The sequence below is a fragment of the Rhamphochromis longiceps genome, linkage group LG8 (assembly GCF_057381845.1).
Source record: "Rhamphochromis longiceps isolate RC_006_pf linkage group LG8, R_longiceps_female_GT1.1, whole genome shotgun sequence".
NCBI classification, from domain to species: domain Eukaryota; kingdom Metazoa; phylum Chordata; class Actinopteri; order Cichliformes; family Cichlidae; genus Rhamphochromis; species Rhamphochromis longiceps.
In genome coordinates, this window is record NC_140564.1 from 14575747 (window position 1) to 14843015 (window position 267269).

At 40.8% G+C, this 267269-nt stretch overlaps 13 protein-coding genes and 3 non-coding genes across 29 annotated transcripts; 7 read left to right on the forward strand and 9 right to left on the reverse strand.

Annotated features, from left to right (window-relative positions):
* Positions 1–1623: 1623 nt before the first annotated feature.
* ubald1a (UBA-like domain containing 1a) lies at positions 1624–20393 on the reverse strand. Its single transcript, XM_085415893.1, has 3 exons — positions 19840–20393; positions 19144–19203; positions 1624–2558 (listed from the first exon to the last, which is right to left on the reverse strand). Exons 1-3 carry the CDS (start codon positions 19945–19947, stop codon positions 2235–2237), a joined length of 492 nt encoding a protein of 163 aa, XP_085272019.1. The 5' UTR covers positions 19948–20393; the 3' UTR covers positions 1624–2234.
* A 3987-nt stretch (positions 20394–24380) lies between these two features.
* On the forward strand, positions 24381–28094 carry foxj1b (forkhead box J1b). The gene is made up of 3 exons (XM_085415248.1): positions 24381–24560; positions 24734–25396; positions 26059–28094. Exons 2-3 carry the CDS (start codon positions 24806–24808, stop codon positions 26965–26967), a joined length of 1500 nt encoding a protein of 499 aa, XP_085271374.1. The 5' UTR covers positions 24381–24560; positions 24734–24805; the 3' UTR covers positions 26968–28094.
* Positions 28095–66697: 38603 nt separating this feature from the next.
* On the reverse strand, positions 66698–112369 carry rhbdf1b (rhomboid 5 homolog 1b (Drosophila)). 4 transcript variants are annotated; one of them, XM_085415896.1, is made up of 19 exons: positions 112062–112369; positions 87763–87904; positions 84689–84822; positions 78528–78636; positions 76880–77086; positions 75614–75736; positions 75224–75366; positions 74883–75137; positions 74694–74805; positions 74520–74594; positions 73758–73919; positions 73280–73380; positions 73024–73087; positions 72403–72497; positions 72194–72269; positions 71755–71855; positions 71453–71606; positions 71126–71349; positions 66700–70328 (listed from the first exon to the last, which is right to left on the reverse strand). In XM_085415896.1, exons 2-19 carry the CDS (start codon positions 87874–87876, stop codon positions 70133–70135), a joined length of 2445 nt encoding a protein of 814 aa, XP_085272022.1. In that variant the 5' UTR covers positions 87877–87904; positions 112062–112369; the 3' UTR covers positions 66700–70132. The 4 variants fall into 4 exon arrangements, with proteins under 4 accessions (XP_085272023.1, XP_085272022.1, XP_085272021.1 ...); XM_085415895.1 differs by lacking the exon at positions 112062–112369 and adding an exon at positions 104581–104734 and having other exon boundaries at positions 66701–70328; positions 78408–78636; XM_085415894.1 differs by having other exon boundaries at positions 66727–70328; positions 78408–78636; positions 112062–112368.
* Positions 71995–72088, forward strand: trnai-uau (transfer RNA isoleucine (anticodon UAU)). Its single transcript has 2 exons — positions 71995–72032; positions 72053–72088. It is a non-coding gene; the product is annotated as a tRNA-Ile (tRNA).
* Positions 89428–89521, reverse strand: trnai-uau (transfer RNA isoleucine (anticodon UAU)). Its single transcript has 2 exons — positions 89484–89521; positions 89428–89463 (listed from the first exon to the last, which is right to left on the reverse strand). It is a non-coding gene; the product is annotated as a tRNA-Ile (tRNA).
* A 7858-nt stretch (positions 112370–120227) lies between the features above and the next one.
* Positions 120228–122972, forward strand: hbae4 (hemoglobin alpha embryonic-4). 2 transcript variants are annotated; one of them, XM_085415900.1, is made up of 4 exons: positions 120228–120328; positions 120475–120590; positions 121055–121259; positions 122236–122972. In XM_085415900.1, the coding sequence occupies exons 2-4, from the start codon at positions 120499–120501 to the stop codon at positions 122362–122364; spliced, it is 426 nt and encodes a 141-aa protein (XP_085272026.1). In that variant the 5' UTR covers positions 120228–120328; positions 120475–120498; the 3' UTR covers positions 122365–122972. The 2 variants fall into 2 exon arrangements, with proteins under 2 accessions (XP_085272026.1, XP_085272025.1); XM_085415899.1 differs by having other exon boundaries at positions 120240–120590; positions 122236–122968.
* Positions 122973–128811: 5839 nt separating this feature from the next.
* On the reverse strand, positions 128812–129588 carry hbbe2 (hemoglobin beta embryonic-2). The gene is made up of 3 exons (XM_085415901.1): positions 129431–129588; positions 129128–129350; positions 128812–129042 (listed from the first exon to the last, which is right to left on the reverse strand). The coding sequence occupies exons 1-3, from the start codon at positions 129520–129522 to the stop codon at positions 128914–128916; spliced, it is 444 nt and encodes a 147-aa protein (XP_085272027.1). The 5' UTR covers positions 129523–129588; the 3' UTR covers positions 128812–128913.
* A 2824-nt stretch (positions 129589–132412) lies between these two features.
* hbae5 (hemoglobin, alpha embryonic 5) lies at positions 132413–133492 on the forward strand. Its single transcript, XM_085415902.1, has 3 exons — positions 132413–132571; positions 132837–133044; positions 133283–133492. Exons 1-3 carry the CDS (start codon positions 132477–132479, stop codon positions 133409–133411), a joined length of 432 nt encoding a protein of 143 aa, XP_085272028.1. The 5' UTR covers positions 132413–132476; the 3' UTR covers positions 133412–133492.
* Positions 132709–132802, reverse strand: trnai-uau (transfer RNA isoleucine (anticodon UAU)). The gene is made up of 2 exons: positions 132765–132802; positions 132709–132744 (listed from the first exon to the last, which is right to left on the reverse strand). It is a non-coding gene; the product is annotated as a tRNA-Ile (tRNA).
* Positions 133493–133746: 254 nt separating the features above from the next.
* Positions 133747–136216, reverse strand: aqp8a.2 (aquaporin 8a, tandem duplicate 2). Its single transcript, XM_085415906.1, has 5 exons — positions 135917–136216; positions 135029–135155; positions 134726–134940; positions 133948–134082; positions 133747–133862 (listed from the first exon to the last, which is right to left on the reverse strand). Exons 1-5 carry the CDS (start codon positions 136171–136173, stop codon positions 133820–133822), a joined length of 777 nt encoding a protein of 258 aa, XP_085272032.1. The 5' UTR covers positions 136174–136216; the 3' UTR covers positions 133747–133819.
* A 4149-nt stretch (positions 136217–140365) lies between these two features.
* Positions 140366–144262, reverse strand: LOC146663253 (aquaporin-8-like). Its single transcript, XM_085415905.1, has 5 exons — positions 143635–144262; positions 143090–143216; positions 142051–142259; positions 141204–141338; positions 140366–140612 (listed from the first exon to the last, which is right to left on the reverse strand). The coding sequence occupies exons 1-5, from the start codon at positions 143904–143906 to the stop codon at positions 140570–140572; spliced, it is 786 nt and encodes a 261-aa protein (XP_085272031.1). The 5' UTR covers positions 143907–144262; the 3' UTR covers positions 140366–140569.
* A 211-nt stretch (positions 144263–144473) lies between these two features.
* On the reverse strand, positions 144474–151541 carry lcmt1 (leucine carboxyl methyltransferase 1). The gene is made up of 11 exons (XM_085415904.1): positions 151211–151541; positions 150834–150925; positions 150525–150646; positions 150299–150375; positions 149551–149612; positions 149338–149440; positions 147560–147680; positions 147260–147361; positions 146789–146880; positions 145238–145335; positions 144474–145010 (listed from the first exon to the last, which is right to left on the reverse strand). The coding sequence occupies exons 1-11, from the start codon at positions 151294–151296 to the stop codon at positions 144988–144990; spliced, it is 978 nt and encodes a 325-aa protein (XP_085272030.1). The 5' UTR covers positions 151297–151541; the 3' UTR covers positions 144474–144987.
* A 4171-nt stretch (positions 151542–155712) lies between these two features.
* On the forward strand, positions 155713–189572 carry arhgap17a (Rho GTPase activating protein 17a). Of its 5 annotated transcripts, none has more exons than XM_085415908.1 (21): positions 155714–156261; positions 164636–164675; positions 173487–173591; positions 173798–173830; positions 174259–174335; positions 175062–175173; positions 175740–175816; positions 175988–176105; positions 176780–176848; positions 177023–177104; positions 178677–178804; positions 181131–181242; positions 181527–181608; positions 182017–182097; positions 182190–182303; positions 182515–182606; positions 183893–184040; positions 184244–184522; positions 185342–185490; positions 185964–186503; positions 188162–189572. In XM_085415908.1, the coding sequence occupies exons 1-21, from the start codon at positions 156209–156211 to the stop codon at positions 188317–188319; spliced, it is 2649 nt and encodes an 882-aa protein (XP_085272034.1). In that variant the 5' UTR covers positions 155714–156208; the 3' UTR covers positions 188320–189572. The 5 variants fall into 5 exon arrangements, with proteins under 5 accessions (XP_085272036.1, XP_085272034.1, XP_085272035.1 ...); XM_085415909.1 differs by having other exon boundaries at positions 185345–185490; XM_085415910.1 differs by lacking the exon at positions 173798–173830 and having other exon boundaries at positions 155713–156261.
* Positions 189573–192623: 3051 nt separating this feature from the next.
* On the reverse strand, positions 192624–229132 carry grid2ipb (glutamate receptor, ionotropic, delta 2 (Grid2) interacting protein, b). Its single transcript, XM_085415913.1, has 25 exons — positions 228879–229132; positions 228389–228718; positions 225616–225770; positions 214018–214299; positions 211098–211183; positions 209474–209543; positions 206521–206673; positions 206233–206388; positions 205650–205801; positions 205317–205451; positions 204199–204284; positions 203814–203937; positions 203028–203329; positions 202166–202210; positions 200393–201136; positions 199239–199391; positions 198751–198838; positions 198216–198293; positions 196676–196872; positions 196436–196591; positions 196265–196351; positions 196050–196179; positions 195783–195901; positions 194542–194706; positions 192624–194241 (listed from the first exon to the last, which is right to left on the reverse strand). The coding sequence occupies exons 1-25, from the start codon at positions 229122–229124 to the stop codon at positions 194170–194172; spliced, it is 4311 nt and encodes a 1436-aa protein (XP_085272039.1). The 5' UTR covers positions 229125–229132; the 3' UTR covers positions 192624–194169.
* Positions 229133–233788: 4656 nt separating this feature from the next.
* zdhhc4 (zDHHC palmitoyltransferase 4) lies at positions 233789–235843 on the forward strand. 6 transcript variants are annotated; one of them, XM_085415915.1, is made up of 7 exons: positions 233789–233945; positions 234216–234345; positions 234485–234558; positions 234639–234817; positions 234908–235033; positions 235134–235378; positions 235476–235843. In XM_085415915.1, the coding sequence occupies exons 2-7, from the start codon at positions 234223–234225 to the stop codon at positions 235773–235775; spliced, it is 1047 nt and encodes a 348-aa protein (XP_085272041.1). In that variant the 5' UTR covers positions 233789–233945; positions 234216–234222; the 3' UTR covers positions 235776–235843. The 6 variants fall into 6 exon arrangements, with proteins under 6 accessions (XP_085272041.1, XP_085272040.1, XP_085272044.1 ...); XM_085415914.1 differs by having other exon boundaries at positions 233796–233950; XM_085415918.1 differs by having other exon boundaries at positions 233800–233950; positions 234148–234345.
* Positions 235844–248628: 12785 nt separating this feature from the next.
* Positions 248629–250365, forward strand: LOC146663258 (uncharacterized). The gene is made up of 2 exons (XM_085417363.1): positions 248629–249856; positions 250133–250365. The coding sequence occupies exons 1-2, from the start codon at positions 248629–248631 to the stop codon at positions 250363–250365; spliced, it is 1461 nt and encodes a 486-aa protein (XP_085273489.1).
* Positions 250366–267269: the final 16904 nt, after the last annotated feature.

A 267269-nucleotide genomic window follows, 5' to 3' on the forward strand; every position in this document is an offset into this window, starting at 1 on the left:
CTGGAAACCCTGGGTTAACTTACTGAGTTGACGTCCAGCTTCCTCCGACCGCTTATCCTGATCACTGATGTTAGGCTAAGTAAAGCCAGATATCCTGGTTATGCTGAATACTTAACAGGCCTCAGGTCCATTTCTCTCAGCTTTCATGCACACAAAAGTAAACCATCCCAAATAGGTTGACATACAATATTTATTTAGGTTCACAAAAATGATAAGTTAATTATCAGGTAGTCCACAAATATTGTGGGAATGGTCTCATACAGTCATACAAGGGGCAGGGGGGAACATACATGAGAAACCATTTAGGAACAGGCCCACCCAGAAACGCTCTGATATTACCAAATAAAGTATGAAGCATGGAGAAAGGATGAACTTAAAAATTGGTTTAGTCTACGAAAAAAAAATGGAAGTTGGTTACTTTTTTTCATTATTATAGCCATTATTTTCCAAATGAGTTTTTTTAAGCCTTTAAAAACACAAGTCCCTCAGCTATTCAAAATATTTCTTCTTACTTATCTTTAATGAATGTAAAAAATAATCCGAAAAAAAAAGAAAAAGGGGCAGACCCTGCATTTAAAATATTGCCGTATATCAGGGTCATCCCTGAAGTGTCCCCCTCAGCAGTATCAATGGACCGAAACTGGTCAAAACTAGAAACCTAAATATTGTAAAAACCCCTCCACAGTACAGTATCTGAGGGTATGTATATATATTTATATATACTGTATATCTCAAAGTAGTCTGTAGTGTCCCCATATTGCCCGTGGTGGGCTTCCTGACGCTGTCTCACACCCATTTCGTTTTCCTCCTCGCATCTAAGACCTTTGTCCAATTCTGCCTTTACAGCAAGACATCTATTGCATTTCAGTTACCTTTGGGAATCCCATCGTCACCTTTCCGTCCACCCCTCTCCCCGAAACATGTCTCGACCTCATGTATGTTTGCTACAAAAGATGTTACACATTATGAACACATCATGCAAAGTGGCAATTCGGTTTGCAAAGATGGAGTAGTCATGTGTGTGTGTTTGTTTTAAATCTGTAGCCATTTTAGCTGCATTTGATTCAACCACCCTCCCCCAAAAAAGAAAAATCTACCTGAAATCCCACCCATTTCTGAAGCCACCTCTCCCTTTACCCATTAACAAAACATAACAATCATCATTAGAAACGATATTAAACCATGATTTTTTTTTTCCTTTTGTACTAACCAGAATCTCCAGGAAAAAAAGGGAAAAATCCCAAAACAAAACAAATGTATACAGTGGACAGTTGGGCGTCTGAGTCCAGGTCTTAAATCTGTGTCTGGAAAAGCCATTGTAGCGAGGATCAGTGAGCATAAACCAGAGCGGCTGCTGCCTTTAAGAAGAAAACCTTTTAAAAACATGTCCTGCGGCAGCGGTGGCAACAGTTGGTTTAAGAAGAATCCCTGATTGGCTGAAAGAAGTCAGGTGACCACCAGGTGAGGTAAGAGAAGTCCCACCTTCACGATGGGGATGATAGTATGGAGGTGTTTCCTCTAAAAGCCTAAAGTGTGTGTGTGTGTGTACATTTCTGATTACAAACTGAACATCTGCTCACATGCGTCCACGCTCACACTCAAGTGCGTGATGGTTTCTGAGTCAATCTAAAAAAAACTAAAAAAAACAACTGCATCGCACGTCCCGTCTCCTCATGCAGCAAAGACTGTTGCGGAAACACAAACACCAGTGGCTGAAAAACACCGGCAGAAAAGATAAAAAAAAAGAAGAAGAAACTAAATGAAAAACTGATGTTTGCTGCCTCGAATGTCCTTGAACTGCACATAGATTCCTTGGGCGTGACGATTTTTTTTTTTTCCATTTCTCATTTTTTAGTTCAATAATATTTCTTTTATCTATGCATTTACTTAGGAAAAACTAACAAAGATCTCAGTTGCTCTCTTATTACTATGTGTGCGTATCTTTTTTTTATTCTTTTTTTTCTGTATTGACGTTTGCATTGGTTTTCTCCTCTTCAAATTGTCCACGTTGAGTTTTTCTTGGTTTGCGTAGAATCTGTCTCTTTCAATATCATCAGTTTTTTTTGTTTTGTTTTGTTTTTTGGGAGGTGGGGGGAAATCCCAAACCCACTTCTAGCCATTTACCCCCCTCCCCCCCTTCCCACATTCATTTCCCGTTTCCCTCCCCTCTCCAACATGGGAGTGTGGGGGGGGGGGGGGGGGGGGGGGGCGGGCTCTTCAGTCCCATGCGGCCTTCATCTCTCTGCCTCCATTGCTACACTAGCCTTCTGCTCTGCGCCCGTATGCGGGTTCACTCCCGTCGGCCAGGCTGGGCAGGGCTGTGTGGGGGGCTGCCCCTGAGTCCAGAGTCCCTGTGGAGGCTGCGGCACATTAGGTACATTTGATGAGACCCCCCAGCCGCCAACCTGGTGGGGTGGAGGTGAGGTGGCCATGGCGGCGGCCATGGGGCTTCCGCCACTGCCGCTGTTGAAGCTCTCGGAGGCCTTCAGCCGGGAGAACATAGTCAACGCGTCAGGGAAGTTGGGGGGCGTCGCTGGTGTGTTGGCTGGGGTGCACATCTGAGGATGAAGAGGGAAAAAACACAACAACAATCAATGCAGGAGTCCAAAACAGGAGTACACACATCCTCACAGAGCTGTTGTGGTTTATTAATAAATGACATTTCAGGCAGAAACCAACTGGATGGGGGGTGGGGCAGCAAACGAATTTTATTTATAAGGGGTAACACGTCAGAAAAAAAAATAAAATAACAATCACACTGCACTGCAATACAATAACCTGTGAGACATCATGTTATTTGTGGAACTGACATTATCACTAAAAGGCTAAAGCAGGAATGATATATGTAGTCTCTGCACTGTGGTGTCAGTTTATATGTGAATTTTCACTGTTACTGAACTTTAATATCTCCATTTATTTCTTGTGCAGTCACTTATTTCCCAGCTCTCAGTTCCTCTGTATTTACTGCAAATCAGTAAACGTGGCATTCATTTGATAGGTGTCACACACACAAAAAAACAAAAAACAGAAGTCATCAGTAAAGTCACATTGTGCCTTCAGGTTTTATGATTTTTCAAATTGGGTTCCAGTGCATCAGTAACTGAATTGCAGGAGAATTTCAACATTGCTTTATCACCCTGTCACACTGCAAAACTGTATAATAACTGTATAACGTATAACCAACTGCAAGCAAGGACAAACTGTCCTGGCATTAGTAGCAGACCTCAAAAGTTAATAAATCATTCAGTTAAACAGCAGATAATATATTATTGTAATACTGTTAGTTAACAGTTTTGATTATTTCAAGGCAACAGCCAGAGAAAGCACCACTCCAACATCTCACGTGTAAATCTGTGCTTCTCTTCTTTGAAACACAACATCACTACTTTCTAATGTTCTACACTTAATGACTGAATATAGTAAAGAACAAAAACAACAAACAAACTGCAGTTTAGTCTGCTGAGAGAGTGACACAATTTGAGTTGTGACACTATAACTTGTGCTTTAGTATTAACACTACTTCCAGTGTTTCCACAAGTGTCTAATGATTTCTTCTACAAAACTCTGCCAAAGGAGGACCAGAGAGAGGCTTTCCCTTTCATATTATAACTGAACTCGTGTACCCAGTTCGCTGTACACCAGTGCAGCTGTGGTGCAGAAAAATGTAGCTGCACATGCCAGTTATAGTTTAAAAAAATAATAAAAATAAGCCCTATTCCATAAATGTACATAAGAAGTGGCCTTTAACAGCACTTAAAGGCAGTTATTCCTCCAAGAGAGGCAGACTGTTTTACATAACTGAAAGGGAATTTAGGGGGAATCCCAGCCACTCGCTGCTTCCTGCCGAGGGTCCTAATGATAACATAACGGCCTGCTGTTTAGGTCCACTTCCTGTTTCATCTCTAGAAGGGCCTTCAATTTGATTTAGCAGACCAAATAAACTTGGTTAGGTTGCTGATCTTGCTTTGTGGACGCATACAAAAAAAGCATACAAGTGCACATGATGTTCTCATTTTGAACTCTATGTGTTTATTACTTCATGATTCACAGTTCAAAATTATCGTTATTCATCTTATACCAGGCCCCAGTGCAGGCCTTTCAGTTCTTCCGCTGTCTGAAAAGAACAATCTCCATTTCCCTTTATGGCAACTTGCTTCTGATAGGTTGCCCCTCACAAACTACAGGTTTAAACCAGGGGTCCCCGATCCCAGTCCACGAGGGCCGGTGTCCCTGCAGGTTTTAGATGTGTCCTTGAATGGATAAATTACCTTCTCAACATGTCTTGAAGTTCTCCAGAGGCCTGGTAATGAACTACTCATATGATTCAGGTGTGTTGACCCAGGTGAGATCTAAAACCAGCAGGGACACCGGCCCTCGTGGACTGGGATTGGGGACCCCTGGTTTAAACAGTAGATTAGAGGGGTTACTGTGATCAGACTGTGTGCCTGAGAAGACCATTTTAAGAATATCTTCTCTATCTGATGTCACACAGACTCAACAGGTGGGAAAAAAGTCAGAGCTTAGAGCAGACCTGAGCTTTTGGCTCACAGTAATCAGCATGCATATAACTAGGAGATGGGGTCTTTTTTTAGTTATTGTTAATGTCTTAAAAGCTTTACTTAAATACCCCACTTGAACCTGTAAAAGCATTTACAGGTGCTAATAAAAACTGTTTGCTACAATATACCTTTATATAAAAGACACACACAGTCTACCTGACTTTATTATACTCCTGAGCTCTGACCCTCCTCTGTGTCAGCACTGTTATTGTTTTATTGACACAAGAGCTGTTTCAGTGGCCACCCAGAGTGTGCGCACACTCACACACACTACACCCATGTGCCAACCAGCTTGCAGTTACCAGGCCATGTAAACAACATGTTTGGCAGATCAAAAATAGAAAGCCTTTATCATCCTCGCTAACGCAGCTTCTCGCGTACTGCTTCATGACCTGCTTCCTACTCACTGTCCCAGCCTCAGTTTATGACCGGAAAAACAACAACCTACTGTTCCTCGGGAGAAGCAGAGGTGGAGCCCTGTTTAGGCAGGAGCGTCGCCACCTAAAAATAAGAGCCAGGGCTGGGAGGGCAGGGCGAGCATCTGCTTGACTAAATAACCCTAAATCATCGTGCCTGAACAATGGAAGAAAACAGCTTGGCAACACAGAGGAGCGGCGTTATATAACACCGGATTTATTTAAGTATGACTGAGCTGGGATGGGCATCTCGAGGAAAATTACTGTTTGATATATGCTAGGAACTGACCACTCTTCAAATTAACCAGCTTTATAAAAACATCTTTCGTTCCCTTTTTCATTCTTCATGGTGTTACTGGAACTTTGAATACAAACTTCCAGTTTTCCCATAATCATCCTCCAAGCCTTTTTCCCCCCTTAACACTTACAAACAAAATATCCAACATTTTTGGCTCTTTCATATTTAACTGGAAGTTGTTTTAGAAGTTTCCCAGAATGTAGAGTCACAGGCTCCATGAATCAGCTATGAGGAATAACAGCTGCAGTGACACATGGATATCAGACAAAACAAAAATGCTAACAAGACAAAGGTGGGAAAAAAATGTTTTCCTTGCTGATGACCAGAACTCAGGGCAGCTTGTGGTATCTAATCAGCCCTGAGCTCCACCACCCAGGATGTGCAGACTGTGACACATAGTCTTGGCACACAAACAGCCATCATAGGGAAACGTAAAAGAAAACAGTGACAGGAACACCATTATTCCCCTTGGGACTGTAATCAAACCACCTTGCCCCCTAAAAGTGCTGTAGCTTGCAGGTTAGTCCTGTGAATGTGCAGGTTCCAGGCCGGGACGGGCCAACCTGAGCATGAGGTTCTCTGAGAGGCAAACCGCTATGAAAGGTGAGTGCGTCCACTGTGCCGACAGGAAACGCTGGCTCATGTCTCCGAGGCCGCTTCCTGCAGTAAAAAGACACCCTGGAATGCTGAAGTGACCTCTGTGATCCTTCCTGTGCTACCGGGATTTCTTAAGCCTCACGGTGAGCGTGTGAACTCAGGTAAAAAACAATGCCTCCTTTTCCTTCTTCTCAGGAATGAAAAATGAGGATTAAAATGCTGACACGTGACCTTTGCGCTTGTCTGCTGAGACCATTGCAACTGACTCACTCATCCATAAACACACACATAAGCAGGTACAAATATACACCTGCAGTTAGCAATGCGACAATACATTTCACCAGCTATAAACAGAAAGCCTCAAACATCGCGCGTCGTCCTTGCAGGAGACCTTGGACATAGACGATATCGACCCACAGGCATGGGGATCTGCTTCAAAATCACAGCAGCTGTCTTCTCTGCCAGGATGTCTCAGTTTGGATCTGATGGATTATTAAACACCTTCACACTTACAAAAGCTTCAGCAGCGCCCAGACCTGTCAGTGTCACTACTGCTACAGTGGAACACACAATCACCCATCTATATACACACACAGAAGTCTTCCATACCAAATTTGGGATATACCATATGATATTAGCACAGCTAGGCTTTGTTTTGTCTCCAGACAACAAGTGGTATGCTTTATGTGTAGAGCATTAGAGTGGGGAGAAAAAAGAAAACATCAGACCTGCCACCTGCAGAGGTAAACTCTCACACATCCTACAGAGATTAAAGGCATGGCTCGGGTGAAGCGTACTGAGGCAACAGATCCTACATCGTTCCCTCGCTCACCTGGAGACCGCTGGAAGCACTGTGAGAATCATGTTCTTTGATTTCTCCAGTGCCTTCAACACTATTCTTCCCTCGGTTCTGAAGGACAAGCTGGAGAACTCTGGAGTGGACCATCACCTCACTACCTGGATTTTGGACTACCTCACCGACCGACCACAGTATGTGAGGACTCAGGGCTGTGTGTCGGACAGGGTCGTCTGCAGTACGGGGGCCCCACAGGGAACGGTTCTGGCTCCGTTCCTCTTCACCATCTACACTGCAGACTTCTCCCACAATTCCACCCAGTGCTTCCTGCAGAAGTTCTCTGATGACTCTGCAATAGTCGGCCTCATCACTGATGGGGACGACAAGGAGTACAGAGGACTGACTCAAGACTTTGTGGACTGGTGCCAGCTGAACTACCTCCAGATCAACGCCAGTAAAACCAAGGAGCTGGTGGTAGACTTCCGCAGGCACAAGCATTCTCCACTGCAACCACTGAACATCCAGGGTATGGACATTGAGGCTGTGGACAGCTACAGGTACCTTGGTGTTCATCTGAACAACAGACTGGACTGGACTCATAACTCAGACGCCCTCTACAGGAAAGGGCAGAGCAGGCTGTACCTGCTGCGGAGACTCAGGTCGTTTGGGGTGGAGGGCCCACTCCTGAAGACCTTCTATGACTCTGTGGTGGCTTCTGCTATCTTTTATGGTGTGGTCTGCTGGGGCGGCAGCATCTCTGCTGGGGACAGGAAGAGACTGAACAGGGTGATCCGAAGGGCCAGCTCTGTTCTAGGATGCCCTCTGGACCCAGTGGAGGTGGTGAGTGACAGGAGAACGGCGGCTAAGCTGTCATCCCTGTTGGACAACGTCTCCCACCCCATGCAGCAGACTGTGACAGCACTGAGCAGCTCCTTCAGTGGGAGACTGCGGCACCCACGGTGTGGGACGGAGAGATTTCGCAGGTCTTTCCTCCCCACTGCTGTCAGACTCCACAACAAAGACTTTAACTGAACAAACACACACATCCACACATGTGCAATAACACTAAGTGCAATAATCCTTTCTGGCATCGTTGTATTTTTACTCAGTTGTATATAGCATTCGTATTCTATTTTTATCTTATTGTATATTTTTATTCTATTTTATTCTACTGTATATAGTATATTATTTTATTCTATTCTGTACAGCTGTGTACTGTATTTATTCTTATTGTATTCTAATTTTTGCGTCATAACTTTTGCACTGTCCACTTCCTGCTGTGACAAAACAAATTTCCCACGTGTGGGACTAATAAAGGTTATCTTATCTTATCTTATCTTAGATTAATGTGTGTTTTCTCTTCATGTGTATTAAGTAGCAGATTAACTCAAGGACAGACTAACACTGCAAGACCTGCTGAGACCGGAGTCTTTAGGCCAGGGTTCAAATCCAGCTGGTCCTTGAACAAGCAACGGGCGCACACAGTAAGCATATGCTAAGTTAAAAATGCAACAAAAGGTGAATAAATGTAACTAAAAAAATCCATACACCTCTGATTTCCATGAATATGGTTATAAACTAATCTATACAACCTTTTAGGCCTTTTGACCTGTGGCTCATATGACATACATCTGCAGAGATCCCATTAAATGGAATTTTTTCCTTCTCACTGTTGCCAAATGCAATGGAGTCATCTGATTGTTGGATTTTCTCTGTGTTATTGTAGTGTCTTAACTTACAAACTTAAATACCTTGTGATAGGTGATTGTTGTTGCGGTTTGGCAGTATATAAACAAAACTAAACTGAATCAAATAACTGTTTTTCTCTTGTTAGAGAGACAAAAAAACTAAACTAAAAAACAACCCCTATCTATGGATGAATGAAATCTCTTGGTAAGTTCCACAACAGCAAAGGTGGCAGATAATAAGGTAATGGTAAATAAAATATTATAATTTTATAATTATAATTTTATGCATTTCTTTGCATTTCTTGGTGATTATTAAAATGAAAATTAATTAAGATGAGATGCAAGTATAACTGCACAGGTTAACACAGTCACCTGATATTAAAAAGGAAAAAAAAAATCCCTGGTTTGAAACTGTGACGAAACACGACCCAGCATAATCCCAATGCTGGTTCCAAGCCCGGATAAACAGGAGCGTTCCATCATAAAGGGCATCCAGTGCCAAATCAAATGTGTGGATCATTTCTTGCGCTAACCCCTTGGAAAATAAGGGAGCGGCCGAAAGTGTCTTTTCTTTGTGAAGGAGCTGCTTGCACATGTGCAAACAGCTTGCACAGTTGCTCTTGTGCTTTTCAGGCAACAGTCATTGTACAACAATTTAACATTTAAGTGAGACCGCACAGGGGGTGCGTGTTGTCACACACATGTTGACATAAAATGTGTCTGCATGGGAGGTTTGCAGTTGTGTCATGCGCATTTAAGTAAAGTAGGATGGGAATCATTCGAGTATTCGAATGGCTCAGTTAGGGATAGTAATACTTGTTAGATATCTAAGAATATGAGATACTTAACTTAGTTCTATGAGGTAAACTTGCTAAGATAAGTGAAACTACTTGAATGGGTTAAGAAGCTAGGGGGGAAAAAAAATCAGTAACCCAAAATAAAAAGAGTAAAATACTAGCTTATATTCCTGCAAGTCGAATCTGTTCAGACAGCCAATGTTTCGAAACAGAAGCACATGTTACTGCTGCATTAAAGCGACAACCTTCAAGACAGCAGACTGTGTGTTTAAGTGAAAGTAGCAGCATAAGAAGTGCTACAGCACAGAGGTCTGGCTATTGGTAGCAGATATACAGATGGAGAGACAGGGAGGAATAACAGACAGCGAGAAGCAGTTTGTGTTCAAAACAGAGCCAACAGAAAGAGGTTGCCATGGGGACGGTTGTTATGAGGAAGCAGTACAGATCTCCCGTTGATGGGACGGGACTGAGGCAGACTCTGTGGTCACAGCAGCCTGGCCTCGTCCACTCTCGCTCTCTTCAAGACCGTTTGAGGAGAAACGTATGGCTTACTGGCAGCGACCGCTCGAAAGACGCCTGGGCTGAGCCTGCGCTGGAGCTACGTAAACCTCCTCATTTTGTGCATGTGTGTGTCCACAAACACAGATGAGCTGAAGTTATTTCCAGTCTAACCAAAGACATTCCTCAGAAATATCAAGTGTGTGCGTGTGTCTGAGTGCCATGCAGGCAGGCTGAAAGCTAGGACATGCTTATCCTCTTTCAAAGCTGTGCTCAGGGTCTGGTTACATTTTGCAAGTGGCGACCCTAACCGACCACCTCCATGTAACATTAACCTTTTACACTTACACACATACACACACGCACAGCCCCTTTTCAGCCTCTCTGGATTTTTCCGCCCAGCCGACTGATTTTAAGCCAAATTCTGCAACGGATGAAACGTCATCAGTTTGTTTCCATTAATCTAACCGAGGCAAACAAACACTCCTTTGATGAGACAATGTCTCATATTCATGTACAGCAAATAATACTCGTCTATTTCCTTCAAACATGAACATACACGTACAGAGACATCTAAACATGGAAGAAACCAAATTAACGCCTGCGCAAACACACCGCCCGACAGCAACACATGACATGCAATCCTAGTTTCTTTTTCTCCATGGTTTTCCACTGAAGTGAATATTAGTGCAAGTCTATGACATATCCGTTTTCTCTCACCTCTTTTTCTCTCACTTCCTTCTTCCCGTCTCCCTTCTGTCTACGACCTGTTGGATACACTTCACGCATTCTATGTCAGCCCTCGCAGCAAACTCAGCTGTGAGATCTGAGAGACACACGAATAGTGAGAGCTGACGTGCAAATCCTCTCTGCTCAAATCCTCTTTGCCATATATATGTGAACGCACAGTTCTAACCTAAAAACAAATTACTTCTGAGTGCATCACGTCCAAAAATGAATTTTTAAAATCAGCTTTTTGTTTCAGATAACTTCTTACATTTTTAGATAATTAGGATTTATGAATGTATCTGTTGCACATTAATATTTACAGCAAGTGTTCAGTTTCATAGTCAAAAAATGTTATATCACGTCAAGTCTGAGGGCTATTTTGAAAGCTGACAACAGTATCTTAATGAGGGCAGTGAAGTGGATTGATTCCTATGGCACAGCCTAAACTGTACCCTCTGAAAGGGTGAGAAGCTCAGACAGTTGGAGTTAGCTTGAAGTGGAGTCACTGCTCCTTTGTAGCATGAAAAGAAGTCAAATTAAGTGATTCAGACATCTACTTGTAACGGCTCCTGGGAGTGGGAGGGGGCACTAGGGTAGACTGGAGACTCGATCTCCAGCGAGTCTCTTTTTGCAAGCCACACTGAGCTGAAAGGCGGTGTAGCGCTGGTTCACATGTGGCTGCACCAAGGAAAACCAGCACAAGGACTTCCATCTCCAGCTACAGTCTAAGATGGTGGAGTTCATCTGCATGCTGAGAAACTCAATGGAGAGACAGCTGACTCCACTAAAGTGTAATTTAGCTGTCACCAAGTTTTTTGGCTTAAACTTGCAGAGGAGCACCTTAAACTGTATTGCTTGTCAATTCATTTAATAATGCACACATGCATGTCTGCATACTGTACTGTAATAGCAGCTAATCCTTAGGAAACACCGAGTCAAAATATATCTACAAACATTGAGACAAAGGTACGCTAAATTTAACTTCCTTTACAAATGATCCCAAACACTTGTGTAGGATTCCTTGGATCATTTTGGCATTCCTTTCCTTACGACAGGCTATTCCTGCATGCTCCTATCAGACTCATGTTTAGGAGCATCTTATTCAGGGTCCATGGGTTTGGCTGTTTGTCTTCAAACAATGCCATTATAAAAAAGGTGCTTAGCCTTAATTCAACTGTTTCACAGCTTCCAGTTACAGATCTTAAATGTGCTCTTCTGGATCTGCAGAAAAGAAAACAGCAGGATGTGCATGAGTGCTCTAAGGCGCTGGATGTGTGGGAAGATGTGCGATTCCCAGCAACACCAGGTCAGGACTAGTCTTAGGTTTATTTACATTACACAAGTTTGGAGAAGTGTGTATGCTTTGTGAAACATTCGCTTTAATTGTATTGTGTTTGTTTGGACTTGTAAGGGAAAAAATGCCGCTTTAAACTACACAGATCTGTGTCCGTTCGTGAGGAACACTGCAGCACTGTGAGAGACCGCGCACACTACTGCAAAAGAGGATGGATATTAATCTCTGACATGAAGTATTTATAACTTGAAAGCCAAGAACAACAACATGACATGAAATGCCTCCTTAATTTATTAAACTGCTGGCAGAGTGTGGAGACTGGGAGCTGGAATTAGTGTTGACTATAGCATGCTTTTAAAACACGGGGTAACCTCAACATGACGACAGTTTAACAAAAGTATGCCCAATTTAAAACAAAAAACAACAACAGCAAAAATTAAAAAAATAAAATAAAATCACTGTTTTTAAGTTCATTTAATTACTGATGTTCGACACCAGATTTACTTGTAATTTGACATTGCAAACCATAAACACAAACAGATGGATCAACATAAATCTTGAAGAGAAATTATAGAGAGGAAGAAATGGCTAAAAGGCTAATGGCAGCAGGAGGAGCTCTGGCAAGACAAAGCTGAAACAAAATGGAAAGGAGGGCAGACAGAAAAAAGCAGAAAACGCTGAATAGCCCATTGCTGCATTAAGAGTACATGATTCTGCCTGCCTGCCTTTTAAATGTTTAAATAGGGAGTGTTCTTATGTGTGAGCCATTACTGTTTTTTGTTTTGAAGCTGCAGCTCAGTAGTTAGGTCCCAGTGCCGTTATTATGAAGAAGAAAAATGAATAAACGGGCATTTCATTTTAAAATCAGCTTCTTCTGGTTCTGATGCTAAATCAGTAAATATAAAATAGCTGCTTTGTTCATGTTTGTAGAAATGCTAATGAGGATTTTATGTTAATTGAAAAGCCGTGTGATTAAAACTGCTATTTAACAAACATGCAGGCTGCCTGTTTAAACAGAGGATGTGACCATTTAGACACAATAGTCTTTATGAAACCAAGGATAGCACAAAAACGGTTTGCTTGTCACACCTGACACATTTATAATACTCCTACAAATGCTTCTCAAAGTTCAGGTATCGCTTGCACCTAGTGGAGAAACTCCAAACAACTGGATTTCCATTCATCCATTTGCTAACTCAAAGAAACTGTAGATTCTTTTAGTATTCGAGGTCTGACATCCTATCGACACTATCGCAGTAAACTAAACCAGGCGAGGCAGCTTCTCTCTGTTTTTATCATCCCAGCGCACAGCTTACCAACAATGAGGTGACAGTTGGGGTTTCTGGGAGTGGCTGGACGTCAGATCTGGCCGTTTTTTTTGCTGAACTAAATAAAGGAAGCAAAACAGGTGCCGCTGAACGTTTCAAGTGACCATCGCCTCCCCTCAGTTTCTAGCAGCTGAGTCCCGCTGACTCTTTGAACATATGCATGTGAGCTAATACTGTACACACACACTCGCACAGAGCTCTGTCTGGAATGTGCTCCAGAGAAATTCCGTTGATCATTAGCTCGGATGTTCTGTTTTGGTGTGCATGTGTTATGACGCTGTTAAATAAGGAAGGAGAATGAGAAAGAGAAACAAAGAAGTGAGAAGCAATGAAAGTCAGATAACAGCAACAGAAATACAAATACGGGAGAACTGGGAGTGTGACCAGCTGCACACACTGTGCCCCTTACAACAGGCTAACAATAGGTGTTCAGTGGAACTCATATCTAGAAAAAGGAGTTTGGCAAGGAAACAATTAGGCCAAAGGTCATCGTGACAGAGAACCAATCACAGGTGCACTCGGATTCAGCCTGCCTAAAAGACACCCTTCCTAAAGCTGTGCATACTCAGATACATCACAATTAGCTTTTGTTTTACCTCAAAAACACACGTCAGATCTTTGTTATCAGTATTGATGCAAACCAATAACGCCAACTACAAGTGTAAAAAAGACATTATCAGTATGCTGAAGTTAAAAGCCTTTGTACATATTAAGACACAAAAAAAATGCTCAATGTTCAAATGTTCAAAGTGTTGGCTCCATACAAAACACAAAGTGTATCTTCCATCCAAAATTCCTGTTCACAATACTACCAAAAAAAATAATGCATTAAATTATTGCAAATCAAGTATCATCAAAATTTGTTAACTTTTCAATTAAATCCAAGACTGCTAGCTAGCAAAAGAGATCAGAGACTGGTGATGAGTTCAAGGTCAGGAATGCGAGTCGGGAAAGCAGGAAAGGGATGGATATGGCCCGGAAAGAACCCCGCTGGAATAGCAGGACTAAGTACCAGCGATACATGGCTGAGAATCAGCTGACCGCAACCTGATTGCAGTGCTGCAGCCACCTGAGCAAAACAGGGCAGACACAATGTGGCAACACTGCCTTCATTCAACACACAAGGGTGCTATGTGCTGCTTGTGTTTTCTGAGCCATATGCCTAACTTGTGTGTGTGTGTGTGTGTGTACCCTGTGACTCTTAGAAACAGTGAAACCCAATCTAACTCGACCGCTCATAAACACATCTGGTCCTCACAACCATCCCACATGGATTCCCATTCCCTGAGTCCCTTGAGCCAAAGTTCCTGTGTCTTTGGGTGTGTGTAGCTGCATGCATGTCTTTCTGTGTGTGTTTGTGGGTCTGTGTGTGTGGTAAGGGTTCTGGGAAGTTGTTCTCCTGGAAACATGCAGGGCAACATGCTGGAGCATGCAGAGCACAGGCCAAGCCTCTTCTGATGTGGTTAGGTGCTTGGCATGGCTATGTGAGACACACACACACACACACATACCCACACACACACGTTAACAACATTAGCAGATCTAGACACGATTAACTCTGCAATCTGAGACACTGATGCATGCACACCCATGGGATTACATAGCATGAACACATGACATCACAAAACGCTGTGAGAAAACAAACTGGATTTAAAATTAATGCACTTCTGTAAGTAATGTCTGTAACAGGACAGAGGACACTCTGTTTTGATTGTGACGGAGACACAAAGCAGCTTTGTGTTAACTCTGTTATTGTATCTTCCACCCAAATACCTGGCATTGCCATGCCATTTCCTCATTTCAGCCCAAAGCTAAACACCCAGCGTTGCTCGTTTTCATTCATTCCTCACTGGCATTAAAGAGACAGTCCAAGCATCCTTGATTAACTTTGGTTAGCCTTTCCTGATGAGCGGATACAGGTTGAGATACTGAGAGGGAGAGAAATGGAAGCAGACAGTCGTCCATGTTGTCACACAGTGATTTATGGAGGTAATTATACCTCTGCTCTTCTGCATGAGCACACCGCACACTTCTCAGGAATTAGATCTTACATGGATGAGGAAAAGTTGGGATTTCGAAAAAAATCTTGTTTTTAAAGCCACACCCAGACACCGAAAACCCACTGTTTGTAGTTACAAAAAAAAAAAAAAACCCACCTCAAACACACAATCACACACAGAACCTTCCTCTTTTCTCCTGCTGAGTGTTCATATTGCTGGGAAACAGCCTTTAAACAACCTCACACCTACTTTTATCACTGCCCAGCAGTGCTCTAGACTGTTTTTCTACATCACTGCACGCAGCCAGTCTGCGCTGAACGTTGCCCTTCATAAAATCGGTTCCATCCACCTCACGCGTGATGCTTGCAACAAAAGGCAACAATAAAAATGTGATCATTCAAACTATATAGCACATTGTTTTGGACTGCATCGTGTTGCCAGTATGTAAGCCAGGATGAGTTGGTCTTAGGAGCAGAATTATTCAAAGGCCTTTAAAATCATGTTTTGAAGGTTACTTTGTTTGTATTTAACCATTACACTCAGAAACAATCGGAAAGAGACAAGGCCCGATCCACAGGACATGAACAGGGGACAGTCACAAAGGACGTGACTTTAGATGTGTTCAAAGGGGAAAAGGGAGGGTGAAATATTTCCTGAGGACCTTTTTTTTTTTTTTTTTTAATCCTGACCTACTAAGCCAACATGGTTTTTAACACCACAGCCCTGACTTCATTCAATAGGACCTCAGTAGACTTCCTTTAACAGCAGTGAGTGACAAAAAACATACTCATATAAACCAGGCTCTGTGGCTTAGTTAGTTTGCGCTGGGCTTAGTCACATGATGGGGGTCACATGTGGAAGTCATCCTGTTGGGCTACTTCCTCATCTGTGGTCACATGAGTATTCATTCACTTTATTGTGGCTGTATGTGTGTTTGTGCATGCCCTACATTGAGAAATATTAATCATGGAAAACAGTGATACTAGTGTGAACACACAGCATCAGTGTTTGCCCTACAAAGACACACAAAGAACCACATGGAGACGGGGAGTTACACCGTGTAGACAACATTAATCAGAAAACATGATGACTGAATTGATGATGAGGTTTTCGCAGACTTGCTCGTGTACATTTTTCCCATGAAATCATTTGTTTTGTTTTTTTCAAACAAATGACTAATCATTTTCTGTTAATTACAGTCATGAGACAAGACAATGAAAAGGGTGAGGATTTACTGACCGCTGATGTGGCAGATTTTTAACAGGACAAACGATACAGTAAATGAGAAATAGCTCAAAATTTTAAACCTTCAATTAATTTTTATAAAATCCCTGGAAAAATAAGCTCAGAACGGCTCTTAAATACATATGAAACGGGCAGAGGTGCTACAGAATTTGCATAATATTTGATATGAGGAATTAGCATCAAAACAGCCCGCAGCAACAGACGTACAACCCAGAAAACACACGTTCCAAGTGTGAATGAAACGAAACGATATGTTGTTGTAGGGCTGCTGAAAAGAGGATGGTTATAAAACAGGAAATACAGAATCATTTCTAGAACTGTTGTGTGTTGGATCTGTAAAAAAGCCAACATAGTGAGCCGTGCACACTGAGCACCAGGAGCAGTTGCTACGGTCAATGTGAAAGGGTCCATTTTGGGTTAGTGCAAGCATTGCATCCTGCAGGAATGTAATGTGGTTGCAGTGTTTGTATGTACAGTGTGTGTGCGCTTGGAGGAGAAATCTGGGAGTAGACTGGGAGGAGGTTACACAAAACAGAGCAGATTAGGCTGTGATTAGGCCATGTGAAGTAGGTGCAAGCTTTGATGACTTCATTCAAAAACACAAAAATGAATGGACAATCTGGTGCAGATAGCATCCACATGTGGTTGTGTACTCTGTGAGTCATGCAGCAACGTATGTAGAAACAAACAGGAGGTAAATGCATGTCTGTGCAGAAATTGCAGCTCTTTAACATGATACACCAACACCCAGGCCCTCCTGTGAGTCAGTAAAAGAAAATTATAATGACAAGAGCTTTAGCCAACTCCTCCAGCATTCACAGCATTACATAAGATTGTACTGGTGAGTGGACCCAGTAACCCCACTATTTGATATGGGCTATAACCCTCTGACAGAAGGCACAAATGATTCATTACCAAAGCGCAGATAAACAAAAATCAGGCTCAAGCTAGCTTATAAATCCTTATCGGCCAGCACTTTGTTTAGAGATAATACACATGTTCTTAAACAACAGCACTTTTGAACTTGAGGTGATTTCAATTTCAGGACGCCAAATTTAGATAGGAACATGATTCGCCAAACCTTACTCTGGCTCACACATTGTCTTTGGGACTTTAACCCCCCTCAAAAAACAAACAAACAACCCCCAAACAAAAACCCACAAAGGCACAAATCAGTTCACCGAATGGCATCTGTAAACCAACTGATCTATGTGGCGTCCTAGTGTTGCTCCGCTGCCAACAAACCCATGCCTGTGCGTGGGTTAAAGGCTTCAGTTTGTATTGCGACACAAAAAAAACGACCGTATTTAAAACACAAATCTGGCTGAAGAGAGACAGCATGGCAGAGAGAGTGTGTGCTGGAGTTAGGAGTGAGAGCAAAGTGGATTAGGTGTGTATACCAACGAACGCTGTGGCACGATAAGCTGCAGCAAGGTTGGACACGCTGCCCTGCTGTAGTACTGTTGTGACTCACACAAAAACACCCACACTTGTGCATGCACAAAATACAAATCTGTGTATGAAAAAAGTGTGCGAGCGCAAATAGATATGCAAAAGGAAAAAAAGAGGAACGTGAACCTGTGATTATGCAAGATCACATCCATAACAACAACACAATAGACACACAGGTGAGCCGCATTCTGACTTTCCTCATCCGGTCTCTGCAGCATGCTCAGCTCCCGTTTGGCACACAGCACAGGGCAGCTCTTGGCAAAGTGTTTACTCGCAAATTAAAGTGAGACATTTCATGAGCTAAATGGAAGCCTGAGATGCTCTTATTGAATGATCAGATGATAAAGGAGGCCTGTCGTGCTCTCTTACGAAAATGCTGATTTACTTAAAAACAAAAAGAAGAAAAAAGACTGCGATCAATGTGAACACGTACCACCCAAAAGCACAGAAATGCACACGAGCGCACACTAAAACACAATGCAATAAAAAAAATATCAAATCCTCTTTTTTTCTTTTATCCCTCCTCCATATACTTGAGGCTAAAACGATCAGCAGTTTAATGACTTTGAGAGAATGCGAAAACATAATGGCGGACAATTTTGTCCAAAATAAATAACATAAAAACAATACTCTCACGTTTACGTCAGGCTCTTCCAGCTGCCATGCACTGCAGCTGAAAACAAAGGCATGTGTGCTGCCAAAGTGCACTGCTGCAAAGAGCCCAAATACTGCTCATGTTTCATAATATTCAACCCCTGTGTGTGTGTGTGTGTGTGTGTGTGTGTGTGTGTGTGTGTGTGTGTGTGTGCGCGTCTGTGTATACAGAGTCTCCTACAGCACAAACGCCTTCCTGTTAACTGTGCTCTGATTCGTCTCCCCCGTAACGTGCACTGTGTTGGAGGGGGGAGCAGCTACAACGCAATGAGACAAAAACGGGTGAATTACTGACGGCAAATGCAGCAGCAGCACGAGGGTCTATTTGAGAGAGGCAGCTGTCTTCCTGGAAAGAGGTTTTTTTTTTCCTCTTCTCGCTTACTCAGAAACAGAGGCCCTTCCTTCCGTTATGCAGTCCAGCTAATACAATGAAAAATGAGGTGTTTTTTTTAATCCAACATTCTTCCTCCTTTGTGTACACACACAATCTCTCTTCCTCTCTCTCTTCTGCTTTGTGTGTGTAGCTGCTGCATGCCTGCTAGTGTGTTTATTTCTGGAAGCTCACAACATGGCCGACATGTGCTTTGTTATTGTTAGTACAACATCATATCTCTAGGCCTATAAGGGCTGTTCCCCTGCCCCCATCCCACCCAAAACAAGCAGAGCAGGTAGCCTTAAAGAGACACCAGCCTAAACAACATTCTGTGTCTAAAGAGAAGAAGGAAGGGTATGTATTTAGAAGAACTAGATTGTCATCAACCCCCTCCTCCTCTTCATCCTCCTCACACTCACCATTTGATGATGATGGCCATATGGAATATTTGTTTCTTGAAAAAAGGCACTGAGGGCAGTCTAAAACGAAACACAGAAAACAAATGACATTTTTTAACTGGCAGCCAGAAGCAAGAAACACAGCTACCGGGCAATTTCTGCTGTAATGCGCGTTTTTATGACACAATACAACGAGCGTGTTGTGAAGAGAAAAAAGAAAAGTACAGCTTGATCTATGGCCGACTGAGCGCAGACTATAATGTACCAAAGTAGTCCTTTGTAGGCTAGTCGATACAACACGGCGGTCATCTTTATTGCGTAATAGTACTCTAGCCTCGCCTGTTCACTGCTGTCATGTATCGGATTATAGTATTTAATCTAGAGTGAGGTCTAATTGGATAGCTGTACTGCGTTACTGTGTACTCTCAACGGATTTACTTCAGCTAAAGCACAGATAGCTCTACTTTAAATACAGCCAAAGTTATAGCATGAAAGTAGCCACATTAAAAAAGAGGGAGGGGGTAACACTAGCGCTTTGTTTAGTTTTAAAAAGCTTAAAAGACATAAAAAATTAAAAAATAAATATGGGTAAGGGTATGCAGACACGCTTAAATGAAAGCTAGCAGTGGGTGAGACGTAAACATTAGCCGTGTGGCTGCTAACGTTAAGCCGCTCGAGCTTTATTTTCTTTTCTGGCTCCCCCCCACACTCCTTTACCTCGAACTGCCAATGTGCCGCTTGCAAAAGCTGCTTCGCTTGGTCTGCCGCACAACCCGCCGTCAGGACGAACTGGTTAATCATGACTTGATGTTTGAGTTCATCCATTTTCGACGAAGCCCGTGTCCTACTCGCGGCGGCTGGCTCTGAAGCAGACTTTCGACCGTTTTTTCCTCTTTCTTCACTCGAGTTGTATTCCGTTCCCTCTGCCTCAGTCGTCCACCATTACAGCCGGTTGAGCAAACACAAATATTTACTGTAGGAGCGGTAGTGGAAGGAACCAGACTTGATTGACAAAAGCACGCAGCCAATCACGTGAGAGCACCGCCGGTGGGACTTGTATGCCGCAAGGGAAGGGTCTCGTTTCGGCGTGTGTTTATCCGGCTGCTTCCGGTTAATTTTGACACCTACGCGCACATTAAACGAAAACAGTTCACATTTGTAAAAAGGTTTGAAAACACGGCACACCCACAGTGCGAAATTCGTCGCGAACGGGGGTTAACCTCACACCGCAGGAATCTCAGAAAGGGTTTGTTTTGGACTACAAATCCCGTGAGCACGCGCTTTGTTTGTAAAGTTCCAGAAGGCGAGGCTTTTTGTGAATGACGGCCGCTCTCGTCCAATTCCCAGGCTCGCTGTGTCGCTACCTCGCCAAATATGGTAAACAAATCCACCATCGCCAATTACATCGCTCCGAGTTAAATTCGGGACAGTCGACAGCCGTGGGTGAATAGCGTCGTGTCTGCTCTGGGCAGTTTCTCACAAAACTACCTCTTACTTTTGTGTGTTTGTGTGTGTGTGTCATATCAGTGCCGCAGCGTATCAGTGCGGACTGCGGCGGTACTACAGCCTTTCGCATCCTCATTTCTCCTTTGTTGAAATAACAGTCTCTGTTTACATTGATGGGTTGCAGGGCAAATTCCCCTTTTTTCCCTTTCACTTGCCCAAGGACTTGCCAACAGGTTAGTTAATCGGTAGCATTTCATTATTTTTAGTAAACAGGACACTGTGTTTTGTTTTGTTTTTTTAAATCCACATGTAGTTATTCAGTAGATATCCGTTACCACAATAATGAGGGTATAATTTCAAATCTCTAAACAAATGAAATTAATATGAAATAATGTGAGAACGCAGTCGAGTCCTGGTTTCTGTGACAATGAATAAACAATAGATTATTAGGGTAGTTACACTGGGCCGATTAAATGACTGGAAACACTCCCGTCTGGTTTGCGCTCAGCATTTAAGTCAAAGGCAATAAATGAGCAACTACGTGGGCGGATTAGAGTGTGCAAAGGCAGCATACTTCTAAAACATCAGATTTAGTGCAGACTGTGTGTAAAACAAGCTTTCGGATATCACACACGGCGCTTGGAATTGTGGGTAAGTGTAAACTGTAAGGGCAGCACGGTGCCTCACAGTAAGAAGGTCCTGAGCTCAATTCCACCATCAAGCGGGGTCTTTCTGTGTGGAGTTTGCATGTTCTCTCCCCAGCTTCCTCTCACAGTCCAAAGAATTGGAAACTCTAAATTGCCCAAAGAGAGTGAATGTGAGTACATATGGTTGTCTGTGTATATGTGTTAGCCCTGCTGCGACAGACTGGCGACCTGTCCACGGTGTACCCTGCCTCTCGCACTAAGACAGCTGGCATAGGCTCCAGCGCCCCCCACGGACCTGAAAAACGATAAGCGGAAGCGAATGGATGGATGTAAACTGTAAACATTTGTTTGTAGCAGCTGTGGCTGTTTGATGGAGCAAAGAGTGGAAACAGAGACACCTTCTGGTCAAAGGAAGTTTTAAAAAAAGAAACTGAAGTTAAAGTACAGCTACAGTACTGAGATCCTTTGTTATCATTTCTAAATATTTTTATCCTTAGATTGTTTGTGTGATTCACACATGAAAATGATCCTTATTTATATTATGCTGGGCAGTGCAGTGATGCAGCACTTCTGTCTGTCCACTGTCTGAAACTGGAAGTTTTAGCATGGCATAGATTAAATGGGTAGAAAACTGACTATTACTGACTATTTAAAGCTTAAGCCATGTTTAATATGTGTATATGTAGACTTATGTTCCATACTACTACAGGACATAAGAAGATGGACAACAGGTCCTCTTTAAGGATACAGGAAGACCTGCAGTGTTAAAAACAAAATGTTGGTAATGTTAGGTTGTTGAGTCAAAGTGGGGGACTTCAGTTCAGGGAATTACTGAACTCAGCACACATCTCAGCCCTTGAGATGTGTGCTTTGGTTCTGCTGAGGGACAGTGGGAATCCTGGCAACAATAAGGACAGCTGTACAAACATTTCCCTGTCTCACCAGCAAGCCCTTTGTCAAGATCCTAAATAAACCTGAAACATTATAGAAATCAGGCTTCCTTGAAGAGATGTGACACCTGGCCTACATGCACAGGCTCTACAAGCTTTGTAGAGCCTGAAGGGCTTGCTGGTGCAGTGCGATGAAAAGCTAGCTCTTGTCGGCCTCTGGACTCCAAATGTTCAAGCTTCACGCAGATGTGTTGCTAAAGTAAGTCAGAGGAGGAGGAGGAAGAGATTTAGCTAGCTCTGCATACTGTTGAAAATATTCCCAGGATTTAAGGAAAATCATTAATGCATGCAGGCCACAGCAGTGGTAAAATTGCCTCTGTTGACCATTAATCATGCAATATGCCATTAATGATGTAACATGCAAGGTTTAATTACAGTTTTTTTTCCCTCACATTCCCAGGTACTTGCATCCAATGTTTCAAGAGAAAGATACGTTGCCAACCCTGTCCCAGTCTTTCACACATTTTGCAAAACAGTTTTGCATGATACTCCGTGAGCCTGTGACAATAAAAAAGGGGAAGAAAAGTGTACCCCAACAGAAAGTGATCAGTGCTTGCTTTCTTCCATTCATTCTACCTGTATTTGGTTTGTAGGTGCAATGCAGAATTGGTCCACGGGGAGGCAGTGCTTCCTCATGATTCAAATATGCTCTTCTGCATACAGTTGAAAAACATTGGTCTCTAATGTTTTTTAACCTGCGCAGAATGTGACTACAGCACACACACACACACACACATATTTTAAAATATTCACAGTGTGTGTGAAAGCTCTATGCACCTTACTCTAAACATATGCATGCATAAAATGATACAGTAATCAATGAATATCACTTTAGGCTTTACAGATCTAGGTTTATACTGCCACTTGATTAAAGTATTAAAATATTTTGTGCATATTTTGCAGAACCTTTTAGAAATAATTTTAAACTCCCTGGAGGGCAAAACAAAACCTGCAGAAAAACAACCATCCATTCATTTTTTTCTGTCTGATGAGAGTCCAGTGAATACTCTGAACCTGTGGTGATGCATCACTGAGCAGAACACCAGAAAACAAACAGTGGCAGTTGACAGATACACATATCAATAGTATCGATATTAACACGGTATTGGATCGATACTAGCATGATACCTTGTTTCTATCCACTAAATTCAGTATGCAGCCCACTGAACTGCGTTAAATAAAATATTTTTTTCTTTTTCTTGGGGGAAGGTTTGAAAAAGTATACCTCAAACATGCACTATGAGAAATGTCTGATCCTTTTTATGCTGTAATATCTATTTGATTTATAGTCCACATCACAATTAAACAACAGAAGCTGACCCAAACTGCTTCTATATTTACATTTTAGATATCCAAAAAACCTAGTTTCAAAATACACGAAGAGCTAAAAGGTGTGTTTTGTTGTATTAACAAATTATTGTGGAAAGTAAAACTCACAGTCATTTAATGGTGCTTAAAATGTACTCAGAATTTGAAAAACTGATTATGATTCATCTGGCAAGTCATGCAGCACCGCTCTCCCGTAGGTAAGCTGCCATCGGTTAGAAGTATCGGTATCTGTATTGCAATATTTGCTCTGTATTTACTCGACATGTTGATCGATATCAACATTTCCAGTAATACACATCAGGTTAAAGCCAGATTAAACAGTGTCCTTTTCAAACTTGACAGCACCACAGTATCAGCTGTAATTAAAAAAGCTACGTGAAGCGTGAGCTTATCAGTTAACTGCTGCTTTCTTTGCAGGTGCAAACTGCGCGCGGGACCTGTGGCGCGCCTCTTTCAGCGCCGGCGGGGATGCTGTGTGTGAGGCGCGCGCAGGAGGTGGAGGTGGGGGGTGTCACAGTTTTAGCCTGCTTCCTAGAATAAAGACAAACAGGAAACCACTAAACTGACCTTATTGCACCGCAGCCTGCGTGCACCAACCCCACTCGTGTTCTGACAGTCATTGCTGGGGACGTCTTTAGAGGGAGAGGGAGAGAGAGAGACCTGAAGTAAAGGCGAGAAGCCATGATATACAGCCAACCAATCAGAAATCTCTCCCCGAGACCGCATTTAAAGGGATAGTGAGCAGTCCCTGGAGATTTTACGGAGACTTATTTCACAACCGCTACACCTCCTCACGTCTTTGACCTCCCTCCACACTCCAGTAGTGCCGAGCGGTCGAATCGGTAGCATGGATCTGTCCTAAGTGCCGCCTCTCTTCTGTATGTTTTGTTTTTTTTGCCTCCATGTGAGCTTGCCTCAGCTGCTGGATGCTCTTCGCCCCCACCCTCCCCGCCGCACTTGTTGCGCAGAGAGTGGATGCGCCGCTGAGTCCTTGGAGAGGAGAGGCAGGGACTCACTGCAACAGGTGCACACACGGAGCATCTCCTCCAGCGAGGCTACATCGCAGGTAGGTCAAACGGGCATCTTTAGCACATTTATTGATCGCATTCTGAGTGTTATGCTCGCAAATATCTAATTGCTGATTATCCATTCGACACCTTTACGCGAGGCACGGTTTGATCCGTTCATCTGACCGTGTTTGCGCTCTTTTCCTTTACTTTTCCTCTCGCCTTGAGACAGCGCTGAACTTTAAATGCCAGTTTTAAGGAGCCTCTGACAGTCTTCAGCCTCTGCCGCGTGTACAAAGCCAGGATGCCGGTGTTGACGAGCCCCGACATCGCCAACAAGTTTAAGGAGAGATGGCTGGCGGCTTACCCGGAAGATCACGTCTCTGGGTCTGAGTCTGCCCCCCTTGACGACAGCCTCACCAGCCTCCACTGGCTCCAGAATTTCTCCATCCTCAGCGCAGACCCGGAGCGTCCCAGCGGCGCGGGACTCGAGTGTCCGTCCTCGCAGCAGCACCTCTTCATCAAACGCCTCGCCTTCCCCGGACCGGGCACCGACTCTCCTTCCAGCCCCCCAGCCGGGGACACCGCCGCAACCGGGATGCCTCTGTATCTCGGGAGCCCCGTCACCTCTGGCAGCGACTCCACCGCGGCGGCTCCGCGGTTTCCCTGCGGCGCGCACCCCACGCCCGCCTACCCGCAGATCCCGATTCAGCCGAGCCCGCCGGTGGAGATCGACTACAAAACCAACCCCAAAGTCAAGCCGCCCTATTCCTACGCCTCTCTCATCTGCATGGCCATGCAGGCCAGCAAGCAGCCCAAAGTGACTCTGTCCACCATTTATAACTGGATCACGGAGAATTTCTGCTACTACAGACACGCGGAGCCCAGCTGGCAGGTAACAGAGACCGGATAACTCTTCTTCTATTATTTATGAATCTGCTAAATGGTGGAGTGAGGGAGAGAAGGGCCAGCAATTTGACTTCAGTGTCACCACCATACACGGCATATTCAGGCCACAGGAGATCAGACAAGGCCTTTGTTTTATCAGTGTGTGTGGGGGGAACTTAAATTATAATAATTGAAAACCTCAGACCCCCCTTCTCTGTCTCTTTGCAGGATTAGTGTCTCATTTCTGCCTTTGATGAGTTCCATGACAAGTGTTTTTAATCCATCTGAAATTTCCATCCTCCTAGACAGTGCTCTTCGCAGGGTTTTTGTCTGAAGGGAACGGTGATGGGGTGGAGAAAGCACTCCAATCTGTGTGTGTGTGTGCGTGCGTGTTAATGAGGGCTCCTGAGAGAGATGGCAGCTAAGCACAGCTGATCATGTTTGAAATGCACAGAGCTGCCTGTTACTAGAAAGCCTCATTAGGTACATTTGCTTCCCCATACAAACAACAACAATGCCCACCCCCGCCGCCCCACCTCCCCAACACCCACCTGCCCATCTCCCTCTCAAAGTGGCATGTTCAGTTTTTTTTGCATGACTGACTTAAATTTGCTCAAAGCCGATGGGGTCCACGCTAAATCACGTTGTGTTCCTGTGTGTGTGTTACAGAACTCGATTCGTCACAACCTGTCCCTCAACAAGTGTTTCAAGAAGGTCCCCAGACAGAAGGACGAGCCAGGAAAGGGAGGCTTCTGGCAGATTGATCCTCAGTATGCTGACATGTTTGTCAATGGCATCTTCAAGCGCAGGAGGATGTCTGCCAACCACTACAGCAGCAGCAGTGGAACCAACAGCGGTGCCCACAGGCAGAGCAAACTAGTTCAGAGTTACCACGCCAGCCAAAACGGCTGCCCCTACCAGGGCGCGGGAGGCAAACGGAAGCACCTGCCCTCAAAAAACAGCAACAGTAAGGTTATGAGGGCCACGGAGTCCCCTCTGCTAGCCACAGAGGCCAACAAGGCAGACGTCCTGAGAGGGGACTTTGACCTGTCCTCCGTGTTTGACGACGTCCTCGGCGGTAGCTGCAGCACCTTCGAAGATCTGGACATCAACACGGCGCTGAGCTCCCTGGGCTGCGAGATGGAGCTCGCTGGGCCGGGCAGGCAGGGGAGATGGTGTGGAGGAGTGGACGTTATGGGTCAGAGCCAGCACATGAACCTTCATCACCAATCCTATGGCTACATGGACCTAAGCGCTGCTTCCATGGAGTGTACGGTCAGCATGGGAGAGCTCCACGTGCCTCACGCACATCCGCAGCCACAGCAGCAGCAGCTGGACCCAGATCGCTTGCTCCAGAGCCACCACCAACACCACCACCACCATCAGCTGCAGCTGCAGCATTTCGACGAGCCCTCCATCCTCTTCCCGGAGCAGCCAGAAGAAGCGATGCTGCAAACATGGGAGGAGATAAAAGAGGAGGCACAGGCTATTCCGCTGACTCTGGATCAGGGCTTCAGCCTGTGCGAGGGCTTCTTCACAGAGATGCAGCCATGGGAACGAGTGGAGAGCTACCTGTGACCTTTGACCCTAACCACACTGACTTCTATTTGATATTTTGGTGTTTTTTGTTTTGTTTTTTTACATTCAATGACCTCTCTGATTGCTGGTCCATGTGGTCTGTATTATCTTTAAGGATAAAAGTTAGAGCTACAGCCCCATTTTACAATCATATCCCATCCCTCAGTTCTACTGCAGTGCACTCTGCATTTTTAATTTGTCACTTTTTCTTCCCTTAAAAAGACTTTAAAGCTTGTTGGATGATTATTGATCATTACCTGGCATAGACTTCCATTGTCTTCCCTGTCAGTTTACAGGGAGCAGCATGCAGCATGACGGAGCACTGATACTCAAACAATAAGAGAACTGACAAAAAGAACAGAAAGACTTTTACGTACCAAATTCAATTTTCAGATGTACTCATATCACAGCGTAGAAGGAATAGAAGGAGGAAGGATAATGAAGAAGAGACAAATGCTCACCCTTTAAATTGGATTTGGTGGAGGTTGAATACAAGGATGAGCGTTGAACCCGGCCGGACTGCAGCTTCTCGTCCCTCTGAGCTTATTGAGAAAGCACTGTCACTACAGGACTGACATATTGGATTCTATTGTGCTACATTAGCATTAACTCTTTTTTTAACTAACATGCAGTGAAATCAGCCATTCATCTCAATTGTTCATGTTGTGTGATAATGTAGGATGAAGGAGCAAAAATGGAGACAGAAGGAAAAAAAAAATCGTTGTAAGAGATTAGAACTCATTCATTTAAGATGCTGTTATATAGTCAATTTAATATATATATATCTATATATACATATAGATATATAAGTATATAGCATGAAGCTAGGCAAGATCATTTGCCATTTGTCTACAGTTATGTATTGCAATGCTAAAACCGGAGCAGTTGGTGGGTCATGAAATGGGACATTATGCACTTTGATAGGCAGCAGTTCCTAGGAAAGAAAGACAGCTTATGTTCAAGATGTTTAGTTTAATTTTTTACGGTATTAAAGTCATACTTTCGAACATTTACTGACCACATAATTAAAACAATGCACATGTGTTGCAAATGAACTCGACACTGCAATAAGTCAAACTGGCAAGCGTTTGTTTGTTGTTCTCTTTTCCTTCATATATATATATATATATATATATATATATATATATATATATATATATATATATATATATATATATATAGGGATTTTTTATAAAACAATATTCCGCCAAATTTGTTGATATGCAGCTTATTGGAGTTTCTGTGACGATTAACCCTTCCCACCACTACCGGGCCGTCTCTGTTATTAAAAAGCAGCCAAGCCGCCATTTTTGAAAGGCTGCCAAGCACATACGGCGAAGAGGCCGCCTACCACCAGGATTAAAATGGATGTAGCATTTGTTGTGCTTCAGTTCTGTTGCGCCACATTTGGCAGAGTTGCAGCTGAGATTGTTTTAGGGAGCAGATTTAATAACATCAGTGTCACTGGCATTGTTAGAACGCTGGTGTTTGCTTTCTAATGTACTTTTTTTTTTTTAAAAATCAGGTGGGAACGAGCACATTGTGCTGACGATTTGAAAATCAGTCTTTAGCCTGATGATAGAGGCCTATGGACTCCCTGTACTTCTGAATTTTTCCCAAGTGTCTCGTCTCTGTTGTGCCCTCACAGCACATGGATCTTGTGTGAGAGGATTTGGAGCTAACTTGGAGTTTTCTCAGAGTTCTGTTTTCGATCACAGGGTGATGGATTCTTTTGACCTTATTGATTACATTAGTGTAGGTTTTACTTTTCTTTAATTTGTGAGGTTTGTTTAAAAGAAATCCGATCAGAAATCTTGGAGGAGGGTTTAGGGACAGATGCATAAATTCATCAGTTAATGGCCAGACTTTCTTATTGTATCATTATGGTGGGTGACATGACCTCTTTAATCTTACCATGTTATTTCATTTGTACCTTTTTTAAGCTGTTTGAAAATGCAATCATGCCTTAATGCAATAAATGGTGTCAATTAAAGAAATCATCCTTTACTTGAAATATCTTAAAACACCAACACGTGGCGGTGAGCAACATAGCAGGGTGGTCAGGATTATTGTTTGAGTTAGAGGTGTGTGTGTGTGTGTGTGTGTGTGTGTGTGTGTGTGTGTGTGTGTGTGTGTGTGTGTGTGTGTGTGTGTGTGTGTGTGTGTGTGTGTGTGCGTGTGCAATCAACAGATAAAAGGTCTATCAGGGTTTATCATTAATCAGTCCAGACAGGCCTGCACTTGCCTGGCATTTGAAACATACCCGGGTAGATATAATAGCATGAACACCTGTACAGCAAACATAAGATAATAGCTCATTCTACCTTTAGACTGGCACAACCTTTTTTCACATAATATTCATTTTGCTGAGTAGCTAATGGCACTGCGGTTTTAACTCTAAATGAGGTTGAGGAGGATATAAATTAATCATTATCATAGCAAAACCTTCTGGGAGGAAGCTGCCAGTAACCCATGAAGCTGACCATGTTTTGCATGTAGTTTTGAGTCTTTGCTTGCTTTTTTTCAGTATGCAACAATCAAGCCAAACTCTGCAGTGTGGTCATTGGATGAACAGGGGTCAAGCTCTATCTTACAATCTAGGAACTATTGGTCATGTTATTGAAATGCAAAGAAACCCGAACAGACCAAAAAAATAGCTAATATGTTTGGTCATAAAGTGGGAAATGATCAGTTTTATGAACAAAAACTATGATGACATCCCCATAAATATAAAAAGTATGTTTATATCATTGCACTCACTGCAGAGAAGCACCTCGCTAGTCCCTGTTTGGTCCCCCTTTGCCTTCAGAACTGTTTTAATTGTTCATCGATTGAACAAGGTGCTGGAAACATTTCTCAGAGGTTTTATTCCTCATTGACATAAGTTCCACCACATTCCAAAGGTGCTCTAATGGATTGAGATCTGCTGACTGTGGAGGACATTTGAGTACAGTGAACTCTTTGTCAAGTTCAAAGAACCAGTCTGAGGTCATAAAGCAATGGACATGGTCAACAACAATATTCAGTTAGGTTGCAGCATTTACAAGTTAGTACTAAGAGGCCTAACGTGTGCCAAGAAAATAAGCTCCCACAGCACTGCACTACCGCCACCAGTCTGAACCACTGATACAAGGTAGGAGAGATCCATGCTTTCATGTTGTTTACACCATATTTTCAATCTACCATAATCGACTCATCAGACCAGGTAACATAATTTCCAATCATCTGTTGTCCAATTTTGGTGCGCCAGTTCTAATTGTAGCCCAAGTTTCCTCATCTTAGCTGAGTGTAGCCCATCTGCTTCAAGGTTTGACATGTTTGGAGATGTTCTTCCGTCTACTCTGTTTGTAGCAAGTGGTTATTTGAGTTACTGCTGCCTTACTGTCAGCTTGAAGCAGTCCGGCCATTTCCCTTTGACCTCTGGCATCAATAAAGCATTTTTGCACACAGAACTGCCGCTCACTGGACATTTACACTTTTTTGGACCATCCTGTGTAAATCCTAGAGATGGTTGATCAGCTGACACCAACAACCAAGTCACATTCAAAGTTACTTAAATCACCTTTATTTATCATTCTGATTCTTGACCATGTGTACGTGCCTAAACATATTGAGTTCCTACCATGTGATTGGCCTTTGAGTGCATGAACTTCTGCATATTATCTTCCTGTCTTATTCTATGTTACGCATTCCCCTTAACTGTACAGTAAGGGTCTATGAATAAGGCTCAACAGTGTGTTCTTTGCAGTATAAGCAACATACTGGAACAGCTGTGGTATTAAAAATTTCACCATTAGAATATAATCCAGTGCTGGTGCTGATGAGGTTGGAGGTATTACCATCACCTACAGCCACCCATTCTTCTTAAGTTCCACAGCCACAGCGTGTCCACAGCATATTTCTTGTTGCTGGTCTGTCACTGGTGGAATTTCCATAATCCAGTTGCCCAGGTAACCCTCAAATGTATCTATCACCCTGTCAGATGTCAATCAGCAGTATCCCTCCCTGTCATTGTGGCAGTCACTTCAATTGCTTGCCTCAAAGATGAGAAAACTTTAACACAGGACAAGCGTTCTTCAAATTGCCAGCAGTTAAATGTCATTGACAGTCTGTGGTCTCGAGCTGCCATGTTGCTGTGAATAACTTCCTGTATGGATACCCATTAAAATGTGGTTAACTGGGAAATAAGCCAACCCAGAGCTCTGGAGTCTCTACTGAACAGCTCTGCTCTGTAGAGGATTGCAGAATGCCCACTTTAATAAAGAAACGACTACTTCAGTTCTAAAGGAGACGCTCGTATAGATCCTGCTGCTGTCTGATGGTGCAGATGTTTGATCATCTCAGCGCAAAGAATACCTAGCTCTTATTTAAGTCAAGATACAGGTTAGGTAGATGCTTGTGGATCAGTTTTATTGCTAAAAATAAAGAAACCTCATGCTGCGAACAGATATAATCGATTCATCCTTTATAACCTTTTTGTTTTTATTCCATAAAGTAGAGACTTTAAGGCTTCTTCTGATTTTGCTTAGACTTTGAAGTTAAAACTGGGTGTCTTGTGCTAAAAGCATGCGTTAGCATTTGACCTGGGCTACATGCTAACTTGGGATTGCTAATACAGCCATAATGACTGCTTAACATGATACACTGAGCAAAGCATGCTAAATATAAATCAAGTATCGGGCCAAGTGAAAAAGAAATTAACCTGCTAGTGAAACAAGATGAGAATTTAGCTGATCTGGAGTCAGCATTTAGACGCTTTATAAATGCATTTAAAAAATAGTACTGATGAGGCTAAGTTTTTCAAACCCTGGAGGCCTGAAATTAGGAATGATCTGTAGGTGCTGGACAACTTTGAGGACTCTCAATGCATAAGAGCTCAAAAGGTTTAAAAAACGATAAGTCACTGGCATGCTATGCAAAGTACAGTGATTGCATCTGTGTTTGTGGCAAGTTCACAGTCTTTGCAGCTAATTAAATGTGTTGATTGTGGGTTTCAGGGTCAAATTAGTGTAATGAGAGGACAAACAACAATTCTCTAATCAACACTTTTGTCAACTCCAAATGATTATGGAAATTAAATATATTGTACTGTTACAAAGCATTCTAATGTGCAATTTTGTGCACACACAATTAAGAAAGCCTCATGTTAAAATTCCTAGATATGCATATATATCTTCGAATCAATATGCATCTATTTTATGGGATTTGTATTATATATGATATACATTATTGTATAGTGGCAATAGTGTTGTGAAAATAAGAACTACAGAAGGAGACAGTAGGAGCGTCACATTTATAAAGTCAAGCCTGTTGAAAACTACACGGCCCATTCTCCCCAGAAAGAGATGTGTCTGTAGCAGTTAGAAAAAGCCCTCATAACTTAGCTCCACATCTCATTTCAACTTTTTCCAGGATTTTGTTTGAATGCCCTGTATGAAAATGTGCTTTTCCACCTCAAATCTCTTTTTAATTGAAATTGCTGGAGTAAAAGGCGAAAACGGGCTTATCTCCATCCCTCTGGCTCACGGCTCCCAATAGCGACAGGTCATGTGTGGAGATCTCCAGGAATGGGTGGAATAACTCGGATTCCTTAAAACAGCGGGGACTACGGCCAGATTTAAGGCTGAGGCGTGTGACCGGTGACCACCCCGCATTTGAGAAAATCACCTCAGCTGATCGACATGCAGCTACTATGAGAGTCAAAGGCAAGTTTATACCAATAAAATCTCTGCCTGAAAGCAGGAGGGGAAAGATCAGTGTCACTTTCACAGTGAAGTGGAAAAAGCCATCCATTGTGCTCAATCCTATGTGTGTGTGTGTGTGCAAATGTGTGAATTCACATTTGGCTCTGTTTGTCTGCGACCCTGTGCACATGTCGGTGTGTGTCGTTACATTATACGCCTGCAATGTTTGTGTTGGTCCACGGGCTTCTTTGTCTGTACTCCTGGTGATGTGTGTGCTGCCCGCTGGGAGTGTGTGTACACGGCTGCGATTGGAGCCCCGTGGTGGCCCAGATAACACTATCTCTGTGGAGCCAGAGCCCCGTGGTTCTATTCAGCGTGGAGGATGAGAGGCTGGGACTGCCCAGCATGCGGACCTGCTGAAAGGAGAAGGAACAAGTCGTGCTGTCACTGTAGGCTAACCTGGCTTATAATGCTTTATAACCTCTTCTTTGGTGCCCCTCTGGGAGGCTGTGCATAGGTCTGAGTGTGCCTATGTGTGTGTGTGTGTGTTTGCGCGCTTGTGGGCCCATGGAGAAGGGCAAAGGTAGGGAACAGACACAAGATGAGGGTGTAGTCAGTGTTTTATTGCCTTCATGACACCCTCTGGACAGCTTCTGATTAGAGTCAGGCATAAACGGGGTCAGCCAGCTTTGCTGAAGAGCACTCCTCCTAGCTTGACATAGACAGTGGGTTCAACTCCCCGCTCATTGTGCAAAACCACACGGTTATTCTTTATATGGAAGGGAAAGCAGACAGAAGACACATGATGGGGGTCCCTAATTAGATGCTTCATTGTGCCACAAAGCAAAAACCAACAGTGGGAAAGTCTTACGGCTGCTTTATAGCCCCTGAGGAACCCCTGTGCACGAGTGATTACACGTACGGATAAGAGAAGGAGCTCACTGATAAAATAAATGTCCTCACTGTGCACTGAAGCACATGCATTCATAGAAGATCTTCATTAGGATTCTCCTTCACCTCTCTGACCTGGCGGGAAATTGTAATCCGTCCCTGGTTTCCAAGGCCATCACGTATTGATAAGGGGAAAAAAAGACTTGGGGTGATATTCAGTGGTCTGGCCATCTGTTAATGCCTCTCCAGCCTGGCTTGACACAAGAGGAGGGGCTTAGGGAGGAAATACACCTAAATAATCTTTCCAAAAGGCTGTTGTTTATGCATGAAATGCTAATAAGGGTTCCATTTAGATTGCCTGATCCATTTTGAAAGGAAGTACGGATGGTAAATTAGAATAAAAGGGCTGAGGTGTAACACGGGTAAGTGGAGGGGGGGGGGTTCTTTTATTGAAAAAGATTATCAAGGACTCACCCAAATGCATAATTGAGCAGCGTCCAAATGGTCATGTTTATATACAATAAGATGAGAATCATTACTCCAAGTGCTAGATTTTTTTAAAAACGCATTTTCCCTCAATGAAAGCTTTATTGTTGTAGTTTTTCCAGAGGAGTCTTTAGTCCCTCGAAAATGAAGACTGGATCTCGTATTTCCACACGTCCGTCCAGAACCCCCCCCCCCCCCAGATGTTGTTTAGTTTTGATGTGCTAATTTTTATTCATTCAGGGCATAATGTGAAAAAAAGGCGTGCAAATGAGTGCAATTGCAACAGTAACGCACAGATGGCAATCATGAAAACATATAAAAACATATGTATTCTTGAAGGCCAAAGAGGCTCTTATAATATCAGGGATGCTTGGGGCTTAAGTCACATCAGATGTGTCCCATTCTCTTTTCCACCGCCTTTTTCTCTCCTCTGTTTCTATGATCATCCACTCTCAACTAGTCATTCGCTGCAGGAGCATTTTTTTAACCATTTTCATTACTTCTGTTATGCTTTTCAGCGTTCAGAGTGCCTTAACCTTGGAGGCCTTAGATTTCTCTTTACTCTGTTATCCTTGACTTTCTTTCAGCAACAGTGTTGCTAAGAATGAGTGAGGTCGAACTTGAGCAAAACGCAGACTGTACAGTATGCCCGCCACACCGCATACCGCACATCTTCAGAGGCTCTATCAGCAAATTAGGCCCGATATGGATGCGACTCCAGTGTAGTGCTGCAACTGTATTCCCATTTGGAAGATTATCATTGTTAAGCAGCCCAACATCAATAACAATGTTAACAAAATGCATGTGATGTGCATGCATGGATTCATATTACTCTTTTTTTAATGACAGAGTGACCTCGAAAGAAATGTATTTTAATGAAGGTTTATTAAATGCCTGCACCACTTCTGTTTATGGAGACTCCTTTGAGACGTGTAACTCTTTTGTATAACTAAGAAAATGAAGCTTTGAAGCAGGTGGTGAATGTTGTAGTTCACGTCTAACAATGTTCTTTTTCTAAACCTAATCAGGTAGTTTTGGTGCCTGAAGACGCAAATTAAGTGTAAAAGTAGCAACAAAGAAAAGTGACCTACAGCACCTTCTCCTGTCTCCTAATGCAGACTGTGCTGCCATGCTTTCGGTAGAAGGATCAGGTAGAGGGCCATCTCTCTGGTACCCTTCATTTATTCTCCACTTGTCCAGCTACTTCAAATTTGGTAAAAATGGAACAATATTCACCTGCTCCAAGTTTTCTTGTCTTTATGCTTGGCTAACAAGCAACCAGCAATAGCCTTGCACACAATGAACTGATATAAAAATAGTATAGATCCTCAGCTGTCACCCTTTGCTTTAAAAAATGAAGGCATAATATTAAGTTTATTTTACAAAATTCTTTTTTCTTTATAAGGACTTTTTTTGTGCAAATTCATTCCAGGCCCTGTAGTGATTTAACCAACGATATATGACTTTTTTTTAGCAGTGTTTGTGGGTAATGTACTAAAAAGTAACACATTTACTACTTGAGTAACATCCTGCACTAGATATAAAATTTATATAATCTGTTGTTATCATTTTCTTTCCCTTCCTGACACACAGCTATGTTTTAGCGTCAGCACGCGGGAACCTCAGCTAGCAAGATGGTAGAAAGAGCAAAACTGTGCTGTGAAAGTATTCACTTTATATTGAATGCACTTCATATTGAAAAAAAAAAATCCCAAACGTGCTCCAGACATGATCAAGGACACCTGGTATTTAACAGAGCAGCTTCAAAACACAAAGCGCTATCATTTCTCTAGCCCAAAAACAGCTAGCTGTTAGCGTTGCTATAGCTGTGCTACGAGGCTGGAGTGGATGCTACCAATATCAAGCTGTAGAGTAAACCTGCCCTCTGAAAACTATACCCAACATGCACAGGGAACTGCAAGTAGATAATGAGGTAATGCAAGAGCAGAAACAGTGTTTGTTAATAAAAAATTAATGGTGATAGTCATCAAGTATTTTTTTCTTTGAGCAGAGCCTTGCTGGACTCGGTGTCCAACTCCAGGCCTCAAGGGCCAGTGTCCTGCAGGTTTTAGATATTACCCTGGGTCAGCACACCTGAATCAAATGGTTACTTCATTTAGCCATTCAGCTAATTTAGCAAATTAAATAAGCTGTGTTGGATCAAGGACACATCTAAAACCTGCAGGACACCAGCCTTTGAGGCCTGGAGGTGGACACCCCTGATCTAGTATCCTGACACTTACTGCATATTAAAAGTATTATCATAAAAGTTCTTATTTTTAATCTTTTCATCAAACAATCTGCAAGAATGTCAGTGAGTGCGTTTCCAAAGATCTTGTATTATTCCTTTGTTACATACAGCTGCTTTAAAAGAAAAAAAAGGGAGAACAGAGCCAAGTTATTAAGGCAGCAATAAAAGTGCCAAGTAACATTTTTCTGGAGTTCCTTAAAGAACAAATGCACTCACATTTATGTTTACAATATATTCACAATGGAATAATAAAGAAATCTGTGGTTCAGCATATATGTCTGTTGCTTTATGTGTGTGCATCTTGGCATCCAGCACATGGTCAGAGAAAGACATTCTTGTCCCGTGCCTTCGGTCTCTGTGGTCGCAGGGAGCAGCCGTTTGTCCCACAGGCAGACAGGAGGAGGGCGCACAACTGCCCCCCACAAACACAATTATACACCCAGACTTAGGCCAGTCACACAGATACAACTGCATGAACCCTCACAAGGTCCAACAATCGTGCCCACACACAGAGGGCTAGCCAGAGGGCAGCGTGTCAGGAGGCTGAGCGTGGATGAGAGCGTAGAAAACGAGCCAGGACGGTCCTGGAGCTGTGCCACTCACACAGCATCAGTATCGGTGCCAAGAAGCAGAGCAGAAAACAAGTCTGGACCAATCTCCTCAATGTGGCCTGCTGCTCTGCCAGGTTCTCAGCCAGAAAAACTGCTGGTTAGATCGTTGTGGAGCTCACAAAAAGTTTTTGGAGGTACTGTTCTGACCAGAAAGTTCTTCCTCCAGAAACTGTTTCTGACAGTGGCCCTGAGAGGTCAAATTTACTGCACCTTAAAAAAAACAGCAGGCAAAAGAAAAATGCTGAAAAAGTCGAATATTTGCTGCATTTGAAAAGAAATGCAGCAGAAAGCTCACTCTTTTTTTCTAGTTCCTTTGTGTTGGTGTTTTCTCAAGTTACAGTGCATTTGATCTCTCAGGACCACCGTAGTATCTCAATTCCATATATTTTAAAGGTAAAAAAAAAAAAGGGAAGTCAAATTATTTATGCTGTGAGCCATCCATTAAGCCTTGGACGTGGTGAAAAGTGTTACTCATTCATCATCATTTTTTAAAATATTTTTTTAAAACCTTCTCCCACAACTTTCTCCCGCTTACATGGAAACGATGGAACTGAAGGTTATGAAGACATTCTAAGAAGCTAAGACATAAAGATAAGACAGACAAAAGGCACTGGATATGTGTTTGCACTTACCTGTGTGTAAATGAGAAAAACCACACTTGCATGCAGGTGTACGTGTGAGCGTGGGTGTGTGTGGGCGGGCACACGTGTGTGTGTGTGTGTGTGTGTGTGTGTGTGTGTGTGTGTGTGTGTGTGTGTGTGTGTGTGTGTGTGTGTGTGTGTATCCATCCACCCCCTCCTACTATCCAGGATATCTCAAAGCCACTAGACAGCCTCCACCACCTTCTCCTCCAGTCACACAGTTTTTCCATTCTTCACCCTTCGTCCCTGTGCTGCTGTTGAGGGCTCTTATTTGATTAGCTGCGATTTGCTTTGTGAAGCAGTGAAGCATTTGGCTCAGCCAGGGGAGCCGCACACACACACTCTGACAGACACATGCGTGGGTTCTCAGACAAAACACAAAGACACACACAGGGCACACAAGTGTATTTCGCATCTAGATTACCCCAACCATGTCTCCATCCTTGAATCGCATATCAGAGGATTTAAAAGCTAACTTACATCACAAGTAGTTATATCACATAGCACAGCTCTTTGTCTCAGGATATGAATGACAAAAAAAAAAGAAACAGGCATCTCCAAACCTGTGAGGAGATGCGAGGGTCATAGCCATGACTAAACGGTTTCTTTAATGCTGACTCACCAGCATCTGTTTACATGACTTCATGCCGCGAGCTCAAGAAATTACCTCTGATTGTATAGGAATGACAGTAGAGTGACACTCTATCTACCAGGCCTTAGTTGCACTAACAGTAAACCCGTCAATAATGAATGTGAGGTCACTGTGTTAGCGAGGGTGTGTTAGTTTGAGAAGTGTGTGAAAAAGATGCACGCAAATACAGGTTGTCATTGTCTCAATATCAGGCTCCCTGTGCCAGCAGAACATGTCAGATGTTGGGTCACCATACGCAGCAAGAACAGTTCTAATGATGGGTAGCGCTTGAGTCTGCTGCAGGCAGGTATTTTGTTTGGTTTTCCAATTGTGCACGTTGTGGAAGCATTTGGTGTCTTTCTCTGCACATTATAGACTGTATATAAAAGACAAATCTATGATTAATGAAATCTAGGTGTAGGGCCAGGAGCTGAACATTTTTGCCTTCATCATCTTGTTGTTTTTTAAGCTGAATGTGATGAGGAAGGGGTGGATCTGGGAAAAACAAAACAACAACAACAGCAAAAAACTGAGGGATACTTTTATCTTGACAGCAGTTTATAAATCACTACGCAAAACCCTGCTTTATGGCCTCTGTTGTCATGGTTCTGGGTCTGTGGCCCAGAGTTTTGGGAATATTTAGTAGTTTTCTCATTTGTTATCCTTATATTATGGTTCTGTGTATTGTTGTCATTCAGGCTTTTGTTATAATGTGGTTAAGTTTGTGTTCCAGGTTTTGGGTCTTATAGTTGTCATTCTGCTGTGCTCTGTATTTGTATTTCCTGATCTTAGTTTTGTTAATTAGGCTTTAGATCACTGGTATCATCCTACTTTTGTTCCTGTCCCTCTGTCAAGCCCATGTGTCTGAGGCTCGGTGTGTGTTACTTCCTGTTTTGCTTTGATAGTCTCCTGCCTCATGTGTATCGTGTTCAGTTTTGCTTCCCTTGTCTTGTTAACCTCGATTTATGTCATCTGTGTTTCCACCTGTGACCTGCTCCCTCTTTATCCCGTGTGTGAGTATATTATCTGAGTTTCCCTTTGTTCTTTGTTGTGTCATCCATCTATTTGTGTGCTCAGGGTATCTGTGTTTCCTGAACTGAGTAGTTCTTTGTTTCAATAGAATTTGAGGGTTTTTTTGTATCTTGTGTTTTTGGTAGTGCATAGCAATAAAGCTGTTTTTGGACTTACCTTTGTGCTTCTTGAGTCCTGCGTTTGGGTCCTAACCTGCCTGCACGCAGCAGATTATGGCATCTTTTGACAAACAGGAACCATAATTTCAGAAGTGAACATCCTTTTGTAATTAGAAAGATGTGAAACCACTAACAAAGACAATAAACTCACTAGGAATGTGTTTACTGAGGTCACAGTACTGGGAGCTGAAGAGTCTTAGCAAAGAACAAATTTCATAATAGCTTAAATCTTTAACGATTTATTCCCATTTTATAACAGAATCTATGAAAAAATGCCAGCAATAACACAATTTGACAGACATAAAATAGTAATTTTGAACCAACAATCAAAGAGCTGTTAGCTGATATGGGGTGTCCTCAAAAAATCTGAGGAAACTGAACAAGTGAAAGACAAAAGAAGAAGTGGCAGTCCTAAAAAACAAATTCTCCAGCAGATCAAGAAGGATGGAATTATCAATACAGAAAACTACCATCAGATTTTGAGCTTCGTTTATCAGCATGTCAGTGATCTCAAACACACTGCCAAACACACAATTGATCACTACCAGTCATGGATTGGCCTCCCCAAAGCCTGGAGCTCAACATCATTGACGTGGTGTGGGATCATCTTAACTGACAATTGAACAAAAGGCAGACAACGTCCAAAGAAGTGCTTTGAATGTCCTTCAAGAAGCCAGGAGAACTCCTACTGAAGACTACTTAAAGACATGACAAGGAAGCTGCCTGAGAGAGTTCAGACTGTGTTCAAGAATAAAGGTGATCATACTGAATATTGACTTTCAAGCTCATTAGAATTGTGTGATCTCCATTTTGGCCGTATATACTGCATTTCCAGTGTTGGGGAATAATGGAATACATGTACCGCCGTTACGTATTTAAAATACAAAATATGAGTAACTGTATTCCGTTACAGTTACCGTTTAAAAAGGTGGTATTTAGAATACAGTTACTTTGTTGAAATAAAGGGATTACACGGCGGTCTTTTCCTGTTTCATATGTTCGGCTGTCCCCTCTCTATTTTTGGTAATTCCACGCCGGTGGAAACCCAAACAAAACACGCATTAAGAGGCTCTAATGTCTGTGTCTCAATCTCGCGGCCCATGTCACCCCTACTTGCAGCCCACATAATGACGTGAAGAAAGAGTTTTTAAAAAAATTAGTGTTCAAAAATTATTTAATATGAAGGCAATAGGCAGATTGTTACAGGCATAGCCCTAAAGAATGTAGCCTCATGGGCAGTGTAGCCCAACTGTAAGTAAGCTATTAAGACTCGACTGTACACTGTGTTCGTGTTTTCCTCCGAAACAATAAATGGTAAATGGCCTGTATTTGTATAGCGCTTTACTAGTCCCTGAGGACCCCAAAGTGCTTTACACATCCAGTCAGCCACACACTGCTGATGGTAAGCTACATTGTAGCCACAGCCACCCTGGGGCGCACTGACAGAGGCGAGGCTGCCGAACACTGGCACCACCGGGCCCTCTGACCACCACCAGTAGGCAACGGGTGAAGTGTCTTACCCAAGGACACAACGACCGAGACTGTCCAAGCCGGGGCTTGAACCGGCAACCTTCCGATTACAAGGTAAACTCCCAACTCTTGAGCCATGATCGCCTGTTCCTTTCCGTTGGAGCAGCCTTTCAACGCCTCTCTCTGTCTCTCGCTAGCAAAGTTGACCCAGACAACAAAGTAAAGCTAGTTTTCGACTATGAGCCGACAGGGAACCCGACGTATTAGCCAGAGTTCCCTTTACTAATAGTTTTCTATACGAGATCGCTGCAAAAAGTGCAGCCTTACCTAATGTCCACCCTACTGTTACTCATTTTATATTAACATTTAAAAATCCAGTTGGTATTGGTATGGCGGCTAACCTTCAGTAATAGTAATAAGTCACACAGCAATAGTACATTCATGTAGTTGTAAAAAGCTTGATAATATATTAAGTAATCCAAAGTATTCCGAATACGTTACTCTCATTGAGTAACGTAACAGAATACGTTACAAAATACATTTTGGGGCATGTATTCTGTAATCTGTAGTGGAATACATTTTAGAAGCAACCTTCCCAACACCGTGCATTTCCATGTATGTTTTTATATATATATATAAATAAATTACTGACTCAATGATTTTGCACAATATTATATTTGTACAAAGACAGAAACATGATCAGATATATTCATAACCATCATTGAACCCAAGACTCGTATTACAAAAATCACTTTCAGGCAAAACTAGACCTGCGACTTACAAGACAGCCCATTATCCAAACATCCTACATCAGCAAATATGATTTTCCAGGAGAGGTGGATTGTTTTTCCTGTTTTTCTCTGTTAATTCCCATCTGTCATCCGTGTCTCCTGCAATGACAAGCACAAATTTCTCCTCACTTGGTTGTCTCTCACTCCACCCTTGCTGTTCTATCTCTCCCCATCTCCCACACCCCACACCCACCCGCCCTAAACCACGAGGGGTTAATTAAAACTGATTGGGTCCTTGGAGACCACACCTGCCTCTGACAGTAAGGCATCAGGCTCATATGATCCATGTGTGTTTGTGCGTGTGCATGACTCTGTGCGGATATGTGCTTAGCACATCATGTGCTCTGATACCTATCCCGCTAGAACACCAGGACAGCTTTCAGTGTGTGCGCAGGTTTATGTCATTAGATCTGTGTGTGGCCTTTAGTATTTCACTCTATATTTGCATTCTCTGTGGATAGATACATATACATTTTAATAGTGTGTCTCCCATCTTTTCAGAGACACTTAAGGATCTCATGCTTGATGGCTGATTAGACTCCGCTCAGTGGAACCAATGGCTGCTTTGCTTTAACTTCACACCTGTCTGTCACATAGAGAGACCCTGAAGAAGGGACATATATATGATTTAAACCTCCTATCATCATCTTTACCACTGCTGAGATTAGACACACAATATAAAGTATAATCAGCTCAAGAATCATTCTAGTTCATGTGGAAGCTGATAGGGCCAAAGCTTGCACATATGCATGTTAACAATGAAATGCATGAATGACAGAGTGATAAAGGCTGTCGTTTTGTAGGTGTGTGTATGTGTGTATATGTTCTGGCAAGGGATGTGTTTGTGTGTAGAGACAAGAACTAGTGTTGTATAACAGCACCTGGCAAGGGAGAATTGCAACAGGCACACACATACACATACACAGAGCTCCTGCTGCTAAGTTGGCAGGTAGAACAGTCAAATTAGCCACTGGAGAACAAAGCACAAGCCCACCGCTGGGAAAAGGTAAAGGGAAAAAAAGTGGTAGAAGCCAGAGGAAGAAATAGAGAGGCTGAGATGGAGATGGAGCGAGAGGTGAAGAAAGAAGATGACAGAGAGGGGGAAGATGAGAAGCACAACTGGGAGTTGTATGTGAGTTGTAGAAAATAAAAGTAGGGAGCATGAGAAAGGAAGAGGAGGTAACTGAGAGACTTTATGTGCAAGGAGCTCGGGGGGTAGGAAAGGTTGTGTGGATGAACAGATGAATACAGCAATGTAATTGTATCTTAAGACAAGATGTAAAGTTCTATTAACTGAAGTAAGCCAAGGTTAGAACACGAAAGTGAATTAACTACAGTGACAGTGAAAAGGAAGAAATTCTTCATCTCAGTATACTAAAGTTTCAAACTGGGATTATATATTAGCATGTATCTATGGGAGTGATAAGGGTCATCTAACGGCTGGTAACATTTGAAGCAGGTTTGATGACTTGGTTCCAAATTTCCCCCATTGCTAACAACCCTAAACATGTGGCTGTGTATCAACAGATGAGAATTTAGAAGTCAGGTTTAGGTGGAATCTACCTCATAAATGGCCTGGATAAAACTTGGCCCACTTGGATTTTGCAGATCTTTATCTACTAAAGAAATTCAAATATGTTTAAGTTCCATTTATGCAAGCCAATCAGCTTTTGTCAAAATAGGTTTATTAGGGTTAATAGTTCATAGCTTAGAGTTTGGGGGTTTTCATTGAGTTTAGGTCCTTGTCACACAAGGGCTAGAGACTGGTTGGCAACCACCAGGCAACCACTGGTCACTTTGGAAAAATGAGTATTCCCAACCAGTTTCAAGTTATTGCTGGAGATCAGTGACAGTTGCTGTGAAATCAATTCCCAAAGCTCCAGCCATGCAAGCCTAGAGCCCGGACAATGACCTCCACCCCAGCCCTAGTTAACTACTGTTCACTAGACCGAAATGTTTATTTCCAGAAGGGAGGCTGCTCCTGACTCTAGGTGAAATTGGTTGCAAAAAGGTATACACCAAAAACCTCCTTGCAATTTTTTAGGTAATAATGCTGTAGCTTTCTGCAGTAATTTGCTACTATGAAGTGGAACATGCTCGATTTGGTTTGCTTCACACTAAAGTTCCGCCACAGCTAAGTGATTACTTAGTGTTCCCATGCATACTACAGATGACTGTGTCTATCTGCAAGTGACCAAAGCAATCGCCCACTGACCAACTTTACCTAGCAACAGCCAAGAACCTTTAGTTACCACTCACCACCAGTTAGGTCAATCTACATTTTACCTTACCAACTGAGGGGGGGCGCTCATTGTGTTGACCTAGACCTTACATAAAAAAAAGGTTCAGCTGACCTTCAGATAGACTCACATAACACTTTCTATGTCTTGTTTAAGGGCGTGGTGCTTAACCTCTAGAGGGCACAACACATGCGAGCAGGTCTATCTCATAACTTGGTGTATAGATTTGGAGAAAAAATACAAAATAAATTCCACAACTTAATCTTACTAAATTATCCAATCAGTGTAAACATTAAGAATAAGTGAGCCCAAAAAATATTGTTAACGCCTAAAATATTCACATGGATTTTATGCATATGATGTGGAAAGTTGCCCACTCAGTTAATGGGCATCCTCTGCACACGGCCATAAACAATCAGAAGAGTCTGTTCAGTGACAGGTTGCTTCTCCCCAAGACAAGAACTAACAGACTGAAAAACTCCTTTGTCCCACACGCCATCAGACTGTTTAACTCCTCTCTGGAGCGGAGAGGGAGGGGAAACAGGAGGACAAAGGAGGGAACAACTAAGCTGTAGTGCCTCTTCACCTCACTGTACAATACCTTGTGCAATACTTTTTGTAGATAGTCAACAGTGCAATAGACTCAATACTTGAAATGTGCAATTCACTTGTATTTTTATTTTTTTATTCCTATTTATTCTATTTATCCCCTTTGTATATTTTATTTATATTTGTCTCTGTATTTATATATGTGTGTGTGTGTGTGTGTGTGTATATATATATATAACAATTCTGTAACTGTAACTTCGGTCGTTGCTGTGCTTTTTTTGGAAGTCGAATTTCCCAGAGGAACCCACCCGAGGGATTAATAAAGTTCTATTTTATCTTATCTTATCTTAAAGGTTTAATAAAGAGTAGTTAAAGTAGGTTTAACCTATTGCAGATATTTTACATTTCAAACTGTCCCAATATGTGACTAGAGTTTGCCTAACTATGATAGTCACATAAGAATTGTTATCTAGACATCATTTGTCAAAATATTCTGTTTCATTAGGTTCGGTTATGGTAAACAATGAATCCATTGCAACATTCAGTGTTTCACTGCAAAATCACTATTTTCTGTTTTGGCAAATGCTGAATTGAATGTCACCAAAATATACACCAGTACACTTTTATCGTCTTGAAAGATGTCGGTTTTCTACATTTAAAAAAAGGACAAACAAAAAGTAGTTTTGATTACGTGATATCAAAACTAGTATCTTATTCAGGGTCACAAGTCCTCTTTGTCAACGATAGCAAGTTTTCAAGTTGTTATTGAAAATAATGGTGTAAGTATAATATCTAATCTATGCTTGGATTTCACTTATTGCCCCCAGCAGCTGTATTTTTGGTTAACCCTGTACCGAACACGTGTCAGTGTCAATTTCATTCCCAGTGCATCTAATACACTTCAAAAGTATAGCTGAAAACATCTGAGCAAGTAGATGTTGTGCCAAATATGTTGTTACATTTTAAAAGGTTTTCGACATGAGGCGGTCTAAGCTGCCTAATAGTGGCGTAATGATTGAAAACCTCCCAGTGGAACAGCTTTTAACTTTTGTTTTAATCTGACAAGTTTTCTTGCTTCGGATGTAGAAAACCTTTCATTTTTGGCATATGCTGCATATTGTTGACTATTTACCTTTTTAAAAAATGTCACTTAGAGAGCAACGTGTGCACAAACAAACTTAGTTTGCAAGATAAATTAATTTAATAATGTGGATAAAATGTCACGCCATAAAAAAAGGTTCAGCTGACCTTCAGATAGACTCACATAACACTTTCTGTGTCTGAAGAGATCTTGTTATGCTTCAAGGGTAGACAGTTCTCCCTCTGATGTCAAATAATAAACAACACAGCAGTCGTTGTAGTTAGGGACTGCACTGTGAAAAAGGGATTTGGTTTTACACTTTACACTTTGATTTATTTGAAAGGTAATGTCAGAAAATGCATGTTTCTGAAGGCTGAGCTGTTGTCTCACAAGTAAGCTGCATTTGAAAGCAACATGCCGACAGTCAGGGGTCACCAGATGTGAATGTAGAGGACAAAAGTTCTACTTGTGCCTCTTTAACACAACATAGAAGTCATACAAAGCCCAATGTGGTTCCATGAAAAGGACAAGGCCTCTGTTTTTCAGTTAGTATCAAAGCCTTTCATGCATGGTTACATTCTTTATATCAGTCCAATACACAAACACATAAATTCCATTTTCTATTTTTCCTCCGCATTATAATCGCAGTCCTTCACATTCATCGCTGAACCCTTGCTTGGTTGTGAGCCTCTACAAAAGTGTTTGGAACGAGGGCATCATGGCACTTGTGAACAGGCATCACAAAATTGGAAGTTCTTGCTTGCTGTGGGTAACTTTACATTAATGATAAATATAAATATTGAGTCTGAGGTATTTGTAGATTAGATTATACTCACGTTCACTGTTGTGCTGAGTTGCTGAGACTGACACAGATAAGTTAAAGTTACACTTAAGGACCAACTTAACATAACATAACCTGTAAACCCCTGCTAAGTAATTATTTACATTCTGTGTAATAGCATTCATAGCTAAGATATGCACAAACAGCTATGGGCAGTATAGCGAGTTTGTGGGGCTCCAGGAACCTGTCTCTTTTTCTGTACGTGCTAGCTTAGTAGCAGCAATTATAGCAACAGTTTGCTATTGTACTGCTTAGCTAAATTTAATTAGTTTTACTTCCCATTCTATTTTCTGTGTTGTTGTTTGCTCTATGTCATGATACTTGATGTTACCATGCAAGATCTGCGGATGGTTTTATAGCCATGACAACCTAAAAACACAAGGGTGCTAGCACAATAGGATTATCATGCTAAGGTTAGCTTATTGAAGTTTTGCAAACACATGATCGCTAACAACATGATGTGAACTTGCCCACTATTTTGGACGTGTGACAAGTAATTAAAGTCTCAATCACTCAATCTCAATCTCTGACCATTCGCAAACCATCTGGTGATAGGGAAAAGCATATTCCCTAATCAGTTGGTAAAAACCAGCTAGTTATTCCCTCGGTAGCTAGCATATTGCTATGGTCATAGTTTGAATGGAAGTGATGGACTTGCATACAAACACTTTCCAGCTACTCTCTGAGCTGTAGTGAAACTAAAAAGTGTGACACAACCTTGAAATGGGGACCGTTTGGTTGCCTTCAAATTAAATGTTGCACCTTTTGAAACATGCATTTACTACTGCTCGGGTTGTATTTATAAGAAAAACTACAGGCAACCATGGTAATCTGCAGCCAGCGGAATTGCCAAGAGGTTTTTGGTCCAGCACCTTCTTTACATCAGATTTCACTGAGCAAGAGCCAGCAACCCCCATGAACAACTGCAACCTAATCAATGAACGCACATTTTTCCATAGCAACCAGAGGCTGAATCACGTCAGATATAGTGGACAACCTCTCGTGCAAAGTGTGCTTGATATCACGTGACAAACATAAATACACGAACTTACATTCTTTTATTTGTTCACTGTGGTACATAATTCTTGTTAGTTTTTACTCTCTTTTCTGTGCTTCAAATGTTTTCCATTTGAAGTGCCTTGAGGCGACCGATGTGATTATTATATGAATAAAACTGAGTTAAAGAGTATTTCATGTCATACTTTGACATTAGAATTTTCACAGAACATTCACTTTCTCTGCCTGTCAACTATGGCATTGCTGGGTTTGCATTGACAATGCACACCCATGAATTTGGAGGCTGCAGCTTCTAAAGGAGGACTTTTTTATTTTATTTTTTTGGCTTTACCAACCTTTAAAACAACCAAATACAACACGTGTTGCTTGGCTTTAGTGACCAGAATTTGAGTTTTGATTTTTAGAAGCAGTTAGTTAGACGTAGGGCTGGGTATCGTCACTGATTTCTAGAATCGATTCAATTCCGATTCACAAGGTCCCGAATCGATTCGATCCACGATTCGATTTAATATATAATTTGTATGTGCATACAAATTGTATATCATCCATGTTACAGAACACTTGTTACAACAATAATGAGAAAAACCTCTAAAGGACACTTAACTACCCAGTTCTGATATTTAACCTTAAGGTTCTTATACCACCCGTGGGTGATCTCTTTCAATCACAAGGCTGACTGGAATCACTCTCAGACAGATTTGAGAAGATTTGCAAATATTGCTGCCTAATTTAGAAATACAGACAGACTGTTAGCACATACTGAGTGAGTCTGCGCTGATGATCACAGCTCATGTCATGTTCCAACAGAGGACTCAGCTGTCTGACATCTGACTGTATTCTGGTAATGTTTATATATAAAAAACGAGGTTGGACACAACTGCAGTTTTGATGACTCATCACAGTTATTTACAATGTTGATGTAATTGCCAATTAGAACCCATTCAGTTGCAAAAACCGATAAACCAAACTGATTCTGCCAAAGTTGCTTTAAAGACAGCAACTGTCTGCAAGGGGCTGGTCCGTCTTCAAAGCAGCTAATTCAAAGGCAACAAGATCAGATTCATTGCGCCTAATCACGCCATGATCTCCAACCACTGTTTCCCCCTAGTGTGATGGTTTATTAAAGAGACTCGGTTCTGTCTTTTTACTATTTCGATACATGAACGCGCCCCCATATAATCTCTTGGACTAAAGCAGAAAAGGAGGATCAGGTAGGAGAGACAGGCATATTCTCTGTAATGAGTCGGGCTGAGCCTGAGCCAGATTTGGACCAGACCCACGGCAGCTTGGTCCAGCTAATTATGCAAGACTGCAGGCAGCTCTGGCAGACAGAGCGGGACGGCAAAAGAAGAGAAGCGATGAGGAAAATGAAAGAGAACGAAGGGAAACGAATGAAGAGAAGATAGAGACTAAGTAAGTGACATGTCTAGAGAAAGCAGATGAAAGACAGGGGGTACAGGCAGGACAAAGAAGGAAGGAGTGAAGGGGGTGACCGGCACAAAGAGAGGATGAGAGGGAGCGGGGGGAGGGATGCAGCAGAAAGGGGTGAGGTTTGTCCTTTGGTCGATGGTCAATTAGTGGTGGGGAGAGTAAAAGGCCACGGTGATCTGTGTGAGCGGCTGCAGAAAGCTCTCAGCTTGTTTACTCTTCTCCTGAGGGAGACAGCTGAAGAGACAACACCGAGGCCAGCGAACGTCATCAAGGGAAATATTAATGGGGAGAGAGATGAAAAGTTTCATGTATTTAAGCAGAAGAGAGAAACAAATCCATCCACTTTATATTTAGTGCAGATTCAGCTTTGTAAATATTGCAGTAAAAAAACCCCGAAATTACTACATTTGAATTCTGGAAGAAAAAAAGCTAGGAATGATCTTTTGGGAAGCATTTTAGGATGAACTGGGAATCACAGATTTTATGTAAGCAAATGTAAAACTTCTGGGAAGGTGTAGGACACTTGTTCCAGTTCCAGCATTTTCCCTTTCAGACTTTAGAGTCACACAGTAAAAAGAGAAAAGGGAGAAAAAAACAAAAGAGAAACCCCACTTTACTATTTTACTCTTACTGGGCCAGTTTACGCGTTCCTGGCCAATCTCTATTGAGTGCTGGCTGATGTGGGCAGACGTACCGTTTGCACCATCCTCTCTCCAAGCATTCCTCTGTTTGTCTGCACCTCCATTAAGGGCATGCAGTCTGGCCTTTCTGTGTTTGTGTGACTGGCCGGGCTTGGCTAGATGGCTGGCACAGGCCTGGGCGAAAGAGGTGCGTATGTGTGGGCGGAATGCTAACTCGGTTTTAATTGTTCAGTAGTATCAAAGCATGTAAAAGTGTGTGGGTGTGTAGGACTGTAGTCATGTTTGAGTCATGTTTGAGGACACCAAGGTAATTTTTCTTGAAAATCCCACCCTCCCTTCTCTTACTGGGTTGATTTTGGAAGCCCCTAGTCTACATTTAATGGATGAAGAAAGCTGATACAAATGAGGTAATGACAAGTAAACCCTCTGAAGCTTTTCGGGAAGAGATGAAAGCATGATGTCAGTAGGCTATAAAGAGGAAAAAAACAAAGAAAAAGATGTGATTGAGGATGATGGACTCAAAGAGAGGCTGTCACAAGGGGAGTCTTTGCTCTGGGTTTACACAAGAAGGAATTCATGTCATTCATATCTACCCCATAACTGTAAATATAATTAAATAAAACAAACAAGGGCGTCTTTTACTTTAAACACCCTAGATGAATACAAATGATGTGCAAATGCTGGAAATGTCCTAACCAGTAACAGAACGGCTGCAGGAGACTCGAGAAAATGTAGCACTTTTCATTTTCTTGATATCCTGCCTGAAAACAAAGGGAAGAGTGGGGAACATATTTTGTGAAAGCTCCAGTTTCTCTGCGACACCCCTTCTGTGCTTCCCTGTGATTAGGTTCAGAGCACATCACACGGGGGGGTGAGGGGCGTGAAATCATTTGTGGTTGTAATTATGGCCTCCCCTCTCCAGAGTAATCACGAGCTATTAAAAACCACCCAGAGCTCAGCCCCGCCACCCCAACAATACCAGTTAACGTCTAGGTTTCCTCTGGGAAGCTGGAAGAAGGAAGAGGAAACCTACCTTTAAAATGACGACAAATGTTAAGCGGTAGTAAAATTGCATTAAGATAGGAAAAAGATGCAGAATATATGACACATAAATGCATTGTTTTCCCTGCTATGGTGCGAGTTCCCAATTTAGACTCAGGTGGTGAAAAGTTTTTGCACAACAGGTTCCTGGGCCCAAAGTTGGAACCTTTTAAATCATTGGTTACATAAAAGAATAATGCATGAAATTCAATCACAGCATTTCTGTCCATCGTGAACTTCCAATACCTAAAGCTACAAAACATTTTAATAGGTTCTCAGGCCTGAAATGTACTCTGGCTTTCAAAATGATGGGTTTGTTATTGCAGTGGTAATGACACTAGAACAGTGGAAAATAGCAATCAAAGAAAAACAAAAATGTCAAAATGTGTGCTGCTCTAATGCAATGAAATGTCTGGTGAATTTAATACACTCCTTTAAGAAATCTTCATATAAAAAATATAAGTGAAGGTGTCATTATATAAATGTATAAGAGTGCGGTGCTAAGAACAATGCTACTTTATATACTTCTGTATATAAAGTAGCATTGTTCCAAGGTTATTAAAGGGCAACATACATACAGAAATATATGAAAACAGTGTCATAAATTTGTGTATTTTTCGGTCTAACCTTGTATTGTTCAGCCAGGTTTAAAAAAACAAAAGTGAAACCTCACAACTTATATTATTTTTGTAAGTAATTCAATTCAATTCAATTCAGTTCAATTCAATTTTATTTATATAGTGCCAAATCACAACAAAAGTCGCCTCAAGGACTTCTAGACTCTAAATATGAGAATATATAAACAGAATACACACACATTTGTTTCATGTACGTTTACATTGACCCTGCTGGATCAGCTGGTGCTGTTTGTTTCTGCATGTTGCAAACAGGGAAATAGCAGAGTGCCCTCTGGTGGCTAAACTATGCAACGTCAATGCCTGTAACACAGTTGAAGGGTGTTTCTCCGGTCTCTCGTTTACACTATTCGTTTTAATTTATCCGCAGCTATAAATGCCAAAACCCATTAGCAAGTAACTAATATAAATAAAGTGGCTGACAGACAATGAATGATGCCCTCATTCACACCTACATCTGATTTAGAATCAGTAGTTAACCTAACAAGTACGCCTTCTTAGGTCTCGTATAGAGAGAACCCATGCAGATACTGGGAGAACAGCGTGGATTCAATCCTAGGATGTTCTTGCTGTGAAGTCAGAGTGCCAAACTCTGTATCATACTAATTATTAAAATATCAAAAATCTAAATGTTATGACTGACTAAAAACTATAAAGTATGTTAGCATGGGAATCCTCACTTTAACGACTTTTGAAAAAACAAAACAAAAACAAAAAACTAAAAAGCTAGAAAATAAATTCAAAATTTAGTCTATTTATTGAAAATTATGGGATGAAAATGCAAATAAGAAATCTGGACGTTATTAGGAAAGAGGATCATGTTTTCTCTCCCGCCTCTCTGACAGGTTCATGGGCTGTGTGCTGCCCTTCATAGCACCCTAGTTCAATAAACCTAATACCATTATCAGTGACAGTCAATTAAACATCTAAATGCCAATTTCTGAATGCTTTATGCTACGGCACAGAGGGCAATTGAAGATCGTTGGCCATTGACTGATTGGTCTGAATATGCTTTGGGGGAAATATTGAACTAGAGACACACTGAAAACATGCTTCATTTCTCTAGAAGTAACCTTTGTAATATCGCCTTCTTCTTCTTGTCCGTACATACGTTGCTTTTTTTCAATACAGCTGTCATTACGGGCTCATTTTGTGGATGAAAAAAAGGTCGTTTTTCTGGTCTCGCCGCAGCGTGGTATACAGAAAGTTTTGTCTCGCGAGGCGGCCCCACTGCCCGCAAAGACAGCACAAGTAAGAAAGGGCAGAACAAGACGAAGACGGATGAAAAGGTTGTATCATGTGTTTGCTTTATTGAGAGGGAACACTGGTGAAAATTTCTGTCACATTGTATTGACACAGCAGGGAGTGGGAGAAAGGAGAAGCAGAAGAGGGGCTGAGCGATACAGAGAGAAGAAACAGTGAGAAGGAGGAGTGTTTGTTCTCTTTTTCTTCCCTCCTCAGCCTCAGACTTTTCCCTCCCTTTTTGTCCATTTGATGGTGTATGTGCTTCTGTGTGTGTGTGTGTGTGTGTGTGTGTGTGTGTGTGTGTGTGTGTGTGTGTGTGTGTGTACACAGTCTCTGGCACACTTGAATCTTTTACTGATTACTTCGCACACGTCACGTCTTTCTGAAGGGCTTTTAACGCTGGAGGATTATCAGGCAGTTGGGCGCTTTTTAACCCTTTTTCTGCCCTCCCTGCTGCAAGCAGGCAGTTGATGAATGCTTCAATGACGTCCCCATTCCAAAAACTTTGACATGCACTATTTTCTAATCTTAACGACAAATTAATACACAGTTATTAAGCAGCAGGGCGTCCTCATGTTACTCGACGCGGCTGTTATACACCCTGTTATTGTCCTCTCCTGTTCACAGTTCAAATAGGAATTGAAAATGTTGCATGAACAGAGAACTATCGAGCATCATTGGCACCAGCAGTCGTGCTTAATATATTGTTTTCAGTTGTTTTGATAAGATTTTTTGTGTCTATATACTGATTACACATTAGCAGCTCCTTTTTGCAATGCAGTGCAAAATCAAAGGCAAAAAGCCTGAAAACCCCCCAATAGATACATATTTAACGTTCAATCAAATGAAGATCATTTCATGTGTCTGAGATGAGACCTAACGCACAAATTTGTAAATTTGCACCTAATCGACAGCCTTGCAATTACTGGCACTGCAGATGTCATTCGTTGACTTCAGCTCGAGGACATTTTCGAGATCCTTCCTCCTAGAAATAATAGCGAAATCTTGAAGCCTGGATTTTTAAAGCTTTTGATTAAAGACAGAAGATTTGTCAAGTTTAGTGTGGGCGTAGGGGAGTAACCAAATTAAATACGGGAAACGAGACCTTTCTGCTTGCTCACATGTGTCATCTCTAAGGTGGTCGTGTGTTTTGTCTCCGCTCCCTCCTTCTCCTCCTCATGTTTTCCTCTGTTTTATGTGTGTGTCCTGCTCATCCTTTTCCATTCAAACCCCCGTTTACCATGACAATAGTTGCCTGCAGAGACCCTCTCCCATGTATAGCCCGACCACCGCTACTGGCAGGAGCCCATTCAATCCCATAACTCGACTCAGGCTATAAAGACCCTGGCAAGACCAACCAGGCCCCCCTGTAAATGGTCGAAACCACACTTGTTCTGTCTGTCGGCTATACTATCAGGGAAGGGAGGCAGGGTGGTAGAGCAATTGGGTTTAAATACTTGGCTTTGTCAGGGGTAAAAAGGAGGCGTTCAGCTTTATGTGCCCAACAGTATAGAGCTGCAGACTGAATGGACAGGAAAACTGTTAAGGACAAACTGTCAAGTGTTTACTTTGAAAAGGAGGAACAAAGGAAATAGTGTATGACCAGATTGTTTCAAGATGAGACGTGCTCATGTGAGCTTATGTGCTAATTTACTCTGAGAAACCTTAATTATGCTGTATAACAAGTACTGGGGTTACCTTTTTAACTATGTGACCTTTCACATCTAACTTGAAATGTCAGAGAAAGTCCAAAAATATTAGCTAATCTTGTTTTAAAGGATAAGCTAAGATTAGCTAAGATTAGCTAACTAGCTAAATGATGTCTACTTTTCATGTACACATTAATTTATCTTCTGACTTTCAGGGAAATTTGAACTCATTACCAACTTTTAAAGACAGTAAAGCGACAGATGGAGTTGCCATTTATAATAGTATATAACCATTTATTTGTTTTTGCTGAGTAAGGAAAATATGGACAAAAACTTGGTCCCTCAAGTCAGGTAAAAAGAGGCCTCAAAGCCCCCTCTTAATGAAGTTAAACAGCTACAATGCACACTAAAACATAATTTCTTTGTACCCTTTCATCAATTTAGACTCATTACAAACTTGCATATGACTACTGTATCCTTACGTTCTTTTGCTTACCATGTATACGTTTTTAAAAAAATATATACTATTATATTAGCATTGCCTAAAGTTTTACTTGCTTACTTACTATTCAAGATTTGTTGAAAACTATAATTTACTTACTGTTGCTTGGTGACTGCACCAAATTATTTGGTAGCTGCGGTGAGCAACTCCTTCAATCGCAGTTTGATTACATGAGTCACCTGTTGGAAGGCAACCTGGCTCTAAATGATCATGGCCAGAATGACTGCAGTCTCTCAGATTTACAAGGTTTGCAAATAATCACAGTCTAGTCTTTAAACACAAACTTGACTGCAACTTTTTTGCAACAATTTTTTTGCAGCAGGGAACTCTACTCAGCTGGTTGCTAACTGCTTGAATTCCTGTTGTATTCCTACATAAAAGCAATGAATCTCTGTGCATGTTTGCTGATTTTTCACATTTTGTGATCTTGTTGCCATTGTATTGCCATCTTGACCAGTATTACCACGTATAGACGCATTACATAGTAATGTGTTGATGTAACATTTCAGTAAAACTTACCTTTTTGTTCCTGCACACCTGTAGCACAGTCGTGTGATTTCAGTTCCTGCACTGGGAAGAGGAAAATTGTGGGTTTTTGAAAAAAAATTTAAAACTCAAATAAATATTTTCCTGTCATGTTATCTTTTTAATTACACATTTGTCACTGTCTCACACTCACATCTATGCATTAGAGTCTAATGCATAGAATAATTACATTTGTCTAATGATTAGACAAATGTAAGTCTATTATTCTTATTTTTTTAGGGGCTTGTATTACTGGGCACCATGGGTGAACGGCTAGTGTCAATGCTTTAGGTCATTTTTACAAATCTTTCCTAAAATGCTCTGAGCAAAATGAGTTACAGCTGCAGAAAAGAAGTCAATTCAAAATCCAGCTTGCCTTAAAAATGCAGCCTGACAGTCTAATATGAGGACGTTTGAAACTGTAATGTACCCACTGATTCTGGAGGTCATTCTGTTTTGTGCAGATGATTGCCAAATTATAAAAAACACAGTCATAAAATGTTGCCCGCTCTCCTTGGTGATACTTGGAGGTCATATGGGTTAGCAGGCAACTGTAGCCTCTTTAGCAGAAGCCATGTATGATTGCTCCCCATCTGAAGAGCTGCATTTGCTCCAAAATCAGTAATTTACTTGTGGGGCTTTTGCAAGGTCTCCATTTGATTGGGCAAGCTGTGTTTTGTGTGTGTGTGTGTGTGTGTGTGTGTGTGTGTGTGTGTGTGTGTGTGTGTGTGTGTGTGTGTGTGCATATATGATTATGTGTGTGCATGCCTTAGACCTTGGGAGGGCTGGCTGTGCAAGTCCCAGCTTGCCCCAGCGATGCCACACAGCCTGTCAGAAATGAAAGATAATGGCAGCCTACAGCCGGGAAATGTACGATATACACCAGTAATTCTTATGAGAACAAATACACAGCCAGCTGTAACACAAAAGCTGTGATATATGAGCCAGCCACACTTACTGGCATTTTTTTTCCTGTTACAAATCTGGGATTATCTCTCTAGAGAGAGAAAGAGCTGAGAAAAGAAAGAACAAGGCACTTATCTGGAGGAAGAGTTGCATCCAACCGTTATTGACGCAGGTGACCCACAGTCAACAGATTGCAGTGTTTAAGATAAAACAGCTGACAAGTACTGCTTGTGTATCAGTGTGTGTGTGTTTGACTGTGTGTGTTCACTGACCTCACACAGCCAAACACCTATAAAGAAACAGAGCACAAATGCCTACAAATAAGCAATGAGAGGAAAGAGATTGTCATTGATTTTACTTTAATCCTTTTTAGAGGGACGACAGAAGTTGTCGCAGAAGTTGTGATCAATTGGAGGCACCAGGTCGGATGTGGAATTTTCCACCAATTTGACCCAGGAAGTGTCACTTTTGTCTCTAGACTGAATCCTCTGAGCTGTCAGAGGCCAGTTAGCCGATTACAAGATCCTGGTATACAGTAACAAAGTAACGAAGAATAAAACCAATCAATACTATAGCTCATCAATGTTAGAATTTTCAAGCAAGTGTCAGAAATACAAAGCAAGGGAGTTTTAAAGCTTAAAGCAGCATGGCTGGTGATAGTGTTTGGTCTGAACTCATCTTATGGATGAGTTCATGAAGCTGTGCCAAAAATATTCATGAGATGCTGAATTGCCTGTCAAATTGTATCTCCGAAAGGAGAGGCTCTGATTTGTTGCTCTGTGGAGAGATAATGGGAGTAGATGAGGAATAAGAGCGATGGGATGTTAAGACATTTCAAGAACTAAAATTGGGATTGAGGTTGATTTGGATTGTGATCATCGGAAGCTGAATGCATTTTCTTTGCATAAATTTGTAACGGAGATAAACATACAGTATCTGATCCAGTTTTGTGGTCGTCCTGCTATAAAAAAAACAAAACAAAAACAAAAACCCAAAAACTGAAGTGAAGTTTTACATTAAAAAAAACAAATAATCTGCTGCTTAAAAGAAACTAAAATGGGTGAATACAACCAGAGGTGAAAAACGACATGATATTACATTGTGTCTTTATTAATGGAATAGAAACTGAGCCAAAAAGCATTTTATGTGATGTTATTAATCTGTCATGTGGCAAACGTTAAATCCTGCTACAGCATTTCAGTCAGGTTGAGGTCTGGACTTTGACTGGGTCATTTCAGCACCTTTATTCTTTTCTTTTTCCGCCACTCTGTAGTAGATTTACTGCTGAGCTTGGGACCATTGATCTGTTGTATGATCTAATTTCAACCAAGTTTTAGCTGTTGCACACATCGTCTCACATCAGACTGTAGAATATTTTCAGCATACAGAGTTCACGGTTGACTCAGTGACTCTAGGTGCTGTGGCTACAAATCATCGCTCCTTCACAGCTGATGTGACGTTTTTGTGCTGATGTGCTGTGGCTGTTCTTCACTGTGCATTATAATCGGAAATCTCCGCTTTGGTATTCTTAGTCCATTGTTCCAGAAGCCTTGTATTTCATTCGGGTGCAACTTTGCAAGCTTAAACCATGCTGCCATGTTCTCTTTTAAGAGGAGAAGCTTTCTCCTGGCAACCCTTCCAAACAAGTCCTACTTGTTTGGTCTTTTTCTAATTGTGCTGTTATCTTTAACATTTAACATACTAACTGAGGCCTGCAGAGCCTGAGATGTAGAGATGTAGCTCTTGGGTTTGTTGCAGTTTGACCATGGAGTGAAATTGCTTGGATGTCCATTTCTGGGAAGAATAGCATCAGTAGTTCAATAAGGATGTAATTTCTGTCAAATTTCATAAATGTAAGCTATACACTGCTAAAATTAGCCCTGTCTTATCCCCCCTGTGAAAACTTTATTTGTTGACAGGTACAGGTGTAGTAAATGACTTAATAAAAAAAAAATCATCATTCAAAAACTGCATTTTGTATTTACTCTGGTTATGTTTGATTAATATTAAAACTCGCTTGATGATCTGAAACATGTAAGTGTGACAAATATGCCAAAAATTAAGAAATCGGGAAGGGCATAGGATGTGAACAAGTGGCCTCAAGCCCAAGTGATGGACTGTGATGTGCTCAGTTCCTTCAAGTACCACAATCAAAAGAAGAACTGAGGACATGTCAGATGGTACAGATGGTTTTTTGCGCAGGTATGATGATGGCGTGCTTTGTGTGCAAAATGTTTGCAAAGCAGTCACTTAGAGAACGAAACAATTAAAATGCTCAAGTTTTGTTTGGATCAAGAATACCAGCGGCACTGGTTTTACTTTCACCACGTGTCCATATCCTTCACATATACTGAGTCGTAATGGCCCCATAACACCATCGTGACTGACTGGTAACAGCCAGCAGCTGCTCCTCAGTCCGGGCAGGTCCAGGCTTGCCTTGTTCAATGATTATTCCTGCTTGTCTTACACTGGACACAATGGCCCCTTCCTCTTAGCCTTGCACAGCTATTGACCCAGTGCTAACCAATTGGAACAGAACGAAACGAGCGGGGTAACCAAACCGTTTCATTAAGAACAATAAGAGAAGTGCGATGTGGGAGAGCCACATTCCTGATGTCTGTAATGACTGCGTATATTAGTGGAAATGTGACAGGCTGTTGCCATTCTTATTCACCTCACAGAACTACGCAGTGCTTTAGTGGCTACTTGGCACTGCCACATCATTCAAGCCTGCGACATACTAGATAGTAATGATATAGTAATGATATCTCTGCAATAACTTTAAGGTACTGTGTTAAAGTCCGGGGCACTATTTAGAAATAGATTTACTTTTTATATCCAAGACAGGGATCTAGTAGCTCCCCTATTCATTCATTTATTCAAATTTTCCAGAAATTGAGCATTTGGTTAGTTTAGGTAAACCATAGTGTGAAGCTAAGCAGCAATCCTACCATGTCAGCTGATCTCAGTTCCTGCCCACATCAGCTGAAGGCTCAGCTGATACCCTTCTGTACATATGTCTGGCAAATCTCATAGCAGTTACAGCACCTGTGCAGGCCGCTTTGCAACCCACTTCCAATTCAGCTTTTAATCCTCTACCATTATCATATCTGTTGCCATGGATGCCTCCTCTTTTCTTAGTGGAGGTTATGTTTCCTAAAATAAACTTAAAACCAGTGGTGGACCATTATGTCTTTGTTCTGGATACTGCAGGTCTTCTTCCTCAATTTCACCTTATCCCTAGCATCCTCATCTATCACGCCAACCGTCCACATGTCTTCCTCCACTACATCCCTCAACTTCCTCTGAGGTCTTCCCATTTTCTCTATATTGACTATCCTTTGTCCAGTATATCCACTATCCCTCCTCTGCACATGTCCAAACCATCTCAGCTTTGCCCCTCTACACCATAAAAAAATACACCCTAAAAACAGTAATATTCCGGCAGCTGGGGCACCGAAATAACACCAGAAAATAACAGAAAATAACTTTCCCATGAAAATATGGTTATTTTCAGTAATGACAATACAGTTTGTTGCCCTAATTTTCCATTGGATTTTGCCTTTTTCAAGTGCTTTTAAACATTAAATTAGGAACAATTTAATGTGATTAAACAATGAAATTACCTATAAACAAGGTCAATGAATGCGGCAATATGAATAATAATATGGTACTTAAATGTACAGAAATATACAGTTAACAGTTTAAATAATAACGGATTGCATTCATATAGCGCTTTATGAGACCCTAAAGGCACTTTACAATTCCCCTCTGGCCATCACCAGTAGGTGGTAGGTGAAGTGTCTTGCCCAAGGACACAACGACCGAGAGTGTCCAAGCCAGGGCTCGAACCAGCAACCTTCTGATTATAAGGCAAACTGCCAACTCTAGCATTACATTTGAATTTAGCAGTTCAATCTTTCAAATAACTGACACATATTTGTGAAATTATGATGCATTTGTGAATGTATTTTAACAATCTACATATGCATATGTACAGACAAATACATTTAAAAAACAAGATAATTATGTTTTATTACATTTACAGTGATTTTACGTTAATTTACATTTGAAATGTAAGATCACAGTCTATTTATGTGAATTTAATGTTATTCTAAAAGAACAGTACAAAACTGTAAAATACACAGTAAACTACTTTTATATTACAATTTTTCTTTACAGTGTAATTTAGTCTCCAAACCACTCAACCCGAGTTGTCCCTCTAATATACCATCTTATAAACCTTCTCTTTCACTCTTGCTGCTATGCTTCTGTCACAAATCACCCCTGATGCTTTACTCCACCCACGCCACCCTGACCACCCTTCACCTCCTTTGTACACAGTCTATTGTTGGCGTAATACTACAAATTTCAGTTTACAATTGCTGGGCAGATCAAATTTAACGGCACAATGACAGAACAGCACTTTACATGTATACACACTTCAGCATTGTTTTTGTTTTTGTTTTGTTTGGCAAACACAAGCACAAATCTTTGCATAAAAAGCAAAATCAGGAAAAAGAAGAGGACGTGGTTAAACAGCTGAGTCACAGATTGGCTGGTTTTCTTTCTTGCAGCTCTGGTGTTCCGCGTTGATTCCAAACTGCAGTTTAATGAAAAGTTTGTATGAACTATTAGAGGGATTTTTTAGTAAGAAGAACAAATATATTAAATAGGTGAATTGAATATGATGATATAGATCCATCCTTTTATTTATAGCTTTTAAGATTAGTTTGAAAAGGGACTGATGGTATAATTATTGCTTCCATAGCATCCATCCTATATGTAATACACTGATGTTAGTACTGAATTTCTCTAAATTTTATTTTACAAATGTACTATTTTATTTACTGATGAAAAATCAGTGTTAATGGGCTGCACATTGGCTTTGAGGAAAATCATTCCTATTGTCTTGTTAATATTTAAACCAGGACAGAACAGGTCAAGCTGCTATGTTAACCTTTCCATAGCCATTCTCACTGTTGCTTCACAGCTGTTAACTCAACTGTGTAAACCATGTCTGTCTAAGTAGTTTTTGCACTTATGGACAGATGCAGTGAAATAGTTGCTGCACATTTAAAATTTGCGTCAGAGTCTGCAGAAGACAACTGGGTTGGATGTTGGGTGTTCACAGAGACCAGCTCAGAGACCTGGCTTTGCATTCTGGTTTTGGGCAATGATCCCATGGTGGATTTGTGTTTCCAAGAAGCTACCAACAGTGTTTCTGCCTCTTGGCAGAAATCTTAGTCCTTGTCCTCTTCTTCCCTTTCTGCCTCTAAAGTGACCGCCTATAGGATTCTCACTTGACATCATGTCCACATTGAGATCTGAAACGACCACCGGTTGTTGGAGAAAAATATGGATTTCCTAACTGAGTGACAGTGGTTCCTGGAGGTTGCTGGTGTCATTACTCTAAAAAAAATAGACGTATTACACACATTACACAGAACACTTTTCTTAAACGTAATTCAGTACGTTACTTAATTATTCCCAGGTCTGTTTGCTGGACATTCACTCAGCTGTAACATCATTCTGGGTTTTTGCCTAGCTTAGTGTCTGCATGCTTTCTGTGCAGATGCTTGCAAAGAGCCAAAGTTGTGTTAGCAGCATAATGCAGTTGTTTCTGTCCTGGATGCAGTTTGCACTTTAGCATTGCGCTCTCATCCTTTTGTGCAATAAAAATAAAAGTCATGCCCCTATCCACACCGTAGACTGCAGCACTGCTTTCCTCCTCTGGCACAAGAACTCAAATCAGCTGATTGTAGTGCAAGTGCAAGAACCAATAAGCGGAATCAGTCGGTAAGCAGACTAACAATTCCAAGCAATTGTTTGTTGCTTTAGAACGACAATGCACCACTTACCTATCTAAAGCATCAAAACCAATGTTGGCACATGAAGTCTGGACTCCATTTACAGCTGCTCAGCACTATAGGGGTGTGCTGCAACAAACTAGAGATGCATCCCTAAATCACTTTCTTTAAATTTGCAAGAGTGTGCACTTGCAGATGACCACGCTCTCTTAACACGCTTTGAGCTTTGCTTTCATTTTGGGGAAGGGACTTGCTGTTCAGAGGCATTTGGTATATGCTACTAGTATATCAGTTACTCTATAAACATGAGTGGAAAAGAAAAGTTTAATAATGCTGCAGCCTACTACAAGGGGATATTGTTACTAGAAATTTGTTATAACTTTCTTCACAGTGTGGATAGAAAGCATCATCGGGTTACAAATGATGTTTGGTTCAGAATGTAGCTGTGTATATGTAATGTAATTCCTCTGATGCAATGTGTGTTACAGTGTCGGTGTTATTGTTATTTTTTTGTCACAGTTCAGTTGTGGAATATTACAACATATAACCTAAATAATAGGGGTCCTAATACAGTTCCTTGAGGAGCACCCACTGATGACTTCATGTCAGCCCACTTAGTGCACGGTTAATTTTAGCACGCTTTTCTATTTTGCTTTTGAACGTTCTCTTCTCTTTCCCCTCCTCCCGTGTGTACTGTGTGAACATCTCATAACAATTCCATGAAAATGAATCCAGTGAGACGTAACCTACACACAGGGGGGAGCACAGGAAGGAGGGGGTGGGTGGTCACATAAACATGGACACGCAGAGCGAGGGGAAGAAAGAGAATTACTAACCATTGGAGAGAGTCTGAGAGGGCATTCAGGGAGAGAGCATTGTCAGAGTGATCGCTAATGAGGTACGTGCATGTCGGTGCACCTATGTGTGAGTGTTTGTTTGTTTGTGTGTGTATGTGAGTGTGTGTGTAATTAGTGACTGTGAGCCCATGAGTGCAGGATAAGAGCAAGTCTTCAGGGCGGCTGGAGGACACATGGCATAGAAGGGGAGGATTGTCCTCTGGAGACGACAGAGACGTGTGTGTGTGTGTGTGTGTGTGTGTGTGTGTGTGTGTGTGTGTGTGTGTGTGTGTGTGTGTGTGTGTGTGTGTGTGTGGACGGTGTTGCACCACTTTGATATTATTTGGCACAAGTATCAACAAGATAATGTTGCATATAACAAAGTCCATTAAGAAACTAATGTCAAACCCAGCCCACAATTTCATGGAAAACATGAAACAAGACACACACACAGACACACGCACGCACATATATGTGCATGACTTGTTGTTTGGAAAACATGAACCAGGTCTGTGACCACTCGCAGTCAGTTGCCACCCTCATCTTGAGTGTATCAAGATGGCAATAAAACAATAATTTGCTATCAGCCTGCTATGAGTTTGCAACTGAATGGGGTCAAGTCGGCAATTATATGCAGTCTGTGATGATACGGCAATTAAATGTGATAAATTGGCAAAGAGCAGGCACAGAAATTTGTATGAACTAACTCATATTCAGAGTCCATTCAGAACCTCATTGATTTGAAGCAGAAATTCAAATATTCACAAGATTAGTGACATCACATAGGTGCTCTGCAACCTAGCTTTTATGTAGAAATGTAACCAAAATGCAACCAGATGGCAACCTATTGCAAAGAGACACGCTGCATATGAGTTGCACTTAGCAGTGTAGGCTGACAGACCGCAGCGTGTTGCCAATCATCAAGCAATCATCAGTTTTTTTCTAGTTGCAAGGAGGTTGCTATCTTATTTTTGCTCTGGTGTGACTGAGCCATAATGGATCCAAGCTTTAAAGAAATGCAAATGAGCTACAGCTATAGTTGCAAATACAGGGAGTGCAGAATTATTAGGCAAGTTGTATTATTGAGGAATAATTTTATTATTGAGCAACAACCATGTTCTCAATGAACCCAAAAAACTCATTAATATCAAAGCTGAATGTTTTTGGAAGTAGTTTGTAGTTTGTTTTTAGTTTTAGCTATTTTAGGGGGATATCTGTGTGTGCAGGTGACTATTACTGTGCATAATTATTTGGCAACTCAACAAAAAACAAATATATACCCATTTCAATTATTTATTTTTACCAGTGACACCAATATAACATCTCCACATTCACAAATATACATTTCTGACATTCAAAAACAAAACAAAAACAAATCAGCGACCAATATAGCCACCTTTCTTTGCAAGGACACTCAAAAGCCTGCCATCCATGGATTCTGTCAGTGTTTTGATCTGTTCACCATCAACATTGCGTGCAGCAACAACCACAGCCTCCCAGACACTGTTCAGAGAGGTGTACTGTTTTCCCTCCTTGTAAATCTCACATTTGATGATGGACCACAGGTTCTCAATGGGGTTCAGATCAGGTGAACAAGGAGGCCATGTCATTAGTTTTTCTTCTTTTATACCCTTTCTTGCCAGCCACGCTGTGGAGTACTTGGACGCGTGTGATGGAGCACTGTCCTGCATGAAAATCATGTTTTTCTTGAAGGATGTAGACTTCTTCCTGTACCACTGCTTGAAGAAGGTGTCTTCCAGAAACTGGCAGTAGGACTGGGAGTTGAGCTTGACTCCATCCTCAACCCGAAAAGGCCCCACAAGCTCATCTTTGATGATACCAGCCCAAACCAGTACTCCACCTCCATCTTGCTGGCGTCTGAGTCGGACTGGAGCTCTCTGCCCTTTACCAATCCAGCCACGGGCCCATCCATCTGGCCCATCAAGACTCACTCTCATTTCATCAGTCCATAAAACCTTAGAAAAACCAGTCTTGAGATATTTCTTGGCCCAGTCTTGACGTTTCAGCTTGTGTGTCTTGTTCAGTGGTGGTCGTCTTTCAGCCTTTCTTACCTTGGCCATGTCTCTGAGTATTGCACACCTTGTGCTTTTGGGCACTCCAGTGATGTTGCAGCTCTGAAATATGGCCAAACTGGTGGCAAGTGGCATCTTGGCAGCTGCACGCTTGACTTTTCTCAGTTCATGGGCAGTTATTTTGCGCCTTGGTTTTTCCACACGCTTCTTGCGACCCTGTTGACTATTTTGAATGAAACGCTTGATTGTTCGATGATCACGCTTCAGAAGCTTTGCAATTTTGAGACTGCTGCATCCCTCTGCAAGATATCTCACTATTTTTGACTTTTCTGAGCCTGTCAAGTCCTTCTTTTGACCCATTTTGCCAAAGGAAAGGAAGTTGCCTAATAATTATGCACACCTGATATAGGGTGTTGATGTCATTAGACCACACCCCTTCTCATTACAGAGATGCACATCACCTAATATGCTTAATTGGTAGTAGGCTTTCAAGCCTATACATCTTGGAGTAAGACAACATGCATGAAGAGGATGATGTGGACAAAATACTCATTTGCCTAATAATTCTGCACTCCCTGTAGACAAGCTGGAACATTAGTACAAAAATGTCACTGTGGATACACATCTTACAGTTTCAGAGAGCAGAGATTGTCTTATAACCTGCACATGCTTGATGTTTGTGAAGCTCGCAGATTAAGCAGCTACTAGATAAAGATTTATAGTGAATACACACACACTAGAGGGAGAAGGTTTTTCAGCATTAGTCCAGGTGGTGTATGGGACCATGTTGGGGGAGGGTGCTATAACATTACTCTCCATCAGCTCTGACATAGGTGGGATCATCAGCCAGGTGTGTGCAAGCCCTGCGGTACAGGTACACCTCCCCCTTCTCTCTCTCTCTCTCTCTCTCTCTCTCTCTCTCACTCACACACACACACACACACACACATATAAATACAGCCACCCCTCCCTTGCCCACTTAGTAGCCTCCTTCACCTGATGGCCAGGGTGCTGAGTCGGAGGAGTCTGTGTGTATTATTATGTGTTCCAGGCACAATGAAGAGAGAGGGTCTGTCAGTTGCCACCTGTTGGCCAGCTGTCAGGGTCCCATTTCAGGGTCACCTTTCCATCTTTCCACGCAATAGTTACATCTATCTATCTATCTATCTATCTATCTATCTATCTATCTATCTATCTATCTATCTATCTATCTATCTATCTATCTATCTATCTATCAATCAATCATACCTGCAAGTGACATAAGTTTAATTTACTCCTATCAGGCCCGAAAAACCAACCAACCATTACAACACTACACAAGGAGGTGGGGGGAGGTTCAGGGAGCACCGAAGGGGTATCTAAATGTGTCTCGTTTGATGCTGATCAATGGGTCGCAGATACCACCCTCTTCATGTTACATTACCATCTCTATGGGAGCCTTGATGGAGAGTTTCAGGGGTGGGGGTGTGCAAAATGGATGGATGGACTAGAAAAACCAAATGATGAATGAGTGATGGAAAAAGGGAGGCATGAAATGAGCATGAGGAGGAGGTGGACGTGACAGGGGTTGGATTGGAGAAGGGATCAGTGCAGAAGTGTGTGTGCGTGTTTTGGGGGGGGTTGTGAGAAGGGAGAGATAATTTCCTCTGAGGAGTCTGAGTGGTGAGGTTGGGATGGGGAGGTGGGCAGGGTGGTGGTTGTTGTTGGGCGGGGGGGGGTGTAATGGCTTTGGGTGCTGCCTTAATTACACCAAGCAGCCAGTAGATGACAGAATGAGATTATTTTTCAGGAATTGAACGCAGAGTCATTAACTTGTCACTGTTAGTTGCTCAGCCATACAGCATATACACAACACAGAAAAAGGAGATCATAGGAGACTTCTTATAGTATAAAATCACAAATCACCACAAAGTTTTAGTTTATGAAATTTAAATAAGCCCACAGAGAAAAAGGAGGTTGAACTCGGCGCCTTCTTCGTGTGAGGGAACAGTGTTACCCATTTATCCATCCACTGTGCCACCATGCTGTCCAAAGAGTCCAGACAGTTCCAACTGTAGAAATTGTGCAAACAAAGCAGTGCAGTGATTTTTTTATAGTGCTCAAGTTTTATTTCACTTAAATGCTACGTATAAAAATCTCAACTCGGTTACTGGCAGTCTCAACTTGATCAACGTATAATCAAATTCATTTAAAAAAAACAAAACACAATCTGCTGGTGATTACAAAACAACAAACAAAAAAACAGCCTTTGGAACAAAAGGTTTGGGGTTTGAATCCTGACCATGGCAAACGTCCAGTAAGTGTCCCCTGGCTAGGTCCTTCATGCTACTCAAGCTTACTTTGGGGTATGATTGAGAGACACATAACTGAAGCCATACCGGCTCAGTTGTTGAGGAACCAGGACACCACAGCAGGCAGGTCCCCAGGTACAGGGTGTGCAAAGATACCCCTGAGACAATCCAGCACATAACAGCAGGGAGCAAGAGGCTAGCAGGCAGGGCATACATGGAACACCAGAACCAAGTGGCTGGCATAGTATAGGGGAAAATGGGAGTGGTGGTTGACCATAACCAAGCAAAGATCCTGTGGAACTTCTAGATACAGACGGACAAACCAAGTGATAGTGATAGAAAGTGACAGCAATATCAGGAAGAAGGAACAGGAGAAGCTGGGGAAATAGGGTGGAGGGTGAAGGCAACAGTGGTCCCAGTGGTAATCGCAGCAGTCGGGGCAGAAACCCCAAACTGGGCCAGTGTCTCCAGATCCCAGGAACATCCAAGATCTCGGTCCAGAAGAGCGCAGTCATAGGAACAGTAAAGATACTGCTCAGGGCCCTCAAGCTGTAAGGAGTGGGGAACTTTTCTTTTTTAAATTTATCTGTCTTTCTTTCTTTTTATGCATTCATATATAATTATTATTTGTTTGTTTCTTATAATTACAATTCAATTTAAAGTCCATTTAATTACTGGGGAATTACACCCTTGCACAGGCTGTATTATGAAGCGTTACTGTTTTTTCTTTCATGCTTGCAGAACTGTCTTAAAGCATCTAATCAAGCCGGATTTTGATCAAATATGAGATTTTTAGATTAATTAATTAATTGTCAATTAATTGTTAATCCTGCATTCCTGGCCCAGTTGCATATTAATAATAAAAGAGAGTAGGACAACAATTATCACAACACCAAAGTCAACTCCAGCTAGTCGTACAAAGACAACTTCTGCTCCATTGTGTATGCAGATCAGTGTTGTCCTCTTAGCTCCTCTCTAGCATAAGTGCGCACTTATTTAGAGTCAATTACAGACAAGACTTAATGAATGCCAGAGCAATCACACGTGTGTATGTGCATGCAAACGCCAGCGTGTGCGTGTGTCCGTGCACGCTCAAAGAGAGGAGGAAGAAAGCGCCGGCGTCAACAAACCCATCGGTGCAACACGCGGTGAGCATCAGGGGCCGCAATAAGCGCTCTGCACGCTAATAAACCTTCTGCTTGAATTAATGACATTCAAATCCCCGAAAACACCACAACAGCATTGCTGTAATTTGAGCTTCGCACCCTCAGCGGCGGTCATGTTTCACCCAACCTGTAAGTTATTGGTCTCGGGTTGCCATCTATTGGCCGTTCCCCAAACGCAGCAAGACTTGTATTTGTCCGGCTCTGGGCTCTGACCAGTGTTAAGAAATTAGCCATCAGTATTTAATGGTGTTTATAGTTTCAGTGTAAAAGGGCACTATCATCATTGTCGGCTTACGTTATTGCACTCACGAGGCGTCACATCTGATTTGATTCTTTCTGCGTGCCCAAGAGAGGGTTACTGATTATCTGACAAACCGAAAAGGTCAGTTTATATGCCAATTTCATTATGATATACCATAAAAAAAGAATCACTTCTGTTAGCAGTAACGTAAAGTAAAATATCTATATTCACTGAAACAAAAAGTGTACGTGTTTTTGAATTCTGTGTATTATAATGGATTCTCCATTTCAAGGAGTGATTAATGATGTTAATGTATTAAAAACACAACTTCAAAGTTAAGAAATAAATGTGTAAAATGACAGAAAATGATCTGGTAGCTCACTGGCCAGACTGTCCTGTAATTATAAAACAAAGTTTCTGTGTTAACTCACAGAAAATGTCCTTTTTTGTGGATTTGTTGTAAATAAATATACATTTATATAGTCAGTAGTGAAAAAACAGGAACGTTTTTGTTATGTTATTGTTTATCTATTACTTGATTACTGTGGTGCAATATGAGCAGCTGTGGTGGTGGGGATGGGGTGTTGTTATCAGAAAAAGTTGTAAAATGTTTTCAAATAATTTAAAAGTCCAAAAAATGCAGCTTTTCCAAGTCCATTCAGCGGACCAGATTGGAGTCTTTCCCAGGCCAGTTCTGCCCCTGGTTGTCGACCATGGTCTAAAATAGGGGCGGGGAACTCCAGGCTTCAACGGCTGGAGTCCTGCAGGTTTTAGATCGCACCCTGGGTCAACACACCTGAATCAAATGATTAGTTCATAACAGGCCTCTGGAGAACTTCAAGACATGTTGAGGAGGTCATTTAGCCATTTAAATCAGCTGTGTTGGATCAAGGACACATCTAAAAAAAAAGATCTGTGCGAGTCACAGTCATTCATGACAATTCACAAACTCAAAAACCACAGACACAGTGGGCTCCAGTGGTGCAGTCTGGTAGAGAGTACTAACTTATGAAGCAATGCTGAGGTTGTGAGTTTAAGCATCAATCTCTGGCTATCTGAGAACAGACAACACACAGTCACGGATTTGTCCTCTTGTGTTCATTGCCAGGTAGCTAAAACGCCACCACTTTTAATAAAACACACACACATACACAAATTCACCTTTTAACAGCTTTCTACGATTGAGCGCATGAACCCACCTGTTTTTGTTTTTGTTGTTGTTTTTTGTAAACATATATATATATAAAAAAAAGAGGTGAATATTAAAAAAACAGAACATCCATTTGTGACTGGAGTGCTTTAAAGGCTGTGGTTTCCAGAGTGGTAAACAAATAAACAAAATGGCATTCCAGCCTCCAAATACTGAAGTAAAAAACATATTTGACATGATTTGTGTCTGAAAGCAGTTTCCACAGACATTAAAGTCAGAGGCTGTGCTGTATCAGTAAGGCACGCTGATGAATTTAGAGCCTTGTGTCCTTAGAGTTCACGGCAGAGCGTCCAGGAAGCTGTGACTGCTGGGTAAAAAGTACCAAATAAAACTTCCATGTGGCCACTAAGGTGTACTGTTACTGGCCAGTGCAAGTGGACATTGAATAGCCCAGGACAAGATCAGTCACACACAGATCAGTTATTAGTCCATTGTTCTCCTTGTTTTCATGCATATTGAAGGCTTTCATGCATGTTGTTTTGTATATTGAAAAAATACATCTGGAATTCACCAGTCCGTACAAAATCTAGAAATACTGATGGTTTTATCAGTCGTAAGTGCTGCCAAGCACCATTTCACACATCCTAATCTTATCAGTGGACATCAGCTTGGACTCCAAGGACTAACAGTCAGAGGAGATGTGCGTTTAGGTCGTACTTCTCGCAGAACTTGTCTGTGATGGGGATGCAGGTGAGGTACTCGCACCAGTCGCACTTCACGGGGTAGATGTAGAAGAGAACGGCCAGAGCGGAGAACAGACCCAGGAAGATCAGCAGGAAGACGCAGATTTGGACTCGCTTTCGGTACATATCGGAACGGCCGAAGCTGGTGGGTGAAAAAACAACAACAACAAAACAACAGTGACATCATTACTTCCCTCAGAGAACGGTCATTGTTTTGCATCAAACCTCTTAAATCATGAAAGTGATGAAGGGAATGAAAACACTGCATATAGACTGAGGAAACGTTCAGTCAAAGGAAAGAATAAAGAATCTAGAGGTAAGTCAAGTGAATGCTAAGCTAAGCTAACTAGCGCCAGCTTAATTTAGCTTTAAATATAAAGTAGTGGCAACAGTTTTCAGTCTCTTCAATTTCCACAACATGTGAACTGTTCCTTTCATTTCTTTATACTTTGCTTCCAAGGAGTCAGACCTTCCTTCAGCAGTAGTCCTCCAGGCTTTCTGAAGGTCTTTCACAGCTTTTCTTTGGACACTTACTGCTTTTTCACTCGTATTCAGAATCTGTTTTAAACTGTATCTTTAGGCACTTTGTTACTAGCAGCCTGTCTTAAAAAACATAGAAAAGATAAAAGAAAAGAGGAAAGGAGAAGTAGTAGAAGCAGATAAACAGTAGATGAAAGTGTTTAAGAGATGCATCTGGCCCTTCAGTTAATCCCTCTACTCCATCAGACAACACTGAGGTATGCTAGATTACACAAGAGCTACACAAGAGCTGGACTGAACACACATAAAAGTGCGGTCACATTTTGACCTACCATGTAATACCATCTAGAAAGCATCTGATTAGCAGCTGCTTCATTTCTTAGCATTAAAATGGCCTCGAATGTACTGCCAATGCAGTAAAGCCTGGATAGAAAAGCACACAGAGCAATAGTCACTTACCTGATGTATGGGAGGAAGGCGAAGGACAGGAAGAATCCGGAAACGAAACCACAGATGTGGGCAAAGTTGTCGATCCAGGGAAGCAAACCGAAAGAGAAGAAGAACACAGAGATGGCCAACAGCTTAGCAAACGCTCGCCACGGTCGCTCGAGGATCTGCCAGCTCTGAAACAGCTCCACAAAAAGACAAGCCAGGATGCCGAACTGGCTGCCAGCAGGACCCACCTGGGAAGAAAAAGACAGGCACCTATAGATCGCACACAGATCGACTAAATGAAAACAATGTATAACTATGATATTTTTTGGCAACATCAACATCAGCTTGTACCTCTGCTCTATAGGGCAGGAAGATGGCAGAGGCCAGGTTGCCAGTGATGCCACTGAGCATGTAGATAATAGAGATTCTGAGCCAGCCAGCCAACTTCTCTATATCCCTCAGCACCGTCATCTGGAACAACACCGAAACCAAGCAGTGCAGAATTCTGCAGGGACAAGCAACCAGTTATCCTTAACATTCCACAAATGCATGCACATTTTCACTGAAGTATTCAGGCAACTAAGTTTTTCCCATAATTTAACATCTTCATGGCTGCTTTAAATACTGAAGGGAGAAAGGAAGAGTGCAGTCACCCAGCATGAAGAAACAGGGACAACCAGAGCCGAGAGAACTGATCAGGGACCTCTGGGTTGAGGAAAGGCAGCAAACCGCAGACATCGTCCATGCAGGCCACCTGACACAAATGAAAACAACAATACAATCAGTCAGGGTTACGGCTACAACAGTCAGTGATGCTCTGCTGCCACCTTGTGGTGGAACGTGCCAGAGGTGAATGCAGTCCACAGTCCATTCTGTTGCACTGTGTGCTGCAGGCTCCAGTGGCGCAATCGGTCAGCGCGCGGTACTTATACGACAGTAACCTGCAGAGCAATGCCGAGGTTGTGAGTTCGAGCCTCACCTGGAGCAACAATGTTTTAAATCACCAGGCTCTCACTTAAAGGAGCAAATTTACACAGGCCACTGTTTTTAAACATGCAGTTAAAAAAGGTGTGTGTGTGCTGTTTGTCCTACCTGTGAGCAGAGCGTAGCCTCCTCATGGAAGTAGCCATGCATAAAATCACAGTACTCTCTAGAAGTTATTTCACACCTGCAACACGAATTCAGGTTTTTAAGTAGAGATCAGTGTACTAATCTTTTATTCAAACACATTTATAAAGATACTGTTAATGTTTGACGCTGTTACTGAGCACGTGTTGTAAATAAGTGATCCCGATCCTCACCGTCCTTTGGTTCCGATGCAGCAGGGCCGGCCTGTGATGGTGCAATCAATGTGGGGGAGGTTAGTGTGATTCCCCGAGTTGAACCTTGTGCAAACCTACAAATCAAAACCACAGTGAAAGTTTCTCATCGGATTACAGTTACAACAGTTTAGAAAAAAAAAACCACACACACACACACAAGGAGAACAAGGAGACAACTGTTTGCCTCACATTGACTTGAACCAAACCACTTAAATGCAATATTACATTAGTCTTTAGAGACTCTCTTGCAGTACAGTTGTACTGAGCTACAGTTGTATAATCAGACATCTTAGCCTTTTGGTATATGACTGGCTTAGAAACAGAATCATTGCTATCTGATACTACCTGATCCATGTATCTACTCGTTGATAAATAATAGTATCAGATGAACACTTGGCCCATCTGGAGTTAGGGGTAGGGTTTGGCTTTGGTTACGAATTTTAGCTGTAACACTGAAAAATGCTTAAAGACTTCAGTGGAAATGTATCTCCTAGTTTCCGAACAGTGGCCTGTTTAGCATTTGTTTTAAATAAAACCAAACCCTTAATCTAACCCTGTGGATGTTGTGAGGTTAGACTGATAACATGTTACTGCGCTTACAGGCCAAGAAGTGATGTCATCCGGCCACTCATGCGGTGAAACAGAGGCTGGCTCCAGACAGATTCTGCAAAATCAAAAGTACAAGAAATAAGAGTGAACACTGACGTCTTCCAGCAGGGTAAGTCGGCTCCAACAGCTCAGCCCACACATGGATAAAAACAAAGTCTGTCCGGCAGACTGTTGCTCTTGTCTTAAGTTATGAGTCCTTCATCCAAAATTGTTTTCTATTAAAGCTGAAGAATGATAATCATGTTACCTGGGGTCCTGATGGCAAACGGCACCATGTTGCCGGAGCTCACTGTTCAAAGAAGGAGCACTGGGGTGCTGAGGCCACTTCACCCACACTGCCAGTGTGCTCTGCAGAGCAAAGACATGCCATGTATATTCAGAATGCACTGACACTATACGTCAATGGACTGGTTCTTGTATAGCACTATCTGAGTACTGAAAGTGCTTTACACAACATGCTTCATTCACTGTTTTCTACCTAACATGCATACACACTCCAACAGCATCAGAGAGCAACTTGGGGTTAATATCTTGCCCAAAGATATTTGGCATGCAGACTGGAGCAGACAGGGATCAAACCATCAACCTTCCAATTGGTAGGTGACCTGCCCATCAGTAAGGTATCATTTTCTGAGCACAAGTTTCAATAAAATCATAGTGTGCCTGAAATAAACAGGTCATGGTTGGTGCTGAGACTCTTTCAAATCTAAGCTGGTGTGACTGACCGAACACTCCTCCTGTAGAGTCTGCAGGCAGCCGGAGCGATCATTCCTCACACAGCAGCCCGATTCTCTCTCTAGTGCTCGCTTCTCCTGGATCAGCTTGTGGATCTCTTCATCCTGACGCATGCACGGGGAAAACTTGGCTCCCAGGTGAATCAGCGCTTCCTGTGGCGAAGAAGAGATGACGTGACAATTTGAAAAGAAAAATGTCCATGTAGATCCTAACACCTCTGTCAAATAAGTCTTTCAAGACACCAGCCACAGGAAACAAACAAATACATTTGCGCATTCATTTCAACTGAAGATTGTGTGATTAATTTAAATATGGAACCTGGTGTGTTTAAATACTACTACAACAGAAAATGTATATTTTAACCATTTATTCCTTTATTTAGTCAAAAATCATACATGCATTTAATTTCGACATGCGTTTGAATCATTTAACTTTAAACTAACACTTAACCATTTTTCCATTGCTTTATTGTACTATTTATACATTATATTTATATGATATTTGTGTGTATTAGTAGCTAATACAACAAGTGTTCATGAATACATGAGCAGATTATACACACTTATGGTTAAAGAGGGCGTACAGCCTCTTTCAATTCTACATCACTTTGTTCTTTAATTATCGCATTCACAAGATTTTTAGAAAACTCGACTTCTGACCTCTGACCTTGAGGCAGAGGTCACTGAGATTCAAACTCGCCTGCAATTTTTAGTAGTGTGAAAGGCGGTGGATAAAAGACTGGAAGTACTTACAGAGCTTGGACCCACCCAGAAGTTTTGCTGTTGCACAAACTTCACGTTTTCATAAACCCCCTTGTTCCTCAGCACCTCAAAAATAAAAAAATAATAAAAAATAAAAATCTCAATATTCAAAAATTTGTAACAAAGCAGCATTAAACCCTTATAAAAGTCGAACACTTTACTTACCGAGTCGACAGTTTCGTGTTGCGAGAAGCCGATGGGGGCAATACCGTAAATGGTGACAGCCAGAATGGTAATGAGCAGGTGGACGCAGGTGATCCAGTAGGTAAAAAAAGGCCTGGAGAGGGAAGCATTTTTAATGCATTGTTTACTTTTTGCATTTAAACATTTCTAAACAGCCACATCCCATCTCACCTGTGATCATCCATGTCTTCAATCTGCCGCTTGACGTAGCTGTCTATGCGTTTGCGATACGACCGGTTAGTGAGACGTCCGACTATGCCCAGCCCGTACGGCCTCTTCTCTCTGGCAAAAAGCTTCTTAACCGGAACCACGATTCTTTGCCCTCGCTGCTGATGGCTGTTGACGCTCACCACCTCCTGTTTCAGGCGGACTTTGGGTTGGACCGCAGAGCCGGATTTTGCCTTCCGCCACCCTCGCTCTAAAGGCCTGAATCGGGGAGGAGGAAGCATTCTAAGGGATTGCAGCTCCTTTCATTTTTTTGTGTGCATGTGAAGGATACAGTGGAGACCTACATCATGAGATGACTCCTCTCTAGTTCGTTCCTATCCAGAGCGCTTCCCGTGAGCTCGCTCTCATCTAGCTGTTTGAGGGCAGCCTCCGACGGAGTCTCAAAAACCTCGTCAGCATAGCTGGACAACTCATCCTGCAGGCCTTCCTGCAAAGACTCATCTCATAAATACATCGTAGACAGTATTTTTAATTTATTTCACAGAAATAAGCACACATGTTTTTGCTACATGAAGCCTCTGCGGGCTATCGCATTCAGAAGATTGCAGAACTGAAAATTATGCTGCAGGAAGTTCTTATCCTGAACGAAAAAATGCAAGCTTTATCAATCTGTGAATTCAAATGAATGTCACAGTGACTAAAAGTCGCTTTGAGAGAGTGTGTCCACTGCTCACTCTGGTGAAGAAAGAAGTATCTAGGTCATCGGGGAAATCCGCAGTGTCATCTTCGAAGAAACTAGGAGGCATGAAACTCCGTCTGCGCCGCCGCCCAGCGGTGCTCTCGCCTAACGTCCGGCCCTGAGAAACGATCATAAACAGGACATTTCAAACAAAGATGGAGGAAATTTTCTAAATCACATCGACAAAAGCACCTTAATAATAAAGGTATTACTTTATCATTGCGAAATGAGAGCCACAAGGTGGCTCACTGGGTTCATGGTAATAGTGAAAAAGCTCTAACCTGCTCACCTATGAACCCCTCGGCGTCACACTTAAATGAAATATCTAAGTATCATGTTTTTTGGCCTGTCTGTCACCGTTGCAACCAGAAAAATGCCCAAAAGATTTACTTTCCCAAGTGGATCATTATGCCGTTTCCCATACTGGTCTACTTGATTGTCATTGCTTGTTCGATCTGCATTATTTATTTATTTTACTTTTAAGAAAAGAGAAGTTGGGAAGAAGCTCAACAGAAGGAGAGGGAAAGAAAAACAGAGGAGAAGAGAGACAGAGAGAGAAGATACAAAGGATCAGTTTGATCACCTGCTGGAAAAAAAACACAAGCAAAAAGAGAACAACACAGTAGTGAAACTTTTCCTAAATCTTCCCCAAGTAGTTTTTGGTAACTAAACCTAAGCACTGATGCAAAAGAGTGAGACCGCGTATCTTAATGATGCGATGTGGCCTCTGCGGGTTTGCACCTATATGAGCTCAGCTCTTCCAGAGTGCTCTGAAAACAAAGCAGCAGATAACTGAGCATTCACTGGTGTTGTCACGGAACATCTGCTGGTAAAACCCCCAGTAATCCCCCCCCACCACACACACGCACACTCTGAACAGCAGCATAATTGCTTTACATATGTGTTCTGTAGCTCGTGGTTCACACAAGGACAGTCACGTGCACACTGCTGTAAAGTATAGCGCCTGACTTTAATCCCCAACAGGACACGCAAATCTCCTGTTTTACACAACATGCTTGTGTACAGAAAAAAAACCTGCCAAATCATTATGGTAAGTGTATTTTTTCTGGGACAAATAAGAAATAACTTAATGTAAATCAAAGTCCTTTTATGGGCTATCTTACTAGAATCTGTTGCATGAGCTTTTAATACCAGGAAGGAGGAACATGCATGACTATCTTGACAGGCAGCAGTGTAGAAGAATTCAAAGACAGCAAGACCGTCTTAGGTAGGAATTCTGGAATAAACAACAAATATACACCTTCATTAGCGCCGCCGCCGCCTTGAGACTCATGACGGCGACAGATTCTCGCTTGCGTCGTCGTGGGAGACGATTGAGGGCAGAGCGTGAGCTGGAAAATGAGCAGAGGGAAGCTGTGCCGGGCGTCATGGGAGTTTGCAGGGCGCTCAAGCCATCTACTTCTTCCACATTGCGGAAGGCACGACCCCGAGCCAGGGGGTCTACGATCTGCACACAAACACAACGCATCGCACAAGTGTGTCGGTTCACCACAACCTTTTTCTTTTAAGCTCGATTGACACGACAGAACAGAAGAGGCAACAGGGATGCACATACACATCGATATTAGGGTTAAATTGATGTAAAAGGGGGTAAGTAGATTTTACTTCACATGTGCTTTATGTTTTACGTCTGATATGATCTTTTATACTAAAATTAAGGGCAAAGTTTCAGATAAATTTGCTAAACCAAGGGCTTTTTAGGCTACTAGCACTTAGCGGGCTACGCTGACATGCTATTAGCTACACAGAATTCACAATGAAAGGAGTACAGAATTATTAGCCCCTCCCCTCCCCCGCCATGAAAATTTAATTTTTAAGCATTTAACAGAGCAAGGAATTTCAACACAGCTTTTCCAGCATCCTAGATTTATTTTGAATGCTTACATTAGTATTACTGTGTACTGTGTGACTCAATTCATTCAATTCAATTCAATTTTCTTTATATAGCCAAATCACAACAACAGTCGCCTCAATGTGCTTTATATTGTACAGTAGATCGTACAATAATAGATACAGAGAAAAACCCAACAATCATATGACTCCTTATGAGCAAGCACTTTGGCGACAGTGGGAAGGAAAAACTCCCTTTTAACAGGAAGAAACCTCAGACAGAACCAGGCTCAGGGAGGGGCGGGGCCATCTGCCGGGACCAGTTGGGGTGAGAGAAGGAAGACATTTCTTGATGATTTTTCAGTTCTTATAACTTTGAAATGCTGTGATAACTTTCTATATCCACCTCATTCTCTCAATAATTCTTTTTCTCAGCTCTAAAATGACTTCTTTGACTTTTGGGCTGATGCTTTCTAAAGTGACGGCTCAAAGTTTTGCAGTTTTAACTTGGGACTGATGATATTAACCCTGGTAATTTTTATTTTTTTCTGAAATAATTATATTTTTGTGTAACAACAGAAATAATTGATGCTTTCTAAAGACGTCTAATGTGTTTAAAAATGCTACTTGGAAAAACCGTCATCTGTAACTGTATAATTAATATCAGTGCTGCACTCATTATTGTGACTTTCAGTGGCTTGTTGTTTTTGCGGTTAGTCAAACAAATCGTCAATAAAAAGTTCTTTCTCTGTTAAGACCCCATCAATTGAACCCTACGAAAGCGAACAAAGCAAGGCGCTAAAGCGACCCCGATTTTCAAGATGTGACATGAAGAACAGGAGGAGAGAGGTGGGGGAGAAATGTGACGAAAGAAAAGGTGCCCATCTACGTCTCCATCCCTCTAACATGCGCCCCCCCCCACATTGGCGCAGGCCTACCCTCTGCATGCCATAGTGGTGATGACTGGGGTGGAGGGGTGGGAGGTAGAGGGGAGGAGGGGTCTCAGTGCTGGCAAGGGAGAGATTGTCTTGGCTGTGAAGCTCCATCTCCCTCATCACCTGCGTCTTCAGACCCCCGTACAGATGACTGCAGTGCTGCAGGCTCTTCCTCCTCCATCGCTGGGTGCTGTCGCTGTCTTTACTCACCCCAAACCAGTCAGCCGTACCCCTGGGGGAGAGGACACACTCTGCTTAGTGAAAGCATATACTTTTTTTGATGTAGTGGTAGTGTGTCAGAAATGAATCAGGTTCATCTTAGCACAAGAACTTAATAATGAATCAGGATGAAATACGGGCCATGATTTTAAAAAGTCAAGAAAACAACACTTTTATATTATAACATCTAAGATGCTCTTGTTGTACTTTTATCTCTGTCTAATGTGTGCAAGTTTGAACCCAGCTTTGAGAGCCTGGATGAAATACACTGTCTTGTTTCCTTATATAATTTACAGCCCTCTGCTGGCAGAAAAGAAGCAGATGTTGCCTCATATTCCCAGAGTAGATGACACAATATGGGTCTTTGTTTATTACATTTCAGTTCGATAAATGTGCATTCAGGTCCCCCTTTTTCCAAGAACTGTGTCCGCACATCAGGCTGCGTGTTAACCGATCAGTGGGAGGAGGGGGAGGCTGTTTAGAGAGCAGAACGTTTAGTAATAAACACTCAGCCCTCATCATCAAGAAAAACGCCAGCTGAGGAAGCCTTTTAAGGCTGCACAAGGACAGGGTGGGGGTGGCGCAGCCCTGATTACTGTCCCTCCAGAGAGGGATCTCTTAAAAAGAGGAAACAGGTTTGGAACAAAAACAAAACAACGGTAGGATTTAGACTGGATGCCTTGAGCAAGAACGGAGACGTAAACAGCGGGATTAGAGAGAGAGAAATAAGGAGGACAGGAGATCCAGACTTCTCAAAAACTTTTGCACAGTTACAAAATGTTTGTTTCCTTAAATGCAGCTAGCAATCACACAAACCTCATAAACAATATTAAATCCTGGTGGAACAACAAGGCCAAATTTCAGAAATGGGCTCATTTCAGGCTCGGTGACAGTTGTTTGTTTAGAAAAGCAGTTCTTTTTCTTTTTGGGCACACGCACGAGCAAGCGAGCACGTCTTTTTCTTTCTTTTCTTTTTCTTAGTCACCCACACAAAACGCGAACAAAACATTCAGACTGCTTGACGACAGCACGAAACAACCACACATCGCAGAAGATTAAAGCAATTTTAACACGCGTGCATTAGTCTCCACATCCTCCAGGTAAGGCTGGTACACATGAAACAACAGTCGACGTAATTATGGGCTCACACGGCATTTTGGGCATCAGGGAGAAGAAAAGGCAGAAGGGTAAAGCTTTGCACAATCCAAACAAACACTACACAAAAAATCCAGGTAGCTATAAAACAATTAGACTACTGCTGGTTCAGTTTGCACATGCCCAGTCTCATTCATTCATAGCCACATGTGGAGGCAGCAAGTGTGACCACTGATAAAATTACTATTAAAGTCAAAATAGACATTATTTTAAGAACGCATTGTAATTCACGGCAAACTCATTCAAGTTGTTTTCCTATGTACGACTTTATGTTGGTTTACATTTTTCCTATAATTTAATATTTACTTTTCAACTTTTATGTTTTCTAGAAACAATATGAATGAGTTTTTTAATACATAACTACAAAGTACAACATTGTGCTGTGAGGTAGGTAAATGGTTCATCTGCCCTAGTCTGAGAAGTCCAGAGTCTCTCTCATGAGTTACATTTTCTAAAGCCTGAAAAACGTGTGCAGCACTCTAGTTCCCTCTAATACTTGTGAACCACAATATGCTGAAAGGTCATCAGGGATTTATTTGTCCATCCATTGAAAGCTGGTTGTCAACACCATTTTTTAAAAGGCCAGCATGTCAATGACGTAGTGTCTCATTTGGCCATTAAAGAGACAAAAATATAGAAAATTACTCATAAAACTCATAAAAGTATGAACTTAACATTGACCTTGGTTCATAATTTGGATTAGTTGATCATTCTGTGCAAAAATCCTGTAGAGATTCTTGTGAACTGTGGATGGACGGACATAGAGACGGATCCGTGTCTCGCAGTTGTATAAACTTGTTGGTCCTTCAACTCAATGAGCCTAATAATGGCACCTTTAAATGTCACAAGTTAACAAGTTTAATCGTTTTTGTTTAACTTCCATAGACAGCTAAATAACAAAAATGATATGCTACCACTGAACAGAGCTGTTTCAGTGGCAGTGGGTTACGCTAGTAACCAATTATTATACACTTTGATTAGATCACAGTTAATCATCTCCTGGCTACAGTTTAATTTATATTTATCCCACATATATGACAGCTTTTATCAGTCTTCTTACTGAACTTCCTAAAGCAAAGCAAATAAGCCACTTTTTCAGAACTATTCTCTTCAAAGCTTCAAAACTTCCTATGTTTAAAGAGATGGCATAAAACAGATGAGATGTACATGCTGGCAATCACAAACCCTTCCGTAAAACTCAACATATAAGACTGAAAGCAATTTAAAATGTGAGCTGCTAGTGACTCTAAATCCTGTAGTTAATTTTGAGAAAATCTTAATCCCCCTCAAAGACAGAACAAGTGCTTTGTTGAGAATTTTCACTGACTTTCCAAAGCATCTCATGCTGAGCCAGATGTTTTGCTCTGCTCCAGTTTGCCTCAGCGCACTCACCTGACCTGAGATCTCCAAGAGGGCTTTAGGGTATGGCTCATTCCTGATTGGGCTGGGGACTCTGGAGCTGAGAGATCTCCATCGCCAGTACTGTCCCCGCTTAGCCCCTGACTCCTAATAAACCTCAATCTGCCAAATACAAACTGATCCTTCACAAATCCCACATACAATGTTCCATAAGGGGATTTCCTGATATCCAGGCCAGCTCTACGTCACCGCTAAGCAAAGAGCGGAGGATCAGCACATGTCTGGAGTCTGCTGAACATCCCTTTCTTCTACTGTGCTCTCCTGGTTAATCAAAGTTTGAGAGAATCCAGTGCTAAACTCCTCAGTCAGACGGGAGGCTGATGTCCACATCATGACGTGAAAAGAAATCCACAGAGAGCTTCCAATTTCATCCAGCTGGACTATATAACACACAATGAGTGGGTGGATCTTTGTTTTCTGAACTTGTGTCACCAGCACACACAGCCTAAATTTCCATACCCAACAAAGAGCGTTAATTTGTCTGGAGACGTCCCTCCTTAAGAGCTCACATGAAAGGATGTGACCTACTGGGCAAAAAAGACAGCGATGCTGGTCCTCGTCAAACTGAACATTTTCCCCACATCAACAGCCCCCAACGATCTCTATCAGTGAGTCCCCTCTCCCTCTGCCGGCCTGTGTCTCTGCCTTGTTTTGCAGGAGTGAATGTAAACACCAGTTCTCCCTCTAACATACCACAGGAAATGGAACGTTAGAAGGAGGGAGAGAAGAAAGATCATCATGGGCATTAGGAGGGAGAAACGATGAAGGGAGTGCACCTTGGACATGCCTGGACATGACACATACACACATACTGTATATACACACACTACCGGAGAGGTTTATTTTCTCATCGCTCCAAGCTAAAACCCCAACGTGCTCTGCAGTTCGGAAACTCGCGTGAGCTTCTTTAAGAAGTCAAACTGAGCGTGTGAACTTGCGGTGAATGGCAAAGTTATCTACCGTTTAATTTTGTGGCCTCCTTAACATGAATAATGACCCATAAAGAGCGCTCCGCTTGTCCTCCAGATAAACAAACATCAGGGTGTCCTCCAAGATACCCCGCGTGCACACAACAAATCACACTCAGAGACGTGCTTTGTTTGAATAGTAAAGATTTAGCATGGATTCGTGAACTCTTGCGGAGGAGGGACCTCAGCTAACCTCCACGAGTCACATACAATCGCATTAATTCTCTCACGAACATCAAACGCGTCCTGTGCTTCTTCCACAAATGCAAATAAAAAGCTAATACATTTCTGCAAGATGAAATTAGAACATTAGGACACTCTTTTGAAGAGTATCTGTAGGTTTGAGTTGCGGCTCCGTCTTCAAACGTTTACATTAATTTAATTCTGTTTAAGCAGCCGCTTTGAAGTGGTATGACGCACATAAGATAGCCAGAATGAGCGTTTGTGTTATGTTGTCTCCTACAAACCATGTGGTCCTGTGTATGACCTGGACTGACACCAACAAACCCTCGCAGCTGTGGCATGAAGAAAATGTGACCAATGAGTTTGAAAATCTTTTAAACCACCATGTCAACTGAAAACATAACAAAGACAACACATTAAATGCTGAAACTTGTACATCTTAATGTTTTTTGGAAAAGACGTTGGGACAGTAATGTGTTTTTCTTTGTGTTGCATCAAGTGTGAACCAAAGTTAGTTTTGAAAAACACGTTTGCACAGTTATTGCTTGACACGCAGTTTCAGCCGCTCAACGCTGTCATATTTAATAATGTATCAGTTACTGCAGGCAGGCCAGTTTAGTACTGTCATACAGTACTGAGCAAAACTCATGAGTCACCCCTCATTTCTTTATGTTTTGCTTCCAAGGAGACTGACTTTTCCTATCACTTTTTAAAGTGTTCTTCTCTGGGCTTTCTCAGGCTCTTTCATTGGCTTCTTTCAGTCCCATCCTTGTATCTGACCATTTTCAGATGAATAATATTTTTGTTTGTAAAGCCACTTAACACTGACCTATGAATCATTCAAGCATAAAACAGGCACGTACCTCAAAGGATGGACCAGTGTTGTTTCTACATGTAACAGACAACTTAGCAGTAACCCATTGTAAACTGTATCTTTGGACACTTACTAACAGCCTTCTAAGTCAGGAACACATAATTTGTTCCAATTTCTTTGGCTGAATCAAAGAAAAATGCCAAAAGTAAAACAGTTTTGACAGACATAAAATAGCATTTTTGCATTCATAAATGATGACTGCCATAATATAATGTAAATATAAATATGACATGAAGCGTTCTGGGTGATAAACATGTCATCATCATAAAATGTATCAAAAGAAAATCATTTTTTAATTTATTTCTATTATTTTCAATATAGCGTGTAAATGCTTCACAAATCAGCTCCATTTTTACTGAGAATTTCAACATGTTTTAAAGATAAAGCACAAACACAACACAGATATGTCACCTTTGGAGTTAAAGGTGTGATCTTACAAGCAAATAGCATCTGTTTTGAAGACTCAGTAGTTATTTGATGTCTGTATGTTAGTCCACCAGCTTTCAGTCTCAGTTTAGCTGTTTTACTCAATGTTAAGGCTGGATTAGACATTAAGCAACAAACATGTTTTTAGCATCACTGGACAAAAAAAATAAACCCATATTAACCTTTCAGCATACTGCAAATCAAGTGGAGTGACAGAGAACTGGAGTCCTTTACTTCCTTTTGGGCTTTGTCTTTGGGATTTAGGAAATCGAACCTGTGCTGAAAGCCCATTTTCAGGTCCTGTTTTAGATCAGGTGAGTAGTTTAAAGGATAGAATTTGTGTTGCAACGGGTTAAGCAGTAGCTTTTCACCTGAAAGTCTGAGTCAAGACTCACATGACAAGATGTTTCAACTAACTAAGTCCATGCTGGCATCCCTGGAGCTTGCTGAAACCCAATAATCTACCACTAGTCAAAAAAAATCAACTAACAGCTTCTACTCGCTGTTATCCTGGCCCCCTACTTCACCTCTCATGTACCTGATGATTTGTTTTGGTATAGATGAACGCCGCCGGGTCAGTATCTTGGGGATACAGGACCGCCTTCGGATGGTTGACACCCTCCTGGGGCTCCTCTGGCCCTTTGGGGGAACGGTGTTGATGCGTTCAAAGTGCACCCTTTTCTCACTACGTTCACATCGGAGTAAGAGGTTTGAAGGGAGACAAAGAGGGAAAGAAAAAAGAAAAAAGCAAGGCCAAAGTAAAAGGGGGGGAAAGAGAAAAAAGAGAGCAGGATTAATTGAAAGGAAGCAAAAGCATCTAATAGTTTAGTTGAGGAATTATTAGAATTATGGATTTTGCTTGCAGAAGCAGAAAGAGGAAATTAGCAGCTGGAGAAAATAGGAAGAGAGGACAGAGGAGTTCTCTTTATATACCCCTGTGTGTGTGTGTGTGTGTGTGTGTGTGTGTGTGTGTGTGTGTGTGTGTGTGTGTGTGTGTGTGTGTGTGTGTGTGTGTGTGTGTGTGTGTGTGTGTGTCTAACCTTTTAATGGACTGAGTGATGGAGGGCAATCTCTCCGCAGGAGGTCTGAGGTAGTTGTTGGAGGTTTCCAAGGCAGCAATGCAGGTCTGAGGGTTTTCCCCTGGCATGCTGACGCTGCGCAGGCGCCTCACTGGCTGTAACGTAAACACACATAAACACACACACAAATGATACAATCATGCTCTGTACCACTGGGAATGAGTGACTGCATGTCAAGGAACAAGCTAATTCCACACAGAAGAAGCAATCCGCTAGGGTTAGAGTTTTCAGTGCTACGGTCTTCTTCATTTGATGGAATTTACTGAGTTGCCACCAGAGATGGGCAGTAACGTGTTACAAGTAACGCGTTACTGTAATCTGATTACTTTTTTCAAGTAACAAGTAAAGTAAGGGATTACTATTGCAAAAAAACGGTAATTAGATTGCTGTTACTTCCCGTAGGCACGCTGCGTTACTGTGTTACTAAAACCGTGACTTTTTTGCTAGAGTGTCTCATGACAGTGACGTAAGCAAGTGCGACGTTTGTGACAACAGCTGTGTGCAGATCAACAATGGATCATATATCGAGTGCGGAGAGAGTATGAGCGTGCAGCGTTTAAAGCGTGGAAGTACTGACCTTACTTTGAGTTTGATTCCATAAAAAGTGACAAAAACATTAGCGTCCGCTGTGCGTGGGAAGAAAACTTCTTTTTACAGCGAAAAAAAACCCCTAAAAGCAAGCACCGAGTGCTCAACGACGTAATGGGAAATTCACAGAGAAACTCGCGGATTCTTCAACTGACCGCGGCACACCTGCACCAGGGTAAACCTCCACCTACCCCACTCCTGGTTTACAGGTGAAAATAGAGCAACAGGACCGCTAGTCTTTGACTTTATTTATTTTCTGCTGTGTTTTACTTTCATCTACAGTGGGGCAAAAAAGTATTTAGTCAGCCACCGATTGTGCAAGTTCCCCCACCTAAAATGATGACAGAGGTCAGTAATTTGCACCAGAGGTACACTTCAACTGTGAGAGACAGAATGTGAAAAAAAAATCCATGAATCCACATGGTAGGATTTGTAAAGAATTTATTCGTAAATTAGGGTGGAAAATAAGTATTTGGTCAATAACAAAAATACAACTCAATACTTTGTAACATAACCTTTGTTGGCAATAACAGAGGTCAAACGTTTACTATAGGTCTTTACCAGGTTTGCACACACAGTAGCTGGTATTTTGGCCCATTCCTCCATGCAGATCTTCTCGAGAGCAGTGATGTTTTGGGGCTGTCGCTGAGCAACACGGACTTTCAACTCCCGCCACAGATTTTCTATGGGGTTGAGGTCTGGAGACTGGCTAGGCCACTCCAGGACTTTCAAATGCTTCTTACGGAGCCACTCCTTTGTTGCCCGGGCGGTGTGTTTTGGATCATTGTCATGTTGGAAGACCCAGCCTCGTTTCATCTTCAAAGTTCTCACTGATGGAAGGAGGTTTTGGCTCAAATCTCACGATACATGGCCCCATTCATTCTGTCCTTAACACGGATCAGTCGTCCTGTCCCCTTGGCAGAAAAACAGCCCCATAGCATGATGTTTCCACCCCCATGCTTCACAGTAGGTATGGTGTTCTTGGGATGCAACTCAGTATTCTTCTTCCTCCAAACACGACGAGTTGAGTTTATACCAAAAAGTTCTACTTTGGTTTCATCTGACCACATGACATTCTCCCAATCCTCTGCTGTATCATCCATGTGCTCTCTGGCAAACTTCAGACGGGCCTGGACATGCACTGGCTTCAGCAGCGGAACACGTCTGGCACTGCGGGATTTGATTCCCTGCCGTTGTAGTGTGTTACTGATGGTGACCTTTGTTACTTTGGTCCCAGCTCTCTGCAGGTCATTCACCAGGTCCCCCCGTGTGGTTCTGGGATCTTTGCTCACCGTTCTCATGATCATTTTGACCCCACGGGATGAGATCTTGCGTGGAGCCCCAGATCGAGGGAGATTATCAGTGGTCTTGTATGTCTTCCATTTTCTGATGATTGCTCCCACAGTTGATTTTTTCACACCAAGCTGCTTGCCTATTGTAGATTCACTCTTCCCAGTCTGGTGCAGGTCTACAATACTTTTCCTGGTGTCCTTCAAAAGCTCTTTGGTCTTGGCCATGGCGGAGTTTGGAGTCTGACTGTTTGAGGCTGTGGACAGGTGTCTTTTATACAGAGTTCAAACAGGTGCCATTCATACAGGTAACAAGTGGGGGACAGAAAAGCTTCTTACAGAAGATGTTACAGGTCTGTGAGAGCCAGAGATTTTCCTTGTTTGAGATGACCAAATACTTATTTTCCACCCTAATTTACGAATAAATTCTTTACAAATCCTACCATGTGGATTCATGGATTTTTTTTTCACATTCTGTCTCTCACATTTGAAGTGTACCTCTGGTGCAAATTACTGACCTCTGTCATCATTTTAAGTGGGGGAACTTGCACAATCGGTGGCTGACTAAATACTTTTTTGCCCCACTGTATTTGAAAGACTGAGTGTAAACACACAAAATATTTTATTTTATGTGCTGGAATGTGCAGAAAATAGTTTTAAATGTTAAACAAATTTCTTCCAGTCAGAGAATGTTGCATATAATTTAATTTTTGCTTGATGCATAAAGTTAAAAGATTAAAACTAATAAAACAAGTTTTAAAAAAAGAGACTTTTCCATTTGATTACATTTTGTATGATGGATTATGTAGAAAAAGTAGAATTGGGCTGAAAGATCTATCGCTTTATCACCTCTTCAGGTTGTAAATCGTGTTTTTAAAAAGTAACTAAGTAACTAAGTAATTAATTACTTATGAAAATAAGTAATCAGTAAAGTAACGGGATTACTTTTGGGGGGAAGTAATCAGTAATTAGTCACTGATTACTTTTTTCAAGTAACTTGACCAACACTGGTTGCCACCAGGTGAAAGACCGCCAGATGTTGTTGAAAGCGCTCAAAAACATTGATTTTTTTCCAGTATAACATGTGCTTGTAGTCAGAATTTTACACCTCTTATCTTGCTTTTACTCCAGACATGCTTTTGAGTCCTGTGCCTTCACCTGGTTGGGCGCTGGCGTGTCATCCGGTGTCAGCTGGATGGTTGGGATGTCCAGTTTCAGCCATGGTGGCTTCTTCCTCTGCAGGCTGCTGTTCCTGCTGCTCGGCTCATCCATGCTCGCTGCCTCTCCTGACACCTGCCAGCTGGGCAACACAAACAGAGAAGGAAATGGGTTTTTGGAAAAAGTGCTCAGACAAATTACCAAACTGTCACAAGCCAAAAAATCCAAAGTGACCAGCTTGGTCGATTAATCGCAGACAGTAGACAGAGCGTGCTAACAATAAACAGCTGTAATCCACGTGATGTGACCTCGCACAGACACAGTACTGAGGCAAATTCCTGAATAATCCAAATTATGAGCCACTAGTCTGCCAACAACTTGAAGTCTTTTCCTAACAAACTGAATCACAGTGTGGAGTGACACTGAACCACAGTTGAGCAGATCTACTATATGATCTTCTTTCAGATGATTGTGTCAACTGAATTACTGACTGAAATAAACATGCTGATATTATTAGGAGCAGCGGCCCACTATTTTCTTATTCTGGCCACAAGCAAGCTGCACCGTTCCGCCTCCGGTGTCCTGAAGTTTAACTCCTCAACACTGATAGCTTCAGTTTGCTCCTTTGCTCCAGGTAAGGCTCAAACTCACAAACTTAGCATTACTCTGCTGTTTGCCGTCTTACAAGCAGCACTGCAGCACATTTAGATAACTTAATGCAAACACATGACACATTATTTCAGCTGAGCTTAAACTTTTCCCAAACACCAGTTAATATTTTCTCCATTCCCACAGGATACTCAGCATTTATCTGCAAACTAAGATCTACCAGTACTTACTCCTCCCCTGGAGTTTTGGAGGCACGTTGGTGCAGCTATGTTTCACAACCACAAGGTGGCACTAAGCTGCTCACATGGAAGGCTTGTGCTCAGATAAAACACAAGCACGCCACTTGTGTGGAGAGAAATGGATGCTGTTGCACTGCAGGCCGCCCGTTAACAGACAGCATCAGACAGAAAATTTGACCCAAGCTGAGCCACACCAGCAGACGGAAAGATAAAAAAAAGAAAATAAAAGGCCGAAGCTTCCACTGATCTCAGTTGCTCACTGGTTTATGACTTTGAAGGCATTCAGAGAGTGAAAAGGGGTTTTCCTGTTTATCTGTTTCCACAGCAGCTGTATGGGAATTCATGAGACATTTCCTCAGTTTGTGAATGTTTGCTCTGGAACTTTTTAATAATGTGCAGAACCAAAACTGTCATTTGTTTCTCAAAGCTGCTGCTGCTTGATGATGTGTGCACATTTTGTCTGTTTACTGTCTCACTGTTTATTTAGTTACTCTACTCTAAAAACGATCCTGACCTACTGGCATATGTGAATTATCTGATTAATTATCTGTGTTGGTGTAATTGATGTTCTATATGTGATATATTGTGAAAAGTTCTTGCTGTGCTGAAGAGTCAAGCACCGTCTTTAGAGTAATTTTTAAACTACTTTGTGCTCATTGCTTAAAGAATATCAGACAAAGTATTGTGTAGCTATCAAAAGCCAGCAGTGTGTTTGTGGGGTTAAAGTTGTCATCAACTTAGCACTACTCTACCCTCCCACGCACGCACACACACGGTCTGGCTTAAATCTCATAAACCGAAGAGCCTAAAACTTCACTGCTCCAGGTGAGGCTCGAACTCACAACCTCGGCATCGCTCTGCAGGTTACTGTCTTATAAGTACCGCGCGCTGACCGATTGCGCCACTGGAGCCCCTGCAGGACGTCTGCATTTCAGCTCATTTTGAGAAGTCTTTCTCAGATCACAGTTACAGCCTGTGCCAAGTGGAAGTCCTTATGCATGAGTGAAGGGGACTATTACTGCATAATAGGACATCTGCATGGGGCTCTAGTGAGAAGTAATGAGCGACCACCGCCGAGGTTTCTGCTGCGAATTGTTCTGTGATTCGTGGCAGTGAGTGAAATTACAGGCTCTCCTCTTTTGCCATAAAGTCAACAATAATCTCTTCCATCATAGGTGATCCCGGAGCTGATATTCAGACTTCTGGCCAGAAAATCAAAGGCGGCAGCAGGAGTACTTCTTGATGCAAACGAATCCAGACAGGACGGCATGTACTTCCAAAGCCCAAGAACTCCTGCACACAAACCTATAGAGTTGCAGCAAAAACGCGAAGGAATCTCTTTTTTGGATAACTTGGCTTGTCATTTCGAGAGTGTATTTTTCAGTAAAATCCGATTTTCTTGTGTATCTGCTCTCAGGCGAAAAGGCCATGTCTATTTTGATAGTGATCTTTACATGGCAGTGCCTACAGAGCAGGTGTGAACTCGATGTTGTCAGTATAGGGTGGGCGTTTGCACAAATAAAGCGTGATTACTCAGCTGCAGATGGTAGTAGGAGTAGTGACACAACAAGGAGCGTGAGTTGTGCATGTTCTTTGTTGTAGACAGTATGTTTAGCTGTATTATATGCTGGAGCTATTCAGGTTGGTGGAGTCTGGGAGGTTTGGTTTGGCTAAAACAAACTCATTTCTGCTAAGCACAGTTTATTTTGGAGGGGTTGTGACAGATTTAAGTGAAAAGTGGAAGGGTTCACCACAATCATTTGTCTAGGTGGTAAAAACGTCAGTCCTGACAGAATAATCGTACCTTCTGTTAGATTGCTTCAACCTTAACTGTATTGTTCTCTAATACTCAGCCTACACTATAAATATTCATGTTAAATATCAACACAAACCGTTAGTGACAGCAGAACATAAGACTGAAGGAGCGGCAGCGTCATCCCTTATCAAATAATGTATCTCAATATTGCATTAGACTGCCAAATATTTTGTGCAGACATTCATGGTTCCCAGGGGATAAGTCTACTGACTTTGACGATCCCCCCGATTGCTCAGCCGCCACCATGAGGTTTATATTTGTGGTTTTGCATGAGCTGTCTAGACTGCCATGAAATTTTGCACAGATGTTTCTCTCTCGAGGTAAATCGTTAGGCTTAATTTTCACCTTATCCAATACTTTGTTTTGCATTTAAAGTCTGCAAAACTAATCACACCCTCATCAGCTTGCTCTTTGCGCTTTGTCTTTAGTCCAGCAAGATTTCTTAATGACCTGTTTAAGATGATTATAAATGCTTTTTAAGACTTATTTCACATCCATATTGGCAGAAGAAAAGGATGAGGGATATGAATGAGAATCACAGAGCCAGAATTAGTCCAGAGCACCACCACTTTAATGTCAGCGTAGCTCCAAGCACTGTCTGGAGTTACAGGAGTGATGCTGCTAATGCAGAGTGGGTTTCACTGGAGTGGGATTTTCGGTACTGCTGTTGGTGTGTTATGGCAACCGATGTTTTTCTGACTTCCTGCGCAACTGTACAGCTTTAACACCTAACATGTTCACTTATGAGTGGGTATGTCGCATTAGCAGACACCTCACACTGCAAAACAAAACACAAGCTGGGTGTTTTATACACGCTGTAGTTTCCATTAGTGGCTACTGGCAACATGTTGGTTTTAATTTATAGTTTTGTTACTGCATGGTCAATAATACCCCGCCCCTTCCAAAAAAAGATAATTAACAAATGTATAAAAAAAAACTTCAGAATGTGGAGGTTTTCAGACACTTTAAGGCCCAAAATTAATGTGACTGGAATTTACACTTTAAAGACCCTGTTATAAATACCTACTAACATGCTAAAACACTAACAAAAATCCATTGTGTGGTTTTCTATCCAGAAATGGAAATTTTTACTGTATTGGCAGCGTGTTTGGGATCATTGTCATACTGGCTAAACATACAACAATACTTCAATCTTTCTGGATCAGTAATTCCATCTATTTTGAGAAGATCTTCAACACTGCTGTCTGAAATGCAGCCTCAACCCATGAAAGAGCCTCCACTGTGTTTTACAGATGGCTGTTATTTGACCTCTTTCCTGACCTAGATGAGAATCCGAAGCAAAAAATTTAGACCTAAAAAAGACCTAAGGCATAGGTGTCAAACTCTGGCCTGCGGGCCAAATTTGGCCCGTAGCCTAATTACATCTGGCCCGCGAAGCCATACAAAATTACTATTAGAGCTGGCCTGCTGGTATTATACCGTTCATGTACTGCTAATACTACAATTCCCAGAATGCTCTGTTGGTGTTTTGGCTGCAAATACAATTTTTATTTAAGAAATGAATTCCACTGATGTGTTATTTAATTGGAATTTCGATTTTGCATGTGTGCAATATTAAGTTATATATATACGTTTATATAAGTTATATATATTGCTTAGTATTAAGCTTTGCTTGTTCCATACTCAGTTTTTCAGCAAAACTTGTTTGAGTCCATAAGAAAAGATTCATTCTTATATTTGGAGGAAGATTTTTTTCAATGAATATTAATGTTAGCCCGCGACTTTGATCCAGTTTTGAATTTTGGCCCACTGTGTATTTCAGTTTGACACCCCTGACCTAAGGCAACTGATTTTAAATCCAGTTCTTGTGTAATTTGGCACATCTCTGTCTTTTCTCCCTGTTTCCTTTCCTTAAGAATAATGGCTTCTTGACAGCCACTCTTCACTGAGACAGACTGATGAACCAAAAGGCCAGATGCATCTCTAAGGTCCTGTGTCAGGTCTTTGTTGGATTATTTCCTATTTCTGTAAGTCATGACTTTCATGTACTGTTCATCTGCTGTAAATAGCATTTAGGCCTGCCACTTCTTCTTTTCAAACTTTTCAAGGAAACACTGAACAGCATGCTCAGATTAGACCAAGTTTTAGGCTTTTTGTAAAAATGTACGGTTTATTGGTGCAAAAATACTGTTTTACGTCTGTCAAACATTTTTTATAGATTCAACGAAAGAAAACGTGTGTTTTTTCAACTGGCTGCTAGCAAAGTGATTCAGTTTAAAATGGGTTCTTTGCTATGTTGTCTGTTATGTGTAGACACAACACTCTCTCCTCCTTTGAGTTGGGTTCTTTTTCATGATTGAATGATTCGTAGGTCAGTGTTAAGTGGTTTTACAAACAAAACATTCCTCTGAAAAGGTCCGGTACAAGGACTGGACTGAAAATAAGTGCTGATGAAAGACTGAAAGGCCTTTAGAAAGCCTGCAGAACAGTTGCTCAGGACCACTTTTTAAAAATTACAAGAAACTCTGGGACAGTACAGTATACAGTAAACACTAGCGTGCTACTGCCAATTTTCAAGGTGATCAAACAGATGTAATTACAATGTGGCTTTGAACTCAGATTATCTAATAAAGTATTTTAGAATTCTTCTTTGTAAGTTGAGAATGCACATGTAGATGTAGAGTGCATTCATGCACTGGGCCAACGCAATTTTTGGTCACAAAGTAAAATATCAAACAAAAGTTGGATTCCGTTCTTTTCGCCTCTCAGCTGCCTGTGTCAGTGTTTTGGTGCCTCTGCGGTCACATGAAGGAGTCTGCGCGTTCTTTTATAAACACACCCCTGCAAATAGAAGGCTTCACTAAAATCCTTTGCTTCACCACATCCTTTGCTTATTTTGTAGTGGTGATATTGTGTGTGCACGGCAACATGAACTCAGGCACTCTGATATGCACTTTTCAAGTAAGGTCAAAATTCACTCACATGCATGTACTACACAGCGCTCGCCTCAGCCCCCCCGCATCAGGTCTTTGTAGGTCTCTGCTAGAAGGTGCAAAGCAGTCCAAAATCAATATCCCCATTTTTTATCTGGTTTTGTAACATTCGCCATTTGTTATTCCATAATCTTGATCTCTCTCCTCTTTTTTTCCTCTAGTTGGATTTTTCATGACAGGCAGATTAGGGTATGTAATCCCCGTGCTGTATGCCACATGACATCGCCCTGCTGTTCAGCCACAGAAGCTTGTACTGCCCACGATTCGATGGAGGTGATGCTGTGATAGTGTCGTGAGCAGGATGTGGTGTCACTGATATCAGTGAGTCAAATTGAGCAAAAAAGCAAAAGATAGTGTCATCACATAATCCAACTTGCCAGTAAAGAGCCTTCATATTTCAGTTCTGAAAATTATCCTCTCCTTTTGAAAGCATTAAGACTGACTACTTGCTCTGGATGAAGTAGCATACTTTTTATGATAGCAAAAAAGAACGTTTAAAGGCTTTTAAGTTCTTATTTTGGCTTCAATTTGCCATCAAAACTCCAATGTTGTCATGTCAAAGTGTTACCTCAAAGGAAATATGAACTTCTGTGCACAGCCTGCTGTGCTTTCAGGGGACTGCAGCAGAATGGTAGCGTAATTGGATCTGCTTTACATGGAGTGACATTTGCTGACGTGTCGAGACAGAATAAAACAAAGGCATCTCTTTGGCACCGAAGCAGGACTTGTCCTGACACTGCTCCCTGATCCTTTGCCTTTGGGGTGGCTGTAGCTCAGGCGGCAGAGCAGGTCATCTACTGATCGGAAGGTTGGTGGTTCAACTCCTGGCTTCCCCTAGTCTGCATGCCAAATATCATTGGGTGAGATACTAACCCCAGATTAGTCTCTAATGCATCAATCGGAGTGTGAATGTGTGTTATTTCGCTAGAAAGCATCGGGTGAATGCACAAGTTGTGTAAAGTGCTTTGAGTGCTCAGAAGAGTAGAAAAGCACTATATAAGAACCAGTTCATTTACCATTCTGGTCTTTGAGGCTGCAACCAGTAACTGTACCATGTAAAGCTACCGTGACTGCATGTCAGTAAGCTTTGATATTCAGTGGCTCATCATGTTAAGCAGGCCACAATCTGCTCTCTGCACTGTCTCCCTTTTATTCTCTAAATCTCTTGCCTTCTTTGTTCTTTTTCTTTCTTTTTGGCTCCTCTTTGAGGGTGCAAGACTTTCATTTACTCTGCTTTTTAATATTCAGTGTACTGCCCAAAAATTGTTTGGGTGCTTTGGTAGGATGGCTAAAAAAAATTCTGTATATTGAATATTTAAATCAGAGTGCTGTATTACATCAACTTCTTTCATGCAAAGACCGAGTAACACAGTTAACTTAATCCATGCATCTTTAGAATATTTAGCTTTAAAAACTCTGTGACAATGTGACACTTGGTAAACTAGCGTACCTGCCAGCCCAGCTGCTGCTGCTCCTGCCAGCCAGGCAAAAAACAGTCAATTAAAACACCCAGGCATCAACTGTTTCCTGCTGTCCAGTATAATCTCTGGGCACTGGGTTGGTTTTAGTGTTACTTTTCATTGTTTCCATTGGCAGGATCCATATGAGCTTCTTTTCTATTTTCTCTCCGGTAGCACATTTAGCACCCCTGGCATTTTATCTGTGATTGTACAGAATTTCATTCAGCAAGAAGTCAGAGAAGAGCAAAAAAGGCTTCTAGAGTTCTGGGAAGTAAGCAGGCTTAGCTTAGCTAGAGTCCCACGACACAAGACGTCAATGCGTCTCTGTATCAGTGACTCCAGGCACTGTCTTCTACTTTTTGTAACAATTCATGTTCTCAGAGAGAAATGTTTTCTTCATTTTAAAACCCTTGGCTCGCTTTCCCTCAAAGATCAATGATGTCTGGCTAAATTTCTGTGCTTTGGTTTCATTGCTGGAAGCAAATCCACAAATCCCAATGATTCCACTTGATTTAAATACACTTGCATGGTGTGGCCATGCCTTAATACCAGCATAATTTTATTTTTACATATTTTGAATTGTGGAAAACCAATAAAAGTTTTTCAGCTGGCTGAAGCCAGTTTCATTGCAACCTTAATATACTGACTTTTGACAGATTGCCCAGACTAATCTTTTGCATTACTGTTGCCTTTGATAGCAAAGCAATAGCAACTCAAATAACAGTTCGTTACAAACCAAGATGTGCAGAAGAGCATCTTTGAATGCACAGTATACTGAACTTGAAGCAAATGGGCTACAGCAGCAGAAGACCACACTGCGTACCTGTCAGCTAAGGACAGGAAACTGAGGCTACAGTTTGTACCAGCTCACCAACTGCTACCAGTTGGACAAGATTGTAAAAGCATTGCCTGGTTTGATGTGTCTTGATTCCTGCTGCAATATTCTGATGGTGGGTCAAGGATTTGGCGTGAACAACATGAGGACATGGATCCATCCTGCCTTCTAGCTTGCTTCAGGGTGGTGATGTAATGGTGTAAGAGATATGTTTTTGGCAAATGCTGGGCCCCTTAGTACCAACTGAGCACCATTTAAACATCACAGCCTACCAGAGTATTGTTGCTGACCATGCTCATCCCTTTATGACCACATGGTATCCATCAAGATCACATAGTATGTCACATTCCTCAAATCAACTCAAACTGGTTTCTTGAACATAACGATGAGTTCACCGTACCTAAACAGCCTCCACAGTCACCAGCTCTAAATCCAACAGAGCACTTCTGGTATGTGGTGTAATGGGAGATTCATAACCTGAGTGTGCAGCCAGCAAATCTGCAGCAACCGTGTGATGTTATCATGTCAATATGGACCAAAATCACTGATGGATGCCACGAAGGATTAAGGCAGATCTGAGGGCAAAAGCAAGCTGTACCTACTACTGTATCCACTGAGTGTTAGTGAAGTTGTTACTTGGATTTTATTTGTGCAGTTCTTTCTAATAATAATGCCAGACAACTGTTAAATTTCAGGTCATATGTTTATTTTCATTTGAAGGATATATGGTATATTTAGTAAAGAGCCCTGGTGTTTCCTTTGCTCTCCAGCAAGAATGTGTTATAAAACTGACAATTATCAGTGCAGTTCCAAGTTGACTGGCTTGGACTCAGCATAAGATTAAAACTCAGACAGCCCAGGAGGGTTTGAACTTTATTACATTGGCACTGCTCTGTTCTAATAGGCACTACAACCTGCCAAACAGCACCACTGGGCCCATTTCAACTTCAGTGTTAAAGTAGTTTTTCTTCGCAGGGCAGCGCTTTTCTGATTTACTGCCATTTCATTGCATTCATCTGTTCCTACAGATCCTTTTGCACACAAAAACCCTTCTCCCAGAGACTTCCCACAACTGTGCATCTCAGTTCTTTTAATTATTTGTTATGGTTATGTAACAATGCATGAAAATTGAATTGCATTGAATTATCTTGTGTGCTTCTATCATCCTACCCTCAATCCCAACCCCCTACAAAGGGACTACATTTGCTCTGGGCTCTCATCTGTGCCAGATGTTAGTCATAACACAGTAGGTCATTTCCTTTCTGTTTGCAGAGTTTGGATGATGAGTGCATGCGTGTGTTTCTCTAATCTGCTACTACCTCTAAACAAACACTAATAAATGATTAAACATCTGCCGCTACAGAAACAGAATTTCGGTCATGTCAGTAAGTAAAAACAAGAAATGATGAATGACAAATAAAAGAGAAGAGCAGTCACGTCTTTCCTTGCCAAAAACATTAATTAAAATTGTATGTTGACTTTTGGACTTCCTGACTTTCTAAATTTGGCAGCATTAAATGCTTCTTTTAGAGGGTTTCTTACTGTAAAAACATAAAAGTACTGTGCTGAATAAAAGATTTACAATAACATGTATAAAATTAATTTAGATCTTTAGACATTATTAAGAGGAGACTTTAACTTTTGTGTCTATACCCCAACTCCTGGTTATAAGACGCAGCCTTATTTAACATTTTGGCAGCCACTCTGAGGCCGAACGCTGGCCAGAAAAGATTATTCACCACAGAAGTCTAAGTTGGACTCATTGCTAAATCGTGTTCTCAGCTGCATATCCGAAACATGCAATATGTTTGAAAAAGAACAAATAAACGAATAATATGAACATAACAGTTTATATTACCATCAGTCTTTGTGCCATAATCCAAGCAGCCACCTCCTCTCGTTGATACTATTTTTGCTTTTTCTTTCTGCAGCCTGCTTATTAAATGCGCTGGATGACAAAATGATTTTGCCCAGGTTAGTTATAATTAGGCTCAACCCAAATAAATGAGACTCAAATTTGACAAAATAAAAACATTGTAAAACAGAACAAGACTGTAAAGCAGCTCCTCAGAGACATCAGTGTTCAGAGTATTCAGCTGCACTGAACTGAATTATCTGGACTCACGATCAGATGAATTCAGCTATTTATCAATTATAAAATTCTATGTCCCAGACACAGGAAGGAAAGTGAGGATGTCGACTGATATTCATACCATTATTTGGTGATTTAAAAAAAAAGATTCCCGATATATCGGCCAACATATCTTTTTTCTTTCAGATACATGAAACATAAACAGATTTCCTAACATTTGTCATATGTAGTTATTTGTTTACTTATTTACAGTATCCCTCCGATGTCTATCTTTTAAATGTTCATTCATTGGCCAATATAAATTCCAATACTAATAGATTGGTAAAAAGCTAACAGACTGGTAAATCGGTAAGTTTCTATGCATTCTTACAAGAAAGCCCACCACTGATTGCCTGTTTAACATCAATCTGTAGATTGTTCACTTACAAGTTTGATTGTGCTGCAAAACGCACTGACAGACTCACAGTGGGGGGTCTTAATGAGTTCAAACCATCTGTCTAAACACTGCTTTGATTGTCCTGCGGCGTCTGTCTTTTATCTTCTTACCGAAGATTACACGACAGTGAGCAATTCATTAGTTAATCAGCCGCTGTGCAGATCAGCGCACAGGGGTGCGGGAACATATCCCACCCACTTAGACACACACACACAAAACCACCAAAAAGAAACCCACACACAAGTGACGCTGCTACTTAAGGCTACTGTATGTGTGTACATAAACACATCCCACTGTCAAACACAACACACTGGAATAATTTATAAAAGAGACAGGCTGATTAAGACCACACTGTAGTCTAAACCTGTCACAAAGACGTCTTTGACACCTTGCATCCCATTCCTTAGTGATGCTTGGTTTTCTCATTCACAGAAGATGAACGTTTTTCAAGCAATTTTTCCATCTGCTTTTGAATCTTTGCACCATCTGCCATGACAAAAACTCTCAAGAGCTCCTCATCTATTTTAGAAGAAAACCACAGCCCTCACCTTCCTCTATAAGCAACCTCCCTCTGTGCCATAAAACTGCTTTAGTCAAACGTGATCTGGTTGCACACTTTGTAAAACAATTTTGAATTATTAAATGAAGCTGCAAGGCTTCTTATTGACAGAATCGCTTGTTTACAGCAGTTTGATGTTTCAAATGTCACAAAAAAGAATAAAATGTCAATTGATTTTATAAACTTTTGAAACTTTGCCTTGAGGACACTGGTACAATCAGAAGCAGAATTAAAATAAACAGAAATGTGCCGTGTTCATCCTGTCTGCCTTTCACAGCTACACTGTAGGCTAGGAAATGCCTCACATTCCTGGAAAGTACCTTGCAGCCTACTTCTACTCTAATTTGTCAGCTGCAGTATGATAAGTGTGAGAACCGTGACCGATCAACATCAGACTAGATATACGATGATCAACTTTTCCAAGGAATGTGTTACTAAAAAGCAGATTTTTATTCTTGTGAAACTGAAAAGCTGACAGGGAATAATATTGACTACAAGAGATGCGAAATCTTTAAAAAATTCAATTTGATATTGTGGTTTGACACATATTAATAAATGTAATAGGGGCAAGTTTTATTATCTCTAGTAAAGCTTTATTGCTCTCCCTTAACAATGGGTTAGAGGTACTATCACCCAGTAAAGGCTAAAAAAAAAAGACACTTTTTATTCAGTTTTATTTACAGACCACCAGTTTGCAACAAAAGCCTTTTATGCTGTAAGGAAAAAAACTTACATATATGGAGAGTAACCCATGAGTCTCCTGTAGGCAAGCAGAGAAATGTTCCCTTTTACTCCAAGAACCAGATTTTATCATTACTTTCTAATAATTTATACACTCTAAAATCTAAATGCAAAGTTTATCTGCTTACAAATATGCTTGGCAGAATTGCTAGAATGTCCTTTTGCCTTAATGCAGAGGGCAACGGCATAAAAAAGCTGCTTAGCTATACAAAGATAAACAGAAGCCCAAACAATGAGAGCAGGTCAGAGGTCAAATCTGCCTCTTAGTACAATCATGTCTCTCAACTAGTGAGCTATCGAAGCAGGATGGATTTAATTGGGGCAGAAGCGGGAAGTAAAAAATCGACACCTACACTTCCTGCACTCTTAGTTTTGCATAATCCAAAAGTCTCAGATGTGTTTCACAAAGGAAAAAAAATGTCTCCTATGAATGTCATTAAGAGATTAAAGGATTGGCACAGACTAACGGCATCAAGTGTTTCCACACTGTAGATTGACACGTGGCCCGTGGGGAAGCAGTTTCAGACTGACAAGCAGGAAAGGCACGCAGACGTGCGTGCATTCAAAATCCGACCCGCTGCACTTTAATTCACACCCACACAATTCTGATGAAGCAGTCTGCATAGGAAGACAAGCCTTTTTATCTGTGCAGAGCTAGCGATCGCGTCGAACCTCAAGGTAACCATTGCTGGGAAGCAAACAGTTCATAACACATCAAACTGTGACAGTGATGCCAGTAAAAAAAAGTGGCAAAAGTTGCATGGATGCATTCATTAAGGCTGGGAAAAGTTCTCCAAGGACGTTATAACGTGATAATGGGACGCGACCTCACGCTGCCTCTTGACTTGAGATGACCTGGAATGCATCAAGGCAGAGAGGAGAGGAAAAACAGAAAAACAGATGGAGAGAAAATGGTTTTTATGTCATGTTGGGAGAAGATGAAAGATGGGTAAGAAAAAAAAAAAAAGACATGCTGCACCAAGTCAAAGAGCATAAAAAACCCAAAGGAAATCCAGTGCAAAGCAGAGAACAAACAGTGTGATACTGTGTGGAGAGGAGATGGACACAGAACACACAAAATATCCCTCTGAAACGAAAACAGTCATCTGCATGTCCAAACAACATAAACAAGCTGTTTGTTGTGTATGTGTATGCATCCATGTACACGTCTGTCTGTCTGCTATGCCAAACATCTGCATCCGTTTACCTGTTTCTGCCTTTTAGTTACAGAGTTTCGTTTCGGTGCATGAAATCCTTCACATGTTCATCTTGTCAGAGCATTGAGAAGCCTGTAACTGAATTTCCTGAGCAATGCAGATACGATCAAGCTTTGAATTACACTGCACTATTAGGACGTTATTTACACATTAAGCAAATGAAGCATTCGTGTGGCAATCGCCATCTTTGTGTACTGAAACTGGATGTGACAAGCGGATATGGATCACACTGTCAGACAACACATCAGTCGGCATTTGACTCGTCAGTCTCAAGTCCGAGGCCCACTTGTCCTGTAAACTTTCCACAGACTTGTAACCACAGCTATCGTCCCCCTGGTGGCTATCAAAAACATTGCAAGCTTAAAGGCTAAAAGCACTTCTCTTCATTTCGCTCAAAGCACTGAATCCATCTTTTATAGTTTTACGTATAATCTTTTCGGATTAATTGATGGTATCATTATTAGTTTAAACAGTAGGTAATTATTGGCAACTGCAGATAATTCAACACAAAAGACTCGATGGAAAACCTCTCTGTAAGAATTAGCCTGCAGCATTGCCATTCATCACTTTAAATGTTCCAGCACCTCATAGCTTCATAGCATATATCGCTGCCAAAAATGCAGCTGGAGAGAGCGCAGCAGTTTACAGCCCCTGTGCCTGGTATGGGACTTGAGATGATGGTGCAGAGTTTTGCCAGCAAGAACGGAAGACTGGTTCCCCCGCCTACCATCCTGGTCTGTTATAAGGTGGCAACACCAGACTGAACAATAACGTGAGGGAAGAAGAGACAAAAAGAAAGGAAGAAAATACTGAACAAAAAGTCAGTGACAGAGGGTAAGAGAGACAGAAGCCAAAACAGAGTGAAAGAGACTACACAGTAACAGCCCCGGGAGAGCAGACTGAGACTGACGATGGGTTTTATGTTTCATGGCATCTTAGAATCAGTGATCATTAGATCCTCAATAATAAATAAAAGGAGCACTTTATAAGGTTGATTCTGGGCGCTTTTAGGACTTCCCTTTCAGCTAAAAACAGGACTAGCCGACCAATCACCATGCCCTCTTCTGGGGCGGGCAAGGGGAATTCATGTAAAACCAAAGACTGACTTACGCCAAATAACTCTGAGTCTGATGGTTAACCTGGGTTAGAGCACTGTGTTCTAGCTGAAATAGCCAGAAAACACAAGATTTAACCCTCATTTAATGTCAAAGGCAAAGATAAGAGTTATACATAACCAGAGATGGGAAGTAACGCATTACAAGTAACGCGTTACTGTAATCCGTTTACTTTTTCAAGTAATGAGTAAAGTAAGGGATTACTATTGCAAAAAAAGTAATTAGATTACTGTTACTTTCCCGTAAGCACACTGCGTTACTGCTTTACTAAACTGTGATTTTGTGAGAGTGTCTCATGACACATGCGACGTCTGTGGCGTGTGATCAACAATAGATAATATGGAGTGCGGGAGAGAGTACGACCGTGCAGCGTTTAAAGCTTGGAGGTACTGACATTACTTTGAGTTTGATTGGTTAAAAAGTGATAAAAACATTAGCATCTGCTGTACAATCTGCGTGGGAGGAAAACTTCTTCCTAAAGCGAAAAATTAAACTTCAAATCTGAACAAGCACCTAGCACGCTGCCACGGGAATGTGAGATTCATAGAGAAACCCCCGGCACCGGGCAAACCTCCACTGGCTCCACTCCAGCTCAACAGCTGAAAATAGACTTAAGGGCAACAGGACTTAGTGCTGCTGAATCTTTGATTTTATTTGTTTTTTGCTGTGTTTTACTTTCATCTATTTGAAAGACACAAAACATTTTATTTCATATGCTGGAATATGTAGACAATAGGTTTAAATGTTAAACAAATTTCTTCCAGGTCAAGCCAGTCGCATATAATATAATCTTTGCTTGATGCAATGTGCATGAAGTTAAAAGATTAAAACAAATAAAACAAGTTTTAAAAAGAGATTTTTTTTTCATTTCATTCAATTTTACATGATGGATTATGCAGAAAAAATAGAATTGGGCTGAAAGGTTTGGTGCTTTATTCAGGTTGTGTTTTAAGTTTTTAAAAAGTAACTAAGTAACCTGCCGCTAACCAGTGAAGTAACAAGATTTTTTTCTTGGAGAAGTAATTAGTAATTAGTAACTAATCACTATTTTCATGTAACAAACTAAACAAAGCATTAAAAAATGACTGCTCAGGGAAGAAAAAACGAATTTCCACAATAAATTTTTACCACCATTGATTGCAAACACTCACATCAAGATAACAATTTAAATGTTTCTTTAAATGTGGTGTTGATGGCCAGTCTGAGCCTTGCACAGGTGCAGACTAATCGAACAGCAAAATCTGTCTAAAACAAATGAACCCTTGAACTCAAGCCAAAAGGACTTTAGAAGAACACTCATATACTGTAAGTCAGTGACCTTAACTGGCTAATACTGTCACACTTGCGATAAATAAGTTACTAATTAATTAAATAATAATATAATACAATAACTGTTAAAAGGGGCTTTAAACCAGCCAAACACTGGGGCATTGAGAGAATGTAATAACTAGGAAAAGAAATATTAATAACGACTAAAAACGAGACCAAGGGAAGGGTTGACTCGCAGGGAAGGGGACAAACAGCACATGCGCCTCATATGAAGCTGTTTTGTGTTAGCTGCATGGTGACAGGAAGGTCACCACTACAATAAGTGTCTAGTCAAGTGTGGGCTCGCCTGGAGACATGAATAGGCCTCCTCAGCAGCCGTCTAACCCTCCTACTATTCCTCCTTCCTGCCGTCTCTCTACGTTGCCAGCAAATCCATGCTGTGAGCGCCAATACAACAGCTTCCTCTGTTGGCTGGCCTTGTATGAAAAGTTAATGGTAATTGCCCACAGATGCCACATTAGAGTAAGATACCGAGGGGGATAGAGAATTGGCTCTGAAAAGAATATGAAGGAAAAATGGTGGTCATAATTGTGGTTTCAAAGAAACACAGAGGAGTTATTCAGGATTTTCATAAAGCAGTCTGGCCGGGGGAAAGCATTGTCATCAAACAGACACTGAAGAAGTGTTTGGAGGCCACATAATGGCCAGATTAAAATTCTTTTTTGACAGGCAGCTTTCTATTCATCCGGACTTTTATTTTTTAAATTTCGAGATAAAGATGATCTTTTCTCACTGATTTTCTTTTCATGCTGAGTGAAAGTATTCTCGCCAAAGTCACAAAGAGGCCGGAGTGATTTGATGTTCCAGCAATCCTCTACGCTTTATGATATTACCACCTGCAACAAGTCATTTAGCAAGTATGTCTCCAGTTAGAGTGCAGTAGCTGTGGAGCAATAATTAGCCAACAATGATGGATAAACAGATAAAATATTTGTCTCAAAGTTAGGATTAAATAGTAAAATACACTGGATACACAGCTGAAACATGCTAGGAATACTAATACTGCCTAAGAATTCTGGATAACTAGGTAAGATTAATATTGTAATACTATATTTTCCCAGCTGGCCATTACAAAGAACACAGGTTTAATTTTGGTACCAACTGAAAGACCTCCATAGTGGGTACACTGCTAGCTGTTCATTTTAATCCATGTAGAAGCAAGTCTCACCATTAGGCAACCATTCTGGTAGCACCTCTGAGTAATTATTATCTAAATGAATGGAGAGAAAGTCTTAACTTTTCCAATAAAACTGCTTGAGTAGAATTACAAAGGATTATTACTGGGAAAAAAACAAAGCTTGTTCCATAGTGTTGACATGAACAACACCCCTGGTGCATTCCAGAGCTCTTGAGCAAATGCCGTGGTAATTCAGATTTTAGATTTAGTAAGCCAAGAAAAACAATAAGTAGACTTACCTGCATTTATGCTAACAAGCACATGTGCCTCACGTCCTTCCCTGTTTGTCTGTTTATTGCTTCTTTGGAGGCAGAGGCGAGGCAACCGCAGCCTTTGTCATTCCAGAACTCTCCTAAAAATTTGATTCAGGATACTTGGAGCGCCATCTCTTTCACTTTTAATATTGAAGTAAGGTATTGTCCCTCCAGTATCACTGCACACCCACTGCAAGTCTACTCTTCAAAGACTCAACATACACTCGGGAAATCTGTTCATGCAGCTCCTACCCAACTCATCCTGAAACAAATGTTTCACAGTAACTGCAAGACTGCACATCTGCCCATCGGTCATCACCCCATCACACACTTATCACACTGATCCACTCATGACTGTTCCGTGACCTGCATGTCCGCACTTACACTGTATAAATAAGTGAACCCACAACAATCTGTTGCACGGTACTTCATCGAATTTATGGAGTCTGATTTTTATTTTTACGCGAGACTTGAACGATCGAGGAAACTTTAGAGAATATTAAAATCAAACTAAAAATGCATACTTATGTCAGAGTGCAGAGGTTTCTCTCTATTTATTGCTTACAGTAAATAAAAATAACACACATATGAATGTGAACACCTTTTTTTTTTATTATCTGTCACTACTTGCATGGTGCACTGAAAGCACCTGTCTGATCTTATCTGAGGAAAAAAAATGAAAGCGCAAGCACCATGTAGTGACAGGAAAAAAAGAAAAAAGAGGAAGAGACACAATAATGGAGAGAGAGGATTAGAGAAATCCCCGTCCAGATCTGTGCAGATCAGCTCAAATCTTGATCATTTGTTTCTTGGGGGGTGGGGGGTGGATGCAGGGTAAAACAAGCTGCACATACTCAACTATTTAACCATTACCTGTTAGTGCACATTTAGGAAAGTCATGTCATCGTACTGTTAATCATTCATGCTGCAGCTGAAGGTCTGAATTTGTTGCCAGCCATGAAAGGCAGCCGCGGTCTGCTGCCCCTCTGCACACTCTGACTGTAAAAACAAACTTTTTTATGCAGCCAGCACCAGACAGTTACCAAACAATCAGACAACTCCTCTGTGTACACTATCTACCCAAAAGTATGGGTTAACTCATGTTGGACTTGTTAAAGATGGCTAGAGGATTCACACCTTTTACCTGGCTTCACTACAGAATTTGAGCTAATCTGCTGATGCCTCAGACTTTCCTCTTCCAGAAAAACACATAGGTAATTTGTGTGGTACACGTGCATGTAAATCATGTGCTGTGCTGTTGTCATTTTTAGATGTAACAGCATCCTGGAAGGGCAGGAAAGGCAATGGAGGCAAGTGTTAGTGCCAGTATGCAATTGCATGTGCACGTGCAGGCACACAAACGGAAGTGCACAAGAATAACAGAGATCGTCAGCTGCCCCGGCACAGAGAGAGGAGACTTTAAGTCTACCTTTTTAAAGTAAACCTTGTTCTGCTCTGCAGCTAACATGAGCCTGACGTAGCAGCACACACTCAAGGTTCTCCCTAAAAGGGCCTTCCATCTGTTAGCTGATCTCCATGACAGTGGAGTAAAGATACTGCATCAACACAAAAGAGCTTCTGGAGAAGCAGCTGAACAATATGAAGAACTACCACAACAGCAGCCAAGTCAAAAATGACAGAAAAGGCACGGAGAAGCTGGTTAGCAGCAACTCAACTTTCAAAATAAGAGTCAGGGGATGACACAATATTCAATATTAGTACAACAATTGTGATTGGATAAAGAATATCTAAAAAGCACTGCAGAGTGCACTTGTGATTCTATGTGCAAAGCTGAGAAAGCTTAACTATTTAAAAAATCTAAATATTGTGACAGTACGATTCAAAAGCTTTTTGAGTTTTCTCAACTCGTGATAGTTTTTGTTGATTTTACAAATATACACACATTTAGACAAGAGTTCTGACAACTTGAACTTTCTTGTTCACATAATTGCACTATACTGATGGGCTTAACAATAAAATTTAATGTTAAAAAGCTAGTATTAGAAACATAAAATTTGCAACAGCCGGCCAGCTGGTTGTATTCTGGTTATATTCCTGTAGAACGGGAAGTTTGCTGTGTGAAAATGTGAATGTCTGTCTACGTAAACAGCAACAGATGTGCGATTTTTGACAGTTTATCCCAGTTAATTACTGTATTATCAGAAACAGACTGCATGTAACTACCAAACTTGACCTTATTCAATTGCAGATATCTGATAACACACTGACTCCAGCATGTGGCAACATTTACGTCAGGTTTTAGTGACAGTGTTGGAATACTTAATCACCTCATTTTGGAGAAAAAAAATAACAGATGTGACATAACTTTATCTCATTGGATAAAACAGACAGCTGGGATAGGCTCCAGCCCTACGATACTCTGAATTGGAGAGTAGAAGAAAATGGATGAATCACTAGATGGAACAGATATTCCAAAACTCAGCATATTGCAAAATGTTAAAAATCTCAATAATATTGTATCGTGAGTGAGGCATTGTGACAATACTGCATCATATATTGTCAGCAACTAGGAGCAAACACAAACCCAAAGGTCAAAGCCTAGTGCACTCCCACTGCCAATCATAAGTCTGGAAAAACAAGAATGGATTAACCTCACGGGAATATTTTAAGTAGATGAACAAGAAAATTCAAGCTGCCAAAACTCAAAAACGTATTGATTCAATTTTTGTTGATATTTTGCTTTTTCTCAGCTTTTTCTTTTTTATGTTGTGTGGAAAAAACTGCATGTAGTTAACCCAAACTGGGGGTTTTCCTGAACTATAACCAAATAGGTTTTGTGCCAAACCCTAACCAAACCACAAGTGAAAGCAAAACATAAAAGCAGCCAAGACAAAGCTTGAACTCCACTGTCAAAGGAGCTTGCAAAGAAAAGCGTCTGGACTTCTTTAAGTTGCTTGAAGACGTTTCACCTCTCATCCGAGAAGCTTCTTCAGTTCTAAGGTCAAATGGTGGAGAGTCCCAGATATAAACCTAGTGGGAGTAACCCCCCACAGAGGGACAAAAGGACCCCCTGATGATCCTCTAATCGCCTGAGCCAAGGTGTGAAACTGGGTGTGGGTCCCCATCAGCCAGAACTCCACTGTTGATCAGAAGTCAAGAGTTTGTGTGTGTCTGCCACTTAGACTGCAGACTGGCCAGGGATGCCTGCAGCAGCCAGCTGAAATGACAGGCACAAATCGCCAACACAACCATTTAGTTGGAGGGTTTCTTGAGATGTTTAGGAGTCATCAAAGATTACACTTTCACTGAGTTAGTTTAGCATCAGTATACCATTGTTTAAATACTTCTAAACTGAAATTGCCACTAAGGCTGGGGAGAATGTTGCTTCTTTTGCAGTTATTTGATCAATTTGACCTCCTTTTGTAAAAACACGCCTTTAGAAAAAATGCCTTTTAAAAAACGGACGACCAAAGGAACCACGACACCTCCCATTCAAATTTGCGCAAACCTATTTACCGACATATCCTACATGAATGAACTAGTTGCCCGATAACAAGTAGTTGCATAAATCACATGAAAAATGTAGAGTATGGCTTGTAGGCACTAGAGATGATCCACTCCTGGGCAAGCTGCCATGAAAAATGAGTTGTAGAAAATGCTTGAGGGCTCCTGTAAAACCAACGCAGTTTTCCACCCTGGTGCACCCAGCGGAGAGGGCTCAGTATAAACATGAAGGTGCATTTCACTTGTGAGAGCAGCGGCCCAGAAATAAACCTGCTATTGTCACCGTCGCTTTTATGTCTAACTTGTTCAAACAAGCTCGATGCGGCAACCTCAGTGCGCCCAGGCAAGAGACAAAGACACACCTGCGAAAGGTCTTCATGCTTTACAGATGCCTACCGTTTTACATCTAGGTTATGCTGTTGGCTTCCTGTTTAGTAGGGCTGAACGATTATGGAAAATAATCTAATTGCGATTTTTTGCCCCAATATTGCGATTGCGATGCGATATGCGATTATTTTTTAAGGTATTTGTCTTCTGTATTATTAAACAAAGACAAGCAATACATCATATAGTATGGCCAATACTATATTACATTAATTTTAAACTGTTCTTTCCTGGAAGACAGACCTCTGTTATGATGACATGAGGTGATGCATGAATTGATGACTGACATTTTTATTTAACTTCTTCAATCACAACAGTATATTTGAACATACACAATAGTTTATTTTTAGCTTACAAAGATCTGAGCATAAAGTGCTGACAAGGAACCCTGGTGTAAACATTAAAATGAAAGTCAGTACAATGTGCAGATTGCAGAAATATACATAAAAAAAATCAGTGGCTTTACCACACTCAGTTTTTCGACATCTGTGAACTACTAGACAGTCATTCAATTAAAAAATAATATTAAATAAATAAAACTAATAAATAAAAAATACACACATCTTACTGATCTCTGCAGTCAGTAACATTACACATAAAGTGCAAACATAATAGCAATTGTATAAACACACACACACAAACACGCCTTTAAAATTTAAAGGCGTGAAATTGGACGGTCTAGTTCTGATTAGCGTCACCGCTGTCTCGGTGGAGTTTAATAAACTCGGCCGTCTGCTTCTTGCTATCTAAAATATAACCAGACACTGGTGTAAATTCTCGACTGTCTCATACTTCTGTTTAATAAGTTTTCTGTTTGACGTTTAGTCAGCTGTGTGAAAACCAAGGAGGAACCCACCCGGGGGATTAATAAAGTTTTATTTTATCTAATCTAATAACTTTAATCTCAGCCAAACCGATTTACTCACGAACAAACAAAACACTGAAAAAAGCCCAACAATAACATTTTTAGGTTGTCTAAGTGACTTATATATTACGTTTAACCCGAGCAGCGAAACTCCACGGTGATCTGAAAATGATGTGCCGGGAGTTGTGCCGTTCTCGGCCGCATCAGTAACCCTCGAGCTCCCGGCTAGCTGTCGAGCTGGTGGGTAGCAGACGCCTCTGAAAACGTCGAAGCACTTTTGCAAATATGGGATATCTTGATAAACCGAGCAGATATTTGATGTTTACACAACTACTTTCTCGCCTGAAAATATGTTAAAAGTTTATTTTGTGACCCAGAAAGATTAGTATGAGTAATTTTAAAACTTAGTAGCGGCCGCCATTGCTGGAAACTGGAGTTTGGCTGGGCCGCGCTATGAATTCTGGGATATGGTAGTAATTTGGACAGCCTTCGGCACGTCGCTGTGACGTAATCGGTCTACAAATGCGGCCTCAGGAGGATGCAGCCCATGAATTTGGACATGTCCAGAGTATAATCGCAGCCTTTGCGGTTAGAAAATTGCACTTGATCATGTCGCGATATTATCGCAAATGCGATATATCGTTCAGCCCTACTGTTTAGCGCTGTGGGTGCATGTGTGCTGTCGTACTTTTGTCATCAGGTTATATTAGGCGCTTTCAGTTCTAATTTAGGGCCACCATCATAATCAGGACTTCACAGCAGAGGTGATTTATGACACCATGAGCTGCTTTTCCACGTGTATTTATAACAGAGTTGTAGAGTGATGAAAGGATCTGTAATAACAGCAATTTAAAGCAAAGTTTAAAATCACCCACATATATTTCCTTTAACGTGAGAAATTGAATGTTTTTCGCTTTAGAAATGTTAGTTTGTTTTGATTATTATATTTTAAAGATCAAATGATATGTACAATCTCCAACCACTCTCTTTGGTATGCCTGTTCAACTCAAACATCCAAGCAGCCAATCACACGCCACCATCTCAGTGCATTAAGGCGTACTTGGTCAAGACGACCAGCTGAAGTTCAAACTGAACATAAGAATTGAGAAGGAAGGGTAGTTAGTTGGCTTTAGTGCCAGACGGTCTGAGTATTTCAGAAACTGCTGATCTTTCGGGGGTTTTCCTGCACAACCATCGAACCAATGATGGCCTGAAAAAGTGAAAATATCCAGTGAGCAGCCTTGTTGATGTCAGAGGTCAGAGCTCACAGGAAGACAGCAGGAAGTCAGATAACCACTCTTTTAACCTGAGGCATGCAGAAGAGCATCTCTGAACACGCAAAATGCTGAACCTTAAAGTAGATGGGCTACAGCAGCGGAAGACCACACCAGATGTCACTCCTGTCAGCTAAGAATGGAAAACTGAGGATAAGATTCACAATAATTGGGCAAGTTATGCCTGAAAAAACGTTGGTTGGTCTGATAAGTCACGATTTCTGCTGCAGCACTTGGATGGTAGTGTCAGAGTTTGGTGTAAACAACACAGCAGCATCGATCCAGCCTGCCTTGTATCAACAGTTCAGAAAATCATAGAAAACAGCAGGTTTACTTGTTTAGAAGTGGTATAAATCTAGACATTTTTCATAAAATACTTCATTGTATGTCCAAATTCACTGCCAGATCCATTTCCCTCCAAAATAAAGAGCATCCTGCATCCTGTCTTATTAGTAACATCAGGTACTACTAACATACAACACAACACAGTTACAGCTGAAAGAACAGAATCTTAACGAAACATGTGTTTGTGACAGCTGAGCAATGAATTTGTTTTTGCCACACTCCATTAAGTCATCACTGAGATCGCAGGTTTTAACCCTGACCAAAACTGCTGTGTCCCTCAGTAGGGAGTTTTTTACAGCTGCGCCAGGTGATGTGTGTGTGTGTGTGTGTGTGTGTGTGTGTGTGTGTGTGTGTGTGTGTGTGTGTGTGTGTGTGTGTGTGCGCGCGCGCTTTACAAGTGTGTGTGCAAGTGTATGCTCCTGCCATCTGGCCCAAAAATTCAGCTCCCTACCACGTTTCCGAACAGGAAGGCAAAACAAATCCTTGATGACACGGGTCAGTGGTTTAATTGTCTCTGTGGGATTCCTGCGCAGCCAGCAACTCTAGCAGTCCCCTTCATCTCAGCAACAGACGAGCCTGCAGCACTCTGAAATCAATTCATCACTCTTAAAAACCTGCAAGTGCCCTAGCGTGTGTGTCTGTTTGTGTGTGTGAATCATCCAACCCTGCCTTGACTTACTATATCATTTAAGAGTAGACAACATACAGAGATATTTTGCCAGTGGGTAACAAGGTCTGCCTTATTCTGACTTTCCCTTCCTCTCTTTCATACCTCATTAGACCCGCTAATGGTCCTTATGTCTTGGACTTCCACCCATTTGACAGACCAAGGTATGTGTCACACACATTTGCTACACAACAGCGTGGCGTTTTAATTCACAAGGCTTAAACTCCCTTAGTACACACACACACACAACAAGCATGAACGCACAGTGCCACCAATGGGTGTTTGGTGTGAGCCTCGGGAGACCCCACCCAGAGAGCCCGTGTGCTGCAAAGCAGTTAAAACACAGCGTACCTGCACCACGAGTGAGATGCTGACAGCTCAGCTCCCGCCTTATAAATACTACACGGTGTGTATTCATTGAGCAGCGACGATGTCCGCTATGACAGGCGACGTTATTCCCACCTACCTTCAAGATGAGGCCGGTTCCTTCTGCCGAGTACAGCACAGAGGGGTCCCCGCCAGTGAAACGCTCACTGCCCTACATAAGTTCTACCTGCCTCATCACGCGGCCAAAAGGAAGAGTGGTCTCCCTGTTAAGCGCGAGCTCCAGATGTTAGTGAGGGCGGTACCGTGTTCACGTGCCATAAAAATGTGAAACAGCTGCCAGCTGAAGCCTCCGTACTATAGCGCGTACACCGGATTCTCCGTCAGCCACTGAGCTGCTCATGTGTAGTCTCTCACCCGGTCCGCCTACTTTGCCGCTGCTGCCGCCACCGCTGGATGGACGCCGACCGACAGACCGACCTAAGGGCGACTGGAGGGCGCCGTCTATCGGCGATAACGAGCAACTACAGGCTAGGCGATAAAACGGGCTAAGAGTAATCTACATAGTTGTTTTTTTAGTCATATGCAGTATTTTAACCTAGTTGCCATAGGGCAAGAGGCAGGGTTCTGGGACAGGTTACCAGGCTAACACATGGAGACAGATAACTATTTACACTTATGGGCAGTTTAGAATCACCAGTTAACCTAACCCCACTAACTGCATGTTTTTGGACTGTAGGAGGAAGCCGGAGAACCCATGCAGACACAGGAGAGAAGAGCCAAACTCCACACAGAAAGGCAGGATAATGGATTTGACCCCAGGACCTTCTTGCTGTAGGGTAGCAGTGCTAACCAACATGCCACTGTCCTACCCCTCATTCCATCAGTTACAGCATGAGCAAGGTCGATATAGCAGAAATCCAAATTTCTGCTAATTTGGATCTGGAAGCAAAGTGATGTATGAAAAAGTACTTTCCTCAACATTCCTTTATAAAGCACCTTGAACACTAATTGAGAAGGATATATAAAACTCCTACAATTTCTTAAAGCCTATAAAAATGTCACAGCAGTAAAAGTATGTGTATGATCAGGAAATGCCCTTAAAGCATTACAAGGAATAATAATTCAATTCAATTCAATTTTATTTATATAGCGCCAAATCACAACATAAGTCGCCTCAAGGCGCTTCATAGATACAGAGAAAAACCCAACAATCATATGACCCCCTATGAGCAAGCACTTTGGCAACAGTGGGAAGGAAAAACTCCCTTTTAACAGGAAGAAACCTCCGGCAGAACCAGGCTCAGGGAGGGGCGGCCATCTGCTGCGACCGGTTGGGGTGAGAGAAGGAAGATAAGAAAAAAGACATGCTGTGGAAGAGAAACAGAGGTTAATAACAGATATGATTCAATGCAGAGAGGTCTGTTAATACATAGTGAGTGAGAAAGGTGACTGGAAAGGAAAAACTCAATGCATCATGGGAATCCCCTGCAGCCTATGTCTATTGCAGCATAACTAAGGGAGGATTCAGGGTCACCTGGTCCAGCCCTAACTATATGCTTTAGCAAAAAGGAAAGTTTTAAGCCTAATCTTAAAAGTAGAGATAGTGTCTGTCTCCCGAATCCAAACTGGAAGCTGGTTCCACAGAAGAGGGGCCTGAAAACTGAAGGCTCTGCCTCCCATTCTACTTTTAAATACTCTAGGAACAACAAGTAGGCCTGCAGAGCGAGAGCGAAGCGCTCTAATAGGGTGATATGGTACTACAAGGTCATTAAGATAAGATGGGGCCTGATTATTTAAGACCTTGTATGTGAGGAGCAGGGTTTTGAATTCAATTCTGGATTTAACAGGAAGCCAATGAAGGGAAGCCAAAACAGGAGAAATATGCTCTCTCTTTCTAGTCCCTGTCAGGACTCTTGCTGCAGCATTTTGGATTAGCTGAAGGCTTTTCAGCGAGTTTTTTGGACATCCTGATAATAATGAATTACAGTAGTCCAGCCTGGAAGTAATAAATGCATGAACTAGTTTTTCAGCGTCACTCTGAGACAGGATATTTCTAATTTTAGAGATGTTGCGCAAATGGAAGAACGCAGTCTTACATATTTGTTTAATATGTGCATTGAAGGACATGTCCTGGTCAAAAATGACTCCAAGGTTCCTCACAGTGTTACTGGAGGCCAAGGTAATGCCATCCAGAGTAAGAATCTGGTTAGATACCATATTTCTAAGCGTTTCAGGGCCGAGTACAATAACCTCAGTTTTATCTGAATTAAGAAGCAGAAAGTTAGCGGCCATCCAGGTCTTTATGTCTTTAAGACATTCCTGCAGTTTAACTAATTGGTGTGTGTTATCTGGCTTCATGGACAGATAGAGCTGGGTGTCATCTGCATAGCAGTGAAAATGTATGCTATGTCTTCTAATGATGCTGCCTAAGGGAAGCATGTATAATGTAAACAGAATTGGTCCTAGCACTGAACCCTGTGGAACTCCATAATTAACCTCAGTGTGTGAAGAGGACTCTCCATTTACATGCACAAACTGGAGTCTATTAGATAGATATGATACAAACCACTGCAGTGCAGTACCTGTAATACCTACAGCATGTTCTAATCGCTCTAATAGGATATTATGGTCGACAGTATCGAATGAGTCCACTGTCAGAGGCCATAAGAAGATCATTTGTAACCTTCACTAAAGCTGTTTCTGTGCTGTGATGAGCTCTGAAACCTGACTGAAACTCTTCAAATAAACCATTCCTCTGCAGATGATCAGTTAGCTGTTTGACAACTACTCTTTCAAGGATTTTTGATATGAAAGGAAGGTTCGAGATTGGCCTATAATTAGCTAAGACTGCTGGGTCTAGAGATGGCTTTTTGAGTAAAGGTTTAACTACAGCTAGCTTGAAGGCCTGTGGTACATAGCCGATCATTAGAGATAGGTTGATCATATTTAAGATCGAAGAATTAATTAATGGCAGGACTTCTTTGAGCAGTTTTGTAGGAATGGGGTCTAAAAGACACGTTGATGGCTTGGAGGAAGTAATTATTGAAGTTAACTCAGAAAGATCAATTAGAGAAAAAGAGTCTAACTTAACATCAATGGTACTAAGAGTAGCTGTAGAAAAATAAGAAAAATGCTCACAATTACAAATGCCGCCAGTGTCCCAGTAATTCAAATCATTCCAAGAGCAAATTGTACTCATATTGTAGGATTTAGAAGTGTTAAAAGAGACAAAACATTGTTAACTAAGAAAGCATATTTAACAACTGGACATATCCCTCATTATTAGGGTCTAAGTGAAGAAATAAAGTTTATTATGTTCCAGAAGCACTAAACATGCATGAAATCTATATTTAAGATCCCGCTAGACCCCAGGAATATTTGTGTACTGTTAAGCTAGTGAAACCTAATGTAATGACTGAAGAGCAGAATTGTCACGATCAGAAATACATAACCGATATGTTATTGCATTAGTTCAACAAGGTTTTGGAGAGATGAAGATAATGGCTTTGGCTTTTTTGTTTGCCACCAGGTAAAGAAGTGAAAATACCTTAAATCTATTTTGCATATATTTTGGCTCAATGATTCAGTCAACATATATGCAAAGACTTGAAACCGACAACAACAACACAATTAAATGCAAAAATAAAATACAATAATTTGGGTAACTTCAAGGTTAAATATTACAAAAACATATGCATAAAAAATAAAAAACAAATCAAAGCATGAAAAAACAGGTCAAATTAAAAAGAGGGAATCAATACAGACTAACCAAATGCAAAAAAACGAAATAAAATTATAAGTTTATCACATTTCATAAATGAAATAATGTCTGCATGAATTTTATTACTATTGCTGATGCATTAAATGGCATTTTCTTTATTTATCTTAGATATTGGCGTTTTAAACATCCATATTTCTCTGTATGTCAAGGATAAATCTATCCAAGGGTCCTACATATATGCTGGAACAAACATGTCATATATATATATAGTAAAGTAATTTTATCTTCTTGGTCAGAGATCTCTTCCAGCACAGGTACTGCAGTAGTGATTTATTCGCCCTAAAACAGACTCCCCTTCAGGGTCAGTGTCTTGGTCTCCTGGATCTTCTTACCATCCTCTTCTATACAAAGCCATCTAAAGTCTTTAATAGGTTCATCTGACCACTGTCTCTCATCATAACCCCCACAACATTTAGTTCACACGGCGATGTGATTGTTGTAAGCGAAACAATATTGCCCACAGGTCATAGCCTAGAAAACGGATCATATTTGCGGTCACAGGTTGTGCAAGCCTGGCCAGGTGTTCCTGGGTGTGTTAGGGATAAATTTTCACTTCAGTAGAAATGGAGGTTACATGAAAAAATAAAGAATGCAAGGCAGTTATTTAAACCTGCAGAAATGGTATAATGACTAGAAATATGCATACACAAAAAATCAAAGCAAGAAGCCATTGAACCTTTGGAAATTTGAGGGATTACAATGTCCAAAAGTAACTTAAAGAACTATTCAAGGATGGATGGAAAGGAAAGAAGCTAATGTAGAATATATTGTATTTTCAAGTTGCTTTTAAAATTAGGTTACATCTAGTTATACACAAGAAAATGTAAGATGTTAAAATGAATTGGGAACCAGTTGCTAAATAAAGTGTTTTAATTATGCTTAAATAAACATGCTTACAAATTTGCACACTAAACACCGGTCTCCTTGAAAAAAAGAACCATTGCCAAAACTGTTTAGCTTTGCTGAGGTTTGAAAAGGGATGTTGTGTGGTAAACAGCTGTGTGCAGTTTGTCTTTTCTGAGTATTGGAGAGCAGGTTTCCTCCTGCTGCCTGTTTAGTTGTGAGTTGCTTGGCTGCATGCAGCACTTCAAAGGCCACTTCCTTCTACTGCTGGAGGCCAGAACAGGAAACATCATTTGCCAAGTTCTTTTTTCTCAGCACTATACTGAGAGGGACAGAACCTCCGCGATCGTAAATGCTGTATCGACCATCCAAATCCTGGTTTAAGCTCATTTACAGACACTCAGGTAACAGCACAAATACAAGAAGCCATAAACATGTGCACACATGTCACTTAAAGCTATTTCCAGTTTGTTGTGTGGCACATCACGTGGGAGTACAAAGAACCGCTTCTGTCTGTAAAAACTGCTTGTGTTGAGGAGCTGCACCAAACTAGCTTTGAGGATAATTACCTTGGGTAATCAGAACAGACTCGTGCTGTGCTTTTAGGAGACTTTTATCAGTGTTAGAGGGAAATATGTAAACTTTTTTGAGTATTATTTTAAAGGTTGAGATTTAAAAAAAACATTAGAGTACAATTTAACACAGGATGAGTGAAAGATAAGTAGCTAATGTAAAACAATCATAACTGTATGGTTGTATTTATTTTACTGCTGACATGCAGTTTATAAACATTCAAATCACACAGTCTGGAAACATGTTGGAATGATTGTGCTTCTTGTTGCTGGATTGAAAACTGCTGTGTTGCCAAGACCTGATTATTCATAAATGCAGATGTTGTACAACCTGGAATTGTACAATCACACCAGTGAGTTAGTGGTTACTAATTTATATAAGGCAAACAAATGTAAATCAACAAATAAAGTCAACAGCATACAGGTTTGTTTGGGGTTTTTTTGCCTCATATTGTTGGACTTCATTGAACTGTCATTAGATGGATCCCACAGCTTATTCGGTTTATTTGGTTTTGAAGGCAGCAAACTTATTTATTATTAATATTATTTCTCTAACAAATAAAGGGCTCTCTGTGTGTTGTACTGCTCACTGAAACATGTACTCCTGCTGATGCTGGCTTTTTTTGTTACAGCAGGTAGAGAAATCATTTTATTCGTAAATAAAGGAATCTCTGTATGTGTGTTCATCTTTCTTTCATCCTAGTCTAAGTGAGTGAGTTTGAAGTCATTTAGGTAAGCGGTGGTCTTTTGGGGCGGTCTTTTATTGTTTTGTGAAATAAACAAATAATTTATTACACATAAACCTCCAGCAGAACTAGGCTCAGGAAACGGCAGCCATGTGCCATTAAAAGCCAGCAAAACTATTTGGTTGGTTTAATCAACAGTTATCAAAAATTAATAATTGATTTAATCTTTATATTGCAACTCAGCTCCAGTGGTGCAGCTAGTCAGCGTGCAGTGTTTCTAAGGCAGTAATGTATGAAGAAATACTAAGGTTGAGGGTTCAAGCCTCACCTGGACTCTTCAGTGTGGAAATTATGTTACATGACCATAAATAGCAATTTAATCTGTGTTAGTCTCACTACTTGATTTAAGTAAACGTTCATAAAAATCATTCAAAATCTTCCGTTTTCATTTAAAAGAGCTTAACAGAATTTCAACACCATTAAGGAAATCTTCAGTCACAGTCTGGTGCTCCAGTGGGGCAATCAGTTAGTGCACAGTACCAATGACTTAATATACTGGAAAGCAGTTCTGAGTTCAAGCCTCATCTGGAGCAGGCAGCTTTAATCAATAGCAAATATGGTGAACAACAAAGAGCACATTCTAGAAAACCTAACAGTCCACCTATGGACATAATGGTACCATTCATTTCTTAAGCACTACAGGACACATACTCTACATTAAAAGGCTTTTTAAATCCTCATGGCCAGTCAGTTTGAAGCAATAACTGGAATATGTCTCTAACAAAAAAACTGCATACTTGTTTTAAGAATACAAGCTTGGTCTTTGTAGGTGTGGACAGATTCACACTTGGCACCTGAAGACTCAGAAGACTGTTGGTGCTTGTTTGAAATCATATATCTTGCTCTATGGTGGTGTCATTTTAATGTATTTACTTTTATTTTAATTATCTGTGCATGTTCTCATTTTTGTGAATTTGTGATATTATTTATAGTGTGGCTACAAACAGTGGTAGGGCTTACCTACTGACAGGAGACCATTATCAAAACTATGTTCCTATAGATGTTCAGTGTATGTAGGCGAGTAATTGTTTGGAGTTGTTTCTTTCAAACTGAACGATTCTGGCTTTTTTAATCTCATCTCTTTGTTTTTCTATTCAGCTCAATTCGTGCGTTAACTTACTTTGGCACAGTATATGTGTAACACTAAATTCAAGTCGACAATCATAATAAAAAGGTTATTTCTAATTTACCATGTTAAGCTTTGGTAATAATTTTGAGCCACATAAGAGGTTTTATGTGACTTTTGACATGAGAAGGGTTTTTTTTTTTATAGCTTATTATTCTTCCAATTATTATTGATGTAATGTTATTTAATCACTATAAATATTAAAGGGCCACTTGAGTAACTGTGACTCTTCAGCATTAAACATCACTTTTAATGTATATTTACCCAAACAAAAAGACACTCTTGCTGAGTTTTTTTGGTTCACCATATAAAACTGCTATGGACAGCTAGAGTCAATCAGGAGAATTAGGAGTGGCTTAAAAGGAGAGGAGCTAAAAATAAAAAATAGCTTGTTTCAGTGGATGATCTGACGAGCTGTTAAAAAAAAAAAAAACGTGGATCTGGAAATGAGCAAAACAGCTCCCCAGTAAGTTTACCATTGCTAGAAATCCAAAGTTTACAACTCTGAATTTTGGTATCCAGAAGAAACGTTTAGTTTCTTTATTTGTTGTTTATTTATTTGTTTAAACTTCACTCAAGCTTCAAATTGGAAACAGAAACAAGTCCAATAAACAATATTAACTTACATACAAGGCTCACTGAGTCCAGTGAGGTAGTTTTACACTGGCTCATTTTCACGTCTTGTGTTAAGATCAGCAGAGGCATTAAAACTTGGCTTATATGTATGTGATCTCTATGTGCACTGCAGTGTGGTTCATAACGTTATGGGCTGGGCTCACACCCACTGTTCTGTAACCGGCAACTTGTGGACCTGCAGATAAGAGCAGCTGAGACAAAAAAGATTATCATCCAAATTACACTAGTATTGACTCATTTTCTTTATTTTAATGTTGCTAACAGAAGCACTAAATTCTGTTTTAATAGTTGCTAAGGTTTAGAGAACATATTCATTAAAATAAACTTATGATTCAGTCTTAGATTTTTAAAATGTTACTTTTTAGTGTGCGTGTGTGTCTTTGTTCATTACATGGGAGCAAAAAGCCCTGAAGCAGATACAGCAACTAATCTGCTGAAATGCCTATAAATTAAAAACTATTAACAATAGGCTGAAGAAAAAGAATTCTACCATCAATGAAGGGGGGGCTCAACTACAGCTGCACCTTGAGCTCTACCCCACCAATGATATGGTAAATATGCAGTGTGACGCACATACGGTAGCAGATAGTGTGGTGGTGTGTCGCCCGCACCCTGCCCTGGCTGCGGTCTGATAACACAGAGGCAGAGAGAGACAACACATCTGCTGAGAGGTCAACCAGTACAAGCTGTTTTCTTCAGACAGTAGGAACTATTACTTTTGCTCTTTCACTCATCCTTCTTTTTTAGCATTTAGGTTAACAGGTTAATGCAGCGCAAAAAATGGTTGATTAGTTTCTTGTTTGTTTTTTTGGCTGTAAAGACCTAACACTTTGCATATTTGGCTACAGTGGTTCTGTGTATGATAGGCCACAATGTTGTCCAAGAAGGAAAAAGACTTAATTAAGGAAATATGGGAAAGACTGACTCCTGTGGCAGCAGAGATTGGAGCAGATGCACTCCTTAGGTAGGTTGAGACTTACCTGTGTAACCTTCATACTTTACTGCATTGTCTTTAAATGGTTTTGCATGAAGATTTAGGCTCCTACACACAAAGTAACATCTCCAGTAAGAGTGTGTGTTGTGATAAATAGATTCCTCTACCAATAAGCTTTCATTTCAGTTTGCAGATGTTAATATTAGATTTTAGTATTGTTACAGGATTTCCTAGCCATTACTAAAGTAAGTAGTTACTGCAAACAAATCCCGCAAGAGAATGTAACGCTTATCTAGTGCTCACTGCTGGGTAATTCCTGAAATCTCTAATAGGGATTTCAAGGTGTTGGCAATGATCCGAGATCATTTTAGAAACTTGTGGGCCTCGAGTTCACACAAATGATAGTTGGTGACCAAAGACAGTCAACATGTAGCACTTACTCTGTTGCTCCTATCATATCAGCATGGAAATAATTTCACTTTTCCCTTCTTAAGGATGTTTGCCTCTTATCCGGGCACCAAGACATATTTTTCCCATCTAGACATCAGTCCTAACTCCTCCCACCTGCTTTCTCACGGGAAGAAGATAGTCCTGGCTATAGCTGAGGGGGCCCAAGACATCAGTCAGCTAACTGTCACCCTGGCTCCCCTGCAGACTCTGCACGCCTACCAGCTTCGGGTAGACCCCGGAAACTTTAAGGTGCCTAAACACCTCAGACCTATTTACAGCCCTTCCATCCCCTTCTTGCATTGGATTTTTTTTTAATTTACTTTTAATCTTTTAATCAGAGATAATCAGTTTTTTGTTATTCAGATTTTCCTATTAAGTATATCTACTAATCCAGTAAAGCCTGAACCACAAAATAATTGCCAGAAACTCATGTATCAAATATGATGCACTTGCTACAGGGTTAATATATATACTTGTGCAATTTCTTTGTTGTATGCTATAAGGCGTACAGGTGACTGCAATGTATGAAATTGTATTTATTTGTGCATTTTAATTCTGCATGCAAAAGATAATCCTATTAGTATGTAGGGATTTTTTCAGTAATTCTATAATAGAGTTTAACTGAACTAAAAAGAAAACAACAGATTTACTAACCGTAAGTCTGCTGCTGTTTTGTTTTTCCAGCCTGTTCAGATGACAAATCAACTAGTTTGTTTTATGGAGGAGGAAAAAAAATGGAAAAAAATTTTTTTTAATCTTTTGACAGCACTAATTAAAATAAATAATACATTTGATTAAATGGGTTCCTCCAGGAATATTGAAATGGGGTGCAAAAAGGCAGTATGTGAACCAGTCGGGAAATCTGAAAAATGGTTAAAAAAATTATAAGTGAACAAAATGACAATGTGTGTAAGTATACGGTATTGTATTATACATATATGACAATTGTGGATGTTTGGGGAATTACAAGCTGTGAAACTAGCCGTTGTGAGGCGAGAGGGTGAGGAGGAGACGATATTTTTAATGCATTGTTTGGCACTTAAAATTATCAGACATGCTTTCTGTGCAAATTACACAATACTACATCACTATATTAACAATAACACACTGAGGACGACAAATGGCAGTGTGTGCACGGTTCATGATTTTCAGAAAACTGACACATACTATAAATTATGTAAGTATGTTGTTCACTTTTTACCAATCTTTTGTGTTTCTCCTGCAGCTGCTGTCGCACAGTATGCTCGTCAGCCTTGCCTGTTACTTGGGGGATGAATTCACACCGGTGGCTCACGCCGCCATGGACAAGTACCTGTCAGCGTTTGCTGCTGTTCTTGCTGAGAAATACAGATGAGACTCAAGCACTGGGTTTCCAGAAAGCATACGAGGCATTTATGATGCTATGTAAAATCTTTTTGTTTTTCTCTGTATGTGTCTCTGTCATTACTTTGTTACATTTTTAATGGTAAAAAATGTGCAATTCGTGTGTTAGTTTTTGTACTGTTATATTATCAAATAAAAACAAATCGAATCTGTGGTGTTTCACGCATTATCATATCACGTTCAAAATGCATTGTGTTGATCATTTTCAAGGAATTCATCATTTGACTGAGTTAAGTTTTTTTAGTTGCTCACCGTCATGTCAGCTGATAATTTACATTATTTTACTTAAGCAAGCTTTCCTACTGTAAAATATTTTCATAATAAATAATACATTTACAACTACAAAGGCACATTTAATATTAAATCTAATCTGTTTTTTGTTTTATTGTTTTATTTTTCTAGTATTACAGAAACAAAGGATTCAGGTTTTAACACCAGTGAATTGGGAGGACTCTCCAGGTTTATCTATGGACCTCAAATAAAGTATTTACGGTACACAGAGCAACAGTGCCCCCATTTGGTAAACTGGTGGTAATACAGACGCATGCTGATGCAATATTCAAAGCAGCTCATAGACAAGATGTTAAATGTCAGTTTTTTAGATATTTAAGTGAAATAACTTCTGTAATTTACAGACATCTTTGTTGTGAGGTTGATTACACAAAAATTAACTTTTTTTAGGATTGCCAAAACGTGCTAATACTCTTTTTTACTTAATGGAAGTGTAAATGTTTTTAATATCATGACAGCAGAATGAACTGCATTCATTTCTTCATCCTTGCTTTTACCTTTGCTGGGTTTTTGTTGTTGTTGTTGTTGTTGTTGTTGTTGTTGTTGTTGTTGTTGTTGTTGTTGTTGTTGTTTTTAACATTTTGAGTTGATTGTAGCAGTCATCTCATGTGAAGAGCATGAGAGATAATTTATGCCTTCTGTTTGTATCTGCGCACAGTTACGCACGGTTGTAATTTTACAATCTACATTTTACAGGCTACATAGTCCAAATAATGCCAAATTACTCATAATTTAGGAGCTGTACTACGCTTAAGTTAAAATCCTCAGACTTCTTTCCCAGTAAAGTAAAAATGCACAGGCTTGATAGTTCCTGTGAACCCTAAACTTGCAGAGACTGGTGTTCTCACCTTTGGTTCTTATCTGTAGCTTCGCATACGTGAAAATCCATGAGTCAGACAAGGTTGAAATATTTTTAATGAGAGGGAAAAAAGACAAAACATCAGAGACACAGATGAAATTTTTATACACCTGACATCTGTGAGGACCGTGCCCTGTTGGCCTGAAGTAAGAGTCTGCTTGAAGCAATCTTAGCATTAAAATAACTGGGAGACTGTGCAATATGTAAGGAAGCAGTTACAGTTGGAGCACATGCTGAAGAGTAGGTGGGGTGTGGGTGTAGATGAGATTGGTAGAGGAAGGGCAGGTGATTGGGGGGATTTGAGAAGATGAGAGTTGGAGATAGGGAGGGTGAAGGGAGCTACTGTTGTTCAAACGTTGAGCAATCAGCAGTCTTCTCCACCTTTCGGCTGCTGTATTGAAATGTAGTACTGTGGGACACCCTAAAACGTACATTTTTCTTCATAACTCACTAATAAATAATACATTTTCTATCATTTTAATAATAATAATATTACAGTAATATTACATTTAATGTAAGATGTCAGAATATCTAATTATGTGAGGGTTTTTAAAAAATTTTTAATTTTTATATAGTTAAAAACCAGGTGTAGATGTCAGGTACGCAGTGGGGGGAATAATTATTTGATCCTGGGGTAAATTTGTACGTTTGTAATTTGCAGGTTTACTGTACAGTGACTGTACAGAATATCAAACAAAAATCTAGAAAAACACATGAGACAAACATTATAAATTCATTTTCAGGTCACTGAGGAAATGATTATTTGATCCCTACAGTCCAGCCAGAATTCTGTTTGTGCTCATTTCTTTGGAAGTGAGAAAAATACAAATTCACCAGAGAATAAAACAATTATTTCCTCATCTGTACCATCAGACTTCTGTTCTAACGTCATGAAATGTGACGTCCTTGCAAGTAAAAGTGACCCTAGGTAATTTTGAAGAGTCTAATTCAATCGTTAGTATCATAGACATGTTCACAATTTCTCTTAAGAATATTGTTTGAATACATGAATTAGATACTTTTTTAAAAACCCAAATAGCCTGTGTTTAATAAGGAGCTGTGATTTAGCTCTTCAATACACCATTTTTCAATGTCATTTGGTGAAAAATATTTTTTTATTGACAGAAAAGTTTATTCTCATGGAAAGATAAGGTCCTTTTGTTGGGCCTGATTTTACAGCCATGACTCCAGATGTACATTTACAAAAGTTACTAAAGTGGAAGAAAATAAAAACTGTAACTGGTGATCTCTCTCTGGGCATTTGTTCTCGGTAGGTTATGAAGATATTCTTCGATCGTTATGTGTTTGTAGTTTTACTTTTTCAGGGTTGAGTTAGCACGTTTATTGTGTAATGTATTTTCTGAAATTATACGTTTTTGTTTTCCATTATTTCATTAAATGTGAAAAGCATAAATATCTACTTCTATCTTGTTGATAATGTTTAAAAACACAGAAGGAGCCCGTTTAATCTTTCGTATTAAAAATGAAGCTGCTGTGAGGACGTTGAACACGGCGCTGTCTCTGGTGCTGAAATCAGTTTGATTCCACTGCACTTAGCTATAATTTTGTATTTTCTAATTAGTTGTTTTTGTATTCAATGTCCTTTTTTCATTCATTTTTTTAAGTGTAGTGTAGGTTTTTTTCTGTTAATTCAGATTTTTTTTCCACACCTCATTTTAGTTTGTAGCTTAGCTTCGGTTAACTACATTAACTCTTCTATAAATAAACACAAATATCTTTATGCCCAGTTTGTGGTGTATAAATAGCTCTATTGTAAAGATGTGTAGAGGTGAAGGGCTAATTGATCAAGTAGTGGGGCGGTCACGTGCCCGCCCAAGTCCATGGGTTCACTGTTGAGTTCTCATTAATTTCTGGGGCTATTCCGCCACATTTGATAGTTTGCGTTATTCAGCTATAACTAAATAAACTAATCAAATGACCGAGTGACGTAAAGTCATCCGCATGACCATTTTTATCACTGCCAATTCTATCACAGCACCCTGCTGCTTTTCTGTTTCTTTCCCCGTAGGATTGTCTCCCACTTCTTTAATGTCATTTCTCTCCCTTACCTATCCTCTTGTGAATTATGAATTCCGCCGCTTTTCACAGGCTTAATGTCAGAGTTACAGATATATGGGACAGCTCAGGAACTGCACTGTATCACAAAGTCTTCCACCGTGTAAACCTGAAATCAGTGTTGCAGCTGACCTGTTCCGCTGTGGAGAAGAACAGCTATTGAACGGCTTAGATTTAAGACATTAATCTTAGACACTTCCACCCTTTGAGTCCCGTCAAAACTTTCAGTTTTGTTTGTTACAGATTAGAGGGAAGAAGGAAACAATAGTCTAACGCGAAACTTACCGCTGTGGGGAAAGGGGGGGAGACGCGTCATTTCGGTTGTAAGATATGCGATAGTTGATGTGTGTTCATTTATTGGAAGCGAGTGCGTAATTGTGACTGGTGGGTGGCCCAAAGCTGTGAGCGGAATGCTAAATCTTTGGCTCTGTCCTCTAACTTGGTCCTTCCTGCTGCAGTGGGCAGACAGAGATTTTAATGTTGCATTAATGTATTTTCTATCATTAAAAAGGGGTAGGTGTCAATGTGACTGTGTTAGTGCGCAATCTGCAGAAAAAATAAAAAAACATGGGCAGTGTGAGCATTTACGCATGAGACACATTAGCTATGTCTTCATTGCTAAATAGAGGGGTCGGGATCTGACGGTAAATGATGTTTGGTGTTCTTCTCGGTATAGCACAGGTCAGCTATACACACGGATGTCAGGTTTATGATGGAATAGTTTATAACAGTGTAGCTCTCCTCTGGATAAATCTTGCGCTCCACCTCAGTCTTGTTCCCCTGGAACACACTCATTCGCGGTGCTTTCTAACAAAATACTTCAACCTTACAGAAAACCATGCTGGTTCTTCTTCCGCCTCCTCTCATTTATCTTAACAGCAGAGACAAACACCTGCAAATCTCTCATTTGCACTCCCTGGTATGGTGTGTACACTTTTGAGCAACTAATCTGCGCTGGACATTGGCAGGCAATTATGGATTACTGATTCCATCTTTGCAATTAAATTAGCCCAATATTATATAACCCAAAGAGCGTTCCACTCATCATTCTGACAGCTCTGATAGCTATAGTTCAATTAAACTATTGACCTAACTAACTGCAGTTATTTAGTGTCACTCCGATGCCCTCAAGTAGCACCACACCTTTACCTATATAGCTTCATAGATTATGAATTAATAATTGTGGGAAAAGGTACAGTTGATACAGATTTCAGTGCTTTCATTTTTTTCTCTCTTTTCTAAACATAATACAGCGTTCCTGCGGGAAAGTAACAGTAATCTAATTTTTCTGCTCTTGCTCTTGATGAAGGCGGTCGCACTTTTCTCCTCTCCTCCTCTCCCTTAGCTTCCCTGCTTAGCCTCTTATGTCCTTGTCTAGTGTCATGTTTTTTGTATTACTTTTCCCTGGAACACTCTCTCACAGTCTGTTCTCTAAAACCTAAAAGAGGAATTATGGATTGGATCAACTGGTCCCTAGATGCAATTGACACCCCTTTCTCAACGAGAAGTTTGGGCTTGGGTGGGCCTGAGTGCTGAAGATATCTACCTATTCGGAATCATGGTAACAGGGTTCTGGCTAATCGGAGCTGGCTTGGCCCTGACTTATCGAAGAATTAAGAAAGCAGAACCGGCTGTTCAAACCCCCACAAGGCTGCCCGCTGGGATTGGAACGATGGGAGAGGCGTGAGTTTCTCAAAATGGGCTCATTGAGTGCAGCACGGATAAGATCTTGGAGATGCTACGGCTGCTAGCTCGGAATAACATCTCTGGGCGCAAATTGGATAACATCTCGGGGAGGCACGCTGCCGTGAGTTCTCAGAAATCGGCTCCTTGAGCACAAGAAATGACAACATCACAGAACCCAAGTATGGCGAAGCTCGCGGCTCTCCAACGGGAGATTGAGAGACCAGTGTTGGACTGTAGAACTGCTTTGAAATTCATATGAGCTGTTCGCACTAAAGTAAAAACACCATCACTTATGCGGATACCCGTTTGGCGCCAGCTGCAAGGCTGGGGCTGAACAACAAGGACACCTGGGTTGGCTGGAAGACTGTTTACTTAGCCTAGCAGGGCGAAGGACACTGTCTCAGCTGAACTCACACATACATATACACTGATATGCACACACTCATCCCCCCTCCCTTTCCAAACGCCTTCGACGCTTATTCCCTTCCGATGCTGACGGTGGATCAAGGAGACCAGCGCACGCAGGCCCGGATGCACTGTCTAAATCGGCTGTCTCTCACCCTTTACCCACCCCTGTTGCTTGTCATGTGTTTCTTTGGTGTATTTAGAGTTTTTTCATGTGCAGAGGTGTTTTTTTCTGTTCTCAAACTGATCTCCCTGTTGGAGCTCAGTCTGGGAGGAGTTATTTTTTTCTCCTTATCTTTCCTCATGTGGTGCATTTTCCATTGTTATACCTCTCTGACCTGTCTTCCCCATGTGATGTTTGTGTAATGTATGTGTGGTCAGAGGGTAAGATGGCACCGCCATTGCGTGCAATAGGTCGGCAGCCTTAGGAAATTTCCCCTTGTGGGACCAATAAACGTTTATCAAATCAAATCAAATTACCATTTTTGCAATAGTAATCCCTTACTTTACTCGCTACCTAAAAAAAGTAATCGGATTACAGTAACGCGTTACAAGTAACTGCCCATCTCTGATTGAGAGTGAGGAGAGCGGCATAAACAGTGAAATAGAAAGTGCAAGCAAGATAAATAAAGTACATTTAAAAAATATAATCTTAAAATTAAATGCATGTATGTTTGTTTGTTCCAGTTGTAATTTACAACAAATCCCCAGCTGTGCACGCAATTCATCGCCCAACAGAAAATGAAATAAACAAAGTAGTATCTAGTATAGTGAAAAACAATAGGGTACTCTCGTTAGAATGAAGAACAGCCTGTTACTGGTCATTTTGCGGTTATGGTTGTTTTTACTTACAAATCCTATAAAATATATGGTTTCTATTTTGAAGTTGTTATTATTTATTAGTTTAGTTTTTATTATAACCTTTGCAAGAGTGAAATCCGCTCTCATATTTCGCCATGTTACAGTCTAAAAACCTAAAAGTACAAACGAGATCCTTTATTTGCCCTCTACTCGGCATCCAGCCCCCCAGTGTGATATAAGATATAACTTATAAGCATGTGTAAAATTTTAAAAAAAAAAATACAAAGGGAAAACGTAAACTTTGCTTCAGTGGGCCTTTATTTCTCTTTTGAGGTGATCCATAACATATTGAAACGGGCGTTAGATCTCCTTCTGGCTTCCAGATGCAGACGGATCTACATTTTAGTGGTACTGCTTTCCGAGAGCGGACACCACCACGGCCAAGAACTTCTGGAAGGTAGCCTGAATCTCTGGGGTGAAAGCGGAACCCAGTTTTCCAGCAACAACAATGGTCAGGCAGTCAGAAAGCAGCTGCATGGAGAAAGAAAAAAAGGTATAAGAAAATGTCGTGTTTGCATTAAAAAGAAGAAGAAGAAAGGCGGGTTCTGAGGTTTACCTTGAAGTTGTCGGGGTCGACATGCAGCTTCTCTGAGTGCAGGACGCTCAGCTCGGCGTAGGTGGCTTTAATGTTGTCCATGTTCTTCAGAGCGCGGTCCAGACCGTGGAGCACTTTGATTCCGTGGGCAGCGACTTTCGGGTTGGTGCTGATGGCTTCGGCGTTGTAGAGGTTACCGAAGGAGGTGAAATACCTCTGAGTCCAGGGGTAAACGATCAGACACCTGCAAGGGAGAAACACACGTGAGTTTGGCCACAGGGCACGTCATAGGAAGGATTGTCCTCTTGCAGAGGTGTTCCTTACCTGACCAGAGCCTTGGGCCCAATGTCGTTATAGTCCAGGTTGGAAAAGATGTTGGAGATGATGCTGCGTTCGTTTTCGCTCCACTCAACCATGGTGGCGTTTGATTATGATTTTTTTCTTCAGGCTTGAAGGAAAAGGCTGAATAGTGCTTCACTAGACCCCCTGCATCTATTTAAATGCGTCGAAGCTCCCCCACCCCAAATGAGAAGTCTGCTGTGATAGGCTGGAGATGGTGCGCGTGAGATAAACTGCAGACTTCACCAGAAGTTTCTGGATTTGTTGATACGGTTTTGTTATTCGTGTCCTGCGCAATTTAAGCAAAGCCAAAAACAAAATTTCAATTAGCGCAGTTATTGTGCGGCCAAAGATTCCAAAGCCCAATATTTTATGCGCAAAATATTCCCAACATATTCTATTACAGTTATTTCAAATGCAGTCCTCAAGTCTCTGATAATTCTTATTATTATTTTTATTTTATTTATTTTTATTTATTTTATTTATTCAGCTGTTATTAGCTGAATCCTGAGTTGCTGTTGAGTTTTTTATTTTATTTTATTTATTTATTTATTTATTTATTTATTTATTTATTTATTTATTTATTTATTTATTTATTTATTTTACTTTTAAACAAATCACACAGAGGATAAAATTCATAAAATGCGAAAAAGGCCTTTTGAAAATTATCTGTCAACATTGATTAAAGTGCGTCCCCCACTTTTTAAAATCTAAATAAAGTGTGTATATATTTTAAATGTGAATTCAGATTTTTTTTTTAAAATATGGAAATGCATAATTCGTCTGTATCTGCCTGATATTATACAAATAAAGGTTCAACAACTTCACATCTTCACAAAAATATCAACATTATATAGAAATATAAGTAAAAAGGCTAAACATTTATGCGGAGAAAAATGAAAGAATTTATTTATTTATTTAGTCTTTATTTGTCTTTATTTTAAATGTGAGGAATGGTTGCCAAGCAGCTCGAGAGTGTTTGACGCTCTTTAAGTTATATCTCGTAAACCACACCGGTGTTATCTGCAGCAGCGAACCCCCCTCCACCCAAACCTCCCTGCGTCCACAGATGCATGTGTTTTGATTAAGAACACTTGAGCTGGCTGATAAAGGCCGTCTGCTCTATTTTCTACCACTGATAGGAACTTATTTTATGAACCGAGCCAAAAAAGAAAAAAATTCTGAATTAAAAAATTAAATCTGATAAATCTGAGAAAGCTTTAAACAGCTTCAATTTGATAAGAAGAGCTGTTTTTTAATCTTGTATTTTTAGTATATCCTAGATCCACCGAGTGTACTTGCATATATTATAGAATTTTGCGCTCTTTTCTGTAAGTGCGTAATGTGCATGCACGCATTTTTGTAACTCCCACCTGCATCCATAAATGACCCACATTCTTTGCGATCACGAAATCTGTTTTTTTAATAGATCATTTTCTTATACTTATATTGTACTTCATTGGTAAAATTGTTTAAATGATGATCACATCACGAAAATATACTTAATTTTTTTATTGATTGATTTAAGTAGTACGAATCGAATCGAATTGTTTTGTAAATATTCAAAATTATCATTGATTGATTGATTGATTGATTGGTAATTTATTTCAACATGTGAACAATATACAAGTACATTTAGAAAAGAAATGAGAGAAAAAAAAAATATACTATACAAATTACATACAAAAAAACATTCTGATTAATTTACATGTTGAAAGGGAGTGGGAAGAAGTATACACTTATTTAATCCCACCCCTGTCCCATAAATTATCAGTGAATATTTAGTCAGCTTCCTTACTGATATAATTTGTAATAAAAATAGTGAACAGATTTCTGATATACTATATACTATAATATCACATCATGAATTTTTTGTTTGTTTGTTTTTAAATAGAGACATTCACTTAATTTAAATATTTTCCTTTTCTTTATAGATCGAGAAGATCATATTTTTATAACTCTTTTTGAACAGTTTTATGTTTGGACATTGCTTTAATTCCATATTCAGTTTGTTCCATAGTTTCACTCCTTGAACAGAAACACAAAAGCCTTTTCTTGTAGTACGTACCTTCATTGTTTTGAAGTTACAAAAACCCCTTAAATTATAACTTCCTTCTTTCAAAAAAAACATACTCTGAATATTACCTGGCAGTTCTTTATTTTTTGCTTTGAATAGAATTTGTGCTGTTTGGAATTTCACTATATCGTCAATTTTCAATATTTCAGACTGCAAAAATAGTGAGTTTGTATGTTCCCTATAACCTGCATTGTGGATGATTCGAATTGCTTTCTTTTGAAGAGTAAAAAGTGAATGTAATGTGGTTTTATAGTTATTGCCCCAGACCTCTGCACAATAGCTTAAGTATGGTGAAACCAGTGAACAGTAGAGAATATGAAGTGATGTTCTGTCGAATACCTGTTTTGCCTTGTTTAGTACTGCAATGCTTCGTGATACTTTGGAATGAATATATCTTACGTGAGCTCTCCAGTTATTATTATTACTACTACTATTACTATAATTTACTTGGTTCAGGCCTCAGTAAAGCTGGAAGTAATAGAAAAATGTGTTCAGTTTTATGAATCAATCAGTTTTATTGGCATTAATTTCACAGCAACTCCTTAGACACGAGTTCACTCATTGTTCTTAGAACTGTAGACTTTCTGCACATGATATCACTCCGCCTGAGATGTTCTCCACTCATCAGTCATCAGGGGACCATGTGCTTCACCTCTAACTTCTCACAAACTTGCAAAGCAGAAAATGTGGTTACGTTGCACTTTTGGTATCCTACACGAAAAAATGCAGAGTGTTTTTGCAAATTCACACCCAAGATGTCACCAGCAGATATCACCCTCTGCGTTGGCCTAAAGCCAAACAAGTTTCTATCAGGTCCGGTGAATGAGTCCTATCTGCGTCACAGCTTGTGGCTTGGTATCAGATGCCCTGGGTGTGACCCAGGGGGGCAACTGAATTTAAGCACAGCTCCTCGCCGGGTAGCATCATCAGAGAGAGAGAGACAACCGATCCAACATGAGTCTGACTGAGAAAGACAAGGCTGCCGTCAAGGCACTCTGGGCCAAGGTCTCCAAGGTTGTGGATACTGTTGGAGGCGAAGCTTTGGGCAGGTAAGGCTGTATTGGCACTTCTTTATTGAATTCAGTACAATTGAATTTTATTTATACAGCGCCAAATTACAGCAACAGTCGCCTCAAATATTTAAACACACTTCAGATGTGTGTTTCCACTACTTAAAATAAGCTCGTGCTCCAGGTGAGGCTCGAACTCACAACCTCGGCATAACTCTGCAGGCTACTGTCTTATAAGTACCGCGCGCTGACCGATTGCGCCACTGGAGCTTGTGACCCACCATGTTCATCTCTGCTTCCACAGGATGCTCCTCGTGTATCCGCAAACCAAGACTTACTTCTCCCACTGGCCGAACCTGACTCCCGGTTCTGAGCCCGTGATGGTTCACGGAAAGCTGATCTTGGGTGGAGTCACTGAGGCCGTGTCCAAGATTGACAACCTGAGAGGCGGCCTGCTGGAACTGAGCGAGCTGCACGCCTTCAAGCTGAGGGTGGATCCATCTAACTTCAAGGTAAGACGCGGATCATGTGCATTTGCGATTTCAGTTATAAACAGAGGTTATTGTCTGTTCCTATTTCACGCACGGTTAATTTATGTAACAAAGTAATCCAACGTATTGAAAAGATTGTTCTTAAGAAGATCGAGTTTATTGACTATGCATTTGTACTAACAAACAGTCTGTTTATTAAAAGCGATTTCTACCGAGCAAACTTCATATATTTGGTGTAAACTGTTTCCTCTCTCTGCAGATGCTGGCTCAGTCCCTTATGGTGGTGATCGCCACTATGTTCCCTAAAGATTTCACCCCGGAAACTCATGTCGCCTTCGACAAATTCTTGGCCGCCGTGGCCCTGGGTCTCTCTGAGAAATACCGTTGAGATGTCGGCAGCGAAAAGCGCAGTTTGTGACCATTAAAATCATGGTTGGAAAACGAAAATAAAGCATGTCGCCAAAAATAATCCTGCTCTGTGTGTGTGTGTTTTTCTTTTTTTAAATATCTCACTGTGTCGTTTCACACCTGCACACGTGACACTGCAGAAAAAAGTCCCAATAAAGAGTTTAGTTTAAATGGCAGTGTTCTTTTTTATGGGGAAGAACTGAGAAAAAATGATTTTATGTATTTTTCTTGATTTATTTTATACTAAACAACAATCCATAGATTACAAACTGCCATGGAATAACAGTATCAAAAAGAAATATCCAAAAGTATGCCCTTTTTTAAATATATGGAATGAAAGACAGAGCTTATGGATATATTGAATCCTGCACCACAGCTGTAAATGGAGTCATTTCATTATGATTCGGAGTTTATCATCACCCAGAATGATCCTGCAAAAACAGGAAGAGACAGTGACACTGGTGTATCATTCCTGTGGTTTAATTTAGTAATCCAGTTATGTGTAACTTCTCTTACCTGACCAAAGCAGCGGCCACAAGACCTCCCCCAATGGGACCGACCCAGTACACCCAGTGGTAAGTCCAGTAACCGGTCACCACAGCTGGACCGAAAGCTCTGGCAGGATTTAGACATGTTCCTGATATATCACCCCTGCACATAAGTGATAAAGTTAAACAAGAGGAAAAACAAGTTTTTAAATCATTTACTTAAGCACAATATAAAATCCTGCTTAAGTAGGCCAATAATGCAAAACACTTTAGAATATGCCTAAAGCACCAAAAGCAATCAGACCAGGATATCATATATTTTTACAATATTATTAATGGGTCAGGTGAACAACACTAGAGGGCAATTTTAAGCCAATAGCACAAGTCATCTTCAAGTGCAGGATCTACCATGGATCGCACTACCAGAAGGAAACATTGCAGAAGTTGAGGACAGCTACACGTATCTGGGAATCCCACAGGCAAATAGCAAGAACAAGATCCAGGCTATCAAATTAATATCACCGCCCTGCCTGTGATCAGGTAAAATGGTAAATGGCCTGTATTTGTATAGCGCTTTACTAGTCCCTAAGGACCCCAAAGCACTTTACACATTCAGTCATCCACCCACTGGTGATGGCAAGCTACATTGTAGCCATAGCTGCCCTGGGGCGCACTGACAGAGGTAAGGGTGAAGTGTCTTGCCCAAGGACATAACAACCGAGACTCGAACCGGCAATCTTCCGATTACAAGGCGAACTCCCAACTCTTGAGCCAAGATCGCTGCTGGACAGGGCCCTGTGTCTCACCCTGCCAAGACATTGATTATGACCGTACAGCCCACCAGGAAAGGAGCCAGTGGGGTTTTCGTCCTGGTATTGACAGCCACCAGCAGCACCACCAAAGTTATCAGGCAGGTCATGGCCACCTCTCCGAATATGGCTCGTGACAGCTGGCTGTCTGACTTGAGGATAGTAAACGCTGCTCCCGTGGCATTGATGAAGCGTTCTGGAGGGGTCATCAGCTATGAAACAGTAGAGTTGTGGTGAAAATTTCACAGGATACTCAAACATGCATTTAGAAGATGTGAAGGTGCTGAACCTTCAACTGACCTTGGCCATTCCAGCTCCCACCACTCCTCCAATCAGCTGGCAGACAATATAGAGCCCCGCCATCATCAGGTCCATCCCTCCACACAGGTAGATGGCAACAGTGAAGGGAGGGTTAAAGTGAGAGCCACTGGGAGGAGGCAAAGGAGCAACAAAGACAAAGTTGAGAACAAACTGAGCTAACTCCACTCAAATCTGGTAAATGTCTACACCGTAAACCTTTAACCCAGAGTTATCAAACATAAGGCCCAGGGGCCAGAATGGGCCAGCAAAGACTCCTGATAAACACCTCCCCATGAACACTCATGCTACTTCAAAGTAAAACAAGGTGATAGATTAACAATGAAATGACAGAAAAGTTATTTTTGTCACTTACTGTAAAAATTTATTTTTGTTACAATGAAGCCACAGTCAAATAAATAAATCTGTGCATTAACAAAAATGGTCTGTTTTATAATTACAGGATAGTTTGGGCGATGACCTATAAGAAATTGTTATTTGTTATGTGATTTTACACATTTAATTCAAACAATTTAACCCCAAAGAGTTATGCCGACAGATTTCTTGCATTTTCTGCAGTGACGCACTGTCGAAACTGACCTTCCTTTTCTTATATAAAGACATCACAAGGATTAAATGTGTCATGTGGCACGCTACGTCAAATCCCTGCTTTACCCTCTAGATTTTTTAAATTGATTTATTTGCATCAATCATACATACACTGCCTCGTTTATCTACAAAAGATATCCTGAAAAGATTTAAGGTAGGTAAATGAACTTTATCTTTAACCTTCAAGTAACCAAGGTTAAAGTTTGACATAAATGATATTCAAACAAACAATCCAACAACTAAAACATAAATGCCAACGTTTGACTTAATAAATAACTTTACCTGATTTTATCCATGACAGCCACCAGCACGGCTACAGCCAGACCGTGCACCAGGGCTGGCTGTAGCCGTCCAGCTTCTGGTACGTTCTCGATCACAGACACACAGCCGATGAAAACAAAGAACAAGGTCCCCACAATTTCAGCCAAGCAGGGCTGGTACAATCTCTCGTATTTGTTAGGTTGAGGTTTCAACACGGGTTTAGTCTTCATAGGCTCCATTAGAGCAGAATCTCCCATTTCAATTTGCTCCTCGCCCATTGTCGCTCCTTATTTGCCTGCACCTGCAGCTGGCTTCTCTGTACTCGGACCAGTGTGCCGAAGTGCCGAAGGTGCTGCAAGGTGTTGGGGTTTATTAATAATCATCCCCCATAACCTGCACACTGCAAACATATTGCATCACTGGTCATAAAAGCATAAAGAATGAATTATTGAGCCATATAAATGTTCTTCACACCTGTTCAGCCATGCTTGGCAGTGTTTGAAGGAGTGCACTTAAGTGACATCTTTAAAAAAAATAAAACATAAAACGCATAAAACATAATGATGCATGAGGGAGGGGTGGAGGTCACAAGTTCCAGAGTTAAAGTATTCTTCTGTCATAACAATCATTGTCTTTGCTTTATTTGCATCCCCTGCCAAACCTAAAGCAATCGCCAAGCGTCTATATAGATAAGCTAGATTAGAGACTTTGCAGAAAGTTATGGTCCAGCGTAGGTGGATTTTACACTCTTGGATAACAACACTGAACTTTAGATTATGTCAGACTAATTACATCCTAAACTAAGATAAACATGTATGTACCGAAACATATTTATATTATTTAATAGACAAATGGCATCAAAGAGGCCAAACGTCACAAAGAACAAAGAGAAAAGAGCGGTCAGAATCGTGCATCTGACCGTGAATCAAAATCTTGTTTCTCAAATTTATAACACAAGCAGCTCAGCCAGTGCAAATACAGCAGAAAATAATCAAACAGTGTCATATGACAATATATCAACCATTGGGACGTTTTCTTTTTCGGCAAATCCTCTTTTTTTAATATGTGTGACATTTTTTTAGCGTTTATGCACTGCTGCAAGTACTTTGATACTTTCCCTCTATTGACCCTGAGACGCGACGGATTCAATAAAAAGAACTGAGAAAGTAAGTAAGTAAAAATATTATTTATATAGCACCTTTCAGGACAAAGATCACAAAGTGCTTCACAAGAAAAAAACATAATGTTGGTCTGTGCTGTTTTGACTTTGTTTTGTATTTTTGTTTCCTTATATTGTTGGAAATATGTTAAGTTCTTGTGTTGCCGCTAGTAGTTAGGATTTAGTCGAGTGTCATTCTCGTTTTACTACTTTTATAACATTTATAAGTCTTCTCTTGTCTTCAGTGTCAATATGTCGTATTTCTTGTCTGCGTGTTACATGTCATCAAGCTTGTGTGTCACGTCTTCATTTCTCTGTTTCCTGTTTTATTTTGAAAGTCTCTTGTTTCTCTGTTCAATGTGTTTACTTTTCCCCTGTGAGGTAGTTATGTTCATTTGTGTCAGCTGTTTCTACTTCCCCTGATCACCTCCTGTGTGTATTTAATCTGTTTGTTTTCATCCATTCCTTGTCAGGTCATCTGTTGTTTCTTGCCATGTTTCCAAGTTTCTTGTCCAGTTTCATGTCAGGGTTCTTCATGTTGTTTTTTTAGTTCTCCCAGTTTAGGTTAATGTTTAGTTTTGTATCAGTGTGCCTTACCTTATGTTCTGCTTCTGAATACTGTGACAAATACCAGGGCATTTAAAACAAAGACAAAAAATTAACCAAATGCAATTCCAAAAAGATGAGTTTTTAAGTTGTTGGGGTTTTTTTTTTAAAGAGACTACTGAATCCACAGATCTCAAGCTCACAGGAAGAGAGTTCCTTAATGTGGGGGCCACAGTGTCAAAAGCTCTGTCTCCCTGATTTCACAGCCTTGTTTGCTGTATAACAGGGGTGGGCAACTCCAGGCCTCAAGTGCCGGTGTCCTGCAGATTTTAGATGTGTCCAATTAAAAAAATTTAAACGACCTCCTCAACATGTCTTGAAGTTCTCCAGATGCCTGGTAATGAACTAATCATTTGATTCAGGTGTGTTGACCCGGGGTGATATCTAAAACCTGCAGGACACCGGCCCTCGAGGCCTGGAGTTGCCTAACCCTGCTGTATAACAAATAGGCCCTGATCACATGACCTCACGGACCTGCTAGGGACACAGGGCTGTAGAAGTTCAATAATCTAAGCTGGTGCTTGTCCATGAAGAGCTCTAAAAGTCAGAACCAGAATCTTAAAATGGAGCCAATGGAGCTGTATTAGCAATGGCGTCACATGCGAGTACTTTGGTCAGAAGCCTTGCTGCAGCGTTTTGAACAACCTGCAGATGTTCCAGGGAGTTTTTGCTTAGACTTATAAATGATCAATTACAGTAGTCCAAATGTGATTAAATAAATACATGTATAGCAGCCTCCAGTTCAGTACGTGACACAATAGGACTTAGTAAATAAGTAAGTTAGATTTCTTGATTGTTTCATTGATTGATTGATTGACTAAAGCTTACTTACAAAACACTAGAAGGTGTTGCGACCCAACTTGTTTTCCTTGAAGTTTACTATTTCTGTTTTTAATTCGTACAACCTGTTTCTTCAATCTTATCACATCTCACAGTGAGGTTAGATAAGATTATGAGATGGAGATCAAAAGATTATAGTGATAAGATTGTACTATAATGTTATGTGTATTATACAACACATCTATTGACAGCATTCTTCAATGGAGTAATTGTACATCCACCTTTTTTCCTATCTTAAATCCAGTACTGTGCAAATGTCTCATTTCTTTTTATCTTTTTTTATATCTTTCTCCCAAGGACAGACTTTATTGTTTTTTGGTCTGGAAGTTCTCCGGGCTTCCTAAAGGTCTTTCAAAGTTTTTCTTGGACATTGACTGCTTTTTCACTCACTTTTAGTCAACTGCTTGTACCTGAGCATTTTCAGAGAAAACCAGAGCCACTTAACACTGACTCGTGAGTCGTGATTTATCTAACCACTTAAAAAAGCACATAACTCAAGGGATGAACCAGTGTTGGGTTTTCACATAAAACACGAGTTAACAAATAACCTATTTTAAATCTTTAGGCACTTTGCTAATAGCAACCTGTTGAAAAACACATCATTTATTCCTTCCAAAAGGTTGATTCTGTTCATCTGGACGTAGCATTTTCAGCATAGCGTAGCGCAACATAGCATTTTCAGCGTAGCGCAATGCTATGTCCAGATGAACAGAATCAAACCTTTTGGGATTTACTTACCTGAATGATTGAGCATGCATCAAGACATTATTTATTTCTATTTGTACAGTTAAATGATGCTGACATGGTTTGACGGGCATAAAATTATAGTTTTGCTCCACGAAGCTGATTACCAAAGAGCTATTAGCTAAAAGCCTGACATATCTCAGCATTCTGTGGAGGACAAAAACAAGAAGTGGCAGGCTAAAACCTAAAAAACAATCAACAGTAGGGGAACAGTATCTGAAAGTCATGTCCTTAAGACTTGACAAAGGCCTGTTCACTGAAGCCTCATCAGAAATGGTCTCTGTGGAAGACTGGCTGGAAACTGGAGACTGGAAAGGAGGGAGAAAAGGCTAAGGCATGCTAGCTTACACGAGAACTGGACTGAAAAACGGCGGGAACGGGTTTTATGGTGTGTTGAATTGAGAATTGAAGCAGGTCAGGAGAGAGGTCCAACAGCGAGTGCTTACAGCCATCTGTAAAACAGGTGGAGGCTCTGTCATGGTTTGGAGAGCCAGTGGTGTTGAGGATCTTGTCAACATTGATGGAATTATGAAGACAGACAAGAACAGTCAGATTTTGATCTGCCACGCAGTAACATGTTTAAGGCATCTGATTGGCAAAGGCTTCATTTATTAACCTCACACCACCACTGCAGTAAAAGCATACGTGTATAGAAACACACACAGTGGACACTATCAGTCATGGGCTGGTCTACCTAGGCAGAGTATAAAAGCACTACATAAGAAGCAGTCCTTTTACTTTCAAACTCAACAGAATTGTACAAGCTAGGTTTTTTCGTTATATGCTGTCTTTCATCAACATGTATTAGCACGTTTCAATAATTCCCCAACGAGATTTACAATGAGTGACTCAAGACTTTTGTTCATTTTGATTATGAAATTTTCACTTGCAACGGAGTATTTTGTCTTAAAAAAAAAGAAAAAAAAGAATCTACGTTTCAAGTATCATTGGATCGAAGTACACCAGTTTATGATTCTAATCTGCCTTTATATTTTAAGCCACTGGCCTGTCCTTGTACCGTCATTTAAGTAATAAAACTATTAAAATACTCCTTGCCATGTGGGACTTTGATTCAAACAAATACAAAAGACTCAACTAAGTAGTGCAGAGAGCAGACAGTGTGAGCGTTTGAAAGAAACTTTTATTGTTAAATATGCCTGGACTTTTTCCAGCCAAACAATAGAAGCCAACAGTTATGGTGGATATCTGTAGGCACAGATTCTTCCCATGTTGCTGAGAAATGTATGACCATCCGAATGGAAAAGATGCCAAGATACCCATCAACTGGTTGTGGTCTCTGCAGTCCTCTTTAATGAATTAGGCCTTCACTTTAGCACAACTCGAGTTTTATGGTCACCGATCAACAACCTGCGAAAAAAGATAATCTTTACTGGTTGTTTCCATCACATTTATTATCCATTTATTGTCATGACCTTTCATTCATCTAAGAAAGATTTGCTAAAATGCACATGATGTGGTACAAAGCCACTGTGTGCTTTTTACACATATTCCATCTTTTGTAGGATGTGTGTATTCTGAATACACAGATTCTTCAAAGAGGCATAATCTAAATAGAAACAACATTAGAGAGACTTAATGTAACTGCAAAGTGTTTCTCATAAGACCCCAGGAGTTCCAGTGTAGTAGGTGTGTTGGGTCTATAAATGGTTAAGAAGGATTTAATACTTAAGCATTATGATTGGCCTTGCAGAAGTAACTAATAATAAATAAATAAGACCTACCGAAATACTAAGAGTATTTAAAAAGGTGAACGTAATATTGTGGCTGACTATCGTACTTGAACTGACTTGCCACCCACTTTCATCCCAACAGTAGTACTGCAATGCTACATGAATATGGCCTTTTTTACGAGGAACTACAAATCTATACTAGACATATGTGAAATGTGCACGTTTGACTTTTGGACGCAAAAGCAAATAACATGTCCTGAATCTTTACCTGATGATGCTGACAGTTAGCAGTGCACCAGCAACGGGTCCAACCCAGAAGACCCAGTGATTGTCCCAGTGGTTGGCAGCCATGGCAGGACCAAAGGCACGGGCAGGGTTCATGCAAGCTCCAGACAAAGTCCCTCTGAAATAACAGTCATGACAAACCAACACGTTAATACAGCTGGAGATCAGTGATGCAGATCAGCAGCACACTTCTCATGCAAGAAAAACAGGATATACAAGCAATGGGATAATGGTCCACATGCTTGTGCATGACATAAAGACTCATTTAAAAGGGAAACTTGACGAAGTTAATAAACTCATGAGGATACATTAGAGGAAACAGAGATTAACCTGTTCCAGTGGTTCTCAGACCTTTGCTGCCATGTCTTGCTTTATGAGCTGAAAGAAGTTCACACCCTACATCTTTTAATTTGTATCAGTGATTTAAGTTAAAAAAAAAAAAAGTTTAATTTTAGTAAAGTAAAAAGATGATGTAGTAGCAGTAGAACGCTCTTGTTTATTTTCCCTAAAAAAAAAAAATCATATTATCATATCATACTAGTTTCATTTTCATTCCCCCCCATTAGCAACACCCCCCAAGGTGGCACTGCCCCACAGTCTGAGACCCCCTGGGCTATAATAAGAACCAGTATCTTTAGGTTCTGCCATTTTGAATTTTACTTTTTCTCCTTTTCAGTACTTATTACAAAAGTCAACCAAAAGCAGGACAAAATAAACAAGTAGACCTTTTTTTATTATTATTATTATTTTAAATCTGAAACCACGGCTCCTATCAATGCCCTAATAGTGATCAGAGTCTAGCTCCCAGTGATTCCTCCTGAGATTCTTACCCAGCAAGTATGTTGGCAGCCACAGTGAGGCCAATGCAAAAAGGAACCCCGTCTGTTTGGGTTCTCCTGTTGACGGCCCCCAGGCACACCACCATGGTGAGGATCAGGGTCAACAACATTTCTACCAGGGTGGATCTACCAGCGTCAGCAGAGACCACTTTAAAGGCTCCTCCGAGGGAAGCGGTATAGTTATTAGAGGGATACACTGCCTAAAAGCACAACAAGTAGAACACATAGGATATAACATGACTGGAACCTTAACTCTTTTTTCAGTAAATCAAAATATCATTTAATGATCTTAAATTACAATCTTGTATGGTAAATGTTTTTGGCTCAGTCTTGATAAGGTCAAGTCAATGATGTTATCAATCTTGAAGTCAAAGTGCTGCTTGGTAAGTAATCAGAAATCACAATTCTGAACTGTCATAGTGTGTCATCCATATTTATACACAGCAAGTCGAAAATATTGGGTTCAATGATGTAAAAATGATGACATAACCTTGTAAATTCACATTTTACATGACAAAACATTAGAGTCATGCCAGAATAAACAAACGCTGACTTACTCAAAACTAAGATCAAAGTAAAAATGATGAAAAAATGAAAATTCAAGTCTTGAGAGCCCATTTTGACTGATTTTTACAGATTTTAAAACATATCACTCCATCAGTTAATTAGTTAATTCATTTATTAATTATTATTATTTCTGCATTGCAAGTTTTTTTTTAACTTTTACATTGAAATATAGAAATAACATAATTAAATGAAATATATAGTGATTTGCACAACTTACAGAAAACTATTTGTAACAAAATAAAACCCTAAACATATTGTTGACATCTTCTTACCACTATCTAAAGGCCAATGATTACAAAGAAAAACAAATTTTCCACACTGGCAGTGCATGAAATAACATTTTTTGCATTTTAGCATTTAGTTAAAAAAAATCAACAATTAGACTGACGACAAAATTTAACATCTTGACTTATAATGAATTTGCGTCTTTAGTATTTCATCTTTTATTTAGACTATATCTTACCTTTGACAAAAAAGCACCAACCACTCCTCCGGCCATCTGAGCTACGATGTAAGGTACGAGCAAAATCAGCTTCATCCCCCCGCACAGGTAGACGCTCAGCGACACTGCAGGATTAAAGTGTCCCCCACTGCAAGAATTGGAATTAATTTTAGTCTATAAAGTGATCAAGCAGTCACAACTGTCCGTCAAAAATGGATGAATAGATGAAAAAGGATCAAAGAATAGAGTGGGATGAAAAGAGCATTTGAATAATGTGTTTATGTGTGTGCTACCTTTGTTGTATCAAACTGAGGCAATACAAAGTGTGACAAAAAAATGCATCAGAATATTTTTAAAAGGGTTTTTTTGCTGTGGTTTCCAACACCTAGATGCTCTTTAAATTAAAGCAACTTCTACAAGTTAGGGCTTTTTACTCTAAGCACTAAATCCTAAAAATATCCATAAATTTCTTTTTTCTTTGCTTTTACACTAACCAAAATCCCCCCAAAATTCTATTTTAATACTGTAAGAACAAGAAGAAAAAACAGTATATAATAAATCTGTACCTGATTTGTCCAAACACTGTGATCAGCACTCCCAGGGCCAGTCCATGTGCCACGGCAGGCTGGATGACACCCCCCGTTTCCACGTTCCCGATAACAGAGGCACACCCCACAAATACGAACAAGCAGGTTCCCAACAGCTCAGCCAGACAGGGCTGCACGTACAGCTCATATTTGCATCGTATCTTACTTCTGTTGCCAATGTCTTTCTCCACCTTCGGCTCCCCCATTTCGGTTACTGTGAAGACCTCTGTCTTACTTTCTAGCCCTGACATGCTGTATTTGAAACCTTCTGCCCTGTGCTTGACTCCCTCCACTTCCACTGGTGGACTACAGTACGATCAGCATATAGTTCTGTATATAAGCCACACATATGATGATGCAAAAGGGAAATGCGTCCATGCGTTTTCGCTGTGATGCCCCTCCTGCCTGCAATTTTTTATACTGCCAAAATATTTAAGATGAGCTTGTTAAATGATTAGTCTTGTCATGGAACATCAAAGTAGTCAGGGTGAAGGTCCTGTTACACAATCACAATGTTTAGTTGTGTTTTTTTTTTTTTTATTGCTGAACCTAAGCTCATCAATAAGCCTACAGATACCAATACAAATAAATAAGTAACTTTTATGATCTATAAGGTCCCCTAAATAAAGTCATCAGTCAATGATACAACCCAACACAAAGTCTACCTGCGCAATTAATGCAATCAAGAATTCTCAGAACTTATCGTGGTGTTCACTCCCAAGAATATCGCACGCACTCTGGATAAGCCAAGGCTTTAAACATAATCGTTCAGATATGACGTCCATAACAAAGTAGATAACTGACAGTTCAACGACATCTTACACAAAAGATTTTCTTTAATTATCTGCACTTGATTGATCATCAAATATAATCAATAACAAACTAATCTGTCACTTTCTCTCAGCTAGGGTCAACATTTTGCAGGTAAATGTGAAATTAACGAGCATTTGTATGTATTTCACTATTTATGGCATGCAAGTAATAATCTGATCAATAAATTAAATTAAAATGGCACATGAAAATCAGGAAAGCACAAATAAGTAACATCTGTGATTCTTAATACATTCTTTCATCTCCATCACACAAGAGCAGATTTGTTGATGTTTTGGACATGTTCACAATTCTCATCATGTCTTCGACACATACAGGGATATCAAGGATGCTTGTGAAACTGCATTTTGCTGAGGCCGGGACTTTTCACACCGGAACGAATCCCAGATGCGGGGCTCGGCAGAGAATTAATGACTTCCTCTTTCCTTAAGCCTCCTTTAACACGTCTTCTCCCGCTGTTGGTTTTGGCGGACACACACAAAAAGTGGCGCAATTTAATGCTCAAAACGCCAACTGAGAGAGACCTGTGGAAAGAGAACATGACCTGTTCTTGTTAATGGCCACAGCAGACATTCAAACTGATGAGCGGGGGATCTGAAAAACACGCACGAGTACGACAAAGTAAATACGCTGACAGTCACTTTGTCACCATTGTAGTCAGAGAACATCCTGAAACATAGCGTCTGTCACTTTGATGTCCTCTCACAGCTTACGTGTCCATTCATAAGGCTAACATTAAAGTGTGCATTACCCAGATTAAGCTTATCCTTGGTGGCCCAGCAGATATTGTAGTGCTGAAGAAGTTGTTGCAACAGTTCCTTCTCATCCAAGAACTCCAGACGCTCAATTCTGAAAGAAATGAAAATCTACTCAAGACTTTGTCTTAAAATGTGACTTTTCATTTCAGGAAGCTACAGTCATGTAGACTGTGGCGGGACCTTAAAAAAGCTAAACTGAAGCAACACTGAATGATTTCAAACTAGGTTTCAATAGATTGCTGCACTCAAAAAACAATATAAATAAATCGGGGGGGCTTGATTCACAGTACTGGATAATGCAACAATCCTATAAATACCTTTCACCGAGGCTTTTTCCAGATGAATTCCTCATAGTAAAACTCCACAACATTCCATATACAATATTCAATATTCTCGTTATCTCCAGTCAGAGAATCCATAAAAATGGACATCAATTATAATGTCAGGACTTCAAACTTTACTGGCCTTCACTGGCAGCTTTACTAGCGCATAAAATGGTAACAGTCGCAATTTAACTGGATTAAGATGAAGAAGCAAGACAAGAACCCGAGCAAGTGCACTCTACGCTCGGCGAGTATCAAACGTAACCACCAAAGCCGGACCTATCGACAATAAGAAAACTGGAGATATAGATTAAGCTTAAAAATTCTTTAATGAGCTAAAAATCACATAAAACTCAACTAATGTATATAAAGACATAAGACATAATTAAGTGAAACAATTTTAAAAACATTTCCATATTTTAAAAAAAACAGATAAAGATGAATTCATAGCTGAAAATGAGGAAAAAATGTGGAACATTTGATTTGCTAAATATATATTTGCTTACTTAATCCAGTGTAAATGTATAATGGTAAAATAAGGAAGTGAAAGCACTGTGGGAAAAGAGTAGAGAGGTGGAGAAAGGGGAAGGATTTGAAATAAAAGAGTGTTTTAATGAGTCAGCAAGGTCACGAGTTCATGGACGACAAGAAGCGAATTTCGGGTAAATGGCCCTGGAAATTTACCAAAATGTGTAAATCATGACTCTGCCACGGCATTCACAGCACTTCCATTTACCAACTGCAAATGAGCTAACTTGTAATATCCGTATCGGAAAAGTGAAAAGGGTTATAAACATTTAAAGCATTCAAATAAGTTCAGAATCGTCTGCTTCAGCACAGCTGAGCTGCTTTATTTAACCAAGATAAATAAAGCAGCTATATGTTGATATGTTAGAGGACCTGAATACTAGAAATCCCTCCACCATCCACACACAGGTGGAGATGGGGAAAAAAAGACAGTAAAATAAACTCTTTTCCACCAACCTAGAGCCATTGCTGGTGCAGAGCCAGCACTCTGACAGTACTTTAGTGCATCATGACATAACGTAACCAAACATTACATAGAGTTATATAATAAGTGTTTGGGTAATTTCTACAGAAGCACAGACCAGATAGCAGATATCAGATAAGCAGATATCCATCCTTCCATAGAGAAAGCATTTATATAGCCCCAAATAGCAACAACAGTTGCCTCAAGATTCTTGATACTGCCTGCATTACCTTGCCACATCATCCTGAGGGAGCATAGTGTAGACCGTCATCATATCTAGAGCGTCAACGTGTTCCCAGCCAGTTTTCAGAAACCGATCCTTCTGCAAACGAAGACAAATTAATGTCCTCCCAAAACAAAATAAATAATACAACCAGCAACGCAGTGTCATTTGTTAGTGTACACAGCATCTCTTGGATGTTCAATTCAATTTTATATAAGGAGCTTTATTATTGTAAGGTAAAGACCTCACAATAATAAAGAGAAAACCTCCAAAATCAGCCGACCCCATGTGAGCAAGTACTTGGCAACAGTGGGAAGGAAAAACTCATTTTTAACAAGAGAAAAAAACCTTCTCCAGGCTGAGTGAGGGGACTCAACTTGTTGGGGGTCTGTCTAAAACTTGACAGCTAGTTAACCTGCTCATAATCCCTCATGATGTGTATTGATGCTAACAAAGTCACTGATGAGATGGAGGTTACCTGAGAGTCCAGAGTCTGGCAGGCCTCCACTCCCGCCAGGGTGCACTGGCGACGCTGCAGGTTCTCGATCATCACTTGACCAAATCGATCGCTCATGTTGACCTGGACACAAAGACAGCGCATAAATCACATTTTGCTCCCTGTTACTCAGCTCCAATCTACATGAAGCATTTCAAATACTCAGTGTGTCGTACTTAGGTTGCAAACAGTTGATGACTAGAAAGGTACAAAAGAATTTGCAACTAATGCTTGGGAAAAAAAAAACAAGTACTTAATTATGAAGTTGTTAAATTTGTTTACCTGTTCATAGTTGATGAACATGGCAGTGTGAAAGGTTTCTGCTGCCCAGTGAACAAGGTTGGAGGAGTGAGATGGTGTCATGTAGACCAGCACACACTCTGACAGAAGCAATGTCGGTAACCTGGAGACGAGACCAGCACGTAAAAGAACAACATATCAAGAATGCACTTAGTGAGATCTCGGCAAAGACAAAACATTTATCCACATGCAGAAGAATATAATGTGCAGAAATGTCTTCATTTAATCCAGTGTAGTGGAAAAAAGTGAAGGTGCTCATATTCCTGTAATGCTGGTAGATGGGGAAAAAACAGCTTCCTGTTCTTATGCAAGCTTTCAATAGTAAATTAGGCCAAAAAAAAAAAGTTCCCAGCTATCTCGAAAAGGTCCACTGGCCCTGCTGCAAAAATGTCCTTGTCTTATCTCTCTATGCCCTATTTTCATTCAACACAACTGGTAAAGTGATGCTACAGCTGAAATCTAAATATCAAACAGCTGAAGGATAGAAGGTGGCTGTAAAGATTCCTCATAAAAAAAAATGTATTAAAGTGGTGTCTAAGGTTGTAAAGGCAACCACAATAACACAATAACTTAAAAATGAATAATCTATTATGAGGTACACATTCATATAATAGACAGAACAGGAAACCATAAAAGCACACCACTGTTAAGGTTCTTTGTGTTTCATTTATAAAGCCAATTACTGTGTAAAATGTAAATGAAAAATTAAAAAGCAAATGATTTCCAAATCTCACAAACCCATATTTTATTCACAATAGAACACAGAAATGTCACAGTAAGAAAATGTAGCATTGTAAGAAAAACGTTTTTTGATGGCAGTAACATCAAAAAGTTCAGAAAATCTGTAGGAATCTCTGTGCGCAAGAGATAAGAACGTACATTTTGCACATCGTTTACAGGCTCCCCAATTGCTCAGTGACCTCATGGTTCTACTAAGAGTTTTGGGCTCCTAACGCACAGGAAGTGCAAGACACAATATTCTAAACTCTTATTTCAAACATTTTTTTCTACAGATCTTAAACAGAATCCTGCATAATTTTAAACTTAAAAAAGCTCATTTGTAATAAGTCATAAATAATCTACAGTGCTGTGTAAAATATTTCTTTTAAAATGTATTTATTTGAGACATGTGTCACACTTGCATGTTTCACAAATGCAATTTTTAAATGATCATTTCTAAAGGGACAAAACTTTTGCTTGTGTTTCTCGCTGGCTCTTTTTGTGTGTTGCAGAGTTGTATGTGTCATGTACCTGTAAATGCAGTGGTGTGTGGCATACAAAGAAACACAATAATATAAATAAACTACAACTATGGCGGTTAAAATGAATCTTCCATGTCGCGTTTCGCAATAGAACAAATTAGCGCTCAGATCTGCTGTTCATGAGTCATGCTAGCTCCCCGAGTTAGCATGTTTAGCAGAATGTAAGCAAAACCATGACTAAGCATACAGACGCATTTTAAGTCTGACTGAGTTTTAGTGTTTCATACTCAAGCGTGCCTTATGGGCGTGGCATGCAAGCTGCAGAAGGTTGACATTCCATCTGCTTTGCAGCCACACACATCAGTAGGGTGCCTCTTGTTATCTTCAGCTACTTACACACAACAAAGAGATAAGCTGCAATTCTTGAGGCCCTGAGCGAAAACAAATTACAACTGATAGAGAGCTGTAAAAGGTACTAATAAAGTGGAATGATAGGGAGCTTTTTTAAAATAGATTTTTCCATTTAAGAGATAAAATACAAAAATGTATAACACATACTCTGGGTTAAGTTGAAACTTTTTCAGTTTTTCATCCAAACTGGAGATGTCTCTGAGGTCCGCCCCAATGATACAGTAACGATCTGATTCGAGGCTGTGGGCATCTGGAGAAAGACAGAACCACAGTTAGAAAGAGTTGGAGTCATATAATTGGTATTTAAAGCCACTGAAGCATCATCTGGATACCAAAATAACTGCACCAGTTACTGCGTACCTAGCAGTAAGGAGTCTGTTGAGTGGGTTTCGATGATGGGTTTGGACAGAGGAGGTTTTGTCCTAATCAAAGAAAGCAAAGTCATAATTAAAACAGAATATCAGCAGTAAATAAGTATCCAGGTGTTCATACAAACTAGCAGAGATTTTCAGTTCCAAAGTGTTAAAAATGTATTTATACATTATAAATATACAAATCAGAACTATATAATTATTAGTTCATTAAGTGCATGTAGCTTTTAGTGTATTTTTCAACTCAAATTCCCTGTTAGTAAATTAATTAATGTGGCGTTTAAATTTTTCTTACAGGCTGATTTGTTTTGCAAATACAGTTACGATGTTACTCCAGCCCTTTTGTGGCCCAGCTGTAAATGATCTTTTTTATGAAACAAGAGGCTCTAGCTCCCTCTATGGATCGCTCCTCTACATTACAGTCACCAAAGAAACCAATATAAACATGACATTCCCTTTCCTTTCATTTAGTCATAATTAAATCCGCAGAGGAGGTTATAAGAACCATTCTGTATGCAAATATCATTGAATGAGGCTCGCTTCATTCCCCTAGAAAAATCCCAGATCCAGGCATTTGATTCTTGCATGCATGCACAAAAGGTTCAGCCTTGTGTGATCTTGTTATATATTTAATGGATATAAATTAAGATAATTAAACCTAAAACGATGACTAATATGCAAGTTCAAACTTAGAATTTTAAAGACTGGAATACAGCAGAAAAATCACGTTGTCTTACTTTATATTGTGTATTTTCCTTGCCACAACAGTTGGAAAGTCAACTTCAAAGAACTTCCGTGGCATGAGGTTTTCATCCTATAACACATATAAACACTCAAGATTAGCAGTAAGTTTTTTGAGGGCAAATAGAAGGTATTTGGATGCAGTCACGTCACAACATGAGACATGATTAAAGTCACAGATTAATGAAAATCAGATTTAGAGCAAGCTGATTGCTTGCAAACCTTTAGCCTCCAAAATGTGGTATCCAGTCCAGCACCCAGGTTGATGACTTGACAGTCACACTGTGTTTTCCTTAGAAACGCATCGAGGAGGTGGTTCACTCCCTGCACACGGGCGTAGTAACCTGTCAAATCACATGAGACACGCAAAAACTAACTAAACTGTACAACAAGTGTTATGAGCTGGTTATATTTCACCAGCTTATATGTTAAATGACAAATTATGAAATTATATTACAAATACTAGACAGAGATTGTCCAACAAGCTATAAAAGGCCACGTGGTTTTAAGGAAAGCTGCTTCATTACTTGCCTCTGTTGATTTCAGGGGCCTTTCGGTCTCCTACAGATCTTACAAAGTATTGGATATAAGGGTCCTTCCAGTAGCCTTTACTGGTAGCAAACCTATAACATAGATTTTATATACTACATGAAGCTGTGTCATACATTCAAAGCCAGATTACTCATTGAAATATTAAATTGATGCTTATGATAGAAACCCACAAACAATACTACTAAACAGCCTAGTTGTGTCAACAACAACCAGAGAGGAGTTTCTGTATTTCAATGGTGTTGCTGTAAATAACGATAGCATTGAAATATCAGGGTAACTGACTCATGCAGAATGAGCTTTAGCCTTTGACTTCTTCGCCTTACGTTACCTTTACTGACTCCAAATGATGTTGTTACCTTTTGCATGTGGTTGCATCGTCACACGTCGCCCTCACTGCTTCATCAGCAGTGTCCGTGTCTGTGAAGGGTTGCCGAGCTGCCATTGGTGATTCCCGTCCTGCTGCTCGTCCACCTGCTGGGCTCTGGTTACCTGCTACAAGCTAACTAGTAAAACTGCAGAGAAAACACCGCGAGCGTAGTCGGGAGGCGGAAGTCCTGGTGAAAAGCCTGCAAGTTACGAGATGGCAGAAATAATAACCGGTACGTAACGAGGTTATAAATATCGCTGCCTATTTACAAACTACTTGGAGCTGAAAATGTATGAATAAACAACTGCCCGGAAGCAAAATATAATCACCTCCGGCTTGGGTTTGCTTTTCAGATTAAGAGTACTACAGGTGCTCTTATTTTGAAAAAGGAGGAAATAAACCTCGAGAGGTTTTTTTTTTTTTTTTTTTTTTTTTTCTTTTATTAGTAATATAAACATACAAACAAAATGCACCATATATTACAGATTCAGAGAATAAACATTTCTTACATATTAGCAACTTTCATATATAGTGAAAATAAAATATAAAGATGGGGTCACATAAATTAACAGATTATTAACTCACTAAATCAAAATCTTCTACAAAGGAAACAAAAAAAGCAGCCTTTTTCTTTTTAACTAAAGTCAAAGATTTAACCAACAGGTTTAGGTCGTTTTTCCAGTGAGCCAGTGTTGGTTTAATCTTAAAAAAGCGACATTTATGTATAAAATACTTACACAAGATTAATAACACATTAACACCATAATTAGCTTTCTTTTCTTTCAAAAACACTCCAAACATTATCATATTTAAGGTAAATGGGGTAATTTGAATCCCACTGGAATAAAGCCAGGTATAAACCTCGAGAGGTTAAAGGGGGGAAAAAGCAACGCAGAGTGCTGCAGTACTTTTGTGCAGTACTGCAAATGTTAGTATTGATCATATTGTGGTGGACCACTAGAGGGCTCCACTCACACCCAGTGTAGAGGAAGTGTGTTCCTGTGTTTTGTGGCGCGATATGCGCAGTTGATGTTGGAGACGAATAAAGAAGGAGTGAGAACTGAGAGCTGTGTCGTTGATGCTTACCTCCACAATATACCAAATAAATAGAGGGTCAGTACAGACAATACCAATACCAACATTAATACCTTTAACGTATAAAGACCACTTATGCAGGGGAGAACGGTGTGTCGTGATTTATGAGATGAATCATGACCAATTAGCACATTTTTGACACATTTTAATGGGCCACTGAATCACTGTGATTGTTAGTTTCTATAATAATTAGTTAATACATGGGGGGAAACACCTTGAAATATTTTGAAACTGGATTATTTATTTATTTATTATTTATTTTGAGACCTGGGATCCAAATGCACCTGTCTTTGAAGCACTTTGGGTCAGCTTCTGTTGTTTCAGTGTGGTATAGGCTATAAATAAATTAGACATGACAGTCGACACAAAAATGTTCAGACATTTTTTATTACGTATGTTTGAGATATCTTCTTCATCGGATGATACCCTAGACAAAATATGTTAAATTTGGAGCTGCCAGAGAGGACGTTCATGCAGAGGGCTGGTGTGACAGAAAGCTCTGGATCGGTTCAGATGGGAGGCAGATGATCCGCAGTAGCGACCCCTACAGGGGACAGCTGGAAGAAAAAAAAGGTGTGTGAGGTAAACCAGCTCTTACAGGATAACACTAACAAAACCACAACGATCAAAAGAGTTAAATAAGCACGTAGGCGTGCATATGCAGAACAATAACATATGAAATTGGACCTCTGACACAGGTGTGGGCAAACTGAAAGGGAAATCCCACCACGTTAAAGTCAGTCTCACTGAGGACACCGAATGTCACTCAGATGATCAGACAATTAATCCTTTTGAATTCTGCACAGGAAGTGTACAGCTGCTGAGATCATGAGACAAAGACTGTAATAAGCAGCTGTGAGGTTTGCATTAAACAGTCTGATACTGTCAGAGTGATTTCCGAACAATCCACATGACTGCATTAATGAACAGCTCAGTGGCAAATCTTTAAAATCCACAGTTTCGATCTTACAGAAGCGTAATGCATTTGGCTCTTGGCATAAGTCTTTTGGAGCCATTTCACTGGTGTCGGTTACTTGAGTTGAATGGCATTAAGGGTGAATATATAGCCTTTTTTATTGCTGCATAGCAAAAAGGATGTGGGCTCCATTCCCAGACTTGGTGATGCCAATGCTTCCTGTAAAATCCATCTCTTTCTGTGTATTGTCATTGCTTTCGTTTTATTTATTTATTTATTAGAAAGAACATCTTTTGTGTTCATTCTTGGTGGGTTTGACATAAATTTGAGATCATTAAACCCTGGAAGCCACGTTAAAAGAGTAGATCTTTATCAGTTGAATGAAATTCCTAATTATTATTAACATAAAGCCACATAAAAAGTCTGTAATATCAACAGCTTTGAAAGTGTCTTTTGCAGCAGCTGCATACCCTGCTCCCATTTTTTTCACTTCCAAGCTGTTTAGTCACTGGTCTTTGTGGAAAGTCCCATCTTTACTTGCATTTTTTCCTTATCTTTTTGTTTTATAATGTGCCTAATTTCTTTTGTTTCAGGTCAGTGAAACTTTTTTATTGTATTTTTGACTGGCTTAGGTCAGAATATATTCAAATGGTAATATGTTTTTTTCTTTAGATTTTAGTGACTTGTCGTTTAGGAAAGCAGCAAACCAAAGGCTCTTATCTGTCCTGCCAGTTTAAATTAAGTCTTTTTTTCCTTTGCTTAAATACAATGAGTCTGGAGACTTTTATTAGATTTTGCATAGTGAATTTTTGGTGGTGTGACTGTAGTTAATGATGTGGTCCATCTTCATGTTAAAGAAAAGGAACATTACTGGAGTCAAAGTTCATTACTGGAACTTAAAACAAATTCCTATAGTTTTAAGTTTTACAGTAGAACAAATTATCGGCCAAAAAAATACACTGCGTGAATGAGCATATAGAGGGCTTTCAAGCCTGCAGGAAACATAAAGCAGGAAATATTTACAAATTCACAAACAAGCTAACAAAGTTAAATCTACAGTTGTGTGAAACAAAGAAGGTTTTTAAGCACACCCTCAACTACTTCTGTTGGAATTAAGAGGGTCAGAAGGAGCCAGCTGCTAATGCACTTGATTCATTGGCCATTAGCAAGTGTGAGCACCTCTGTTTTGGCAGTTTGTAGGTCTGGAGCATTCAGGTGCATTAACATAATACCACAAGAGAGCACATTTACTCCGAGGTCAAACCGTGCAATGCTCAGAGAAACTGAAAAACAAAAACCCTTGAGCTACATCTTAGACTCTGCAGGCTTCAGTAACTCATTAAATATTAAAGTTCATGACAGTACAATTAGAAAAAAACAAGTATGACTTGTTTGGAAAGGTTGCCATGAGCCCTTTCTACCCCCCCCCCCCCCCCAAGAAAACAAACAAACAAACAAACATGGAAGCATGGTTTAGGTTTCCAAAGTTGCATCTGAACAAACCACAAGACTTTTGGAACAAGGCAAGAACAAAGTGGAGATGTCTGGCAATAATGCACAGTGCCGTGTTTGGCAAAACCCGAACAAGCACAAAAACACCTCAGACCAGCTTTCAAGCACGGTGGTGGAGGGGCGATTTGGGCTTGTTTTATAGACACAGGATCTGGGAGCCTTGCAGTCATTTAGTCGGCCGTGAACTCCTCTGTACATGCAAATATCTGGAGTCAAATATGAGCTCCAACAGAAAGACTGAAACAGGAAGGAAAGGTGCTGCAATCACTCAGCCTGACTGAAGTGCTGTGGCGGGATCTCAAGAGAGCTGAGCATAAGAAACAGCCTGCAAACCTCAATAAACTGAAACAACACTGTAAAGAGGTTTGGGCCAAACCTCCCCAACAAATATGCAAGAGACTGATAAACTCACACAGAAAGCAAACACCTGAAATTACTGCTCCTAAAGGTAGCTCTACAAGCGGCTCAATCACTTGCACTTAGTTTTTCACAGAACTGACTGAAGAAAGAAAGCTTCCTTTTTCACACCATTGTAGATACTATTTTTTAAACCATTTTAAGCTGCTGGGAAGAGGAAAGAAGGTTGAACAAAATGAATGTGGTTCTATGTGGAAACCCTGTGAGCAAACTCCTAGATGCTTTATATTAACTAGATCCACAAGGTTTAAGTGCATTCAACCCATTTGAGCTAAAACCAAAAATGTGTCTGTTTTTTTTAATTTTCACTATATTAGTGATATTATATGATAGTGATAAATATATTGCTAGAAGCCCTTTGTACCCCCCCTTCCCCCATTTTCCACTATACTAATGTTAGTGATAGAAATGAAAAACAAAAACAAACAAACATCCTGGTGTTTTAGTTTAGGAGGGCATTGTTTTGAGTAGGTTTCTCCTGGCAGTGTCCAGGTGGAGGTGGTGCTGCCTGGCAGATGCTGGCCGTGCACTTACGTTACTTCCTGCCGCTGTGTGTGTGTGTGTTGGCAGTGGCAGAGGTGAGGTGCTGCTGCTGCGCATTCAGCTCTCAGTCATCTGCTGTGCTCTGGTGGAAAAAAGCGGCCGACGGATTATCCAGCTCCCCTAACAGTGTTAGCTATTCGGCTAACAGACAAGCCAGCAACCGAGAGGAGCCATGAAAAGCCGCCGGAGCCGGTGAAAGTTAGCCACGGGTTACTTTGGGACTTTAATGCACGCAAGGATACTAAAAAGGAGGTTCGCGGGTCATGCCGTCGCCCCCAGCGGGAACTTTTGCCTAGAATTTCCACTTGGGAAGGGCTAGCTCGGGGGGCTAGCTCGGCTACGAACTATTTTTAATTGGCTTTGGGCTCAATGGCTCTCGCTTGTTTTTCCCTGTCATAGCGACAGCTTGGAAAATTGGGAGAGGCCCCCTTGTGAAGTTCATGACAAACCAAAGGCCGGTTTTGAAGCTTAACTTCGGACGACTAAACTGGCAAGGGAGCGAAAATGAAGAAGCAGTTCAATCGGATGAAACAGCTCGCCAATCAAACAGTCGGCAGGCAAGTATTGTGTTCAGCTCCGAAGCTTTACAGGCGAACTAGCAGACACACTTTTCTTCTAGCTGTTCTGAGCAGCTTTCTAAAGCTTGTTGGACCGGAATTTAACTCTTAACCTTATTGTAAATTAACACCAACTTGTTTGGTAGCAGTTCTGACTGTGAAATTCAAAGAAAGAGAGTCACATGAACTGATATTCATTTAAAAAAACCTAATAAAAGGAAAGGCTACACTGGCAAGTAGAGCAGGTTTCATGAATGAATCGTTTGACAACCAGACTGAAGGATGAAAAACTCTTAAGGCTGAACTGATTTAGCAGCTTTTCAAATGGTTTTTTTGGTAAGTGCTTATGTAGAAGAGGGTGAAGATTTCAAACCTGGCCATTTATTATTAGAGCATTAAAAAACAGTTATAAAAGATACTGGGTTTCCTACCATATCAGCTGTTAGTCATATAAAATGATAAGAGTCTGTGTCTGATATCTCATGAACACTATACTGATTATGTCTGTGACAAAGGGGTTAAACCTTTGCTGTCTAGTCCATGTCTTTTCCTGCTTGCCCCCGTGCAGCTGAGTGTAGGCATCAAATTCAAGCGCTGTGCTGACTCTAAAGCCTATGAGACCGTGGCAGTGGCTTTATGTGCCGCCTCCACTTTTATTTTTGGGTTGTTTTACAGTTAAAAATAGCCCTCTTTTATTCTTGACGGAGCCCTTCACTCAATAATGGGTCTGAAAATCAGTGTTTTAGCTCATCTCTCTTTAACACAACGCTCTTCTGGTTGATTGGCTGACCCTTGCAAACAGAAAGTTTGAGCAGCTGCTTCAGCGCTGGCATCCAGAGCTGTGTGGCTGAGATCACTCCAGAAGTGATATCCTCAATTATTAAAACCGTCTGAAATGGAGCTTTAAAGCAGTCCAAAGCCTGAGATATGGTTTAATATTCACATCCGTCATTGTAATCATATATAAAGGAAAGAAAACAGAGAAGAGCATAGCAAATCTCCTTTCGTCATTCCTTTGAATTTGAGGCGTGCGGCAGTGTTGAGGCTAGATCCGTTCTTAGAAAAAATAAGTAAGGGTTTATTTTGTCGTGTGTGGACCTGTCGGCAAGTGCTTTTATGTTTCTGTGTGATGACACATGCTGTCCCTGTGTAACTGGATATCTAAAGCTGGCGATAAGCTCAGCCTTGTGAAAACATGAGGGTGAGACATGTCAAAGGATCTTTTCACCCTCAGAGGTTTTTCTCATGATGTCAGGTGTTATGGGTATGCACCTTAGGCAGATATTGGGCACAGCCAACAGTGGATGGTACCAGATAAAAGACCCTAACAGGTGGGTTCAAGGATTTTTTATTTTATTTTTTTACAATGGTTAACAGTGGTTTAAAAAATAGAATATATAAGTTGCAAAATCCAAACTCAAAGCGATTTAATTTCAGTTTTATTTCTATTGTACTGTTTTATATGATTTATATATCAGTCAGGCAGTGCAGATATAGGATGACAGATGTGTGTTATACACTTTGCCTAATTTAGAAATAATTTGTGTAGTTTGGACTTGTAACATTTATAAGTAATAAATCGACCAACTAATCAGCAGTAAATGAAAATGCACATGAGCAGACAGGGCTGGCAGAAAATAAGTTGTTGGCAGCTTTGTTAAGTTGCGGTTATTAGTGTGTTGATGCGCATTCTGTGTTTACTTTAGCAACAGCAGCACTGACATGGAGGTCTATGGAGATATTCTGCTCCTAAAGCCAAAAACTCAGGACCAGGAGAAGCAGGACAGCTGGAATACTCATAATTCCCTGTCTGCACTCAGCAGCAGTAAATTAGAAGTGGAGAGAGTGTAATGCAGAAAACAGACACGTGTGTGCATGCAGTAGTTACTTGCTCTTATGTATGCACAAGTAGGGTTAATCCCTCATACACTCATATGCACGGCCTTCTGAGTGAGTGGTCTGTCAGCGGTTGGATTTGGAGCAAAGCGAGCATGCTCTGTTTCGTCCATTATGTTTGTGGCTGCTTGAGTCTGCAAAAAGCCTGGGAGTGCAAAAGGCCGTCTCGGCCGGCCCCCCTGGGTTCCTGTGATTGTGCGAAGGCAGAACACTGTGTCCAGCGAGCAGCCGCTCTGAGGAAATCTCTCCTTCTACAAACAGGAAGCTGCGTCCCAGAGCCACGCTTTCTAAAGAAGAAGGAGAGAGAGTTTCGGGAGAACTGATGTTGAATCAAGACAGTGAAACAGAAAGATAGCGGCATGTGATTCATGTTGGGGATTTTATTTTCTCCTCTCCTTTTAGATTACTGTGGCTTGCTGTCAATGAACTTTCTGACCCTTTGTCTATCTTTGTTTGCGGCAGGTAATGTGCTCAGATAGTGACACCTTTGGAGGAGATAACTTGGCAATAGGAAGTTATAGACTATGACTGCTGTCTGCATTAAAATGAACGCTCACAGACCTTGAATGAAGTGAGAATTTTACTCCATATAACTTTCAGTTAATGGGGACTTCATATGCTTTTCCTATTTTTTTTTTGCCATACAGTTGATGATCTGCATATTAAACATGAACAAAGCCTCCGGTGAGTTAAAAGTTACAGCTTCAGGCTGCTCTAAACACTTTGTTTCAGATAGTTTTTCTGCTTGTGAGAGAGCGTATATCCTTAATATCTTAGGCACGCATCAAACCCACAAACCTGCCATTCAAAGTTGATGAAAGCATAGCTTAAGATAAGAATTATTTTGAATCGGAGATCTACTCTTGTTAGAGAATAAAGCATAAGGAGCTGGAAATGCACGTCACATGTCTTATCTGTGTTTCATGTCAGTAACTAGAGTGACAGTAACACTTTGGCAATAATGGGTGGTGCTGAAGTGTGAGACAAGCACATGTATGTGTGGGAACTCGGACATAGATGAACCAGAAAAACATCTCAAATGTTTAGAGTTTTTCAAGTTAAGCATGTTGGCACACCCCACTGCCTACCACCTCAACTAAATTTAGATGTGTGTGACATAATCTGGGTTGCAGAGGTAGATTGCCACAGTCACTTGCATCTCTTTTAATTATAGCTGCTTTGTTGTGTGCCTCTATTCTCCCAGGCGTGCGGTCAGCACATTGACAAATACTTTTAAATATCATCCTCTCAGCTTGCACTGTTTTCATCAACGCTTTTATCCTTCTCCCCCATTGTTAATAATTGACTGGCTTTATAAACAACAATATTATATAATCCTCTTTTGATGGTATATCTAACAACATAGCTGAGTGTTATGCAATTTAATCATGCATTGTATTTGAAAGTCCTTGATCGACTTGAAGAGAGGCTCAAGTTGAAAAGAAACTCTCCCTACAGGAATCAACAAAATGTCACCGTAGAGCTAACAAAGATAGGTGACTCTGGGCGTTCCCCCTCCACATTAACAATGGCATGTATCAGCTGGGATGCCTCTGTGGCACTGGTAAGCTATACGTGCAAGGTTAGGCTGCTGTTTCCAAGTGTTGCTTAAAACCAAGCGCTACATCTCAAAGACTGAAAATGACAGTGTACTAACAAGATCACTACCATGTGTCTCAATAATGGTTCCATCATAAAAAAAGTTCAAATAACTTAGAAAACTGCCTGTCACCAGGGGAAAAAACTGGTGGTTGTCAAGTGACTGCACTGAATATTTTTTGCATTTGGTGATTGACTAAAAGTATAGTTGCTTGCTTGGTTGAGTGTGGAGTCAATTCAATTCATATGTTGCCAAATCACAACAGCACTCACATCAAGGCACTTTATATTGAAAAATACAGACCATACAACTTTACAGTGAAAATCCCAACAATCAGACGTCCCTCTTTCAGCAAGCACTTGGCGACAGTGGTAAGGAAAACTCCCTGTTAACAGGATGAAACCTTTAGCAGAACCAGGCTTAGGGAGGATGCAGCCATGTGCCGTGACCAGTTGGGGGTGAGGGGAGGAAGAGATGACGAAATAAAAAGCACACTTTAGAGAGAGCCAGAGCCTAGTAATAACTAATGATTGAATGCAGAGTGGTGTATAAACGCATAATGAGTAAACAACCCAGCGTCCAATTTATCACAAGGTTGTCTGGTCGGAGGTCACCTGTCTCCACCCAGCTACAGTCTGACTCACACTGATTGCTAATTTGCCGACGCGTTGCAGTCAATCTGAGCCAGTCTGCGCTGAAGAGCACATCTCGTGTGCACACGTGGCTTTGTAGCAGGTGACTCCATCTTATAGCAGTTTAATCGCCGCCTTGATGCACCACAGTCACTTTGAAGATGGCAGCTAATTATGAGTGGTTGCTGCAATTTCAAAGCAACCATTTCAAAGCCAATGAGATGGCACTTCATTGCACACAGCCACAGTAATTACTCTAATAGTAAACATGGAGCTTATTTAAGTTTCAGTTTGACAAAATAATTTTTAAAACTCATTTTCTGCAACTTTCTGTCATATTTGAGACTTTTGAATCAAGAAAATAATTGTTGTTTGCATCCCTTTTACGGTTTTGCACACTGGACTGTAGTTTAATTACCTAGTTATTATTAGAACATTTGGATATGAATATTGGTGGTTAGCTTTATCTTGATCTGTCTCTATACATCTTTGCTGTTCATCCCCATCTTATGCTTCAGGTTAATTTATCGGCTTACGTAATCAGCCACATTAGATGCGCCGTATGAGCTGAGTCACTCCATTATACCTCCAGCTCCTTTCATCTAGGCCCAGTATCCATTACCGTATGCCTTAAGCTGCCAACTGTTGCTGCTGTAAGTGCAGACCCTTTTTGGCTCCTGAGTTTAGTGACTGTGTTGAGTGGCCGGTAACAGCCGCTGTATTGTGTTCACGGCTTTACTTAATCGCTTTCTGCGTTCATAGTAGATCACCATGGTTACCATTCTGAACAAGCAGCATCCACGGCCGTGCAGCGAGGCGCTCTTGTTGTTAAGAAGTCACATGCAGCGCACAGTTGACACACTTTTCTCCAGAGGCTGCTGCTTCAGTGAGGCACGTCGGGGTCAGCTCTATTCACTGTCAGTCAGCTGATGCTGGCAAAACAATTATTGTTTTGTTTGTTGTTTGTCCTCTGATCTGGCTGCACACAGCCTATTTTTGACTCTGTGACACTGCATTTAAAGGTTTAAAGTGTTGCTTTCAGGTGAAATACCAGCGTCTCCACGATTGGGCACGTCATAAACACACCTCACCAGGTTCCTTTGTTCACATCAGCATCAGGAAGCTTAGCTCAGGGATACCAGTCAACTTCTTGTGTTTCTCTTGGCTTGTAAATGGTTTAGTCTGGTTTCGATTCAGCTCATAAATCACACATGTCATTAATTGGGCCAGTTGCAAAATGGATTTAAATGGCATGAATATGGCAGTGAGTTTTTTAAGTGCCTTTCCCGCAGTTTTTGTTGAGGTACCCTAGAAGTGTGGCTGCTTCTTATTTTTTATTATTAATATGATCCTTTCTGTTAGCAATCAGAAATATGATGCATATTCTTTCAACCAGCTACATTTAGGCCAGCAACTGGAAATTGCTGATGCAATCGCAGGGCTGTGAGTGCAACACCTCAACCTTTGCATTCATTCAGGTTTTGCAACAGAAAAACAATAAAATGATATATTTAGGGGTTTTTTGTTTCAAAACAGGCAAGGGACCTAAACCAAGGGTGTCTTGCAGCATCTACATGAACAATTGAACAAACTGGTTGGATAGTATGCCCTGTTTAATGATCTGTGAAACGGTAGCGCCACTTGGCCAGCTTAGGCCTCAATCACACAGGCCTGTATTTTCCAACTGGTTGGCAAGTGTTTTCTGGAGGTTGCTGTCAGTCACTGGTTGGAATCAGACACAAAGAGGGTACTGCTCTCAAAACCTCCTTATGATTTCTTTGGTTGCTAACATATTTAATCTAAAATTAAATTAATTAAAATGATTCTCGACATAACCAAGTGGCACAAGGGTGTGATCTGTAGTGTTGCAATGAAGGGAAAAGTACTTGATTTTTAAGATCAGGACCACACCAAGAGCACTCCAGCATGTACACTAGACCAAAACATGGATTGCATATTGTGGTTTTGTAATCACTTTTTGCATGTGTGCACATTACTGTGTGTGTGTGTGTGGGGGGGCGTTTGCATTTTTCCACATCTATGTTGAAGTCTTGTCTGTAGGTTTCTGTGGGTTATTAGATGTTTTACTGTGGCTTTCTTCTGGAGAGCATCTTTCCATTCATCTCAGATTCCAGATTATTCTGGTTTGGAGTCTTTAACTCCCCCCTAATCGCCTCTGAAAAACATAAATAAAGAAATGGATTACCCTATTTGTGCGTCTTTCCTTCGGACCCCAAACCTATGGTCCCTTCTCCTTCTCCTTTCTCCTTGCTCCCTGCCTCTGTGTGGTAATTGAAAGCAGCTGTGTGGAGGTTACCATAGTTCATAGAGAGCAGTTTTTGGAGGAGGGCCCAGGATTTGTTTAGAGCTCAAATCTCCCAAAATTCAGGCAAATGACCGTCTTCAGGTTCTCTCAGTTGGAGGACTGAACCTGCACTTGGAAAAGTTTGTACAATAATTGGGCACAACTGCATCAGTGTAGACTACTTAAATGTCATGCCTCCCTTGCTTGACTCACAACTAGGGATGGGTATCGTTTAGATTTTATCCGATACCAGTACCAAACCGGTACTTTTGAAATGGTGCCGGTGCTTAAACGGTGCTCGAACCTGTGCTTAAAGAATGGAGAACACACACTTTGTCCAAAAACCTCTCATGTTCAGCTGGTTTTTTTTGTAAAAAAAAACAAACAAAAAACAATGTTAGCCTTTTCTGCAGCTATAGGGGATTTATGGCATCACTCTTGGCTGGAAGCAGTGCTTAAACAATGGAAACAACACAAACTTTGTCCAAAAACCTCTCATGTTTAGCTGTTTTCCACTTTTTCTTTGGTCATTTTAGCCTTTTTGGCCAGGGTGAAGGGAGTATCTGCCATCAAACAAGAAGACAGCCGCATGTAACTACGACGGTGTTTGCTAGTTCACCTTACGTGCATTAATGTAATAACGTGGTTAGCCTACTCAACGTAAATTACACACGAACAACATTAAGCTACTCACGCAGAGAAGAACGGCTGCTGCGGCCATCATCATCCGTCATCATTTCTGCTACACTGGCAGGGCTAGGGGCCAGGACTCTCCTCTTCGGGTTTTGGGGGGATGTTGCTAACTCCGGGTCTGATAACAGACACCACACTCGCAGTAGATGTGCACGGTGTGAGGTCTCGCAGCAATCTATCAAATACAGTGCATTTCTTGGCTTTTAAAAAAAACGCTATGCATCGCCAGGTGTTTCATTGGATTTGAGGTGTTACCTCCTTTGCACAATATCACCTTAAAGCACTTGTTGCAGGCTGCTGAGTTTGCATCTTTTGCTGTGAAGTACAGCCAGACTTTTGGGCATTTTTAATCTGTAGCTCTGCTCTAAAAGAACGTATGTACCTGGGTCCGCCTACTATCCTCGGAAACACAAAATGATTGGCTAGAAGTGTATCACAGCTCAGGAAAAAAAAGCACCGAAATAAAGCACCGAAATGTGCGCTGCTTTTTGGTCTGGTTACTACCGTTTATGTCAGAACCATACTGGTACCCATCCCTACTCACAACCATTTATTAGTTCATCCCTAGAAATTCAGATGTTGGCTAAAATACAGCACTTATTCATTGGAAGTATTGCTTGTATGAGCTTAATATAACTATGGCACACAAGGAAAAAAAATAACAATACAGCAGGCAGTAAACTGTCCCTTCTCTCTAACAAGAAGCCACCACCCCGTGTGAAGGCATTAACAAGCAGTCTGAGGTGTGCCTGTGTTTTCCCAGCCTTCTCTCTTTAAGTGAATCTAATCTGTCTGACCTCTTCAAGTCCAACTATTAGTTTGCTATTAATAGTTCAGGCAGAGCAGGGCTGCATGCTGTGCGCATGAAGACATGAGTCTGAGCTCTTGCAGCTTAAGGAAATCAAGGCTTGTTGAGCAAACAAGAAAGAAACTGAAAGAGTAAACAGAAACACACCTTCTGTATTGTTGCTCGTTTTATTCACTTTAAGGACACACTGAAGTTTGAAGAGAAACATGACTTGCTTGACTGCTTGAGCCATGGAAACAAACTAAAAAGATCAACACACACTTTCAACATTCCCACAGATTCCAAGGGCACAGCTTTGATTTTAATTTAACTGTGGAAGCCAGCGTTTCAGGGTTAACGTCATTTCCCTCAGATATTTTTCAAAGTGTATTGAACCACTTGTCTGCCGTCATCTGTCAGTGCTAATTTGTGCTCTCTTGTTTATTTTTTCTCACCCACAGAGCAGAGAAAACAGAAGTTCTCAGTGATGACCTCCTGCAGGTAAATCATTAACCGGACACTGTAGAGCTCTGACCAGCTCTCAATGTGGGCGTATGTGTCAAGCAGGGGTTGTAGCTGGTTGTGCCATTGTGTCTGTGTTTTGTATGAAATCAGTTTTTATTTACATCTCTACAATTAAAATATTTGGAACAGGTTAATTGATGACATGTTCCTCAATAAGGAACCAGGAGTGCTCTCAAATGCACTGAGTATTGAATCCAGCACTCCACTGTGGTGCTGACACTGAGCTTGAGCTTATCGTCTACTGAAATTTCTAAAGTATTGTGTAGTAGTGTATAACTGATTGTCATTAGTATTAGATGTACAATGCTGTGGAAAAGTCTTGAGTCACTCCTCATTTCTTTATGTTTGACTATAAAAATAAACAATACATGCAGTGCTTTGTTGAAATATCTGATGTATAAGGCTGCTGCCGATTGGGAACCAAAAATTTCCCTTTTGAGTTCATCACCTCTTGCTACCGACTTTAAGTCCTTGAGCCTTTTCTCCCTGTTTCCCTTCCCCACAAATGGCTTCTTGACAGCCAAACTAAAATTGATACCATTTCAGATTCTGCTTTAGCAAACAGTAACTGGATCAACTGAAGGTCCAGATGCCTTTCAGGTCCTCTGTCATTTCTTTGCTGGATTTTGTTCTGTCTCTCAAGGACATGAATTTGCTCTAGATGGTTTTTTACACCTGCCAACTTGTGCAACAAGTTGAAAAAAAATATGTATCTGAAAATGGGCATCTACAAGGACTGGATAGAAAATGACTGAAACCAAACCAGAAACACTGCAAAACTTTCAGAGGGGCTGGAGAACAGTTGCTTAAGACTTTCTCAGCTTCAGCAGATTAATACTATAAATTTGCCATTCTGTTGCTGCTTCATGCGACAGTTACAGCCACAGTGTAGGACGGATCGCTGTCGTAGGAACTCGATCTCAACAGCAGTCAGACTGTACAATATCCACACAAGATAAATGCTGTATAAAAGCATATGTATATTTTATCATTCCCACTGCACTTTATGTACATTATAAAAAAAATATTGGTGTATTCTGGCTTTTCTTTTTTTCTATTTAAATTTTTCTAATATAGCTCTAATTCGCCCTTTCTTCCTGTCGCTTGTGCAGCTGTAACAAGTGAATTTCCTCAGTGTGGGATTAAATAAAGTCTATGTTTATGCCAGTTACTTGTCTTGTCTTCTAGGGTAGTCACTGGGAGCACTTTGCTGTTGACTTCTCGGTACTATGAAGTGACGAGCCAGGACATGAATTTCAACCACGGAAGCGTTAATTTTTAACTTAAAGAGTGACTTCACTGAGTACTGTAAAATTTAGCAAAGAGTTGTCATGACAAGTGCTGGGTGAATAACGGTATATCAGTGCATTCATTTGAGTAGTACTTGTGTAACTCATGTGGCTGTTGCTGGTACAGGTGAGAGTCACCAGGCACTCTGAGACACAATATTGTGATTTTTAACATTTTGAGATATGCCGAGTATTGAATAACATATATTATAACATCTGTAGTACTGAATATTGTAATAATGTATATTGCAAGTTATCACCTTTTTAAAAACTGCTTTGTCTATATCTGTTTTAAACGATAAGATACAATCATCTCACTTTGGCTAATTTTTGCTGCAAGATAAGATTGTCAAGCACGCCATCACTGTCCATAAATGTCAGTCAGTCTGCAATTGAATGTTGCAGTCGAGTTGGCAATTACATGCAGTCTATTTCTGATAATATAGCAATTAACTGTGATAAGTCTTGAAAATCACGTATCTGTTGCTGCCTACAGAGACAGAAGTTCACAACACCCTCACATTCCAGACACAAGCTGCAGTCGGTCACAGAATATGTAAAAATTCTGTGCAGCCACTGATTTTTGTAGATGCAAGGAGGTTGCTGTCTTGTTTTTACTCATGTGACTGAACAGGTAGGAGACAGCTTTGTTAGGCTAAGTTTTTCCAGTGTTGAATGGTGTTACGATTAAGCTGATTTAATGTTTACTTGGGTAACGTTAATGTGAACGTGCTTGAGATGAGCTCTCTTGTTTGTAATATTTAATTTATTTCATAAAAAAAATTCAAATACTACATTGATACAATATCACCATGCTAAACATTGCGATACTATGATCTATCAATTTCTTTCCACCACCTCATTGCTAGAAAAGTGCTGTGAAGCACATGCAAAGTACTTCTGAACTCTGCGTGCAGAGCAGCAGATATATCTGTCTGCTGCCTCTGAGCTGATCTGAGGCAGACAGCAGGTGGGGCTGGGGCAGAATACTGGCTGCTCAGCAAAGACATTCCAGCAGTGAACATGGTCTCTGTTTTAATGGGAGATGAATATAAACTGTCAAGGAAGCTCGGCTGCCTTTGCGCTACTTCCTGCAAAGAGATGCAATGTCCATCACCCTCCATTATTTTCATTGGTCTCTGCACTGTCACCTTATATTGCTGATTATCTAAACCAACAGTAAATGAGAGATGATGGACGTGAAAATGAAGTGAGCCTCATATGGACAAAATGCACATTTGAGTGACAGCTAGAACATCAGATTCAGAGCCAGCTGGACTTACTATAATTCAAGTGGACAACAGTGGTGACTTTAACCGCTTGGGGTGCTTTTTCACTGAAGAAAGGAAGTTATATTTTTCTGACAATTGACTTTGACCGCTCCTGAAAGACACTGTTGTTCTACGTCTGTCTGGAAATCAGCTGTTGTTTTCCTGGAATCAGTCTCTAGGATCTTTCTGATAAAGAAAAATGGAGTGAGTCACTCAGAGATGGCGACTCAATCACCTTTAATTTCTCCGAAGGCTGCTTTCACTTCTTGTCTTGAAATAGGAATTCTCTGTTTGTTTCTTAGTAAACTTTTGTGTTGTCCTAATGTTTTTGCAGAAGACAGTTTAATTTGTTGTGGTACATCTTCTGTTAATACCCAGTGATAATGTATAATTTCCAAAAATGCTTTTAATCCCACCTACTGTATAGCCACTACAGCAACAAATACTCTGCTTTGGCAGTAGATGTGTTGAGTATTGTTAATTTCTCATTTCTCTCAAGGGCCTTCTGAGCATGACTTAAAACGCTAGTAAGATACATTAGCTAACATAATGATTGTCTATACACTTAATTAATATCCACTGAGGTTCTAATACATACCCTCATAAAAAAACAACAACTTTGTTTGGATGTACTGTATAGAGGTAAGTGTGGCCACATCAAAGCAGTAAGAAAATCCTCATTGCATCTTTGTATCCAAGCAGTGAGTCGAAAGAATTCTCATTCATGTTTTTGTTTTTTTATACTGTCATGTTGCACACCTTGGTGCCCATTTGCAACCACTGTAACTCACTCAAAATGCCACTGGTAGAATATGGATGAACAACAAGTAAAGATAAACCAGTGCTCCAGTTTTTTTAGATCCTTAAATAGCTTCCAGTTAAATATCGAGTTTAAGTCTCATTATAGATAGATGTCATAGATGTGTTTGCTTAGTACATCCCCAATAGGAACAAGGACCAGTGATAACAATAATGACCACTGTAAGTCCAGGCAAGTATTCTTAGTAGTTTATTTTGCTCCTGTCCACTCATAAAATCCAGTTAAAGCCTGCATGTTGGCATGGTAACCCACTAGTGTTGACTCAAACCTACATTAGACGAAGGTGGACAGTTTGTTCCTGAGTGTCTGGCTAGAGATAATCGAATTCCCTACGTAATCACTGCTTACTATTAATCTGCTATTGTGCCTATGTTCATGTTTTACTTATTTGTGTCTTTATTAAGTTTGTCTGTAATATATTTGGTTTTAATTAATGGCACTTTGATTAATCTCTTTATGTAATAAGGGATGATGGAAGTACTGTCTGAGAAGCAGCTTAGATTAGAACAAAATAGAATAGAAAAGAATAGCTCTTTATTCGTTATACATGTAGAACAAAATTGTGGTTGCTCAATGCCAACTATGCAGGAATAAAATATAAATGATAAGACAGCAGGCAAAAATAACAAACAGGGGAAATGTACAGAATGAAGAAGAACATATGCAAAGCAAGAGAAAGGCGCAGAATGCAGAACAAAGTGCAGTCAGGTTCAAAAAGTATTTGAGCAAAGACACAATCTTTTTTTTGCCTCTGTACACCACCACAGTGAGTTTGAAATGAAACATGGTGCGATTGAATTGCAGACTTTCAGAACCATTTTTATATGTAGACCCACATTTCAAAGGCTTCGGATGGATAAAATTCCTTTGGAGTCTGTGACTGTCTGAAGTCAAGAGCCCATGGACGTCACTAAATGCTGTATTTCCTCTCTTGGGATGCTCTGCCAGGTCCTCAGCTGCTGCTTATTTGTGGGCCTTTGTCCATTCTGTTTTGTATTTAATAACTGGAAAGCATGCGCTGTTGGACTGAGATCACATGACTCAGTTGGCTATTGAAAAGAACCCACTTCTTTTCCTTGAGAAACTCTTGCTTTTGCTGTAAGCTTTGGGTCATTACCCATTTGCACTCTGAAGTGTTGTCCAAGCAGTTTTCAGGATTTGAAAGCTGAGCAGAGAGTACAACCCTGTGCACTTCACAATACATCCTGCTACTTCTATCAGCAGTCACATTATCAGTATATCTTAGTGACGTAGTTCCAGTGGCAGCCTTACATGCCTCCACTATGTTTGACAGGTGTTGTGCTATGCTTCAGATCATGAGCTGTTTCTCTCCTTTTCCATCTTTTCAGTTGTCAGTCCAGTACTTGTGGAAACTAACCAACTCTTTACAGTCAGCTTCTTTCTTAGCTCGATTGCCTCAAAGCGGTCCTCTGCTTGATCCTCCGAGGTGGGAAAGAGTCAGCCAGCATTCCTGTGCCAGCTGCCTGCCCATTTCTTCTTCTCTGTATATAGCATCAGTCCACATGGGTACTGCAGAAGTACTTCAGAAATATCGTGTTGCCAGTGTAATAAGTTCGGAGCCACCTGTTTGAACACTTCTGTCATTGATCCCTCCTGCAAACAAAGAATATTTTGTTTCCCATCCAAGGCTTACAGAATAATTCCACCCTTAATGCGTCATCTCAAGCTATTTTTTGCTCTTTCAGGACATGTTCAGACATGTTAACATCATTTCTCTTAGGAACCAATAAATAAACACATCCACTGTCTGTCTTTTTCCTCCCTGTCTGTCCTACATATTATTGGGATTCCCTTTCCTATGACGCATCATGGGATTGACCAAGTATTGACCTCATCACACGGCAGGAGGGGAAAAAAACACGCCCCGCTGCTTTTCAGCTTCTTTTCGGATCTGCCGAGACTCCTCAGGATAATTTATTCTTTCTCTGGCCCCACTTTCTAACAATGTAAGGAAGAAAGTTCCTGCCATGTAATCCAAACATTTCCCATACACCCACACAGGAATTTAGGCCCTTCTAGAGCATAGGGAGGGGAATCCCCTGAATGTTTTTGTACCAGGCACTAAATGAACTGGGTCTAATCACTGTTCCCAAGCCTATAACGCGTGTATCCTTGTGTTCATGTGTGTGTTTTGGTTAGATTGTATTTAAGCCAGCTGTTTTAGGAATGCCGGGGGCCACCATGGGTCGGTACTGACGTAAGAGCACAAGGAGAGGGGAGGGAAGGGGCGGCACACGGAGGCGGATATCTGCTGTGCAGTTCCTGCGTTCCGACTCCGTTCTGTTTTTGGAACACAATTGTGCGGTATTTGGTTTATCCTCCTCCTGAAGTCGCCTCCCTCCATTTCTGCTCGTGTTACCGTCTAGATCTCACTGTTCCCCTTTATCATTTGAACATCTCGTAAGTGCATGTTTAGCGCTTTGAGACATTTATAGAGTTCTGATTTCTCACTTCAGTAGAAACCTGTTCTGTGAAGTTGCTTTCCCATTTTTCACAAGTAAGGCCAACTTTAACCAATCCCTTGCGTTGTCACGCTGTGTTCACCAGGCTTCTAAGTACATGTGAACAGTAACTCGCCATCAGCCCTTCCATTCCATAGCGACAGTCGGCCTAATGTTGACGCTGACCATCGCAGTCAGACACCTGGCACGACAAGCACAGTGAATAGTGACCCTGGGGCGTTTCAGTTAGCCTCTGTCCTTCAGCCTGAATAGCTGTAACTTCAATCAATGACAGTATTATATCTGGTGTCAGGCTAAAGGCACAGAGTGGATCTGTGGAGTCAACTGAGTAAACAGGAGAAAGTCTGTGTAATCAAAAAAGCCTTTTCAAAGCCAAAGAGCTGCTCGCCATGGGTCACATCTCGGTGGGCGCTGCTGGGAAGACATTTCCGATGAGTCACGTGTTTCGAAGATAACATTCCAGCGTTGCTCCGCAGGAGCAGGCCTTATCAGTCACGCTTGAACTTTGACCCCTGACCCTGACAAGGCCATCACAAATCATATTTCTGCATGGAGCTGGAGCTCATTAGCCCTCAGCTGGGCGCTCTGCCATGTTGGGTTGTGATGACAAGTTAGTGGGGTTGATGAGATTAATCTAAAGTTCTTTAAAGAGGCTGGTTACACTTTTCCTTTTACAGTGGTTGACACTAGCGTAGTTGATACTACGTTTAGTTTTTGCATAGGCCAGTACAGACAATAACATCAGTGACAGCACTATTAAATTGTCTAACACAGTGGTGGACGTACAGTAACATAAGTGTAATGTATTTGTGACACAGTTCAATGTTCTCTTAGGTAGTGCAGAGACGAGGAAAATAGTTTTGTTGTCTGAGGTCGTGCTGTGCTTCTGGTTACTTGGCATCATATTTCCACGCTATCAGAGGTTGGCTCCGACTGCTTGTCTAACCGCTGATAGACTTCCTCAGCTTCAGTCTGGGATTTTAACAGAAAACGACACAAATAACTGCTAATCGGTTGAGTTGACAGGTTATGGGCAGGATTCATCACTTTTGCTGCCTAACTGCTGCATAATTATTCTGTTATTAGCCACAGCGGCTATCGGGTATAGTGAATGTTTAGCATTTAACATGTGCACTTTCCAAGTTACCTTAAAGTGTTGCTCAGTGTTGTAAACATACGCTACTTCAGCTGCTAGTGGGGGGCAGAGCTGTGTCAAGTTGTGTATCAACTGCATTTTCTCTCTGTAATCTTCATTGCTGCGTTCCAGTTACCTTGGAAGTTGGGTGTCGGTCACTTCTGAGTTATTTAGCTTGTGGCTCTATATAATGTTAGTGACAGCTAATATCCCTCTCATTGGTTCTGACTGTGATCACTGCAGACCCACCCAGCTGCTGTTTAAACCTTCTGTTTGGGATGGGCAGCCAATCAGAAGATAAATGAAATGTAGGCAGGTAGAGGATGACGTGGTGGCTATGAGTCATGTGAAGTACTCTAAAGGAGTGCCTGAGCCTGGTTCTGCTGGATGTTTCTCCTTCCCACTGTCACCAAACTGCTTGCTCATTGTGTTTTTCTCTGTTGCGTTATTGTACGGTCTACCTTACAATACAAAGCGCCTTGACACGACTGTTGTGGTGATTTGGCGCTTTATAAATAAAAATATGGTTGTCTCCTTTTCTAATTGTGATAAAGTACAACATTTCTTGTAGGGCTGCTCGATTATGGCAAAAATGATAATCACGATTATTTTCACTGAAATTGAGATCACGATTATTTGACGATATTTATTTAACCCTTTAAGACCTACTATAGAACCAAGTCCACCAGAGCTTATATTATTTTTTTTTACATGCTGTAGTGCCATTTGTGGGAGCATTTCAAGTTGCTATACATCAATACAACTGTTATAGCCCATATTTTAATAATATGTATGCATTAAGTCCATAGTAATTACATAAATTGCAAAAAAGTGCAATAAACTACAAAAAAAATTGAAAATCGCTTTTGTTTTGTTTACATATATTTCTACTTGGAGAAATTTAAGAGGCTTATCCCTCAAAACTTTAAATACAAAAAAAGTTGCAAAAAATAGTTTACAACAACAGGAAATTTATTTTGAGTGTCTTCATAGTTTTATTTTGGAGATACAGTTTTTATATACTGCAGGAAAAACAAAAAACAATCCTATGATGCAAATTTGCAAAGAAAACAGCATGTGCATCATTTCACTGTGGGAAGTGTTACGAACAGCTGATCGAATCGGCAAAGCGTGTTTCTGGAATATTATGTTTTTGTTCCTGCAAGCGCTTTTTATGCAATTTTTGCAAAGCTATATGTGGAACGAAACCGTGACCGAGGACAAGCTGATGGCATCAGATGTAAGTACAACTCCTCCGGTTTCATATGCAAAACAAATTATTGCGCTAGCTTACGCGGTTCAGGTTCTACAGGGATTTAAAAATAGTTACACAACACGGAGCGTGCTGCTCTGACCGGCTTTAAAGGGTTAACAATGACTTTAAAAAATAATATAAAATAGTGTGCAACACCACTGAAGTTTTTTTTTTTTAAACTCTCTTTTCAACCAACAGCAGTCACTCTCCAAATAACTTCTGCTTAGCTTTCCGAGCTTCCCTCGGGTCCTCTTAATCAGCGGTCTCCAACCTTTTTTGCGCCACGGACGGTTTATGCCTGACAATATTTTTACGGACCGGCCTTTAAGGTGTCGCGGATAAATGAGGGAGGGGCTAATAATCGGCTCAGTCATTTTTAATGATCGTTGAAATTCCAGATCGTAATCGTGATTAAAATTCGATTAATTGAGCAGCCCTAATTTCTTGGGTGTTTGTGTTCTCAGTGTGCTCTTTCTACCTCAGCAAAAAGCTCTTTATTTGCCTAAAATCTCTTCTTGTATGTCTTGTGCACAGATTGAACGGCGCATGGAGCTGGTACGCGTGGTGTCCCACAACACACACAAAAAGATGGTGTCGTGTCTACAGGGACACATCGGTGCAGAGGCAGAGAAGAGACATGTAAGCCATCAAGCTTGTGGCTATAAAACCTGTTAAAGCAAATCAAGCAGCTGTTGCAGGATTTAGCTGTTCCTCCCACACACGTCGGGTTCTTTTTTTATTTATATATATTTTTTCCTTGAATGTGTCCACAGTAGGAAGCACAATCTATAATTTCTCTTTTGTTTTGTTTTTCTACCCTACACCACCCAAAATATCCACCTCAGTCTGTACCACGCCTCTATACAGGAAATGGTCAGGTAAAAGCACTTATTCCACTTCTCCAATCCTCAGCACCACTTGCTCCATTTCCCATTTCCAGCATCTGTCATCTTCATTCACTATGCATGACACACTCGGCTTTGGGGATTCTCTCGATTAAAAACAGGATGCTGCACACACATCAGTGTTTATTCGCTGATGTAAATCATATAACTGTAAAAATAAGCTGTCATTTAGCAGAAGTGTCACTTCCTTAGTTTTCGTCTTAAATTGTATTCATGGTCTATTTTTTTCCCTCTTCTGCTCAAAAAGCTCGCTTCCTCTTTCTGAATTTACGCTTGATATGTTCAATGGAAAGTCCTAAACCAGTTTTCCATTGGCTTGACCTTGTATGCATAAGTTCATGTGTTTGTGCACCCGCATCTAATCACTGTTTGCATTTTTTCCTCCACTAAACACACAACAGAAAAAGCTTCCCCTTACGGCACTGTCCCAGGCAATGACTGAAGGTGGAAGCCAGTTGGGAGAAGACTCCTTAATAGGGTGAGTGTGTGATTGATTGACACACCAGAAATCTAATTGCCTTGTCTGGGCAACGGTTGCCGATATAGAGCAGAAGCACCCCAGAGAGTGTGAAATGCAAGGTCTCACATTCAGGGTAAGCGGCCTTCCCGGTTCTGTTTGTCTGTCAGGGGCTTTCAGCAGTTCCCTTACAGAAGAATCAGATCAGCTATTCTGGCGCTCATACGCAGAGTAGTTGAGGATCTAGAAAGTAGATGTCTACAAATCTACACTGCAGCTATGAGTCTGTCTGGAAAGAATAAGGAAGGGGAAGTATGAGAGTCTGCTTGCACATGTGATTCAATCATGCCAACAGTTTTATTGATATCTGGAACTCGCTGTTTCTCGTGTCAAGGCTTATAGGTTTCATATCTGGGAAAACTGCAGCTCAAAACTGATTCACTCGTAGATAAAGTGTCACTAGGTCACTTTGTGCTCCTGGCTTTGAGCGGCTACAAATGATGACATCAGTGACCTGGTTTTGTTCTCAGCTGTTGGCTGTGGACAGATGAAGGCCTGGTTACGCAGACTGTGGTCCTTCTGTGTTGTTATGTAAATTCCATTTTGCAAAGAACACGTGTGATTACACTGGTTACAGAAGACCTAACATCCACATCTGTTAGTGCGGATATGTTAATGAGGCATATGTGTGACTTTGCTTGATTTTAACAGGCCTGTCTCTCTCTCTCTTCATGTGCTTGTCAATAGGAAAATGATGGAGGTGTGCGGAGATGCAGAGAATCGTCTGGCATCAGAGCTGATGCAACATGAGCTGCAGATAGAGAAGGACGTTCTGGATCCACTTAGCCAGTTAGCCGAGGTCAGAAACCCTACGCATTAATATTAACTTAATATAAAGGAACTGCTTTTTGAATGGCTAAAATATCAGCTGCACCCATTTCTCCACTTTAACTGGTGTCATTTATACTTTATATGATTAATTTTCTCTTGCTTTGTGCTGCCCAACTCCAAATGCCCAACTCTTTTTAGTAAAAAGCAGCTAGTTGCTAGAGCAGTGACCCATTATGGTGATTGTCCTGTGTTTTTCGAAACATCCCAGCCCTCATAACACTAGCCAAAGTATCCTTGTCCTAGATACTGAACCCCGAGTTGCTCCTGATCAATTCACAAGAGTGTGAATGTTGGATAGTAAGCACTTAGGCATAGAAAAAGTGCTTGTGTGGATGAGTGAATGAGACGTTTTTTAAAGCTGTTCTGAGTTAGTAACTAGAGTACAATAGTGCTATATAAGAACCAGTCCATTTAACAATTACCATATTTTATTAAACCTCCAATAGTCATGCAGGAAAATCAGTGGCAGTGCCTTGCAGGTCTTCTTCAGAGGTATATTTTCTTAAGCTTGGTGTGTTTTAACCATTCATTTAGGTGGAAATCCCTAACATCCTGAAGCAGAGGAAACAGCTGGCCAAACTGGTGTTGGACTATGATTCTGCCAGAGCAAGGTGTGTCTGAATGTCTTTCTGCTTGTTAGGCGATGCATTCTAAAATACCTGGAACTGCTAACACAGTAGCATAAATCACATTTATTCACAGGCATTAACTTTTTTACAGTGCCCACATTTCAGATTGCCGTCTGCATTTCCTGCTTTTTCCTCTTTTCTTTCCGTATTCAGATGGTTGCAGGCAACCAAGTCAATAATCTCAGGAACAAACACTCAAGCACTGACGGCCAAGGCTGACTTACTCAAGGAAGAGGTGGATGAGGCCATGAACAAAGTGGAGCTTTGCAAGGTAATCTTTATGTGCAAACATACTGATTCATTTCTGCAAGTCTATATCAAGGCAAACTACCAGTCATGTCAAATCATCAAATCAGGACCGTATCGAAGAAATGCCACTTGCAAGGTCATGACCTGATTGATAATGTAACTCAACTGATGCCATTAAATGTAGACTACTTTATTCATGGCTACTTGTTGTGTTTAAGACTACTTGGGCTTAAAAGCAATCACATAGCAGAGTTAAAGTGATCTGAGTAAAAGAAACTGGAAATAGGCCTGGGAGTAAACTCATTAGAGCAACAACTGGACATTCCAAGACCCTTGGAATGGCCGGTTTGCTGACGCATGCAAACTGACTCTGTCCTGTCAGCTCTCTGTGTGTTTGTGTGAATCTACTGAACTGAGTCACTGGTGACTTTAGTGTCATGACTCCATGATGTGTGTTTCTGTCCAGGAAGTACAGAACTTTCTGTAAAACTTAGGATTTATGAGTCGTGCGAAGCTTAACCGGCCACTGACACCTGAACTTGTGCCACCTGAAGCACTTTTCCATTCGAGGGATGACATTAGTAGATATGATCCTCTTTAATAGCCTCACTAATTCCCCTGTTTTCCCTTATAAATGATAACTTAACATCATCTTTATATATCTAACATCATGCCTTTTTGTTTCTTCTACAACAGGATCAGCTTGCTGCCGACATGTACAGTTTTTTCTCAAAAGAAGGCGACTATGCCCACTATTTCGTAACGGTGAGTTCACTGTGTCAACAAGCCAGCGCTGTTGTTGCATGACTTTCCGTGGGAACATTCACAGCTGCAGAGTAGCTGTGGGGCGGATGCTTGGCAAGCTGTTTGTATTTACTTTGCTGTCATGTACTTTACTGCTCTTATTATTCTGCTGTGTGTGTCTCTCTGTTTCTGTAGCTCTTAGAAGCTCAGGCAGATTACCACAGAAAGTCTCTCACTGTTCTGGAGACTGTCTTGCCAACCATCCAGGCTCAGCAAGGTATAAGATATGCAAACATGCTTTAAGCACACACACCTGTTTAGCACAAAATAGTGCAACGTTGTTATGGGGAAAATAAAAGTCACTTTCCCATGCATAACATGTGACGTGACCCTTTTGCTTATTTCTTGGAGGAACCTCCTGTACCTCCTTCCCAGCAGCAACCTCTGTTTTACCCGTTTTTTTGGCTCCCCCTTTTAAATATCTACTTTACATGGAAATTCACTCATATGTGTCCTGACTTGCAATGAGGAGAATCAAGTTTTCATTCTCAGCTGACTCTAGAAATCCAAAACCGCTGCTTTCAGTTACATCCCGCCAATCTCTTTTTCTTCCCCACGTTTTGACATTGTTAAAGGTACAGCGTGTAAAATATCACCACTAGATGGTCAATAGATTACAGATTGCAGTCAACTGAATTCTGTCTTCTTACCTTGTCAGATTCGAGTGCATAATCTTAACGACGCTGGCTGCTCTAGGACAATCACTTGGCCCTGTTTCTATTACTATTTATTATAACATAGTTGAATATTATCAACACTTAGCAATAGATCAGGAATAAAATGAAAATGGATATGTGTTAATTAAATATTTTGGAGTATTTTGCATATTAACTCCATGCCTCTAGCTACGGTGGCCGTTTTAGGACAAACAACTCTGGCTGCCGTTCATCCGTAGTGTGTAGGCGGTCAGTGCGCTGTTTACCTCAGCTGCTCATCCTCGTCTATTCACGGGGAGAGGAGGAGACTGCAAAACTTTGAAAAAGGTATCCAATGCAGTGTGATGAGTCAGGAAAGCTCACTTAGCTGTTGTTGTTGAAGATGGCGGGGCTTCCACCAGTCTGTGCCCGCTCCTTTGTATATTTAATGGGTTAATTCTAAGTTCAGTTTTTTGGAAAATGTAATAAATAATCATATTTATGAGTACGGTATTTTTCTTTTCTATTAAATAAACTCTAAAAATGACTGACTATACCTTTAAAGGGGTCCTGACATTAAACAACAGTCCTCGACTCTGAGAATTTTAGGATTGTGATGTCTCCTCTCAGTTTGTTTTCATCTTACGTGCACTCTTTAGCTGTGTCTTGTTCAAGGAGTTTGTTTTTTCTGCATTAAACACATGTGGTCTTACACAGACTAGCCTGGTCTCCCAGCATGTGGCAATGACTCATGAGCTCCACACACACCCACCTGGTTTTGGAGCGCCCCACACCACCCCAAAATTCTTTCCCCGGCCCTCCCTCCTTACTTGCCTTTAAGCTCACGTGCTCACACTCGCTCATAAACACATAAAGATTACAGAACAGTCACTTCTGTTGGCTGAGAGCCTGTGGTTATTATTTGGCGACACCTTGTAGGGGGAGGTTTTTTTTGTTTTGTTTTGTTTTTTTTAACAAAATGGCCCAAAGGGAAGTTTTTGACCCAGATATCTACCATCCAAACCAGTAACAGGCCTTACTCACACTTATATGTATTTTACAATTATAATAATCTGGTCTTTCATGTGTTTCTAATTCCACTCTTTGCTCCTTTCTTCTCCTCTCTATTTATTATTAACTCTCTTTACATTCAGATTCATGGACGGAAAAGCCGGCGTTTGGCACTGGTTTGGATGAACACCTGAAAAGGAGTGGGAGGGAGATCGCCCTGCCAATAGAGGCTTGTGTCATGATGCTTCTAGAGACGGGCATGAAGGAAGAGGTATGGAAGTTATAGATTGTGGCAGGGAGTGAAGACGAGATACTGATTGAAATTTAAGTGCTTTGGATCATCGAAGTAAGATATACGGTCACCAGATCCTTTCAGTTAAACCTTATTAGTAAGTGGTTGCTTTATGGCCGAGATTCAGTAAGGTGCTCGCAACCTTCCTCAAAGATTTTGGTTCATATTGACATGATAGCATCACATAGTTGCTGCAGATTTCTTGGCTGTGCATCCATGATATGAATCTCCCATTAAACAACATCCCAAACGTGCTCCATTAGATTGCGATCTGGTGACTGTGGGGGTTATTTGAGTACAGTGAAGTCATTGTCACGTTCAAGAAACCAGTTTGACATGATTTGAACTTTGTGGCGTGGAGCATTATCCTGCTGGAAGCAGCTAACAGAAAATGGGTACACCGTGTTCATAAAGGAAGGTCAGCAACAATACTCAAGCTGTGGCATTTAAACAATGTTCAGCTGTACTAAGTGGCCCAAAAATATCCCTCAAACATTACACCACCATCCTGAAACAATGTTTTTTACATCCGATTCACCATCCAAATGTTGCAATAGAAAACAAGACTCATTGGACCAGGCCATGTTTTTCTCTTATGAAATGTAGCCTCTGTGTCCTGTTCTTAGCTGACAGGGGTGGTGCCGAGTGTGGCTTTCTGCAGCTGTAGCTCATCGGGTTCAAGGTTCAGAGATGCTCTTCTGCATGGAGTGGTTGTAATGAGTGGTTATTTGAGTTACTGTTGCTTCTCTGTTAGCATGGTTGTGTCATTCGACTTGTGGCACTGTGGTGGAAAATGCCAGCAGATCAGCAGTTTGTGAAATACTCAGACCAGCCCATCTGCCACTTAAACTGCCTTGATGCTTCATTTGACCTTCAGCGGGTCATCTTAATCATGTCTATGCACATAAATTAATTCATTTGCTGACTTATGATTAGATATTTGCCTTAAGGGGCAGTTGAACAGTGTATAAGGGAGCAGCCCAAAGCAGCTTTAGAAGAATTTCCATTTTTGTCTTGTTGCTGTTTTGCTTGTTTAAAATGTGCTCGTCCGTTTGTTAATATCAGTTGGAAATAGTGCAATAAGGGAGTTGTCATCTAGCATGTAGCATGTATCAGCTGCATAACTACGGTGATTAGTGCTTTGCTGTCTCATAGGGTTGCCAAGTGGCAGCATGCATAATGAGAACAGTAACTGATCGAGACAACTGCCCGTGCAGAACCACAGGAAGTGTTACGACTGTTTGACAGCTGATCTCCAAAGGTGCTGATATGTGATCTAAACCACTCAAGAACGTTATTGGAAAAACGTAGACGCACTGCTCCAGAGAGTGAGCGAGGATTTTGGGATCGGTCTTGTCAACAGCTGCACTTAAGCCAAATAAATAAGAACAGCAATCTTATTAGCATCATACCGCAGTGAACACTTACTATGGTGAGGGCAGTTTCTGTGCTCTTTATCAGACTGGAACCTATCAGGGATGACATATCGCTTTAAGAAAGCACAGACTTCCATGTTGTTCTGCATTTACTCAGTGTGCTCCCGCCAAAGTTTGATTTCTATAAGAGGTTTTAGTACAGCCTCTTTTTAATGCTTTTGATAGGTTGTCGATGCTCGTTTTAGAAATCAATTCTTATCTAGTTTGATGAGCTTATTGGCTTTTACTTTATTACTCGTTTTAACCAGTGAACTAAAAGTAATGCTGGCATTTTAATTAGAAGTGGCATAAACGGCTCGACTGGTCATTGAGAAAATTGAATCTAAGCTTTTAATTGTTTGTTTACACGAACATCTAAGGAGATGGGCAAATTGCAAATGATTTTCCGTAACGCTGTTCCAGAGAAATGGTCGCCATGTTATGATGAACGCGAATAGACATGAAATGTTTACGTCTCTCCACCCTGATACAAATTTAGAATACAATGTGCTGGGACGTGGTCGTCTCCTGTCCATAAATCAGAAGGTTTTGTTTCCCCTGTGATTGTGTAAAAAGGGAGGGAGGAAAGAGGGCAAGTGTTAACTCCAAAGCACATTATTTGTTTCCTGATTCATTCCTCTGTGAGCCCAGTCTGTGTCATTATGGTGTGAAGACAGCCTTTGTTTATGTGTAAAGTAAATAGCTCGCTATGCTGTGACTGGTGGGTGTGTTTGTTTGCCTGCTTTAAGGTTTCATTGTGTGCAGCTGGCAGAGGGAGTATACGTAGTGGATACAGAGTCCGTCTGTAACTGTGTGTGTGTGTGTGTGTGTGTGTGTGTGTGTGTGTGTGTGTGTGTGTGTGTGTGTGTGTGTGTGTGTGTGTGTGTCAGGGTCTATTCAGAATTGCAGCAGGGGCATCCAAGTTAAAGAAGCTAAAGGCGGCGCTCGACTGTTCCACTTCACAGCTGGAGGAGTTCTACTCTGACCCCCACGCTGTCGCTGGTACGTTCCAAACCGGCACCGTTCTTCAGCTGTTGTATCTCTTAGTGTAAAATTTGGACCAAAATCTAAAAAGCAAGCAAATATTTCCTGTTTATTATAATTAATGTTTCTTTCAAACTTTGTCTTTTCTTCTTCATATTTCAGTGACAAACTCAGGGATAGCTCAATTTCACTCTTCACGATTCTAACTGATAAATGGCGTAGCGGCTCGATTTTATTTCATCTACATTTTTGCCTGTAATAGTGTTTTTAAATAAAACTATTGTGCACATGTGTGGTTACAGGAGCACTAAAGTCCTACCTGAGGGAACTCCCTGAACCTCTAATGACCTTCCAGCTTTATGATGAATGGATCCAGGCATCCAGGCAAGGCTCTAAATAGTCCTGCTCAATCTATCTTTGCACAGCACATGACAGATTCAAGTTTTACTTGCCATCTGGAGATTACACCAGCAATTATAAAGGACGGAAACTTCAAAAGTTGATAAATAAACATGTAATCAAAGGTTTTTAATATGCTTCTTTAAGTTTCCTGTATAATGTGAGAAGTGAGAATGATGACAAAAACTCTCAAATGAATTTGATTAAAATAAAAGCAGGGTAGTTTATATAAACAATTTTAAATTTGCCATGTGAAACCTATAAATAATTAAATTTTAATGCTTTATTTTGGTGGATTTGAAAAACATATTTTTATGTATATTTTTGGCTTCTTATGTCTTCCATAAATAATGAGCTGTGCTGTTATTTATCTACTTTCTTCTATCATTCTAGTGTGTCAGACCCAGACAAACGGCTCCAGGCGCTCTGGGTTGTATGTGATAAACTACCAAAGAACAACAAAAACAACCTGAGGTCAGTCGCTGAAACCTACATAGGGACTGATTTTGCTTTTGTCTGTCACGCAAGACTATTCTCAGCTCTCTGCCCTCCGTGTTTTCTTTTAGGTATCTGGTGAAGTTTTTAGCCAAACTGGCTCAGGAGAGCGAGCAGAACAAAATGACCCCTAGCAACATTTCCATTGTCCTGGGACCCAATTTGCTCTGGGCCAAGACTGAAGGGTGAGCGGGCAAGACAGAATAATCTGTTGCAGCTTACTTGTCAGTCATGTTTAAAACAAGGGAGATGTAACAGTGTCTGGGAGGTCAGAGCCTAGTCTAGGGTGGTGAAGAAAACGTAGAAACGATAGTCTGTTATTTAAGCTTATTTCAGTTCATCCCTCATTATGTCAGAAAGCATCTAATTTTTGCACATCTATGTATGCACACCCAGGAGTCTGGCTGAGATGGCTGCAGCTACCTCTGTGCACGTGGTGGCCATTGTTGAGCCCATTATCCAACATGCTGACTGGTTCTTTCCTGAGGGTAGGTCTTGGGTTTCCTCTATAGCTGCTTATTTTCAGTCTGACCTTATTTACCTTCTTTGAAGCCATTAGTCCTATCAGTATATACGGCAGTCATGGGGAAGGCAGCTGATATTGATTGCCTTGCAAGGCCGATAATCAGGAGTGAAAGGGGACTGAGATAAGATGACCAAGGTCAAACAGTTTTCGTACTTTAGAGGCTGGCTGGAAGATGTCTTATACATACAAGTTGCTTTAAACACTCACCAAATCCAGTGAACTGAAGAACTAAATGAAAGTAAAACTCCCTCTTACTGTTAATATGTAACAGAGTCAGTAGTTTACATGCTGGGTTAAATAAACACACACGCCCCCACTAATATCTTAGAGAGTCACACCTCGACCAGGTGCTTTTGGTGGATTCCAGAAAATCCCAAAGACTTGTTCATCCAATTCTTGTTTTTTAAAGTCATTAAGGATGGATGGTGTGCATTCATTGCATCCTGGAAAAAAACTGTTTAACAAAATCATGAAAAGCCAGAAATACCATGACATCCATACTGATGTTGGATGTATGTAAAGTTCTGAGGCAGCTGCATATTTGTCTGGGTTGCACAGGCAGGTTAGTTAAAGCCTCTCTTATAGTCTCTGTTGAGGGCCTGTATCTTAGGCAGAGATGATATATTACTAGTGTTGCCATAATTGAGCATCTCTGGTGCACATACAGAGAGGGATGATGAGACAGTGGGAGCTATCACCTCACAATAATAAGGACTTTGGTAAATTGCTGACTCTGTTTGTGGAAACTCCTTTCACAGTCTGTAGACAAACACTTTCAGGCAAATCTTTGATTCTTAATTTCGTTCAGTTAAATTTGAATTGTCTTTTTGAGCAGCTTATGAGAGGTTTTTGGAGCATTCCAGCCTAATGTAAACTGAATAATAGGCTAATGTTTGTGTCAGAATAAACAAAGTAAACATCTGTCATCTGGCAACATCTGCTTCTTCTTACACATAAAAATGAGTGTTTTCTGTGTTTCAGTCTAACAAGCTTGGATAACGACCCGAGACCTCCATGGTCTTGTTCAGTTAGGTTCTCCCTCTATCACAGGTCACAAGCTAGCGTAAAGTAAAGAATGCAAACATGGATTGATTGAACATTCTGTGCATTACAGTGAATAACGTTAAATTTACGTTAAATTGTTCGTTTGCTGTTTTTTTTTTTTTAACCAAAAGAGGGCGCTATAACACCCACCTGCACTCTTTCTTTATACAGTTTAACCTGTTTTTCTTAACTGTGTTTTTATAGACGTGGAGTTCAATGTTTCTGGCATGTTTGTGATGCCCACGCCTGCATCCAACCACAACAATCACTTAGATTATGACTCCGGCACCATTGAAAGGAAGAGACCTGGCAGCATGGTGGGACCAGAGAACGACACAGGACGCAAAGACAAGTAATCCTCCAGAAGTTGCTCGCTGATCACTCTGATTCATTTGTGCCTTTTAATCCAGCTGCTTTCTTATGCTTCTAGATAATGTTGGTGTAAATAATCCGGTCACTTTTCTCGTTATGCTGTGGTGATTCTGCCCTAATCATGAATCTCTTTTGGTGGTTTTTGTTTCTCTCCTTCACCGTCTCCCTGCTATCCCTGTGTAGTACCACTAACAAGCACTCGGACCACACCCTTCGTAGAGGCAGTAACACTTTAGGTAGAAAGCAGCACACTTCACCTGCTTTCCAGCCTCCTTTACCCCCCGTGGAGGCTCAGGGACAGGGACACGGGGCTGGGCAGGTTCCCCAGGCCTCGGCTGAGCCCCAGTCACAAGCTTCACCTGGGGGTTCAGGGTCTGATCCTTTCCAGCAAAGTTTGGCACAGGGTCTTGCTGCTCTTGCAGCTGCTCAGCAGCTTCTAGCCCAGCACACAGAGGAGCTCAGGTAAGAGGTGTTTCCCTGCATCTCTGCTGCTGGTGGCAAAAACGTAGCATGCCTTACAAGCACACATGCATGCTTTTATGTTTTCAGGGTTCGAACTGCAGGAAGACATTAGTGAATTGTCGGTAAACGCACAACGTCAATCTGATTAGTTGCATAAAGTGGAGAGGTTTATTAATGCATGGCTCACTGGCACCTCATAGACATCAGCTCTTCTCTTGGTCACCTTAGTTCAGCTGGTGGTTTCTCTAACAAAACCACAAGTTTTCTTACGCCACCACCAGTTGCAGCTATGCAGACGACTCTAAAATCAGCCCACTGAAATGGCACAACAATGGCCTCTGTCATTCCACTAACAGTCGCTCTCAGGGCCTCTTGACTTCCCATCCCTCTGCTTTCCTCCCCAAATCACTAGAATCAGCAGGAAACTCACACTAACTGGCTCAAACTGCTTTGAAAAGCCTGGACATTGGCGCCTGTTATGCAAAGACTGAACGAGTGTCTTTGATTTAGTTGCTGAAAAGACAACATTCATTTTCAGACAGATGACACTATTCAGCTCAGCTTTTTTGGCTCTACAGACTCCACTGAGAAAGCAAATTTAGATGAGCCTCCCAGATTATATTTGTGGCACATACTATGCAGCACATGAGAGGGGTTTGCTACTACTAAAATAAATCTGATTCTACTTTAATAGCTCTTAAAAACATTCAAGGCTGGATGCTGTTGCATATGTGCTACTCAGTTTCGGCCAACTTGAAGGTTTAAAGCTTCTTCTTTTTTTTCTTTTTTTTTTGGTGTGTGTGTGTTCTTTCTCTTAAGCAGCCCAAAGCTACGTGACTCTACATCCACCCCAACCCCTGCGCTCCAGAGGAATGGCTCTGGAGGAGGCAGCCAGGCTGCTGGCCAGCTGGGCACTGGAACCCCTGCGGCTGGATCCATGGGGCCCAGTCCACATATGATGCGCAGAGGTAAGAATCTACACCCTAAAGTGGTGCAATAAGTCAGTCATTCATTGCTTAGAAATACTAATTAAATAAAGATCTAAATATGTTTAGGACATCAGTACAGCTTCTGCATGGGTTGAATTCCCATAATTCCTCCCTCTGAATAGCCAGACCCATGCAAACAGACTTTAGGGTGGGACCATCACTGTTTGCATGGCTCTTGGAGATGGTATGAGATTGATGGCTAGTGAAAAATTAAGCCAGTACCCAAGTCCCAAAAAAATACAGTTCCTCTAATGGTCACTTCAGGTTCCAGCAGCTACTCACAATTGATCAGGGAATGCACGTCTTTCCCTCGTGACCTGTGGTTGGCAGAAGGTGCCTAGGCCTGTGGGACTGGGGCCTAGATTTTCTTATACAGATGGATATCGTATGTATACTTTTGGACTTTTATTTATGTTTCCCACCAATAATGGCAGTTTACCTTTTGCTTCCAGGTACCAAGAAGCAGGCTCCTGCTCCTCCCAAACCCACAAACCCTCCACCCAGTCAGCCCTGTAATTCTGTAAACCACTCCTCATCCTCTGTCTCCTCCCAGACTTTCAGTTCCACCCCCAGACCCCTGTCTAGCCACTCGTCCACCTCTGTAACCTCCCCCACCTCACATCCAAGTGCCACACATCGGCGCCATTCGAGTAACCAGCCCCCGATCCAGGCGCCGAGCCATCCACCCCCAGAACCTCCGACGCAGGCCAATCCCTCTGTGCAGCCCACATCCCTCGGCCAGCCCAGCGGAGACCAGCACAGCGCCGACCCCTCACCCCCGGGAACCCCAACCCCTCCAGACACCCCTCCACCCTGCACTAACAGCCAGGATGCAGTTACCCCTCCATCCCCATCTCCATCTCCCTACCAGTCGGGCTCGCTTCCCCGGCCGCGGCCTGTCCCCAAACCACGGAACAGACCCAACATCCCCCCGCCGCCCCAACCCACCACAGTGACCAATGAGACCAACGGGATCTGCACCAAGATGATGGGTGGGTACCGTTTCTTATGTGAAGTGTGTAACAGTGTCATTACTAACCTAATACTAATGTACTGTAATTCTAACACTCTTCACTGTAATACCTCTGCAGGTTAAAGACACACTTGTGAGGTTTGTTGATAATTGACACTTGCAGTAGCACTTTTTTTTTTCCTTTTAAATACATATCATCATCACAGCCTGCCGGCTCTTTCACATCCTTTTTTTTTTTTTTTTTAAACTTTGATGCACGACTGTCCCATGATGTGTGATGGATTTTAGTGAGAAACCCACTTCTGATGTGAAAAGCAGATATTTGATACGGTTGCACTTGCTGCTTCCAGTCGAATGATGAGGAAGAAATCTGCAGATAATATTTGTTCCTCTTGAGATCTTTAAAAAAAGAAAAGAAGAAAATGTTGTGTTTTTAAACACTCAAACTTCAATTCATCAGTTGAGTTGCAAAGTATAGAGGGAATATAGCCTCACTGATCTTTACCCACTTATAGTGGGCCATTCATTCGAGTCATTGAGACACATTTCACCCCATGTTTTCTAAGCACCTCCCACAGGTTGGATTGGATTAATGTCCTCTTCTTCTGTACCATACAGACTTTGCTAGCTACTCCATTATATAAAGAAATACCTGAAGGTGAAACACGAATCATTAAAATCTTTCCACCGAATTTTTTGGCTTATGTTTGTTCACTAACTTTAAAAATGTTGTGTTTTTTCCATTAACACGGAAAGACACCTGAGAGCTTCACACTGATGGACTCGATTAAACTGTTCACTTTATCTTCCACTGCTTCTCAAAAACATGTTTCTAGAAGTGAATGTCTCACTACAGGTAATACGGCAGTCTGGCATCAGAGCTGTCATTGCTCACGAGTCATTTTCATCGGCTGTCACTGTGTAATCACAAACAAAGGGGTTTGAAACTCTGATCAGCTCTTAGCGAGGCTTTCAAACCCTTCACTGTCCGGGAAACTCCGTTCAGATTTTCAGAAATATGAAGTGATCCGTGTTGTGGAGTTTTTAAGCTTTTGTATTTTTTTAACTCATGTGCACCTCTAACATGCATGTTTGTGTTTCCAGTATTCAGAATCATGTCCACCCCTCCACCCACCCCCAAAACAGTGTAATGCCCTAGTTTTAATAATTGCATTCAAATGCAAATGAGTTTTCCAGCTAAAATTAAACAGAAACATCTTTCCGGACTTTACATTTTCTCTCTGCTTTCACTGGTTTGTTGCACTGCTGCTTGTCAGTCTCTGTTGCACAGCGCCACCTGCTGGCTGGAGAACTCCTCACTTGCCAAACCTCTGCTCCAGTTTAGTTTTAATCTGCGGAAAATGTGACACAGTTTGACTGCTCTGCAGCAGCTTTAAGTGTTTTCATACGTCGGGCACGTGTTTGCCATTATGGCTGCTGTTTGTCATGTGGGCATTTATCTTTTTGGGATGTTTATGTAGCGTTTTATATGAATTCCTACATGCATGGGAAACCCATTTGCAGTCCCTTGCTAACATAAACAGTAAGTGGAATTATCTGCTTCAGCTGTTACCACACACATCTCCTTTTATCTAAAGATTATTTGCTATTGTGACTAAGCTTACGTGTTTCCTCACCGCAACTAATCTGTCTTCCATGATGTGTCCCGCTTTGTAGATCCGGTGATTCCTTTCAAAGGTTTGAGTCGAGCTTTGGTCCCTGACCTCACGGCAGTAGACCAGCAGCTGCCGACTGCCACCGCCTTCTCCTCCTCCTCCTCCTCGCCGCCTCTTCCTAAAGACTGTGACCTGGAGAGCGAGAGCACTGTCCTATAAGAAGGCGCCTGCCCATATCTGCAGCCCTCGTATAAAAGATGAACCTCTCCAACTGTGCCTGGTCATGAAGGACAACAAACTAATGGTGGCCATCATGGAGGTCAAACAGCTTCCTGTCAGCAAAATACATAAAACATTTCTCCAGTCACATGATTAATCTTTGACATGCTAGTTTATTATATGCGAGCTCTATTAGTATTTTTACCCACTACTACACACACATTTTAACATCACATTATTATAGGGGGTAAGCTAGATGAGTGGCAGTGTGTCTTAGAGCGTTACTACTGGTTGTCTTCACTTTTATAAATGCCATAAGTACAGCTTACAGTCAGTATAGTTATTGATTATATAACACATCTTTAAGCTAAAAGGGGTAAAACATCACTATAAATTAACAGAACTGAGCTGATCCCAGCTCACATCAGCTAAAGGATCTCACACGCAAGCCGCTTTGCAACCCCCAGCTCCTTCGCTTCATTCTGTTTTTAATTTAATTCATACGTGTGAAACAGTGTACTAGGAAATCTAGGAGTGATAGTCATGTAAATGCCAAATTTTTGGTTTATAGTCCACATGCAATTGGTGTTTTCCACTGTTTCTACTGTTGTTTAGTGCAGTTCGTGTGTCTCAGCTGTCATCGGCACTCGCTTCCCGACAGTCTTTTCGACCTCCATGATGTTGCCAGATGTGATTTTTGCAGGGAGACTCGTGATACAAAGCCTTCACCCTGCGACATGTACCGGCCCCTCTGTCTTTACACCGCACTCCCTGCAGATCAAGCTCCAGACAATCGTCAAAGAAGAGCGTAGCAGAAACGAAGGGCAGATGTTGGATCAGCACTGCTGTTAGAGACGGTGTTACGGCAATATAAAAGAACACGGTGGGGTAATGTGGGGCAGCTGCCAAACTACGGACTGATAGGACTCAGTTGTATTTGGTGTGAGGTGGGGGTTTTCTGTGTGTGAGTATTTTTCAGTGTTGAACATGGCCTTAGATCAAGAAATAAATAAGTTGTATTTTTAAAAGGTGGATGGAATAGAAACCAAAACAGTTGAAGTGTAGCTGTGACTGCAGGTTTCCAGTCGTCTCAAACACTTAACTTTCCCTTTTCTCCCCCTTTATACTTTTATTTCTTTTTCCTCCTGCCTGTATTTATTTACCAATTTAAAACAAAAATACATTCCCTAGTGGCTTGACATCTTTAATGCAGTCTTTAAATATGCACCATGCCTTATTGGTTCCTCCCAGAACTATGAAATACGCATTTACTGTATGGAGGGGGGGGTATTCCCTTCTAGTACCACAGTATTTCTAAGAAGCTGTGTCGGTAGCGGGTATATTTCAGGCCGTGTCCGATAAGAAACTGTGCGCGTCTGCATTGTTCTGCAGAAGTTGTGTATTTAAATATATTTTGGGTTTTCTAAGCAGACGTAGCAGGGGTCGACCTGACCCTCCCAGCCTGAATGCAGTCAGTATTTTTTGCCTTTCTGTTTCTCCAGTCTATCTTAGTGTGCTCTCCGGCGTTCGCCAGGGCATTACACACAGCGGGGCTGAGCGTGAGCGAATGTAGTGAAACATCACCCTGAGCAGAAAGATGCATAAAGAGCTGATTTTGCACTTGAGCGCAGGCCAGACTCATTGAGTGGTTTTCTAGTGAACTCTGTTATAGAGGGCTTGGGTTTTTTCCCCTCTCTCTCTGTCTTTCCCACTGAGCTGAGTGAACACGGTGCTGTGATATCTCAGTAGTGATGTGGTGTTAGATTTTTGCCCGGTCTGTTGTTTTTGGATTTTTTTATTTTATTTTAAATGGCTTTGTTGTATTTTCTGTGTAAACTTTGCTTTATTGTTATTATTATTTTTTTGGCCTCTGATAAATGCAGATTTTGGTTCTTAGAGAGCTGACCCAACATGGTACCAGGTGAGAAGGTCTTGGATGCTGGAGTTGCCCTGAAAAGAAGTTGAGTTGTGTTTTTCAGAGACAATCAAAGCATTATGATCCCCTCCTTTCTCTCTCTGTGCACTCTTGTACCTTGCTGCCTTATCCTTGTGCGTTGAGAGAACAAACAAATGCCATTAAACTAGAAATGATGATAATGATGCTGCATTTTTAAGTTCCATAGTTTTATATGTATGCTGTCTGGTGAGCTTAAATATGGGGGGAAAAAACATGTAATATGAATGCTTTCCTTTCCAAAGAAAATAAAGTATATGAAGAAACTATTTAAATCTGTTCCAGGTTGATTGTCCTGTAACAGCCTTAAAGAATGAGGGTTAAAATATTCCTGTAATATGATTTTAAAAAGGGTGACAAATTGCTAATGTCACTGATTAAAAAGCTTTTTTTTTTTTTTTGAAATTGCATTAACAAAATGTTACCTATAAACATTTGTTCCTGTTGCCACTGAAGGGCTATATGCAATTATGCTAAAACAATCAGGTTAAACTGAAATAAGATTATTTGGGTCATTAAAATATTTCAGTTGACTGTAGACTGAGCTGTTCACATGACGACCATCCACGCTTTCCACGAGGAGGGTAAGCCACAGAAGCCTGGCCCTTCAGAGTGCTGCCACAGAGGATATTAATGGAAAGATGACTGGAAGGGGAAAGGGTGCACAAGCAACAGGGATGACTGCAGCCCTGAGAGGATTGTTGGAAAAAGTCGATTCAAGAACTTGGGAGACCTTCACGAGGAGTGGATTAGAGCTGGTGTAAGTGCACCAAGAGCCTCCGTCACGCTGCTGTCACGTCCCTAATCTCAAGCCACCAAAGACCAAAGTGTTTTACGTGGGCTAACAAAACCAAACTGTCGCTAAGTTGTTCCCTTTTCAGATGAAAGTACATTTTAAATTGACTAAAGTCTGGAGTAAGAGTGGAGAGGGTACTGTTTCCAGTCACGTCAGGTTCTGCTGCTGGTGGCGCGCTGTGTTTTATCACGTCCAGAGTAACAGCTGTATATCAGCAGGTCGATTTATGATACTTGATATGCTTTCTTCCTTTTACTGCAGATTAGAATTCAGCAGAGATTTGCACATGGACTGATTCATGTTGATACTTATATATCTGCTACCAGCTGATAATAATGGGCGTTCAACACGTGGGTCACTCTAAACCTATCACCTGAAAGCACAGATAAATCAAACGGCGTTACTTTCAGGCATTTGTTTTTATTTAAAACATTTTAAACATATCCTCCATCTGAAAGCAAACAGAAAGGTAAAATGATCACAAAACATTAGCAACTTTTCATGAAAACATATAAAACAGTTATAAAAGAGAACCAATAAGTTAACCTAGCTAGACTAACAGAAGTGTATTTAAACCTAAATATCCAGGGAGGGTAAATGCTACCAGCTGCACAGCTTTTATACATTAACTGCACCGACATGCAAATGACGGGGACGAGAAACACCGTTACTAGACCTGTAGCAGCTAGGAGTGTATTTTTTATTTGTTTATTTTTACAAGGTCACAGTCACCTCGTGAGCCTGACTAAAGCTATGCATTAAGAATAAATAAAACGGTAATTTCCTGGTGACACACTTGGATAAGAAAGTGAACTGGGACTTGGAGGACAGGGGAATACAATTTAAAAAAAAGAAAAAAAGAAAGAAATGAGCAGTGCATAGCAAAAAACAATGAATTTACAATTTCAATAGTTCATAAACAGAAATACAACACAGCTACAGGTACACTGTACTGTAGAGGAGTCATGACATCACCATGACAACCAGAAATGCAGGAAATGTCCATTTACAGTGTGTTTTTCCTCCCCGCACCCCCTGTTGACGCGCATTCATCCAGAGGCCGCCCACTTGTTGGAGCAGAGATGCATTCAGAACACTAGAAAGACTCGACAAAGTGCACAACCATTAGCCGTTTGCCAGAAGCAAACAGCTCACGCTTCACAACGAAGCTGGCTTTCACCTTTGAGTACAGCCAACAACAAAAAAGGACACTAATCACCCACATGCTCTGAAACTACAGAATTTGACGATGTGCCGATGGCGGGCCGTAAAAGGTGCAGCATTGTTTGCAAAACGTCACTCAGAACCCTCAAAACAAATGTGCAAATGAATGTGGATTTCACCGAGTCCTCACAGGGAGAACAGCAGTGATGCTGGATGAATACGAGCGGACGTTCACAGGCTTTAGTTCGGGTGCAAATGGGCTGCATTTACTCAGTTGGTCAATGCGCATGTTGCAATGGATTGTAAGTTGCAGTGACCAGCTGCTGAGGAGTCACAAGGAGACTGCAATTGTTTGGAGACCGGTTGCCTGGTGGGAGGCAACATGTCTCCAAACAATTGCAGTCTGCATCTAATTTATAAACGCAGACAGATTGCATGTTACACTGACTCTGAGTCAGTCTACGCCAGTGTGCGCAACTCATCTGTGTGGTTTCTCTTTGCAGTAGGGAATTCAACTCAACAGTTTGCCAATTGGTTGTATTCTGTTTATCTTCCTGTAAGGTTGCCTAGCACCTATTTGATTTGCAGTTAAATCGCCAACCTGCAGCAACTACGTCAATAGTGGTGGAGGAATTTATGGGCTTCTGGCTGGACTGGGAATACAAGTGGTTAATTTTTGTTTTATGTGAATTTTGACATCAACAGATTTCATGCGATTGCCGGCTTGACCCCCTTCAATCGCAAACTGATAGCAGTCAGACTCCATCTTATTGCCGTTTTATTTCCATCCGAGTCTTCAACGCAACAATTCAAAGGCAAAAAATTGATTGCGAGCTGTCATGGTAGAGTGTTTACACTTGACTGACATAACAATGTAACCTTAAAGGATGCAGGCCAAAGAATCCTCTTCAGATCTGTTTGTTTGTTCAAATGACAAATTTGATTTTATCACTGCAAGATGAGTTTTGACATTTTGAGTTATTTTAACACATTTTATAATAATAATAATAATAACAAGAAGAAGAAAAATTAAAATATTAATAAAACTTAAATTTGTAAATTTCTACAATCTTTACGGCCTTGCTTTGCTTCCATAGACATCAGATCCTCAACACTTTAGGACCAGAGCTGGGTGTGTGTGACGTTAACTCGCCTCTATCAGAAGAGAAAAGAAAAAGGATTTTCATCATAGATGTCACAGTAAAGGAAATAAATATGACTACAAGTCATACAATTCATGTTCTAGATTCACAATTTGGACATAAATTGTTTAAAAACTCCTACCGTCTACTATTTCTGAATGTTTAAAATATATCCTGCAGTATGGGAGGCAGTGAGCGCACCATCAAACACTAACACTGAACTACACCTGTCAGTCATCTTGAGTCCAGATAACTGTCATCAGCCTACATTTATGCTTCGTCTTTACAATTTTCAAATATGATCTGATAGAAAATATAAACTTTATATAGTCGTATAATAAACATGTAAATAGTCATACCAGTTGTTGTCGTTGCTTAAACCTCACTTTAATGCAGCATCACAATCAACGGCCTTGAAAGGCTTCCTTCTAACAATCTTTACAAATTTACCAATTAATGCGCATTAAAAAGAGATGTAAATAACGTTGATAAGTGGCGGGAGTATTGCATGTGTGCTGTGGAGTTCCTATTGATCTGTGGACACCTGAATAGTCCTGCTCTACCAGCACCTGAAGTAATAGCACTGCTGCACACGGGGCACTCGTTAACTTGTGGTTTATCTACATACAGATACAGCGCATTTCCATTGTGTTTGCTATAGATGACGTGGTCTCTGTTCCCGTTGGTTTGAGTGTCTGTGTGTGATCTTGGCACTTTGGTTATGGAGAGCAGAGTGAAAACTGAGCCAGCCGGCCTTTTCGGTTTGGCCCGACATCTGCCCGCATTTCTTGCTTCTACCAGGCCAAAGGGGAAGACAGTCTGGGGCTTCTGGGGTTTTCCGGAGTCTGGATCTCACTGAGAGCTCTCTGCAAAAGAAAAACCATAATCTCCTCTTATTTATACTCATTTTACCCCATTATTTTCAGATTTAGAGCACATTCATTTATTCCATAGACAGGGCCGCTTTGCAGCCTAATCAGTTTATAGCTGCAGGCAGCCGGTCTGTGTGAGAGCACTGTTTGAATGCCTCATTGTTTAGTAGGTTTGAGTCTGTCACACGCCTGCTGAATATATCCAAAATATGACTGTCACCTTCTGGAACAAGTCAAATTTAGCCTTGCTCATCTATCAACACCTTGACAGAGAACAGTGGAGTAATAGCTCACCTCAAACTTGGATACGAACTCTGAAAAAATGCCAAAGAAGGTCTCTGTGCTGGAGGACTTGCTGTCCTCTCCAAAGTAGGAGGCCACCTTGGAGAACTCCTCCATGGCTCTGGTCTGCAAAGATTCAAGAGACTGGATCGCAGGGTGGCTGTTCTCCAGGAAAGTCTGTGGGCACAAACAATACAAATATACAGGGGCTCTTAATGAATGGTGCAACTGGGTGAAGATTTAGAAAACAATTAGTTATGCTGCCATGATGCCCTGATTTCTCTTGTCTCTATATTTACACTCCTCCATGATAATGGATGGGTGCTACAAAATTGTTTGAGGCAAAGCAAGGTGCCACCACCTGTACACTAACAACTCTTTTACTGAAGTAGTCCTGGTTTGGAAATGTTATTGATATCTATTGAGAGTCCATACAAATATGTCTGGACTTTCCTCTTATACTCCTGGTTACTGACACCTAATAACACGAGCACAGGGAATGTATCGTATTGTTTCTTTGTTGTTTTTCTCCAAATACCCTGCTTTCCTCCCACAGACCGAGGAGCTTGCTTGTTAAATTCGGATTAAATGATGAACTAACCATAGCTGTAGATGTCAGACAGATACAGTGCACAAATAAATGTTTGAATGAGTAGCTTTGTGGTCAATTAGACTGTTGAAGTGCAACATTATCATATTATTTGTGTTTGTGTTACTATCCTAAACAACCAGGAAACGGTTAGCTTAGCAGTGCGAAACGGGCAAGTCATTATGTCGCTTGTTTCAACAATATGGAACCCAGACAACAAAACCAGCTGATTTTGTCAAGTTTTTCCTGAGCTTTTATAATATTTTTTACACTTATATTATAACCTGTATGGTAGTAAACATCAGAGTGCTTGTATTCGATAAGAACTGGACAGGGCCAGCCAAGTGATTCCTTTGCTAAGCTGAAACTGCAAAGACACAAGAGTGTCTCTTTAACTCTTAACCGTTGATAAACATCATTCATTTATTTACAGATTTTACTGTAGGGGTGCATGGTGGAACAGCGGTTAACACTGTCACCTCTCAGTATAAGGGTTCAAACCCTGCTGCCCACCTGGGCCTTTGTGTGCATGTTCTCCCTATGACATTAATCTGAGTGTCGTTCCTACTGTTTCAGCTTTGTGATAACATGCAAACTACCCATTGTACACCCTGCGTGTGCTGGAATAGGCTCCAGCCTTGAAAATGGATGGGTTTTATCGTACACTCATGACTGAAGTGAAGTGATCGTCAGGGGTAGACTGGATCTTCTGACAGGCCGCCCTGATGTCCTGCACGGTGGAGTGAAGGTCACTCAGCTCTGTTGTAATGGCCCTCTGGTTCACTGTCACAGGAAAATATTGGAGATGAGGTAACAAACCCATTGAAACTCAAAGGAAATATGCAAATCAAACTGTAACAACAGCATAAAATATGCAAAAGAAGCACACCTGATTCTACTGTATATTAACTATTAACTAAGAGCATTGTACCTTTAGCTGCCAGAGGCACTGTTGTGAGGTCTCTGGGAAAGCTGAGCAGCTCTGGGAAGTGTTGGCACAAAGACTTGGCCAAAATGTGGAGAAAGGTGGATTTCCCGTCGACTGTTTTGGTTGTGCTTAGCTAAGAGACAGAAGGAGAAGCGCATGAGCGACTAAACACTGAACTCGAGCTTACCGTGTTGAAGGCACAGACATCCGTGCTGTACCTCAGTTAGGAAGTTGATCTTAAAACTGGTCGTCCTGTTGCTCTTCGGCTGCCCGTTGTTCAGGTAATTTCCCATTGCAAGAACAAACTGTTGGTAAAGTAAAGCCGTAAGTATTCACTGCTAACACAGATATTCACAGATTTATTTTCATTTCGACTGCTCATTTCATACCTCCAGGATCTTGGCTAATTTCTTGCTGCTCCTGAGCTCCACTGAAGCCTTGTAGATGTAATCGTACGCGATCTTCATCTCCTCCGTCCTCTCCTGTAGGGTCGTTTTAAAGTAGAGGCTCCGCAGGCGAGTCTTATAATCAGGCACCATTAGCATCTGAAACACAGACAATGTTAAATCATTTAGTTTTACTCTTTAAAACATGTCTGATCATCTCTGACATTTTTCCCTCACAGTCACCTGGAAAATGAACTGGTCCGGCTCGCTCAGCTTGCCCGGGTCCTGATCAAACTGTTCGTACTGTTTCACCTCTTCTTCGTCTGGGGCATACAGCAGCAGCTGCTTGATGTGGGCCGGCTCCAGCCTGTCGGTGGTCATGTTCATCAACACCTGACGCAGCTCTTCGGGGGAGATTTTCAGATGGGCGATGAGGATGGCTGCAGGGAGGAGGAGGAGGGTGAGTAGGCGGGGGAAAATGTGGAGAATTTATGTACCAAAGAGGATCACTGTGTTCCCGCTCTGCTGACAAACCCTTCATCTGCGTGTCTTTCACTCACATTTATTACCATGTGTCTGTAACATGTAGCTCTGAAACCCAGAGTCACATCATAAACCCGCTAATTAACAGTGAATTAGCAGTGCCGTGACAGAAGACAGAAGTTGCTGTGCCAAAGAGTCCAATCTGGATAACTGCAGAGAAGCAAGGCATCATTTTTAGACTTTTCATTGTCTTGCTATATTGCTACACTGGCCTCTATTGTTACACTGACGTAAGATGACTCTTTGTAATTCTTTGATCAAATTTGGCCAAATCTGATCCACGATCTAAGAAGAACATAAATATACATGTCTTTTTCTTCTTGTAGAGACTCACTCTTTTTCCTTGTGAATGAAACATGAACGACCTGTTGGTACTGTTAGGTTTGCCTACTTCGTGACTTGCTTGCTGTGTAATTATATTGTCCTCAACGTTCCAGCGAATAGGTTCAAGCTACAAACCTATCAGGTACCAGTTAGCACAAAGCAAATCTAGAGAAAAATCAGTCAGAAGGTATAAGGAGAGAGCAATGATCTGTGGCCAAATCCATTTTCTTTAAGGGAGTTATCTCGCTGTTACTTCTGCAGTGCACTTGTTTTCACCTTCATTCCAACCAAGGGAGGTGAAATGGACTCATGATGGTTTATAACTGATATTCCTGAACTTTAACTCACTTGGATCATCCAGTGTTCCTTTAATTTACTTGAACAGTGTAACTGTATCCATTACGGTGGCCCTGAGAGGTCAAATGCAACTTAAAATGCAAGCAGGTAAAAAAAAATGCTGCAAAAGCACAGAGCACACATGGGAAGCTGAATAAGTAGTAGCAGAAGTTTAACAGCTGCAGAGTCAGTGGTAATTTTCAACTCTTGATTCTGTTCCATTATCCTTGTTATGCTAATATATATGTCTGAGTGCGCTCTCACCTGAACCCTGCCCTTTGATGCAGCGTTACTACTTCAGGCTAACATGTTTTTATCAGGTTAATCACTTTATCAGTTAATTTTCATCAAGTTTATCAGCTATATATTATCTTGTGGGCACAATGTGGATTTGATACCTTGTCTAAATAGTGTCTATAATTCCTCTTCCACATCAGTTACGCAGAAAATGTTTGGCCTTCGTTAAGTGATGTTCTTTGTCTTCTACTTGTGCAACGTTTTTGTAACTATAAAAGGTATTTTTGCTGCAGTCTCACATCCTTGATCCTCGACCCTTGTGTCGTGTTTGTGTGGCACTCACAGGCATTGTAGGCTTTCTTATGAGACAGAATCTCCACCACGTCTTTCTTTTTTAAGTTCTCTGGCTGGAAGGCTGGCTCTGGAGGAGAGACTGATAATTTTAACAAACAGTGTAAGGATGCGTTCTCCTGGCACCAGGGGTCAATACGCAAACTAAGTCTAAGAGGCTGAACGTGGCGGGTTGGTGGGTTAATAACACACTCTGCCATTAGAGGCCAATAAAATGATTTTTAATCGGTAACAGCAAGTTGTGTGGTTTGTTTTTTACATAGGCAGATCTGTGTTATTACTGATAATCATGACAGAAAACAAGAGGGGGATATGGTGCCGTATGGAGAATGGATTTGAGGTGCAGGTGAATGAAGCAGCTCCAATGGAGAACATAACTGTGAAGGTACAAACACAACAGGCGACGTCAATAAAGACACACATATATTCAGATGCAATGCAAATGTATCGTTTTAGACACAAAGAGGTTAAGATGACTTGATGTGTATGAATTGATGAAGACGTGACAAAGTTACAAAATCACTCACTGGATCTGCGTTGAGTCCCAAAGTGCAGGTCCAGGTCTAAGTGCTTCACCATGTCGGTGAGCTTGTCATACTCTGAATCCTCCCCGAGCTAAACACAGACAAGGACACACTGTACTCTCCGAAGGCACAGTCAAACTCAGCTTTTTTAACTTATTTCTTTTATGTTTGGTGTTCAGATTTTATTCATGTCTGATAGGAATATATGCTGGGATCAAAAAGGCTCAACGTTTTAACATCTAAAAGCAGATCAAGTCTGGCACAGCCTCTGTTTACAAAAACAACATTGTTGCCTTGATGACTCATCGGAGACACATAAGGAGGTTTTTCCAAATATGGATGGAGATATGTAGGAGTAGTGAGAAAACTCACAGTCCGAGTGGGTAGATTCACATGTTGTTTTCTTTTTTTACCGACAGAGCCATACATATACGTATCCGTACAGCCTCTAACCACAGGGTAATGCAAGATAACTGGAGATCACCACTCACCTGACCCCATATTGTTCCCTCAGAGTTCTCCACCTGCTCCCAGCGGAGCCTCTTTACACTCATGTGGTTAACGTCTGAGGCTTGCTGGCCCGGCTTGGGCAGCGGAGGTGGGTCACAAGGAGGAGGTAATGGTGGAGGAGGTGGTGGTGGAGCCTTGAAGATGGAAAAACAGTTACTTAACACTTAAGCCATAGTGTTCTAGTTCAGCACAAAGACAGCAGTTCTCACTACTGAATCATATTCCCACTGTGCGCATGGACCTCACAAGTTTCTTGTATACTCTTTAGCAGTTGTAGACAAAGAAATTATTACTGCTATTATTAGTTATTTAGGGTATGGGTCTGTCGTGGAAAGCAACAGCAAAACCGGGGACAGAGCACGAGGTTAAGCTAGAAAGAGCATGGCAGGAAGTACTGGGGTTGAGATGGGTTGCAAAGTGGCTTACAGCACACTGTGGACAGGATAAAGAAGATTAAAACAAAATAAATAGATTTCCCACTCAGGTCTATAGGAGAATATCAGCTGAACTGTGTTGCAATGAGATCATGTGACCTATCGGGATGAAGTTGATGGTCTGCCTGAATGCTGTTCTCGAGTAATGAAGTCCAATTAAAATCTGGAATCATGTTAAATTCACGAACAGTGTTGGGGGAATTTGGGGTTTTGGTGGAAGAATACAGTCTCAGACTGGTCATGTAGTCCTTTTATTTCTCCTTATCCTCTGACGTCCCACAGGTCAAACCACACAGAGTCAAGGTTGGGCTACACTTAACATACTGAAGGCGTTAACTTTCAAATCAAGCCTCTTAAGTGGTTTTTGGCCTAATAGATCTTCTGTCATAAAAGGCACATTTGGGGATGAAATAGATTTTAAAAAGTTGATTATAGATCAGACGGTACATCAAATCCGAAACTGGCTGCTGGCAAACATGAGCGATGTTAAAAGGTTAAAATGGGGCAAATGATGCAGAATCTTGATTAGCACCAGAGTGTTTAAGTGCTAGTTTGCACCTCTGTTGCTAAGCGCTCTTGGTTGCAGCACTGATGGAGTGAACCTCTTTGTGTTTTCATTTTCTATTTCTGTGTGCTGATGTCTTATTTGTACTTCAAGTAACAAGACAAAAAACAAACAAACCACAAAGTGCAGATGTTACCTGTTTGGAGGTGTGGTGTTCCTGCCTTGTGGTTTCCAAGGTCTTCATGTGACTGGGGAGGGTGGAGTGAGAGGTTGGAGGCTGCGAGAGCAGCGAGGAGCCCGCGTGGCCCTGGCTTTGACATTGGGATGGGCTGTGCTCCTGGAGGGACGGCGGCAGTGGGCCCTGGTAGCTGTGTTGGTGGTGGAGCTGGTGGTGCCTCTGCAGGACGAGCTGGCTCGGCCTCAGCAGCTGCGGGGAGGGCTGCGGGGAGGGCTGGCGGATAGGCTGAGGCTGGCTGAACTGTCGTGGGAGGTAGGTGGGGCGGGAGCGCAAGGTTTTGGTGGAGGTCAGGGTTGTGTGGCCGAGGCGGGTGGTGGGTTGGAAGCGCTGGAGAGTCTTCTCATTTTCGTCTCTGCTCGGGTGCTTTTTGTGTAGGGGAGAGCGGCTGGACAGGATGGTCCTCGGAGGGGGTGGAGGAGGAGGGATGATGGGGTGGTGCGGTTGGAAGGGCATCCGGCTGCGGGGCACGTGCTCGGGTGAGAAGCGCACTGGTGGGAGAGGGTCGGTAAACGGAATGGGAGGGGGTATGAGAGCCTGCAAGGGCGGAGGAGGCGGGGGGCTTTGGGTGGGAGGTGGTGGGATCGGTTCGGATCCAGAGGAGTAGCAGGGAGAGGAGGCCTCGTCGCTGCTGCTGTGATCCTCACTGCCGCTGCTGAGCTGCCGGGGCATGAAGCCGATTTCCTGGTCCTCCTGGAAGCTCATCTGGAGGGAGGAGGAGTGCACCATCAGCCCCGAGAACCACCTTCACCTCCACATAGTCTAGTAAACGGCTAATAAACAGCTTCTACGTTTTAAAATCCAGTCTATTCAAGCTGATTAGGTTATTATTAGGTTCATTACGGCTTTGACGTTTGCTTGAAATGTTGTACTGAAACTTACTCCACTGCCTGTTTATATTTGAACAGAAAAAGCGACACGGGGTGCGATCAGAATGTTTTGGAACTCTGACAATTTATTTTAAAGAAAGGTTTTGTCTTTGTGCACCTCTGGACTACTTCTAATAGTGCTGCTTTTTACGTCCCATTCATCTGTGATTTCTATCTAGACCACAAACGTTGGCTAAAAGCCGACATCTGTGTCAGACTGACCCAGCTTTAATGTCCTGAACCATCTGTGCTGGTGAGAGGTGGGTGTCCGGCTACCACCAGCGAACCAAAAAGCAGTTTTCAGTACATAAAGTCCAAGCTTGCTCAGGAAGGTCAGACTGTTCACACAAACTTCTACTTCAGCTCCATGCAGATCTGGCTCCCTACAACTCTATCTTTTCCCCAGAAATAAAGTTAAAGTTAACTAGTTCACTAAAATCAATGGAGAGGTGCACGAAGATGCAATCTTGAAGGGGTGACTAGCCAAATTCAAGTTTGCTTGTTTAAAAAGGAGATTTTAATTTACAGGTGTAATCCCAAAATATATTTATCACACTTCATAGCAAGTTCAGAAATTCTGCTTTTTTTTTTCTCTCTTTTTGACTTTTAGAATAGAAAATATCTACAAAATAACATCAAATCAAAGTGCTGATCTACAGAATTTAAAACCCATGCACTTAAATATCTCCAAACCTCTATATAAAAACTATGAAAATAACAATACAATATATTATAATATAACATAATGTGAATGGAAAAGAACCGTGACAATGCTATAAAAAGCCCAGTACTTATTCTAAATACAGATTACTAAACAGAAACATGTAGATAAAACTATGATATAACTGAGTATCGTTTTACTTACAGGCACAACTCTTCTTCTGAAACCATGACAACCACCTTGATATATCTGTTCGTGTGACACAAGTGTTCATTGTAGCGTACATTAGAGGTGCTCTAATGTAAACATGCAACACTACAACGTTAATACTTCTCTAAATGTTCAACTTGCTTACTGTTTATTAAGGAGCAAATGCACAAACAACAGATTTTCTCCTTATCATGCTAAATATATAAATCGAGATCACGGTGGTCTAACAGCGTCCACGCCGCAGCGGCGCACATTCTGTGCAACTGAGTCAGACAGGATGACATTTTCCCGTCTGGCCCAATCAATATTGTGGCAGTGAAAGTGAAAGTATGACCAGCATTAGCTTTTATTACAGCATTACTCGCACTCTGCATTGAAATTTAAACTCACTTGTAATTTAAAAGTAATGAATGTAGCAGCTTTAAATGTGAAATATAGACAATAATAATAATCCTGTGATGCATGACGCACGTTAATTGCAGGCACGGCTTCCAGTTATTCCTCTCACTGAACCAGCACCTACAAGAGTCTGAAGGTTTAATCAATGGAGATTTTATACTTGTAGAATGTAAACATTACAGAAGCTAGCTCCTTCTGCATAGGCTGCTGTAGGCTGAATAGTAAGTCACTCACTCTTAAGGTTAGGTCCATAAAGTGTTAGACAAGTCTGGTTTAAAATCCACTGTGGGCTAGGGGTCAGGGCTCAACAATGAGAGCGTTCCACTTTTTCTGCTCCTGCTCCAAATAAAGGTAAAACACTTGTAGCATAGTTCTGCCTCTCACAGCTGGCAGCTCAGCGGTGGAATAACTGAAAATCACGTCTTAAGAAACAATAACGCCTGTTTTTCTTCCTCACCTCCTCGTAGTCGTTCTCCCCGGGCACGAAGTCATCCACCAGAGTGACCCGGTGGCCCAGCTGCTCGCTCAGGGAGTCCAGGAACTTGTCTGTGTCTCGGCTGCGTGGCGGCCGGGAGAAGGTGAACAGTTTTTTGCGGTGGGTCAGCACGTTGTGGCCGCTGTCTGAGTGATGAGGGGAGGCCGGGGGGCTCTCCAGACTGACATAAGGGTTGGAGTCTATGCTGCTTTGATGGTGGATTTCATACACGGGAGTGGGAAGAGGCTCCTTCCAAGACAGGGACAGGCCAGATTTACGATTACCTGTAGAGACGCACATTAAAAACGATGGCCTCGATTTATATTTAGGCCACCTTGACGTGAGGATCTTTCCTCTTAGTAAATATCTGACATTCTAGACCATGTAGTCACCAGGAGGATTATTTCTTCTGAGAGGTAACCATTGCAAAATAAATAAAAAAATAAACTGAAAGCTTGTGTGTTTGAGTGGTTGCCATGCCATGTTCACATCAGACTGGCAAAAAAATAGCATCACTTAGCAGCAATTCTGCTTGTTTGCCACCTATAAGGACACATCGTCCACCACAACCCCCCAAATCTCATCATGATGTAAACATGGCATCAGTCACGTGCCACCAAGGCCCAAAACTGATCGGCTTCTATCACTTTGCATGTCATTTTATCTGTTCATTATGCAAATATGGGACCCTGGTGGCTTAAAACAGCAAGATGAAAGCATGTATCTGAAAGCGTGTGGATGCGGTGAGTTTTTAGGAACCCAGAATACCTGTGAGGGTGGGGAGTGTGAGGGGAGAGAGAGGGCTCTCGGGCTCTGGTGAGGAGCCGCACTGCAGTGGAGGCACACTCTTTCCTGCGTACACGTTCTCCAGCTCCGTATACACACCTGTCATCTACAGATGAAGGCATGATCATCTCATTAGCACATTATTGCTGGGCACATTTTCTTTGAAGGTCTGCTGCTTATTAGTGTTTTAATTTTTTTTTTTTTTCGGTTAAGCTGCAGACTCACATCTGACCAATTATCAAAGTAATAGTAATGATCAGCAAACCTTCAAATCAAGTGAGACCAGAGAGCACAGAGATCATAGCTAGCGTTCCGTAAATGCCAGTCGCTGAGGAGCTAGGCGCGGGAAAGCTGCGGGTATACCTACATGATTGAGGTCAGGGGACTCGGGGAAGGAGGTTCCATCTCCTGACTGCCTCTCCTCCGGGCTCCCGGATTCATCGATATGAATTCCTAAAGCACAATAAAGCATGAACAGTGACACGTGTTCATCCACCATCCACCTCCAGCCTGGGAGGAGAGCGGATGAAGCAGAGCAGAACAGCGCAGAAGGAGCAAAAAAAGCTCAGGTCCCGCAACGGGGGTTAGCAATGGTAATGGAAAACTGGGGAAAAGTAAAGTACCTGAAGCCTGAAACAGCCAGGAAATAAACACTGTTTCAAACTGAGAGGTTGGGGAAGTTTTTAAAAGCAAACGGATGCTGAGAAATGGATGTAATGTATGACCTGGTGATGACTTTTGTTAGTAGCAGTCCTATGTGAGCTCAAACACTTACACACATTCCCACCTGGGACTTGGCCACTGCAAATAAAGCCTCATTACTTATCTCTGATAAGACCTGGATCAATGGGAATTTAGGTAGTGGCGGGTGAATAGTACAGTAACTTCATCAGGAATCCCCATTTACTGTCTCATCGTCGATTTCTCTTGTATGAGTTGTGTTATAACGATGGGAACACAGATTTAAATAAGCACACAGCTTATTAGCAATAACAACCCCATTTAAATCCCTCTTGCTTTACAGATTTCATTAAAGCGGCATTAACATTCTGTGTTGGTCACCTGGGGCAAACAACCTTGTTACGACACCATTTCAGTTCATCCAGCAGTGACGAAGCAACGTTCCCACTCAAGTCTCTCTTTTTTTGCCTCCCGAGGGAAAAAAATCTTCATCTTCATCAGCTAAATGTTCACCGGCTCTACCTTTAATTGCTAACTTTGTCTTCCAGCTGTCTTTGCGCTGTAGCCTACAGTGGCTTATTAAAGCTTTTACATCAAAGAAAGGTTGCCCGACGACAAGATAAATTGCTTAAAGTGGTTATATTGTAGCAGATGTGTTGCAGGAAGGAGCTCGAAGGCTTTTTAAAACCTTTGTATCAAACCCAGCTGAACAATTTCTGGAATTATAATGATTTTGTGCTAAAGGACAACAGGCTCTCATTGAACATGTTTATCCCGCTGGGACGTTGCCGTGCATAAGCGTACCCATTCCTAGGTGAGTCCCGATGATGCAGTCATCGGAGCTCCTCTCTCGGGCGTTGTTGCGGTACGACGACCCCGTCACCCGCATGGAGCTGCTGCGCCGGTGGTGCTCTGGACCGTTGTCAGGCTCTAATAATGCTGCAAAACACACACACACACACACACACACACACACACACACACACACACACACACACACACACACACACACACACACACACACACACACAGGGTCAGATTGGCTCTACTTTGCTATTTATATAAAAAGCACGATAAACATCGATAGTGCATCATGATAAAAATCCAATTCAACTTCTCATTCGTTTCATGCCTCACCGTTGCTCTTGTAGCCAAGGAAACGAGACAGCTTGCCCTGGCAGCGCTCCTGTTCATCGTAGGTCAGCAGCTGGTAGATGAACTTCCAGATCAGCTGCTTGGCTGGAGTGTCCAACACTGGAAACACGTCCACGATCAGGGTGTCCACGTTCCTGCAAACACACGTGCTCCATATCCACTCACTGTCTTCTTTATATAATTCCTGCTCATGGCTGACTATCATTCAGTGCAAGGGTTTATTTTATATTCTTTGTACCATGTAAAGCTGAAAAAGAGACGCTGGGAGAGAGCAATGAAAAGGGTGGGAGGATAACAAAGATGTCACTTATGGTATGATTTATGTTGTTGGGTGTACGCTGTATGCATATAGAGTTGAATAACAGTGGTATTTTAATCCTGCTGCCTCACATGTTTGCATCATGTGCTGAGCTAATTCATCATCCCGTATCAGAACCTAACTTAAGCTGTAACTTCCTGCTTCCGCTGCTAACCCTTCATTTGCTCAATAATCCATGTCTTCTTTTGCTAACAGATTCCTCTGTAACCCTGTAACCCTCTGCTCCCTGTCCCTTCGCTCACTGACCTGTGCTGGAAGAATGTCTCTAAAGCTTTGCAGACACTGTATCTCTCCTGGATGGTCAGCAGGTGCTCCAGCTGCTGGCTGAAAGTCCGCCCGTGGACTTTGATGCTCGGTGGAAGAATCTCTGCAACCCACTGCAGAGAACTGAGACCAGGAGACCTGGACAGCATGTATGGAGGAAACCAAACATTAATTTTTCCATTCCTACTTACTGAACTAATCCTTCTCCTTCATTCAAAACTAATACACTGCTACAGGCTAGGTCTAGTGTCAGATTTTTGGTGTGCTAACCTAGAGCGTGGCAATGTGGTGGGGGCCAGACTAGAGGATTCATCTGCATCTGTTTGGTCTGAAGAAAAGTCAGATGGACCCTCCTCCACCACGAGAGTGGGCACTGCCCCGCTGCCCTGCAGCATAGACACCACCTTCTCATGGGAGCAGTTCCTAAAGCAAGGGGAACAAAAAGGAGAGACGATGGCTGTTAGCTGTATAATAGAAGGACTGAAGCAATGTGCACAAACCAGCAGAATCACTGTGTTATTATGTAATACTAAGATAAGTATTGAAATTGAAAAATTATGTAAGCAGACATACATAAAAACTACATTTAACAGGATTATATAATAAAAAATATTTTGTTTCAGTCTGCCCAGAAACACTGCTGCTGCTCTAAGACACCTTGCAAGCCACGAGAAGCTTCCCACACTTACTTCTATATTTTGGTACAATATGTGAGAGCATCTTGTTCTTTATGTGATGTACACAGACACTATGAATCCAAATATAAGCCCTGGTAATCACGTACTGCAAAGTTTTAACAAATACACGTTGTTGTTTTTTTACCTTAAAGGTATGAGGACTGCAAAAATAATTGTTTCCATCATTATAACAAATATATCATTTTCCACATTGTTGCAGACGCTTTGTAAACACTAGACTGTAACGTCCAAATCTCTTGTACTTTCTTTTCCTCCTTCTTGCTGGCGAGCACCTCCCACTGTTTTCCTGATCACCTCCTACGGCTGCAGCAGCATGTTATCAGGGAGAGCAGCGAAATTATACATTGCCAATCAAATGAGTACATCAAGCAGCCTGGGAGATGCGCTGTGACTCTTCTTTCACATGGTTATCAGGGTGACAGGATAAGTAGTGCTGTTTCCTCACATGGAAATACTGTCTGATGTATTGCTTGGTATAGTGTATTTGCTGAGCTCGCACATGTACAGTTCAAATTCAGATTTCTTATGTGCACTCCCACACTCACTCACGAGAAGGAGAAGGTCAAGAAGTTGTCAAGTCTACAGAAGAACTACAGTGACTCCCACGAGGAAAGTTCAGTTTACATAAAGGCTGTGATCACGTTCATCAGCCCATGCGCGCATAGGGCACCTGCACACGTGTCAAGGTATGTGAAGGAGCGCTTCATTCACATACCCCTCAGGATGGGCTGTAAGAACCCATTTTTCCTGGAGATGTAATTACTTGAAAATGTGGAGATCTGATTGTCAAATATCCAATAAAAAAGAGCTGAGTACTGTGCAAAAGTCTTGAACCACCAGTCATATTATCATATTTTGCTTAGAAAATGCGAATAGGTACATCATTTTGTTTGCACAGTTTTAATTAGCTTTAAAGTCAATATTTGGTATAACCACGTTTTTAATAAAATCCGACTTTACTTTTCGGTGCTCATTATTAGATCCCCTACTGCAGCTGTAAACATGACAGTCTCCACTGTGTTTTACAGATGGCTACAGACATTCACTCCAGCATCTTGCTTCTGACGTTCTCTACATACTGGCCAAAATCTGATCCAGACCTGTCAAATTTCATCACTCAGACCTGTTACCACTGCTTTTCAGACCAGTTCTTGTCTAATTTGGTATACTTCTGCATTTTCTCCCTGTTTCCCTTCCTTGAGAATGGCTTCTTGACAGCCACCTTTCTTATTATCTTATCTTATCTTATCTTTCCACTGAGAACCCTTCTGATTGGACATTATGTGTTTTTGTAACAGGCTGCTAGTAACAAAATATCTAAAGATACAATTTAAAATGGATTCTTTGCTTAGTGTAGACACAACACTGATTCATCCCTTCAGTTAGATGTTTTTTTTTAATGCTTGAATGACTCATAGGTCCGTGTTAAGTGGTTCAACATGAAAAAAGTCCCCAAGACCACAAAGAAAGTCTGGCTCATTGGCAGCAAAATATAAAGAATGAGGACTGACTCAAGGCTTTTGCTGAGGGCTGATAAAACGTGCTGGTGTAAAAAAAATGCTATCTTTGTGGGTTTTTCAAAACACTAAAAATTCTGCTCATATATAAAGATAACAGGCGATAGATAGTAACAGATATAGTTATGGTACACATCCCTGAACTAAATAATGACTCTAACGAAAACACTGCTGTACGTCCTGACATTGAACTTAATGCCAGAATTTAGCCTGAAAACGGTCACTGTGTAACAAATTTAACAGTAACACCATCATTCGTGCTGTGAGTTGTAGAAATGAAAGATTTCCTGTAAGGTCTTGACTCGTCTTATCTTGTGTTGACTGATCAATAAAGTTAGTGCTGCTGTGCAATATGTAAAAATGCAGGCAACTCCCTCAGAGTGGGGATACTCATATGGATCCTGCTGCTTTAGATCGTTTTATGAAACTCCAGGTAAATCAGAGGAAGAAATCCTGTAAACAGCTGAAAGCAATAAACACTGTTCTCTTACAGACAGCACTCAAGCATGTCTAGGGCTTTCTGTGTTTTCTTTGATATACATATGTTGATTTGCATCAAAGTAAAGAGTCTGATAACTAGACTTTAAATTGTGTGCCAAAAAAACTGTCTATTTAATGTGAGATTTGTTTGGGTAGTGATGAACAGTTACTAAAACCTATGGTCTTGCAGTGCACAGCTGAAGACACAGTCCACAAACTGTTTCTATGATGAAAATCTCATAAAATTCAGCACAGAAACTATGAGCGTCATGTGCTTGTGAAAATATCGAGGAGAATCTACGTCAGAAAAAAATCAGAAGGGTTATGTGTTTGTGATGGATTATCTGGCTCAGTGAGAGCTGTTTTTCAAACTGAGGCAGAATAAATGGCAGCAGATGGCTTCTGCTGGAGAAAGACAAGTGCTGATGTCTAAATATACTGTGTAAGGTCAAGAACTCGGGCAGCAGGGAAAGGCAAAATACTACAAACTACTACTGCTGCTAACAATAATTTCCATTAAAGACAAACCTCATGTCCAGTCCGTTGAGAAAGAGGATACGGTCGCCTGTTTTCAGTCCACATTCCTCGGCAGGACTATCTGAGAGGTCGACAAAGATGGCAGAAAATCAAACATCAATCAGAGACTGAAAAAACCCCCTGAAACCAATCCTTCCAGCTAACGAGGTGCACAGAACAGACGGGCACAACGGGGGGAGAGATGGTGACTAATGTGATGCTGTCAATCTGTGTATGAGAGCCAACAAAGCCCATCAACAAACAAGATGAGCTCCATGCTAAATCTTATTACGTAAGGAAACAGTGCTGTCAAAACAATCCCTGGCAGAATAAGTTCTGACTGCACTGTACCCATCGCCTCCTCATCTGTCAGCACACTGTGGATGAGGAGCTGTCATGTCATTTGTTTTTTTTTCTTGTTCTTTTGGATGCAGTAAAGTCTTAATGGGGAAACGGGGTTGTGGCTTCCAGGCTATCGGCAAAGAATCTGTGGTCAGATCACGATGAGAACTATGCCACCCACCTCCACAAGGGCCCACTGAGTCAGTCCGCTCTGGCTGTTTCAGCACATGTTGGTGGGGGATGATGGTGGGCGGGAGCAGTGCCGTCATCGTCAAACACACACACAACGCACACGCACACCGCCTTCCTCACCAAGGAACCTGGCAAATTCCCTCAGCAGTAGCTTCACAGCCTCCTTGTCTGCTAGTTTTGCTTCAAAAAGCAATAACTGTGAATTAAATAACCTTTTACTGCGGGAAACTTAAGAAAGTAATTATGAATATTTCACATAAGCTCTAAGTGGAAATTAGATTTAAAAGCTAGCTTTAATAAAACAAGCAAAAACCACCTGTGAGAGTCGTTCAGCCTTATAGTCACCCTATATGTTGATGCAAGTCTATAAAGGAAAAACATATTAAACCACGGCTGCTTGTAGAAATAGTCGACAATAAGAAAAAGAACAAATGGGAAATCAGCCTAATTGCATGTTTGGCCAGAGTTAGACAAGGAGATCAACAGCTAGGCTGGCTAGATTGCTATCAGGCATTTAACTGCCCACAAAACCCCAAGCTGACAGCTCTAAGATGACGTTTTCTGCATGGCTTAAATATTAACGATGAAACCTGTTGGTAAGTAAGCTCTAGAAGAGATGATTACCACAGCAAGCTGTTTTGTCTTGTCCTCAGTCCCAGAAGCATTTGAGTGCCCTTCATTGTAAGTATATGACACTAATATATTTGCAGTATGACTTGATGTACAAAGGATTTACTCCTCCACCCTATGACCAGTTAAACTGCACAGGAAGAGCAATAAACAGAATATAAAGTACATCTGTGCGGCACTGACTGACCACAGGTGTACCTGCTGCCGCACAGCACAGCCTGTTAGCATTTCACTAGTGAGTCAGATAAGTCCACTTCCGACAACACTCACAGTCTCTCACACACACACAAACGCCTCCTGATCACCTTCGGCCCCGAGCGGCTGGCACCACAACAGCCTCACCCGCGTAAAATACATCTGCCCCCCTCACCGCCCACAACGCAGAACGGCGCACGAGTGAAAAGCCGCCACACAAAGAGAGGAGGCGTCAGTCAGGACTGCACTGTACTTGGTTTCATTATAGAAGCAGTACCTGGGATGACGGAGTCGATGCAGACGGGAGCGTGACCCCGCAGCGTGAAGCCAAAGTTCTTCTTCCCCCTGTAGACACGGACGATCCTGAGGAAGGGATGCAGGCAGGAAGTGAGATGAGCAGTTCATTCATTCGGATTTAGAGCTCTCTGAAAAACCTTCGTGACTAAATGTTTCTAACAACGAAAAGCTTTGTGCCTGTCTACTGGCCTTCAACTTTCAAAGAGGGTGACACAAACTCTACATGAAGCAGAGCGCATTCATGGCATTTATGTCCAAAGCATTTTTCCTTTGTTCTGAACACTTTCAGCCGACGCTCTCTGCTGAATCACATTTTCGAATTTCTTGTGTTTGCGTGAATCCATCCTCCAAAAGCAGCACCTTTAACCGACTTAAAAACTTTCAATTTGAGCAGTAACCAAAACCTGTAATTTATTTTTTGGGCTTTTTTGATTCCCTCATCACCCATTTAGCCAAAATCTGAACAGTCTAAAACGCAAACAAAGGAAGAAAAAGCTGGAAGTGGAAAATGTGTGGAATTTGTAAAAGTGATCAGTCAAACAAAATCGGACGAGCGAGTTCTCAGTGTTGCTCGTGACGTCATTTAACAGCATTGATGGCTGTGAATGAATGAATGGGAAGCCCAGCTGTCCCTGGAGTGAGCACTCACTCGCTGTTGTTTACAATCCTGCCTGCGCTTCGTTTTTGCTTTTGTCACTTCCTGTAAGTGGGAGTCTGAACAAGCACAGACGTGACCCTCTGTTTGCCTCGATCCAAGCTGACATTTTTCTAACGTAACCCAAATCAGTCCTGCTTGAATGCCAGACATTGTTTTTTGTTTCCGGCTTTAATAAAAAAAATTTGGGACATGTTCAGAATAGCTTTGACATTTTGCTGAATGCGGGGCTCCTCTCTCTCATTCACCCCAGTCGGAAGAATATGCGTCGGAAAACCTCCCGGTGTATCAAAGATGAGGCTCGTTCAGTCTATCCGTGGAGCGTTGCCATGGAGATAACTAAAGGCAACGCTGCTTTGGTATATAAACAGGAGGAAGGCAAAAAAGACAACAAGAGAAAAGAGACAAACCTATTCTTTGATAGCCGTGGTTATACGCTCTTATGTAAGCCAAGCTAAATGCAGAAAGGCACACTGGGTGCTGAATGTGGATTTGTGTGTGTGTTTGAGGGCTGAATAGAAAAAAAGAAGCATCAGCTCTGAGCACACTTGACAAACTAAGTGTCTGTGACTATCAGGCTGCTTGAGGCCTCTCCTCATTCCCTCCGGGCTACACCAGCAGAGCTTCATACACTTATGTATAATTTCACATGACCTCAGCTGAATGCACTCTGAAAAGGTATCAGTCAGTCTGCTGGTACATCAACAACCGTCACATTGTACACACACTATGCAGACAGCTACCACACTATAGTGCTTGATTTTGTGTATCAATAGTCAGTAGAACATTTTGTACAACAATACATCTGGGGGTGGATTTACCCGAAATGTTATGTCGACATCTCTCTCCACCTGTATCCCACTGGTCTATCGATCCCTTTCTCCATCTCCCTACCGAAATGTCACCATGTTTCTCGGTCTATTTCTATCTCCCTGCCTTCAGCCATCTGTCTGTCACTGTTTCTTCACCTCTGCCAATCAGCTTTTGTGGTCGGTTTGTTTGTCTGGCAGGATTACTAATGAAGTTATGGACAGTTTGGCGCAACTTAGAAGCAACTAACTTTCACAGTCTATCTAGATCCACATCCAAAATCTAGTGTTTTTGAAGGGGTTTTTTTGACAACTCCTTAGTATTGCCAGATAACTGGAAATGGGGAAAACTGGGGGACATTGTCCTGATGATGTCAGGAAACCTAAATAATCTCTTGGATTCAGAGGCTCACTTTAATTTATGCAGATTTTCAGTTTTCAGTTATGCAGTCTCTTGAATTCTCTCGTTCCTATATGTTTTATCTATATTTATTTCCTTCTGTCTATATTATTTCGTCTAGATATAGATATATAGACTGCATCTATATCATCACCTCATATCACTCTTTATCACTCCGTTTACCTGTATTCCCCATCTCTCTATTCTCATTGCCATCGATCTCCATCTCTACATCTGTTTACTCCTTACTTCTGTTCGTCTCTTTTTCTGTTGATATCTATATCTATCTCTCTGTTCCCACCTCTAGCTCTGTCTCTCGCTCTCTCTCACTGCTCTATGCATATTTCCAGTTACTGTGGAGACACAACAGTGTTACACAACAGTCTTTTGGGTTTATTCAGTGCATGGAAGGCACCAGCAATGCAGCGCGACTTCTTACTGACACATGATGCCCCTTTAACACAATCAGCTCACTTCCTGCTGCATTGTGCCCGGCCTGTATGATCACATTTGTCATAAAGGGCCACATGTTTTTTAAGACCTCCTGTTGCTGAATACTCAAAGACCCCAGGATTTTATTAGTTAGCTCGCTACAGAGATTTACTGCCACAGTCCTGTGCTGCACCATGTCCACTGTGGTGTTATTAACTGGACAGTCGTGTAATCAAGTGTGTTAGTGGGTGGAGGAAAAGTGTCAAATGGTTAGGGGGGGGGTCTACCCCATGTAGGATGGTTGCCAAGAAACAACCAAGAAGATGGTAGAAGATGGTTACAATGTGATGTTTTGTTAAATGAAACAAATACGCAGCTGTGTGTGAACATCTTCGTGCATGCACAGACTTGCTCTAAGTGCAGCTTTATAAAACTCTGAGGAAGAGGAGTTTTAGCACACGTTAACAGATAAAGCAGTCCCTGGATTCTGCTATAATTTTTAAAAGGGACTTCTCGGCTCTTGAATTATGAATTAACAGTTAACAACACTTAAAACAGAGCGAAAGGACTCGTGAAACCTGCTGTGTTTGATATGTGTGCTTACCTCTGATTGGGTCCAATGGGGGGATGCACGGGTATCCCTGAGACGGACTTCCTTAAGCCCCTGTCTCTCTCTGCTTCTCCCCTCCCTCCGGGTTCTCCTCCATCCCTTGGCACTGAGCTGGCCCGTTTGGACCCGCGGTGGCGGTCGGAGTGATCCTCGCTCCGACTGCGACGGATTCTGCCATGCGGCTCGCTGATGCTCTTGCTGCGGCAGAGTCGGTTGATCACGTTCTGGGAGACGGTGTCGTCGAAGCGCTGCCGGTGCTTCTTGGGAATGAAGATTCTGGCCAACATGGCAGCATATGAGGAAAACAAATTGGTTGGTGTTAACTGTTTTTCCATAAGAGTTCCTCTACGAAAAGCAAAGAGATGGGTAGAGGATGGATCTACATCACAGATCCACCTCGATCCATTTTAAAGACACAAATTCCACAATCACAACTCTGAGAGCGATGACAGCCAGTGTTGGAAGAGATTAAAAGTTATGATATACTTCAAACTCTACTGAGAAAATGTTCACAGTCCTAGTCGGCACAGATTCGGCTCAACAGGCTTCCATCTTCATGTCTCAGATCTGAAGAAAAGATGAAAAGGTTTTGACTGAATGGAGAGTCTTTCCCCTGACTGAAAAAGAAAAGAAGTTGAATTTGATGCAATCTTTCTCTGAGGAAATAGACGGTGAAGAAATCGTGGCGTCACTCACTGCTTGCTGGAGTCTTACTGCTGCAGCAGGGGTACCAGAGCCAGAATACAGCATGAGAAAAAGGTGTGGGAGTGAGTGAGCAAGGGATTTCTCCTCTCTCTCTCTCTCTCTCCATACAGCAACTGATTCTCGGTCTTTCCTACACTTCCGTCTACACATCACCTACAACTGAGGCAGGAAGCTGTCATTTCATCCACCTAGGCCCTGACAAGGAAACGCAAAGTGTAACGCACTGGGATAAAATAGGAGCAGGGGCATCAATTACAGTGAAATACTGAGTTAAACTGTATGAAATCACAATGTTTTTTTATTTTGTAATCCAATGTGATTTCCTACTAAACACCTACTGTTTTCATTTAAATATCAATATACAGCTATGACATCGATAAAAGTTATTTTCCTGAAGTCTTACTTTGAGAAAAGTCAAACACTTGAAATGTTATGCTTGTAATATAACATTTTAAACATAAGCAGTCACAGTGACTGATATGTTATAGCAGCTGAACATTGGTAGGGTTAGTCGTCATCACTCATGAGTGATGAGTAACTATCCCCTGTGGAGCCTACAGTTGGTTGCTGGGGTGCTGAAGGGTTTCAAACAGTAGCCGTGCTGGCTTGTCAGATGGAGGGGTGGGACATGCAGCTGGCATCGAGAGTGGGAGCATTTATCTGGTTTATGCTGTAAAAACAATAAGACACATTGCAACAATCCAGAGGGGATGAATTCATTATTTTAACCGCTTACAAACGATGTATCTAACAATGGAATGTTTTTTACATAACCCTAGCCCTAATCCTAGCCAATCAGAATTGAGATTTAATGGTATTATTCTCCCAGAACAAAGAAAATAATCTAATAATCTAAAACTATACATCTGTTTTTCTCCCCCCAAAGAGTTAGGTTTTGCCTTTCTCTAGGGTTATGATCTATGACGACCGATATCGAAAGCTACGTTATCCACACACAATAATAGAAATAAACATTGTGTAACACTTATGAATTAATGTGCATTTAATGAGGTATAAGTATTTGATCACATTTGTTACTTGGTGGAGTAACCATCCTTAGCAAGCACAGCTTTTAGATATTTCTTATAGCTATTGCTAGGTTTGAGCTAAGTTTTCAGATCTCCTCTTTCCTGATCTTCTCCAAATTCTTAATGCTACTTCACCTCGAGACTATGATGTGCTTCTTCTTCTCGAGGGACTCCTTTGTTGTCTTGGCATATGCTTTGGATCAGTGTCCTACTGGACCTGCCCATGATGCGTTTGTCGGGCCCCGGCTGAGTGAAGGAGATTCTTGTCCAAGATTTGTCCATCTTTCCAATTGAGCGATACAGTCATCGTGTAGCTTTGGCAGAAAAACATCCTCAGAGCACAAAGCTTCCACCACCATGACAGTAGGGATGCTGTTCTTTGGGTCACATTCACCCTTCTCTTCACTCCAAACACAATGAGTGGATTGATACAAACCAAGTCAATTTTGTTCTCATGTAACCACATCACATTCTCAGAAGTCTCACCTGAATCATTCAGGTGTTTCTTTGGGGGTTTGTGTTCTTTTTTTTCTTTTTTCTTTTTACAAGTTTGTAAGAATTTGACAATTTTTGCTACGTAGCGTTACAGATACTTTTCGCTGGTACCGAAAACATGTAGAGGTTCTCTTGCTCGTCTTTCTGAGCAGACTGGGAACAAACTAAATATCAAAGAGGGGGATAAGAGTGAACTGTACATGCTGTTTCTTATGGAGTGCTGCAAACAATAGCAGTGACTAAGAGACAAAACAAAACAAGTCCCCACTCACCAGCAAACACACACACACACACACACACACACACACACACACACACACACACACACACACACACACACACACACACACACACACCAGAAAACAACTATTCATTCAAAAGATTAGAACTGCTGCCAGGAGACAAGACAGCCACACACACACACATACATGCACACACACTTTCTGGAACTATATTTCTTAAATGTAGATGATCTAACATTAAATGACTGATCATCAGGTTTTATGATATGCATAGCTCCAAAATAAAAAACAGTTGGAAAAGTCAATTATCCTAATATTAGGTATACAAAGTAAACAAAGTATCCAAGAAAACTGGAGTAACAGGAACCCCCCTCCCATGTTTATGTGGTTATTCCGATCATTTCTACCTTATAATAGCAGTTGAGCTTAGATTACATACTGAACACAGTGGGAGAAACAGCTCGCATAGCACCGTCCACTCGTTTAAAGTGGATTTTCTATTCATTTCCTTATTTTTTTTTTCATTAATAGATAATTACATGCTCATACATTTAGGGCGAGAGGTGGGGTACACCCTGGGCAGATCGCCAGTCTGTCACAGGGCTAACGCAGAGACACACAATCATTCACACCTATGTCAGTTAGATTGGATATTCTTAATATGGTGGTCATCACAGATACATACGTTTGTAGCTGTGAGCACAAAAGTTCCTTCAGCTTTTTCTTTACGAGGGGCAGAAAACTGAAATGTAGGGAGTGGGGTAGCTTTTTTTAGTAGATGAATTTAGGGATCCCTCAAAGTCCTTGTATAGAGTCTGACTGTTTGTCTATATAGATAGTTATTTATCCCCACATGAATTCGAGGAGATCTAATTCTATAAGTATGCTAAGGCTACTTTCAGGTTGTCACAGCAGATAGGCTCTGCCTTTTTGATTTGGCAGATTGTTTTAAGCTGATGCCCTTCCTTATGCAACTCCCAGGGGACTTTTGTCTCCCACCACTGGCAGGAATCTATCATTTGTTAGGTGAGTGTGTAAACCACTACACTGTGGAGCTACTCCTTTCAGTACACCAAACCAGCTCATGAGCGGTGAGAACTGGAAAAAACCCCAAAAGAAATCACGCCACCTCTGAGAATTTATTAGCACAAGCACATACTGCCACAAGAAGGCAGCAGCCTACACATCCTGAAAACAATGCATGCTGTATAAAGTCTATTAACACTACGCTTTTTCTTTACTTCTCAAGGACAACATGTGAAGGACATGTAGAAAATTCAAAGAGCACCAAAAACATTTGAAGTTAACATTTGATGATTGTTGGATCAGTGAGCTGAGGCCGGACACATATTTGCACAAACAACCATTTTGATTCCCACCTACACCAGCCTGTTGTGCTCTGACTGTCTGCTGCCGCTTATCTGCTGATCAGATGAATCAGTCATTAGCAGACAGGGCGCAGGGTCGGTGAAAAACAGCACCAGTCAAGCAATTAACCACGAACGCGCAAACAGAAAGGAGGGAGGAACAACAGCTACCACTGTTCATGTCCACGCGGAGCTAATTAAGCTGCAGCAACAATTCTGACAGCTAAATAAAGCAATTAGGACACTCGTTGGACAGAGAGAGAAGCAACTTCACAGCAGATGTGACTTTTCGCCAGCGTGCATTTAATTATCCATGGCTGCTGAAGTGCTTTATTAGGAGGTATTCAGGAAAATATGCAGCACCTTCAGCCCTGTTCTGTACTTGTAAGTGAGGCAAATAATGAAGACTCACTCACATCCAGAACCTACCGGTCACAGCTGCTGTTAACAACTTGTCAACTAATGAAGAGCTTGTTTTTGAAAAACCTGCCCAAAACATTTTCACTCTTTATAAGCTGTAGAAACAGGCCTGTAGAGATAACAATGATGTCATTAGAGCCTGAACCATTGTCCTTCTGGCCAGTGGTGGTATTTGACACTGTAATAACTACAAAACAGCAGCTGATGTTGACAACCAGTATAAACCCATCAGGCACATTTCAGCGGCAGTCTTTAATGACAGCAGCCGCCTCCAGCAGGAGACGCCACAATCTTCCAAGGTCACAAATAACAACACCAAAAGCATCTACTACCAACGTCCCACTGCAGCTATAGGTGTGGTGTTTGTGCCCCAACCTGCCACAGCTGTTTTGCCAGCATGCACAGGGAGTACACAATCTTATACTAAAGGTAAAATAACTATTTAAGTAGTCTTCAGGAGTAATTTTCCAGGCCTCTTGAAGGACTTTTTGGATGTTTGCTGCTTTCTGATCTCTTCTCTATGTCAAGATGATCCCACACTGCTTCATTAATGCTCAGGTACAGGCTCTGAGGAGGTCAATCCATGACTGATACTCTTCCGCTGCGTGTTTTTCTATCCAGGTACGGTTTTACTGCATTGGTAGTGTTTTCTGGGAGCACTGTCATTGTCAAAGATGGTGCTGGGAAGGGCACGCTCTACTCCATCCGCCAACCAACATCTCTAGGCAGGCTCTCAGGTGGAACCCTCAAGGCGAAAGAGAGGCTGCCCAAGAAACACCTGGAGATGAGACCTCGAGGCAGAAGTAAAAAAGATGGAGCCAACTAGAAAGAATGGCTCAGGACAGAAATCTCTGGAGATCTATCTTTGGCTGCCCTTACCCTGGCAGGGGTGATAGACAGTAGTCGTAGTAGTCATGCTGAAAAATGAAGCTGTTTCCAGACACCTTTCAGATTGCATTGCATGATCTGAAGGCATTTTTTTGCATTCATAATTCCATCAATTTTAACATGAGCTCCAACAATACTGGCTGAAATGCAGCCCCAAACCATGACACAGCCTCCACCATGTTTTACAGATGGGTGTACCCAGGGGTAGGCAACTCCAGGCCTCAAATGCCGGTGTCCTGCAGGTTTTAGGTGTGTGCTTGAACCAACACAGCAGGTTCAAATTGTTAAATTACCTCCTCAACATCTCTTGAAGTTCCCCAGAGGCCTGATAATGAACTAATCATTTGATTCAGGTGTGTTGACCCAGAGTGAGATCTAAAACCTGCAGGACACTGGCACTCGAGGCCTGGAGTTGCCTACCCTTGGTATAGACATTCAGCGTTCCTCTCTCCGTACATCCAGTATTAATGATCTGAAGGAATTTGTCAAGATTTTTGCACAAAAATACACACCAAGATACAACTGTTTTAAACTAAGTGGGCAGGCCATGTGGGGCCTTGGTAATTCAAACAATTAGCATCTTTTTTCTAGACGCTTCTGTACAAATGCATAAAGAATTCAGACATTTCCAACTTGGTCCAGTGGTTACCTTGCAAAATTTCCCGGGAAAATCGAACCACAACTCCCATTTAAACTGGAGGTTTCTTCCTGTAAGAAGGGACTTTTTACTTCCCACTGTCACCAAGTGCTTGCTCACAGTCTGACTGTTGGAGTTTTTGTGCAGTCTTTACCTCACAATATTAAGCACCTTGAAGCGACTGTTGTTGTCATTTAGCACCACATAAAAAAAACTGAATTGAATTGGAAAAAATTATTTTTTTTCCCGATTTCAAGGGTGTCACAGAACACATAAGAATAGAGTGATCAGATGAAATCAGCAAAACAAATATTGTACTTCTGACAGCGACATATGTGAAATTTTAAGTGTCAGCTCCTTCCTATAAGCTCTTTGGTCTTTGGTCAGCTGATAGCTGATGCTGTGGAGAAAATGACACTGACTGTGTCATGGCGATGATATCATGTTGTCACTGTGCCTGTGTGGATGCATGTTAACAAGCTAACTGGGAGTTTTAAATTGACTATAGGTGTGACTGCGAGTGTGAATGACTGATTCGTCTCTTTGTTACCCCTCTTTGTAACGGACTGCCCTGAATCTCGCCCAATGACAGCTGACACAAGCTCCAGTCTAGGTTAAAAAAAGTGGATGGATGGATACTAATTCGCTAAATCGTTAAAACGCTAACAAGCTGCATTATGGGAAATGTGAAATACAAGGTTTAGAGTATGTGAACCATAAAATTCAGGATTACCTAAGCTCTACTGTATAAGCTTTGAGGTTTTTCCAACATTGCTAAACAACATAGTTTACAGGTGTAATTTTGCACCCATCTGAAACCACACCCAAAAGTGATGTCAAAGTCCACAGGCATGCCTGAGAGTACACTCCCCCATCATCACAGCAAAGTGGGAAATTAAACAGCTGCAGATGCGCAAGATTAATGTTTTCTGGGTGTTTTGAGGTACAGGGCAAAATATTCACAGAAATAGTCTCACCAAAGAAGTTTAAATAAATATGACTTTTCAGAAATATTACTTTTCCCCCTCTAATATAACCTGCCATTTGCAGAAAACTGCACAATCGTGCTTCCAAAAATGTCTTAATCATCAGCCAGGCTCCAGGTTTAGCAACATTATTTTTAAAGGCTTAAAAATCCACATGCTGCAACTTTAAGCGACCTGCCATCCTACACCATTTGTTAAATCTTCTTTGAGGTTTTTTCCTATCTCTTGTTTTAGAGAAGCTTTTAAGCGCTGGTGTGTACCGTCTCTTTGAAACAAATCTGCTCAGTTAAAGATATAGGACACATATTCTTAGCCCGCTGTCACTGTCTCTGCAGACTTTGATCAGGCTGAGGTGTGGATGTATCTGCAGCCTGAGACAGTGTTGCCTGAGCACAGACTACTGGCTACAATAAGCAGACTCCCTAGATATAAATAAATGTTCTCTTAGTGCCGTAGGTGTTGCAGCCCACACAGCCCTTCTCTGCTCTCTGTGCCCGCCTGCTATTTGCCATTTATTCACATCACAGCACTATTATGCCCTCCCATCTCTCACACAGAGATGTGGTACCTGTCTACGCAAGGCTAATCTCTGTTGGTGTGTAGCTGTGGCTATTAGCATCTTTTTATATATATGCAGCTGTTTACCCACCATATAAACACAGCTATCTGTTGCAAACAACAACAACATAATCAAAAGAAGTTTTCCGCGTCAACTCTTGGAAACTAAATGAGCGCTCTGATTTGACCTCATTTATAAAGAACGGAGATCTATAATTATCTGAAGGAGGGTTGTGGAGGAGGAAGCAAGCTGGGAGGAAGGGACAGATTTCTCAGAAGGGAGGAATGACAAGCAGAAAACTACAAAGACCTCATTTCATTTTGAGTGTCCAGATGTGACTCTGATGCAGAGAAGGAAGTTTGGTGCAAAGCCTAAATACATATAGGTTGGATAAGTAAGATGGGCAGATGATGTGATCTGTTAAAGTTAGCAGAGCATCTGCCCTTCTGACCTTTTGAGGGCAGATCATTAAAAACACTGCAGTTTAAAATTAAAGTGTTGCAATCAAACTATGACCACAGTGATGAAAGAAATAGCAATTCCAGATAATTAATATAACATAAATTATTTACAAGGGATATACACTCACCAGCCACTTTATTAGGTATGCCTGTTTAGCTGCTTATAAATAAATACCCAATCAGCCAATCACATGGTAGGAACTCATTACATTTAGGAATGTAGAAATATATTGAATAAGGAACAAATTAGGACATTAGGAAGTAAACTTAGTCTTTGTCATCTTATAAAAGCAAAGAGTCTATCTTGGACAATCACTCTAGCACCTCTGCGAGGCTGTTCCTGAGCAGAAATCACGCTTTAATATCCTCTCACGCTCGAGGTGACGGCGCTAACGCACTAATTCAGCAGGTTCGTGGTAGCATATGTCCGCTATCCAGATAGTGTGTTTGCCATCAAACTGACTGGATAGTCTGAACATAAAAAAGTGAGTGATGATTCAGAGCACAGAAAATAAATGTTGTAAAAGGATCAGAAACTTAATTTAACTTATAATTTCCACGAGGCAAAAAAAAAAACACACAAAAAGGCTGCTAGAAAAAAGGCCATATTTAAAAATACTGCAGAATCCCCCAGAGCCTGCAAGCTGTGCATAAAGGACAAGGCTCAGAAATGCATGAAGACTAATACTCACTGTTCTAGTCGCACAGAAATGCTATCGTGATACACAACGTGGTTCAGAAAAATGCGTGACACTTGTTCATTGATGATCTGGGTTTGCCGTGATTAACAAGGCTGGCCCTGTCAGGGGCCTCGGGGGTCTTATAAAGGCCATCTGCAATGTATGCAGTTCTTAACTGATTATTTCTTTCATGCAAAGAAAACTCTTTCTTTGGTGCCTTTCAGAGGACTTCCTGCATGATACTGAACCATCGCCCTGCTACAGAAGACCACAGAGACACCAAAGACTCGGGTACTATGTTAAAGAGACTTGAAAGACCACCATCATTCCTTTTTAACCTGTGGAGAATCTGTGAAGCAATCACACTCGGAAAATCTAAAGGTCAGACAGTATACCCTGAGGCAGCTGCTTGCTTGGAAGGCAACTGTCATCCTCAGCTGGATGGTGGTTGAAGTGATATCAAAGAAGTTCATTTAGCGAGAAAAGCTTTCTCTAAACTGAAGAACATTCTGTCATAAAAAAATATAACAGACATCTGTTCATTACGATCACCTGGATCTCTCCAAATAATCAAATGCCATCTGCATTTTGTTTTGTCCCGCAGCTATTTTCATACTATAACATATTTATTGAGTATCGATCTTCTCCGGCAGACTGTTCTGGAGGAACAAACACATTCTGCAAGTGCTTAATCATTTGGAACAAGGTTTACACTAATAGAAGGAGGCAACTTGTTCCACTCTTGACTGTACCCACTTTGTACTTTGTGTTCACTTCATTGAAGACGCTGTACAAGGCTCCTGTGAGGAGCTTTTTTTTTTTTTTTTTCATGTACAGAGTACAGTGCAGCAGTAGCTCGGGAATCGTTAGAAACAAGCTCCAGCCTCTGATTCCTGCAGTCAGAACTAAACACCATCATTATCAGCACCACTAACAAAGCAAGATTTGTGCTCAGTGTGCAGCATGATGAGGCAGACTACTGCCTGCGACCACATCTGGATAATTGTTTTTAATGTCTGAATGGCAACAAATGAGAGATTTTTTGACTGATTTATACATTTAGCCGTTAAAAAAATAATAAACAACATAATAAATATTTTCAACTGATTATTTACATAATCTCAGAGTCAAAACGATGGTCCAATTCTAGCACACAGACATTAACTGAACCACACCCTCTGCTCATACATGTGAAAAGAGAGTACACCTTAAAAGCAGAGACTTAGTGATCCTAAGAACACCCAGTCACTTCATACACAGACACGAAAGCGTTGCATTGTTAACTGTGTTGTTAACAACAAACAGTTTTTATCAACCCAAGTGAGACTGCATTACATCAAACTATATGAATAAACTGCCAATGGTCCAAATGAGCTTTGTTATCCCCGAAATCAGGGGGATAATGAATTTAAAATCTATCAAACATCAGCAGCAGCTGCAGCAGCAGCCTGTCCTATACTTTAAGGACTGCATTAAACATCCACTCAAGCTCTCACATTATTACACCTGCACAGCCACCAGCAGATGGGAGGTGATAAAAATTCACAACGTCTGCAAAAACACACAAAGAAGCCACATTTCACACAACACTGGAGAATATCAGCAATGAGAGGAGGATATACTCACCCCAGGCAGTTCATTGCTTTAGCTGTCAGCCATAGCTCAATAATCAGCTAAACGTCTGCACAAGTCTAAAAGCAGCAGTGAGCAGAATACTGGGCTCGTGCACTGCTCCTGAGCTGCTCCTCTGTGGGGGATAAAAGGTCTTCTGGGACCTCGGTGCGGCCAGGAGGCCGTCTTCACCAAGTGTCAAGAAAAAAATGGTCACCGCACAGAGAAAGCAGGGAAACAGTCTGAGCGGTATAATGAGAGGACAATCTATCAGTGCTAAACACAAACACCCCTTAAGAGAGAGGGAGAGTGAGGTAAGAGAGCTGGGAGACGGGCAAGGATGGAAGTCCACAGAGAGATGCTATTAATGCTGGTATCGGTCCTTGTAGCAGATAGGAGTGTCCCTCATTGCACAAATACCAACTCTCAGCTTTGGATTATTCATGCCTAATTGAAGGCACTAAAAATCTTGTTGCCTATCTCAGCAGTGACCTCATACAAATGGAAACCCTTCTTACGGTATATTAATATCACGAAAGAGAGTTGAAAGTGGTGTAGTAGTACTGGAGGAAGGAAGCCAGCGTAGTAACAGAATAAAAGCTTCAATTGGCTGGACTTGTGGATGGAGAGGAATCTGTGGACACACTGTCTGGGGATTTATTTTGGCACACAGACAGCCCATAACTAAAGAGTTGTTCACATTTGGTTACCTGGCACAATTCTGTCTGGTAGAAAGCCACCTCCACGCATCTTCAAAAAAGAAAAAAAAACCTGCTGGATGTAGCTCCAGATTTTATTTTAATTTTTTTTTTATTTGAAAGGGCTGCAGAGACAGAGAGAGCAGCATGGCTACCAGTAGTTCCACGAAGCGAGTACTCTACTAAATCTGTGAGTGGCTCATCATCACAGGCACCTCCATGCAGTGAATGCAGAACACTTTGCCAATCCTCATTTCCCCCCCTAAAACTCTAAGCTCCCAGTTATAGACCCGTCCTTGTCAGTTTAGTCTCTCAGTTTCTCTTTAAATGAAAGTTTAAGAAACTCGGGTGGGTCACTGTGGATTTAGGCAAGGCAAGGCAAGGCAAGTTTATTTGTATAGCACAATTCAACAACAAGGTGATTCAAAGTGCTTTACAGAGACATTAGAAACAAGAACAAATAAAAAGCATGATTTAAAATTAAATCCACTCAGATTTAGAGATTTACCATGTGTTGCAGATGGAACCCACACATTTCTCTAATCTGCAACCAAATGTGCAGGAAAATCCAGTTTACAGTCATCATGAATTCAATCCATGCAGATTATTTCAGTCTCACTAGGACCGAACACGTGCAAATCTCTGTGATGCAACACAAAGAGATGGCCTAGTATGGTAGCATACTTTAGAGAGCATTTGACGTTTACAGCTCGCTCACAAATTGCTTGCATTGTTTGCATCTTTTTGCATCTTCTCCAATGAAGACTAATCTACTTCCTACCTGTGCAATGTGAGCTCAAACCTCTGTCCCCTACCTGATGCTGGAGATGAGCTGTCGATGTTCGTCAGTGGTGAGTATGTCCGGCAGGACAGAAGCTAACCACTCAACTTTCTTCTCTGCGGCGTACTGCTTCAGCACAGCAAAGAGTCTCTCTTTCACTTCGGGATCGTCACCTAAAATCTGGTCGACCTGTTGGAGATTCAAAAGAGGGTAGCTTCTGGTAGAGAGGAGGGTAGTCAGTAAAAGAGGAAAAGCTATGACCTCACTGTTTTTAGCATAGTACCAAACAGAAGTATTTATTTTTGTGTATATTTTATGCTGTAATTTTCATTTCTCTTGTCATTATTTAACCAAAAAGCAGCGTATGAAAAACTAGTACACCCCATGATTCAGTAGCTTGTAGAACCACCTTTAGTAGCAATAAGTTGAAGTAATCATTTACTGTATGATTATCGTTGTGGCATTCATTCATGCATAGCTCTGTTAACTACAGCACTTTTCAGCCAAGATTTTGTAGAGTAAGGGAGATCATTGTTTTTTTGCATGACCCAGTTTGAGACAAGTTTTAGGTGCTGGACAGATGGCCTCACCTTTGACTCTAGAACACTTGTGCTATACAAAGTTCATGGTTGACTCAGTGATTGCAAAGTACGTAGGTCCTGTAGCTGCAAAATAGGCCCAAACCATCACCTGTCCATCACCGTGTTTTGCAGTTGGTATGTGGTGTTTGTACCAATATGTTGTGTTTGTGACGCTATACATTATAGCCAAACATCTCCACTTTGGTCTCTTCTGTCCAAAGCACATTTTTCCAGAAGTCTTATGGTTTGTTGCAGGAGTACTGACAGGGACAAGAAAGCAAGCCTTCAGCTTTCAGGCCAGTCTTCTGTGGAACCAGCTGCAAGTTTGGATTCAGGAGACAGACACAGTCTCTGCTTTTAAGATTAGGTTTGAAACATAGTTAGACTTTGATCATAAACCCTCCCTTAGTTATACTGCAGTAAGCCTAGGCTACTGCAGGCTTCACTGGGTGTTTCTTCTTCACTCACCTTTTTCACTCACTCTGTGTTTATACACTTCTTTGCATTTAATTACTAGTTACTATGAAGTTCTGGCTCTTTTCCACAATGTGTCTTTTGTCCTGACTCCCTCCACTGAACCCCAACTGGTGCTGGGAGATTTTCCTGTTAAATGGAAGTTTTTCCTTCCCACTGTTGCCAAGTGCTTGCTTATAGGGGAATCAGATTGTTGGAGTTTTCTCTGTATTATTGTGGGGTCTTTACCTTACAATGTAAAGCTTCTTGAGGCAACTGTTGTTGAGATTTGGCGCTAAAGTGAAATTGAATTCAAATGCAACTTTGCAAACTTAAACCATGCTGCCATGTTCTTTTTAGAGACAAGAGGTTTACTCCTCGCAACCCTTCCAAACAAGTCACATTTGTTCAGTCTTAAGTTTAAGATTTAACATGATAAGTGAACCCAGAAGAGTCTGAGATTCCTCTGACCTTGGGGTAAATTTACTGGGATGTCCAATCCTGGGAACTGGCAACTGTCCTGAATGTTCTGTACTTTTGAACAATCTTTCTCGCTGTAGAATTATGTACTTCAAATGCAATGGCCTTATAACCCCTCACAGACTAATGGGTAGCAGCAATTTCTTCTGTTGAGCACCACATTTCACACAACTAGAGCATTCAGGTGTGTTATAACAGACAAGCTACCAAATCTTTTGCTTTTATAGAGGTGTTCATTCTTGCTGATGACTATTTACATCTTTATACTTAGTGAAGCAGTAGAGTACTTAGTTTTTCACACACTGATTCTGGATTTGTTTTTCTTAAACTAATAACAGCATGGTGTAATATTTTATGTGCTGCTTTTTTATTTTAAGTTATGTTTAAATAATTTGATAACCTGGTACAAACCAGAATAATATTTTCATAGTGACCTGACACATAAAGCCTTCAAATTGAAAGAGGGTGTGTTTTCTTTTCCACATGACTGTAAACAGAACGTTGTTGAATTTTGAGTGATTTTATAGAGTTACTATCTGGCCTGTCATAAGAAGGTGGATAACTATAGACTTTCATTCATTCTGGTCTCAAAAACATGTCGACATTCTACATTCGATTACATTAAATATTCATGAAATAGGCACTAAAAACACATACAACTTAAAATTTAAAAAACAAACATTGTTACATGACATCCCCGACCTCATCTGAAGTGTGTACAATTGATTAGTATATATATAAAATGTTGGCAAGTATATAAAAGTAATCCCTTTTAACCCAAAGCTCATATTCTGTTGAGCACCAGGCTTCTCTGATCTTTGACTGTCTAAAGCACTCTGATGATACAAATTTCTTTATATGGTTATCTGCAGTAAGCACACAATATACAGACAGTACAGCTCAGAAGCACTGGGTGCTGCCCTTCATGTGGCTTCTGGAGGTTGGCCAATCATAAGAAAGACAGGTTTTAGTAAGGGAAACCTTGAAAATAAAGGCGCTTGTTTCAGACACGGGACAAATTGAGGGACTTAAGGATAAATAAGGATTTTATTTTAACCATGAATCATGCAAAATTATTCCAGTAGAGGCACAGAAGAAATAAACAGCAACCATAATAGGTCCTTAAATTCATATAAGGTTTTGCAAAACTCTGCTTGGTGCACAGAAATACTTGTTTATTTTTTTGTCAAATAAGCCCTGCCCTCTCCAAAACAGTTGCATGGGAACAAAAAAAACAGCTTAGGCAGAGAATGTTGTCTTTAATTAGAAAATACCTTTTAATGCGAAACCTACCTTCCTGTTGAACTCCAGAGCCTTGTGTTTGCGGTCCAGTCTCGCCCCCTCTCCACCCATCTGACTGTCCTCTATGCTGATGCTCCATTTGTGCCTTGGCCCAAGGCACAGCACTCCCAGGCGGAGTGTCCTCCCCTGGGATGCCTTGATTAGTGCTGCAGCCATCTCGTGCTGCCTGACTGGGATACCGTTCACTTCCATGACATAATCCCCAGCCCTCAGGCCTGCACGGCCAGCTGGAGAACAAGGAGAGCAGTCCTCCACCAGTAGGGGGCAGTCTCCCACAATGGTAAACCCAAAACGACCATCTGGACCTGGCGTGATGTCCATCTGTACGAGACATTTGCCTCAGTGTTTGACCACAGAACATATCCCCCAACAGGTATCCACAATAGTGCAGATCTACTGCTTACTATATTATGACATGCATTTCCACACCCATTAACCTACGCATGCAGTATAGATCTGAAGGATTTGAGAGCTGCATGACCTGCTGTATGCGGGACACCACTCCAATGCTGGGAGGGATGTTCTTCTGAGTCTGGGCGATGGCGATGACAGCTTGAGGACCTAGCGTCGACACATTGTGGCCTTCGATCTCCAGGACCTGGTCCCCTGCCTGCAACCCTGCCAGGTGGGCACTGCTGCCTTCCTCCACTGACAAGATGTAGCTAGGTCCAGCCCCACCAAGGTGGAAGCCAAAATCCTCAGGCCAGCCCTGGTTGGATGTCGGCATGCTGAGGACTTTTAGAAACAGGGAGAAAAGGACAGTGAGGTTTGCTTCAATATGGAGTCTCGTGGTACTTAAAAATACTTACCCACTGTAGCCAGTGGATTCAAGTTCAGCGACATCGCAAGAAAACTCTATGATACAGTCTTTTGTTTTAAAGATATTCAGTTTGTTCTCTGTCTCCTTCCCTGTCTTAGCTGTACATCAAGTGTGGCTCTGTAACCCTCTATGCTGAACCATGACACACTCAGCAGTCCCTGACCTGGTTCATAAACTCTTTCACAGCCAATCAAATTAAAGCATTGAAAGATTGTGACCTTAATTAGCTCAGGAGACAGAAGTTCCTCTTGCTATTTTTTGCACTCAGAGCACATGCATGTCTCTCCTGTCGAACGGTAATTGAATGGAAAAGCAATAACGCGACAGAGCACACCACTGGCTGCATGGATGAACAGGTAAGAGGTTGAATTCCAGGTTAAATAACAGGATTATTTCCAACCAAATGGGAAAATAGCAGGAAATATAAGGCTTTCAGAACCACCTCTAATGGAACAAGTACAAATTTCACAGCAATGAATTGCTATAAACCCTGTAGCTCAGCTGTAGGCTAATGATGTGCTGCACAGCTTTCCAAAAGCCACAGCGCAGCAGAATTCACAGAGCTGACGAAGACGAAGGTTATAAAGACTTACAGAAATCTTTGGCTGGATACCGAGAGCCCCGTTTGCTCTGGCGGAAAGAGTATCTGCCCTTTTTGTTTTGCAAAAATTTCTTCATCTTGAATGTCAGATACCCGGTGGCCTGCTAGGAGGCTGTTATCCAGTCTTCTCAAGTATAGTGTTTTTAAAAAAATAATATCCCCACCACCCACGACCCAAAGTCAAAGAGAAAAGGTGACAAACTCAAAATACTGCCCCATTCCTCCTCCCTGAAACCACAGCAGTCTCCTCATGAGCAAAGGGTGAGTGTGCATGAAAAGCAAGTGCAGTCTCTTCCTGTGAGTATGTCAAGGAGTTGGTCCTGCATCTCATCCCTGATTCATCCTAGGGCCAGCCTGCTTGCACAGTGTTAATCAGAAAACTGGGACGCGTGCACCCGCGCACCTCGGTTCCTTAATAATTCTCTCTCCAAAAAGGGTATTGTAAGGCCTCATTTTTCTATAAATACACCCATGTGTCTTTTCTTCCTCCCCCTCCTCTCTTGGCAAGGTGGCTCTCCGTGGGACCGCTCCTGGCCCAGAATCACTCTGCGTCGATGCGAGAAAGCCCGAGGAGCTCTAATTGGAGCGTCTGCATGCCTGTGATTCTCTGCGTACTCTGAAATGGTCGGTCCATTGATAAGGAGCGGGGGCAATTTAAGACTTTAGCCTGTGGGATTAGTAGGATTATCAGCTGAATCTGCTCTCCTCCACCCCCCCTTGTTATTAATACTGTAGGAACACATGCTCCCCTCCCGTATTAGATATTTAGAGTGCCTCTATTGAAGTTTATTTTAGCACTGTGCACACTTTTAGACGTGTATTTATGATGAAATAGGCTAAATGCTGCTCTAGTTCAATTCAATTCAATTGTATTTATATAGAACTTAAAACTGAAAATTTATGGCGTCAGTGTGCTGATTAAAAATCAGCCCGGTGGATTTATCAGCAGATATCAGCTATTTGCCAACATATCAATATCAACATCAAGAAGGAAAAACCCTTCAACCATGCTATGGGTGCTGATGTTGTGCTCTGCAACTTCCCTGTTGGCAACACACGTTTACCAGCAGAGTCGAGCAGAGCATGAAGATCTTGTTGTGACGGTAAAACATGACTATTTTTTAAACTGCAATGCTTTATCTTCTTAGTAAGGACTAATGAATCAATACACATAACAATTGCTAATCCATTTATGTATGTGCGTCTGAAAGAAAAAAAACATATCAGCCAATATATCAGATTTTTTAAATCACCAAATGTTGGCATAGGTCTTAAAAATCCTATATCGAGCAGACTCTAAGCTGCACGTGTGACTATCTGCTTATATCCTTGAACTGAAGCTCACATCAAGTTTTACTTTTACAGTATTACACGTATTTTTTAACTGACATGCATAACAGCTGGAGAGGAAGCTGAGGAAGCGCGCAGGTGGGCTTATTGGAGTGTAAACTGTCATTAGTGCCAAAGCACACAATAAGGAACAAACAGTTCAGTGCAAACTGAATAATTAAACACAAATGACTGCATCTCCAAACACACTTTTCACTTCAATCAAACTCTCCTCTTACACTTACAGTCTTAAAGACGATTGAGTCGTCTATGACAAGATGCCTGACAGAAAAACTTTAAACCACCTGAAACAATTTATCTTTTGACAAAGAAAATTGTCATTTCAGGTATAAAGCTGTAATTTTGATTTCAAACTGTAACAGCAGATACGCTCGTGGCACTGTAACTTGATTTATCCGACATAAGAGACAATAAAAAATGATTAAGGCCCCCAGCACAGCACATCCAAACATTCAGTACCTGTTTAAGCAGCATTCGGAGATGAGCCTGCGCAGCTCCCGAGTAATGCTCCCCTCTGCAGCTCTGTGAGCTGTAATATGAGTGTTGGGCCATGTCCGCAACAGTATCCACTGACTGGTGTCCTGTGGTGCCTTGATGCATTGTGTGGAGGACTGGATTGCAGAGACAAACAGCAAACAGTTAATGATTTTATTCAGGCACCAAAGTCAAACACTATAGGCCTATATTAACCTCGATGGCGGGTATCAGTCTATAATCAAACCAGATGACAGTAGCTGATATTTGTTTGTCATTGTCGGATCAATTTTTGAACAAAATACATGTTCAAAGCTAGTGTAATGAGGAGTTGAAAGACATTTCTTCATGTCTCTGGCACAAAGGGTGGGATAAAAGCATTGCTCACAGCACTGTAACTTGATTTATCTTATATAACAGTCAATAAAAGATGATTAAAGCACCAGCACAGCGCATCCAGGCATTCAATAAACAAAAGGAAGTTAACAGTTGTTATACTGAAATTATATATTTAAAATTCTCCTTTTTGAAGTTTGTGTGCTAACTTTTAGACAAAACCTTTTATGCTTCAATGCATGTTTTGAAGTCCCAAAAAAGAGAGAGAGAAAGTATAAAATACTCTAATTACTCACATGTATTTTGGACACAGGAAACAAAACATTACTGTTGATGCTATCTCACACTGGATTCCTCAGGTAGCAAAGCTCCAGACATCACCTCTCTCTTTCTTGAACTATAGAAACTGCAGGCAGAAATTCTCTCAATGAAATAGTGAATTAACCAGTAACACATTTAACAGTAAAATCAAGAGTAATGCATTTATAAAACACGTGTATTATTGGCTCTGGCAAAGGCCTCAAAACTTCCAGTTTATACACTGACCAGTCACTTCGTTAAGTACACCTTGGACACCCGTTTGCCTTCAGGGCTGCCTTCATTCTTTGTGGCACACATTCAATATTCCTCCCTTGACACTGCACATGATCCAGCTAGAAGCAGCCATCGTAGAGAGATGCACATGGTTGGCAATAATACTCAGGTGGGATGTGGAATTTAAATTATGCCCATTTGGTAAAGGGGCCTAAAGTGTGCCAAAAAATGCCCCACACACCATTACACCAGCAGCAGCAGCAGCCTGAACCATTAACACAAAGCAGGATGAATCCCTGCTTCATGGTTTTTACTCCAAATTCCAACCTTAACAATTACATGTCAAAGCAGGCTCCAGGCAACATTTTTCCAGTCTTCTGTCCAAGTTTGGTGAGCCTGTGAGAATTCTAGCCTCAGTTTCTTGATCTTAGCTGAGATGGCACCTGGTGTGGTCGCTGCTGTAGCCCATTTTCTTCAAGTGTTGATGTGTTTTGAGTTTAGAGTAACTCTGTGATGAGTTATTTGAGTTTTTATTGCCTTCCTGTTAGCTTTTTCTTTGACATCTAGCATCAACAAGACATTTTCACCCAGAGAACTGATGCTCACCGGATATTGACTCTTTTTTGGTACCATCCTCTGGAAACCCTAGAGATGCTTGTGTGGTGGAAAATCACAGTCAACCAGCAGTTTCTGAAATGCTTGGACCAGCCTGTCCAGCCCCAACAGCAATGCCACATTCATAGTCACTTAAATCACCTTTCACCCTTTTCTGATGCTCAGTTTAGTGAACTTCAGCAGGTCGTCTTGGCTACGTCTGCATGGGTAAATGCACTGAGCTGCTGCCATAGGCTGATTTAACATCTGTGTTGACAATGTAGTAACCAGTGAGTGTATGTGGGTAGTGATGTGCATCATAGCTCTCTCTTCTTTTTTAAATAGAAGATGTTTAAGCAAACTTTAGAAATGTCTGAAGCCTGTTTTAGATATTGGGATGGGGATGTAAACTGTCGAAAAATAACAGGATTTTCAATAAAAGAAAGAGCTGGCTGAATGCACTTGTCTTGCACACCTCCTTGTATGGCTATTAATACACGTTTATAACAGGAGACAGGGACTTTTAACGCAAAGTATACTTACAACTTTTAAAATTAATAATCCCCTCTCTTAATCAGCCGAAAAAACCCAAAAAAACAAAACACACTGTTCATTTATATCAGTGTAAAGTAAAAAGGAGTAGGACACATTTCCACTGTCCTCTCACAGCGGGGAGGCTTCGACGTTAGCCCAGCCCATTAGCGATGCTAAGGAAGTAGCATTGTTTACAGGGGCAGGACGTGAGCATGGAGCAAAAGTAAAACTAGAAGCCTCCTAAACCGACTCTGTTGACTTGAGACAAACACTAAAAGGCAGCTATGTGTAACCTCGACTAGATGGTAAGGTGAGAGCGAGCATGAAAATGGGTTTACAAGGAGAAGAAACGAAGACTTGGTTCAGTTTTGCTAACGCTGCAGTGTGGGTACTGAGAGGTTTCAGCGGATGCTAATGTAACTTGTTCACCTGAGTCTTTAACGCGTTTAAAGGAAGTAACTATGACTGAAATTTAACTGTAACAAAGCCTAATTGTTTCTTTTTAAGCTTGCTACCTGCTGTCGGTGAGTTTGTACCGTAAACACCTGTTGTTTGCCTCTCTGCGATGCTGCCAGGTGAGATATGGATTTCCTGACGCTGTTTGGCATTTACGTTGTGGTGGTGCTCACATGCATAGCTCTAGTGTGCAGATACTCCGGCCAGCAACACAGCCCCCTTAATTCACTCTACAGCTTTGCATTAAAGGTAAGAAAAGAGCAGAAACGGGATGAGTATGAAGCTTTTCTTTTCATGCAATTCCAAAGACCGACACTCTGTGGCGCTGTTGTCTCAATATAAAGAAAACGTATCCACTTCACTTACAACTATGTGCTTTTTTTCACAGAGACTTTCATCGATTACTCCAAAGTGGCTGCAGAAGTTTTCACAGTGGACTTTGCACAGACTGTTCCATCAGAGGTTTGTAGTTCTCTCTTAGCGTTTACAGAGTTTAATGTTTATTTGAGGCTTGATTCAGTGTTATTTGAATTTGACTGCAGGAGCAACGCGTTCATATACCTGCACATCCTGCTGGAGGGCGCCGTGTATGCAGAGTTCACTTACGAGGTGTTTGGCTTCTGTAGGGAGATGGACACCACTCTGATCAGCCTATCTGTGCCTTATATCCTGTTGGCCATCAAGACCTTCTTCTTCTACCTCTGCATCAAGACAGACCCAGGTTCATTTTAGTTTGACCACATCTTGTTTAAATGTGCGGTGGTGGTGTCAGCAATGGCAGTGTGTTATCTCACTTCTCTCCATCTGTCAGGCACAGTGACAAAGAAGAAAGTTGCCGGTCAGCTGCACATCTATTCGTACGATAGGAGGTTGTTTCACCCGGGAATCATATGTTCGACTTGCCAGCTTGTCAAACCAGCCCGCTCGAAACACTGTAGTGAGTGCTTTTTAATTTGTCAATGTCAGCACCTGAGGTACTGGGAGAAAAAGAAAGGTAGCGTGTCTCAGTGCTGACTGTAACTCCTCCTGTGATTCAGGGGTCTGCAACAGGTGTGTGCAGCGTTTCGACCACCACTGTGTCTGGGTGAACAACTGCATCGGTGCTCAGAACACACGTTACTTCCTGCTTTACCTCTTCAGCATCTGTGCCATGGCGTGCGACATCGCCCTGTTAACGGTGGACATGCTGCTTCATGTCGTGCTGCGCACAGGGCTCCTGGGGGCCAGTTACTTAGATGAGAATGGCCAACGGCAGCCAGCAGGATTTCTGTTTGTCGTGCAGGTACTGCTGACACACTGAATATTGCACACAGCTGTTTTTGCTTCTAACTGAAATTGAATTTTAATCATCCGCCCCTCCTCCCACTTTTTTCTTCCAGCATCTCTTCCTTACTTTTCCCCGAATTGTCTTCATGCTGGGCTTCTTACTCTTTGTATTCTTCCTCCTGGCGGGTTACACCATGTTCCATTCCTTTCTTGCTGTTGTGAACCAGACCTCCAATGAGTGGTACAAAAGTCGAGGCTACGTTTGCCAGCACTGCCACCCATCTACAGCGGCCGATATTCTCTGTAGCCCCATCCCAGATCACTCTAAAAGATACTACTACAGCAGGGGGGTCCTCCGAAATCTGAGGGAGATTGTCTTCCCTCCACGGCTTGTTCAGAAAAAAGACAATTGATTGGTTCCATTTACTGTCTACCATAACTACTGTAAACACTACTGGAAAATAAAGTTTATTGGTTTCTTTATGGCCTCTGGTTTGTGAATTGAAGATTGTTTTAATTAACTGTTGCAGCTACAAGTTTACCAAATCAAACACTTAGAGGTAGCTTCTATGATTATGTTTAATCTCAAAGTAGCTGCTGCTTGTGGGATTAATGGGGATGTATTTACACAAGTTATTTTGATGGCTGAGGAGGGTTTTTTTTATGTTATTACATTTAAAAAGAAGTCTTTACATTTAAAGAAAGGAGAAAAAAATGGAATGTAAACTTCAGACCATGAAGAAACAAAACAAAGTCTTGCAAGTAAAGCTTAATGAAGCACTGCACAGAAATGTTTCACGATGAAAGTCTCATAAACCAGCAAGACGAAGAAAATAAAAATACACAAAACCTGCCCAGTGTAGATATTGTAAATAAGGGCTGGGAAATAATCTTTATTGAAGATCCGCAGCATATTGCAAGCCTGATGACAACAAACAAGCAGAACTGCGACCAGTTAAGAAAAATGTCCTACCAGCTTCAACAAACAGAAGCTATTAATCAGGAGCTCTATGGGAATCTCAAAGACACTGAGAACAAGAATCTGCAGCTTCACCTAAAACTTGATGAAGCCCTGGAGAAAAACAAAGAGTTTCTTCAAGAGAAACAGCAACAGGAAAAAATGCAGAAAAAGACACAAGTTATTCTCCAAGACTTAGAAAGGAAAAATCTACAGCTACACGCATGTTCTAATGAAATGAAGGAGAAAATCATGGAACTAGAAGGAGAAAGGGAAAAACTGATAAAACAACACTCAGGCGTGCAGCACATTTGCAATGAAATGCTAAGCAAGAACTCAGAGCTTGTGGAACTTTGTAACATCTTAAAATACAAAATTGATGAAATCCTGAGAAAGAACACAGAGCTCGAGGGACAGAATAAGAACTTAAACTACAAATACAGTGAAATCCTAAAGAAGAGCACAGAGCTTGAGGAACTTCATAACAACTTAAAATACAAAAACAAGAAAATGCTCAAGGAAAACACAGAGCTCGAGGAAATTAATAAAAACTTAAAATACAAAAACAAGAAAATTCTCAGGAAAAACACAGAGCTCGAGGAAATTAATAACAACTTAAAATACAAAAACAAGAAAATGCTCAAGGAAAACAGAACTTAATAACAACTTGATGTCCATACCAAGTGCTTCTACTCCAACTGCCTGCAAAATTATTATTTAAAATTATTTGGACAGTTTAAGTGTATTAGTTGACATCAAAGTGACTCTTTAAATTGGCTAACAACAAACGATTCAAACAAGCTAATTTATTTCACATCCAATGAGTCACTTTAAAAATCCCACGACCGGTCGAGGCAGATGGCCGTCCCTCACTGAGCCTGGTTCTGCCGGAGGTTTCTTGCTTTTAAAAGAAAGTTTTTCCTCCCCACTGTCGCCGAGTGCTTGCTCAGAGGGAATTGTCAGATTATTGGGGTTTTATTTATTTTTTGTCAACTAATACACAACTCGGGGCTCGCAAAATCTCTAGCCCGACGTCCCGGAGCTAGCGATATCTCCGGTCGGGCGACCAAAATCTATCTCAGCCCCGGCGATTTTGCGAGCCCTGCGATCTTATTGGGCATTCCAAATTGATTTTTTTTTATTCATTAATAAAGTCCTACAAAGATTATATTGTGAATATTGCATTTTTTCATTGTCACACAAATGTGTACATTTTCAGCCTAGACTGAACATGTGTGTTTGTCTTCTATTCAAAATCAAACATTTTAGTAGCAACTACTGTATTAAAATATGGCAGAGGTTTTACTCTGATTACACAAACTTTATGTAGGAGTAGGTTATTTGTAAATTTGACCTCTGACCTCACAGAGACACAGGATGACAGGATATGTGATATTAGAATCCACATATATTGGTATATAATCTCCTAAATGTTGCCAATGGCAGTAAGGAACATAGCTCTAAATAACATTATCATCTTTTTGACCCTCACTATCCGGTCGTTCAGTCTGACATCACTAGCCGTGTCTGGACCTAAACTCCGCTGCAGGTCCATATATCAAACGATCACTATGGCATTACTGAGAGTTGAAAATCTGTCTAAAGTCTTTCATCTTTAATAAAATGATCAGCGTTCTGCTCTACCAGGTGTAACAATTGAGTTTGGCATCCAGGCATCCATGAAAACCGAATTTATGACATTTAACGGAGTTAGCAGGGAGTTAGCTCGCTAGCTTCTATCTAAATACAATATAGCATGTCCTGACTGCGGGGTTTTGGAAACAAATTAAAACGTACAGCTCTGTTATCACTTCCAACATAAATGAAGACAGAAAACATTAGCTTGAAGCTCAAGGTCGTCATTTTATTTCATTTCTTTTTCTGGGCTTACAAACAGGACACACAACATTTAGATAACCATTACACTGAATCTTGGGTCTGTGTTGAGTCTTCCAGCTGCTGACTACAGAAGCTAGATTGACCTTTCAGCATGTTTATAGCGGCTGTGGCTATGTGCTGGTAATGTTACCATGTGTGAGCAGTCACATTGGCAGCAGACATGTTTCAACAAACTAGTCATATCCCGGCCCTACATTAGCTTGTTTAATAGTTAAGACACTGCAGGTACCACTGTAACCAATACGTCTACTCACCAAAGAATGAGTGAAGCAATATGGATAACAGCAGAGGACAATTTATTTAGGGTCTGATGGCAATTTACCATCGGTGTCCAGCACTTTAAAGGATTGATGGACTGGAGCACACCTGTCCTTAACATACCCTCTTAAACATCAGCTTGACACTGATATATCAAAGGAAACTTAACTGACTTTAAGTGCAAATGTTTCAACCTGAACAACTTAAAACTTCTCTGGGATACAATGTAAACAAAGACAAGAAGAAGAAAAATATTTCCATCAATAGTCACTTCTCCTAACCAGGAGACAAGTGAATATATTATGTAAAGAGTCCTTTTTCTCAGTCCTGGGGTTGTAACACCACAACCTCCTCAGTCCGTAATCAGAGAGTGTCTATTTGACAATAACCAAAATGTCTTTGGATAGTCTTTGTGAATGCAAACAAAAACAAACAAACAAGGGTATTAGCTGGCCAGCAAAATAAAGAGAGTGTATGGCACTGAGTGCGGGCGTGTGTGTGAGTACTTCGGTCCAAATAATCAAGGTCCGGATGGATGAAGGGATGGCAGCCGCTTGTCCTTTAATGGCACCAGCGAGACAGCACAGCAGTAAGGCAGCACAGCAGCGAGGCCTCTGGCAGGAGAACGAACAATAGTCTTTTTTTAAGGCTACTGCAGAAGGAGATATTCCCCGCTAGCTCACCCAAGCTTGCTCTCTGGCACAGCTACAAGCCACGTGAGCTCATAACCCTATAGTGACATACGAACTTGGCTACTAACGTCCGCTTAGCATGGCGGCTAATTGTCGAGCTTGCTAGCTTAGCCTCGATTAGCACCTTAATAACCATTACTACACATCACATCATAGCAAACACATGATAACACATGGAATACTATAATATACATACGAAACAGATTTTTACCTGGCAGGAGAATGAACAATAGTCTTTTTTTTAAGGCTACTGCAGAAGGAGATATTCCCCGCTAGCTCACCCAAGCTTGCTCTCTGGCAAAGCTACAAGCCATGTGAGCTCATAGCCCCTCCCGCTAGGATGTACTACCACAGTCGACTGTCGTAAAGCAGCCGCAAACCAATAGCAATTAAAAAAAAAAAAAACCAACAACCTCAAAATCATTGAAGAACATTTTATAACACCCAATATAGATATATACATATATACTGAATATCACACAATATCAGATAACCAAATTAACACTGGGTTACACCACCACTTACTACAGACACCGATGCATGTTTGTAATAGTCTGTTAATTTAGACTGAAAGAATATACAAACAATATTAACTCACATTATATATGTTAATTACTAATTTGCTTATCACATAATTTCGGTTACCATTAGCTGACTGGAGCCTAACATTGGCCTTTCATGGTTTTCGATAAACAGCCCACATACCTGTAAAATAACAACACCCCAGTAAAAGTCCACATATATAAAGGGTCTAAACTCTTTCTCACTGGTGTGTTAGCTTTAAAATCTTATTTACCTTCAACTGTAAAACTCCAGATGATAGTAGATTTTCCAAAGCGAGAAACAAAATGGCGGACAGTGCAGCCGATTTTTCCTTTCCAGGGGGCGGAGCTTGAGGATAAAACGCGACTAACATGTGAGTGAGCGCTTTGTTTAGACCCCAAAATGGCGGATCGGGCCAAAATCCTTTCCACGCCCACCCCCGTGACATCACGCTCCAAAGCCCTATGACATCATATAGCTCAAAGGCATGTGATCCAGTCAAAAGGTATAAATAGGGGTGAGAACTGCAAACTTTTAGTCAGTTTATTCGCAGCACTCGTGTTCGCAGCATTCAAACATAAACCTGAGAAACATTTTGAAACAGTTGGATCATTTACACAGTTGTTTTACTAAGATTCCAACATGTCTCAGAGAAAACACAGCAAAAAACAACAAGCTTACACTGGCCCTCTGCTCGAGGGTCCATCCATCCAAAGGGCATTAGCTGAAAGTAGGCAGGAAAACCAAAATCTACACAACATGATTGAACAAATCCAGGCAGAGAAAATTCAGCTTGTAGAGAAGTGCAGACACATGGAGGCCCTAAATAACCAGTTGGAAGAAAGGCATAATGAATTTGTCAAGAACCAACGAGAAAAAGAAAATAATCGAAGGCAGCCCAATGTGGATAATATAAATGAGGGCTGGAAAATACTATTTAATGAAGCACAGGAGAAGATTTTAAACTTGATGACAGAAAACAAACACAACCGTGCTGAATTAAGACAAATGTCCCACCTGCTCGAAGAAAAAGAAGATATTAATCAGGAGCTCTGTGGGAAACTCGAAGACACTGAGTTTAAGAACCTGGAGATGGAAGGAAAACTTGATGAAGCCCAGGAAAAAAACAAAGAGTTGCTTCAAGAGAAGAAACAACAGGAAAGAAAGGAGAAAAAAATGGAATGTAAACTTCAGACCATGAAGAAACAAAACAAAGTCTTGCAAGTAAAGCTTAATGAAGCACTGCACAGAAATGCAGAAATGTTTCACGATGAAAGTCTCATAAACCAGCAAGACGAAGAAAATAAAAATACACAAAACCTGCCCGGTGTAGATATTGTAAATAAGGGCTGGGAAATAATCTTTATTGAAGATCCGCAGCATATTGCAAGCCTGATGACAACAAACAAGCAGAACTGCGACCAGTTAAGAAAAATGTCCTACCAGCTTCAACAAACAGAAGCTATTAATCAGGAGCTCTATGGGAATCTCAAAGACACTGAGAACAAGAATCTGCAGCTTCACCTAAAACTTGATGAAGCCCTGGAGAAAAACAAAGAGTTTCTTCAAGAGAAACAGCAACAGGAAAAAATGCAGAAAAAGACACAAGTTATTCTCCAAGACTTAGAAAGGAAAAATCTACAGCTACACGCATGTTCTAATGAAATGAAGGAGAAAATCATGGAACTAGAAGGAGAAAGGGAAAAACTGATAAAACAACACTCAGGCGCGCAGCACATTTGCAATGAAATGCTAAGCAAGAACTCAGAGCTTGTGGAACTTTCTAACATCATAAAATACAAAATTGATGAAATCCTGAGAAAGAACACAGAGCTCGAGGGACAGAATAAGAACTTAAACTACAAATACAGTGAAATCCTAAAGAAGAGCACAGAGCTTGAGGAACTTCATAACAACTTAAAATACAAAAACAAGAAAATGCTCAAGGAAAACACAGAGCTCGAGGAAATTAATAACAACTTAAAATACAAAAACAAGAAAATGCTCAGGGAAAACAAAGAGCTCGAGGAAATTAATAACAACTTAAAATACAAAAAGAAGAAAATGCTCAAGGAAAACACAGAGCTCGAGGAAATTAATAACAACTTAAAATACAAAAAGAAGAAAATGCTCAAGGAAAACACAGAGCTTGAGGAAATTAATAACAACTTAAAATACAAAAAGAAGAAAATGCTCAAGGAAAACACAGAGCTCGAGGAAATTAATAACAACTTAAAATACAAAAAGAAGAAAATGCTCAAGGAAAACACAGAGCTCGAGGAAATTAATAACAACTTAAAATACAAAAACAAGAAAATGCTCAGGGAAAACAAAGAGCTCGAGGAAATTAATAACAACTTAAAATACAAAAACAAGAAAATGCTCAAGGAAAACAAAGAGCTTGAGAAACTTAATAACAACTTAAAGTGCAAAAAAAAATGAAATTCTCAGGAAAAACAGAACTTAATAACAACTTGATGTCCATACCAAGTGCTTCTACTCCAACTGCCTGCAAAATTATTATTTAAAATTATTTGGACAGTTTAAGTGTATTAGTTGACATCAAAGTGACTCTTTAAATTGGCTAACAACAAACGATTCAAACAAGCTAATTTATTTCACATCCAATGAGTCACTTTAAAAATCCCACGACCGGTCGAGGCAGATGGCCGTCCCTCACTGAGCCTGGTTCTGCCGGAGGTTTCTTGCTTTTAAAAGAAAGTTTTTCCTCCCCACTGTCGCCGAGTGCTTGCTCAGGGAATTGTCAGATTATTGGGGTTTTATTTATTTTTTGTCAACTAATACACAACTCGGGGCTCGCAAAATCTCTAGCCCGACGTCCCGGAGCTAGCGATATCTCCGGTCGGGCGACCAAAATCTATCTCAGCCCCGGCGATTTTGCGAGCCCTGCGATCTTATTGGGCATTCCAAATTGATTTTTTTTTTATTCATTAATAAAGTCCTACAAAGATTATATTGTGAATATTGCATGTTTTCATTGTCACACAAATGTGTACATTTTCAGCCTAGACTGAACATGTGTGTTTGTCTTCTATTCAAAATCAAACATTTTAGTAGCAACTACTGTATTAAAATATGGCAGAGGTTTTACTCTGATTACACAAACTTTATGTAGGAGTAGGTTATTTGTAAATTTGACCTCTGACCTCACAGAGACACAGGATGACAGGATATGTGATATTAGAATCCACATATATTGGTATATAATCTCCTAAATGTTGCCAATGGCAGTAAGGAACATAGCTCTAAATAACATTATCATCTTTTTGACCCTCACTATCCGGTCGTTCAGTCTGACGTCACTAGCCGTGTCTGGACCTAAACTCCGCTGCAGGTCCATATATCAAACGATCACTATGGCATTACTGAGAGTTGAAAAACTGTCTAAAGTCTTTCATCTTTAATAAAATGATCAGCGTTCTGCTCTACCAGGTGTAACAATTGAGTTTGGCATCCAGGCATCCATGAAAACCGAATTTATGACATTTAACGGAGTTAGCAGGGAGTTAGCTCGCTAGCTTCTATCTAAATACAATATAGCATGTCCTGACTGCGGGGTTTTGGAAACAAATTAAAACGTACAGCTCTGTTATCACTTCCAACATAAATGAAGACAGAAAACATTAGCTTGAAGCTCAAGGTCGTCATTTTATTTCATTTCTTTTTCTGGGCTTACAAACAGGACACACAACATTTAGATAACCATTACACTGAATCTTGGGTCTGTGTTGAGTCTTCCAGCTGCTGACTACAGAAGCTAGATTGACCTTTCAGCATGTTTATAGCGGCTGTGGCTATGTGCTGGTAATGTTACCATGTGTGAGCAGTCACATTGGCAGCAGACATGTTTCAACAAACTAGTCATATCCCGGCCCTACATTAGCTTGTTTAATGGTTAAGACACTGCAGGTACCACCACTTACTACAGACACCAATGCAAGTTTGTAATAGTCTGTTAATTTAGACTGAAAGAATATACAAACAATATTAACTCACATTATATATGTTAATTACTAATTTGCTTATCGCATAATTTCGGTTACCATTTGCTAACTGGAGCCTAACATTGGCCTTTCATGGTTTTTGATAAACAGCCCAGTAAAAGTCCACATATATAAAGGGTCTACACTCTTTCTCACTGGTGTGTTAGCTTTAAAATCTTATTTACCTTCAACTGTAAAACTCCAGATGATAGTAGATTTTCCAAAGCGAGAAACAAAATGGCGGACAGTGCAGCCGATTTTTCCTTTCCAGGGGGCGGAGCTTGAGGAGAAAACACGACTAACATGTGAGTGAGCGCTTTGTTTAGACCCCCAAAATGGCGGATCGGGCCAAAATCCTTTCCACGCCCACCCCCGTGACATCACACTCCAAAGCCCTATGACATCATATAGCGTGCATGCAGATCAAAGGCATCTGATCCATTCGAAAGGTATAAATAGGGGTGAGAACTGCAAACTTTTAGTCAGTTTATTCGCAGCACTCGTGTTCGCAGCATTCAAACATAAACCTGAGAAACATTTTGAAACAGTTGGATCATTTACACAGTTGTTTTACTAAGATTCCAACATGTCTCAGAGAAAACACAGCAAAAAACAACAAGCTTACGCTGGCCCTCTGCTCGAGGGTCCATCCATCCAAAGGGCATTAGCTGAAAGTAGGCAGGAAAACCAAAATCTACACAACATGATTGAACAAATCCAGGCAGAGAAAATTCAGCTTGTAGAGAAGTGCAGACACATGGAGGCCCTAAATAACCAGTTGGAAGAAAGGCATAATGAATTTGTCAAGAACCAACGAGAAAAAGAAAATAATCGAAGGCAGCCCAATGTGGATAATATAAATGAGGGCTGGAAAATACTATTTAATGAAGCACAGGAGAAGATTTTAAACTTGATGACAGAAAACAAACACAACCGTGCTGAATTAAGACAAATGTCCCACCTGCTCGAAGAAAAAGAAGATATTAATCAGGAGCTCTGTGGGAAACTCGAAGACACTGAGTTTAAGAACCTGGAGATGGAAGCAAAACTTGATAAAGCCCAGGAAAAAAACAAAGAGTTGCTTCAAGAGAAGAAACAACAGGAAAGAAAGGAGAAAAAAATGGAATGTAAACTTCAGACCATGAAGAAACAAAACAAAGTCTTGCAAGTAAAGCTTAATGAAGCACTGCACAGAAATGCAGAAATGTTTCACGATGAAAGTCTCATAAACCAGCAAGACGAAGAAAATAAAAATACACAAAACCTGCCCAGTGTAGATATTGTAAATAAGGGCTGGGAAATAATCTTTATTGAAGATCCGCAGCATATTGCAAGCCTGATGACAACAAACAAGCAGAACTGCGACCAGTTAAGAAAAATGTCCTACCAGCTTCAACAAACAGAAGCTATTAATCAGGAGCTCTATGGGAATCTCAAAGACACTGAGAACAAGAATCTGCAGCTTCACCTAAAACTTGATGAAGCCCTGGAGAAAAACAAAGAGTTTCTTCAAGAGAAACAGCAACAGGAAAAAATGCAGAAAAAGACACAAGTTATTCTCCAAGACTTAGAAAGGAAAAATCTACAGCTACACGCATGTTCTAATGAAATGAAGGAGAAAATCATGGAACTAGAAGGAGAAAGGGAAAAACTGATAAAACAACACTCAGGCGCGCAGCACATTTGCAATGAAATGCTAAGCAAGAACTCAGAGCTTGTGGAACTTTCTAACATCATAAAATACAAAATTGATGAAATCCTGAGAAAGAACACAGAGCTCGAGGGACAGAATAAGAACTTAAACTACAAATACAGTGAACTCCTAAAAAAGAGCACAGAGCTTGAGGAACTTCATAACAACTTAAAATACAAAAACAAGAAAATGCTCAAGGAAAACACAGAGCTCGAGGAAATTAATAACAACTTAAAATACAAAAAGAAGAAAATGCTCAAGGAAAACACAGAGCTCGAGGAAATTAATAACAACTTAAAATACAAAAAGAAGAAAATGCTCAAGGAAAACACAGAGCTCGAGGAAATTAATAACAACTTAAAATACAAAAAGAAGAAAATGCTCAAGGAAAACAAAGAGCTCGAGGAAATTAATAACAACTTAAAATACAAAAAGAAGAAAATGCTCAAGGAAAACACAGAGCTCGAGGAAATTAATAACAACTTAAAATACAAAAAGAAGAAAATGCTCAAGGAAAACAAAGAGCTCGAGGAAATTAATAACAACTTAAAATACAAAAACAAGAAAATGCTCAAGGAAAACAAAGAGCTCGAGGAAATTAATAACAACTTAAAATACAAAAAGAAGAAAATGCTCAAGGAAAACACAGAGCTCGAGGAAATTAATAACAACTTAAAATACAAAAAGAAGAAAATGCTCAAGGAAAACAAAGAGCTCGAGGAAATTAATAACAACTTAAAATACAAAAAGAAGAAAATGCTCAAGGAAAACACAGAGCTCGAGGAAATTAATAACAACTTAAAATACAAAAAGAAGAAAATGCTCAAGGAAAACACAGAGCTCGAGGAAATTAATAACAACTTAAAATACAAAAAGAAGAAAATGCTCAAGGAAAACACAGAGCTCGAGGAAATTAATAACAACTTAAAATACAAAAAGAAGAAAATGCTCAAGGAAAACAAAGAGCTCGAGGAAATTAATAACAACTTAAAATACAAAAACAAGAAAATGCTCAAGGAAAACAAAGAGCTTGAGAAACTTAATAACAACTTAAAGTGCAAAAAAAAATGAAATTCTCAGGAAAAACAGAACTTAATAACAACTTGATGTCCATACCAAGTGCTTCTACTCCAACTGCCTGCAAAATTATTATTTAAAATTATTTGGACAGTTTAAGTGTATTAGTTGACATCAAAGTGACTCTTTAAATTGGCTAACAACAAACGATTCAAACAAGCTAATTTATTTCACATCCAATGAGTCACTTTAAAAATCCCACGACCGGTCGAGGCAGATGGCCGTCCCTCACTGAGCCTGGTTCTGCCGGAGGTTTCTTGCTTTTAAAAGAAAGTTTTTCCTCCCCACTGTCGCCGAGTGCTTGCTCAGGGAATTGTCAGATTATTGGGGTTTTATTTATTTTTTGTCAACTAATACACAACTCGGGGCTCGCAAAATCTCTAGCCCGACGTCCCGGAGCTAGCGATATCTCCGGTCGGGCGACCAAAATCTATCTCAGCCCCGGCGATTTTGCGAGCCCTGCGATCTTATTGGGCATTCCAAATTGATTTTTTTTTTATTCATTAATAAAGTCCTACAAAGATTATATTGTGAATATTGCATGTTTTCATTGTCACACAAATGTGTACATTTTCAGCCTAGACTGAACATGTGTGTTTGTCTTCTATTCAAAATCAAACATTTTAGTAGCAACTACTGTATTAAAATATGGCAGAGGTTTTACTCTGATTACACAAACTTTATGTAGGAGTAGGTTATTTGTAAATTTGACCTCTGACCTCACAGAGACACAGGATGACAGGATATGTGATATTAGAATCCACATATATTGGTATATAATCTCCTAAATGTTGCCAATGGCAGTAAGGAACATAGCTCTAAATAACATTATCATCTTTTTGACCCTCACTATCCGGTCGTTCAGTCTGACGTCACTAGCCGTGTCTGGACCTAAACTCCGCTGCAGGTCCATATATCAAACGATCACTATGGCATTACTGAGAGTTGAAAAACTGTCTAAAGTCTTTCATCTTTAATAAAATGATCAGCGTTCTGCTCTACCAGGTGTAACAATTGAGTTTGGCATCCAGGCATCCATGAAAACCGAATTTATGACATTTAACGGAGTTAGCAGGGAGTTAGCTCGCTAGCTTCTATCTAAATACAATATAGCATGTCCTGACTGCGGGGTTTTGGAAACAAATTAAAACGTACAGCTCTGTTATCACTTCCAACATAAATGAAGACAGAAAACATTAGCTTGAAGCTCAAGGTCGTCATTTTATTTCATTTCTTTTTCTGGGCTTACAAACAGGACACACAACATTTAGATAACCATTACACTGAATCTTGGGTCTGTGTTGAGTCTTCCAGCTGCTGACTACAGAAGCTAGATTGACCTTTCAGCATGTTTATAGCGGCTGTGGCTATGTGCTGGTAATGTTACCATGTGTGAGCAGTCACATTGGCAGCAGACATGTTTCAACAAACTAGTCATATCCCGGCCCTACATTAGCTTGTTTAATGGTTAAGACACTGCAGGTACCACCACTTACTACAGACACCGATGCAAGTTTGTAATAGTCTGTTAATTTAGACTGAAAGAATATACAAACAATATTAACTCACATTATATATGTTAATTACTAATTTGCTTATCGCATAATTTCGGTTACCATTTGCTAACTGGAGCCTAACATTGGCCTTTCATGGTTTTTGATAAACAGCCCAGTAAAAGTCCACATATATAAAGGGTCTACACTCTTTCTCACTGGTGTGTTAGCTTTAAAATCTTATTTACCTTCAACTGTAAAACTCCAGATGATAGTAGATTTTCCAAAGCGAGAAACAAAATGGCGGACAGTGCAGCCGATTTTTCCTTTCCAGGGGGCGGAGCTTGAGGAGAAAACACGACTAACATGTGAGTGAGCGCTTTGTTTAGACCCCCAAAATGGCGGATCGGGCCAAAATCCTTTCCACGCCCACCCCCGTGACATCACACTCCAAAGCCCTATGACATCATATAGCGTGCATGCAGATCAAAGGCATCTGATCCATTCGAAAGGTATAAATAGGGGTGAGAACTGCAAACTTTTAGTCAGTTTATTCGCAGCACTCGTGTTCGCAGCATTCAAACATAAACCTGAGAAACATTTTGAAACAGTTGGATCATTTACACAGTTGTTTTACTAAGATTCCAACATGTCTCAGAGAAAACACAGCAAAAAACAACAAGCTTACGCTGGCCCTCTGCTCGAGGGTCCATCCATCCAAAGGGCATTAGCTGAAAGTAGGCAGGAAAACCAAAATCTACACAACATGATTGAACAAATCCAGGCAGAGAAAATTCAGCTTGTAGAGAAGTGCAGACACATGGAGGCCCTAAATAACCAGTTGGAAGAAAGGCATAATGAATTTGTCAAGAACCAACGAGAAAAAGAAAATAATCGAAGGCAGCCCAATGTGGATAATATAAATGAGGGCTGGAAAATACTATTTAATGAAGCACAGGAGAAGATTTTAAACTTGATGACAGAAAACAAACACAACCGTGCTGAATTAAGACAAATGTCCCACCTGCTCGAAGAAAAAGAAGATATTAATCAGGAGCTCTGTGGGAAACTCGAAGACACTGAGTTTAAGAACCTGGAGATGGAAGCAAAACTTGATAAAGCCCAGGAAAAAAACAAAGAGTTGCTTCAAGAGAAGAAACAACAGGAAAGAAAGGAGAAAAAAATGGAATGTAAACTTCAGACCATGAAGAAACAAAACAAAGTCTTGCAAGTAAAGCTTAATGAAGCACTGCACAGAAATGCAGAAATGTTTCACGATGAAAGTCTCATAAACCAGCAAGACGAAGAAAATAAAAATACACAAAACCTGCCCAGTGTAGATATTGTAAATAAGGGCTGGGAAATAATCTTTATTGAAGATCCGCAGCATATTGCAAGCCTGATGACAACAAACAAGCAGAACTGCGACCAGTTAAGAAAAATGTCCTACCAGCTTCAACAAACAGAAGCTATTAATCAGGAGCTCTATGGGAATCTCAAAGACACTGAGAACAAGAATCTGCAGCTTCACCTAAAACTTGATGAAGCCCTGGAGAAAAACAAAGAGTTTCTTCAAGAGAAACAGCAACAGGAAAAAATGCAGAAAAAGACACAAGTTATTCTCCAAGACTTAGAAAGGAAAAATCTACAGCTACACGCATGTTCTAATGAAATGAAGGAGAAAATCATGGAACTAGAAGGAGAAAGGGAAAAACTGATAAAACAACACTCAGGCGCGCAGCACATTTGCAATGAAATGCTAAGCAAGAACTCAGAGCTTGTGGAACTTTCTAACATCATAAAATACAAAATTGATGAAATCCTGAGAAAGAACACAGAGCTCGAGGGACAGAATAAGAACTTAAACTACAAATACAGTGAACTCCTAAAAAAGAGCACAGAGCTTGAGGAACTTCATAACAACTTAAAATACAAAAACAAGAAAATGCTCAAGGAAAACACAGAGCTCGAGGAAATTAATAACAACTTAAAATACAAAAAGAAGAAAATGCTCAAGGAAAACACAGAGCTCGAGGAAATTAATAACAACTTAAAATACAAAAAGAAGAAAATGCTCAAGGAAAACACAGAGCTTGAGGAAATTAATAACAACTTAAAATACAAAAAGAAGAAAATGCTCAAGGAAAACACAGAGCTCGAGGAAATTAATAACAACTTAAAATACAAAAAGAAGAAAATGCTCAAGGAAAACACAGAGCTCGAGGAAATTAATAACAACTTAAAATACAAAAAGAAGAAAATGCTCAAGGAAAACAAAGAGCTCGAGGAAATTAATAAGACTTTAAAGTGCAAAAACAATGAAATGCTCAGGGAAAACAAAGAGCTTGAGAAACTTAATAACAACTTAAAGTGCAAAAAAAAATGAAATTCTCAGGAAAAACAGAACTTAATAACAACTTGATGTCCATACCAAGTGCTTCTGACCACTCCAACTGCCTGCAAAATTATTATTTAAAATTATTTGGACAGTTTAAGTGTATTAGTTGACATCAAAGTGACTCTTTAAATTGGCTAACAACAAACGATTCAAACAAGCTAATTTATTTCACATCCAATGAGTCACTTTAAAAATCCCACGACCGGTCGAGGCAGATGGCCGTCCCTCACTGAGCCTGGTTCTGCCGGAGGTTTCTTGCTTTTAAAAGAAAGTTTTTCCTCCCCACTGTCGCCGAGTGCTTGCTCAGAGGGAATTGTCAGATTATTGGGGTTTTATTTATTTATTTGTCAACTAATACACAACTCGAGGCTCGCAAAATCTCTAGCCCGACGTCCCGGAGCTAGCGATATCTCCGGTCGGGCGACCAAAATCTATCTCAGCCCCGCCCGTCGGGTTATCATATAGCCCGACGGGCGATTTTGCGAGCCCTGCGATCTTATTGGGCATTCCAAATTGATTTTTTTTTTATTCATTAATAAAGTCCTAAAAAGATTATATTGTGAATATTGCATGTTTTCATTGTCACACAAATGTGTACATTTTCAGCCTACACTGAAAACAAACTAATCAGTGGGATAAACATAAAAAAAATTATTGTAATCGGTTGCACGAAATTAAGTTATGTTTGGTTAACCTTAGTTTTTATGTTATACCTGCACACATTTTTCTGGTAACATGAACATGACTTTGTTATGTTGTTGTTATGTTTTTCATTCCGGTCAAATATTTATACAAACCACTTGTTTATCAGACATGAACTTTTTGTGTTAATTGTATTGGACTACTATGTGGTATAGTGACAAGATTATTTTATGGTAAGCTTATTTTATTTTATAACAAATTTCTAATATATAATATATAATCTAATATATAATTGAGTGTTCAATAAATAAAACTAAATTAAGGCTGATCTTACTGTATGTACTGTACACTTTCTCTTCAATCAAAGAAATAAGCAAAACATTTTTGAACAATGACCTGTATCTTTGAAAATACTACACAGTTGTAACAATGGACTTTCAATTCAGGCTTCCAAAATATACATGAGTCATATTTGTACAATGCATCTCTTGAAAAACATTCCACAACATTCCTCAAAGTTATCTGCTGTAACCTGAATTCAACATTGTGGGGCCTTATGACATCGCGCTTATGTAAAAAATAGTTTTTTAAATGTAAGAGCCATAAGGTAATATGGCAACAGGGGTGTAATTATTAAAGTGACACAAAGAAGAGACTTAAAATAACATTATAACCCACAGGCACAAAACCAAGAGACCTAAACTGATTAGTATTGGCTTGCTTCTATCACTAAAAATCACAATCACTATACTAGACGATGCAATCTGTTTGTAGCGGTGCACCTTGGGAAAAAAATTGCAAACTGGTGAAATTGGTGCAAGGCACCATTTCCATTGAGAAAAATGGACATTCAAAGTTTGAATTTTTTTTTTAAACGAGCCATGGCTTGAAAAGTGAAAACTTTACCAGTGCTGGCTTAAAAGAAAGGATGGCACATATTCGAAGAGGTAAACATGTTGTTCCCACATCATAACTGGAAAACTGTTCAATCGTACAGTCTGGTCCTGAAAACCTGGGCCTTCTTTGAAAGGCTGTTCCTTTTGAGCTCCATAACCAGTTTCTATAATACCTCGAAGGTATACTTTTCCAGTGGGTAGGTGAGGTTCAAAGTGTACATTAGTCCAAACAGCATTGCAGCTGCTAGGGTATAGTTATCCAAATCCTGCCAGACTCTCTGACCTTCAAGGATTATCCCGATGTCCTCAGGGGATAATCCTGCCATCTCTTGACTTTATGATGTAAATTCCCATGGTTGTTTCCTTATTAGATCGTTGGATAATGGCTTCATCTGTGGCCTAGAAAATGCAGAATTCCGAAATTTAATTAAACAGAACACCAGTCAAAGAACATTATACCAAATCTTATTTTAATCTGTGTCACTATTCCAAAAAATGTTAACATTAACACATTAGGTGAACAAAAATGGATTCATTACAGCAACTGATTTGAGTCCTCAGAATGCTTAAAAAGGTAATGCATGAAGTGAAATCTCCATGCAAAGAAGCAGAATACTGTCAGAGCATAGAGAGGTGTTCAACTATGAACTCCACACACAGTTCTAATGCAGGTAAAAGAAAAAAAAAAAAAAAAACGCACCCATGGTAAATTGTGAAAATCCCAGGTGATTTTCAACATACTCCTGGCATAGAGTGACAAGCAGCATTTTGTTAAAATTATTATTTTCCCTAAAGTGTATACACAAATTAATTTTTTTCTTACCTGGGCCATGGGCTCCAGAATGTTCTGAAGTCTTCTTCCTATTTGTCCTCCTCGCCTTTTGAAGACCTTTATTAGTTTGTCAGATAGCACATCTATCTGCGAGAGTAATCTGGACTGCAGTGGCATGGTGGTAATGCGCTTAAACTCTGCATTTATCTAAAAAGAGAAGTTGTCACATAAAAATGCTGTCAAAATGTCAAATCTCACAAGGTTACATCCACACAAAGTTGTTATTTTTTGTCATATTACTATTTATTAGCTATGGGTCCCATGTTGCTGAGCAGTTCCATAGTTGCCCTTACTTCCATACCACCCAAAGCCTGTTTGCAACCACAGCAGTTGCCTCCTTCTGGCCATTTTGCAGTTCTGCCAAATGACCCAGAAACTACATCTATTATTGTCATATACACATCGAAGTCTTTCATTAATACTTAGTTAAATTAGTTAATTTGACCTTTCCAGAAAATTTACCTTACAGAATGTGAGATAACATATGCAAATCTTCACTAGTAAATAAAATAATGTTATTAAAACCTTAACTGTAACACCTCTACGTAACAGCGCTAGAGAATTGTTCTGAAGCAACACCAATCTGCCCTTCAGCAGGGATAAGCACCATATACCGATACAGAAAAAATAAATTTAACATATTTATATTGTCATTATTTTTATCTCTTTAAGCCCTCCTCTCAGTCTGTCTATAAATCAGTTAAAATAATTTGTTTTTGTGTGTACAGTACATTACATTCACTGCCCCAGAACATGAAATAAAGCCCCACGTCATGCACTTCCTCTCCTAATGAGTACTGCATAGGTGTCATGCCCTAAATAGACCCACTTTAGACCCACTTACTGTTTTCTGTTATTTTGATATGACTGGTTTTAAAAAACTGAACATCCTTCTAAAACAAGTGAAAGGCGTGAGACTTAATTATGTTTAGACCAAAAATATAAATGATTCATGTTGGATATATTTACTGTATTTTTACTAATTTAACAACCTCATCATTGCATTAGTCGCTTTATGCTATAGCATTACGCTTACATTAGCTTGAAGCTCAAGGTCGTCATTTTATTTAATTTCTTTTTCTGGGCTTACAAACAGGACACACAACATTTAGATAACCGTTACACTGAATCTTGGGTCTGTGTTGAGTCTTCCAGCTGCTGACTACAGAAGCTAGACTGACCTTTCAGCATGTTTATAGCGGCTGTGGCTATGTGCTGGTAATGTTACCGTGTGTGAGCAGTCACATTGGCAGCAGACATGTTTCAACAAACTAGTCATATCCCGGCCCTACATTAGCTTGTTTAATGGTTAAGACACTGCAGGTACCACCACTTACTACAGACACCGATGCAAGTTTGTAATAGTCTGTTAATTTAGACTGAAAGAATATACAAACAATATTAACTCACATTATATATGTTAATTACTAATTTGCTTATCGCATAATTTCGGTTACCATTTGCTAACTGGAGCCTAACATTGGCCTTTCATGGTTTTTGATAAACAGCCCAGTAAAAGTCCACATATATAAAGGGTCTACACTCTTTCTCACTGGTGTGTTAGCTTTAAAATCTTATTTACCTTCAACTGTAAAACTCCAGATGATAGTAGATTTTCCAAAGCGAGAAACAAAATGGCGGACAGTGCAGCCGATTTTTCCTTTCCAGGGGGCGGAGCTTGAGGAGAAAACACGACTAACATGTGAGTGAGCGCTTTGTTTAGACCCCCAAAATGGCGGATCGGGCCAAAATCCTTTCCACGCCCACCCCCGTGACATCACACTCCAAAGCCCTATGACATCATATAGCGTGCATGCAGATCAAAGGCATCTGATCCATTCGAAAGGTATAAATAGGGGTGAGAACTGCAAACTTTTAGTCAGTTTATTCGCAGCACTCGTGTTCGCAGCATTCAAACATAAACCTGAGAAACATTTTGAAACAGTTGGATCATTTACACAGTTGTTTTACTAAGATTCCAACATGTCTCAGAGAAAACACAGCAAAAAACAACAAGCTTACACTGGCCCTCTGCTCGAGGGTCCATCCATCCAAAGGGCATTAGCTGAAAGTAGGCAGGAAAACCAAAATCTACACAACATGATTGAACAAATCCAGGCAGAGAAAATTCAGCTTGTAGAGAAGTGCAGACACATGGAGGCCCTAAATAACCAGTTGGAAGAAAGGCATAATGAATTTGTCAAGAACCAACGAGAAAAAGAAAATAATCGAAGGCAGCCCAATGTGGATAATATAAATGAGGGCTGGAAAATACTATTTAATGAAGCACAGGAGAAGATTTTAAACTTGATGACAGAAAACAAACACAACCGTGCTGAATTAAGACAAATGTCCCACCTGCTCGAAGAAAAAGAAGATATTAATCAGGAGCTCTGTGGGAAACTCGAAGACACTGAGTTTAAGAACCTGGAGATGGAAGCAAAACTTGATAAAGCCCAGGAAAAAAACAAAGAGTTGCTTCAAGAGAAGAAACAACAGGAAAGAAAGGAGAAAAAAATGGAATGTAAACTTCAGACCATGAAGAAACAAAACAAAGTCTTGCAAGTAAAGCTTAATGAAGCACTGCACAGAAATGCAGAAATGTTTCACGATGAAAGTCTCATAAACCAGCAAGACGAAGAAAATAAAAATACACAAAACCTGCCCGGTGTAGATATTGTAAATAAGGGCTGGGAAATAATCTTTATTGAAGATCCGCAGCATATTGCAAGCCTGATGACAACAAACAAGCAGAACTGCGACCAGTTAAGAAAAATGTCCTACCAGCTTCAACAAACAGAAGCTATTAATCAGGAGCTCTATGGGAATCTCAAAGACACTGAGAACAAGAATCTGCAGCTTCACCTAAAACTTGATGAAGCCCTGGAGAAAAACAAAGAGTTTCTTCAAGAGAAACAGCAACAGGAAAAAATGCAGAAAAAGACACAAGTTATTCTCCAAGACTTAGAAAGGAAAAATCTACAGCTACACGCATGTTCTAATGAAATGAAGGAGAAAATCATGGAACTAGAAGGAGAAAGGGAAAAACTGATAAAACAACACTCAGGCGCGCAGCACATTTGCAATGAAATGCTAAGCAAGAACTCAGAGCTTGTGGAACTTTGTAACATCTTAAAATACAAAATTGATGAAATCCTGAGAAAGAACACAGAGCTCGAGGGACAGAATAAGAACTTAAACTACAAATACAGTGAACTCCTAAAAAAGAGCACAGAGCTTGAGGAACTTCATAACAACTTAAAATACAAAAAGAAGAAAATGCTCAAGGAAAACACAGAGCTCGAGGAAATTAATAAAAACTTAAAATACAAAAAGAAGAAAATGCTCAAGGAAAACACAGAGCTCGAGGAAATTAATAACAACTTAAAATACAAAAAGAAGAAAATGCTCAAGGAAAACACAGAGCTCGAGGAAATTAATAACAACTTAAAATACAAAAACAAGAAAATGCTCAAGGAAAACACAGAGCTCGAGGAAATTAATAACAACTTAAAATACAAAAACAAGAAAATGCTCAAGGAAAACACAGAGCTCGAGGAAATTAATAACAACTTAAAATACAAAAAGAAGAAAATGCTCAAGGAAAACACAGAGCTCGAGGAAATTAATAACAACTTAAAATACAAAAACAAGAAAATGCTCAAGGAAAACACAGAGCTCGAGGAAATTAATAACAACTTAAAATACAAAAAGAAGAAAATGCTCAAGGAAAACACAGAGCTCGAGGAAATTAATAACAACTTAAAATACAAAAAGAAGAAAATGCTCAAGGAAAACACAGAGCTCGAGGAAATTAATAAGACTTTAAAGTGCAAAAACAATGAAATGCTCAGGGAAAACAAAGAGCTTGAGAAACTTAATAGCAACTTAAAGTGCAAAAAAAAATGAAATTCTCAGGAAAAACAGAACTTAATAACAACTTGATGTCCATACCAAGTGCTTCTGACCACTCCAACTGCCTGCAAAATTATTATTTAAAATTATTTGGACAGTTTAAGTGTATTAGTTGACATCAAAGTGACTCTTTAAATTGGCTAACAACAAACGATTCAAACAAGCTAATTTATTTCACATCCAATGAGTCACTTTAAAAATCCCACGACCGGTCGAGGCAGATGGCCGTCCCTCACTGAGCCTGGTTCTGCCGGAGGTTTCTTGCTTTTAAAAGAAAGTTTTTCCTCCCCACTGTCGCCGAGTGCTTGCTCAGAGGGAATTGTCAGATTATTGGGGTTTTATTTATTTATTTGTCAACTAATACACAACTCGAGGCTCGCAAAATCTCTAGCCCGACGTCCCGGAGCTAGCGATATCTCCGGTCGGGCGACCAAAATCTATCTCAGCCCCGCCCGTCGGGTTATCATATAGCCCGACGGGCGATTTTGCGAGCCCTGCGATCTTATTGGGCATTCCAAATTGATTTTTTTTTTATTCATTAATAAAGTCCTAAAAAGATTATATTGTGAATATTGCATGTTTTCATTGTCACACAAATGTGTACATTTTCAGCCTACACTGAAAACAAACTAATCAGTGGGATAAACATAAAAAAATTATTGTAATCGGTTGCACGAAATTAAGTTATGTTTGGTTAACCTTAGTTTTTATGTTATACCTGCACACATTTTTCTGGTAACATGAACATGACTTTGTTATGTTGTTGTTATGTTTTTCATTCCGGTCAAATATTTATAGAAACCACTTGTTTATCAGACATGAACTTTTTGTGTTAATTGTATTGGACTACTATGTGGTATAGTGACAAGATTATTTTATGGTAAGCTTATTTTATTTTATAACAAATTTCTAATATATAATATATAATCTAATATATAATTGAGTGTTCAATAAATAAAACTAAATTAAGGCTGATCTTACTGTATGTACTGTACACTTTCTCTTCAATCAAAGAAATAAGCAAAACATTTTTGAACAATGACCTGTATCTTTGAAAATACTACACAGTTGTAACAATGGACTTTCAATTCAGGCTTCCAAAATATACATGAGTCATATTTGTACAATGCATCTCTTGAAAAACATTCCACAACATTCCTCAAAGTTATCTGCTGTAACCTGAATTCAACATTGTGGGGCCTTATGACATCGCGCTTATGTAAAAAATAGTTTTTTAAATGTAAGAGCCATAAGGTAATATGGCAACAGGGGTGTAATTATTAAAGTGACACAAAGAAGAGACTTAAAATAACATTATAACCCACAGGCACAAAACCAAGAGACCTAAACTGATTAGTATTGGCTTGCTTCTATCACTAAAAATCACAATCACTATACTAGACGATGCAATCTGTTTGTAGCGGTGCACCTTGGGAAAAAAATTGCAAACTGGTGAAATTGGTGCAAGGCACCATTTCCATTGAGAAAAATGGACATTCAAAGTTTGAATTTTTTTTTTAAACGAGCCATGGCTTGAAAAGTGAAAACTTTACCAGTGCTGGCTTAAAAGAAAGGATGGCACATATTCGAAGAGGTAAACATGTTGTTCCCACATCATAACTGGAAAACTGTTCAATCGTACAGTCTGGTCCTGAAAACCTGGGCCTTCTTTGAAAGGCTGTTCCTTTTGAGCTCCATAACCAGTTTCTATAATACCTCGAAGGTATACTTTTCCAGTGGGTAGGTGAGGTTCAAAGTGTACATTAGTCCAAACAGCATTGCAGCTGCTAGGGTATAGTTATCCAAATCCTGCCAGACTCTCTGACCTTCAAGGATTATCCCGATGTCCTCAGGGGATAATCCTGCCATCTCTTGACTTTATGATGTAAATTCCCATGGTTGTTTCCTTATTAGATCGTTGGATAATGGCTTCATCTGTGGCCTAGAAAATGCAGAATTCCGAAATTTAATTAAACAGAACACCAGTCAAAGAACATTATACCAAATCTTATTTTAATCTGTGTCACTATTCCAAAAAATGTTAACATTAACACATTAGGTGAACAAAAATGGATTCATTACAGCAACTGATTTGAGTCCTCAGAATGCTTAAAAAGGTAATGCATGAAGTGAAATCTCCATGCAAAGAAGCAGAATACTGTCAGAGCATAGAGAGGTGTTCAACTATGAACTCCACACACAGTTCTAATGCAGGTAAAACAAAAAACGCACCCATGGTAAATTGTGAAAATCCCAGGTGATTTTCAACATACTCCTGGCATAGAGTGACAAGCAGCATTTTGTTAAAATTATTATTTTCCCTAAAGTGTATACACAAATTAATTTTTTTCTTACCTGGGCCATGGGCTCCAGAATGTTCTGAAGTCTTCTTCCTATTTGTCCTCCTCGCCTTTTGAAGACCTTTATTAGATTGTCAGATAGCACATCTATCTGCGAGAGTAATCTGGACTGCAGTGGCATGGTGGTAATGCGCTTAAACTCTGCATTTATCTAAAAAGAGAAGTTGTCACATAAAAATGCTGTCAAAATGTCAAATCTCACAAGGTTACATCCACACAAAGTTGTTATTTTTTGTCATATTACTATTTATTAGCTATGGGTCCCATGTTGCTGAGCAGTTCCATAGTTGCCCTTACTTCCATACCACCCAAAGCCTGTTTGCAACCACAGCAGTTGCCTCCTTCTGGCCATTTTGCAGTTCTGCCAAATGACCCAGAAACTACATCTATTATTGTCATATACACATCGAGGTCTTTCATTAATACTTAGTTAAATTAGTTAATTTGACCTTTCCAGAAAATTTACCTTACAGAATGTGAGATAACATATGCAAATCTTCACTAGTAAATAAAATAATGTTATTAAAACCTTAACTGTAACACCTCTACGTAACAGCGCTAGAGAATTGTTCTGAAGCAACACCAATCTGCCCTTCAGCAGGGATAAGCACCATATACCTTTACAGAAAAAATAAATTTAACATATTTATATTGTCATTATTTTTATCTCTTTAAGCCCTCCTCTCAGTCTGTCTATAAATCAGTTAAAATAATTTGTTTTTGTGTGTACAGTACATTACATTCACTGCCCCAGAACATGAAATAAAGCCCCACGTCATGCACTTCCTCTCCTAATGAGTACTGCATAGGTGTCATGCCCTAAATAGACCCACTTTAGACCCACTTACTGTTTTCTGTTATTTTGATATGACTGGTTTTAAAAAACTGAACATCCTTCTAAAACAAGTGAAAGGCGTGAGACTTAATTATGTTTAGACCAAAAATATAAATGATTCATGTTGGATATATTTACTGTATTTTTACTAATTTAACAACCTCATCATTGCATTAGTCGCTTTATGCTATAGCATTACGCTTACATTAGCTTGAAGCTCAAGGTCGTCATTTTATTTAATTTCTTTTTCTGGGCTTACAAACAGGACACACAACATTTAGATAACCGTTACACTGAATCTTGGGTCTGTGTTGAGTCTTCCAGCTGCTGACTACAGAAGCTAGACTGACCTTTCAGCATGTTTATAGCGGCTGTGGCTATGTGCTGGTAATGTTACCGTGTGTGAGCAGTCACATTGGCAGCAGACATGTTTCAACAAACTAGTCATATCCCGGCCCTACATTAGCTTGTTTAATGGTTAAGACACTGCAGGTACCACCACTTACTACAGACACCGATGCAAGTTTGTAATAGTCTGTTAATTTAGACTGAAAGAATATACAAACAATATTAACTCACATTATATATGTTAATTACTAATTTGCTTATCGCATAATTTCGGTTACCATTTGCTAACTGGAGCCTAACATTGGCCTTTCATGGTTTTTGATAAACAGCCCAGTAAAAGTCCACATATATAAAGGGTCTACACTCTTTCTCACTGGTGTGTTAGCTTTAAAATCTTATTTACCTTCAACTGTAAAACTCCAGATGATAGTAGATTTTCCAAAGCGAGAAACAAAATGGCGGACAGTGCAGCCGATTTTTCCTTTCCAGGGGGCGGAGCTTGAGGAGAAAACACGACTAACATGTGAGTGAGCGCTTTGTTTAGACCCCCAAAATGGCGGATCGGGCCAAAATCCTTTCCACGCCCACCCCCGTGACATCACACTCCAAAGCCCTATGACATCATATAGCGTGCATGCAGATCAAAGGCATCTGATCCATTCGAAAGGTATAAATAGGGGTGAGAACTGCAAACTTTTAGTCAGTTTATTCGCAGCACTCGTGTTCGCAGCATTCAAACATAAACCTGAGAAACATTTTGAAACAGTTGGATCATTTACACAGTTGTTTTACTAAGATTCCAACATGTCTCAGAGAAAACACAGCAAAAAACAACAAGCTTACACTGGCCCTCTGCTCGAGGGTCCATCCATCCAAAGGGCATTAGCTGAAAGTAGGCAGGAAAACCAAAATCTACACAACATGATTGAACAAATCCAGGCAGAGAAAATTCAGCTTGTAGAGAAGTGCAGACACATGGAGGCCCTAAATAACCAGTTGGAAGAAAGGCATAATGAATTTGTCAAGAACCAACGAGAAAAAGAAAATAATCGAAGGCAGCCCAATGTGGATAATATAAATGAGGGCTGGAAAATACTATTTAATGAAGCACAGGAGAAGATTTTAAACTTGATGACAGAAAACAAACACAACCGTGCTGAATTAAGACAAATGTCCCACCTGCTCGAAGAAAAAGAAGATATTAATCAGGAGCTCTGTGGGAAACTCGAAGACACTGAGTTTAAGAACCTGGAGATGGAAGCAAAACTTGATAAAGCCCAGGAAAAAAACAAAGAGTTGCTTCAAGAGAAGAAACAACAGGAAAGAAAGGAGAAAAAAATGGAATGTAAACTTCAGACCATGAAGAAACAAAACAAAGTCTTGCAAGTAAAGCTTAATGAAGCACTGCACAGAAATGCAGAAATGTTTCACGATGAAAGTCTCATAAACCAGCAAGACGAAGAAAATAAAAATACACAAAACCTGCCCGGTGTAGATATTGTAAATAAGGGCTGGGAAATAATCTTTATTGAAGATCCGCAGCATATTGCAAGCCTGATGACAACAAACAAGCAGAACTGCGACCAGTTAAGAAAAATGTCCTACCAGCTTCAACAAACAGAAGCTATTAATCAGGAGCTCTATGGGAATCTCAAAGACACTGAGAACAAGAATCTGCAGCTTCACCTAAAACTTGATGAAGCCCTGGAGAAAAACAAAGAGTTTCTTCAAGAGAAACAGCAACAGGAAAAAATGCAGAAAAAGACACAAGTTATTCTCCAAGACTTAGAAAGGAAAAATCTACAGCTACACGCATGTTCTAATGAAATGAAGGAGAAAATCATGGAACTAGAAGGAGAAAGGGAAAAACTGATAAAACAACACTCAGGCGCGCAGCACATTTGCAATGAAATGCTAAGCAAGAACTCAGAGCTTGTGGAACTTTCTAACATCATAAAATACAAAATTGATGAAATCCTGAGAAAGAACACAGAGCTCGAGGGACAGAATAAGAACTTAAACTACAAATACAGTGAACTCCTAAAAAAGAGCACAGAGCTCGAGGAACTTCATAACAACTTAAAATACAAAAACAAGAAAATGCTCAAGGAAAACACAGAGCTCGAGGAAATTAATAACAACTTAAAATACAAAAAGAAGAAAATGCTCAAGGAAAACACAGAGCTCGAGGAAATTAATAACAACTTAAAATACAAAAACAAGAAAATGCTCAAGGAAAACACAGAGCTCGAGGAAATTAATAACAACTTAAAATACAAAAAGAAGAAAATGCTTAAGGAAAACACAGAGCTCGAGGAAATTAATAACAACTTAAAATACAAAAAGAAGAAAATGCTCAAGGAAAACAAAGAGCTCGAGGAAATTAATAACAACTTAAAATACAAAAAGAAGAAAATGCTCAAGGAAAACAAAGAGCTCGAGGAAATTAATAAGACTTTAAAGTGCAAAAACAATGAAATGCTCAGGGAAAACAAAGAGCTTGAGAAACTTAATAACAACTTAAAGTGCAAAAAAAAATGAAATTCTCAGGAAAAACAGAACTTAATAACAACTTGATGTCCATACCAAGTGCTTCTGACCACTCCAACTGCCTGCAAAATTATTATTTAAAATTATTTGGACAGTTTAAGTGTATTAGTTGACATCAAAGTGACTCTTTAAATTGGCTAACAACAAACGATTCAAACAAGCTAATTTATTTCACATCCAATGAGTCACTTTAAAAATCCCACGACCGGTCGAGGCAGATGGCCGTCCCTCACTGAGCCTGGTTCTGCCGGAGGTTTCTTGCTTTTAAAAGAAAGTTTTTCCTCCCCACTGTCGCCGAGTGCTTGCTCAGGGAATTGTCAGATTATTGGGGTTTTATTTATTTATTTATTTGTCAACTAATACACAACTCGAGGCTCGCAAAATCTCTAGCCCGACGTCCCGGAGCTAGCGATATCTCCGGTCGGGCGACCAAAATCTATCTCAGCCCCGCCCGTCGGGTTATCATATAGCCCGACGGGCGATTTTGCGAGCCCTGCGATCTTATTGGGCATTCCAAATTGATTTTTTTTTTTATTCATTAATAAAGTCCTAAAAAGATTATATTGTGAATATTGCATGTTTTCATTGTCACACAAATGTGTACATTTTCAGCCTACACTGAAAACAAACTAATCAGTGGGATAAACATAAAAAAATTATTGTAATCGGTTGCACGAAATTAAGTTATGTTTGGTTAACCTTAGTTTTTATGTTATACCTGCACACATTTTTCTGGTAACATGAACATGACTTTGTTTGTACATTTTCAGCCTACACTGAACATGTGTGTTTGTCTTCTATTCAAAATCAAACATTTTAGTAGCAACTACTGTATTAAAATATGGCAATGTTTTACTCTGATTACACAAACTTTATGTAGGAGTAGGTTATTTGTAAATTTGACCTCTGACCTCACAGAGATACAGGATGACAGGATATGTGATATCAGAATCCACATATATTGGTATATAATCTCCTAAATGTTGCCAATGGCAGTAAGGAACATAGCTCTAAATAACATTATCATCTTTTTGACCCTCACTATCCGGTTGTTCAGTCTGACGTCACTAGCCGTGTCTGGACCTAAACTCCGCTGCAGGTCCATATATCAAGCGATCACTATGGCATTACTGAGAGTTGAAAAACTGTCTGTAATGGGGACCAGGGGTTCCATTACCTGGTTGGTATTGTTAATAATAAATTGTTGGATTGGGAATTTAAAATGGGGTAATAAAGAAAACACATTAGTTCTTATGGAGTCTTTTATTAGGTTATTTGATATACAATTAAATTGACAGCTTGTAACAGAAAAGAGACAGTGGGACTGGCCATTAGTGATGGGACGTTCTGTATCGAGGCTTCGGAGCGTGTGTCGAGTAATGGAGGGGGCGTTTCCTCGAAGCGCGTATCGAGGCTTGCTTCATTTATGGGAGGAGCTGAAAATGATGACGTCCGAAGCCTCGCTGCCCGGCTGTACCACGTGACTGGTTCGTGAAGTGGTTCGAACTTTGCCGCGAGATATGACAGCGATATAAACCCCTCAGACTTCATTCAAAATGTGGGTGTTTGATGGAGAGTTGCGGTTAGTGAGAGTTTGGAGACAGTTTGGAGGTTTATGAGAGTGAGGAGAGAAAGTCAGGAGAGAATGGAGCCAGCTAAGAAGAGGAGGATGTCCTCACCTGTGTGGGAACATTTTGATTTTATTCCTCCCAACAAGGTATGTAAATTTCTACAGAAGATGTATTTTCATAATACTGATGGTGCAATACAATTTATGTTAAGCTGTCTGTACTTTTGTACAAGGTGAAGTGTTTGCTATGTGCCAGGGAGCTGGGATATAACAACAACACCTCATCCATGCTTAGGCACTACAGAGCTTTGCATGAGAATAAGGGGAACACCGATTGTGGAGCAAGACCAGGTGAGCCATCAAATGCAATGATAATATAGCATGCAGTAATGTTACTAAATGATATAACAATATTATACAACTGTTATAAGTTACGTGTGTGATATTTATATTTGTGCTTTATCTTTATTGTCTTTCCTCAGGAGAACAATCTCAAATAGATGAAGACCTGGTTAGCATGGTGATTGAGGACTCCCAGCCATTTAGCATTGTGGATGACAAAGGATTTAAAAGATTTGTTAAATCATTAAATCCTAGCTATGTTCTCCCCACTAAAAAGGACGTAAAAGCAGTGAAAATTTAGTTTTTACAGAATAAAATGTGAACGGGCAGGACTGAGGCTCAAAGCCTCAGTGTGTAGCTGTCCATACCTCAACGTTACAAAAGCACAACCACTGTCCACACCCCAACCACACCTCACCTCACAGTAAATGATCATTTCCATTTCAAGCATTTCCAAATAATCATTTCCCATACTGCCACTATAAATATACACAGTATACTGCCATCACTACAATATACATGTTTTACACACTCCTTTTGTTGTTGACATTTACAGGCTGTGTGCAAAATGCCACACTCTTCAAATTCATGCCAGCTATTATTTTTACGTCCAGTAGGTGTCCTGCTAGAGCAAATGAAGCTTCATGAAGCTTCGCGTTGGGGTGAACCAATTGGATGAAAAGCTTCAGTGCTTCATGGGGCTTCATCTGCCCATCACTACTGGCCATCCTACCTGTGTTGGAGAAGAGCCAAAGTTAGAGCTGCTTGCAGTTAATCATTTATCAATAACCTAAACATATGTGAAATGAGAACTTGTAAAGGTACTCACCTGTCCTGGTTGCTTCTTGCAGGATGTGGAGCAAAAGAGTGAAAGCGGCTCAATCACCTGTTTAAGAGCTCTTGGAACAGACCAGTGTGCCGGGTTAGGGAGTGTGGTTAAAGAGGGTTTTAATTTAGATAGAAATGGGTGAAGCTTATGTTATTGGTTTGTTTATAGTATGTGTTGGAAATATGTATATGTTTGTGATGTGCTTTAATGTTATTGTACGTGTGTTTGTGTGGAGGGTTATGTGTTCATTTTGATTAGTTAACCCCCATACTTGGGCTATTCCAGATGCTCACCTGAAAAGGTAGAGTATAAAAGGAAGCCATTTTGTTTAGTTGTAGTCAGTGTTTGTACTGTTATCATGCGCCTTCTTTAATAAAGTGCCAATCCATCGATGTCTTTTACTCCAGTCTCGCGTCATACTATTGGACAGAACCTATGACCGCCGGCCAAAACTTACACTGTCTAAAGTCTTTCATCTTTAATAAAATGATCAGCGTTCTGCTCTACCAGGTGTAACAACTGAGTTTGGCATCCAGGCATCCATGAAAACGGAATTTATGACATTTAACGGAGTTAGAAGTTAGCAGGGAGTTAGCTCGCTAGCTTCTATCTAAATACAATATAGCATGTCCTGACTGCGGGGTTTTGGAAACAAATTAAAACGTACAGCTCTGTTATCACTTCCAGCATAAATGAAGACAGAAAACTAAACAGCAGTGACGTTTGTAGGGTTACTGAAGTTGGGCTAGCTGGTATATAATGATGTGTTACGTGACCGCTAGCGACACAGCTATGTTAGCATAATATAAACAAGCTACCTTTTTTTCCACTCGATAAAAGTTAACGTGAGTGATCTCGGTGGTCATGAACAAATGTAATCGCATGGCAGGATGCTGTAAAAGAACCAAACTTCAGCCAGGAGAACAACTGAGATAATCCATCCACAATACGGGGTTAGTCATTCATATACTGCTGCATGGGCTGGGCTGTAGTTACATCCTAAGGTTTTAAAAACTGAGCTTAAATAAATGATTAGCGGTAATAAAAGCCGAGGGAGGTCAACAGTGATCACTGACTGTTTTAGGAGCTTTTTGAGATCAAATAGAAGAAAATACATAACATTAAACATGTTAACAACACAAAGGCCATATTAAACGCAGACTACTTTAGACCCGGAAGTAGGATTCGTCGCGTCATCACTGAACAACCGGATAGTCTGTATGACAAGTCAGAACAAAAGGTCGGAGGTCAAATGTGGCATCAAATCCTAATGCGGTACATTCTTATGTTGACAATATACACCACACTTGTAAGAAAGTTATAAGTTAAATTATAAGGCTTTTTATAAGGTCTTTCTCTATGAAAGCAGTTAAGATCATTATGCAAATACATAGCCTCAGTATATTGGGGTCTGGAATAAAACTAGAATGAATTAAAAATGTGTAATTAATTATTTAAAAATAGAAATACAGAGCATTTTAAACTAAGTCAATGTATATTTTAATTACTTATTTATATATCTAGTGAACTATTTCCTGACATATTCAGTTATTTTGCTACTCATCAGCAGCAGTGCTGTGCATCTTGCAAATTTCGTTATCGAGTAAATTAAGAGCAGTATTGCAGATACCGATACTTTTAACCTATAAAGGGAGCTTATGTAGGGGAGAGCAGTGTGTTATTATTTATGAGCTGAATCATCGTACATTTGCCAAGTTCGGAACACATTTTCATGAACACCAACACAACAATGTTGTAAGTTTAACAACCCAC

What these genes read in the sequence shown, in the direction of transcription:
- ubald1a (XM_085415893.1), bottom strand. Translation starts at nt 19,947, where the DNA reads ATGGATGAACTCAAACATCAAGTCATGATTAACCAGTTCGTCCTGACG. An exon ending in CGGCACATTGGCAGTTCGAG is followed by an intron (nt 19,204 to 19,839) that starts GTAAAGGAGTGT and finishes GTTTCGTTTTAG; the next exon opens with ACTGCCCTCAGTGCCTTTTT. An exon ending in ATGGCCATCATCATCAAATG is followed by an intron (nt 2,559 to 19,143) that starts GTGAGTGTGAGG and finishes CTTCATCCTCAG; the next exon opens with ATGTGCACCCCAGCCAACAC.
- lcmt1 (XM_085415904.1), bottom strand. Translation starts at nt 151,296, where the DNA reads ATGGCAGCTCGGCAACCCTTCACAGACACGGACACTGCTGATGAAGCA. An exon ending in CCTCAGGATGATGTGGCAAG is followed by an intron (nt 145,336 to 146,788) that starts GTAATGCAGGCA and finishes CATTTCTTTCAG; the next exon opens with AATTGAGCGTCTGGAGTTCT. An exon ending in CAAGGATAAGCTTAATCTGG is followed by an intron (nt 145,011 to 145,237) that starts GTAATGCACACT and finishes CTCTTTCCACAG; the next exon opens with GTCTCTCTCAGTTGGCGTTT.
- aqp8a.2 (XM_085415906.1), bottom strand. Translation starts at nt 136,173, where the DNA reads ATGGGCGAGGAGCAAATTGAAATGGGAGATTCTGCTCTAATGGAGCCT. An exon ending in GCTGTCATGGATAAAATCAG is followed by an intron (nt 135,156 to 135,916) that starts GTAAAGTTATTT and finishes GCCTCCTCCCAG; the next exon opens with TGGCTCTCACTTTAACCCTC. An exon ending in TGGGAGCTGGAATGGCCAAG is followed by an intron (nt 134,941 to 135,028) that starts GTCAGTTGAAGG and finishes ACTGTTTCATAG; the next exon opens with CTGATGACCCCTCCAGAACG.
- hbae4 (XM_085415900.1), top strand. Translation starts at nt 120,499, where the DNA reads ATGTTGTCCAAGAAGGAAAAAGACTTAATTAAGGAAATATGGGAAAGA. An exon ending in GGAGCAGATGCACTCCTTAG is followed by an intron (nt 120,591 to 121,054) that starts GTAGGTTGAGAC and finishes TCCCTTCTTAAG; the next exon opens with GATGTTTGCCTCTTATCCGG. An exon ending in TAGACCCCGGAAACTTTAAG is followed by an intron (nt 121,260 to 122,235) that starts GTGCCTAAACAC and finishes TTTCTCCTGCAG; the next exon opens with CTGCTGTCGCACAGTATGCT.
- grid2ipb (XM_085415913.1), bottom strand. Translation starts at nt 229,124, where the DNA reads ATGCCGACATCCAACCAGGGCTGGCCTGAGGATTTTGGCTTCCACCTT. An exon ending in CAGCTCATCTCCAGCATCAG is followed by an intron (nt 214,300 to 225,615) that starts GTAGGGGACAGA and finishes CATGTTGGCCAG; the next exon opens with AATCTTCATTCCCAAGAAGC. An exon ending in GGGAGAACGACTACGAGGAG is followed by an intron (nt 202,211 to 203,027) that starts GTGAGGAAGAAA and finishes TCACACGAACAG; the next exon opens with ATATATCAAGGTGGTTGTCA.
- rhbdf1b (XM_085415895.1), bottom strand. Translation starts at nt 87,876, where the DNA reads ATGGATGAGCCGAGCAGCAGGAACAGCAGCCTGCAGAGGAAGAAGCCA. An exon ending in AACACGAAACTGTCGACTCG is followed by an intron (nt 74,595 to 74,693) that starts GTAAGTAAAGTG and finishes TTTATTTTTGAG; the next exon opens with GTGCTGAGGAACAAGGGGGT. An exon ending in TCTGGGTGGGTCCAAGCTCT is followed by an intron (nt 73,920 to 74,519) that starts GTAAGTACTTCC and finishes TCTTCGCCACAG; the next exon opens with GAAGCGCTGATTCACCTGGG.
- LOC146663258 (XM_085417363.1), top strand. Translation starts at nt 248,629, where the DNA reads ATGTCTCAGAGAAAACACAGCAAAAAACAACAAGCTTACGCTGGCCCT. An exon ending in GAACTTAAACTACAAATACA is followed by an intron (nt 249,857 to 250,132) that starts GTGAACTCCTAA and finishes AGGAAAACACAG; the next exon opens with AGCTCGAGGAAATTAATAAC.
- LOC146663253 (XM_085415905.1), bottom strand. Translation starts at nt 143,906, where the DNA reads ATGTCAGGGCTAGAAAGTAAGACAGAGGTCTTCACAGTAACCGAAATG. An exon ending in ACAGTGTTTGGACAAATCAG is followed by an intron (nt 143,217 to 143,634) that starts GTACAGATTTAT and finishes CAATTCTTGCAG; the next exon opens with TGGGGGACACTTTAATCCTG. An exon ending in CTAACTGTCAGCATCATCAG is followed by an intron (nt 140,613 to 141,203) that starts GTAAAGATTCAG and finishes CTTTTTTCGCAG; the next exon opens with GTTGTTGATCGGTGACCATA.
- foxj1b (XM_085415248.1), top strand. Translation starts at nt 24,806, where the DNA reads ATGCCGGTGTTGACGAGCCCCGACATCGCCAACAAGTTTAAGGAGAGA. An exon ending in ACGCGGAGCCCAGCTGGCAG is followed by an intron (nt 25,397 to 26,058) that starts GTAACAGAGACC and finishes TGTGTGTTACAG; the next exon opens with AACTCGATTCGTCACAACCT.
- hbae5 (XM_085415902.1), top strand. Translation starts at nt 132,477, where the DNA reads ATGAGTCTGACTGAGAAAGACAAGGCTGCCGTCAAGGCACTCTGGGCC. An exon ending in GGAGGCGAAGCTTTGGGCAG is followed by an intron (nt 132,572 to 132,836) that starts GTAAGGCTGTAT and finishes CTGCTTCCACAG; the next exon opens with GATGCTCCTCGTGTATCCGC. An exon ending in TGGATCCATCTAACTTCAAG is followed by an intron (nt 133,045 to 133,282) that starts GTAAGACGCGGA and finishes CTCTCTCTGCAG; the next exon opens with ATGCTGGCTCAGTCCCTTAT.
- zdhhc4 (XM_085415915.1), top strand. Translation starts at nt 234,223, where the DNA reads ATGGATTTCCTGACGCTGTTTGGCATTTACGTTGTGGTGGTGCTCACA. An exon ending in TCTACAGCTTTGCATTAAAG is followed by an intron (nt 234,346 to 234,484) that starts GTAAGAAAAGAG and finishes TTTTTTTCACAG; the next exon opens with AGACTTTCATCGATTACTCC. An exon ending in CTGCATCAAGACAGACCCAG is followed by an intron (nt 234,818 to 234,907) that starts GTTCATTTTAGT and finishes TCCATCTGTCAG; the next exon opens with GCACAGTGACAAAGAAGAAA.
- hbbe2 (XM_085415901.1), bottom strand. Translation starts at nt 129,522, where the DNA reads ATGGTTGAGTGGAGCGAAAACGAACGCAGCATCATCTCCAACATCTTT. An exon ending in GGGCCCAAGGCTCTGGTCAG is followed by an intron (nt 129,351 to 129,430) that starts GTAAGGAACACC and finishes TCTCCCTTGCAG; the next exon opens with GTGTCTGATCGTTTACCCCT. An exon ending in TCGACCCCGACAACTTCAAG is followed by an intron (nt 129,043 to 129,127) that starts GTAAACCTCAGA and finishes TTCTCCATGCAG; the next exon opens with CTGCTTTCTGACTGCCTGAC.
- arhgap17a (XM_085415908.1), top strand. Translation starts at nt 156,209, where the DNA reads ATGAAGAAGCAGTTCAATCGGATGAAACAGCTCGCCAATCAAACAGTC. An exon ending in TCTATACAGGAAATGGTCAG is followed by an intron (nt 173,831 to 174,258) that starts GTAAAAGCACTT and finishes AACACACAACAG; the next exon opens with AAAAAGCTTCCCCTTACGGC. An exon ending in TGACCCCCACGCTGTCGCTG is followed by an intron (nt 181,243 to 181,526) that starts GTACGTTCCAAA and finishes GTGTGGTTACAG; the next exon opens with GAGCACTAAAGTCCTACCTG.